The sequence below is a fragment of the Scardinius erythrophthalmus genome (genome assembly GCF_964197995.2).
Source record: "Scardinius erythrophthalmus genome assembly, chromosome: 25".
Lineage (NCBI taxonomy): Eukaryota > Metazoa > Chordata > Actinopteri > Cypriniformes > Leuciscidae > Scardinius > Scardinius erythrophthalmus.
In genome coordinates, this window is record NC_138245.1 from 8,851,788 (window position 1) to 9,140,145 (window position 288,358).

The 288,358-nt window shown below is 39.2% G+C and overlaps 2 protein-coding genes and 2 long non-coding RNA genes across 13 annotated transcripts; 2 read left to right on the forward strand and 2 right to left on the reverse strand.

Moving 5' to 3' along the window:
- Window positions 1-7,110: 7,110 nt before the first annotated feature.
- Window positions 7,111-143,785, forward strand: adgrl2a (adhesion G protein-coupled receptor L2a). Of its 9 annotated transcripts, none has more exons than XM_081358490.1 (24): window positions 7,111-7,547; window positions 57,350-57,534; window positions 85,222-85,435; window positions 94,535-94,644; window positions 100,695-101,495; window positions 109,242-109,535; window positions 110,006-110,109; window positions 110,623-110,808; window positions 112,562-112,600; window positions 114,258-114,441; window positions 115,409-115,531; window positions 116,099-116,304; window positions 117,034-117,207; window positions 118,216-118,425; window positions 119,829-120,049; window positions 121,770-121,836; window positions 128,814-128,905; window positions 133,525-133,693; window positions 133,808-133,936; window positions 134,977-135,073; window positions 137,383-137,511; window positions 137,934-137,951; window positions 139,960-139,998; window positions 141,582-141,720. In XM_081358490.1, the coding sequence occupies exons 2-23, from the start codon at window positions 57,426-57,428 to the stop codon at window positions 139,995-139,997; spliced, it is 3,714 nt and encodes a 1,237-aa protein (XP_081214616.1). In that variant the 5' UTR covers window positions 7,111-7,547; window positions 57,350-57,425; the 3' UTR covers window position 139,998; window positions 141,582-141,720. The 9 variants fall into 9 exon arrangements, with proteins under 9 accessions (XP_081214616.1, XP_081214618.1, XP_081214617.1 ...); XM_081358492.1 differs by having other exon boundaries at window positions 139,963-139,998; XM_081358491.1 differs by having other exon boundaries at window positions 139,960-140,012; window positions 141,582-141,692.
- Window positions 15,830-28,910, forward strand: LOC308686116 (uncharacterized protein). Of its 2 annotated transcripts, none has more exons than XM_081358498.1 (18): window positions 15,830-20,522; window positions 20,882-20,999; window positions 21,271-21,363; window positions 21,495-21,705; window positions 22,040-22,209; window positions 22,305-22,403; window positions 22,773-23,005; window positions 23,093-23,271; window positions 23,359-23,452; window positions 23,598-23,942; window positions 24,156-24,273; window positions 24,349-24,440; window positions 24,543-24,660; window positions 24,938-25,054; window positions 25,666-25,857; window positions 26,083-26,235; window positions 26,910-27,112; window positions 27,261-28,910. In XM_081358498.1, exons 1-17 carry the CDS (start codon window positions 20,421-20,423, stop codon window positions 27,110-27,112), a joined length of 2,637 nt encoding a protein of 878 aa, XP_081214624.1. In that variant the 5' UTR covers window positions 15,830-20,420; the 3' UTR covers window positions 27,261-28,910. The 2 variants fall into 2 exon arrangements, with proteins under 2 accessions (XP_081214624.1, XP_081214625.1); XM_081358499.1 differs by having other exon boundaries at window positions 26,916-27,112.
- Window positions 33,437-37,833, reverse strand: LOC308686199. Its single transcript, XR_014029533.1, has 3 exons — window positions 37,745-37,833; window positions 36,822-36,866; window positions 33,437-34,936 (listed from the first exon to the last, which is right to left on the reverse strand). It is a non-coding gene; the product is annotated as an uncharacterized lncRNA (long non-coding RNA).
- On the reverse strand, window positions 61,740-63,732 carry LOC308685266. The gene is made up of 3 exons (XR_014029442.1): window positions 63,649-63,732; window positions 63,296-63,461; window positions 61,740-61,870 (listed from the first exon to the last, which is right to left on the reverse strand). It is a non-coding gene; the product is annotated as an uncharacterized lncRNA (long non-coding RNA).
- Window positions 143,786-288,358: the final 144,573 nt, after the last annotated feature.

Here is a 288,358-nt window from a genome sequence, read left to right on the forward strand (position 1 = left end):
ATACTCCCCATTATTTCTCTTACCAATATGTCAGAAACACACTTTCTGCATTTCAGTCTAGAGAAACTTGCTTAAAATCTTATAACATACCACCTCTGCTAATAATTTCTGGCCCAAAAATATGTATCAAATTGTTCAAATCATAGGCTTTATACTGTATTTATGTGTGTGTGTGTGTGTGTGTGTGTGTGTGTGTGTGTGTGTGTGTGTGTGTGTGTGTGTGTGTGTGTGTGTGTGTGTGTGCGTGTGCGTGTGTGTGTGTGTGTGTGTGTGTGCGCGTGTGTGTGTGTGTGTGTGTGTGTGTGCTTGTGTTTATGTAACAACTCCTTTAATACCAGTTTAAAATACTTTACATCACTTATATGGTTAATAATTTGATCACAAAAGCACAACAAAACATCCCAGACAGCAACATAATGTCGGCCCAGATCCGGCCCACATCTGGTACACTTGGATTCCACACGGCCCAGAACACGGCCCAGACTATTTTGCTGTCTGGGATGATCTAACTATTTTTTATATTTTTTGTTATAATAATAATAATAAAAAATGAATAATATAATAGTATTTTTTTAATTACAGTGAAAATTAATGAAGAACTCACTATTAGTATATAGCCTATTACTATATTAACAAAGAGACTACAATATACAAACTATATAAATTAACTATAAACTAATAGTTTGCAAATGATTTGTAAGCACCTTATACTTACATATATATCATACTTACTTTATAACTATACTTACAAAGTATATATTACAGTATACTGATTAGAAAGAATTTCCAAAAAATATAAAAGGGCTACATTTTTGACAATGTTGTTTGTAGTTTACTATCATGAAAAGTTAAAACGTTGTTACGGTTATCATTAAGTGAATCATCAAAGTAACTAGTATTCTCCGCACACACGGAACATTCATTTAAAGAAGGTGATTCACTCCTGCATTCAAATGTACTGTAGCTGTCAATTGAAAAATTTAGCAGTGTGTACGTGACCACAGAGACAAGGGGGGTGAGCTCTTTTGACTTGGACCAGGAAGCAACCACCCAGAAAACCCCAGCAACAGCATAGCAAAATTCTAAAACCATTCAGAATACCTTAGCAACTGCATAACAATGCCCCGTCAGCCATTCACTACTCCCATGGCTGTGAGTTTTGTGCATTTTTTTTCTTTCAGGACCCTCTCCACCCCACCCCAAAACTTGTGCTATCTTTTTTTCGAGCCATAAAATTAAGGTATAAAATGAGAAATTTCTCACTGTGAGATTTTTTTTTTTTAAATTGCTAAATTCTGATTGGTGCTCTTTCTCTTTGCATAATGCATTGTGATTGGTGGTTCTTTTTAATCCAACCTTTAGACTGAGAAGGTCTATCATTGAGCTGCCTGCCTTTCTTTTTATCCATCTATATCGCATATTTTTATCAATCTATCTCCATTTTCCCTTTTATTTATATTTAAAGTTACAACTTTTCTTTTGCTGACTTGCAAGTACTGCTGTGTCCTTCAGAAAATAAAAAACCTAAAAGTATTGAAACCTCTAAATGAATCAATATTTTGCTAGCAAAAAATCGCAGAAACACAAATAAAGCAACTGAGACTTGATTTAAAGCAGAGAGGACTTACCTGAACCCAACTAACCAAATAAGTTAACCAAATAATAAGTTAACCAAATCCAGACTGGATAAAATATGAACCATGAGTTTTGAAAATTCACATTTGTTTTGTCCCTTGACTCCAAAGCATTTGCAAATAAAGAGACCAATCAGTAGCCCATCTGATATTTGAGCCAAATACATTTTGAATGCAATAAATAAATAAATAAATAATATTTAGTCAATTAAATAAATAATAATAATAATAATAATAATAATACAGTATATCCAAATTGTGATTTTGAAATTGTGACCCTCATGTTGCTCCAAACTCAGCCAAAAATACAAGTTTAACCCGTTAATGTTAAAAACGTGTACCACCAGACTAGCCCATCTTACAGTTAAAATGTATTTTATTTTGCATTGAAGTTTACATCTCTTTTTGTCTTCTTCAGAGCTGCCACTGGTGTTTATGTCAATGACTGAAGAAATATCGTGCCAAATGAGTTGTCCGTTGATCTTAGACACAGTGTTTAGTTTTCTCTTCCTTTCTTCCTAACACATATTAAAGAAGATTTCACCTAAAGATATGTGACGGAACTGAAAAAAAAAAAAAAAAACAGTTCATATACAATAAAAAGAGCTTCCAGAAATTACGGGACACAACACTGAATTGCCATTTAGTCCAATTTAAATGAAGTTCATTAGGTGATGTAAATAGGAAATGAAATTTTCATCCAACCCTGTTTTACTGTGCCACAAGCCTCATGAGGTTGCATAGTTGTTATGGAGTTAAGCTGAGTTTAAACATTCATTTCCACCAATTTATGCATAACTGAGCACTCAATGAATACATTTAGGACAATACTGTTTTATGGAAATAAGCTGTATGCATTCAAAAAGTTTTATAATTATCATCTTTTATGTGAGAGTTCTCTTTAAATGAATATAATTAATAAGAGTACACAGCTGGACTGAGGATTGCGCATTTACAATTATGTATGACTGTGAGAGATATTTCATCTTCTCTCAATTAAATATTCAGGCAATTATTTCAGAAGATTATTGACCTCAGAGGGGACCTGTAGTGACACATTGGTTTTGAACGTCTACCTTTCTCTTACTGTACTTATGTTAATTAAAACTAGAGAAACTTCCCAGCAGCATCTTTGCATGTCCAAACACATGTGGCAGATAAATTATTCTCTTTTTGTGTGCATAAGTTTGAGGTATTTTCCTAGTTAAATTGTGAAGTTTGCACTCTTTTTTTTTCCCCGTTGGTGTAAAACAAAAACTGGTGGAGGTCCGCTAATGGTCAGTCATTCATTTTCTATACCTCTAAAATTGTAAATATTAAACAATGACTGCTCATGTATTAGTTTATGTATTCAGCCATTTACCTAGAATGGCAATACATATTAAATTAAGGAATTAATTCAATTTAAATGGATACATTTAATGACCTTCAGTTCATTGTGAATGAAATGCATACAATAATCTAACAACAGCAAAACTCAAAACAAAAGCAAATAACTAAAATTATTTCTATTATTATTAAATTAAGCCCGTTTACGGTTTTTGGTTCTGCAATATTCTGGACTTTATTCATTTTAAAGATGATATCTGGATTGTATAAACATCAGATAATTGTTCAGTTTGGATAAGACATTGAGTCACCCCAAGCTTCCTAATGGGTAAGGGACAACGTTATTGCAGAATGTGTTTTTTGGCCTCTTGTGTAAATAGTATGAATTGGAGTCTTGCAGGTCATCGCACGGCAGTTGTATATGCTAATGCCTGGGCTATATTAATCTTAACTGGCGGACCTCAGAGAAGGGCTGAGCTGTCGGCTAGAGCTGTGTCTGCTTTTACGCCACATCTGTTTCCACTTGGCTGTGGACATCTTTGCATCGAGCCTCCAAGTTCAGACGTAACAGTGACTTTAAATTACAGTGACCTTAATAACAGTTGCTAAACCATTCAGCACTGGTTAGATTTGTTTCACAGATATTTGTTTTAGCAGATATCGTGTTGCGGAGCGAGAGAGAGAGAGAGAGAGAGAGAGAGAGAGAGAGAGAGAGAGAGAGAGAGAGAGAGAGAGAGAGAGAGAGAGAGAGAGAGAGAGAGAGAGAGAGAGAGAGAGAGAGAGAGAAAGAAAGAGTTTGAGAGAGAATGCAAAATTGCGGCGTAATACAGTGACATACACATAGAAACTGTTGAAGGCTGTGTTAGTGTTAAATGTGGGAGAGTGGCATTTGTTTGTATAAGCCATTAGCTTTACAGGTCAGTTATTTGACATTTGTGTAATCCAGAAACCTATGTGGTCATGAAGAAAGTAGAATGTGAACTTCCTCTGAGGCTTGGGACTGTTCCTCCCCGTTCTCTCCTGAGTAAATAGTGAAATTTGGAGTGGCGAGGAGACATTTGAGGAGGGGTGGTTTTACTTGATAGCATTTTGAATTTATTTAAAATAGTTTTGGGTGTTTATTACAACTTTTTCATTTTGTTTCTGTCAAAAACAGTTGGTTTTGTGGTCTGGATGAATTTGACTTGATTTTAAAACGCGGAAAAAAAATATTACATAACTCAGGGGAGTCGGAATTTAAGTACCAACTTTGTCTAAGATGTTCTCCTAAAATTCCTTGGGAGAAAAGGAAACAGAGGATGGCATTTGAAGAATTTAATGAGAAATGTTTGAGCTTATTTTGAATATTTTGAGCTTATATCTCTTGACTTTGGTATTTTGGCAAACCTAGACATAGACTGAGACATTTTTGTGATTTTCGTGTCCAAAGCAATTGTTCATAGATTTATACATTTTGATCTTAAATTGCATGCCTGCCAACCTTTCAAAAAATCAGAACGGTCCAAAACAACATCTAATTGTAGTTATAAACATTTCAAAGTGTTTATGCATCTCTCTCTCTCTCTCTCTCTCTCTCTCTCTCTCTCTCTCTCTCTCTCTCTCTCTCTCTCTCTCTCTCTCTCTCTCTCTCTCTCTCTCTCTCTCTCTCTCTCTCACACACACACACACACAGATGCTTTTTCATGTTTTATGCACTGTAAAAAATTTGTAACACTGCCCAATCAAAAATTTCAATTGACCGATAACATCTAAATTTTTCAATTGGCCCAAGTGAAATTCTGTAAATTCTAAAATTAAATGTACAGATTTTCACTTGGGCCAATTGAAAAATTTAGATGTTATCGGTCAATTGAAATTTTTGATTGGGGAGTGTTACAAATTTTTTACAGTGTGGGGACTTTCCATAATTTATCTACCCTACCCCTACAGATCACAGAAAACTTCTGCATTTTTACATAAAAAAGCAGTCTGTATGATTTATAATATGTTTTTTCATGGGGACCAAAAAAAGTCACAACAAGTACAAGGATTTCAGATATTGCCATCTTTGTGGGGCATACCTGAACAACACACACACACACACACACACACACACACACACACACACACACACACACACACACACACACACACACACACACACACACACACACACACACACACACACATTCTCTCTGTAGGCTATCAGGATAATACATAAATGACCAAGTTTAACAGAAAGTGATCTGGACATGTGTGAAGTCAGGACGGTTGCTTTCTGCTGGTATTGTGAATGTCAAATGAGGCACAACACATTTACTAACATACACATTTACGTTCGCAACCCTCATGTTCACTGCAATAAAATCAGTTTGATGATGAAAAATCTGTTTCCATACAAAATGTAGAAACCACAGATTATAAAAACATAGAAATGAGAACACAAGCACACACACACAGCCCAATGTAAATAAAACATTACAAACAGAAGACTGGGAGGGTTGCTGCTTGATATTTCAGAGGAATTTTTGGGGGGGAGTGGGGGGTTGGTCTGATGTGACATAGCAAAGACAGCTAAGCAGAGGAAAGCCGAACATTTTCTGATAATCATGATTAGAAGAGTGTTACACAGCTAATACCTGCACTAATCCTTATTTAAGCTACAATCTGCTGTGCCACATAACATAAAGAGCAACTAAAATGAATAGAATTCCTTCCTGAAATGATCAACCAGTGTTATTTTCATTAAGTCAATCCGGTTACAATACACCATAGTTCAGCTGAATTTGTATTCATGTAAAACTGACAAATATCTGTCACAGGTTCTCCGCTGCACATATTCACTTGACAAGGTTTGTTTCTTTAAAATCCACATGTGCAAAATTAAACATGACATTTTATGTTGCTTTCTAGGATGATGATGATTATTATTATTATTATTATTATTAGCATTATCTCTTCTCTTATGAATGCTTTTAAGATTCAATTGCATTTCGTACAGATTTAGATTGTAACTTGCATTTTATTTCCCTTGTTTGGAAAGACTATTGATACTAAAAAAGTTTATTTTCTTTAGTTTAATATTTTGTTCTGAAGTACTGAAGAAATAAATGGCATAATAACAAAAGCATTTCATGAGCTTTTTTTGAGAAGACAACCCTAGCATATTTAAATAGATAAAATCAGTGGTGTGTAACAGAACTGATGTGTTTTTATGTGTGTATGTGAGAGAGTGTGTAGTTGTGTAAATGTGATTTTGCTAAACGCCATCGCCTTCCTTTGACTGCAAGAATGCAACACACATGTGGTTTTACTTCAGCAAAACTAATGCATAAACATCAGAAAAAATATCAGAATGACCTTTACTACATCTGTTTTCTCTTTTGTCCCTCAAAATGGATATATTACTATGTAAAGTTATGCATATGGAAATATAAGTGTGCACTCTTACACTAAGCTTCACCTGCTGTATGAGTGAAACAGAGAAATGCGCCCTCAGAGTTGCTGTATTTGACTAAAATATTGCTCTAAAGCTTTATTAAAGCCAGGTGTAAGGGGGGATGTGATCCAGTTGCATGCTTCCTTCCATGGCCTTTTCAACTCATTCTTTAACAGTTCTAGGATGTGCATTGCATTTAAGGGTCACTGACTGTGAGGATGGTCAACAAATGAAATAATGGTAAGCGCGTTGGTGAAAATGGCATGTATGTATGCCCCTTTGTTCTGTGGATTACTGCTCCAGTTGGAGCATGGCTACAGTCACTTTCTGATTGAGGCCAAGTTGAGGGAAAAAAGACGAAAATCTGCACTTTTTCTTTTTGATGCAAGCTAGAATTACAGTGAGAAAACACGTACAGTCATTGGCTGAACAGGCCAGCCTGCCCACAGCATGAGAGGAATCTTTCTCTATGAGGGGCACGTAGAGCAAATCCAATGGATAATGGCCAAAAAGTTGTATATACAAAACAAATAATCTGCTTTGCATTCCTCCTCAGCTCTGCGTAATCGTCTTCCACAACAGCCTTTGCTTGAGTTGTACTCACGGTAATATGCTTATGCGATCATTTTCTCGCCGACTCCGTATCCGTGTGATCCAGGAATCCAGTTCCAGGTTTTAAGTTCTGCCTCTCTCTCTCTCTCATCTCGACTCAGCTCGCACAGAGAGAAATCCCTCAGCCGCGGGCCGCTCTCTCTCCGGCTGGAACGGGACTCAACAAACCCGAAGAAGACGCTCTAAGGACTGAAATAAATAAAGAGGACTGCTTTTGTTTGTTTATTTTTCTTGCGTTCTTTTTTTGCTTTTTTTTTTTAATTAGTTGCCTTGCGAACAGGTCCGCGTCCTCTCTGTCCCTCTCCTCCAGCAGGACAGACGCACGGACTCTCTCCGCACTCGCATCTCTTCATCCCGGCACGGCGGAGCGCAGGACTGAGCGCGGGTCTGCGGGAATGTGAGCGCTCACACTGAGAGAAAGGCTCGGATGAGCGGAGCATGTGTGCGTTGTGCGCTGAGACGCGCTGCTCCTATTCTAAGATCTGCTTGTAATTGCCTCAACTGATTCATTAACTTTCCGTCTTATTTTCTTCAACTCCGTTCACTCTCAAAAGGTAAGAACCTTTTTGTTAATGATCATAATGCGCGTATAAACCCTGTTGCTCTAGTGGATGATTGTCAAGTTTGGGTTGGTTACTCAAACTTTCTGTGCAAAAATATATTAGCGAGGAATTAATTATCTGGGTCATGCATGTTGCATGTTGGTTAGGCTATATCAAAGTGAGTATTTTAAATATATAGACCTATTAAATTTTATAAAAAAAATAATAATAATAATAATAATGAATGAGAAAAAAAAAATGAAAGCATTGAGTTCCAGTCAGATGACTCGAAAAGAACAAAACTACTCTGTTAAGAGTAATTAAAATGATGGAAAGGGGGACCATGGCTAATTGAGAAATGGTTAATCAAAACACAACCAGATGTGGATTGATTTGGTCGGCTGCCATTTCTCTCTTTGTCTTATTTCTTTCTTTCTCTCACTCTCTCTTTGAATGGAAACTATTAGTGTGGGAATGGGGGGGGGGATCTAAGGGTCTGCAAATAAATCCCATAGAGATATTTCATTCCATTGGAAATTCTTTAAAGGTGTCGGTGAAGTCTGCACACTTTAATTTATTGTCATTGCCTTTTGCTTCCTACAACAAGCGTGTGGTGACCTACATCAACTGTTGAACTCACTAAAGCTTGACTTGGGTTGTTAAATTGAGGTCTTGTGTCTATAATTAAAAGCAATTTCAGGCTCTTTTTGCTGGTTTTTAACTCCTCAGGATGATTAATGTGAAAAGAATGGTTCAGAGTGCACCGACAGCAGTGATAGAGTGCTAACTAGGGGACTGTAAGAACCCAGTGCAGTTTAAATCGTCTGAACCTGCTTTCTCTAAATGTAACATCGGACACTTGTGAGCAGCCGCTGTTAAATTAGATCCTTTAACCCCACATTCATAATTAATCCGCACCCGGGCCCCTGGTGCCAACAGTGAGATGAGCAGAATCCGGTCGGTGGCACTTCTTTGCCCAAACACACTCTGAACTGCTCTGAAACGAACATCTTGCCGGGACACAGAGAAACTGGCAAACTTTGCATTAGTATGCATGTTACTTTGTAATTACATAAGTAATACTATTGTAATTAATGTATTATAATTATTTATGGTGCTGATAATTACACATTATTATTGTCATTATTGTAGCAATTAAATGTAATAGCATATAATATATGTAGCTGGACACTGCAATTTGAAATGTTACCAAAACACTGGGCAAATCACAATTGTTTTCGGGTAAACATTGCTGTAGTGTGTAAGACCCAGTAATACGAGTCAATGCATGAGCGCGGTGTTGTTTGAATTGCGGTGCATGACGTGAGAGACACTAAAAACTGAAGTGCGAAACATATCGAGTCACCTGAATGAAAATCTCGCCTGCTTCAGATGGGTCTAGACCTACAGATGCTGTTTATGTAGATGGAAGCTGCATTTTAAAATTGAGTTTATGATTCAGGCCAATCTAATATTTTTCTTAATGGCATGTTTCCATTGTTACGTTCATAACATTGAAAAATAACTTGTAGTGAACTAGAAAAAAAGTACTAGTCTTATATTTGATCTCATAAAGCTACAAATACCCTGTTTTAAATACCCAATATAAGTCCTCCGAATTAGAACTTTAGATGAGGATGTGGAGTTTTACCATATGGCATGTGGTTTTTGGTCTGGATTCTTGCATGTCACCATTTGTGCTTTAAATAGACATTCTCTGACCAAAAAATGTTTTGAATTTGTACAAGTGTGAATGGACTCTGTTTGAAGCCGCCCCATTAGCATTTCAAAGTGGCCTGAGCTCTATTTGAGCCCTGTGCTCTATTAGCTTCAGCACAGGCCCGGAGAACAGGAGGGGTGAGAGGGGACCAGGGCTTGTAGTTCATTTCTCCTCGTCTTTGTGTTTGTGTGTGAAAACACTATCCCATCCTTTTCATTTCAAAGGAATATTTTCCTTGGCTCTGTTTCTTTTTGGCCCCCTTCCTGCATCAGAGAAATGAAAACAGCCAAACATGAGCAGGATTATGAGATCCACCAGAGAACTTGCTTAGGTATTTTCACTCAAAGCGGAAAAGTAGTGTTTTTCTATACATTTCCAGTAATGCAGAGATGAATGAATTTTATAACACCTACACAGAAATTCTTCTCACAATTGTGCAGATTTATTTTTTTGAGAGTTAAATCTCACATAAAGCCCGGCAGATGTCTGATTATTCACGATTCACCTCGTCTTCATAGTGCTGACATTGTATCCTAAATATAATGTGGATTTTTTTTTTTTTTTTTTTACGTCAGCTTTGAAAGTTTGTGTATCCGTATATCAATCTGTTTTAAAAAATAATTTTGTTAGCGAGATTGTATTATAGGTTTACTTTGGGAGTTCTTTGTCTTTGACCTCCATATTAATTTGCTTATATATCTCTTCTGTTCTCATTGAATAATATTCAGATTTTTTTTTTTTTTATTATTATTATTCATTTATTTTTGGCGATCTGGAAATATGATTTGTGGCCCAGTGTGCTCATTTCAATGTTATGTTCAACGCCATATGGTTAATATCAGACACATGTGGAGAGCATTTGAATGGTTAAATGTATAAAATATGAGCATTATTGTCACATTTTGTAAAAAAAAAAGTGTTTTTATATCACAGTTGAGCCTTAATGAACTTAATGAAATTGTTCAAAATGTGGAATAAGTTTTATTAGAGCTTTAGTACATGGTATTGTGTGCGTGTATGTGTGTGTTTGTTTGTGTGTGTGTGTGTGTGTGTGTTTGTGTGTGTGTTTTGCACAACAGTGTAATTCCACTGACAGCCATTGTTCTCCGAACATCAGAGCGTTTGCACAGCCGAATCAAATAATCGGACTCACTGAACAACAGATATGCCATGCAGCTTGTAGACTTGAACTATGCTTTCCGAATAGTGTTTAGAGAATTTAATGGCAATAAAATAAAAAATAAAAATAATGTGCTTGAGGAATTTGAGGGGAAAAAACAAGTGGACCACTAGACATGCCATTTGCTCCGTAGGGCATGTTGTTACTTTAGAGACACCGTGATACAGGCCATATACGCCGTGGTTACCAAGCGCATAAAACCGAAAACACATTCAGTGCAAGATTATCAAATCAGATGATTTCTTTCCCTGTTTTTTGATTCAGTTGTGTGTTTACAGAGCACCCTGCTGTGCCGATAAACGCTCGCCAATTTGCGGGGAATAAACAGCCCTGTTACACTTGGAGTTTTATGTAAAGTGCTCAACTGCCTTTGGTGGGTCAAATACCTGCATTTTACGGTGGTTTTTATTTTACGATCAGTAATCAGTGGAAGGCAGGGCGCCTTCTCTGCCATTTTGTCAAAGCGTTTGTTTCTGCTTGCGAAAGGTTTTGTGTGACAGTGGGACGGCAGACTTCATACACAGGCTGCCATTTTAATCAGCTGCAGACTGTGGGCAGCACACAGCACTCTGAACACACCCAGACTCCAGTGTGTTCACTCATGCAATCAGTTTCATTCATTTCAAAATATCTGTACATGTAATATAAATCATTTCTAAACACAAACAATTGTTGATTAAAAAAGTAATTTAGGGGAAAAAAGTCATAATAATAATATTTCAACATAGTATCACTTTTAGTAACAATTCTCCACTGTAAAATAATAACAACAAATAAAGTGGTGCCGGAGTGATAAGTTCAATCACTTTTTACATCCAATCACTTACTAAAACTAAATTAACTCTGGCATGTTTATTTTTATTTAAATGTAAATGAAGTCCACAGCATGGTTCGTGTTATTTCGTTTTCAAATTCAGAACTACACATATTTAGTTTGGTGTACACACAGGAGGCATGACTTATCTATTGCAGAATTGGTATTTAGGAAAAAAAATGAAAAGAAAAATTCAATTTCTAATCAGAGAGGAGAAGGTAGGAACCCAGATACAGGGTAAACAGTATCTGTGAGCAGAGAGAGAGAGGGGGGGGGGGGGGGGGGGGTTGGGGGGTATTAGACGTCTGGTGGTAGAGAGAAGGGTTGTGTCTCGGATGGCTTACACTTGAAAGGGCCATTTTTAAGCAGACACACCTGTTATTTCAGAACGCCGAGTTTAAGCTGCAGGGTAATTCTCCTTTTGTTCGTTATCTACGACAAAAAAATCTCCAAATTTCAAAGATTATAAAAATGCACACTATCAGAAGTTTCATGCTGGGTTTTTTTTTTCATTTATTTATAATTTATTTGCTAATTATTATATATTAATATCTACTACATAATAGTAATCTTTACAGTTTACTATTAACCTTACTTGTTTTACTTTCAATTGTCCATTAAAGGTATCAAAAATGTCAATGGACATTTGGGAATTACATATGAATCTAATATTTCAGTTTCTTCGGTTAAGAGTCGGAACATTTCACTGATGGTGTAAATTCTTATCAGAAAATACTGAAATATAATAATGGTTAAGACATTTCCTGCGGATTCCACTAATCCTCAAATAACTAATCTAATCTGGGGTCAACAGTGAGTTGTTTCTTAAAAACATTCCGGGGTCAGAGGTCAGACTTATCTTGTGTGGTTCACCGGGGCAGATGTAGCCAATCATGAGGGTGTTCCTGGATCTCTTGACCTCCTGATATAGATAATTTTGCTTTAAATTATCTTTCCACATGTTAAAAAACTGCACCAGGTGCTGATTCAGCTGAACAATGGAGCACATGTATCAGAATGAAAGTGTGTGACATGAAAATTCGGATTGTTAAGGTGAAGTATATTGAAAAGGTCTGAAATTAAAATATTGGACTTAAAAAAAAATGTTTTTTAACTGTCCAGACAAAAAAAAAAACACAAAAAAACAGTGGTCTGTAATTATGCGACGACAGCGCCGTGATGTTTTAGACAATAGGGACGACGGGATTTCTGCTTGGGTTGAGTTGCTGGCCACCACTGACTGATCTTTGGCATTTATTTATTTTTTCCTCCAGTGTTGTACTGATTAAGCTCAGGAATTCAAAAAGGATACTGTTCCTAGATCAGCACTTTGGGGTCATTCCAAATAGAGCAAGCTAGAGAACTCTTCATTACGACTAAATCAATGTTGTTGCTACCATGCATTAATCTAAATTCAGATATAGAGATTAGCAGTTTATTAAGGTGTGAAACCTTCGTGCAAGCCAGAGGTGTACACTGATTGGATAATTAGTCTGCGAGTGACACCTGACATCTCCGCCTCCATTGATTTTCCAAAAGAGGCCATTGGCCACATTGCGTAAGATGACACATAATGAGTGGAGAATTTAATTCAGACCAACAGCCAGGTTGCAGAGCTAAGTTAATTACATTATGGTAGCAGTCATTACTCTTTACTCTAGTGCTGATGTGCCCAATACAAACAGCCTTCAGTGTCTTTCGCTCTGACACACTCACCTGGCCGCTCGGGCTCAAATGTAACTTGTCAGCGACATTGTGTTTTGTGTGCTTATTTAACGCAATGCATCAGCCATGCTAGGCTGAGGAATGACAGCTGCAATATTTACTACTCGAACAAACTGGATTCATGTATATAAATCCTTTTTTTGTTTTATTTTTTGTATTTTTTACCATGACTGACATATTAATACAATACAAATCATCTGCTGAATGGTATCAGTGATTGTCATCCAACTAGATATGTAAGTTGATCTGAAACCTCTTCAATATAATATAAAATCTGAACCAAATAATTTTCTAACACACATTAGAGATTTTATTGTGAATGTTTTATCAGTTCATATTAAAAAAAAAAAAAGAAAAGAAAAAAAGGTTGTCATCTTCTTTCGAATTTAATGACTTCAGAATCTCTGGGGGGTCCTTTAAAAGTCTTACATTTAGTTTTATGAAATTTAAGGTAATAAAAAGTCTTCACAAGGCTACGATTTAATGAAATAAATGAGTGCTGCACATTCAGAGTCAGAATGCGGTGCTGTTGCACATTCTACAGGCGCTTTCAGAGCAGTGAACACTGCACACGTCAAGCGATTGCTCATGTAGATGGTAAATAGATGAGCGTGTATCTGATCTCCCTCAGTTTTTTGAATGACCAGCTTGACGTAGTAATGCATAAACATTTCAAAGTAAGAGTTCTGGGGTATTTTTGACTTATTTATAATGAAAGTCCCACATTATGCATCAAACATTTTTATTTATTTTTTTTCTGGTTAATATTGGTATTTTAGTGACACAATCAATGATGTATTTGTAATTTGATTCAACTAAACTTTGTCTGTGCCGCTCAATCACAGGATTGATTGTATATATATATATATATATATATATATATATATATATATATATATATATATATATATATATATATATATATATATATATATATATATATATATATATATATATATATTCAAATGTATTGATATATTAATGCATAAACCAACTTATATAGAAGTATAGAAACCTTGTATAGAAGGTTTATAATTATAGAAGTATAGAAGCTAATTTAATCAAGTTTAATTAAGTAAACCATTATGAGATACGTGATTTATTTTGAGATTGTATCGGTTTGTTTGGTATGGACATACATAATATTTTTTTTTTGTGCTGGTCTTAAAAAAGGTATTAAAAAAACATATTTGTTTCTAAAAAAAAAAAAAACATGCAGATATACCCTCGACTTGTTTCACCTCGAAAATGACTTTTGTTTTTGGCTGATGTTACCGAGGCTGCATCCAAATAGCTATTAACCATATGTTTCAGTAATGCTCTTGGTAATCTATAGCCCTTCAAAAATGTTGCCAATAGTTAACAAATTAGTTGAATGTGATCAATATTAATGTAATCAATGTTTAAGGCAGTAATAGCAAGTAATGATAAGTTTGGAAAGTGAATACTGGGATGCATTAAAATGCTATCAAGGGTGAATTTGACCTTCAGCCCTCATGTCCCAGTCAAAAAAATAAAATAAAAAAAAGCCTCTTATTTGAGACTTGATATTTGAGTTTGGATCCGTTGCAAACTCGCATTCAGGTCTGGCACCATTCTGATGTGGAACGCTCACTGTAATGCTCCAATGAAATCTCACTGGATTAAATCAAGTCCCATCCCCCATTGAAATAAAAACAAAGAACGACAGACTAATACATTATCTTTGAAGAAAGAACCCAATTACACTGCAAACAGATTAGAAAAAAAAATAAAAAATTGAAATCATGTTGAAATTTGGTCTTGTTTGAATTGTAATGTCTTCTCTAACATATCGTGTTTTTATCCCGAGAGACAGGAGTACAGAAGACAGGAAATGATGCGTAAAGAGAGATAGAGTGTGATCGCGTCTTCCACAATGAGCGGCAGTGCTCATTGTGTCTTGAGCACGTGTTCCACCGGCAGGCCGTGGCTTGGACTGTAAAGCGCAGGATTAAGCAGCGGACAATATAAGCTGAGTTCCTTTATTGTCAGGCTGACTATAATGACCACAATGCATTTCCAATGTGAACTCCTTAAGGAGGGGACACAGGTTACAGGCGTAGCATAAAATGACGAGACAAGACTGAGCTGATGTGTAGTAAAAATATATAAACATGGACTTTTAAGAAAATCATACATTTTTACACACCTTATATAACACTACAGATCAAATACGTGTATAAAATCTCAGCAGTTGCTGCCCATCAATGACATTTCAATTATTTAAGTATTTTAGCCACATGGCAGTTTTGATATCTTTGGTTTGTCACACCTGCTGAAATGTCTCTGAATGCCACAAAACTGCGAAGTGTCAAACACTTCCTAATGGCATTTGCATAACTCACACATGCCTGGTGTGAATTTCGCCCCAGTTAACACACAAACAGTGGTGGGACGGCTTGTCACGCGGCACACACAAGAGAGTTATAGGACATAATCATAGATATCTAGTAGATATCTAACTGAATATCTGTAAAGAAATGATTCCACTGAGGAGATTTAGTTTGGCATATACTGCGTTTTAAAACACTGAAAACATCAAACGGGAAACTGTTGAGCAGTCTTTAAAAAATAATGGCAGCATTAAAAATAACATTGTGTATATTCTACAATGTGGGAAAAATATAGATAGATAGCACATACAAATTCTATATATATATATATATATATATATATATATATATATATATATATATACACAGGATAGTAGTATATAGTATATAGATATATATATTGGACAATGTGAGAACACACACACACACACACACACACACACACACACACACGCGCACACACACGTCTGGTTCGCTGTCTTTGTGGGGACTCTCCATAGATGTAATGTTTTTTATACTGTACAAGCTGTATATTCTGTCCCCTTACACTAACCCTAACCATCACACAACATTTTCTACATTTTACATAAAAAAAAAAAAAAAAAAAACTCAATCTGTATGATTTATAAGCTTGTTTCCTCATGGGGACCTCAGTTTAGACACACACACACACACACACACACACACACACACACACACACACACACACATTGGTGCACCTATCATGTACATTTCATAGACGTAATGGTTTTTATACTGTACAAACTGTATATTCTATCCCCTAACCCTATCCGTACCCCTAAACCTACTCATAAAAAAAAAAGTTCTGCTTTTTTACATTTTTAATAAAACATTGTTTAGTATGTTTTTTTAAGCCATTTTAATTACGAGGACTCAGGAAATTTCCTCATGAACCACATTTATATTGTAATAACAGTGTAATACCCATGTCATTAAACAAATGTATGTCCTCATAAATCATATAAACAAGCACACACACTTTTTTTTAATGAAAACATTCTATTTTATTCTAAAAAATGTAAATGTTAAATTCAAAAGTTACATAATGCTGACAAACAGAACAAAATAAAATCATTGCATTTATAATTAATAGGCATATTTCTAACCGTCATTATCTCCCGTGATGGACAGCGCTGCTTTCTCTTCATACTCTGCGAGTGGATTGCTACGAGCCCACGGCCCAACCGGCCCCCGTCACCGCCACGGCTCCAGTGGCCTCTTTTGTTGTTTTCTGATAAGATCTACTCAGTGTTTGCTTCACCAACCTCCAGTGGTGTGTCTGGTTACTTCACTGCAATTAAGAGAAAGGAAAACATGCCCAACCAAAGCGTAGAAACATCTTCTGTGCGCGCGTGTGTGCGTGGGCTTTCATTCACAGAGTTTAATGTGATTCATAGATTATGTCACAGAATACATAAGGATGGAAGATGCCTTTTGTGGTGCAGTTGTATCTCCTATTGGACTTTCTGTCCGGCGCATGCAGCGAATCGCAAGCCCCATCAAAGCAATTACCTTTGCTAAAGCCATATTAGTCTTATAATTGGATAATCTTGTATTGCTTTGGCTTAATTCATTCTGTTGCACCAAATGGTTTCCTGTCCTCAATAACATTTTAGACTCTCATGTTCTTAGAGAGAAACTCTCTAGCTTTCCCTTCATCTCATGTTGGAGGCTATTTTATTTTTTTTTCTTCCCTGAAAGCACAACAGAAAAATGAAATACCAGAGAATGCGAATAAACACACTAGAATCAGAGACAGTGACTGTGCAATATACAAACTAATGACTATGCAACCCAGTCTCACGGCAGTTCGTGACATAGTCACGAAATTTAATCTATTGATTCGTGTTCGTGGACACGATTTTCCCTATTTTTTCGTGTCACTCAGCACGACTTTCAATCTAATGTATTTCAATGGGACGTATTTTTCGTGCCTGCACCACGTTTTTCTTTCGAGAGCACAGTATTGTTTTTTCTCAATTGTAATTCATTTTGCTAACTTTAAGAGCTACATTACTCAATATTTAATCAAGAGATTTTAATCGTCGTTTTTATTGCTTTATATTCGGTTGGCTACTCAACATTAATCTATTTATTCGTGTCCAAGGGCACAAATATCCTTCTTTTTTTCGTGTCACCCAGCACGACATTCAATGTATTTCAATGGGACGTATTTTTCGTGCTTGCACGTCTTTCTTTCGGGAACACACAATTGTTTTTTCTCAAATGTTGGGCTATTCCTTTTGCAAACTTAAAGGGCTACATTACTCAACATTTAATCAGGAGATTTTAATCCTCGTTGTATTGTATTCGGTAGGCTACTCAACACGAATTTATTCGTGTCCATAGGCACGAATTTCCTTCCTTTTTTCGTGTCACTCAGCACGACTTTCAATCTAATGTATTTCAATTGGACGTATTTTTCGTGCTTGCACCACGTTTTTCTTTCGAGAGCACAGTATTGTTTTTTCTCAATTGTTATTATTTTGCAGACTTTAAGGGCTACATTACACAACATTTAATCAGGTGGTTTTAATCATCTCTGTATTGTATTCGGTAGGTTACTCAAAAACAAATTGATTCGTGTCTATGGGCACGAATTTCCTTCTTTTTTTCGTGTCACTCAGCACGACTTTCAATCTAATGTATTTCAATGGGGCGTATGCACCACGTCTTTCTTTCGAGAGCACACTATTGTTTTTTTCTCAAATGTTTGGCTATTCCTTTTGCAAACTTTAAGGGCTACATTACTCAACATTTAATCAGGAGATTTTAATCCTCGTTGTATTGTATTCGGTACGCTACTCAGCACAAATTGATTCGTGTCCATAGGCACGAATTTCCTTCCTTTTTTCGTGTCACTCAGCACGACTTTCAATCTAATGTATTTCAATGGGACATATTTTTCGTGCTTGCACCACGTTTTTCTTTCGAGAGCACAGTAGGCTATAGTTTTTTCTCAATTGTTATTAATTTTGCAGACTTTAAGGGCTACATTACACAACATTTAATCAGGTGATTTTAATTCTCGTTTTTATTACTTTATATTCGGTATAGGCTACTCAACATGAATCTATTGATTCGTGTCCCTAGGCACGAATTTCCTTCTTTTTTTCGTGTCACTCAGCACGACTTTCAATCTAATGTATTTCAAAGGGACGTATTTTTCGTGCCTGCACCACGTCTTTCTTTGCAACATGGTCTCACCCCTATTCGTCACATAGGCTCAGCATAGGCTATGCCGTTTGGTCATTTCCCCCTCACGTCCAAAGCCGACGTTGAGGGTACCCCCTATTCGTCACTTGACAACGGAGAGGGTCGTCCGATAGATTTGAGTGCAAATCACTCATCTTTGAATTTTGAACTTTTATTATTTTCCTAAACCTAACTCTTTTTCCTCTCTTTTTATATAATTTTGGGCTACATTAAAATTACATAATTACAAGACGGTATATTTTCTATTTGCTTAAAACATTCCTTCATTTAGGTGGGATATTTTATAATTTTCGATCACATATTGTGGTAATTTCCCCCTCACGTCCATAAGCCGACGTTGAGGGTAGCTAGCTGAAACCCTTTTCTAAATCGGTAATATCACGATTTTTCCTCTTTTTTATATTATTGTGGACTACATTAAAACGACATAATTGCAGGACTGCATATTTGCTGTAGGCTTAAAACATGCCTTAATTTATTGTGGGATATTTTATAATTGTCGATGTTATTTCAAATTGCAATGGCTTATAGTGAGCCTACTTTTCTTTTTTTTCTGCGCCCCAAAAAAGAAAAAAGAAAAAAAGAATAGCCTACTTTTATAGAACTTTCATCTCAATACTGTTTATGCAGTTGTAATAAATTAATTATATAGCCTACTGCAGAAATGTTTATATTACTTTATATGGACATATCCTTTCGCAAAGAGATGGATGTATTCTGGGAAGTGATATGTGTTTAAATGTAATGGCTACATACTCGTTTTTCCTTCACTTGGACATTTATGCTGACCCCTTTAAAATTGAGCACGGATATAAAATATTAAGACTGTACTTTTAATTATGATTGATATTTTGGCGCAATTTTGTGCAACACGTCACTGTGTGCGACCATCGCAGAAACCATTGCCCAGCGCGATTCCACCACGGTAAGTCGCTTACAACAGTCTAATAAGCAAGATGAATTCATAAGCATTATTTACACGTCCAAAATGAAGAAAATTACGAGTTAAAAAAAAAAAAACATGTTCTAAGCCTAGATATATAGCTGTAGATGTATATATACAAAATAAAATTATGAGTAACGTTAGCCTATTTCCACATAAAAAAAACATGTTGTGATATATATATCATGTCCACATGATGTAGTCCACATATATTTTGGACGTGTAACTGCTTATTGAGAATTTATTGGGGGAATAGTAATTGGGGACATTTAGATGATGTGATTTTCTCTCGATCATCGTGGTTCACACTCAACGTCACTGTAATGTGTTAGTAATAACAATATTATCACTTGGTCTAACGTTATACTGCACATAACGCTGCCTTTATGGCGAACCCCAGGCACATGTTACGCGCCTTTAAAAAAAAATGTTAACTTACGCGACTTTTAACAGTAGCACAGGAAATAGAAACAACGTGAATCTGTATTTATTTATCCTAAGCATTTACAAGAAAATGGGAATCACTCACTATTAGGGTACACTTTTTAAATCTTATATCAACAACACTACATAATTAACATTTTCTGTTGTTCTCCATGCAGATCCTGTCAAACATATCACCTGTCGAACCTATCCGAACCTGATTTTCAAAACCCAAAGGCACTTTTAAGAGCCAACCTCTATCTCTTCATTATTTTCTATATCTTACATCCTCTCTTTCATCCTCAATCTTTATCTATCTCACAGTCTTTATCTATTGCTCTTTCTTTCCTCCCTGTCTGTCTTTGTCTAGCACTACTTGTCTGTCTTACCCATCTTTGTCAGTCTGTCTGTTTGTATCTGACTGTCTGTCTGTCTGTATCTGACTGTCTGTCTGTATCTGACTGTCTGTCTGTATCTGACTGCATTGCAATGGCCACCAAGCATAAACTTGATTCAAAGGATCCCCACTACCAAGAGGGGAGACGCATGGCTCTGGAGCTGAAACATGAACACATTCTAGCTGAAGCCAAGGTTAGAGTTTTTGTACACCTCAATCATTTTATAAAAACAAACATAAATTAAAGTAAAACGTGATGAGGAATATGTAAGAATGATGAGTGCAGAAGATTTTATACAGGTATATTGCATGATGCATCCTGCCATGTTCTGTGACGTGTTAATAAGGGAATATAATAATAATAATAGTAGTATATGCAGTTCCATCCCTCTGAGTTACAGAGACTTGGAGAATCTATTCCAAGGCTCATTTAAGCTGTTCAACACCTTACTAACACACTATGTTGTGTTTTCCTTTCACAAGTTACCTGCCTTTTGGTTACCGTACTTTTATCAACATCAGTCTTACAAGAAATATTCACTCCAATACACAGAGAGCAGCTGATGAGAGGAAACGTGTACGAGACCCTCCACACACCTCTAAAAGGGACTCTGTAGGACGTGGTAAGCCGAGGGGGAGGCGAGGAGGGCGACGCCATGCCTCCGCTACAGGTTATATCTGAATTATTTGACATTTGTAGGAGGAATTTACAATGATAATGTTGGACCAACTCAAATTAGAACACTGTAATTGTTTATTGAGAGTTTAAGATATTCAAATAACTAAAAAAACATTAGTGACACTATTGTAGAAGACACTACCAAGTACTTAACAAAAATATGTCTGATTTCATAAATTGTTTAGTATATAGTTTGAAAAGAAGAACAAGAATAGAGTGTGATAGCCTAACTTGTTCTTATTCTTCTATGTGCTGTTTTACAGCCACATACCCCACGGTTGAGGGCTCCCTGTCATCCAGTGTGGAGGTTCCACTTACTGCAATCTCAACAAAACTAAATCCTCAAGGGGAATTTGGTAATTCACAGTGATTAATTTAAGCTTGCACAGTATAAAAAAAGTGTTCATTCTAATACTGATCAGTTGACTTTTAATTGTTCCTTATCTAAATTATCCCTTACCGCTTTATTTTTGGATTTTCTTTACAGAAAAAAATATGGAGAGGCTCTCTGATATTTTGGCGTCATGTCCTTCTGCTGCTCAGCCTCAAAGTAGCTCTGCATCATCATGGTCTTTTCGGCAGCAGAAAGCCTCTGAGCGCTGGAAAGAAGCAAGACCATACCACCTAAAATGCCTTATTTCAATAGAGGCTGTTGGTCATCCCCTGTGTTGCCTTTGCAACGAGCCTGCTGTTATTAGGTTGGTTTTCATTAATATCAAACTTCAATTACCCAGGGTAGGTTTGCAGAGTGCCCTGCTTTATAGGCTAAGATGCATGTCTTTTGGGATGGGAGAAGACTTAGATACCCAGATGAAAAACACATTAATGAGAAAAGTACATCTAGGACCTTCTTGCTGTGAGGTGACAGTGCTAAACACTGAGGCACTACGCAATCCTATACAATAAAATCAAACCTAGTAAAAGGTAAATAGCTTAAATAGAGTGTACAGTACTTTATATGAGTTATTCATATAACATATAATAATGTATTATATTATAATATTAATTTTATATATATAATTTTCTCCTTAGGTGCAGGGAGTGTCTTCCTGAGGAGTGGTTCTGTGGGGACTGTGATGTATTGCATCACAAAAAACATCCACTCCACAACAGGGAATGCATGATTCGTGGTTTTTTTGAAGCCATTCCTCCGACCACATGCATCATTAAAGGGGAGGATGGATATTGCACCCATGAGCAAGGTACGTTCTCACGAAAGCTTTAATTTTGCTGTTCAATGTGTGTCTGCAGACAGTTACAGATAATCTAAATTATTGGTTTTCCTTCTTTTTGCCAGCTTGCATTTTGCCAACTGTGAAGGTGCCAGACTGCTCCTGTGGAGGCACAAACTTCACTGTGTTACCAGGCAAACCAGTGATTTTAATTACCATCAATGGTAAAAAAAATAAAATAAATATATATATATATATATATTGTAGATGTGATGTTTTTCACACTATTGTGCTGTGGCATTGTGCTTACAATTGCAGAAGTGACAGAAATATGGAATAGCACATGGTAATGTTATTAACTGAAACAAAGACAGATGGTTTTTTTTTTTTTTTTGTCCTAGCATCTTTCCAGCATGATGTCCAATCAACACAGCAGTGTGGAATTTAGTGAATTTGAAAATATAAATGTGGGATTATAGGAACTTGCGCAATGTCTCTTAACCATTCACAATGTGCATAATGAACTAAGTGTTGTAAAATTAAGTATGTGGTAAATGTGTATTATATTTTTAATTATTTTTTTTTGTTCCAAGGGCGTTTTGACTTGCATCAGCCATTGTATGAATGTCAAACATGCCAGCAGCAGTGGACCCCTGACTTTAAAGACCTCCTAAGAAGTGGATATTGGCCAGCCTCCGTCACCAATTCCACACTTTATACACTGGACCTCTTGAGCTCCTTTCAGGAACTCAAGATCATCTCTCCGGGATTCTCCAGACAAGCCTTCGCAAAGCTGCTGGAACATCGCACTAAGTGTGGAGGAAGAGTAAGTGTAAATGTTATTACCATTTTATAAAAAAAATTCCATAAGCAGACAATATCAAAATACTATTTCATTCTATATATTTTCCAGTCTGGATCTATCAACGGCGATGCACTGCAGCGTAGCTTCTTAGAGCTTTCGTATGCATCATTTGAGGAAGACCAGCTCTGCTGTAGTGCTCCTTTCACCTGCCCAGCCTGCACACCAGAAATGTTGGCTGTTTCAGCAGATGGAAACAGAAAGCTATATCGCTTTCGCCGAAACGGAAGGTGATCTTTCTTCCAGTCTTTTTATTGATTTATTTTCTTACTTCATATATTTCATGAATGGATTTTCTATTTTTCTTTCTTCCTCAGCTCTGATGATCCTGGCTTTTTTGAGGGGCTCTTTGTGGCTGAAGACAGCGCGGTGTCTAGATTTGTCGACACCATACAGAAAGCAGTGAAAAATGCAAGTTGACAAAATAGTTGTTACAATAATAAACGTAACCCCCACTTCAATTACTCCTGCATATCAATTACAAAATCAAAATGCCATATATTGAATGACACCATTGCTTTTATTTGATTTGTCGTGTTTGTTTTGTGTTTCATAGACACAGGGAAGAGGCACATGTGGGGACTCCCAGTGGACAGCAGCGAGGGAAACTTCAAGGAGGGCTTCAAAATTGGATGAAGAGGGGATGGAGGTTGCTGTGTGTCGCCATGGGTTCCTTTTGAAAGCCCTTAATATGTACAGGGGGGAGATATTTGCCTACCCTCTGTACCTTCAGAAGGAGCTCATGCCAGCCAAGGCACAATTCTTCGCAATGGACGTGGCATGCAAATACTGGCCATACCTGGAGAAAGTTGCTAGTGTCCTTCCTGCTCTTCAGGAACTGACCACTATGAAACCCTTTCTCAGTGTAATGCATGCTCGAGCCCATGCTACTAAGTGTGAGGTGTGTATAATATTTTGGCATCTTATGTACATTTGTAATATTTACAAGCACATTAATAATATTAAATATAAGTTAAGCTACACTATGTTATCTTGTGTTTTTGCATAACCATTTCTTGCATGGAATGTAATGCCCTTTGATGCAAATTGTGGTTTGTGATATTGGGCTATATAAATAAAATTAAATTGAATTTCTTCCACCCTTTACTAACAGATTAATTGGAGTGGCAGGAACCAGGAAGGAGCAGGGACTACCGCTGGTGAGGAGGTGGAGCAAGTGAACAGCTACCTCTCACGTTGTGCCCTGACGACCAAATATATGTCCAAAGCAGGTGACCGGAGTTTGCAATATTCTTGTAAAAAATTTTTAGATTGATCATCATAACCTCATTATTTGCTTTCAACAGCACGGGTGGACATGCTTACGTTGCATGCAATGGGGTGGAACGAGAAAAAAAATATCTCTTTACATCAGGCACTTTCCACAAGATATGTGAAGGTAAGTCTCATATTAATTGTTTTGTGTGTCCTTTTGTTGTGTTTACTTGGCCTGTTGTTAATCAAGTTTTAATCCTTATTATTGTATAACACTGTTCATCAGACTTGTCAGAGACTCCATGATGAGACTGCAAGGCTAGCTGACCTAAAAACAGAGCTAGATTGCACAGATGAAGTGGTGTCACAGTGGCTATCTGATGTAAAGGAATGGGCAGCTGGTGGTAAGCATGACCAGATAAAAGAAACAACAAACATCCCTTTCTACAATCTAAATTTTATGTTTGATATTAAAGAGCAGCAAAAAATAGTAGGTTGATCATCATCTAATGTGATGCCACATTTATGATGTCAGGTTTATTAGTATATTCCAGTTTCCTGCAGGAAGTGCACATACAAAGTTTAAATAAGTTTGATTAAAAGGTTTTACATGAAATTCAAGCAGAGAAACGGTTCTGTGTTGTTTTAACAGTGAATTTGCTTTCGTTATATCTTCTACAGAGACACCTGATACATCTCGTGCCAGTCAAGGCACCACACACAGAGGACTTCAGCAGTCAATTGAGGGGCTCTACCTTAGTGTGAGGCACCGGAAGCGAACCCTCTACCGTCAGAATGGTATAACTATATAATATAATATAATAGGTTGATAAGTTCAGGCTACTGTATGCATCCTACTCCACCAACATGGAATTAGCAAATAAGTGTAGTAGCACAGTTCAGCTCAATCGTTGAATTCTGTTCTTTAAATGACCAGTCTGTAGGATTTAGTGGTAGGAATTAGTGGCATCTATCAGTGAGGTTTGACGATGCAACCAGCTTCCCTCACCTCTATCTTTCCAAGCTACGGTAGCCGACGAGAAAATGTGAGAGGTACTATCTAGTGTTTGTTTGTCCGTTGTGGGCTACTGTAGGAACATGGAGGTGCAACATAGAGGCCTCCGTGGAAGGGGAACGTATTTAGATAAAAAACTGCCAATTCTAAATTAATTAATGCACAATTATTATTTTCAGGCAATCATGAAAATCATGCAAATAGATTCCCCCCTAAATGTTACACCTTGGACAATTTGTTTCCCATGTCAGTCTACATTATAATTTTCACATACTGTATTTCATTATGTTTTCAATAACTGCAGCTTTGCTTTTCAATTTTTTGGTGCTATAATTTTTTTATTGTTGAAGAGTTCTGTCAAAAACCTCTGCCTCTGTACTTCATGTCTTTCTAGACAGCAGCAAGTTTCGCCATCGCCTTCGAAGGAAGCTGGCAGAAGACAAAAAACTCCTTCTTCAGGAGATACAGAAATACAATGATCTTGTACTAGAATCGGCAACAAACATTGACGTAGCTGTGGTGGAGCATTCCCTAACTGGAGAGAGTACTGTGTCTCAAATATGGCCGTGGGAGGTTCATGGCAGTGGTATGTCTGTTTTTAGATGCTTCACAGGAATTTATTTACAGTTCTGCTTTATAGAGTATACTGAACTAAGGCATGCATGTTACATATTGAGTGTTGTAATATTAATTTAGTTTAATGGTGTATTTTCAGTTTTCTTATGTATCGATTTGATTAAAAAAAAGTCAATGTTTGCAGTGATTATGCAAGATTGTCTCATGGATACATGTAACTGTTATTGATTCTTAGCAAATATTTCGATCAAGAAACGAGTGCACGACCAAGTGATGTTAACAAGGCGACTGCATGAGGAAACAAGCGTTTTGGTGTTGGAGATGGCACAACACTGCACGTGGTTGCAGAGCCTGGCAATGGTTCTCAAGAACAAGTTGGCTGAGGAGGGTAAGTTTAATTAAAACCCTGTCCATCTAATGTGTTTAAAAAAAACATACAAAAAAACACATCAGTCACAGAACTTGGATGGAGTAGAACGGTTATGGCTCTCTTTGCCGTGGTCCTTTGGGATATACATAAAATGGGGATTACAATTGTTACTGTAGCTATGGTAACAAGTCAGTAAGGTTGTAAAGATTGATGCTTGAAAGATGTGCAGATATGTTGTATTATGGCTGTTACTTGAAAGCGTAAATGAACAAAAGAATTTTGACCATTGTAATTTGTGTCCTGATATGTTACATGGGGTTAGCATAACATCAAGATTAATCTTATTATTATTTCCTCCAGTCAACATAGAAAACCTTGATGGTCAGGAACTAACACAATGTGTTACTTCAGCATAACTGTAGTGAAGAAGAAAACTGTTAACTTAAAACAGCTATCAGACATGGGCACAAAACGCTTATATGCTGCTTTGGGCCTCCCTCCATAAAGTCATCTCAGTGAGCCGTCATGTTGCCTCAAGTCGTTTTATACAGAAGCTAGCCTGGTCCCATGTCAGCGATACACATAAAAATGGCAACCATCCTGCTATGTAGATTTTAATAGGTTAGTTCTTTGGCCTTATTGAATAATCTTAACATAGTTTGTCTTTAATGTAATCTCTTTTGTATTTTGAGACGTAGACAAGGGAAATGAGGGACTTTGCTGTCTCTTAAGAAGAAGACTGTCAGAGGTGTCAGAAAGGTTCCAAGTGGTCCTCCAACAGTATAAGACTGCCTTAGGTCCTGAGGCCTCTGTCCTTCTACATGTTGAAGAGGAAGATCAAAGTGGCCTCAGTAGTCCAGACACCAGTGAGGATGAAGAGGAAAACACAATTTAGGTCATTTATTTATTTATTAATATGTATGTTTGTTAGTTTTTGGAATAACCCCCTAATACTGTTATTCTTAGTAATTTATTTGTGTATTTTATTTATGCTAAAACAGCTGAAATTCAGCCTCTTATTATTGTTTTCTGTATTTCCCCAGATGGAAGCTGAACGAAGGACTGTGTTGAAGGAAATGGACTTGCCCTATATCTGTGTATTATTAGTATGCTGATTTACCTCATCAAAATCTGTGTGCATTATATCTTGTTGAAAATTCAAACTGTAGGTGCGTCCCAATTCGCATACTATCCATCCTAAATAGCATTCGAAAATAGAATTAGTACGTCCCAAATCGTTGAAATGAGTGTTCCAAATATACCCGGATGGTCTACTATTTCCGGTCAGAATCCGAAGTGCAGATCGATGCACACTATAACGGCTAATATTGCCCACAACCCATCGCGCGTTGGACGAGGATTCGGTTAGAACTACAAACACGAGTGAAAAGTGTTAAAAAACTACAGACATGGAGGACGCGTGAATCCAGCGGTTATGTAGAGAGGTTTAGATAAAGGGGTTAGAGTGATTAATTATCAGTATCTAACCTGACGAAAATGTATTTATTAAGTGTTGTCTACATTATATTGCATCTGCAGATGCATTGTGGACTTTTGTAAAGATACGTTTTAGCCATTAACTTTTACATCATTATATTCAAATTGCAAACACATGAGGAGAGTCTCCGCATGAAAGACCCACGACTGGCAGATCAACGTGCAACTACATTTCTCTCCGAAACGGTAGAAAATAAAATTAGATTGAATGGAGAATTTTAACAAGATGATTGACAGGGCAGTTAACGGTGACATGATGCACGCGACAGATCTGTCCATTAAGATGACAAAGTAGTATGTCCCAAAGCTAGTATGTCCTAAATTTAGTAAGCACATTGCACAGTTCAATGAAGATGCACAAACCTACCAGTATAGGTGCACCAATCTTAGCCAAAAATGTCAACTTAGCATGTATGATATTACCAGATGTAATTACTGGGCTCACATGATATTTGGGTAGTGTATTCATACTCTTTTAAGAGAGACTCCCCTTGATTGTGGTGACCCTGTGACCTTTCCTTTTGCACCAACATCAGGCCAAACTTTTGACTTGCATACAACAAATGTTATGAACCAATTTTTGTATTTTGCTGAGCAATGAATCATGTCATTTTTGTTGACCTCATGACATTCCCTGTAGCACAACCATTAGACCAGAATGTAAAATTTGACATTGTATTTGATATTGTCTAATTGTGCAGATTGCCATGAAATCTTGTAAGCACATGATGACTTTGGTGACCTCATGACCATTCCTTTATCATCACATTTAGGCCATGATGTAAAAACTCATTCTTGATTACTTGCATTTCTCCACATTTACTTATTCTGCGGTGCAGCAGCAGTGTCTGTGTCTGTCTATGTCATTTTTTTTTTTCAGAGGCTGCCTATGGATCGCTATTTGATTGAGTGTATTATACTGTAGGATATAACTGTTGTGTAATTTTATATTACTGCACAGATGCATTATAGTATGTAACAGAAAAATACACTGTTTTTTTGTTATGATTATTCTTTATTGTATATTATTACAGATGACTTGATTCTCTTTTCTGCTGGAGCTTTTCAAGTGAACTTAACCTCACAGTCCAGTGTTTTTTAAATACAGCCTTATGGCTTGTTTGACAAATATGCATTTGGTGTATTTTCAGTAGTATTGTTGTAAAAGACAAGAAATAAAGTATTTCCAAAGATGAGCATTTTATGTTTTTTTCTTTTTCATCCATTATTATTGAAAAATAAGATTTTATATTTTTATGGTTGATAAAAGTCAATAGCTGGAGAAAAAAAACATCACGTATTTATATGTGGAATTTTTTTTAATTTAACATCACACTGCATTATTAATTCATTACTTTAATGCATGTCTTTTTACTTATTTTCAAACCAACCTGGCTTGTAATTAAACAAGATCGATCTAGTATAATAAGTAATGTGTATCTAAGGTGTGTTAAGGCATGTTACAGTTTTACTCGATTGCTGAAACACTAACCCTAACCCTAAAATTTCAAAACCATAACACCATTCATCAAAAAGCACACCCTTTTCCCCAAACTATAAACACTATTCCCCAGTTTTGACACATGAGTAAGATTTCTTGAACTTTCACTGCAAAACTTTACACACATATCCCTTCATTTATCATTGCCGTACACAATGTTGTAATTTAGAAAGCACTAGCATTCAGCACAGCTTCAGCTCAATTAGCACACAATCACCCAGGAGGAAACACAAAGAGTCAAAACTGGTCACACAGCAATCGAGAACCTTCAATATATCGATGAAAGGGATAAGATGAGAGGGGGAGGAGAAGGGGGAGGGCAAAAAGACAAGCAGTCTCAGATGAGATTTGTGCCTTTTTAGTTGACCATGTTCTTGTCCATGGTAGGCTATGACTAAGGAGGCTGGGCGACGAGTACAGCCAAACTTGAGAGTCACTTCACCGTCGCTTCCATTACAGTTTTTCTCAATTGTTTACACACAAATACTGGTACTTGAGACACAATGAGCACAACATGTAACGCATTCACGAACCCCCTGAACCAATTCTGCGAAACTACAAGGACAATTCCTGCTTTACACTCAAATTGCAGTTCTAAAACCATTTTCAAAACACTACACACAATTCTCTGCTTATGGCACAATTTTCATGCAGAAAATCTCTTGTTTTCACAAGGAACACACTGCCATTCAAATATGCACACTGACTCTTCATATGGGCAAACACCCGTCACACAGTTTTACAATTAACAATCAGAGCTTTAGCATAAAAGAGCAACAGGTCAGCTCTTCAATGGGGCAATGGATGCCAACATTTTTTACTGTAAATGTACACAGGCAATTCTTCTGTTGTTTTGTATGTAGACAACTCTATGTACAACTTTTTAATTGGTTGGGATGTACACTGTGTACATTGTTTTTGTGGGAACAATAAAATGTATTTGTTACCGTGTATTTGTGTGTTCTGAGTATAAAAACAATATTCTCAGATATTTTACAACATTTATGTATGTACTGTCTGTAGTAAGTGTAACACTGAACAAGAAAATACCTAAGTCATTATGATGGATGGAGAAGAAGTGTTTTCCATTCATCATAGTGTTTTACACTGAACACATCAGTGTTCAACTGGTTCTTATAAATGTCTATTCATATGATGGTTTGTGTGTGTCATTTGAAAACAAAATACCATTTTGAGAAGAAATAACATTGTTTTGAATGTAAAGTTTCATTTTGCAGGAGAATTGAGGGGTTTTGCCCATTGTGTGTGTGTTTTTTGATTTGTGTGTAGAGTTCTGAGAATATGAGGCATGCTTTCAGAAAATGTGTGTAAACAATCAAGAAAAACTGTATCAGAAACTTCAGGGAGGAAAAAAGGTACAGTAGGGGTCAGACTGCTCTCTACTGTAACTTTTGAGTGCTGTACTCTGTGCTGTGACTACACATACTGTACATGTATGGTGGCTGTTGCACTATACTACTTTAATGAAAAGAAATGCATCAAATTGCCTCACATACAGATATATGCTTCCATTTTATAAAAAGGATGCATTATCAGTGCTTCTAATTTTGTAGGACACGATGGATTGGAAGAAGTCTGCCTGCACATTTCATTTCATGCGTCCCAGGGGATTTTACCCCCAATGACTGGTTAGGACCAAAGATGGGATGCTGGAGCAGAATCATCTTTATTGGTGTTATTTGGTGTATTGTTTTGTATTAAGGAATGAAAAAAAAAAAATTTTGTTGTGTTTGAATTTTTGAATTTTTGAATTTTTGTTGTGTTCATCATGTGAAAACGTTTTTGAAGGAGAGAACCACAACCAACATCGCTTGCGTATTACCGCATTAGTTTTTGTAGTATTGGTTTGCATGTAGCCTATCTCACCAGTGTGTATTGTAGAGTGTGTTTGTTTTTGAGATTCTACATGGCTCCTAAAAAAACTACAGTTTGTGTATATAGTGATAGTAATGATCAAAATAAAAAAAAATCGCTAGGATCTCAGGTCATTAAGTATATTTAACTGATATTGTAGTTGTAGGACAACCATCAGGGCCATCTCCAATGTACGCTATTTATAAACTACAATTCCCACAAGAGACGCGCCATAGAACTTCTTACAAAGTGTACAAATCAGCCACCATACTTGTAGTTCTTCTGGTTTCCCGACCAGGGTTATAAAAATGTGTCTTTACTATTATATATATCAAGAAACATACATTATACAGCCAAAACATACATTATGCTGCATTTAGATGATCAGGGTGAAACAAAATCGCCAGGATTTAACATCTGTGGTTTTAGCTGGTATAGGCTGTAGCCTACAGTAGAAATGAATTCGAGTTTGTCGGCGGGAGTTTAGTCCTTCAAAGAGCGACCTTTAATTTTTTATTATTATTATTTAATTATGGCCTCCACGTGTTTGTTTTGCCCCCTGCCCTGATGAATGTAATAAACTGCTGTGTATAAATATGTCAGCATTAGGAGACAAAATGTGCGATATACTGTCCAGATCAAGACCTTCACAATAAATCAATATTTGTCTTTTAACTAGTGACAAAAACTGTTCTATTCTAGAAGCTAAAATCATGGTGATCCATGTATCTTTATAATTAAATCAGTGTGTGTGTGTGTGTGTGTGTGTGAGAGAGAGAGAGAGAGAGAGAGAGAGAGAGAGAGAGAGAGAGAGAGAGAGAGAGAGAGAGAGAGATCACGTGTGTGAGAGAGATCAAAGTGTGACAGATGGAACTGGTACTTCAGCCAACAAGCGGCTCCGCACAGTTCTATGCTTTATCTTTTGAAATATATAAAACCATTTATTTTATTTGGATTAAATATGCATGTTTTTTTCATCAGATTTACCAATTGTTATCATTTGTTTGTGCTGGTCAATTATGAACAATAGATAAAACTGAACTGCAAGCAAAAACTTGGGGCCGAGGGGTCACTGTTTCAAATATTTGAGGGGCTCCTCCCCAAACAAATGTAACCTCACTCCAATTTTTTTATAAAACTTGAAGGCCCTGATTAAATTATATATAGGCTACATTTTCATTTAAAAAGAATCCACTTGTAAAGTTAAACAAATTCCACATATAAATATACTCAATGAAGGTTGTTTCTTTTGTCTCAACCACATCATCATATTGTTTTGAATTTGATGTATGGAAAAGTAAAAACAAAAATTATCATCTTTTGCAAGTGTTATCATAGTGTATTTGTGGTCTTTCACAAAAATATAAGTGAAAATACACCAAATGCTTATGTATTGCTTTATTACTCACAAGAGGCTTAAAGGGTGATCAAACAAATTTATTGACAAGGTGCATGACAAGTAGAAACTATATAGTCTTTGGCAATTGGAACACATCGAAACATCGTTCTTTTAAAGGTGTACTGTAGAGAAATGCATGATATGAAGAGGGATATCCCCTACATGGAGCCGACACTGGTGGTGGTGAAGGGGTGAGTAGCAATGCTGAGATCTGGATGAATGTGGAGCTCTTCTCCTGATGAGCACAGCGGAGGGACCTATGACACGATTGGCTCAAGAGGGTTGAGAAGAAAATACATTTGGTTTAAGACGTAAAACGCCCAGTCAGCTGATGAGTTTGGAGTAGAAGAGAGTGAGAGAGAATGTAAAAGATATAAAGTAATGAGTGAGTATAAAGAAGGTCAGTCTTATTTGTTGAACTTCATATTTAAGCTTCATGTCAAACAAGCCATAAGGCTGTATTTCTTAACAGTGCACAGTGAGGTTAAGTGAACTTTGAAAAGCACAGACAACAGAACATGAAATCAAGTTACGCGTCAACTGTAATAAAATAAAAGTGCAATGTATAATCATGAAATATGAAAACATGCTTTTGAATAACATCTGAAGAAGAAAATTCAGTTGGATTAAGTACATTTCTAGTACAGCCCTCTCGAGATTAAACTCCAGGTCACATTCTTGGAGATTTTCACCTTTTCATTACTACAGAAAGATGAGATACGACTTCAAATGCAAAACAGAAACAATTGAATAAATACGCTGAAACCAAAATGGAGTTCAAAACATACATTTTATTTATTTTCATTATTTCGGAGAGAATCCTTTGGCTGCCAGGACTGGGCCCACTGCTCACCACTAAAAACAGAAGGGAATTTTTAGGGAATAACAGTTTAATTTTCCATCTATGAAGGACCACCACCTTCATGCATGCATTAATGGTGGTGGTCCTTCATAGATGGAAAATGAAACTGTTATAGTTCTGTAATGATGTGTGCTTTACACTTGTTATAATGCTTGTTTAATCTGAAACAGAACGGATTAATAGAAAAAGTATTGTAGCCAACCCCCCTATCTCTAATTCATAAAGCAGAAGAACAGAGAAATACTTACCATACTGGACAGGGCTCCCAGTCAACCAACATTTCTGCTTTGCCCTATCAAGAAAAATAAATAAATAATTCCATTCTTAGCATAAGGCTATTATGTCTGGTTATAGGCACTGAGTTTCATTGATACAATGGGTCATTATTTTCAGTAGACACTCCTTTCTAAACTGTAATTCAAAAAAGACCAAACACATAAAAAGCATCTACCTAACAATTATGGTATGTATACTGTAATATGTATTTGCCAACTCACAAGGAAGTTTCTAAATCCTATATTGCACTCTGCATACTGCCTACACTCTGCAGTTCCTTTATGACTGTCTAACCTTTCTCACTCTTTCTCTTACTACACTCCTGATGGGGAAAGCCTCTAGGCGAGTGTGGTAGGAGCAATCTGTGAACAAAAACACGTTTCAAATACTTATTAGTTAGTTTAGGAACAAAATAAACACAACTATGAAGACTTACAACTATGAATCACTTTGTGATTTTCTAGGCTGATATGGCTAGGAACTATACTCTCATTCCTGCGTAATAATCAAGAAACTTTGCTGCCGTACCATGAGTCCAGCAGACGTAATGATATGACGCAGCGCCTGAAAATAGTCCCCAGCTCGGTAGACTAGGGTCGACCATTTTCAGGCGCTGCTACATATTACTGTATTTTGACTGTACAACTATGGGGGAGTTGTAAAATGAGCCTATTTCCAAAAAAAGTGGAGTATCCCTTTAAGTAGGGAGCAGACTTGCAAGGATGACAACAAGTGATGTTTATCACTAATCAAAACATGTACCATGGAACCAAATCACTAATTTCCAATGTGGTATGCTTGCTTGAATAACCATACTACTGCTAAGCCACAGCTCACAACTGAGAATACTCCACTGCTGCTGCTTCTACTACTACAATGCATTTTGGTCAAATTAGACTAATTAAGCCTGTTGGATTTTATAGGTTGTCAATTGTACTAATCTCACTATTACTATTATGTACTACTATTATTATTATTATTATTATTATTACTATTCTATATCTATTATGAATAATCATGGTTATGTGTGCTACGCTGGACTAGCTGGACTGGTCAAGACATTTACATATTGTTGCCCTGTTGCGGGTCGCTAAGTCGCTTTGGATAAAAGCTTTTGCTAAATGATTAAATAAATAAATAAAATTTTGACTAATTGTCTGTTTTAAGTAGTTAAAAAAAAGCAATGGAACTATAGCAAATAAACCGGGGTAAAAGTTGCAATGTATAGCAAAGTATCAATCATTGCATTTACATGCAATGCACTTACTCTTTTGTGACCTTTTCCTTTCCGGCATATGCCTTGGTCCCCCTGTGAGAAAAAACAAAAAACAAAAAAACACATTTACATTAATTAGACAAAATGCACTTTGTAATGTCTTTTCAACATAAATATGTGTCCCTGACTCCCTGGTGTGTCTAGAGAGTAGAGACCCCTGAAATATGGAAAAAGACCATCCTCTATTTCAGTTAATGTGTCTGCAAACACGCTGTTTATATTTGGCTCCACATTTTACATGACATGCAGGCTGAGGCTCATTAGAATAGTAATCATAGTAGGCTTATAGAATACTCCATCTAAAACGACTCGTTTCAGACAGGGTCTGCATAAAGGACCAGTTCAAGATAAATAAGGATTTTTTTTTAAGGATAATGCAAAGCTACTCTAGTGGACTATCAGAACAAAAATATAGAACTGGAAATTAGCATAATAGGTCCCCTTTAAATTCTATTTGCGTAATTCATTTATTTACTTAAAGGGTTAGTTCACCCAAATATGAAAATTCTGTCAGTAATTACTCACCCTCATGTTGTTCTTCCAACCCCGTAAGACCTTCGTTCATCTTCGGATCACAAATTAAGATATTTTTGATTAAATCTGAGAGCTGGATCACATTTCCATAGGCTACTAAGGGATTGAAACTTGCTGGCCCAGAAAATGTATTAAAGAGATTGTTAATATAGTCCAAGTGACTCCAGTTGCTCAATCTTAAAGGAGTCATAACCTGTAATTTTCACTTTTCCACGAGAATCAATGTATGTTATGATTGCCTAACGATTATACACTGGCCGGGAAGCCGATATTTAAAAGTGAAGCGTTTGTTTACCCCAGGATTCATCAACCAGCAAGCGTGCACGCGCACTCAAATACGAGATTTTAATTTCAGCCCCGACTTGACGTCATGACGGGGCAGGATATACCATATATGGACACCGCAGACCTATGCCGCGGGAAGCCTGCCCTGCCCCTTACCCCCTCATATTCAATTCAGTCGCGAAAGATGCAGAAACGTAGTGCACACGTGAGTTGCTCTGTTGTTGACTGCCAGAATCAACATGTAAATGTGTTTTCTCTACCAAGAACGGACCTAGCTATCAGGGACCAGTGGATTAAATTCATTTTTAATGACGCGGTTCCTACAACCCTTCCCACTGGCTTAACGTTTGGTGTCTGTGCTAACTAAACATTTTACGCCGGAATCCTTCACAAATTTGGGGCAATATCAGGCGAAGTTGGCATCGAAGCTCGGGAAAAAGGGGCCATTTTCAACAATCAGAGACTTGCCTGCAATTGAAACGGTAAAGGCCCGTTCACACCAAGCACGATAACTATAAAGATAACGATAAAGATAACTATATATGTGTCCACACCAGCGACCGATAACGGACTTTTTATTCTAAGCACGCGCGCGCCCGGATGATCCAGATCCATTTTAAATGCGCGAGACCTTTAAATTAGAATGGATTCTGATTGGCTGTCAGTGTTTTATCGTTCGACAGCTGGAAAAAAATCGTTCTGAAAGTGATCCCTATGATATCGTTCCTCATATCTTTATCGTTATAGTTGTGGTGTGAACTCTGTTATTCTTTAATATGGAGAACGATTTTTAGAATTATATCTTTATCGTTATCTTTATAGTTATCATCCTTGGTGTGAACGGGCCTTAAGACTGTGTTTTTATTGCTCTACTGTGTGTAACAAACAGCAGCTAACTGCTAATGTGGCTATTGTATGCTAGCGGGAGTATTAGCTTCGAGGTAAACATGAATGTTGGAACAACATGAGGGAGAGTAATTACTGACAGAATTTTCATTTTTGGGTGAACTAACCCTTTAAGAGAATCTGCTTGACTAATGAGCTATGGTAACAGTTATCAGAACCACCAATAATTACCCAACAAACATTATTTACATACCTGACTTTTTCTTTTTGCGACTTGCAACTGTGCCCCTGGCTGACCCTGTGAAGACAGCAATGGGTTTGGAGAAAGAAAATTACTCATATACCAAATAAATCTTTAACTTATTATTTAAAATACTGAAAGACCACAACGTCGCACAAGTGTGGCAGTACATGTATTAATAGGTGTAAAGTACATGTAGTCTTATTGCGATTGAATTAAGGTTGCTCCATTTACTCCACGTGTTTCACTTTCTCGCTTATGTCCATCCTGTTTGTGATAATCCTAATTTGTTTCAACAAGAGCTGATCCTTCGCTGACTTGATCAAGGAACGCAAGGGGTGGGAAAATGGTGGTGTGGTTGTGAGCATGAAATGTGCTCATCAAATTTCATAGCAATCTGATAAATTGAGATATGTTGCCTTCAAGTTTAGTGTGCATGGGACACTGACATTCCCAATTATTTTGAATATTCAAATTATCCTAATATCTTTAATCTTTAATTTTGGCCAAGTAATTTCAGCATTCGATTAGTAGCATTTTTTTTTACTTTTAGATTTATAATAGACTCACAAAATTCCTTCCAAAAGCCCTAGTACAGAATCGGATAGACCATCTAATTATGTAATATCAGATCAACTTTTCTAGCAGATTATCCATGGAAAATGAGAACCTTGTGAGTTTTAATTTATCAACCAGCAAAAAAGTTATAGCATGGTGTGTTTGAGTTCATTTCCCCTACTTGACATCATGCATCCTGCATTGTGACTATTTCACATGCACACATTGCAATGTCGATGCTGAAAAGAGCCCTAACCTGCATCAAGCTCTATGGGGGAAATAAACTGGAAGTCAAGTAAATTCAAGGTAACCCATTGGTCAAACACTTTAGGCCTTTACAAATATAAACTGTAACTCTTTAAATTTGTTCTAATTACCTTGCCCCTCCATTGGGCTCGTCTGCTCCACCTGCCCCTCCACAGGGCTCGTCTGCTCCACCTGCCCCTCCACAGGGCTCGTCTGCTCCACGGGGCTCGCCTGCTCCACCTGCCCCTCCACAGGGCTCGTCTGCTCCACCTGCCCCTCCACAGGGCTCGTCTGCTCCACCTGCCCCTCCACGGGGCTCGTCTGCTCCACCTGCCCCTCCACGGGGCTCGCCTGCTCCACCTGCCCCTCCACGGGGCTCGCCTGCTCCACCTGCCCCTCCACGGGGCTCGCCTGCTCCACCTGCCCCTCCACGGGGCTCGCCTGCTCCACCTGCCCCTCCACGGGGCTCGCCTGCTCCACCTGCCCCTCCACGGGGCTCGCCTGCTCCACCTGCCCCTCCACGGGGCTCGCCTGCTCCACCTGCCCCTCCACGGGGCTCGCCTGATCCACCTGCCCCTCCACGGGGCTCGCCTGCTCACCTTCTTCCGGTTGCTTGTTCTCCAATGGGTCACAGGGTGTGAGATGCAGCGTAATCAGCTGATCATCATTGCCACTGGAATCCTGGGTCCAACCTGTGCAAGTTAAACAAGTGTTGTGTTTTGCTTATTTAAAACATAGAGGTTAACCATAAGCTTGATCTGTACCTGTTTTAAGTTTTAATCTGTTTGAATCATATAGGCCTAGTCCAAATTTTGCCCAACCAGATTTGAAGGCACTTTTGATTGCAGGAGAACTATTGAGTGTCAACTGGATGTATTAGATATCTGCAATATATTTGATTGATTTCCAATGACTATAACCAATACAATATATCTTTAAGTCGGGAAAATAAAACCCAAACTGCTCATAATATCTATTCAAAAAATGACAAGTATAATGTTTGTTTACAGTCTGGGTTATGCCTCAAAGTTAGTAGCAGTGTAAGTTTTTGGTGTATCCAGCCAACATTTGATTGTTTTCTTTTTCTTTGTGTTATTTCTGGTAATGCTCTACATTTTAGCGCCGTCCTTGATATTGTTTTATTGAATATATATATATATATATATATATATATATATATATATATATATATATATATATATATATATATATATATATATATATATATATATATATATATATATATATATATATATATATATATATTATCATTTAATTCATTGACCCAGTAACCAAAACGTGTCTTTGCGAATTTCATGTGTTCAATTAGTATGTCCAGATTTTTGTGATTTACAAAAAATTAAGCTCAATGTTAAATCTCCTTTAAGATAATAAAATCTTTTGCGCTCTCAACACAAATTGTGAACTGTGACTTTAAGATACAGTGCATGCATCTCACCTTCACAAAGGTATTCATAAAATGAACCTATCTTCTGAAGGTAGTCCTGGGCATAGGCGGAGAGGGTGCAGCGAGGGGTTAATATTTCACACTTCATTTCTTTTTTTTTGTTCTCCTTTCCAAGAAGCAGAACTGGCTTGTATCCAATGGCATGGAGTTTCTCAAGCTGCAATGACAACATTGTGTATTTTTGCTGTTTAATGAAATAGAAAAACAACATAAAAAATAACTAGGAATATTAATTATTAAGAAAATATAACATTATTAATGACAGCATCCAGGTTACTGCCATTCAGGATTTTTAACCTAATAGTGAGTTTTGCTTTTGTAAAACCAAGTATGTGCAAACAGGAAGGCTCATACAGTAGAAGCAAAAAAAACAAATATATATAGAAAATAAGGTTAAAATATAACTTTTTGTAATATTAGGAGCTTGGGTTTTGCACCTACGTTGATAAGATTATGTAGCCATTGTGCAACTGGACAATGACAATCTAAAGATTTATTTTAAAAAGGCAGAACCTTAGTGATAACATGACCAAATGGGTGAATGCTGCACATATTTACAGTTGACACGTGCACATTGTTGTTTTGAGTAGTACAGTATGAATGCAGTTCATTTGTTATTTCTCATCCACTCGATAAGAAAGTTTGATTATTATATTGCAATTCTGTCACAATACATGCCTGTATTTGTTATGAACTCAAGAATTCCTGAGTATCAATTATATTTGCTGTGTGTTCAAATTTTGCTCTGGTAGATCATTAAGGTCTGTGATGTGTTATGGTGAAGATGTGTTTACTTTAGGGTATTAGCCTACCACTAAAATAAAAACTAAAAATCACAATTACATCTACCTTCAAATTTGATAGTTAAATTGTACTTTTAAATTAGTTCTGATGACACAGGGAGGACAAAGTATCATTAGAAAAAAATAATTTAACTTTATCTATATTGGCAAAAAATACTGTCTTTCTGACCTTGCGCTGGCATGCTCACTTAATAACAAATGGTACCACTGAATGTACTTCCTAGATGATCTGGAAAGTTTAATGTCATGTATGAAATTGTACGTACCAGGATATTGGCTTCATCCTTGATGGATGCAATGTTGTGGTTTTTCTTACGACCAACCACCCATTCATCTCGCTTCTCATCAAACCTCTGAAGCTTCTTCTTGAGGCGCTGCTTCTGAGGTTGCTCCTTTTTACAGTGTGAACAGACCTTTTGTGCACAAAATAAAATGCCCTGACAAAAAGGGCAGTTCTTTTTTGTAGACCCCCCCGGCATTATAACAGTCAGATACAGACAGACAGACAGACAGACAAAGATGGATAAGAGACAAGTAGACAAAGACAGACAGAGAGAAAAGAACGAGCAATAGATAAAGACTGTGAGATAGATGGAGAGAGAAATATAGATATTGAGAACAGAGAGAATGTGAGATATAGAAAATAAAGAAGAGATTGAGGTTGGCTCTTAAAAGTGCCTTTGGGTTTTGAAATCAGGTGTGGCTATAGGTTCGGACAGGTGATGTGTTTGACAGGATCTGCATGGAGAACAACAGAAAATGTTGATTATGTAGTGTTTATGTACCCTATTAATGACCCTAATAGTGAGTGATTCCCATTTTCTTATAAATACTTAAAATAAATAAATACAGATTCACGTTGCTCCTATTTCCTGTGCGCGTAATTTTTTTTTAAAGGCGCGCGCGCGTAACATGTGCCTGGGGTTCGACATCCCAGATTAAAAGGCAGCGTTATGTGCAGTATAAGTTTAGACCAAGTGATAATATTGTTATTACTGACACATTACAGTGACACTGTGGGTGAACCACGATGATCGAGAGAAAATTACATATTTTAGATAACTAACGTTAGAGTTAGCATGTTGAAGTTGGCTATCCATTTAGCAAGCCTAATTTCACAGGATTTTTTTCTGATAATGAGCAAACCTTGGACGGGCTTTAATTCGTTGCCCTAACGTGTAAATCATGTGAATCTAATATGGCAAATGCATCAATTATTTATAGCAAAACGTGATCGTTACGTACGAATGAGCCTAGCAACTTACCTGGAAAGTGGTTTGAGCGCAATGAGAAATCACTGAAGAAATCACCCAATTACAGGGCGGGCTGGCTCCGTCTCCATAGCAACGGAAGCTGATGATCATGGGTAATACTGGAAACAAATAAAACTGATGGCCATAACACATAGTATTGTTGAATTATCAAGCACACTTTCGCGTGTGTGTTGAAAAAAGATGAGGATATCATTAAAAGAGAATCGGTGGCGGGTCCTCAGTTTTATCTGTCGTCATCACCATAGTAACGGTCGATAAGGCTCGTGGGAAATGTAGTTACTGTTAGATTTGACACGCCAAACCGATGGAAAACCGGTATTTTTCAGCAAAGAAACAGGAATATTTAGAAGCAATAGCCGTAACTCAACTTTGCACTCGCATTCAGGAATAATATACATATTTTTTTAATGTAAGGAAGCACTGACGATGGTTTACAATGTTGAGTAGCCTACCGATTATAATTTAAAAAGCAATAAAACAAGGATTAAAATCTCCTGATTAAATGATGGGCAAAGTAGCCCCTAAAGTTTTCTAAATGAATCACAAAAAAAAATAAAAATAACAATACTGTGTTTCGAAAGAAAAACGTGGTGCAGGCACGAAAAAGACGTCCCATTGAAATACATTAGATTGAAAGTCGTGCTGAGTGACACGAAAAAAGGAAGGAAATTCGTGCCCATGGACACGAATCAATTTGTGTTGAGTAGCCTATACCGAATATAAAGTAATAAAAACGAGGATTGAAATCACCTGATTAAATGTTGAGTAATGTAGCCCTTAAAGTCTGCAAAATTAATAACAATTGAGAAAAAACAATAGCCTACCGTGCTCTCGAAAAAAAACGTGGTGCAGGCACGAAAAATACGTCCCATTGAAATACATTAGATTGAAAGTCGTGCTGAGTGACACGAAAAAAAGAAGGAAATTCGTGCCTATGAACACGAATCAATAGATTCATGTTGAGTAGCCTATACCGAATATAAAGCAATAAAAACGAGGATTAAAATCACCTGATTAAATGTTGTGTAATGTAGCCCTTAAAGTCTGCAAAATTAATAACAATTGAGAAAAAACAATACGGTGCTCTCGAAAAAAAAACGTGGTGCAGGCACGAAAAATACGTCCCATTGAAATACATTGGATTGAAAGTCGTGCTGAATGACACGAAAAAAAGAAGAAAATTTGAGCCCATGGACACTAATAAATAGATTCATGTTGAGTAGCCTATACCGAATATAAAGCAATAAAAACAAGGATTAAAATCTCCTGATTAAATGTTGTGTAATGTAGCCCTTAAAGTTGGCAAAATGAATACCAATTGAGAAAAAACAACTCTCGAAAGAAAAACGTGGTGCAAGCACGAAAAATACGCCCCATTGAAATACATTAGATTGAAAGTCGTGCTGAGTGACACGAAAAAAATGAAATTCGTGCCTTTGGACACGAATAAATTCGTGTTGAGTAGCCTACCGAATAGGCTACAATACAACGAGGATTAAAATCTCCTGATTAAATGTTGAGCAATGTAGCCCTTAAATTTTGCAAAAGGAATAGCCAAACATTTGAGAAAAAAAATAGTGTGTTCTCGAAAGAAAGACGTGCAAGCACGAAAAATACGTCCCATTGAAATACATTGAATGTCGTGCTGAGTGACACGAAAAAAATAAGGATATTTGTGCCCTTGGACACGAATAAATAGATTAATGTTGAGTAGCCTACCGAATATAAAGCAATAAAAACGAGGATTAAAATCTATTGATTAAATATTGAGTAATGTAGCTCTTAAAGTTTGCAAAATGAATAACAATTGAGAAAAAAAACAATACTGTGCTCTCGAAAGAAAAACGTGGTGCAGGCACGAAAAATACGTCCCATTGAAATACATTAGATTGAAAGTCGTGCTGAGTGACACGAAAAAATGGGGAAAATCGTGTCCACGAACACGAATCAATAGATTAAATTTCGTGACTATGTCACGAACTGCCGTGAGACTGGGTTGGACTATGACTCTTTTCCAAAACCTACTGCCCTGCCTTGCTATCTACTGCCTACATAGGCAGCTGTCTTCTTAGGCAGCATCCTAACAGAATGGAACCTCATAAGACCATTTTGGAATGCTCTACACAGGCAGCAGTTCTGTGTTTTTTTCAAAGAGCTCACAACAAAGCATTCCTATGATGCCTACGTAGACAGCTCACTAGGTTTCGGAACACATCTTATTCATTATTAGATAAGCACAAAAGTTTGAGGTCAGCAATGTTAATACTTTTATTCAGCAAGGACGCATTAAATGGATCAAAAGTGACAGAAAATACATTTATGATGTTATAAACCGATTTATATTTCATTTAATGATGTCTTTTGAATGTTCTATTCATCAAACAACCCTGAAAAAATGTATTATGCTTTCTACAAACTGTTTTCAACATTGATTATAACAAGAAATGTTTCTTGAACATTAAATCAGCCCATTAGAATGATGTGGCACTGAAGACTGGAGTAATGATTGCTGCAAACTCAAACTTAAATTTTAAATTGTGTTCTTATTTTACAATATTACTGTTTTTACGTTATTTTTGATCAAATAAATGCAGCCTTGTTGAGCATAAAAGACATCTTTCAAAAACATAACAAAAACCTCTCAGACACCAAACTTTCTAATTGTATATAAGTATAACATAGCAAATATTGAAGTGAATTGAAAAATATAGCAATAAATGTTGTTTGAGAATATAGGGAGTTGAACAGTTTTTTTTTATTAATAAATTAATATTTTTATATAAGTATAAAATAGCATATATTTAAATGTATTGACAAATATTACAATATATGTTGTTTGAGAGTATAGGGAGTTAAACATTTTTTTTAATTAATAAATGATGTTTTTGTTTTTGTATATAAGTATAAAATAAAATATATTTAAGTGTATTAAAAAAAATATTATAATATATGTTGTTTGAGAGTATGGGAGTTAAACATGATTTTTTTAATTAATAAATTATATAATTTGCAGCTAATTGTAGTAGTCTCATAGATAATAACTTGAAAATAAATATTTACTATGAAGAAAATGAAGTTTTTTTTTTTTTCTCTCTCTCTATTAACATCAGTTGTCATCTTTCACTGAAGGGCTATAGCAAAGATATATGCACTATACGCTAGATGGGTGCAAAGACACGGAGCAACACTAAGTCTGCGTGAATGATGGATAAATAATTTAATGGCGTCATTTGCATACTGTATGTTCAGCTCTTATTAAAATCTAAACATACGGCTTTGATCAGAGGGAAGCGCTACTTGTTATTTTTGACCTCTTTGTGAAGCAACCTTCCTGAATTGATCCCTGCTTTCATACAGTTGCGCTGTCACCCCCAAGTGTGCTCATGATATCCTCCTCTGGACTCAGATTGTGGAAAATTACACTGAATGGCAGAGACCTCCACAACATACCAGAGCTGAAAGAACATGAATAAAGAGGCTAGAGAGATAAAACAACAGATAGAGAGAGGCAGAAAAGGAATTTTCTGTATCTGCAGCCCTTCCGCGGGTGGCAGAAGACAGCTGAAATGCTGGTAATCTATTTATATCAGGAAGATTCCTCAGGACACTAAAGGCTTTGATTTCTGGACAGGTTCGCAGTCCATTGTAGGGAGGTTGTTTCCCTGGACGCAGGTCACTTATATGACATGTCTCCCAAAAGAAAAGCATTCTGGCTCCACAAAAGCCATTTGAGAATTGCATGAAATGCTGCAGGAAAAGTTAGATGACATGAAACCCATCAATGTCACATCCTAGCGCCAGTATGCTATCGAATGCTTTTCCGATGCACCCCGGCTAATTTCTGAGGAATATCATTGTTCAGACTGCATCATTGTCCAAAAAATGAAGTGTAACTGTGAGGGAACTTTATAATCAAAACATTATTTGACTGAAATGAGCTTAGAAGCAGCCCTGTATTCCTGCTGGTGTTGAATGTCCAACATTATGTATTGTCAGATGTTTATGCACTCTATTTAAGAAATAAAAATCCCTTTGAAATACATGAGATAGATAACAGCATCCATGTGACAGTGAATTTGTCACAGTTGAATTGTAAATAAACAAAATGAGGATGAGAAACCATTTCACAACAGTTTCGAAACCTTTGCCGAAAACATTTCACAACTGGTATAAAATTCAAGCTTCAGGCCCTCCAGCAAACTGCTGTTCCCAATCCCATCATGCATTTATTACACTATAAACAGGAAGAAAATTGCAAGGAAACATGGTGTCATATTATTTCACACATTCTCTGCATGACTGTTGCCATCACAGCATTACGCGTGGGCTTGAAGGACTGACGGAGCACAAGACGACGATGATACCGTTCATTCAGGCTAATATAGCATACAAACTCTTCAGTCACTCCAAGCTGTGTCTGTTTGACTGTGTTTATGTGTCGATTTAACCTGTGTGAAAACAGAACCACCATATCTGGTGGTTACATTCTCTGATCTGCTAACTAGCTTCTAAATAAAGCCAGTTTTGCTACCGATAACAAACAGCCCTAAAGCCACTTCACAAGCCTGCAAGAATAGCTATTACCAAGTGTCTGGGTTCCAAAATAAGATATTTCAGCAACAAAACTTTGGGAAAGTACAGAACAGACAATGAAATGGGATTTCTAAACCACTGACATGGACAATAAAGAAGATGTATTGATTTAGTAACAGTAGGAACTAGGTGCTAATCTGTGAAATATTCTAAATTCACCATAATTATTGTTTTTATTATTATTATTTAGATGTGTAATAATAATTACTATAAGTATTTATTATTAATCAGTGCTGTCAAATCGTATATTATATAAATGTCTCTGTGTGTATACATATATATATATATATATATATATATATATATATATATATATATATATATATATATATATACACACACAAAATTTTATCGTGAGTGGTTGCGCGCAATTGATTTTAGCTACATTTAAACAAATGCATTAAGTTGAACTTAATCAATTTTAGTTCAACTTTATGCATTTGTTTAAATGTAGCTAAAATCAATTGTGTGCAACCACTTACGATAAAAAAAGATTAAATTCAACGAATCAGTTTTTTTGTGTGTCTATATGAAATGTGTGTAAATATATATAAATATATATATATAAATTTATAAATAAATATATATATATAGAATATATATTTTCATAACCATTAAAATGCTAAAATGAATGTGAGGGTTGTCATGATTTAATTATTACTAGTATTATTTTTGGAATAATATAATGTACAAGTGATGTATTTCATTGTCCTAAGTATGTGTTTACAGTTGCCAAACTACATAACAAAATTCTCAACTATCAGTTTTATAATCCATTAATAACTGTAAAACTTGTCATGTAAATTGGCCTTTTCGATGTTTCGACTGAAATATCTAGAAATGACGATTAGCCCTTCAACTTCCTGTAAAAGTTTAGAAAGTGTAGGGGGTCAAATGAGTTCAGTCTCAATCTAGTGTAGGGACATCTGCGTCTCAGTTCCTCTGCTCACAGTGTTAGTTAACACATGTAAATGAGGCTAACGATCCAGACACAATCTCTCATGGCTTTCTTCTTCTGAGCCTCAAGCCTAACAGCTCAGAATGAGATATCACCACAGAATCACCACACAAATAAACCAGAGCCATGTAAGAGACTGAGTTCGAGGCTCCTTCCGTCCACACAATTTCTCCCATTCACTAGATTTAAAGGTCCCCTATTATGCCAAGATGTAAAATAAGTCTCTGATGACCCCAGAGTGTGTATGTGAAGTTTTAGCTCAAAATACCCAACAGATCATTTTTTACAGCATGTTTAAATTGTCATTTTTTGGGGCTCAGAAAAACGCGCTGTTTTAGTGTGTGCCCTTTAAATGCAAATAAGCTGGTGCAGCACGGCACAGGGGGCGGAGCTTCATGAGCTCGCGCTCAGTCTCTCAGGACAATTTCATCTCACGGAATGATGATAATAATATCAGAAACTCTCAGTAACGGCGTTCATTTCGACCCGGTGTCGGACAATAATGCCTACAGAGTCAGAGTGCTGTATAGAGATGGAACAGGTATAGATTAGTAGTTTAATTAAGGTTATAACATATTTGTCATCTGCTTGTATGTATCCACTATTAATAGCCTACAAGTCTGCTGTTTCGGACCAGGTCCGAATGATGATCAAACATATACTGATGAGTTTAATAAAGTTTATTGTACATAACACAAAAGATGAGAAAATCACCGTAAGAGCTGAGTACACACAGTAAGTTATAAGAAGTGCGCAAGTAGGCCTACATAAACGAATTTCTGTAGAGATGAAGGAGCATTTTCTTTAAAAACAAAATAATTCCACCTCGTCTTCAGCGGCTGCCTCAGATTTCGGGGAGTAAATAGAGAGAGAGCTATGTGGATTAATACATCCAGCCACACAACACTTACAACGCTTTGGAGACATTCTCGTCAGTGCAGCAGCTGTGAACTCGATCAGGACGGGTCTATGTTGAAACGGCAGTGTCTGTCAACACTCGTGGGCGGGGCCTGTGCTTAGTGACATCACTAAAACAGCATTCTGAAAACAGGTCGTTGGGATACACTGCTGATGATTTATGGGGATTAATACAAAAGGAGTGAGTGGATTTTTATCACTATTGGGTGGTTGTGTACACACACTGCCAACACACATTTATGTCCAAACAGCATGCAAAAGTGAATTTTGCATAATGTGGGACCTTTAAAATGACATCATTTTACTTTCATAATCATCAAGCAGTTACAGAAATTTTGAAACCATAAAGCTGTGCATATGACACTTGAAAGTGTCTCATTTTTAACATATGGGCCAGGCAATTATATTTGCAAGTCCAATATCTTCATCCTTCCAATAGAAAAAAAATATATATTATTAGAGGTCTGAGAGGAAGATTGAAGTAATATAGAGTTCATTATGATCAAAACTGTGATAAAAATGAGATACCAGGGAGAGCATCTTAATAAGATGGTGATTTTGAAAGCAAAACCTGCAGGACCACAAGTTTGTCCTGTTTAACCACAGAAATGGCAGAGAGTCGACTCTCTGTGACTCTTTGCCAAGCATCCGACTGTTCCACTGAGCTTGTGGGAGGTGGGGACGTAAAATAAAAGTCACTTCTTTCCTAAACTGTTTTGCTTTCTCACTCTTCAACCAAATACACACAGCAACTCGACACAAAAGACGCACAAATCGGCCGGCGGAAGGCTCTGCAACAGTAAAAATTAGCATTTGTTTTTTCACAAGCAAAAACAGCGTTAATAACATACATTTTTCACGTGCAAAAACAGGTGCAAATTTGAAATCAAAAGTGAATGGCCTTGGCGTTTTCATGACGCCTTTGAAAAAGGTCAACATCGTAGCATCAGGTTTAGCATGAGGCTTTAACTGGTGGTTGCGTTGTCAGGAGAGATTTAGACCTGACACTTGATTTCTCTCCGGGAACAAACTCCGCCCTCCTTATCTGTCTGCCGATTTTATAACGATTTACTGTCGAGCTTGTTCTCACCCTCACACCAGTATGCTTGCTTTTATCTGGAAAAGTCACACACACACACAAAAAAGTGTTTTTGAAGATTTAAGTGAGGCTTTTGCTAAGAATGTATATGTCCAAGAAAACCCATCTCCAGTTTTAGCTTGTTAACTTTAATCAAAGTAAGTGGTCATTAATTTAATGAGTTTGTGGTTTGTGGAGGAATCCTGAATCATCTCTGTTAGCGTGTGAACCACCAGAGCTCGAATCATCTCCAAATAATTTCCTCTCATAAGAAATCAATCAATCAACCTGCCCAAATCAATCATCGGTAGATTTCTGCACCACCCCACTTTTAATGTCACCCATTCAAGACGTTCTTTTAATGCCCCTCACTTTATGTTTTGTGTTCACTTCTGCCATCTTAAAAATTAATCATCCTGTTGAATAATGGCTCACGATGGAGCTGAATAATTGATGATCTAGTGCTTAATAGAGGGACAGAGGAGGCGTTACGCTCACACAACTGCTGTTGTCTGGGAGAGACAGGCAAGTTGGATTGTGTGTGTGTATGTGTGTCTGTATATGTGCATTAAATAATCAATAATCAAATGGCAATGAAGGAAAAACATAAAAAAACACATATGAGTGAGTATATTTATCAAAGCTGACATGAAATCAAATTTAATTCACTTTTTTAATACATGTTCCTTATTTTATTGTGCACCCCATCGGTACACATTATCCTTAAAAAAATCAAAATAATCTTTGTCTTTGTAATTTTATTTTCAAAATGTAAATGTCACTCGTTTTGGCTCCGCCTCGCAAAAAAAAAAAAAAAAAAGCGCTCTTAGATGAGGTCAGTATGAATGTATCTGAACAGATCATGCTGGATGACAGAACATGTTTGTGACTGTCCCTCTGTACACACACACACACAAAGAGAGAGAGAGAGAGAGAGAGAGAGAGAGAGAGAGAGAGAGAGAGAGAGAGAGAGAGAGAGAGAGAGAGAGAGAGAGAGAGAGAGAGAGAGAGAGAGAGAGAGAGAGAGAGAGAGAGAGAGAGAGAGAGAGAGAGAGAGAGAGAGAGAGAGAGAGAGAGAGAGAGAGAGAGAGATGCACGCATTTCCACCTGTGCATTTGCACCCTTTTGACAGCAGCAGTGCTTTCATTGCTTTTGCAGGGATTAACAATTGATGCATTTTGTTGAAACTGAGATGATGAGCCTTTGAGAATAGCAGAAACCTTCTTTTTTTTCTTCTCTAGTCTCTCCTGATGTTTTATGACCTCTTACATTGGGTGGCTCTCTTTTTGTGACATGAAGACATAAGTTGTTTCCCTGTTTGCTCTTCTTGCTGTTGCAAAAACACAGTGCTGTCACTTTCCATTAAAAATGTACAGAATAAGGCCTTAAAAATTAAGTTTATTTTTCACTTTTTTTCTTCCTTTTAAACAAATAGTCAGTAAAAAGAGTACTACATATTTAACTAAATTAAATATTAAAAATGCTTTTTGCCATTTTTGCGGTCCTGTTACTAAAATATGTGTTTAAATACAGCCAAAACAGGGTTGACATTTAGCCTAAATTAGTAGGGGCTAACTAATCATGACCGAATTTTGATTTGTAGTTACTGATCTATTTATATGTATATTGAATAAAAATAAATCCTCGTTTTCACAATTTAAAACAACGTATTTAACATGGTTGAATGGTGTAGCTCAACAAATTGTGTACATTGTAATGCATTCGATTATTTACATGTTTAGAAATGACCTAATATGTGTTCATTTCAGATGTCACAATAGATTGTCTAATATATCTAATATTTCTAATAAATAAATACATAAACAAACATTTGTGCCGATAATGCTTTTAAAAAGGCATGGAACTCCAAAGCGTGCCGTTTTCGTGTGAAGTGCTCTCTGCATTTTGCTGCCAAAGAAAGTCTGTTTCCCTCCCGTATCCCCGTAGCTGAAGGGGAAACATGGAGTGTCAAGGACTTCTTTCTTCTGATTGGCAGGTGCAATCCGTGTAAGATACCTGTATAATGGTGGTCCTCAGAATTTTTTTTGACCTTCTTATACGTCTCCCCATATTAATGTCACTCTATTACCGTTAAAACGGAGGCTTCTCAGGAAAACACGACGGGACTGAATCCTCCTTATCGTCGGCAACCTGAAAGGAGGAAATTGGCGCTATCAGTTAATGGAAATGACATTTTTAAATTTCATTTTCAGATAATCCACTCCTTGTCCACTAAAACATCAAAATTACTGTTAACAATATATGAAGGCCATATTAAAACTTCCTTACTCATAGCAGTCGAGTCCCATTCTAATCGTCTTAGAGAGACACCGTGCCATTTTAATAGGATTTCGGATGCGTTCTGCACGTTATTACGCCGGTGTTCATGTCATTTACTGTTGGAATTAGAATGGTGTGTATCAGAATAATGAATAGATGAGTTAACTACCCCCTTCCTGCAGAGTATGAATGTGGTGTTCGGTATTCTCTAGTAAAAAGGGGCTGTTCAATCTATTTCCAGAAACTTCTCCAGAAGCTCCAGCTTGTACTGAGGAATTTGGTTCTTCTCTGGTTCTGAGTCGAGTTCTCGTCTCTTGCTTGTGTGGCGGCTTGATAGAGGCCTTGATTGCTCTGATTAATGGATCACAAACATCTTCTTTCAGAGAAGGATGAAAAGAAGTTAAAAAGAGTGAGATTTCATTCACGGAGAGTGATTACCGTATTTTACCACCACTCAAAGCGTTATATACGCCTTTTTACCATGTCTGCATGCTTTCATTAAAGTAGTTATTCAGATTTGACATGGTCATGAGGCAGTTTTGTCACACAGGGTTTCATGTATCTTTTCCAGGTCTTAAACAGAGCTAAATGGCTAGTTAAGATGATACATTTGCATTCCTGGTGTAGAAGCCAGCTGCGATTGTAAGGAATCAACGCAGGAATAAGAACCACAAGAAAATGAACGATTTTGTTTTCTTTTATGATTCAATTCTGATCCAATTCCGGACCATAAATGATTTCATGAACAAGTCCTTTAGTCATTTTAATGGAGCTGGTTCATGGTCCGTGAGTTGTTTTTTTGTTTGGTTTTTGACTGTTTTACTGTTGCTCACGATTCAACGATCAAACACAGCCCTGTCTTTAAAGTTTATATTTCACATGTCAAACTATCCATAACACTCCGTGTTGGTTGTTGTGCACAATCAGCGCAAAACACAACAGAAAGCTATATTGTCTATTGATTGTCTTTGTAATATTTCACATTGCCCAGGCTTTCTCTCTGATTACGTTTAATTTAGGAAGCAAACTAACAAAAAGATAAAACATAATTTCTTTTGCTGTATCAATGCAGATTCAATAGCGACAAAGAGTTGAAAAGCGCTGCAGGATACACTGTATTTTAGTACAGTGTTCCATTTGTATGAGGTAAAGAGGTTTAAGAGCTATTAACGGATTCGTTTACCTAAAACTGAAAAATCTCTCATTTTTAATCACCCTTATGTTACAAACTAGCCTATGTTTTTCTTTCTTCTGTGTTGCAAAAACAGAGAAATTAAGAAATTGCACTGGTCAGTCTTTTCCATCTAATTGCAGTGAACGAAGACTGAAACTTTCAAAATCCCCTGTTTCTGTCCCACAAATGTATTTGATTTGCTTTTCCTGTCCTCTACGTTTAGTTCATAATGACATATGTTTCTTCATTCATTGCTTGCTCAATAGCATTTTGAGTTTTTTGTCATTTGCTCATTTAGTGTTTGACATTGTCGTCCATCTGACCTTAATACATCCGTCACCCCTGATATTATGATGTTTGTCCTCTGGTTTTAAGATGTACACAAGCGGCAGCGTCCAGATGGCAAAGGTGAATGTGTGACAGTAGAGTCAAATGGGATGTGTTCAGAATGACTCATGTGTTGCTGTGCATTAACTGGCCCACCCCTGGACCGCTGATTGATTTCCTCTAGTGTTTCTGGCTCAATGGGACACTGTCATCACTGACCTGATATTCTAGCAAAAATATGCAAACATCGAAAACAAACTCTTCACTGGCAAATGTTCATGAAAGGGTATGTGTTGCTATTATGGGCCATTCTGTAAAACTGGTGACATTTGTATCCATCATAAAAAAAATAATGAACAGTAATTTACTTGCAATACCAATATATGGTTACACTGCAGTGGAATTATATATTTGAGTACAGAGTAATATTAATTAGGATTAGGTTTTGGTTTATGTTTAGTTGCATATAATTTACTGTTATTACTATGGTATGTACATGTAACATCTGTAACAAGGACACAAGGTAAAATTAAGTGTTACCTAATATGCTAATACCCTTTCCTAGAAATTTTTGTAAATGCTGGGTAATTGTTTTATATATATTTTTTTTCCACCCATGTTTCTCCAAATATATTCTAAATGTTCCAGATATTAAAATTTTCAGTAATATTTAAATTAAAGCTTATGTTTTGTCTGTATTCGGTCGCTCGAATTTGGTCTGTATTCGTTCAATTGTTTTCTATATTTATTATTAGAAAAATAAGTAGTGTCTCCAGGTTATGTGTCAACTCTGTTACTTTACTATTGTTCTATTTTATACAAATAATAATAAAGAAGTGAATGCTTTAAGGATGTAGAGGCTCTTCTTTTATCACTTTATCTTATTTTACATGGGGACTGCCCTGTTACAATGCATTTTTATTATAAACAACTGATAACTGTACAAATATTTGTAGAAATATGACTTTACATTTTAGACAACACATTTTCATGGCCTTGGAATGTCACTGTCAAATTGAACTGTAAAACTGGCAACCTTGTTACTCTGTTACGTTTCTGAAGACATAATCTATGCCAATATAACAATTTAGCAATATCATGAAATGGAAGATTGCAATTTGTTAACACTTAAATATTATCGGTCTGATGGAATGTAAAAAACAAAAACAAAAAAACTAAACTACTACAAAATCACCTTATCTAACTGGAAAAGATATGTTTCACGAATTCCCCTTTATGAATATTTAGCTTGTCAGCTTGTGTGCTTTGTCCCAACATTGGTGTGTTTGAGTTCTATTGTGCGAATGCGTGTCCCTGTTTATGGGCCCATTTTTTATACACTTGTCATATTCTTTGACCATCAATCTCATGGCTCTTTTTGTAGTTCATTGAAAGCTCGGGGGTTAATTCAGAGGTCAAGCGAGACTTGCAAGCTGTCAATCTCGCATTGTAAAATTTGTAAACCCCCCTCCGCCCCCCTTCGGCCTTGCCTCTTGTGCATTATTCCTGCACCCACCCCTCTGAAAGGATGGCTCCTCCTCTATTCTCCGGTGGGTCTCACTCCCGCTTGGGAGAAAGACGGCCGCATAATTACACATCTGCCCTTTGTTTCTCTGTTTTGGCATTAACATCTCAAACTGGCCTTTCAGCTCTGATTTTAACGGCTCTCTTCGCACCCGGAGAAGTGGAATGTTCTTTCAAAGTTCTTCTTTTTATTTCATGCAACTGTCTCGTTGAGGAACCCTAAGTGTTGCAGATCTGTTGAAGCAGATGTACACAGCTGTGAAAAAGCCTTCTGGGTCTAGACCTCTCCATCGATCACAGCCCTTGTATTTGCTAGTTTCTACGTAAGCAACACGATTCAGTGAAGCTTTCGGCATAAAACAGCAGCCCGGTTTGCTCCATAATCAAAGGAAGTGCTGGTATCAAACATCACGGCCCGGATCCTTTGAAAATGGATGGTTGCTGTCTTAATTTGTCATGATTAGAGTTTTTAATTTGATTTGCGAATACAAAACACACATAATGGCGACAACAGGCTTTCCCGCTGTGCCGCGTCAGCGATGGAACGGCAGTATTTGTTTGAAGCACTTAACAGGTGTTGATCGGCGGTCTTTGCTGCAGCTTAGGGAGATAAGGCCTCCCGTGGAGGGGAGAGACCTCAACACGTTTAATGAGGAGCGCGGGAGTCAGGCGGGCCGCCTTCGTCCATGGCTCAGCTTCTGGAGACTGATCAGCATGTTAACCGCTCACAGCGTGAGACGAAGATATGAAAGTACGGAGCTGTTGTCGTTGATTTAGTCGAACACCCTTTGACTATGTAGGGATCAACCCTCATCCTTTATGCATTTATTTTTCTCACTGCTAACTGCTGTGAGCCGCCACCACGGCTTCGCTAGTTTTTTTTTTTTACCTCTGAAAATCTCAGCACAGATGATTTTAGGGAGAAAATATACTCTCTTTCAGAACCTACTGGGGCTCCACAGTACCACACTGTTATTTTGCTAATGCTAATGCTAATGTTAATGCTGCTACGCCCACCATTTGAGTCTTTCCATGAAAGGTGTATTGTTGGTGTCCACAATATTTGATGCGAACCAAACACAAACATCATCTATTAAGTGTTTTGCCAGCTTAAATATATTAATTATCAAAATTAATTAAACTTTCTATTAAAAATATTATTTAATTTGATGATGGTATATATCTTATAGGGAGTTTAACATGTGCATTTTACAATTCTGTATAACCATATAATTAGTATAGTTATATATAATATATAATTATATATATAATTATATATATATGTGTGTGTGTGTGTATATATATATATATATATATATATATATATATATATATACTGGCTTTTAAAGTCCCCGTGAACCCGAAGTTGCAAACGACTTTTCTCCAGTGTTGTGACGTATTTCCAGTGTTGTGACATATTTCCAAGTGAAACGGAATATTGAACAGAGGGCAGGGTTTTACTTTAGCGCTCCTCCTCTCCATCTCTGCTCATAGCAGACTAACGGTTTGAGGGGAGTGGTTAAGCGTTTTCAACCCAAGCCGTCAAACTGACGTCATCAGAAATGCAACGCCATTCCAGACCGGAAGTAACTTTTCAGATTTTGATTAACCCTGGCAAACATTTTTTTTTTTGTGTATTAACTTGCACAGATTAATTGTTTACCACAAGACTAGTAATATGCGCTAACAAAGTAAATAGGGTCAATTTTGATTTCATGACGACTTTAAAGGGAATGGGAGATGAGCCTCTGATTGGTTTATTGCACGTTATGCCCAAAACACACCCATTACTCATTAAGAGAATAGGGACAACACTTTTAGACCATGTGTCGACCATTTTTCCCATCGATAAACTAGCAAAAGTGGATTCGGACATGCCCTATAAGTGCACTTGCACTGTAAGCTTTCGACCATGTGCTTAGAACGTTAAAATAGTTCCCTATATAACACCATATATAAATATATATACATTGCATATAAGTGCACTTTTGCTAGTTTAACGATGGGAAAAATGGTCAGCCCGTTGTCCCTATTTTCTTAATGAGTAATGGGTGTGTTTGAGTGTAACATGAAATAAACCAATCAGAGTCTAATCTCCCATTCCCTTTAAAAGCCAGTTGCGCTCGCGCCATGGCGGATTTGCTATTTACATGGCGGCAAACTGAACGCTTCTCTAGCGACAAAACAGATCTGCTCTTGCGCAAGCAGACCATTTACTGGACAAAGTTTACGTGCGTTGTGGACCCGCCTATAGGCGCATATTACTAACGCGCTCTTTAAATAACAAAAAAATATTGCGCCATTGACTTTAGACCAGGTTTCAGTTGGTCAATGGCACAGTCTATTTCAATAGCAACAGTGCACCTGAACACACCTCGTTTTCAGACCAGACCATGGGCGCACAAATGGGTGCAGATGCATTTGCTATTTAAACAACGTGACGCAGGATGTGAAAATGATAACTGCGTCAGGCTGAAACTAGCAAAACACACTTGCGTCGATATATATAACAATATATACACGTGTGTGTGTGTGTGTGTGTGTGTGTGTGTGTGTGTGTGTGCGTGCTATTTATGCTATTTATTACACACTATACTATTTATAATCACATTGTTGACTTTTGAATACTAATGATAGGAAGCCAAAACCTTGATATGTTTAATTCAATGCTTTAGCATTTAGACATTCTTTGTCTGATCATACCGAAATGTACAGTACTTTTTTTTTATTTGACTAGACATGAGGAAATGCTCTGTAATGCAATAATGTATTAAAGGGTGCTGAGATATATTTAGTGTATCTTCAAGAAACCTAGGGGGGTGCACACACTGTTTTTAATGGGCTCCTAAGTGGCTCGTTACTGGAGTGACGATGTTTCCCATGAGGCTGTGAGTGTGTTTTATGGGAGGCCGGTGGAGGGTGTAAACATGCAGAGAAGGAAAACATTCAAAATATGAGATACTGTATATGACAGAGTTCTCTTTAGCTGGAGAATATGCGCTGGGGGCTTTAGTGGATGAGAAACCTGCTTCCTCTCCAAAAAGGATGGTAGCGGAACAGGTTTGGGAGAAGAGAGTCAGATAAACGGTAACGACAGGCTTTGAGGTAAATGGCTTGTTTGTAATGTGGGAGGTGCTTTTTCAGGTCTCAGTCACCTTCCAATAGATGGTTTCTACACATGGGAGGAAATCTGTGTGAATTTGCTACTGGAAAAAAACAAAAATCAGTGGAGGAACTGAGGCGAACGAGACTGGAGCAGTTTAAAGGAAGACGTTTTAATGCTGGAGGAGCTCTTCATCGACAGCCAAACACTGACAGTCCACTGTGGTTTTCTTGCAGGCTTGGAGGTCAATGATGGTTATCTCTCAGAGTGACTTTCCTGGATCGTTGTGACTACAGTGATTTCGACCCAGACATGTGGAAAGCGGCAAGTCCAGTCAGAGCCAGCATGGGATGTTCAGAATGGAAGTCTTTGGTCCTCTGTGGCCTGGTGTTCGTCTTGACGGTTGTACAGAGTTCTGACGGTAAGACATTTTTTTCACAAATCTTTCGTAAAAGCAACATTTTCTTGTTATCATCTGAATTAGTCATTGGTTTAATGCTGTTCTTGTGTTTATGGTGCTTTTTTTTTTGTTCTTTTATGAGGTGGATGTTTGACAGACACTATTTCTGATAGCTCAGATAAATAATGACTGTATCCTTCCAGACAGATAGCCTGAGGTTCTTGGGAAGCTGTGTGCATTAACACAGAGCTTGCCTTCGTTTTCTTTTTGGTTAAATTAAAAGAAAGACCATACAGTGTTTCCGAGTTTTCCCTCATCTCATCTCCGTCTGTTTACTCTCATGTCCTGTTCTAACTATAGGCCTAAACCCTACAACTGCTCATTATAAACAATATCCTCAAGTAAACACGCCTCATTACACTCTGTCCCTGCCGTAATATCTTTTTAATGCATTTTTATAATTGAATTAAATGGGTTACTGCCATAGCCATGGCTGGAAGTTTCTGCTTGTGCAGAAACTTTGAAAGATTGATTGCTTGAGGGTTTGCTCCCTGTTTCTCTCGAGTATATCCTAGAAACTTCAGATCTCATCTTTCTGATTTCATTTCGTGGGCCGAACGTCGTCTATAAGTTCGGATGTAACTCATTTGTATTCCGTGCATCTTCTCAAACTACATTTTCTGGTATTTTATGAAGCTGAAACACAAAGCAGTGATGAAGTATTGTGGAGCCGTTTTATTGATAGTATGTCTGCCATTGAATGCCATAAAATGTGGCATTGTGCTCTTATAGAAATGAATCAGAGTTGTATATGCTGAATGCTATATTAGTCTGAGCTCCTAATGCTTATTTGATAATCGTAGCGATATTACTGCTTTACAAGAGTGAGTCATTTTATGATAAACCTTAAAACTGAAGGAAATGTCATAATAGGGATGGATTTTAAAGGCCTGAAAACACATTGAAACTACATGTTATATAATATGCATAATGATACTTTAATAACACTGAGAATGACCAACTATCTTGCATTATTAATAATGTAAACAAAATCTATGTCGTTGTCTTTCCTTAGCTGATAGATCTTTATGTTTCATTCACATATGTGAATGCAGACGCTTTTACACAATCTCAATTTCAGTGTCAGAACATGATTAATAAGTATTATTGCATTCTCACTGCCATAGTTTTGTAAAAATGAAAGTGAAATTTTGGCCAAGCATTTGTGTCTGCATTTTCGGGGTAAAGGCTTTGTTTTTAGTACTTACTATAAAATACAACAGGACTCATATTGGCTCATTCATGTACAATAATGTGGTGCAGGTTTATTGTCTGATAAATTAGCATCATTATTTACCAGCAATTACAGTTTTCTTTGAACACACTGTCACTGGCTTATTTCACAATGGGGCTAAGTAGTTCTGAAAGAAAGCTTTGCTTCATATGTCTGGACAATTTGCCGGTAAGGATTGTGAGTAATATGAGACGTTCTTTTTTTTTTTTTAATTATGGAAAGGACTGAATAATATCCGTCCGTGTCGTGCTGCCTTGGGCTCATTCAGAAGGAATAGCAGGGAACCATGGCCTCGACCGGTGGCCACCCGCCTGTATTCATAAAAACACTTAATTTCCATCTTAATTCATATCAGAACAGCTTCAGTGTGACTTCCAGACAGGCAAATCACATATTTAAGAATTAACAGCATTCTTGGCGGCTGTAGCCTTTTGACAAAATAGAATTAAAGATTGAACTTTTGATTTTTCGAAGAGCTAACTTTCACCTACCTCTATTAGGCAAATGTATAACCCAGTTTTTCTTCGAGTGAATAGTTTCCTTTCATGATGTTCTTTTTTTCATGGAAGCCAATTGGAATCTTGACCTATGATGCCTCCATTTCAACTGCAATTTTTAACTCAGAATTGGAGATTTGGTCAATCTTTTTAGATATGTAAAGGTCTTCCCTATTGATTTTTTTTTTCCTGGATTCGTAACACGATATGCATAAATACAGGGCTGTAGGTCATTTGCATTTCTCCAAAGCATTTGAAACTGTTTGGGATGAAAACTCTCACCATTGGCAAGAGCTGAACGATATACACCCCATAATGTTCGAAATATGCCAACACTCTATATCTGCACAACTGTCTATCTGCATGCTTTACTGAATAATTTTACAAAACCATCATTTTATTTTTGTTATTATTATTACTACTACTACTGCTACTATTATTTTAAGGTTTTAGTTTTGTTATGTAATGTGAAACTATTTTTTTAAATAATTTGTTGATTTCCGTTCTAAGTTCTAAAAAAGAACATTATCAGATAATCTCATCTTTAAAATATTCCCAATATATTCAAATTTTTTCCAAAATAACAAAAACAAAACCATAGGTAAAAAAAATAAATAAATAAATAAATAAATTTATTTATAAAATAAATAAAATATATATATATATGCACAGTAACCATGTTATGAAATTACTTATACCGTGAATTTTGGTAATATCACCCACCACAAGTCTACAAATCCTTTTTACATTTGAATCATCTCCCAAAGGTTAACACTCTTCCCTATTTACTGTAAGTGTAACCTAAAAATCACATTTTCCACCTCAAATGGGCCCCTTATTTGGACAGCTGCTGTCCCTCTTGCCTTCAAACTCTGACTGAAATGAGCTGTCTGTCTCTCTGTCTGAAACGAGCCGTCTGTCTTTCTGGCAGAAATGAGCCATCTGTCTCTCTGACTGAAATGAGCTGCCTATCTCGACTCTTTAAACACCTCAGTTGAATGTCTGCTGATTAACAGTAAAAATATGTCACAGGGACGTCTAGAATGGCAGTTATATACATATATATATATATATATGTGTGTGTGTGTATGTATGTGTGAGTCCACAAATATAAGTTTTGTGTTGCATCATGAGAAATGAAGGCTGGTTGTTCTAGTTTTTGTTGTTGTTGTTGTTGTTTTGTGGAAATGCTCATATCAAGGTTTGTTGAGTTGTTTCTGTTGCTGTCTAGCTGTCTCACTCTCTCTGTCTTTCCCCCAACCACGTGTCTCTCTCTCTCATCTTCTGTCCTTTTCTCCATGTCTATGGGCTATTGGTCTCTCTGAACTCACACACAGACAGAATTAGAGCTGATCTTTCCAGGTTCTTTGATTGAGGGGGTTGTGCATTTGTCTCCTCATGTGTCAAGCAAGTATTTTACAGAAAAATGTGTTTTGTATTGTGATTTTATGTCTATTCTGGGGAATGTAAGTGAAACAAAAATAATAGAACTAGCTATTTTCTAATAGTTTTTTCTTGATCCGGGATCTAGATCCATTTTGGTAATGTTAACCCTGCTCAAAAAAAAAAAAAAAAAAAAAAAAAAAAAAAAACTGCCTAAGGGATTTTGCTGGTCTTTGCTGGTCCCCAAGCATGGCCAGTTGAGAAGTGCCAAAACCCCTTCATGAATCATCAAAATAGACTACACTGCAAAATTTTTCGTTGTGAATTTACAATAAATAATTGGATAAATTTTGCATGACTTTCACAGTAAGGATTACAGCAATATACTGTGAAATATACTCACAGCAATTTACTGTAATTTTATATCTGTGATATTACAATGCATTGTTGTAAAAGCACAACTGTATACTGTAACTTCACAGCTTCAATGACAAAGCAATTACTGTGATATTACAGTACATTACTGGGGAATTACAATCTTTTGCTGTACATTGTTACAAGGCCCTGTACTTTTACAGTGTGTACTTTGAAAGTAATGTACAAGTTGACAATAATATACTGTGAATTTACAATCATTGTACAATTAACCCCCTCCCCCCAACAAACAACTCTGAGGTAAAGTCAATGTTAGCCCAATGGCATATTTATTAACAAATACATATTTTTCAATGTACAGCAGATGCCAAGAACTTCAAGAGTTCAAGAAATTCAACTTTCTAGTCATAAAAGTCAGAAAATGCAGAGAAATTGTGCAAACTTGCAACTCAACTAGCTGTGTCACAATAACAGTAATGGACAGGATGGGAATGAGGCCTTCATGGCAAGATAAGAGAGCGATGAAGGAATGTCGTAAAGGGGTCAGGTGCTCCTCTCAGTCTCAAACATTATAATGAGTCCACACGCAACAGCATTGTGTAAAAATCTTGTAGTGCAAAGTTGTCTTGAAAAATTACAAAAAGAACAAGGCTACTCAAAACTGAGCCTGACAACTACCGCTGCAAAAAAAAACTATGATGCCCACTCAAAGTCAATAAGTTTCCTCAAAAGGGTGCTCACATGAGGGTTCATTGTTGTCCGCTTCTTGGTCTTTGAGCCTCTTTCAGGATTGATGCCCAGGAAGCACCTGTTAATAAGCAAAGATAGTTTCAGTTTTAAATAGACTTACAGTATGTATTGCAGACAGCATTTATCAAGGTGTGCTTTTTGCTGTGCTTTTCCCCCACATCAAACCCTAATAGATTTATAATCCAAACTTGTTAGATCTTACTCTCACCATAATTTTTTTTTAGCCATTTTTAGCCAAGGTGCCTCAGGTTAGGTTTGCCTGAGGCAAATAGGGTTGATTTTCTACTATGAGAGGCCATATCAACGTGTGCCGCCACTGAAATGCATCTTCACACAATTGGCCAGTTGGTAAATTAAAACCAAACCCTGTTGAAAGTATGACAAACATATCCTTTTCAATAAAGGGCCTGAGAGCATTTTGTTCTGCTTTGAAAGAAAATTTCATCTACTTCATTCAATACATTCGCATTTCGCAATAGACGTTTCAAAATCATCATCACATAGCCTGCCCCAAAACAAAATAAATAGCTGTGATTGGACCAGCAGGTATTTGTCAGCATAACATGTGTAGAAACCCAGACTGATCTGCAGAGCGAAATTGAATGAGTTCGCGAGATCAGGGTGGTCTCACCAGGCTAGCCTCAGGCCCCGTCCACACTACTGCGTTTTAGTTTAGAAACGGAGAATTAAAACGAATACGATTTCCGTCCACACCAGCGTTTTAGCTGCATATTAGAATTGATCTCCGTCCACATTAAAACGACTGAAAACGCGTATCACGTGACCATTCACCAACACTGGGCATGCGCGTGCCGGTGTAAACCTAGAGACTTTCAAACATAGACTGTAAAAAAATGCTTTCAAACATCAAAATATCATTTATTAATATGTATTTGTGTCAAAATGACATATAAACATGTTTTCCTATTCTATTTTTCTTGGAAACGCTTCCAACACGCTTGCATGTCGCATGAAAAATAGGCGTCGGTTCTATATAGCATGTAGTGCTATGCGTTTACTGCGCGAGCCGCACCTGAGACGCTTCCAAGAGGCAGTTTCTTCTTCTTCTTACTGTAAGAAACTGTTCCAGCGGGTGGAGTTTACTGGTACTGAATATTACCTGTGTATACTCCATGACTGATGACACCCAATCATAGAGCCGAGCGCGAGCCTCTGCGTCATCGTTTCTAAAGTCCTCTGTTTTGACCTGTCCACCCTAAAACGCCCTCCGGAGATTCAAAACGAAAAACGGGTCGGCAGCGTTTCTAAAATTCTCCGTTTTGGGTCTCCGTTTTTGCCGTTTTAGTGTAGACGGGAGGTGCAAACGTAGCAAAAGGTCTCCGTTTTTAAACAAAAACACGGTAGTGTGGACGGGGCCTCAGGTACCTCGTTTGTCAGCATTTTAGACCTCAAGACAATCATTGAGTTGGAAGCCTGTACTATAATGTGAATTACAAGATTAAATGTGATCTTTATAAAATACCTTTGAATGAACTCCAGCGTTGACGATCCAGCGGCAGGATACTCAAGGTTGAAGACGTAATAGCTGCTGAAGAAAGCAGCTACTCCGTGTAAAAAGAAAGGGTGTGGGCCCATCACGACATGTCCCTCGATGGATATAAGCCATCCAGAGGGCTTCATCATGTCACCTGAAATGAACAGATACAGCATTATGTGTTATGAGCACTTTGCGATCTGCTTAAGATACAAATGGCTATACAAATGTAATTATTATTATAATTATAATTATTATTACTTATTGTGGTCTTGTAGATTTCTAGAATGAAAACAAAATAATGAGTTAGAAATGTCGATACTAGATCAAAGTAACATTACCTTGAATGATCAAGCAGGGGCTGCTGGGGAGTTCTGCAGTATTGACCAGTGGCACATGGCTGTAACATAGTTAACACACAATAGCATGGATTTAGGATAAAGGATAAATATTGTTCATTGGTCAGAGGTAGTAAATCATGCAAGGTAAATGTTGATAATGTAATCACTCATTTTGCATTTTAAATATTTGAATAAAAAATCTTACATCAACTTCAAGCATCAAACTCTCTCTGATGACCTGGAAAGAAAAGAAAAAGGAGAAATTACACAAATGCAAACAAAAATAAGAATTTCAGTTTGAATGCAGATTATGATCATTGATCATTGTAATTTAATTTTAGCCGTATGTCAAAAATGATAGTGGTATATATATAGTGTTTTTTTTTCTGTAGCACTTTGAGATTGCTCACTCAATGTAACGTGCATTTACAACTTTTACAATTATTATTCATTCATATCAGGACAAGTGGGAAACCCTAATGTTAAAACCCTCCCGTTGTCGAACACGACATGAGACTAAAGGGGGTCACACACCGGATGCGCAGCTCGGCGCCGCGCCGCGCCACGTCTTTTAAATTCGAACACATTATTCTCTATGAGAGTACACACCGGCGGCGCCTTTCGGCGTCTGTCCGCGACGCCCAGCAACGGCTCAGGACCGTGTTCAAAATCCTGCCGCGCCACAGAGCGCCATTTACATGGTTTTATATTAAATTTACATTTATAGAGATGTAGCCTATATCTTCCTCTTACATTCTCATAGAGAATAATGTGTTCGAATTTAAAAGACGTGGCGCTGCGCATCCGGTGTGCGACCCACTTAACAGTTAGCTCAATAATGTTGTAACTAGGATATCCGCTGAAAAAATATTTTTTCATGGACCGTTTGAATCACTAAGTTATTAAAGTTAAACAGCTAACGGTTAGCCCTGCTAATCTATGATAACCTTGACTAATTACAGAAATGTGCACACATAAATAGTAATGTTTGTCCCATCATTGGTTTTTATAAACTTTACAAACACCAGATTTGTCTAAACGGTGATAGTGACATGAAAAATTATAGCGAAACTCTCTTCATTAGCTACTAACATTACTACTATTAGCAAATGCTGTGAGAGAACTTTCAACAATTCCGGGCACCTGCTAACAAAATGTGAACTGTGTCATGCGATAAACGTTTATTTGAAAGTAAATATTATCATCATATTAAAATAACATGGGTGTAAGTGCTGCAAACATGTATGCTACTCACCTTCTCCATTCAGCCCGGAAATTCAGAAGAGGGACACGACCGCGCCTTTTCAGTTCAAATTCAAAACAGTTCGGTTATGTCATGTGACTTCCCAGGGCATAATTTCAATACAATATTTCACTGTAATAATACTGTTTAATGCTGTGAAATCCTTTTTTTTTTTTCACTGTGTTGCTGTGATATTACAGACCTTGTTGTGATATAACAGCAGGTTTTAGATTGCAATATTTTACTGTAAAATAAGAGTTAAATGCTGTAAAATCCAAGGATACTGTAGTTTTTACAGGTATTCATTGGGATATTACAGGGAAACTTAATTACAACAAGTTACTGTAAAATAATACTGTTAATTATTGTGAATTGCTGGTAATTTTTAACAGTGTAGCCTAACCAGCTCGGCCAGTCTTGTAGACCAGTTTAGGCTGGTATAAATACAGTGCTGGGTTGCAACTGATTACATGTATACTGAATCAGTTTCCAAAAATTAAGTACTTGTAATTTGATTATATTACATGTTAAAATACTTGCAATCAGACTTACGTTTTTATTGATTACAAGATTACATGTTAGTCTCATAATAGGGATTCCCAATATATATATATATATATATATATATATATATCTATATATATATATATATATACTGTATATATATATATCTATATATATATATATATATATATATATATTTTTTTTTTTTTTTTTTTTTTTGTCAGCTGAACCTCTTTGACCTAATACTTACTTGAACTACCCCCTGAGATTTAAGTCAATAAGATAGGTCAATAATACAACTAAGCCAATAATAATAATTAAATTAAGTTCACTGTAATCTGATGTACTGTATAATGGTCACTTGACATGCAGGTGAACATATATTTTTAATCTTTTGTAAGTATTTATTTTATATTTTAGTTTAGTTTTTAGTAGTTTTTTTTATTTTTTATTTTTTTTATTTTTTAGATTTACTTTTGGTGATTTTTGCCTTTATTGTGAAAGGATAGGATAGAGTGGACAGGAAGCGAGATCAGGAAAGGTCCACGAGCTGGAATTCGAACTCGGGTCGCCCGAAGTACAACAGCTCTATATGTCAGTGCGCTGCCCATGAGGCTATTGGTGCCGACAACGTAATGTAATATTTAATGCACTTCATGTTGTTGATAAAGAATAAAATATATTTTCTTTTTCTTTGAATGTTATATCAATATGGTACAAGACTATCCTATTCAAATCATTGTGATAATTGAGTTAGGTCAAAAGTAATCTAAAAGTAATCTAAAAGTAGTCAAATTACATTACTTTAAATGTGTAATATAATGGATTACAATACTAACTAAAATTGTTGTCATGTATTTTGGAATCAGCAACCAACTCATTCTACCCAGTGCAAGATTCGTCACAGATTTGTTTCTTTCTGAAGGGTCTGATTAAATTATGTGGATCCTGCTGTGAAAAAGCGCCATTCTCTTTAGAGACGGACAAGTGTGGACAAGCCTTTCACATGCCTCAAAATCCCATCTGTGCAGTTACACTTTGCAAGGAAACATTTAAACTAGCGAAACTGATTATCTTTGAGCGGCTAAAGCCAATTCCCCTCAGCCTCAGCCCTGTGGCTTTTTGTGCATATCGACGTTCCGTCAATATCAATATATCTGAATGCGCCCGTATTAAGCTTCTTTATTAAGATCTTGGATCCAGATCTCGGATTCCTTTGTTTTCGTTTTTATACCTCAGACTACACAGCTCTCTTTGTGTCTTTCTTCTTCTTGTCTCCTGCTTTTTGTTTTTCCTCTTACCCAGGGGTTTTCTATCAGACTGAGGGATCAGACTTCCCATAATGCCAAGCGGCCGGGGGGTCAATATGCCCGCATTCGTCTTCACCGTCTTTCATCAGCCCTCCTCCTGATCTGTATGATAAGAAAGGAGAATAGTGGGTCGGGGGCAGACTGCTCAGCAAGGTGTGTCTGTTGTCCGACGGCCCCCTGCAGCCGAGCTCTTTAAATCCTCATTAGGATTTAACCGGGAGGAGACGCTGGTTTTAATGGATTAAGCCTCATCACAGCTGCCTCCTGATTGGTGTTTGTCATGCAAAAATCAAACAGGGCCAGTCACATGTTACTTTGTTTCCTGTTCTTCCCGCAAGGTCTGGATGATACAAAACATTGTGTTACTGGTCTCTGTTAGTGTTAGTGAGCTTGCAGCATGGTTTTGGGATAGTAGACTTGTGGGTGTGGGTGATGAATCTGCTGAGAAAGTGACTGAAACTCCTTCATGTTGTCAATTCATTTGCATTGTTTTGCATTTAGCCCTAATCAGCTGCATAAAGCAGATTAACATAAGGAAGGCCATTTTTAAACAGACTGAAATTATTCGTGTGGCATTCAGTTGGGGAACACCTAACTAAAATAGGCAGCAGTACAAACTTGTACAAACAAAGTCATGTGATAGTGATAGCTGTTTTCCTATATTAGTTCAGGCCTTTTTTATTAAAGCTGTTAAAACACTGTGGTAATGTTTCCTATCCTACGTCATTTTAAGCCTAGACTAAAACGTTCCACAAATGTTGCAGTTTGGTCTGCTTTTGTTTTTGTGGTAAAAATACTACACATGCCAGAAAAACGACAAGGTAGTTTTGACAGTTTCCTTTGGAAGCTTGTTTTAGCCACAGAATAAAAAAATAATAAAGGTAATTGCAACTTTTTATCTCACAATTCTGACTTTTTTTTCTCACAATTACGAGTTCACATCTGGCAATTCAGACTCTTTTTTTTTTCAGAATTGCGATATAAAGTGATATAAAGTCGCAGTTGTGAGTTATAAAGTCAGAATTGTGAGATATAAACTCGCAATAGCGAGAAAAAAAAAGTCTCACAATTCTGACTTTATAACTCACAACTGCAACTTTATATCTCGCAATTCTGACTTTATAACTTGTAATTGTAAGTTTATATGCATGAGATGTAAACTGAGATAAAAAGTCACAATTATCTTTTAAAATGTTTTATTCTGTGGCGGAAACAAGCTTCCATAGTTAACAGAAGGTCTTACTGAAGTATAAGTTTCGCAAAGTTGCAGTTTGGTACTGATCATTTTAGTAGTCCAAACATATCATCCTAATTGGTTTGTGCAAGATACACTTGCATAAATAAAAATTGTCAACACATGTCATTTCATTTATGCAGAAGACCTTACATTTTTAGACAACCGAAACTGCAGTATTTTTTTTTTTTCTCAGATAAATTAAAATTGTTCTTCATGTAACATTTAATTTATCCAGTTTTATTCAAGTCAAAATTGTTTGATAACAATTTATCAGCAAATCAACAACAATTGCTGGTTTTTAAGTGAATATATATTCCGTCAATATATGCTGGTAGATAATAAGCAGGTTCAGTGTAGTGAGTTACCTTTTGTTATTTGTGACTAACTACTTATTTAGGAGAAGCTTGACTGTAAATTGAAGTACTTCAAATTATTTGCAGCTTGGCAAGCTGCAGTTTCAAAAGTTGCTTCCTCAACACTGATGGCATTAGAGGGAAATGCCTGCTCTTTCATGGACAGTTTCAGCTGAGAAGACAGCTATGCATTGCTTAAATTGACAGTGATGAAGACCATCTCTTATTACACGTTCCTGAGTGTTTGCAGGTTTTCAGTGGATGTAGCCCACATGAGTCTCTGTGTGTTGTGTCTCTGGCTCTGGCTCTCTCTTATCTTGTTTGGTGTCAAGCTGGTTGGTGAAATGATGGGTACAGCAGCAGGAGGTCACAGCAGACCCACTGAAATCAGACCTTACACCTTATCTTCTTGTTAAAGCGCATATCAAATCTAAACAGAATTGTGCTGTGAAATATATTTACGATTCGGCTCTCTGGCGCTCCTAGGACTGTTTCTCTGTAATGTGGTTGTTTAGGAGATCTTGAGGGGGTGATATCGTGACGAGATGCAGGCCCCTATTATAACCATCTTTGTTTCACTTCTCTTGCTTTTGTTTCGAGTCTGAAAGATTCGATCAGACTGATGGATGAAGGAGAGAGATGGGGTTATGGATTCGCCTCTGAGAAGTTCTAGTCTCGGATCTTTGAAAACAAAGATGAAAAGATGCATCACTGTTACTCATCTCCTTTCTTCTGTTTTACTCCTGAATCTCTGATCATCATCGCTGATCTAAATTCAAGATGGCGGTAGAGTGGTGACGCTGTTCACACAGACTATGTCTCTCCCACGTTGACTTTAGATAACAGGTTTCTCTTTCACTTACTGGAACTGAAGTCGTTTTAACAATGACATGGATAATTCACCCCAAAAAGAAAATTCTGTTGCTATTAACCCACCTTCATGTTATTCAAAACTTATATGACAAAGAGTGCAACAGTGCCTGGCTCCTTTCGGGATTATTTTTTCCATACATAAAAAAAAAAAAAAAAAACTGGTTACACTTTATTTTAAGTTATCAGTATTACAGTGTAATTATACATTTAAGGGTAACACTTTATTTTGATAGTCCACTTTAGACATTCTACTAACTATAAGTAACTTTGCAACTACACGTCAACTAACTGTCATTAGAGTATTAGTAGACTGTATGCTTAATATCTGCTAAGACTTTATTTTGATGGTCCCCCAACTGACATTCTACTGACTATAAGTAACTTGGCAACTACAAGTCAACTTATTCTACTAACACGAACCCTAACACCTAACCATAACCTAACAGTCTACTACAGTCTACTAATACTCTAATGAGAGTTAGTTGACATGTAGTTGCAAAGTTACTTATAGTTTGTAGAATGTCTAAAGTGGACTATCCAAATAAAGTGGAACCCATTTAAGTACTGAGTAATAATAATTAACTACATGTACTTACTATAGGGTTAGGATTAGGATGAGGGTTTGGTTTAGGGTTAATTACATGTAATTATGCATAATTTATAGTTATCACTACAGTAATTACATGTAACATATGTAACAATGACACTGTAAAATAAAGTGTTACCAAAAATTCTTCATTAAAGAGTTATAACCCATGCACCAAGCCAATCAACTACAAGGTGAACACTACAAACTTTGATTTGAAGCAGAAATGCTTTTGGTACAAGACTGTGTTGGCTGCTTAATGGCTTTAGTGAGGGAAATAACTACAATCCCTTGAAGCATTGTGAACATCATTTTAATTGAATTAAAAATAATGGGGAAATAAAAGTATTATTATTAGGCCAATATATTATGTAGACACAAACATTTATGTTAGATGCGATTAATTGCGATTAATCGTTTTGACAGCACTAATTGATACTTTGCAGTCACGTGATATCTGGCGGGCAACAAACGCGGTTAGTGCACCCAATCGCACAACAACTATCTGGCATGTCGTGTACACCTCAAAACACCAACTTTTGTATATTAAAACTGGCAACGTCCTGGCAAGATCCTTGATTAGTTTACTGGTTTTCGTTGCTAGAGAATGACGTTCTTGCCCGCCAGCCAGTACAACTGACGTCACGTGCAAAGTATCAATATACAGTATATATACATACAAATAATATATTTTATTAATGATGTGACTGTGAGTAAAAGAAAAAAAAAGGTGAACTATTAATATAACAAAAAATATAGCATGAAAGTTGGCTTTTGAATAGCTTCATTCTCAAAGTGAGTATTAAAAGACTAGCTAAGCAATCCTCAGTTTCTTGCCATATAAATTAGGACAGTTCCCATTTGTGTGGCCGTCACAGCAGATGTTGCAGTCGTTCTTCAGCAGAGAGTGTATCAGTGATGTCATCTCAAAGATCGATGGCTGAAAATGTGCAGCAGATTCTGTTACTCACAGGGAGGTTTGTTCTTGCTAGTCCTACTAAATGAACTGTATCCTGTTGTAGTTTAAAAAATGCTTTGAGGTAGACACCCAGACAAAGAAACATTCCCAAGAACAAGATTAATCTAAAGGTCGGAAAGCTGGTGTTGTTAAGTTTTACTTTGTGTCTTGGAATTGAGCCTTTTACAAAAGGTTGATGCTGAGACATTCTGTAAAATGAGTACCTTTTGTGTTTCTCATTAACATATGTGTAAATAATACAATAATAATACATTTAAAAATAAATGGCAGACTAACCATTTAGGTTTTAAGCAAGGTTATTTTATATAGAATTTCATACACAATGGTAATTCACTTTACATAAATGTGTCGTGCACATATTATCAACCCTGTTACCATCATAACTGTTAAATTAAACAAATAAAAAATAGGCATAATCATTATAAAAATCATTTAAAAAAAAATCGACAAGAATAAATACATTTATCCCCTTTTCACTTTATCATATATTTTGACATTTTGATATTTAAACCTAACATGTCAACCCTATTGAATAGTATTGGTATGGTTCTCTGTGTTAAAACATATATTGAAGGAAGTGAAATGACCTTAAACGCAGACTAGTAAATTAACTGTAAAACTGTCAACCCTTACTTTTTAATGTAGATTATTACCCATCTTAATATTAATTAATTGAGATTGTTTATTAACACAAACACATTTCTTAAAGGAATTTTTAAAATGAGGTTTCAAAATGGAAAAGGAACGTCCTTTTTATTATCTTTGTGCAATAATATGCATTTTTGGTTTTATGCATTGATGAGAATGTAATGTATTTTTTCCCAAGCACTTGAATGACTGAGCAAAATGTTTATCTTTCAGATGAAAAAATAAATAAAATAAAGCTCAAAATTGCTGCTTAAATCCCATTGCAGTATTTGAAACAATGTTTTAAAAGAAACACCTTGAATCTGGTTTTTGTCTGCGTGATTTATATAATCTTTCCTAAAATAATAATTATTGAATATGACATTTTAATGTGGAAAAACTCCCAAGTTTACACAGCATTCCATGCTAGTGTATATATATATATACTGGGTATATATATATATATATATATATATATATATATATATATATATATATATATATATATATATATATATATATATATATATATATATATAAAATACGTTGGAAATAGCTCATGTTCAGTCTTTTGTTCAGTCAGTTTTCCTTTTGCTGTAGCATCTCAAGCATTCCGGGCCATCTGCGCCTCGTCTCTGCAGTCTGCAGAGTGACTGACTACATTCTGATATTTTTCAGACAGCGTCAGACACATTTTCAAACACACTCATCCTTTCAGCTGGACTACAGCGGGGGCTGTTATGTGCTGAAGAGTCTGGGTGCATGTGATTTTACTGAAAAGTGGTCCAAAAGTTAAGAACCTCACATTCATACATTTAAAGTAATGTTGACCAAAGCCAATTCCCTTGAACTTTGTAAAACAGAGGCTCAAGTGCTTTCTTGTACCATTCAGACTGCAAACATGAGGTCTTGAGTGTGACGGAGAGACTATTTATCAACCCAGAGGATTTTTTTTTTTTTTTTTAATTTTATAGCTCAGTTGAGTTCTTATGTTTTATTAAAGCATTAACTTTGTCTCCAATGTCAGTGAATTCCCATGACTTTTCTAGTTGTCTTTAATAGTAATAATGGTAACACTTTAGTTTAGGGTCCAATTCTCACTATTAACCATTTGCTTATTAGCATGCATATTACTAGGATATTGGTTATTTATTAGTACTTATAGAGCACATATTAATGCCTTATTCTGGATGACCTTATTCCACATCCCTTAATCCCAATACCTAAACTTAAAATTAGAATTAATAGTTAGTTAACTACGTTAGGCTACTAACTATTCATAAGCAGTAATTAGGAATTTGAGGCAAAAGTTGTAGTTAATAGAAAGTTAATAGTGAGAATTCTACCCTGATATAAATTGTTATAATAATAATAATAATAATAATAATAATAATATATATTTTAAATCCCCCTGTAGTCAATAATTATATCCCTTAATACTCACCTTTGTTCACCAAAATTACATATTTAAACTTTTTTTTTTTTTTTTTTTTTGCCTTTACAAAAATAATTCATGCCTCAAAATAGCTTGAATGTAACTCTCCACCCTTGCCTCATTTAGTATATGCGGTTCTATGAATATGCAAATTAGCCACGCCTCCGCTCACTCACACCAGCTCAGAGATCAGCTCGTTGACGATCACACGTTGACGTGATTGGTTACAAGGTAGTTTGTGACGTCAGAAACACCAGGGGATTTCAAACCGTGTTTTTGAGACAATAGAGAAAATACTCACCAATGGTGTTGACTTATGAATTTGCACATGGTTTGTCTTAAAGCATATTAAAAACACCACATAGACATATAAAAAAACATTTAAAACTTGACAAAACTTTAGTAATTTTTACATTTTCTTATAAAATGTATAAAGCACGGAAAATAATCCTCTCTGAAGTGACAGCAACTTGATGGGTTTCCTGCAGTAATAAGTAATGGTATCAGGAGAGATGAACAAATATTATATATCATAAGCCATGAACACAGATTGTGACAAACACACAGTGGGCCAAATAACCTGGCTGCATGTTGAATGTAGCATTTAAGGTCAGAAATCCATACAGCAATACATTATATAGGTCAGAACAGCAATCCAGCACATATTTTGTCTATTTCTTCTCGCATTCATTTATTAGCATATTTTAGCCTTGAAAGTCTTTTGGAGGCATTTTATTTTGTACCGGAGGTGGTGTCGTCTGTTTCTAAAACACATTATGTGAACCTCAAGGTCAAGAGTATTAAAACTACATGCAAAGAGCTTCAAGCCTTAACTGGAGTTTACTTTTTTATTTACTAAGAATTGACATTTCTGAGAGAAAGAGGCTTTACATAATAAAACACATCACTTAAAATAAAACACATTTTATTGAAGAATAATATACACTGCAAAAGCCTCTATTGTTTTTAGGGTGTTGTGGGTTGATGCCAGGGAGTCACAATGTGGTTGCTAAAGTCTTCGGGGTGTTTTTTTTACACGTCTTTGCCGTTCCCAGCGTGTTCTGGGTGGTTGAAAATGTGGTTGAAAAAGAGCCTAACCCGACTCTTTATTTTGGACCCTTCTTTTATGTTAGCCTATTGGATATTCCATGCAAAGATTCGTTCTAATCCCCCGTCCCCCAACCCACCCCACCCCACGTGTATGGGTTTCCAAACTTTACTACATTCTATTTCATAAGCCATCTGTAAGCCACCATGGATGTGGTAACTCAGTTTTCCATTTGATTTTCAGTTTTACTAGGCAGGGTGAAGACTTAGTCTAGTCTTTAATACAGTATAGTGTGAATTGCAATCGTGTTTGATTGGATGGAAAAGGTTTATTAGGATATGAGATTGTCATGGACCATTAACTGAGTGTTACCCAAAAATAGAATATTCCAACATGTCTCTGTAAATGTCAGCAAACTCTTTGCCCTGAGTCTTTCTCTTCTGGTGTAGTTAAATGAGAATTCGAACAAGGCATATAAGCACTAATTTCTGTCAGTATGAGCAATTTAAGAGAAGCAGATAGATTCAAGGGTGGAATTATCTCACCGTATATCTTGCTAATGAATACCCATAGCTTGTGAACTTAAAACCATACAGCACAAGTGTCATATAGGCCTTTTTATTCTAGGTTGTCCTTGCATTTTTAGTGTCCCCTCGAGGGTTTTAAGATATGAAGCAGGGTGTGGAAGCCAGACGCTGGCGGTGCAGTTGATGCTTCGTCAATAGACGACTATAAAGGAAGAATTCATGACCTTGATATGGCCCATTGTGCTTAATTAAGTGTAAAGGTTGATTTACATGTGTGAGTCAGTGTGGAGGTTGTTGGTCTCGCTTGTGCCACTTAACAGCACCAAAAAACAAGCAGAAATATGGATGGCTTCTTATCTAATAGCTGGACTTAGTCATTAAAATGTGATAATAACTATCTTTTTTATTTATTTTTTATTGTAAAACCACTTAGTTTCAAGCATATTTGATGCCTGTTTTAAGATATGTATATTATTTATATTGCAAAGGTCTTTGGAATAAGTAAAAACATGCAAAAGCAAATGTGTTCAGTTACTATAAAAAATAAATAAATAAAAAAGAACGATTATCCTCAGTCATCCAGTGAAAGTGACAGAGAGAAAGTGTATAGTTATTGACTGGCCATGTGATCTGAACATATTGGTCTCCATTAGGTGACCCACTCCATATAAAATAAAATGGCTACTAATATGAATCTCATGTAAGCACTATTCTTTTCTTTATATATAAAATTTCTTTATAGTTAAAATTTACTAAGTGCACTTAACTAATTTGCTTGGAAAATGTTTACATCTCCTAGAAATGTAGACCTGTTTGATTCATGTTGCTTTCATATGGTTTTCGGGGGAAAACACACACCATTTGTAAACAGTTTAAAATCAACTGACTAGTAATGTGAGTGGGATTATTTTTTTTTGTCATAAAAAACAAACAAAAAAAACATGCTCATTTAAATTAAATAAATAATAATTAATTAATATATAGGCCAAAAAATAGTGCCACACCATGCAATAATCTGTAAACCTGATTTAAAAAATGGTCTCGGCAGAGTTACGTAAAAAAAAGGGGGACGGGCTGGACCTCATGCAAATCATAACAAGCTTGAAGCCAGTTTTACAACGATGTCTCTTAACAATGCGAGAACCAGCAGGACGTGTTTTATACCCCAAACTAAATGACATAGTGTTTTTTTTTTTTTTTTTTACCAGCATGTACCTATATCAAAGAACCTCCTGATAGCCTGCCTGCTGTTGCCATGGAAGAGAAGGATGCAGATGAATTGGGGCAAATAGTGGTGTTGAATACCAATGAGCCTACGAGCTGGTAGCTCACAATCATGTTTAACGTTTTTTTGCTAAACTACTGACACTGCGTTTTTTTTTTTTTGTTGATGGACCCAATAAAGGGTCAGGACAGTGCTGTACGCAATCTCAATATCTGGATTAATACCAGGCTTCAGTTTCCACTGTAGGCATTTGCCTAGTTAATAAAGTAATAATGCTACGATTTGGCCGCAGAATACCGAAGATGTTTGCTCGGACCCACGCTGAGGGTTGAATCCTTATCGTAGCTTACCGAGCTTCAATAAAAACATTTTTTTTTGTTCCCCACACAAATCTCATTCAGCCTGAGAGCGTCTCCCCTGTTGAGGATATTTGCATTGCCCTGTTGTTCTCCCTCTGGTGAGACCTGACTTCTAAAGACAACATGCCCTTATAAAGGATATTGCGGGATTATGGAAACCGCTCTGTGGGAGGAAGAGTCGTCTCCTCATTGGCGTCTTTGCCTTCCATAGATTTCTCTAGTATTTGGCTAGCAGGGAGCAAGAAAGCAACAAAAAATTGCAGGTATCAAGCTGCGTCTCCAGTGGCTGCAAGCTGATTCGGGGTATAATGGGTCCCTTTCCTCCTTTAAAACTCCCCCAGTAAGCAACGTCGTCAACCGCAAGTGTGTAATAATAGTGGCCAGCTTTGAATCTGCGAGCTCATTTACAAACAGCTGTAGCCATTGACAGGACAAAGCACAGTTCAAACTACATTAACAGGGCTTGGCAAGCATGATGAGGTCCGGAATCTTTTCGGTTCTCGGTGGGACAGCATGCTGTGTCAAGCTTGAATAACCATATTAAAACTCTTTGCTGTCGGCCCCAGTGGCTGTTCCCGGAAGACTACGAAAGCAGTTTAGATCACACCTCAACCTTATTGCAAATACCAAAACCGCTGCATTCTATTATCATACACGAAAATCGCAGAGCATAAGGGACTCTTCCGTGGGCTGTTTTCTTGAGTCTGGTAATATTTCTTTATTAGGTGACATGGTGACATGACTCATCTGTTTGTCATCTGGCTCCTCTGCGGTCGGTACGATGGAGCTTACAGCAGACCGATGATGGTGATCTTTATCACTCGCGCTCTGTTCATTACCCCTTTGCTGTGACACTCATATCCTGGCAGATGGTCACTTTCCGATTGATTTGCCACGTTGGGGAGATTAAAATATTATGGCTCCGAAGAGACCGTCCGCTGTCCTCGTCAAATTAGCATTTTTGCCTGTGTGTTGCTCACAGAATGGGTCAATGTCACCCCAAAGGTGATGACGGAATTAGAGTAGGATCATGGGAATTGGGCAGCAGAGATGCAGGAACTCCTGATTTACTGTCACAGCGACGAAAGCTGATCCGGGTGTTTCCAGTAAGAACGCCTAGATAAAACTACTAGCTGTGCTTACGGTGGGTGTAGCTAGCATTTAAACACGTTCATACTTTTATAGATTTCTAAGTACTAAGTACCCACCATTTTTTTGTATAAAAAAAATAAAATAAAAATAAACAATCATTATATTTTAAACAGGTTTATTTTACTTGGAATAGAGAAACTTAAGACCAAGCCAAAGCCTCTGTAACCTGGTTGCATCGGTAGTGAACTGAACAAACAAACCATGGCCCGGTTTCCCAAAGCGTTCTTATCTCTAAGTAGTTCTTAACCTATTCCTTAACCTCTCTCTTAACCTTATGGCACGATTCCCGAAACGTTCGTTCGATAAGTATATCTTCTGTAAGTCGCACTTTCGTAAGGTTGGTCTGGACCACTCTTAGCTTTACCTTATCACTGTTGCAGGTCTATATGAATATAATTCTGAAGTTTTAATACACCCAGACAGTATTAAATTAGGCTAATTCAAGTGTTTTCATGCAAAGAATAAAATTGTCATTACACTGATTGTTGTTAGATTTTTAATTATATTATTATACAATATTATTCATTTAATTAAAACGCTCTTTTAAAGGCCAGTGAAAGCATAGGCTACTGTCAGTTAAGTCCTATCCGGGCGGTAATATTGTTTCTCATGGGCTCGTCCGGTATTTTAAACCTTTACAGGGGTAAGTCGGTGATTTTAGTGCCGTCCGAATCCATAATATCAGTGTTTTTCTCACCCAACCCGCGTAAAAATCCCTGGCCAAATTAGTACCTTCTGTTTTTTGACAAACAGGTCGTGTGGTAATTTAATTGCCGTCTGAATCCACATCTCTGAGTTTACAAGAGATTCAAAATTCACGGTTTAAATCCTTTTTGATCACTGCCGAGCACCGTACGCAAGATGTAAACTTTTATTACTGAAATGCTGGAAAGTATTTACAAGAACAATATTTCATAAAAGGTTATTGTGGCAGCAATATATGTTACAATTTTAAAATATGTAGGCTAGGCTATTATAGGCTATTATAGTTTGGATTATTTTTTATAATACCCAATAATCATAATAAATTGCAATTTCAACTATTTCTGAAGTGCTTCATTTATAAAGATCACCGCTTTCTCACATAAACAGCCCCTGCACGAGAGAATAATTGATTCTCGAGCCATCGATATCAAACAATTCAGCACCATCGCCACGGACAGCGCCGGGTAACGTCGCACGTAAGAAGGTATATCTTAAGCAGCTTCCTAAGGTATGGTTCGGGGAACACACTTAGGAACATAAACAACTTTGGTAAGATATATCTTTCGAGCTTTCTTAGTGCGCTAAGAGTGAGCGTTATCGGGAAACCGGGCCCATGTCATTTAAGCAGTACTAAAACTAGCATCTGTTTACCCGTGTTCACCTTTCGTCAAATCATTTAGCACTATCAGGTATACGTCATGTGTAAATAAATATTCATGAGCAAAGCTGGCAAGTTTTATATTGTGTCAGCCTCATTTTTCTGATCATCCCTGTACTTCCAGTGCGCAAACACTTTACTTAAAGCCTTTATGTATAATGCATTATAAACATTTTCATAATGTATGTTATATAATGCAATAAATCTTTTCATAAATAATTGTAACCAAATTTAAAATGTATTATACTATTTAGAGATTCCTGGTTACATCTGCAGTACAATTTGTTGTTTGTCATGTATTTTAATGCATACTACTTTTATAAAGGTTAATGTATTTTAACTGTGGTTACAGTTATTCATCATACAATGCATTATAAGTTACATTACAAAGCATAATTAATGTATTAAAAATACTTAAAAAAGGCTTCAAGTAAAGTGTTGCCACCAATGCTATAGCAGTGTTTCTATACTGGTTTTACCTCAGGATTCAGATTTCATATACATATACAGGATTCGACTCAATACACTACCAGCAATTTTGTACAAAACAACACAGAAATGTCCTCCATTTCGAAAGTTAATAAACCTTTTTATTTTGCTATCCTAACTGAGCACAATTATACGGTTAGTGATTTTATTATTTTTATTTTACTATTGCAGATTAACTGCAAATTACTAGTTGAGCAGCACTGGATATAGGAATTAAACTACTAACGGCATGTTTTTAATGCAGTGTAATAAGATGCATTATCGAAACCTCTTTGCCCCGACATTGTACGGAATTGTGTGTAATTAAAAACACATGTATCGGTTTTCCGCAACGAACCTCGATGGTACAAAGGCACCTTGTATGTATAAAAACATTTACACGGTAACAGAGCACGACAAGGTTAAATGGGAGGTGTATTTGAGCCCTGATTAAAAGGCTCTCCCACCAGTTGCACCAAGCAGATCTGTGGAGTCGTGTACAGCAGTGCAACTGATAAGGTAGGGCTCTGAAAGTACTCCATTGTGTGTCGACGTGGGGCCTGTTCGCTGGAGTTCAGAGTTGGCTACCTATCTACCTGAAAGGAATTGAAAAGCGACCCTTGTGGTGACTGACCAGAATGACTGATAAGCCTCAGGGGAAGATTATAGCGATTATGGCACTGCTGGAGAGGTTGCCATGGCGATGAAATCGAGCATTCTCTTTAATATATTATTTACTGCCTCCGTTCCTGACCCACGTCATTTAATCAGGAGAGCAGGAGACCCATTCACTTTTAAAAGCACCGGTTCATGCACAGGAAGTTCACGCACCTATGCCTGGGTTTCGCACAGCATAATAAAGGCGCTAAAAAAAAGGACCAGGCTGATCATAAACTATACATGAAAACCATCCCAACAGCCAATTTACGCATCGCCGCAGGAAAGGCACAAGAGGCAGTCCACAGGCTGTTTCTTTAAAGCCAAAACAAACAATACAAAACACTGGATGACTCAGAATTAGTCCATAAAGTCTATGCATACGAAAAAGCAAAAATGTTTTGACATGTCCAGACTTTTATTAGACAAGTCAAATACATGTTATGGCAGTTTTTAGGTGAAGCGCAAATGACAAATGAGGGTCAAATGACAAATGAGTTGATTGAAGTTTGAAGACATTTGAATATTACGTTTGAATGAGCAAACTCATAACATTGGGAGTAGAATGGCTGACCCATCCCTCAGTGGGCTTTGGTCATGTTACACAGGACTGAACATGTCAAATTCAAGTAGTTAGTGGACATCTCTAAAGCTTCTATAGAGGAAACGTTGGCTCCATGTCATTGAGGTGCAAATGTCTTTCAAATGGACTTTGTCCTTCCTGCTGTCTGACCACGAATGCTCATTGACCCTGACCGGCTAAAACCAGAGCGGAAATTATATAAACGTTCAACTTTGAGACAAAGGAGACAGTGGGTCCTTGGCTTTATTGAGATAATAAAGGAAATTAAGCAAGAAACGAGGATCTGACTCCCAAATCTCTCTATGCAGCATAATACGTAAAAACCATTTTTTTCTTGAAAGAATTATAATCCGTTTACAAACGCTATTGGGTGCTCTAATCTAAATTACTTTTCTTTCTCTTGAGCAAAATGCCAAATGTGGTTTCTTTAATGTTGTCACTATGTTTTTCACTTAATACAACGTCTCTATATTTTCTAAGATTAAAAACAGAGGATTGTTTTCAGTCATGAGCCTTAATATAATATTATCTTTAATAAAACTGGATTTTGGGATTTTCTGAAGAAAACGTGAAAGGTGCTTGTCCGTCCAAAAGCCATCGCTACAATTCTAGGATGTTTTGGGTGGTTGTCAAGGTGTTCAAATTGCGACAGAGGTGGTGTTCTTGTCGGTTGCTGGGGTGTTATAGGCAAATATCAAAGTATAATAACTTAGAAAAGTATAAAGAAGCCAGATTAAATATGTATGTATATATCTGTAGATTCACGGGGCTTAGATTACAGAATTCAGTTTCTTTGTCATTGTGTAATTTCTTCACCCTTTGAACAATTTTATATGAAAACAAAGGTTAATGTTTTCTGTAATATAATCATAATTTATCTTAAGTCATGGCTATATCAACCCTGAGTGTTCCTCTTAAGGCACCCACACACTACAAGATAATCGGGTACATTTTGGGACCAATTCTTCCCTCCCGATAATCCTAGGTAAAGTCCCGATTATCTTGATGATTCTACGGATCATCTTATATTATTTGTCTGTGGTGTGAGGTGTGTTAAGAGTGATTGAATCTGCTTGGAAGAATGTTGGGGCTGCACCAAATCAAACCAACATGCTGAATATTTCGATCAGAAATCCAGTTGTGTGAGGGGAACCCCGAGGGCAAACGTGCATGGACTCTGTAGATTGTCACATGGAACGAAACAATCCCCAATCAGAAAGCGAGCTGACGGAAGATGGATGCATAACACAAACTAATCCATACCTTTTTCCCCCTTAAAATGTACTGTAAAAAGCAGTCCAAACATTATTATTGCATTATTCTGGCCCGTCGTCCGCCATGTTTGTTTATTCTAAAGTCATATTTGACTACAAGAGATTTTGCTAGATTTCCCGCATTTACTGTCGGGAATCTGGCTGTTTGTGAATGGAATCTGTTAGTGTGTGTTGCGCTGTCTTGGTCACATCCTGGCACTTTAACTATTGGAAAATATCCACTATTGGAATAAATCTGTTAAATCTATGATTTATTTTTATTGTAATGTTTGTTGTTTGTGGTCTCTGACATTTTGAAGATTTGAAAAATATTTTAGCGTGGACCAGCCTTTAAGCAGATCACGAAGGACACATTTATCTACTAGAATTGAATAATCATTGACCTTTAGACTTTATCTGATGGTTTAATAGACTGGTTGTTGGGGGCGTTTGTCTTACACGTCAGGAGTAATATGTCCTATATTTGCCCCACACAAAAATCATTAACACTGTTCATTAGTTAATCAACTGCTTAAAATCTGCAGTAAGAAACTCCTTTACTGTCAGAAAATGTTTGTCAGACTGCAGCAGTGAGAGATGTACGAAACGCTTTTAAAGGCGTTCGGTGTTTGAATGTTAAAAATTATTTAAAATTTAAAATCTGTGGCTGCAAGGAATTTGCTATAATATATATTTCATTAACTTATATAATGTTAATGTTCCAGCCTGCTTGAACTACTTTAATCTGCTTTGTAACATTTTTACAGTATAAAATCCCTCTTCACAGAATGAAGTCTTTTCCCCTTAATTAGATTTGAAAGTCTGTCCCATTTTTACTTCCCTCTCTCTCTCTCTCTCTCTCTCTACTGTATAGATTTGACCGTGTCCTGAAATATCCGTCCATAACAGCGTGAGTCAGCAGTGACTCCAGGCCTAATCAATTGTCCTGCTTTTGGAAAGTTGTTTATGAAGCAGGCTCCAGCAGACTACATGATGCATGAACTGCGCTGGTGGGCGTTTCGGGGCTCTGGCAATGGGAATGCGTTTAATGTAATTCCCAGACACTCGAGAAGTACCGCGTGTTGTAAACTTGACATGCCAGGCCGCAGAAACACGTCGAAGTTTCTCATTATCGTCCCTTCCACGCCCTCAACATACTCTGGTTTTCCTGGCGTTCTGGTGAAATGGTGAATGGAGTGTGGTTGAGAGGATCAAATCTGCTGCATGTGGCAGAACCGCAGCTCAGGAAAACGGAGAGTTTTAGCAGAGCCGATCGGATGAGGTGAAAAGGGGGCGGGTTTGGCTGTGCTATTCCTGTGTAGTTGGAGTCAGAAGGGAAAAGGGCCGAGTGAGAAAATGCAGACCGGTCTGATGGACACCGCCGCAGCCCCATTGATCCGCTCAAACACCATTGTGACCTCGCAATCGAGTTGCATTAGAGTACGGTGGAATGTAGGCCAGGGGAAAGGGGCCATGACTTTAAATGTTAAAGCAAAAAGACCTGAGCAAATAAATCATGATCAAATTTAATCACATTATCTATATCAATTTACCTGAATGCTTCATGAGCTCTGCTCGCTTAAAATAAGCCAGCTCAGCAACCCACGACAGGTCCATTTTAAAAATATGCACACAATAAAAAATGTTGAATGTTTTAAAATTAGTCTCTTACAGTCTCTTATGATCACAAAAGCTGCAAATATTTGATCAAAAATACAGTAAAACAGTAATGTTGTGATTGTGATAAATATGATTACAATTTAAAAGAACTGTTTTCTATTTGAATATATTTGTAATTTGTTCCTGTGATGAATTTTCAGCATCTTTACTCCAGTCTTCAGTGTCACATGATCCTTCAAAAATAATTTGTATATGCTGATTTGGTGCTCAAGACACATTTCTTATTATTATCAATTTTAAAAACAGATTCCTAATATTGTTAAACACATTTTTTTTTTTTCAGGATTTGTTGATTACATTTTTTTGCAGTATGGTGTTCAAAAGAACAGCATTTATTTTAAATAGATATTTTTTTTGTGACAATTGTACAGTCTTTACTGTCACTTCTAAACTGATCTAAATTGATCAATTAAATGCATTATTGTAGACTAAAAAAAACTTATTGATCAAAAACTTTTGAAAAGTAGTGTCATTTTTAGAGAGAAAAAAAACTTTTTTTTTTTTAAATAAAATGTTGGCAAAAGATAAACAATACCAATATCTAAATAATAATAATGATATATGAATAAACAATACTTCACCCAAGTAATGCAGTTTTGTAATTGCATAGCAACTATTTTATTGCCATTTTACAATGGTTTTGAATGCTGTTCATCCAATCATAGTGCAGATTCAAAACTATCAGTTAGCATTTTATTAAGCTTTACCTCTCACTGGTGGTTTTACAGAGTCACAAAGTGAATTGCATGTTGTTGAGCAGCACACACTATAAAATGACATATGTGAGGCGGTAACACCTGTCATCAGTCAAAACTTGCTGCTGTGTTTCGTTTCCAATGGTCACAAGAAATGACTAAAGATCTGAAAAAACCCCAGCGATAAATCTTGGTTCAACAGCCCTAGATTTGATTTCCACTGAATGGACTTTTTAAAGTCATTTGAATCCATTTTGCTGTCAGTGTCTTTGAGAACATCTCAGCATGTCAAACTCAGGGGGAAATGCTGTGGATAAAACGCGCAGTGACTGTGTTCTGACTGAATAATTACAGGAGAAGCTTCTCAGCAGACAGATTATTTTCCTCTTCATTTAAAAAAATCAGAGTCATGTTGGCTTTATAATTTCACTTACATGAATAAATCAATCGTACAGACTGATTTTAGATGGATTTTTACTTAATGTGGCCTCGTTTATACACATTGCTGGAGGAAATATAGATTAAACAGCAGTCTTTCTCTCAGGTTATGAATCTTTCTAATAAATTATGTAATTTTTAACAAGACACATTTTAACACCATTTACAGTATGATGCAGCAGGCAAATAAAAAATGATGCACCTAAGAAATAAACCTCTACTGATATTTTTTTTTTATTATGATAGTTTGTTTGGTTTGCTTTTTAAATACACCTTCTAGACAGATGGATATGTGTAATTCTCAGTCATAGCACATAATTGGTTCTTTGTATACGTATTTTCTGGTGCATCCACACTCTGTTTTGCATGTGAGATTAATTTCTAAAAATAGAGCTATATTTAAGGTCAGGGCCTGTGATTGGCTGAATGTATATTATTTTTGTGTTTGCTGCTCTGAACTCAGTACCAGATTTCACTCTCAACACAGACATTTGATGCTCTTCACATTAGCAGAACATTTCTTTTCTTTTCTTTTTTTTTTCACTGACTGTATCTCTCTTGTTGTGTGGCATTTCTCACCCTTCCATAAAATGGAGAGAAATACTTTTGTCAGTACTTAATTGTAACATGGATTGTCAGCATTGTTGCATCTGTCATTCATTTAAATTAATAATAAAAAAAAAACATCTTTGGATTTCACTGATGTATTTTTGTTTTATTTTGGTAAACTATTTATATAATTATTATAAATATAGTTATAATATAGTTTTTAGCATTGTGGTATTATTTTCCTCCAAATGATCAATTATCTTACTCCTACTGTGATGTATAAAGATTTTACAATTTCAATAATATGATTTAATCACATTTTTTTCACATTGCAGTTATGAGAATGTTATGTTTAAGCAAATTCACTTTTTTCAGTGAAAAAAAAAAAAGTATCCCCCCCCCCCCCTAAAGTTTCTCTCTATCTTTCAGGGTTTAGCCGGGCAACTATGCCGTTTGGTCTGGTGAGGCGGGAGCTGTCTTGCGAGGGTTATCCCATTGACCTACGCTGTCCAGGAAGTGATGTCATCATGATTGAGACTGCCAATTATGGCCGGACAGACGACAAGATCTGCGATGCTGACCCCTTTCAAATGGAGAACATCAACTGTTATCTGCCCGATGCATTCAAAATCATGTCTCAAAGGCAAGTTCTTTCATGCAAACGCATTTCCATGCTAAGATCTGTCACGTTTCACCCTCCTTTCCCAAAACTCTCTCTTCAAAACGTGTCTTCTCTCTCATTTGGCCATCTTTGATTACACAGTGCATGAATACGAGCATCTTCAGTGGCGTGCATGAAGAACATTTCTCTCCACAATCTCCACAACCAAACCAAACAGATCTCAATGCACTCATATCCGATTTTCTTTTGAGCTTAGACAGTGTCGTACATCTGGAGGCTTGTGCTAAAAAACAGGAAGTGATGTGTGAGCCTGGCTTTGATACGTAGTATTGCTGCGGGAGTGGCATACAGTTCCGCTCGGCTTATTATAAGGATGTCGTGATTCGTGGGGAAAAAGGTTTGAAAATGTGGCGTCTCAATTAGTCCTTTCAGCTGCAGGCAATTAGGCGTCTCAAGTGGGTGTTAATCTACACAGGAACTCTAGGCAGGGATTTGCCTCCGCAGGTCTGCAGAAGTCCAGATGTGAAATTGCATTGTTGTGCACTTTTCATCTTGATAGTTTTCTGGTCAATAATGAATCACCAATAACTTCACAATCTGTCATTGCTACAGTTACATTAATAATAGATTACTACTTAATAATGGAAGCTTTCACTCAGTGCTACTTCATTTCTTTGTAAAAGAAAACTGTCTCTTTTTTTTTTTTTTTTTACTGTTGATTTATATAGGCTTATATCAAATTAATTGATATAAACACCTCATGCTATGTCCCGTGGGTTTGTGTCGCCTATTAACTTGTTTAATAATGTGGAATTATATAAGGATTCGAGCAACTAGAAGCACTTTCTACATTATTTTGTAATACACTTTTCTTGGTCTTTTTGTGTTTTGTTTTGAACATTAGACAATTGAGATATTGTTGAGAGCAGGGTCCACAATAAATATCTGGACAACATCAGAGAACCAGTAAAATGTATGTAGATTTGTATCCTATATATATATATATATATATATATATATATATATATATATATATATATATATATATATATATATATATATATATATATATATATATATATATATATATATATATATTTTTTTTTATGACTTAAAGGGACACTTCACCGCCGGCAAAATGGGTTTTCAGTAAAATTAGCCTGGTTATACAGTAGAAAGGCAAAATAATAATAATAATAATAATAATAATAATAATCTGTGCTACCTGACTTGAGAGAACAGAGAATAAAATGTCTATTTGGGCCTTTTACCAAATTGGTAGGAAAACTTCAACACCCATAATGCACTGGGCATGTTGTCATCTAAGGCCATTCCCACCAGTCTGCTATGGATATGCTTAACTAAATACCGCCTTTGGTAGGAAACACGTCTTAGCAAACATTTAGACATAATGGTGTCAACTTGTATTGTTCCCAGGTGAAATAATTCAAAGTGTAAACAATTAGTTTAGTTTTATTTTATTAAATACGAACGCCTGGAAAATCTGAGAGAACATTTCAAACTGTATGACCACAAACACAGTGTTTTAAGCCAAACGAAGGGGTAAACTGAAATAAACCGCTGTTTTGTCAGTTCTGCCCAGTGCCCAAAACAAAACCCTGTCGCATACAGGTAAGAAAGCTGCTCCATATTACCACAAAGTATAATCTATAGTTTTCACCAAATCCCTGGAGCCGACAAATTTTGTATTTTTTAACAAATAATAATTTCTCGGTCCAGGTAACATACAGTAGAGAATGAGTAAACATTGTTAAAGGAGAACTCCGGTCAATTTTAACATTGAGCTCATTTTTTTGTACATTTGGAGTGCTGTCAATACAGAGAACAACGACAAAAAACGGTGTTGCCTACACCGAGTTATTCTATTTTTAAAATTTGCACCCTGTTGACTTCAATGGGGCAAGTACTAAACCTGCTTTTAGGCTCTTAACATCCTTGATGTGTCATTACAAGTGCACAGAAAATGTGAGTGATTCCTTCTGAGTGAACACGAGTGAATCTGACTGCAGTAGATGTGAAAGATATGGATAAAAATGATGTTATTTAAGCCAGCGCAAATACCTGTGTTTACATCCTGTTTTCGGTTGAAGTCCAAAGTAGTCGATTGCCGAGTTCACGCGCATAGGTTTAGTTACCTATGATCACGCACGTGAACTCGGCAATCGATTACTGGGCCGATAGCTGGGCCGGCCCTACCGTAACGCGTCAGGGAGGATGGATGGGACTGGGAGGAAGAGGCCAGGAGGTATGGAAGCTTGTTTCCGCCACAGAATAAAACATTTTAAAAGATAATTGTGACTTTTTTCTCACAATTGCGAGTTTACATCTTGCGATTCTGACTTTATTTCTCAGAATTGCGTGATATAAAGTCAGAATTGCGTGTTATAAAGTCAAAATTGCGTGTTATAAAGACAAAATTGCGAGATGTAAAGTCAGAATTGCGTGTTATAAAGTCAGAATTGCAAGATATAGAGTCAGAATTGCGTGTTATAAAGTCAGAATTGCAAGATATAGAGTCAGAATTGCAAGATATAAAGTCAGAATTGTGTGAAATAAAGTCACAATTGCTTCTTATAAAGTCTAAGTGAATTATTATTTAACCTTTACATTATTTGTTGAACCATGGTATTAATACAAACTACACAATAGTAAGAGCTGAACTGTTGCTTCATTTATCCAATTTGGAAAAAGTGCTAATTTGGAATTCCTCCATGGAAAAAGTGGGCCTGAAACTCCCGGGCTGAAAAGTGGCCCCACTCTGGCCCTGGACATGGGGGAATGGAATTTAAAAATGTTGCAGACTGGATCACTCGCATTAGAGCTCAACAAGTTAGAAATATGTGTGCTGCGCTTTTTTTTTTTTTTTTTTTTTTAATTAACGTGGCTAATATACGTATTATTTAACTTATAAGCACAGCTGTGCTCAAATTACTATTTAAGTTTTTGCATTAGTCCTTTAGCAACACATCTGAAACAAAACTTTTGTTGAAGAAATTCTCTTGTTCCTGTCGTCCTTGCTCTGCTAAGTACCCTGCTTTGGGGAACATGAGGGAACGGCTGCAGTGCTGTACGGGGGAAATTTGTTCTGTATTCACACCATTAATATCCGTGACAGAGGCGTCCGCATGGCTCTCAGAAGACCAGCGTTAGCGCACAGCCGTGTACGGCTCTCCCTCTGTACATATGGTATTAGTGAATACTTCCAGCATTGCAGATTAAGCTTTCATAAGTCACCGTAAATACAGGCTTCTAGAAACAACAGCTACACCTGTTTAAGAATTCAGAGCATTGGGAGTTTATTGGCCTGGTAATAAAGCCTTAAATAAAGCCCATGATTCCTGATTGAATTAGATATGTGAGGTTCGGGCTGCTTTAATGCTATGAATAGAGGAAGTGAGTTTTAGTTCAGAACAGACAATAGAAATCGTGTTTTGCTTTTTAATATCAAAGTACTGCATTTATACTGCCATAATTTTGTTTACATTTGATTTCATTCTAGGATTTGATTTGTTTTACTTTGTATTGGATGCATGATGATCTATTCTTCGGTTGATCTCTGTCCTTTTCAGTTTGACTGTTTTCCCAGATTAATGTGTAATTATTACAAACAAATCTGGTTCTTCCTAAACTAAAGATTCAAACAACAAGTGGTTATGTTTTTTGTGACATGAGTTACTTACTAGCTTAACTGTCATAACACTGCATATATTCAGAGAATAAATATAATAATATATAGATATAATGATAATATAGATCAATTTGTTTCATATTCAGATATGAAATTTTGAATATTGAGCAGTTATGTTCTTCCAGGCATTTTTTTATTACTTTATGTCATGTTACTGTGACAAATACAGAATGTTCTCTGCATCATCTTAGAAGTGCTTCATCATATATTGTTTTGATGTTTTTATAGATCATTCAAGAATTGTATCACTGTATCACTCAGATCACCAATCAAAGCAGCCTCCTGTCAACAATATTCTAGTAATATAATGAATTTGATTGATAAAATGTGTCTGTGTGTGTGTGTGGTTCAGGTATGGGGACATCCCACAAAGATTTTTAAGAACCGCTATAAAGCCAAAAACAATCTTACCTTAAATTATACGTTTATCTCTGTAAAGCTGCTTTGAAACAATCTAAATTGTTAAAAGCGCTATATAAAATGAAGATGGCAATATACAACATCCTTGTCCTTGTGGGGACATATTTTGGTCATCATGATACTAAGTGATGTTTTTGAATGTAAAAATGCAGAAAGTTTTCAGTAATGGTATGTTTAGGGCTATTAGTGTAGGGGGATAACATATGCAGTTTGTACAGTATAAATCAAACCCAGTAAGTCTATGTAAAGTCCCCGTAAAACATGAAAAAAACATTTTCTGGGCTCCTTATAACTAAAACTTTCTAGATTTTTTTATATCTAGTTCCAACAATTGTTTATATACACATCAGTTAATTTGCTTGAAACATCTGATATATCAAAGAATCTCATTTGTAATATATATTTTTTTTCTTTTGTGTGGCCATTTTATATTACATTGGCGAAGTCCATATTTCCTGACTGAAACATTTCCTCCAACTTACCACACAAATTGTTTTGCTTTAATGATTGAAATTTCTTCTGTAAATGTTGTGATATCTTGAAAGCATTGCTTCTGTGAGTTTTCAGAGTTTAGGAGGGAGAGATCTGTCTAATGAGGGGCGTCCTGTGAAACCGCTTAATGTGTGACTGTGGTGTGAAGAGCAAACACCAACTGTCGGCTAACAGGAACATTATGAGAAAGGGAATTTAGCATACAGTAGCCCCAGTATTTGAACAGTTAGTCCACATATTAAAATGTATAAATGTCATTATATTAGATAAAAAATATCGAATCAAGTGGAGTTTATTTAAGGCTGTTTTCAGACCTGTAGGTCGTTTGATTTGTTGCAATGTTGTATTTTCTTCTTGGTTTGATTTGCTTTCGCAAGGCAACACATGTACCACAATGTGTTTATGCATGTCACATGTGAGTAAAGAGTTTCCTCTGTGTCACGTGCAAACACAAAATTAATGTAGCCGTCATTCCCACTGATTATATATTATATATATTTAATTATATTTAAAATTATAAATTCAACTTATGACGAGAGCACAGGTGCAGAAAGGGTGATTTGATTTGATTTGTTTTTAATCAAACATTAAAAAAACATGCAGATTAAGAAAGCTATTCAGCAGCATATATTGATTAATCCATATATAATAATATAATAATATATATATAAGTTGAGTCGAATTGCTTTTTTTTTTCTCAACCAGCCTACCCATAATTTGTTTTAATGTATTTTATCTTTTTTCATATATTCCTAAATAAACTGAACTAATGGAGAAAATGCACCAGGTTCCAAAACAAAAGTGCCAAATGAGCCAGGTGTGAAAACGCCATTGATGAAAGATAGCACACACACACACACACACACACACACACACACACACACACACACACACACACACACACACACACACACACACACACACACACACACACACACACACACACACACACACACACACACACACTTTTCAGTCACAAGTTTAGCTTTAATTAGTGAAATAATAAGTATTTGGACACTTTGTGGTTGTCAAATGTTGGGATGAATGTGATGAGTTACGCTTGTGTGGCCTGGATGGGATGTAACTTCATATAGCCAATAAACTGGTATTGAAAGCTTTAAAGTAATTGCAGGAATGACATTAAGAATGACATTTTAACACTACAAGAAATATAGTACAAAAAACAAAAACATTAAAATACAAAAAAAAATCCATCTATGTTGTATCAAGGCAAGTTTTCTAAAATAATAAAACGTTGTTAGGCTTGTTATGCCATTATTTTGACTCCATAAGTTATTATTAATCTTTTTCCTCTTTTAAGATAATTTGTGATCATAATTTATTCACATGGCACATTATGCAAATGAACAACACTGTGTGACTGAATGAAATATGAATGGGAACAGTCTCCCTATAATACAACTACAAATAACCAAACACCCAATCGCCACATTATGGCACCAGCTTTGGCCGTGTGTTATAATTTTAGATCTATAATTCATTTATATGGGTAAACATGCTGATATTCTCATCTGTTACCACATATGAGTGCTCGTTAATAAAGAAACTCCCATATGAGGGACGTGTTTTTTCAGCAAAGCTCGTGTCTATGTATAAATTTTCATCTTCAAACATTACCCGTGGGAATTCACAGCTGTGGACGGAGCAGCACTCAGTTCCACGTGCTTCGCTGCTTTTAAGAGAGAAAAAAAAAAGAGTCTCCATTTGTTTATTAGCAAATAGAACATAAGACAAATGAATTGTCAGGGTCGCGTGCTGAGGTAAAGAGAAATTACTGCAGGAAGAGATGCTGCCCCAAGGCCAGGTCAGAAAAACGTGCTGCGCTTACAGGAAAACATGCTCTCTATTCCCAAACCAAAAACCTTTGTTAGGACAATCATTATCATTATTCTCAGAAATTGTGAGACACAACATACATTTTTCATGTTAAAATCTACAATAATATTTTGGTCTGTGGATCCGGCCCAGCAAACATCACTAAAAATATGTATTAGTGGTTTTGTTGCACCAATTCAGCATTTTGCAATGATTTCTCAAGGTTCACGTGACACTGAAAACTGAAGTGATACCAACTGAAAATTCAGCTTTGATCACAGAAATGAATTACAACATAACAACAAAATTTAAATTGCAATATTTCACAGTTTGAAATACTTTTACAAATTTGACCAAATAAATGCCTCCTTGGTTGAACATAAAAGACTTTCAGAAATTTTACAAATCTTCAAGATTTCAAACTTTTTGTAAATGTAACCTCAAAAAGTTTTTTTTTTTAATCTCCAAAAGAACTATAGCAACTCAAAAACAATGAATTATTGGTCTTCAAGATCTTCAAGATTTCAAACTTTTTGTAAATGCATTTTTTTATCTCCAAAAGAACTATATAGCAACTCAAAAACAATGAATTATTGGTCCTTTAGAAGAGAAGCTGTTTTTAACAATGGAATTAATAGAAGAAATTCTCAAGCACCAAATCAACATATTAGAATGATTTTATTTTAGTTCCGCAACTAACTTAGTTGCTAACAAACAAAAAAGTTTGTGTATATATATTATAATATATAATAACTTTTTTTTTTTTTTAGCAACTAAGTTAGTTGTGGAACTAAAAGAAAACAGCATTTAAGGTTTTTTTCATTATTTTGTATTGGATTCTGGGTTTTTTGAAACAAGTATATTGATGGTTAATAAAGAACTAGAGTTATTTGTGGAAACTGAGGAGAAAAACAAACAGACACATTTAAGGCTTTAAAACCTTTTTGGCTCTAAATTGAACCATTATTTTTCAGGGAAATATGTAGTTGCTTAGAAGATTTAGCCAGGGGACAGCATAGATGCAGACCTCAGGAACAACGTGACACAGATTGATGGACTACACTGCCGCTACTTTTTCAGCATTTTGCTGTACACTGTATCTCTAAGCCATGAGATCATTTCTGCACTTTATCTTTTATTGATGTGCTTAATTTTAGTTCCTAGAACCCACATAAACCACCTTCTGCATGACTTCCTGTTAAACAGGCAGTGGAGGGATGGTTAGTTCATTCTGAGTGAAATGGCATATAGGGAAAATGAATCCATCATAGGTACAATCAGCCTGGCCCCAGGGGGGATTCATACAGATGTATAACTCATGTGCTGGCAGGTATGAACACTCATAGATGAGGCTGTTTATCTTTGTCGTTGGGCTGAAAAGGTCCACTTTGGCATCTATCCGCTCCGCTAATTCCCGCCGTCTTTTATCTGGTTCCTGCTCTGGGCCACCATCCCTCCGTCCATCAGCTCTGTCTGCAGAGTTGCTCAAGGATTGATGCGAGCCACAAGAGCAGCTATTGTATTCACAGCTGATTGATACAGGAATGTTCAGGGTTCAATACAAGTTAAGCTTAACACAAAAATAATTTAGGGTACGTTTTCACCACCACTCTTTTGCGCTTTTTGTGTACAGACAATAATATTGTCAAAACGATCCTCGTTCACATGAATCCGCGAAAACAACTAAAAAGGCTGAATTATGCATGCCAGGCTAGTAGTTTTTTTTTTGTTTGTTTTTGTTTTTTTTTATTGGAATATGCAAGATGTACATAAATTGGGATCACAAACAGGGAAAACAAATAAACAAACAAACAAACAAGCAAAACAAAGCCAATACAGTCAGGAACTGACAGGTGCGTGCGTTTGTGTGTGTGCGTGCGTGCATGTGTGCATGTAAAGGTAACTGGGTGGACGTGTCACAGTACATACTACAGGCTAGTAGTTTGTGATGTCACTTTGTAAACTGTAAAAAATGATCGTGATTTTAACGGTAAAAGACTGTAAAAATGCTATGGTGAAAAACTGTTAATTGGTTAACAGTCACTTATGTACATTCGGGTGTTACCATGATGGTGTTTAGTGTTTGTATGAAGGACTCTTTCTCAGCTTGTGGAAAAGCTGCTTGTGATGAGCTTTGATTCATCAAATGACTCTAATCACCACTGTGATTGGTGGCTGTCAGTGTATTACAATGGTACAAAACAAATATTAGTACTTCAATATGTTGGTAATTTACCATTATATCAGATAAATTATTGTAAATTTAAGTTAAGTCTGTAAAACCTAAAATGTTGCTACCCTATTTTTTTACGGTAAAGAACTGGCAACCACAGCTGCCGTTATTTTACCGTAAATTTAACAGATTTTTTTTTTTTAATTACAGTGTGCGCCTATAGACTGAATGCAAGTGGCGCAACGGTTTTCACAAATTCAAGTTTTTGTAGTTTACAGAACAGTATCGTTTTCAAAAAATGTTCTTGTGTAAATGAATGGCCAAAATGCATACGTTTTTAGTTTTAGTTTAATTTTCCATTTTAATCAACATTACTCCACAAATTCTGTTGTCATTCCTTTAAACTCTGGGGCATTTTTGTGTGTGTTTGTGTTGTGTGTATGCGTTTCACTCATCTGATTTCCTTTTATATTTCTCTTGCTCCGTTCAGGTGTAACAACAGAACGCAGTGCATCGTCATCACTGGACCAGATGTTTTTCCTGACCCCTGCCCAGGAACGTATAAGTACCTTGAAGTCCAGTATGAATGTGTTCCCTACAGTAAGTATAAGCCATTTTTGTTTTTTAAATCTATATATATTTATGTTTAAGACTAAAAGCATTTTTTTTTTTGGTTGTGCCTTCAAATATATTTCTCCAGGATACAGTTTTTGTCCTTGATAATACAGTGTTTATGAAACATGTACAGTAGGCATTTTTAAAGGTTTTGTCATTGTACAGCATTTGCCACTGATCAATCAAAAAGAGACTTTTTCATGTCAAAAGTAAAATAGTTTAAAAATACACACACACACAAAATCACACTCTTTAAAATGACACACATGGATAATCATTGGCATAGCTAATATGTTTTCTGAAGTCAGTGTTAAATATATCGCTTGTGAGAAGTTAAGTAGATTAATTTGATTGTAGTATAAATACAGCTCTATCTAGAAGGCCCAACTTCTGGGCATTCATTATTGCAGAAGTTTCAGACTCCAAACAGTGAAAGTGAAATGTAATTGAAAAGCACAGGGCAGGGGGTGGATTCAAGGGAATGTCCAAGTCATTGAATATCCCTTGGGGTACAGTTAAATCAACAATTAAGAAATGGAAAACGTATGGCATAGCTGTAAATCTACCTAGACCGTCCTCAATAACTGAGTGACCGTGTAAGGCTGGTGAGAGAGACCACCAAGAGACCAATGATTTACAAGCTTCAGTTGCTGAGATTGGAGACTGTGCATACAACAACTGTTGCCTGGGTGCTTCTCCAGTCAGGGCTTTATGAGAAAGTGCCAAAGATAAAGCTACTGTTGTTAAAAATAAGTCATATGACATCTTGGCTACAATTTGCAAGGCATGAGGTCTCAAAACAGGTGGAAGAAGGTTGTGTGGTCTCAGTTTTTGAATTAGTGAATATTCGTTAAAATAGCTGAAATACATTTTTACACATTTTTAGAAATTTAATTGCAGTTCAACATGGACGTAATAATAATAATATATGTAAGAATATGCATACTGCTATTTATATTTATGCATTTAGCATATATAAATATATATACTGTATATAAAACTTTTTATAGGCACTGTATTAAGATAATATCCCTAATATCAGTGTTTGCAAGACTGTATACGTATCTGTAGTGATTTTATGACAGTGATGGCATATTTGCACAGTGTATTCTCATTAGTCTTCTTGCATTTATTTACTGTACACATCCATCCTGATTGATCTTTTTGTTTTTTTTGCTATTTAACCATATATAGCTGCTTTTGTCTTTGGAAAATAAAACGATCACACAGTGTCATGAAAACACCAAAGTGTCTTTGATGCAGCGTTTCATTTGCACCAAAATCGAAGATTAAAATGTAAAACACTATTCGTTTGCTGCCTTGCAAACACTGCTATTTCCTTCAGGACCGAAATAGTTATTCATGATTTCTTGTGTTTTTACTGTTTGATTTGTATCCTAAAACATTGTAGAGTGGATTAGGCGCGATTGTAGCGCACAGAGCTTGGTACAAAATGCTTTTTGCTGCCTTGTTTAAATTTGACAAAAACTAAAATGTAAGCTGTTACATGTAAACCATTTCAATGTGCTTTTCTCCCTTTGAAAAGTTTCTTTTTAGCCGTCTGTAAACTATCAGGATCATCACAGCAATACATGAAAGCAAAGCAACATTCTCTGTTGTCCAGTAATATAATCGCTCAGAGACAGACCAGCATGATTTCTTTGGCCTTAAAACAGTTATTTGGCTAAGCACAGTTATGCCGGTTTTATGCCAACTAATAAACAGACCTAAGATATTTTACGTTAGCGCTTGATTATTGTGTTTGCTTGTAAGAAACTACAACTATACGACTGTCAGAAAAGACAAATGACTGCACATGGATCTAACATGAGCAAACTCCAAACAAACGCCTCACTTCTATTCTCAGATTTCCCATTACATTAAGAGTATGGATTGTTTTGCTCCATTAAACAATTAGATAGTAATATTATTCTCTGATTGAATTGTCTCGTCTTCTCAGAGAATGTTTCCAGAGACTTCAGATGCCAGACGGGGTCCTCTGCCGCACATTTCCCACCAAGATAACAAAGGCCCACTGGATTTTAGTGCTTAATATTAGTTTAGTCTACATCCGTATCTATGGGTTATTGAAGTCACAATTCCACAGAAAATTTTGAAAGCTGTTGTTCCATAAAGTTTCATGTTTTTCAGCTTTTCTCCTGGGATATCTGTGATTGTTCACCTTTTCTATGCTGATATGCAAGAACCTTCACAAAATAGGTTTTTTTTTTTTTTTTTTTTTTGTCTTAATGTTTTTGCATTACCTCCTCTAGGCATTTCCTGGCGGTCCGGAACAGTTTTATTTACTAATCACAGTTTGACTCCATAGGAGCCCTCATGTCACCCTCAGGCTGCTGAATGCTGTGTTTGACTTTATTATTTTCTTGTCTTGTTTGGTTGCAACAGTGGAATGTTCATGGTTCTTTGGCTGATGGTATCCCAGAGAACAGGATTTGTCCCAGTAGTGGACTGCATACTTTGTGATCAAGCCAAAGATATTGGCTGACTAAACTATAAATGATTTGCCTCATAGATGGATGTTGCCATGCTTTTCTTTTTTTTCCCATTAGTTGTAACCTACCTCATTAGTAACCCGGAACTATAAGGGTTACTAACTTATTTTATTTTTCAATGGGTAAAGGCTAAAAAAATGTTATTTGTTTATTTGTATATTTATTTATCATTCATTAATTTATTCATTCATTCATTCAAGCCTTTTTTTTTTTTCTGTAATATTAAGAAACTGAAACCAATTTTATGGACCTTTTTTTGTTTTTTGTTTTTGCATTAATATTATTTTCAGGACAATTAAGCAAATTTTCAAACCGAAAATATTATAGGCTACTATAATGCATCCAGATGGGAGTTTTTTTTTTTTTTTTTTTGTCTTTGCAATTTTTATTATTCTTAATTGTGATTCACATTATACATCAGTACTACAATAATAATAATAATAATAATAATAATAGTAATAATAAATATATATATATATATATTACAGTATTTATTTGTTAAATCAGCATAAATTAAAGGCAGCAAAACAACAAATACTATCAAAGCTATGTGACTAACTTGACACATTGCAAAAAAGTTAAATATACATTATTATTAATGGTCCTACTAACAAATATAATTTATTTTCTGCAAAATGTATTTTGTTACATATTCTTTGTATTTGTTCTGTGTTCTGGAAAGGTTTATGAGATTCATTTAAATGCTTACAGTAATAGAGCTCCTGTACAAAATGGTGACTTGCTCAGTCTCATTGCCCAGGGAATGGACACCCTTAGTAGATCGATCATAATAATACAAGAAGGAAATCTGAGAAATGTACCTTTATATTGTTGGAAATGTTCACGTTTTGGATTATGTAACATACTGCTGCTGAGGATGGCCTTCATGAGATAAAACTCCTGAAGACTGTCAAGATTCTATTTGTATGTCTGTCTGCATTCCGTCTTTCTGTCTGTCTATATGTGTCTCTTTATTTGGTGCTGTGGGAAAATTTGGAAGGACAGTGTATTGGCCCGTACAAAACAATGACGATACGAATTGAACTTATATTGAATTGATTTTACTAGCATTATATCCTTCTTGGCTAGTAAATTAGTTATTTTAAAAAAATTATATGCACACAAAAAAAGCTATTTTAAACAAGCATTACCGTTCCAGCAAAAAGATCTGAAAATCTAAATAAGCTGTGTAAGCTATTGTTTTTTTTTGTTTTGTTTTTTGTTTTATGTTTAGAAATATATGTTTAATAAAATTATTATCCATGGAAAAAGCTGTCAGTAACATTTGGAACTGGCACTGCACTGTTATTCAGTGAAACAGGCAAAAAAATAAATAAAAATCAATCATTTCAATTTTATAATTACAAATTTAATGTAAAAATTACATGTAAATTACAGATGAAACATTCATTATTTACTCACCCTCGTGATGTTCCAAACCAATATTAATTTATATTATATTTATATTAACCCATATAAAAAGTTCCCTTTTAAAGAAAATTCTGGTCACATATTTCAATATTGCGAAAGTGAAAATGCTGTTAAACTCTGATATGACAAAGAACTACCATAAAAAGTAACGAAAGTGATAGTTCATGTGACTTGTGTGCTTTATTCAAAGTCATTTGATAGATTTGTAAAGTAAACTCTGTAAACATTATCATTTTTACTCAAAGCTGATGCACAGCTGTATTGTAATTGCATGGATAATAATGATATTGTTCAAAATATTATTATTATTTTGTATTATTTTTTTTAGGGTGAGAAAATGGTTTGCATTTGGCTCCATAGTCTTTCATTAGGAAAAGTAACCCTACAAAATGACAGAAATATGATTTCCAAAGTAAGAAGCACCAGCCCACCAATCACCCGCTGCAACCCTAATCTGGTAGAAAGAAAAATGAAAATATGGCTTTTTAAAAAGTATGACTATATTTGACAAACTTTATGTGCATGTTGGAAATCCAAAAAGTTAGTGTTCCAATAAAGCCTAGAAGGGCTGACAAAAACTCTGTGGTTGGAGAGGATCTGTAGAGATGAGGAACAGCTTTATTTTTCTGGTTTTGAGTTTCCCTCCAGCACAACTTACCATCTGTCCACCTGGAATTCAGATTTCCCTGGTCGATGTCCCTGAGTTCTTATGAAAATCTATACGCCACTATCTAGAATTCAGCCCGTGTATTTCCCCGCAGCTTTCCCTCGACAAAAGCAGATTGATTTGTCTTCAATGCCACATACGCTGTCCTTTTGTACTGTGACAGAACAGCCTTTAACCTGCCTCTCTTTCATGTTTAAGGTGTCTACCTGCGTTCTCTTCCTCCTCTGACAGCTGTAGCTCTGTGCATTATGCCCGTAACCTCATGACATGTTAACTGCATGTGATCGTGGACATGATGGTTAATTCATTTTAATCTCTTTTTCCCCTTGCACTCCTTTCATTCTCTCTTCCAACGCTTAAAATAGAAGTGGAGCAAAAAGGTAAATCACTGACACAATCAGCTCCTTGTTTTTCTTTCTTTAATATATATATATATATATATATTTATATACATTTTTTTTTTGTGGTTGTAAAACCTTCCTGTGCCCACTCTTGCTGTTCTGATAGCAGGCAGTAGCAGAAAGGGTCTTATATTGTAGTAAAGGTCAGTGCACGAGCTGCAATCGGAGGGAAGCTTTAAAAGAAAATGATAAAGCACAAGTTAAATGTTAGCGGTAATGCCGAGGGTACAAATGCCCCATTTCCCCCTCCTCTTCCTTTCCTCCACACTCTTTTATTGCCTGTTCAAACCCCAGTCCCACTCCAGACTCCCAGCATGCTCTGGTAACAGATTTACTCTAGACTTTACACTGCCTCTACTTTTTCTCGCTTTCCCTTCCTCTAATTGTATGTCTTTCTATCTCTCTCTCCCTCTCCCTCTCTCTATCTCTATCTCTATCTCTATCTCTCTCTTGCTTCCTCACTTTACCCTTTCTTCATGTTTGATTATTATGGCTTTGTTAAGAAGAAAGGAAATGCTTTATGCTGTAAAATCATTGCAACATTAGGCCCGTAGGAAAGATGTAAAAGCTGTGGAAAAACTTGTCTCAGGACACAGACTGCCTGTATGCTGCTCTTCTCTGCGTCTTTCTCAAGCCTTATTTAGTCGTCTGCTTTTATTTGCAGGGCAGATTTGTCGTATTCCTTCCTTTTTTCCTTTGTGTTTGGTTGTGGTTTGATTTTTCCATCACTCCCCTTCAGTATGTCCAAGCAGCAGTGAGCCGAAACTGTTTGCTTACGGACACATAAAAACTGTTGTTGCTTCCGTTTAAGCTTCAATAACCTTCAGATGCAGATTCTTCGCACCTTTTACTGCTTGTGAATGTGGGTAGTTGTTAGACCTCTTAGTGTGTTTCTGTTTTCACCGACTACCCAGTTATCAGAGTGATGTAGAGTCAGACGGCACTTTGCCCTCTGCTTTCAACTAGTGTGTTCTGTGTAAGCTTACGTTTGACTGTTTTCTGCTCTGTTCTTCCCATCACTAGTTTTTGTTTGTCCCGGAACTCTGAAAGCGGTTGGAGATCCGTCATTTCTGTACGAGGCGGAGCAACAAGCAGGGTCGTGGTGCAAAGACCCCCTCCAAGCAGGAGACAAGGTTTATTTCATGCCCTGGACCCCTTATAGAACAGATACTCTTATTGAGTACAACTCGCTCGACGACTTTCAAAACTCTCGACAGACTACGACATATAAACTCCCCCATCGGGTCGACGGCACAGGATTTGTTGTATACGATGGCGCAGTGTTTTTTAACAAGGAAAGGACTCGTAACATTGTCAAATTTGACCTTCGGACCAGAATTAAAAGCGGGGAGGCTATTATAAATAACGCAAATTATCATGACACCTCACCTTATAAGTGGGGTGGGAAAACAGACATCGACTTGGCGGTAGATGAAAATGGTCTTTGGGTGATCTATGCCACTGAGCAGAACAATGGTATGATGGTGATCAGTCAGCTCAACCCCTACACCCTTCGCTTTGAGGCGACCTGGGAGACCACCTACGACAAGCGGTCGGCCTCCAATGCTTTCATGATCTGCGGGGTTCTGTATGTTGTCCGATCCACATATGAAGACAACGAGAGCGAGGTTAGTAAGAGCCTGATCGACTACATGTACAACACCAAACTGAACCGAGGCGAATACGTCGACATCCACTTCCCCAACCAGTACCAGTACATCGCCGCTGTGGAATACAACCCCCGAGACAACCAGCTGTATGTGTGGAATAACTTCTACATCCTGCGGTACAATCTGGTGTTTGGACCACCTGATCCAGCTCACGGTAAGCCCTGTCTCGAATCCGTCTAGCCACTCACACACACACACACACACAGTCCCTCTGGATATCTGTTTAAGTGGTCGTGAGATTTCAGCCACTGAGTTGGTATTCCTTTGGCACCCGAGTCTGTGTGTCAAATGTCACGGATGACTGATTTTTAATTTCAGATTTAATATGTGCTTGATGTATTCCGGAAACCTTTCTCAGTGCAAGCAACATCTCAGAGTGAAGTGGTGGGTCTCAGCAGTAAACAACATCATAGGCGTTGTTAGCATATAATAAGAGACGCATCCCTTGGGGTTTCAGAAGACAGAGCCATCCCTCCCCGATGTTTAGACACTTGGGGCTAAACTCCCTCTCACTGTCTCACTGAGAAGGATACCGCTTCCCTCATTGGTAAAGGGTTACCTGTCTGGACAGGTAGGTCGGCAGCCTTGCGGCAACAGTGGCTCTCCCCCAACAGAGTGGATCTCATTCCCTAACCACCTCAAAACAAACAACTTACACTTTTGCTTGCAGGCCTCTCAATGTGTCTGAGCTGAGAGATGGCTCTCCATTGAGACCGGATCAGTCCCGAAGGTCACGTCACCATAGCCTGTTTTTAATTTAGCTGTCAAGAGCTGCGAGAAGATGGTCATACTATGTGTCAGATCATCTTTACATTGAAGAAATAATAACTGTAATTACCATAATCCCAGCTCAGTCTAGAGGCCGAGATTCTTGCATTACTCCAGAAAGACTTGGCTAAGCATAGAGGTCAAACAACTTTACGCAGATTACTAGGGCTTAAGAATTTAAAATATGAGTGTCTATCTTCAGCTGAGACGCAGCGGTGTCTACCTTACTGATGAATCTGCTTGTGCAGACGCTGAACGCAGTAACTGTACCCAGAGCCATCGTAAAACTGGACTCGTAACGAGTGTACTTTGAATAAAGTATTTTGGATAAAAGCATCGTTGACTGCTTATAGCATCCAAAAGAACTTAAAAGGTGCATTAATAACCAGCCATCATAGGTGTGCTTCTGGTATGAAGGCTGCAGCTTTTTTAACTGACAAAAATTTCAAGGCAGCATCAAAGCTCTATGAAAAAAATTCAATGAAAAAAAGATAATGTATGAATTGACAGAAATGTTTTATTATGTAAATACACACAGTTTTAGTTTAGTTTTATTGATTTATATAGCACATTTAATAACAGCAGAGTCGACTAAAGCGCTGCACAAAAGTAAAATAGAAACATAAAACAAATAACAGAATAAAATGAAACACAAATTTACCCAACAATAAAATAGTAAAAAGTAAAGTATTATACAGCAGATTACTCCAGCCCATAGGCAGTTTTAAAAAGATACGTCTTAAGCGATGATTTAAAAACCTGAAGTGATGAAGCAGATTGGATATACAATTATTCCACATTCTGGGTGCTACCACAGAAAATGCACGATTGCCCTTGAGTTTCAAGCGCGTCATTGGTACCGACAACAGCAAAGTATTTGATGACCTCAAAGGCCTATTGGTCTGATGGTAGGACAGAAGATCAGACAGGTATAGTAGGATGGTGCCAAGGTAACCAGTGACATGTACACAAACAATAATTTAAACTTCAAACTATAAAATAACCTTAAACTGAATTCTAAATCAAATTCTAAACTAATGCAAACTAATCAAAACAGGAGTAATACTTTCCCTCTTTCTAGTCCCTGTAAAGAGTCTGGCCGCCACATTTTGGACCAGCTGAAGGCGAGAAAAAGTATAGTTTTCAATGGCTAAAGAAAAAAACATCTCCCCTTAAGGTAGGATGAGAACCAAATTAAGGCTGTTCCCTTACATACAGTAAGAAAAGTCCATAACGAAATAGTGTTTACCCATATTAAATTATGTATTGTATTGTGCAGTGTTTTGTTTTAGGGTTCAAGAAAATGTCCATAAACTTAACGGATAATGACCGTACATTGTATATTTAATTAATTATTGAGGAAAAAGTTATATAAAAAGTTATATCAACACTAATTTATTCAATATTTGTAAGTGATGTGCATTTTTATGAAATATCACATTAGATTAAGAACATGCTAACTACAAACCATATAGAAATCAATTGTAAATTGAGTCTATTTTTTTTTCCTCGCAAATCATTCACTTTAATTTCAGCTTTAATTTCAGTTAAGACACTGCTTTAAAATGTGTCTATGTAAACCGTATACAGAAAAGCTTTGGAACAGAGCCAAAACACCTCTCGGAAGGCTGTGTATGACATTCATAATCATATTACTATCTGCACTACTTATTACATCAGACTTATTTTTGAGATCAGTATAGAGTCATTTCTAGCATGTGCTAGCAGCTTTGCTTTAGCCTGAAGCAATTGCTAACACTGAATTAAAACCATCGAACAAATTCATCCCTGCACAAGCAAGCAATTAAGTAAGAAATATCAACTCAATATCACTTCAGGTTCAAAGTATTAGGGGCTTCAATATAAAATTCATTGAACATTTCTCTAGGGTGTTACCTCGGAGGGTTCAAATCTTTCATTAAGGAAATGTTATCACATTGTTACCACAATGTATCCACTTGTGGTTCACACTTATGCGATGTGGCTGATTGAATATGCCCGTGTATGTTCTGCCTCTCTTTTAGCCGCCTGTAAAGGAAGTAATTAGCTCTACAATCAGTGCTGATGAAGGACAAAAACATGCTAATTTTACTAGCATTAGCTCCTGTGCAGTGCGCGGGTTGAATGATACCCCACCCCCCCATTCCCACTTGAATCTAATCTGCCATAATTTGTATACTGATGTGTTTTCTCTATTTTAGATGTGGTTATTATCTCATCATCTCAATAATCAGCTCACTCACACAGCCGTCAGAGTTGTGCTCTGTAGAGTTGATGTTTGCTCCACTTTACTTTGATAGCTGTGAAATTACCTTGATTTTGACTCACTGGTACAACGAACCACTAGATTATGTTAGACATGATAAGGCCTCTCATTTAAGTTAGAGGGCAAGATAAGCTCCTCCTTTTCAGGGATGGAGCGATTCTGAGATTAATTGTCAGGCTATTAAGTAAATCACATTCCTGGCCTATACAGTCTTGCATAGCCAGACTTTTGACATTTGGAATAATCTGGTCCACTTTTGTTTTGTTTTTATGTGCTGTTTAGGGACAGGTTAATTTGAAACAATTATTACCACTATAATAGATTAAAGGGTTAGTTCACCCAAAAATTAAAATTCTGTCAGTAATTACTCACCCTCATGTTGTTCCAACCGCGTAAGACCTTCGTTCATCTTCGGAACACAAATTAAGATATTTTTGATGAAATCTGAGCCATGTTTCACTCCTCCATAGGCTTCTATGTGACCGAAACTTGCTGGCCCAGAAAAGTTATTAAAGAGATCGTTAATATAGTCCAAGTGACTCCAGTGGCTCAATCTTAAGTATATCAAGCGACGAGAATACTTTCTGTGCGCAAAAACAAATAAAAATAACGACTTTATTCCACTTTTCATTTCCTTCTCTCTGGGCCTCTAGTTGGTTCGCGTAGTCTTTTTGCGCACAATGCGTAGCGCGTCTGTGTTACACGTCACCACGTAGGCTCACTATTGGCCGACGCCGGTCATGTGTGTGTTGCGTGATGACGTGCAACACAGACGCACAGCGCAAAAACACTACGAGGCCCGGAGAGAAGGAAATGAAAAGTGGAATAAAGTCGTTATTTTTGTTTGTTTTTGCGCACAAAAAGTATTCTCGTCGCATGATAAACTTAATGTAGTGCCACTGTAGTTACTTGGACTATTTTAACGATGTTTTAATAACTATTCTGGGCCGGTGAGTTTCGGTCACACTGGAAGCCTATGGAGGAGTCAAAATTCTGTCAGATTTCATCAAAAATATCTTAATTTGTGTTCCGGAGATGAACGAAAGACTTACATGGTTGGAACAACATGAGGGTGAGTAATTACTGACAGAATTTTCATTTTTGGGTGAACTAACCCTTTAAGTTACACATAATAATAATAATAATAATAATAATAACTAGAAAAAAAAATCAAACCTCTACAGACTGTGCTGAAAATTATATCAGCTTTATAACAGATCAGATTATACTATCGTATTTATTTGATTCAGAAAACAATAATTACAGTTCTGCTTGTGTACAGTATATCTAGTTTACTTGACGCAACTAGCAGAAATACTCCAATAACTACATCAATTACTGCAGAAGGTCAGTATTAAGTGTGGCTTATTTGTTTGCCACTGATACTATTTGGCTTAATTAGAGTTATTCATTTAGAAATTAAACTCTTACATTTTGTCTGACTGTAATGATCACAATATTCTGGCTGTAAATACAGACCGTTTTTTTATTTTTTATTTAAGCTCTCCGCTGAAAGGAGACCTATTCTTCTCTGGTCCTTTGAATTCTGACTCACTTCGTTTGACACAGAACAACAGATCATACCCAGCCACAGACACAAATAGGCCTGATACTGTTTTGACTTTTCTAGCAAATATAACATTTTGTTGAATGACCAGTGAAAGAAGACGTTTAACATTCTGAAAATGATGGTTGGCAATCTCAGGAGATCAAACACAATATTATGAGTGCTGTTTAATTTTCTGTTAATTTTCTATGAAATTTGCTATTTAATTTTATTGTTGTTGTGTATTTTACTTTCTGGTAATACATATTAAATATAATTTTAAATGTATAAAATATTATGTATTTTGTTGAATGCATACCACACACCTGCCAGAATCCTTGATTGGTTGCTTGTTTGCTGGCTTGATATATTGTTCCTTCATGTTGAATGCAGGCATAACATATTAGTGTGATATCTCATAAAAAATCTAAATGGCATCATAGATGCCGTTTGTTGAAAGAGAAAATGATTAAAACTAGCAGCATATTCATACTGGGATCATAATGGGGAATCATCTTGATGTGAAAGAGACAGACAGCATTTATATTTGCCATCTGAATCGGGGTGGAAAACGCACATTACGCTGCTTGCCACTTAATCTAATGTTTGCTCGTCATTAATGGAATTAGTTTGACACTGATTGTGATAATTGCCATGTGATATTACACTGCTGATGGTCTGCAAAATTTATGCAGAGCCTGCTCTTCTCCTGCCTGCAAAAATACTGTTTTGGGTTCAGAAGACCACTAATGGATTTGGCTTTATTTTAGTCTCACTTCTACTCCCAATTGGAGAGATTGTTCTGTGGCCTCTATTTTTGTTAAAGACCTTCCTTCGATTAAAAATGATTGCTTTTGATACAGCTACAATATCTATTAGATGCCATTTTTCACCTTGTGAGCTTCACCTCTTTTTGCCCACACCTCTCAATCTGTCTCTAGGTGCTATTTTAAACCCCTCCTCCAGCCCAACCATTTACTCTTGTCACCAGCCCTCCCACATTTAGCTCCTCCCCAGATAACAAAATTCCCCCCCCCCAGTTAATTCTCATTTAGCCTCTCCCACGTGCCCAGTATAACTTCATTTAGACAATTTCCCCTCCCTCTCTGTTTTTTTTTTATTTATTTTTTTATATATTTTTTTGTAGTTCTCACAATGAAAATTTAGTAATTTAGTCAGATAAGTGGATGTTTTCTGAATTTGACTAAATTTTCAGGACCGGGCAAACATTTTAATAAACATAGAAATGTCTATTTTTTTTTTTTTATGTTTGGGTTAGGGTAAGGTTGAAAAAAAAAGTATAATTAGCTCCTTGTAAAAACAAAATAAGTTACTGGAAATTCCCCACCATACTAGAGCTAGTACGTGGGGGCTTATTAGCACAACTTAATTTGAATATTTGGGTTGAAATTGTTCTGTTGCGAAGATAATATTTCTTCTTTTTTGACATTGAACTGAAGATTCCTTTGAGCTTAATGGGAGTCAGACACATTTTCATTACAGCACTGCAGATGTACTTGTCTTAAGAAAAATTGCCTTTGTTACAACAAAGAGAAAATTAATACTTCTACCCATAAATCAGATTTCAAAGGTGTTCTGTTAAATAATAACATACGTCTAGGTGCTAAGAAAGCTGACTAAGTATTCATTTACTGCCTGCATGTTCAGTGTTCAGCACAATCCACACTGCAATTAAACCTAAAGCACAAAGGACAATAGTGTCACACATCTTTCACAAAAAGTGCCATTGTACTAGGATGCTTCTTTTGGAATTGACACTGGTCATTATTTTAGTCTGATCAGTAGGGAAATTCTCTTTCTTAAAGGGATAGTTCACCCGAAAATGAAAATTCTGTCATCATTTACTCTCCCTCAAGTTGTTCCAAACCTGTATCACTTTCTTTCTTCTGCTGAACACAAAAGAAGATATTCTGAAGAAAGTCGGTAACCAAACGACTGATGGACCCCATTGACTTCCATAGTAGGAAAAAAAAAATACTATGGATGTCAATGGGGACCAGCAACTGTTTAATTACCAACCTTCTTTAAAATATCTTCTTTTGTGTTTAGCAGAAGAAAGGAAATCATACAGGTTTGGAACAACTCGAGGGAGAGTAAATTATGACAGAATTTTCATTTTTGGGTGAACTATCCCTTCACAATTCATCAGTACACATTATTCTGCCTGAACGACTTTTTTGGATCATGTAACCTGAGCATGGATAATGTTGCCTAATAGACAAATAGTTATGGCTACAGAATATTTAGTAAAATGGGTTGCGCTTCTCTCATCTGTGGTTTAATTCTGGAACATTGAGCTTAAGCTTGTTTTACAGCCATCATGACAAACAGCCAGAATCTGGAGTGAAAACCCAATAATAGCACACCAGTCATGCCAACCGTGTCAAAACTCACACATGGATGAAAACTGTAAAGATGGGGGTCTACAGGTCTACATTGCAACTGTTTTTGCTCAGTTTTTATCTGAACCAGAGCTCTGGCTGGCCAGTTGACACTAATTCACAGTAGGTCACATCTAACCTCAAAAAGAAAGCCTTTTCTTTCACTTGATCAGCCTTTTTCCTCTCACAAACATAGATGGAGATTCTCTCAAACCAATACTGTGCTAAAATCTCTCACACTTCTATAAGCCACTTTATCACTGGGTTTGTTGGCTGTGCACTGTCATTCAAAGCATCTGGTTAGAAAGCAGCGGGTGAGGTTCAGAGGGATTTTTGGGTTCATGTAAAGGAAGAACCAATGCAAACTGCAAAGAATATTGAATTATCTGGGACCCAAACCCTTTAGTTCATGTATGAATGTATTTCTGGTTATCATTATGTAACTTTCTAGGTAGGAAAAACGTAATAACATTTTTTAAGTGTGGCCTGCAAACTTTGCTCAGTTTTCGCTGATATGTGTACCATGTTTTTCTTGCCTGTGGCAATACATTAGTTATACAGTATATTATGATTATGAAATAAAGAGACAGGAACAAAGAAAGAGAGGGTGAGAGAAAATATACTGTATGTTCAAACAACTAAGCGATTCAGCTCTTAAATAAGTTCTTGAGATATAACAGAGCCTGAAGGTCTTGTAGGCAAGAATATTTTATTTCATAATTATTATTTTTTTATTAAGCATTATACAGTGAGAATTATATCTCAGGATAAAAAAAAATAATAAAAAAAATCTGTATTTTTCTCCAGATAAGACAAGGTATTTCAGATGACAAGATGATATTTCAAGCAATAACAAAAACAACCAAACCATGTCATAATTTGCGTCTAATTACTAACTTTACCCATTATTCTTTTTAGCACCACCTATCCCAGAGGCATCCACAACACCAAAGTTACTAAAACCAACAACCACTACAACAACCACTACTCAGCCGAGAGGTCAAGTGACTACTGTTACCACTACAGGGACCAGAGCTGTTAATAAGACACCCAAATCACCAGCTGTACTTCCCCAAACCACCACACCACCCTCACTGGAGTCTTTCCCTCCACCTGAGCGCTTCTGTGAGAGCGTAGAGCTTAGGGAGATACTGTGGCCGCAGACACAGAGGGGCATGCTGGTGGAACGACCCTGTCCCAAAGGAACTCGAGGTGGGTGCATGTACCTGTTGGAGTGTAACACACTGCAGTTTCTCCGCTCAGGGCTCTTTGAATTGCTATCAGTCACACACAAGTTATTTTGATATGCATTTTTGCCGATAGGCACAGAGAAATGTGTCTATTCTCTTAGGATCGACTTCATCAACATTTGAATAAAGCAACAAAGCCATGAGAGGCCAAGTGTTACTGTGATTTTACCACAGCTTGTTAACAAAGGTGTTTACTACAATTATTTGTTGATAATAATTAACAATAGTTAATGTCCATCTATTTATTGGTAAGTAGCCACGTAATAATCAAAATGATGTACAGTCAATTGGTCCTTATTGGTAGCTTCAAATCGTAAAGATCAAACAATATTATTTTAGAGCTTAAACAAACTATATTGTTCTTGCATACAAAGGACTATTAGTACAAATGCAGCTAATAATAATGATAATGATGATGTCCTTTTTAAACAGGTACTGCCTCCTACCTATGTGTTCTCTCCACTGGGACCTGGAACCCAAAAGGCCCAGATCTGAGCAACTGTACTTCCCACTGGGTGAATCAAGTCGCTCAAAAGGTTTGTAGTTCCAGAACATTTCTGTTCTCGCAGAATGAGGAGCAAAAAAATGTGGCAATTTTTAGAGCATAACATCATAAAAATAAAATACTCTCCAGTGCCATATTTTGGAGCTCATTCTTTCTGTCATCCCTTGTTAAGACGTAGACTCACAGCCTTCAAACATCCAACAGGGATCCTACAGATTGATCTGGTGCACGTTCCAGTGTGTTCTTTTGTGTTAATGTACGATGCTTCCTGTAAATAGAATGAATGTGCACAATGGGACATCAAACTTCCTACAGTACAGCCACAAAAAACTAAAGTTGCAGAAATGCCTTAGCCATTGAAACACAGGAAGTGTTTCCAAATGCTCTTCCAAAGTGTTACCAGTTTCTAATGATAGCTGTATTTGCTCACGGGGGCTGTTGCTGAATCAGCATGGTGATGTCATAATGGGAGTCAAGAGCCTCGTAGATACAAAATGATATTTTTCAGAGCCATGCTGTGAGGTTAATTTGTGTAATCTCTCAGATCCGGAGTGGGGAAAATGCAGCCAACCTGGCGAACGAGCTGGCCAAACATACCAAAGGAGCCATTTTTGCCGGTGACATTAGCTCTACCATGAGGCTCATGGAGCAGCTGGTGGATATTCTAGACGCTCAGTTACAGGAACTGCGACCCAGCGAGAAAGACTCCACCGGCCGCAGCTTCAATAAGGTATTAACAAGATTTCATTTTCAACATGATTATTTTAATAGGCAGCAGCATGCATTGGTCTCTTTCAGAGGCACTTTGCTTAAAGGACACTTGACTGTTAAACAGCATCAAACTCATTTTGTTACACCCCATTGTGCTTTTAGAGAATCAAAAATAGAATAAATGCACTGACCGAAGCGAATCCCTCAGTGCAATTTGCGTACTAGCCATCCTAAATATGTCTAATTAGAATTAGTGTGCCTCCGTATGATGACATGTGTGCATCCGTACATACATTTTGAACTAATATAACTTGTTGAGCAACAGGAGATGATTTTTTCAGTTGTAAAAATGGTGAGGTGTGTTTGAAGCTGCTGCAGCAGTTTTTAAATGCACAAATGAAAATGAATGACAAGGTTGAAATGAGAGAAGGATAAAAAGATTAAGAAATAATGAATATTTAGGCAATATATTTAGATGCAAACACAAAAGGTACATGACATTGGGTGGCTATGGTTTCACGGCACAATTATATAATATGGCAATATGTCCCAATATTAGCGCACTGTCTTACTGCACACTTTCATTTTCACTTCACCAGAATAGTACATATTTTAGTGCATTTTACAAGTATGCTAATTAGAATGCAGCCTCAGTAACTTTCTGAAAGTAGGTCACAAGGAAATGAATGAAGCCAGTTATCAGTTTACGGAAAATATTAGCTGGATCTATATAAAACCTTTGCATTGCATTTAAAATTCATATGTAAGACCACTTTATGTTCTTAACTGCATACCAACCCTTCTGGTTACTGGCCGATATGTAACATTTACTTCAATCATAAGTGATCATCTTTGGCGGCCTACATTCATCAAACATGAGTTGTAAAGATGTATGGCTCTATTAAGTAATGCTTCTGAGCATATATTTAATAGAAATCACTTGGTGGGGTTGGACACTAGTTGTTAAAGGAATCATTTATTCATGAACCCATTCCAAATCCATATGACTTTTGTTTTGTCCTTCCATTGAACTAAACTTTAATGAATATATATATGTCATTTTTCCTGACTGTAAACTCTGTTATCTAACCTGGATCTCAACCTTTGGCTCTAACAAAGCACCAACTTTTCTAGCCTAACCACTATTTCTAACCCTCAGCTTTACTCCTAACCTCCAACCCTATCCAATCCCAACCCCTTCTCTTAGCTAAGCTTATCTTAGCTATCCCCAACCCTGATCTCGATCTTATAGAGTTGAACCACACCTTGATATAGACAATATGCGTGTGCATATTGTTTAGCATATGTTTTGCATAGGACTCACAATTTAAAAACCTACCTTTTAATTCCTATTACTAACCATCACCTTTACTCGCAACCTTAACCTCTTCTCTTAATTCAGCTTTCACATTAATTCCCCAACCCTGATCTCAATCCACACTGTGTGTAAACCACACATTGATTTAGGCAATCTGTGTCTGCATATTGTTTTGCATATGTTTCATTTGCATATTTCAGATAGTTATATTTTACTTTGCAAGAGCACCTTTTGGTTTTGAAATCACCAGACTAAATTGTTGTTCTCAAAGCAAGGCAACTCTGTACACCCTTACATTCATTCGTTACATGATTTCATCATAGCAGATCCAACTGCTATACTGTTTCTGAAGTGCTTGTGGATTGGAGAACCCATTAGTATACCATCAACCTTTCTAACTGTGTTTCTTTGGTCTGTTTTTGTTCTTGTGTGTGTCCTCTCTCAAATGAAAAAGCTTCAAAAGCGAGAAAGGACGTGCAGGGCGTATATGAAGGTATATCTGTGCTACGCTACTATGGTTTTCACTTGTTTCTGTACTCTCTCCTCTTCTTTTTCTGCTATTGTTTCTCAGCATGGTCCTGTGTCCCTTCATTCTCACTGTTGCCACAGCATTTCACTCCGCCAGTGTCTGTCTTCATTCCTGGGGGTTGAATATTTCACTGGATTGGAAATTATGCGGCTGCAATTTTTATGCCCAGTTCATGACTTTTTATGTGTTTGTTGGTGGTCTGTTTATTTATTTTTCATTTTTTTTTATTGTTAAAGTCAAGTGTTAATATTTGTTGACGTGTGCTTGATTTGCAGGTTGGTGGTGCATGTGTTGTTGATGCGCTCAACTTGTTCTTATTTGTTGTAAAGGGTAGATGTCAATTTGTGATGCTTGAAATCTATTGATTGCTACATTGTTTTTTCCACACCATCCTGAGCTGCTAAAGATTTTAGACCTACCAAAAAAAAAAAAAAAAAAAAAGTATGACAGAAAAGATTATGTAGAGATCAGATGAAATGCATGATTCTGTTTTGGAAAGGCACATCTGTGTAAACTAATTAAGCAACTGTGAAACCCTGGACCGTGACGATGCATATATCATCTTTTAATTTTATTGGTGTGCAGGAGCAAAAAACGATTTAGCATTAAGAGTAGTTCAAAATGACCATACAAATGTGGTAAATTAAAGCTGTAAATGCAGTTTATTATCATATGAGTCAGAGCTGCAAAACCAATCGGATGAACAATAATTATCAAAGAGGCGACAAGTATGAATCGATATTTTAGTCTGGTGGTGCATGTGTGCACTAGCTCTGATTGATCAGTATGAGAATGTAAGTCTGTGAGGTGTAAGTTGTTTTTTTTTGTTTTGTTTTTTTGTGTGTGTGTGTGTGTGTGTGTGTGTTTTTTTGCTTGTTTTTTGTATAATTGAACCAAACATTTGGGGAAGCTGTTTTATTGATATCATATGTTATTATTGAAAATATTATTAGAATATCCAGCATAAAACCATTATCTTGAAGTGAATTTTTTTGAAGTGAAATATGTAATTTCTCTGTCATTAGTAGAACCAAACTGAATTGCCTAATGAAGGGCCTCATTGTATCAAACAGATTGTGATTCAGCTTTCTGTCGCTAATGGTGCAAAAAAAGTCACCTCACTGTTAAAGCAAAAATGAATGGAAGAAAGAAATTCTCTGTCAGTGTTAACAAGTGGCTATTTTCTTCATTTTAGATTTGTGCATCATAAAGACCTAGAGACATTACTGTGTTTTCATATTGAAAGCAGGATCAAATGGATGATATTTTAAAATAGTGGTCTTTGCCTTCAGTTCTGATGACACAGAACAATGGTATCTTTATCTTAAAGGACACATTTATAAGGTGTCGTGACTGGCTGTCTTTCTTTACCGCATATGTGTCCGTTTATGTGCTTGAAGAGCCTTTGACATTCAATACTGCACTTCTGAGACAGACAGAGCATGTCGGGCACATTTCTGCAGTCTGTTTTTATGTGTGTCACCTGATAACGACCTAAAACAAAGTGTGCATGTTTGCTTTCATTTGGGCACGGGCAGACAGCTGCTGATAAAGTCAAGGCTTTGACATTTGACCTTATTACAGTGGTTAGTGCTGACACAAGCGTCTCATTGGGCTGCAGGCTATCGTGGATACAGTCGACAACCTCCTCAGACCGGAGGCTCTGAAATCGTGGCGAGATATGAATACCACGGAGCAGACGCACGCCGCAACTATGTTACTGGACACCCTGGAGGAAGGAGCTTTTGTCCTTGCTGACAATTTAATGGAACCGGCCATCGTGAAAGTACCAGCCAATAATATAAGTGAGTATGAGAGATGTGCAAATCTAAGAGAACTGACAACATAAAAGGCTTATTTTGCTGCTGATCAGTTTGAGTTTTCAAATATGATTCAGCCGTGAAATTTTAATAACAGCATCCACTAACACACGGGTAGTTGACACAAAATACTTTTGGGAAGTTGACGTGTCCTGCAGTGTGGCATGCTAAACTCCATCTCGTACTATTTTAAACAGCATTTTCCTAATTCCTTTATTACTGTTATGCATGCAGCTTTTACGACCTCATATTAATTGAGACTCTACATGGAATATTTCTACTTCATTCATTTGCCACGCCGCAGGACCTTTTAAAAATGAAGTGAAGGCAAAAATGTGATTAAAAATGGTGTGTAAAGAATTTTTGACCAGTTACTGGACCTTTACACTTTCCCTTATAAACTTTTATTTCTTATATACCGTTGGGAATAATAAAGACCAAGGACCTACCAATCAACACTTGAATTTAGGCTTAAATGAAAATAGGTTATGGGGTGAATTCACTTTTTTTTCATTGGTATACGCTGCACCATATTTCAAAGTCATTATATTCAGCACAAACATCCCTCCCTCCTATGTAAATGAGGCGCATTACATATTGTGCCTTATTTACAGACGATAATAGGGAATTTTTGTTGATCATGAGATCACCTAGTCATCAGGTGATGGAGAAGATATGGAGTAGACAAGCACACTAAAAAAAAAAAAAAAAGGAAAAAAAAAATGCTAGTAAAGTAAGCCATATTGCGATAGTCTGCACTTCAAATTCAGAATAACGTTATGCAAATTGCGCTCAGCACAGATTTTGTGGGTGCGTTTTCATTGCTAACTAATTTGCATAATTCCTTTAGTGATTCGAACAACTCAGATAGTGCATGCAAATAAACCACCCCCCTTATTTTTTCTCTGTTTCCGCTTGGTGAACTAACATTTTGAAACATTTGTCTCTGCAGTTCTGGATGTTTACGTGCTGAGCACAGATGGGCAGGTTCAAGATTTCAGGTTTCCCCAGAGCGGCAGGGGTGGTATTTCTATCCAATTGTCTTCCAATACTGTGAAACTCAACAGTCGTAATGGTATGTTCCAGCCTACGCACACATATACGGTCATTGAACTGCATTAGTCCAGTGAGAATAAGAACATATAAGATCCAACTTCTCCTGTAACTATGGAGATAGAAATGCTCTCATGGTCAGAGAAAGATCTGAACATTGATGTGAACATACTGCTCAACATATGTTGTTTTCGACAAACATAACTGCGTCTGCTGTTGGGTCACTTTGAAAAAAAAAAAATGACTGAGGTTAGAAACTTTTGTGGGGTATATACATTTATGGGACTATTATGTTTTCTGGTATACTTGGGTGACTGCAAAATTCACTAATGAATTTGAAATTTACAAATATACTTGAATGATAAATGATTATTTATTTTTGGATTTACAGTAGGCTACTGAGAACTGGTATTTTAAATGTCATAAGAATAATCTCACATTGCAAAATCCTATTCCTAATAAGCTTAATTATTCAAAACATTAATTTAGGGCTGAAGGAAAACCCAGATTTCTTCTTGACAGTTTTTGTGAGGCTCACTGACATAATAGACTGTAATGAGAAGTAAGGTGTGCCATTATCTCTTTGCAGGTGTTGCCAAGTTGGTTTTTGCCCTTTATAAGAACCTCGGGCAGTTTCTTAGCACGGAGAATGCAACAATGAAGCTCGGCCACGAGGCTAACGGACGCAACCTCTCCGTGGCTGTGAATTCCGACGTCATTGCCGCCTCCATAAACAAAGAATCCAGTCGTGTATTTATATCGGAGCCTGTGATTTTCACCCTGGAGCACATCGATGTGAGTGCAAGCAATAAACAAACAAAGGGGTCGTAAAAGCAGCAGGATAGCAAAGCAAGACAGCGAAGAAAATAAAATAAAAGCAGTCTCAATTCAAACACCCTACAAGGTCACAGAGGGGTTTATTTAAGCCATCGAACATGAAATTAACAAAGTCTGAACCAATGATTATTACCAGCCTAGACCAAATTCTTAATGAAAACTAATTCGTTTGTCGACATTAGGATGTAAATGATGCAATTTCCTTTTTTTGGAGTGGAAAATTAACTCCCAGATTAGCTATACAATGCAGGATGAAATTACCAGAGGACCAATTATCATCTCGCTCTCTTTTAAAGTGTCAGGAACACTCCCAGAGGAGACCCGGCTTGATTTTTGCTCTCTATCAAAGTAATTGTGTGATTTCCACAGACATGCCTTCAAACCATTCTGCCCCCTGTTAGCACCTCATATAATCAATGGTCCCATGCTAGATTTCGCAGTCATTTAACCTTATTAGATTCTTTAGTCGTTTATGTGAGAACACACACTGCGCATTCAAAAGAGTGTTTGATATGGCCAGCGTATCATTTGCGAAAGAATGAACGGCAACACTCAGAGTGAATTACAATGCCGTTTCTCATATGTTTATGTGCGGGTGCCATTATCAGAGGGACAGCTACTAAATACCAATTTATTATCATATGCTAACTCATGAGGAATATTTCTGTCTCCTCCTGTCGATTACAGATGCAGCATTACTATAACTCAAACTGCTCTTTCTGGAACTACTCTGAGAGAACCATGATGGGATACTGGTCCACTCAGGGCTGCAAACTCATCCACGCCAATAAAAGTCACACCACCTGCTCCTGTAGTCATCTCACCAACTTTGCGGTGCTCATGGCTCATCGAGAGCTGCTGGTAAGATGTGATCTTCATAAATATTTAAGCTTTTGTCCGTGTGTTACTGTGAAACCCAGCTGTTATAATAGACACCGCCAACACTCATCTGCTTCTCTAAGCCAAACACTATACCAACGGATAACTCGCTGGGTTGCAGACAGCTGAAAACCACCCTATTTAAAAGTTTTTAGATCACTTTTAGTATTAGTAAATGTTCATTCAAACAAAAACAGTTAGAATTAGTTTTAAACTGTTATGGTTTAAAACTGACATTTTTGTTCCACTAGTGTTACCAAATGGAATCGTAAAATCAAAACCATATAAAGTTGTCTAATCATGAAAATCGAAAATCGATGTATTATCTGTTTTAAATATATATTTTTGTTTTGTTTACTTGTTTATTTTTTGATTGTTACGTACACGTACATTATTTGTTGGATGTTATATTTTGTATATCTTCTAGACATCAAGCTCTTTATTTCAAAAGAGAAAGGAAAATTCTGTAACACTTTATGGTAACACTTTATTTTACAGTGTTATTGTTACATATGTTACATGTAGTTACTATAGTAATAACTATAAATTATGCATAATAACATGCAACTAACCCTGAACCAAACCCTAATCCTACCCCAACCCTATATTAAGTGCATGTAGTTAATTAATATTACTCAGTACTTAAATGTCTAATTACACTGTAATAATGACACCTTAAATTAAAGTGTAACCCACTTTATTTTAAGGTGGCGGTTACACGTTACTACATGTACTTACTATAGTAATAACAGTATATTATGCATAATTACAAGTAACTAACCCCAAACCAAACCTTAACCGTAACTCTCTAGTAAGTATATGTAGTTAATTAATAGTACTTATTTGAGTTAGTACAATGTAACTACGTCACCTAAAAATAAAGTATAACTGAAAAAAAAATTCATTAGATGCCCTCTATAATTTACTCAGTTGGTGAATGTGATCTGCATCAAAATTTTCTCACTCTATCTCTGTTTGTGTGTTTCTCAGGGTGCAGATGCAGTCCAGGAGCTGCTGTTGAGCGTCATCAGTCGTGTGGGTATCGTGGTGTCCCTCATCTGTCTGGCTATGAGCATCTTCACTTTCTGTTTCTTCCGTGGGCTGCAGAGTGACAGGAACACAATCCACAAGAACCTATGCATCAACCTGTTCATTGCTGAGCTCATCTTCCTCATCGGAATCGACATGACGGAGCCCAGGGTAATGTTACCTTGAATGGATGTGATGTTTTCAGCTAGTCTCATGGAAATGTCTTGAGATGTGTCCACAACATCCAAAACAAATTTTTTGAAGGGGGTTCCAGAGAATTCTAGCTGCATTTTGACACATGATTATAGTTTTTCAGGCTTACTGGATGCTTGTGAGTCAGTAACTTGTCACTTTTTGTCCAGAATTTTTCTTTTCTTTTATGATGCTTAAAAAATAAAAACATAGTTTCATTAATATTTTTGAATACTCCTAATATATATAGAGATACAGAATATGATAATAGGTAGTTGGTCCTCCCTTTTCATTTGGGAAGGCTTTACACATTTGTTTGAAATGGGGTGGGGGTGGGGGGGTGGGGGGTTCTCCTATTTAAACATAAGAGCTATACTATTACTATACATTGGCCTGGTTTCACACACAGGGCTTAGAATAAACCAGGATTAGAATACATACGAGCGAGTCGCTCTAATGGCGGAAGCCATGTTGCGCCTCCATCTTGAAAATACATTAGCCAAAGAGGGACATACCTGGAAATTCTCATGACTGCCGGCAGATTTGTGCATCTTGAGACAAAACAATGGCACTGACATATTTTTAGATATGCCAGTGCAAGTTGCGTTCAGTTAAAACAGCTCAAACATGCATTGTAGTCTAGGACTATAGGCTTAAGCCTTGTCTGTGAAACCGGGTGATAATGTGTTCAGTGGGGTTCAGGTCTGGGCTTTGTGTAGGACAGTCAAGTTCTTTCACACCAGTAAACCATTTCTCGCCAATTTATTTGCAAGGAGCATTATCATCCTGGAACAGAAAAGACCCCAAACTGTTGCCAAAAAGTTGGAAGCACACAATTCTCTAGACTGTCGTTTTATGCCATAGATTTAAATTTGTCTTCACTGGTATTAAAGGGCTCAGCCACAGCCATTCATTAAAAGGAGATCCACATACTTTTGGCTGTGTACTTGCTGGTTACATTATGTGAAATTTTTAGAGCCATTAAATCAAAACTGACGTTGAAAGTGTTATAAAAGTATGAAACCAACATAAATATATATATATATTGACAGCTTTTGTCTGGAATTTAGTAAAAGAAAAAAATGCATTTCACATATACACTGATTATGTTTTAAATGTGTGAATTTGAATCATTTTTATAAACCCTTTGTGGGGCTTAAACTTTAAAATGTAAATGTCAAAATGTAATTTAACTGCCCTTGGTTAGTAATAAAGAAATACATGTCATTACATTACATAAAAACAGAGCCATTGCATCAAAACAATAAAAAAAAAATAAAAAAAACATGAATACATTTTTTTTTTTTTTTTTTACTTGGTATGTGCAATTGAAACTAGATTTTCTAGTTTATTTGTCTTTGACCCTTGCATTTGTCCCACAGATGGCCTGCTCCATAATTGCAGGAATACTGCATTACTTCTTTCTGGCGTCTTTCGCCTGGATGTGTTTGGAGGGGGTTCAGCTCTATCTGATGCTGGTGGAGGTCTTTGAGAGCGAATATTCACGCAGGAAGTATTTCTACATGGCGGGATACCTCCTCCCCGCTGTGGTTGTGGGCGTGTCCGCTGCTGTAGACTATAGGAGCTACGGGACCAAGAAAGTGTAAGTGAACATTTTCTTTGATTTTTTCTTTAAATGAAATGCTGTCTGCGGGAGTGTACCACTTTAACGGTTCCATAGGTACCACACACACACACACACACACACACACACAAAAAGTCTTCAGAGGATGCCTTACAGTACAAAATGCGGTTTCCAGGCAAGGCTGCATGCGTTAGTGTCTTTTGTTCAAAGAGTCTCTGGTGACCTGTTGTTTGTAAATGCTCTCTAACGCAGACGAGGGCCGCATGAGAAAGAGGCTTTTACGCAGATTAATGGCAGTGCTTCAGCCCTGCATGGGCTCTTGGGTTGCTCCTTATAACACATAAACAGGTGGATGTGTGCCGGCCCTGCATGCCACGTCATTTTCTTTTAATACTGAGCACTGTGGTTTGCTTTAGATTAGTTTATATTGGTATGAAAGTGATGCTTGTAGCATTGCATTTGTCTCAGATGTTTCTTTGGTTTCTTAGAGCGCTGTAACATCGACAGTTTATATGATCAGTGTTTCCTGCTGGAAGTCGCACTCTGGAGAAACTGGATCCGTTACAGGAAATTACAGGTCTTTGAGCAAAGTTAAATAAACTAATGCGGAATCAACCCATATAAAACACTGTAACGTAACCCACACAAGCCTGTCTCAGTAACAGATATCATCCTCAGTGTGTATGTTTATTCCCACTGTTTTCAAAGGCAAGCATCTCTAATATGATAATTAAGGTGCAGGTTTTGAATCCTAACCCTAATACCCGAAGCATTCTCTATGCAAGAACATGAATGCAAAAACTGCTCGATTTCATGCGTTAATACATTCCAAGATATGTCAGAATGCATTTCACACTATGATGCAAGTGTCTGCTTGTTAAGTTAGATGTCATGTGTCACAGATTCCAGGTCCCCAATGCTCTATCAGATGCCAAAAGCAAACAACAAACAGTGCTAATATACAGTCACAGTATGACTATATATATATACATGATTTAAAAACAAATTATTTTTCCCATAGTGTGCATTGTTATTGTTCCCTTTTTTACCCTCTGTTTGAAACTGTTTTATTTCTCTTTAAAACCCACCTTTTTAGCCCAGTCTAATCTAATTGGTCAGTTGGCCCAGTCAACCACTTACAGTGTGTCCGATATGTAACATATGTAACCATAAACTATCATATCTATGGTATCTATGGCGTTGGTATTGAAAGTCCACCCATGTAAGTGTGTTTCGCTAGATATAGCGAAATCACTTACCCAACTGATCTCTGGGGGCGGGCCAAATCAGCCAGTAGGCAGGCATTATAATAGGTTAAACTGTCTTCTTCTATAGTCATTTTTCTCCATAGTCAGTTCTTTCAAAAGATAGTTTTATCAGCTTTCCATTTTTCACCTGGTGAATGATAAGACAGCTGGAAAAAAATTGTAAAAAATCAAATAAAACAATAATACATTTACGTTATGCAAAACGATGAGTTGTATCTAGAAAGGATGGTCTCTTTTGACCTGGCCCAATAAGCAATCACCAAGAACACCCTAGCAACCGCATGGCAACATCCTGGGTTTGACCCACAACACTCTACTGACTATGAGTTTTGCTTAGGCAAGCTTCTTTTGTTAAAAAACATGTTGAAAATCTAGCTTTTGTCTTAAATAACAGGATTACTTGGACATGTTTTCTGTAAACTGCTTGCTTTTGTTGCATTCCTTTTACTGTGAACATGTCTTCTTTGCAGATGCTGGCTCAGGATGGACAATCACTTTATCTGGAGTTTCATTGGACCCGTCACCTTCATTATTATGGTGTGTTCAGTATCTACTGACCTTTTCATGGCATAAGATTGAATATGGCATATACATGTGTGTGTGTGTGTGTGTGTGTGTGTGTGTGATAGACTGCTGAATGCATGCGCCAGGTGAAAGAAAAAGAAAGAGAATATTTCTGTACAGTGCAAGACTGTGTCTCCCAGTTTAAAGAGTAGTTGACAGAATCTTCCAATGCATAAAAAAAAACCTTGAGCTGCCTTTGTTTCTTCAGTCTTATTCAACATATTGCAGGCCATTGATTTCTGCTTAGATCAGTTCAGTCTCGGCAGACCCAGTCAATGCGGTCTGCAGAGAGGTTCGGAAATGCTGCTCTTCTAAGGAATCGTTTTGATACGATGCAGCTTTTTCAACGTGGCATTAAAGCACAACATTATCCTCAAATGACACTCAGCGGTGTGCTTTCGAGCTACAGGGTCGAGACAGCCCCCCCGGGATGCGTATAAAAAAAACGGCAATGTCAAATAGTACAAATATAAAAAATATATCGTTTTTTCCTGACTCAACCTTTTAAAGAGTAGCTGATGACCCTCACTGACACTACAAAATTGACACATCTGCAGTTTAAATGGGCTGTTATTTCCGAACTAAGAGATTAGAGCCTCAGACTAGATTGGGGAGGAAGTAGGCCTGAGAGAGACAAAGATAGAGAGAGTCTGCATGATGGGAAGACTAGCAGGTGGCATTCACATCTGTCTGGCTGTTTGTTTGCCCTCTAATCTCTGGATGAAAAAAATCATCTTCCTGAAAATGGAAGGACAAGTAGAGATGTTTGTGGAGGGTTGAGTTTATTATATCCTTTATGGTTACATAAACAGACCTGGTGATACCTTCCTGCCGGGGTGAACAGTGATGGAAGCTCTGTTTATTGGAAAGCCTTTAGGTTTTAGTTGAAAACAGATTTAAAGACACACAGACGGTTTCGAACACAGGTTCATGCCGCAATCAAATTTAAAAGGCAATTAGCGAAGTGGCCTGATACAATTGTAGAGGAAACACATCTGCTTTTAATAATCAAACTCTCTAAAATAATCTAGCAGTAATGTGAATTTTACAAACAATGATTTTTCTCTCTCCATGGGGTTTAAATGGGGTTTGTTTAATGGCATCCTAACCATAGAGTAAATTTAAAAGCAGACCAGGAAAAGAAAAAAAGAAAATTTGAAAAAGAACGACTTTTTTAAATCAGTTTATTCATGTGATCAGTGCAATTTAGTCCAAGGCCGATATAATGTATGTCACATTTATCTCCAAATTTACTGACAAAAATAATCCGGCAAAACGAAATGTGATTTGCCACTTGAATTTACACAAATTGGACTAAGAGCATTTCTCAACATTTTTGTTTACCATTTTACCTCGACTAGTTAATTAAAAATAATTCTCTGGAGTGACAAATGTAAGTGCAAAGATTTAATATATTCTCTCAATTAATATGAGTTCACAAAAGTTTAATATTTATAAAGCATGCATAATATTTAAAAAAAGAATTATCAATTGGCTGTTAAATAGTTTTAAATGGAATTTAAGGCGAGACACTACAGGTGAATAGGGTAAAAAATTTTAACTAGCAGAACCATTAAACTTTCCCAGTTGATTACCTACATTAAGGTGAGGGGGGAACAAATGTATTACAAGTTTTCTGTAATTTAATGTTTAAATATGCAAATTAGGCATTATCTAATAATATATGGACTAATTTGCATATATTTAAAATAACGAAATCTGAGTATTGGATAAAGCCAGGTTCAAAATAATTTTTTCATTGTGTTCACATATTAGATGGGAAACAAATTACAGAGGGATTTATGGATATCTACTTTTGCTATCATGTAAATCAGAATATACTGTTAATAGCCTTACATTTTTTATTTTCGCCATGTTTTTTGCAATAAAATGTTATATAAATCAGGCTAGGAATAATATATTTACAAATCCCTCTGTAAATGTCTTCATAATATAACTAAGTACAAGACTGTGGAAAGTTTGGTGTATATAGGTGCTACTGAAGTGGAGATTTCGGACTTGGAGTATGAGAGAAAAGTCATTTTGAGAAAACGGGCTTTAAAGATTTATATCAGCCAATGAGATTGTGCATTTGGAGTTAAATCCCCCCTTTTACTTTCATGATTGGTTGCTGATAAAAAGGAAATGACCATATTTGGAGAGATAACTTTCTAACGATGTATGTGATGACAGGGTGCAGGCAGCGATCATGGAGCAGCATGTTGATTTAGAACGCCAACTTTTGTTGAATTTAGGATAAATCTACAGACACAAATAGACAAAGTCTAGTAAAATAAAGACATGAATGTGTATTTCGGACTTTTTTTTAACCACAAGTCTGAAAGAAGACATGTTATTGAAGACAAATATCCCAAAATCTCAAAACTGACCAGTGAAAAACAAAACTATGTTTTTGCCTGCCGTGTCTTGCCTTAACATGTCTGGACATGTTAATCTGACTTTAAAGATACTGACAGACTGTAGAATACTACAAACAATGCATGTTTGCATGTTGCAGCCACTCTTAGAGGAAGTCCTACAAACCCTAAGATCTGCTTAGTTAGTTGCTACAGCGCTGGATGAAGCGTGATGTATGTGTTTGCGGTGTTGCTGATAATCAGAATATGTGTTCCAGCCATCAGCGGCAGGACGCTTGTGACCCTTTATGAAGCTGATTTATTGTTGCATGCTCTGCTCGGACAGCAAGCAGGACTCGTAGTCCTCAGGCTGCTTGACAATGCTAGATAAAGCACAAAGACCAGAGCCTCTCAGGGGAACGCAGGACCAAGGTTTCCCCTGACCTCCGACCCCTGATTCTCAGCAGATTGGCTTTGTCCTTGTCAATGAGAGAGCCAGAGCGAGTCTCATTATTCAGAGTTTCACCCATTTTCGCTGTGCAGAGGGATAGAATGGTGTGATCCTGTTCAATTAGTTGAAGCCCATTGTGGTTCTCATTATACTACATCTATTTTCAGCGTCCTCGTGCCCGATCCTGCAGCGATGTAGAGCTCCATGAATTTCACAGCTAATCTAGTTCCTTTTTCCACCAATAGGGCTCATGAGCTGGTGTCTAATATGGGAGCGTTGCACAATTTTCCACCACAGAAAAGGCGATTCTAAGCCAGAAATGTTGGCTTTTCATTTGCTTTTAAAACCTCCTGGTCTCAAACGACATGTGTGTGGTTGTATATCTTAACCAGCAAGACTATCTTCAACCCAGGTGCATTAGAAATGCGTGCTTGTGACGTCATTTCAAAATACTGATATTATATTTCCTCTTATGTTCGTGACACTTTCATTGTGAGTGAATTGTCCAATGAATAAATGGTGCCAAAATCGTGTTTTATCCAAAACAGATGAATGTGAATCTAGCAAAGATTTATCACGTTAATTGTTGAACATTTCACAGCTGTTCAGAAATGAAATGTCCAGTGAGTGATGTGAAAAATTGCACTTAAGAATAATGTACATCATACCACATCCTATACCTAAGCTGATTGTGCTAACAAAAGAAAACGTGAGATACAAACACATTTGTTGAAGCAACCATGCCATTTTAGCTAATTCCTTTGTCTTTGAGCTTTTTTATCCTGACTCGTATTGCACACGACTTGTGTGCCTCCCATCTCTAGGTTAGTTGTATACTAGGTGAGCTTCTCAGCAAGTTTACTACGCTAGAAAAATACATACATTCTGAGCTGGTTGTGTGATGGAAACATCAAAATGTATTAGTTTACAAATCATATGCTATTGTAAAAGCGTTTTGAGGACGTAACGTAGTATTGTGCAAGGAACAGCACAAAAAAATAACTCTTTATTAATGAATAATATGCCCCATGATCATCATTTGTGTGAAAAGGAGTAAAAGTTCTTGGCATTGTCCTGCCGCCTCTAGTGGTCATTTAAGCTGGAAACTGCTGTGAACTGTATAGGTACTTTTTGGAGTTTTGCAGAAATGTAGGTAGATGATGCACATATTTCCAATGAGTCTAAGATAAATATCTTAGTCAAATAGATTCACTTGAAAGACCATGCTGGCAGCTAGACCAGCACTGATCTGTAAATTCGATTCAGCAAAGTTGTTAATTCTAATTTATTTAATTGATTCTCTTTGATTAATTTATTTTAATTAAAGGACATACATGTCTTTATACTTTTTTTATGTCTGACTAAAATGATTGAATTTTCAAATATAGTTTGTATCAATACATTTTAACACTTTTTTTTTTTTTTGGTCGTTCTATCAAAAGCAGTTTATGATGGAATAAAAACTCAGAGTAAGATTAACATAACATTTGGAAACAAAGACCTTTTGTTTGTAGACACGTTAGATATTAACAAAGTTTGTCACATCATCATATGAGTTTGTGAAAACCTGGTGGAAAATGTGGGCAGTTGTACTGAGAAAAGTTTGCATATCTACCAGTCGAGCACTGGCTGAGGCAGGAGAGCCACCACCATTTTGGTAGAAAAGTGGTTTCTCGGCTCTGGGGCACCAGGCATATGAGATCCATGAAAACCAGGACATTGAGCTAATGAGTGGTCGGGAACCATTAGTGCGTGTGAGTGACGTTAAAACACGCTTGGACTGTGACACGTTTGCATCATGCAGACAGTTCCATCTGCACCTTAAATATTTAATCTGGTTCAATCAGAGTTCAAGACGCACACACACACGTACAAACACACACATGCATCTATCTCCAGCGTCCCAGAGTGGAGTTGAGGGTCTTCTGCTTGGCTAGCAGTGATGATTCAGGAATGGGGGGGGGTTGTTCAGGAAAAGCTCTTTCCGAAATGGAGGAAGCCCATGGGACGGGCAGGAACAAGGAGCTTTAGGAGTGTAGTGGTTGCCTTGCTAGGTTACCTCTCCCTCTGCTGAGCGTCCTTACTTCCTCTCGTCTCATCAGATCACTGTCAGCGCTCTGGCGGCGTGAGAGGCCTTTTATAGCTCTGTGCTCATAAATTCAGGCGCAGGGGCCACAAAAACCAGGTATAATCCCACCCCCCTTCCTCTCTCTCTCTCTCTCGCCACGCTGTCTCTGAGAAGCCGCGGTGCTTGATTGCACGAGCAGCGCGTTATTGATCGCCATCGCTGTTTTGATGGCAGAATGATGAGCTTGTGCACCCGAACAAGGAGCCGAACTGAAGAGCTTGTTTGAGCTGGTGACACCGCCACTTATGAGAGCAGCCACAAATGATAGACTGCTACGTCCTCGTCTGTCTATGCTCCAGAAAATGGATTATACCAGAAAATGTTCCGTCACCACATAGTTGTCCCACATAGTTGTAGCTATTGGGAAGTCATTTTACACAGTACGTGATAAAGTATGACCAATGTATTACTTTAGGTTGTTACAAAGCCCCTCTCACAGTGTGTGTGTGTGTGTGTGTGTGTGTGTGTGTGTGTGTGTGTGAGTGTCCCTGAATGTTTTAACATTCACAAATGAGGCAGATATACAGGAGATTTTTGTTTATTTAACTAAACGATTGGACAGAATTTAAAGTCAGAAATTTAACATTTTGTAGATCTATAGCTAAACACCCTGGGTACTAATTTCTCCTAAACCTGTCTTTTTTCTTCGCTGAGCAAAAATCAAACTATTTTAAGTAATAATCTTAGTTATTTATAGTGCAAGAAGGCAATTGTTAATAAAAATGTATGCAACTATCCAAAAAAAAAAAAAAAAAAAAACTTAATTAAATAAAGTTACTTTATTTGTGTAATTAAATGGAAAATGCATAGCTTTCATAAGTGTAATGTTTATCTTTTGACATGAAACAGATGTATGGAAGATTATTTACTCATCTAAAAATCTGAGCATTTTACATTTTATAACATTCTGAACACTTTTTTTTGGCTTATTTAAACATTATTCAAGTAATAACTCATTTAAGACTGAATAAGACTGTGTTTACAGCAAGTACACTTACAGTGCAAGTCTAGCAGACAATTGCCAATAAACATTTATACAACTATCATATTTAGCAGATAAAATCATTTCAGTTTGTTACTTTATGTGTGCATGCAAAATGCATAGCTTTAAAAAGTGATTTGTTTTAACTGTTTGAATCTGAAATCATTTTACATTGTATATCTAACATCCTGAACACTTTGGACATTTCTAATCATTTATCTTAAGTTGTCTTTTTTTGTACACGGAGCAAAGATTAAACTTATTTGCTCTAGGTTATTTACTATTTAAATATAATATATTTACTAAATAATATATTTAATTTAATCGCCTAATATATATGGACAATATATGCGGAATGCATGTGGTGAAAACTACAGAAAATAAATTAGACTCTAAATAAAAAAATGTAAACCAAATGTCCAGAACAGAAATATAATCAGTACACAATGCAACCAGTCAAACTAAAAAACCCGCAAGTCCCAAGATGCTGCGTGCAAAGTAACAGTTATATTCTTGCAGCAGTGATAGTTGTGTATTTTACATTTATTTGCAGTGCTGAATGATTCCCTACTAAGCTTCCACTGTGAGTGTAACACTGTAAATACTGTATGCATTTTCACATACTGAGGGATGTTTTCCCTCTGATGTTTTGCCACAAATGCGGTCCGTAGATGTTTGTATTCGAAATATTCCTTCAAGTTATTTATTTGTTTTTTTTCCTGAGGAAATATCAAATATCCGTTTCTCCATGTGTGGTCTCTGAGGTTCTCTGAACTGTTTGTGTTTTCATTCTGCAGTTAAACAGTTTTATTGCTTTTTTGTATTCTTGTATTGATATATAGTGACACTGTATTTGGCGCCAGTCATCTTGGCTTTGTCTCTCAATATGCCAGATGGTTATTGTATTAGGCACTGGCTGAAGGGATGCTTAGATGGCTGTTTTCAATTAATGTTCCCAATAAAACTACACTTATCTAATCCTTTATGTTTCATTTTTTGTTTATTAACAAATGTCTTTTTGCTTTTGCACAGCTCAATCTCATCTTCCTGCTCATCACGATGTACAAAATGATGAAACACTCTACATCGCTGAAACCTGATTCCAGCCGGCTGGAGAACATCAAGTAAGTCACATTGTTTTCCCCACTATGTTTCAGCTCATGTGGAGTCAAAGTGTGCCGCCACACACTAAGAAGTTGCACCACTGCTAATCTAAAATTCAGAATGGGAACAGACATTGTTCCTTGCTCACATTGAATGTAGCGTCTACAACACTGTTTGCTTGGATGAATTTAAGTGCATCGACTAAAGGGATTCAGATGGACTCTAGACAGATGTTATTCTCTTCAGGTGCACAGCGTCTATTAATGTGAGCGATGGCCAGAGAGGCACGTAATGATTGAGACAGGCTCAGTGCTGTTCCTCCTTTACAGTGACCACAAAACTCTTTTTGGAACAACTCCCTGTATTCAGAGTCTGCTTGCGGAGTGAATTCAGATGTGTGTGTGAGTGTGTGTGTGTGTGTGTGTGTGTGTGTGTGTGTGTGTGTGTGTGTGTGTGTGTGTGTGTGTGTGTGTGTGTGTGTGTGTGTGTGTGTGTGTGTGTGTGTGTGTGTAAAGACAGTGAAAGCACTTCCATGTGTTTCCTGTTGCTAAGAGGGAGATCTCTTTCTGTAGCGGAAAAGAACAGAAAAAGTGTGTTGGTTGACCACACAAGTCTTTTGGTTCTTTTTGCTGGCATGGCAATGCATGTCTTACTGGTTCTATTTGATAATGTATGACATATTTTTATTGTTTTAAAATTGTGATTTTTTTAAAGACGTTTTTAGTCTTTTCCCAATGTGTTTCCAATTATTATGGCACATTCCATGAATAAGCTTGTAAAACAATTAGATGTTGAAAATGTTAAATGTCTGTATCCCCTTTTATGGTTAAACATTTGTTGTTGTTGTTGTTTTTCAATAAGTAATATTTAGCTTTACTAATATAAGTAATATTTACCACACGATGTCCCTTAAATTACAAAAATGTAACATTCTTTAATGTCAGGCAAGAAGTAACATAATCTGAGCCATTTTTACTGCATGGAGGGAATACCAATTTTTTAACTATTCCAACTATTCAATCGTGTTGTTAAAAGATAAAACATAATTGGTATTTGGTAACACTTTACAATAAGGTCTCATTTGATAACATTATAAATGCATTAACTAACAAATTAACAAAGAATAATATATTGTAAAGCCATTTATTAATTAGTGTTAATGTTATAGCAAAAATATAATTGTTCATTGTTTCTAATTGTACGAAATACAACTTTTAAACATGTATTAATGAATGTTGAAATTAACATCTAAGAATAACAACTGATGTAGAAGTAGTGTTCATTGTTAGTTAATGTTAAATAATATAGTTAAACAATGTTAAGAAATGTAACCTTATTGTAAAGTGTTTTAAGTGTTTAAACTTTAGCCATGTCCCAGATTTTGGTAACACATTTTTTACAACCCTTGGACCCTGTTCATGGAAAGAGCCTGTATATGTTTTGGGTTTGATATATGGCACTGATTGCATTTAATGTGATCTTTCAAACTTAACACACAGCCATTGGGGAAATATGCATGTTTTATTAGATTTAACAATGATATAAACATGACTAACACGTTGGAGAAACAGATTGCTCACGGGCATTGTGTCGGCCGTATGCTGTCTAAATTTCTCTCCACCCATCACCACAGGGCGACATGAAACGACCCGCTAAACTCTGGGCTCATTGCAGCATGTTGCATGTTCAGCAAGCTAATCTGCAGCATTTCGTTTCATTTCTCTGTTTCCCATTTCCCCTTGTTTTTCTCTGTCCTTTTTTCTCTTTCTCTGTTCTCTATCTGTTCTCTTACCCTAACCAGTAATTATCGCGTCTGTGATGGCTATTATAATTCTGATTTGCCTGGGTAAGATTCACAGCACACCGTAACTTATGTCGCTCATAAAACATTACTGCCATATTAAATAGTGCAAAAGGCAAAGTACTGGCACATTTGCCCTGAGAGAACCATCTTTAGTCCCTTTACAATCCGGGATAGGGCAATGCAGCATGGGTAAATTAAATAAACTTGGCAGTCTGTGTGGAAAAAAAAAAGAAATAACGTTTACAGTGGCGGTAAAGTTTTATGAAAAGTCTTGTCATGTAATCATCAAGTGTGTTAAAGACAACATGAAATCAAAAACTGATACATATTATAATGGAAGTTAAAAACATTGTGATGTAGTTTCATGTTGTCTTTAAGAATTTATAACCTGGGCAGGTACATTTATTCAGATAATTTTGTTTTGTACACAGCTGAGGGCATAATCTAACACTTTTTTTTGTTTGGTTGTTTGTCCAGCCTCATTTGCATTTTAACTTCAGAATTCTTACATTTGGACTTTTATGATAATCCAACTGATTTGCCTGATCTAATGTTGTCTCTCTCCTCTGCTGGCCATGCTCTCTAGCTATGAAGATAATAAACCATTTATCAAGTAAGAGCGTTAGCTAGACATCTATGCCACAGCTTCATGGTTGCTCCCCTTGTCATTTTATTGTCTGTTTGCTGGGCTCTTCCAGAAGCGCCGTCTCTCTCTGTGCTTCTCATGCGCGCTTATCTGTTTGTCTGTCTTTCTGTGGCTTAACTTTCTTAATTTGAATTCCGCCTGGACCGTCTTAAATTGCTGTATATCTTAACCTGATACCCTCATATCCTCAAAAATATTCATTCCCATAACACTTTTGACCCTTCTATTACTCACCCTTCATATTGCCAACCTGATATATTCCTATTCTTATAACCCTCATATGCCAAACCAGTCATACCACTCATTATGACTATTATCCATCCGTCCATCCGTCCATCCATCCATCCATCCATCCATCCATCCATCCATACATCCATCCATCCATCCATCCATCCATCCATCCATCCATCCATCCATCTTCCAAATTGTATTTAATGACCAGTATTGCATATTTAACTGCTGATTTTCACATAAGATTTTACAGTTAGAGAACTTTACTGTCATCTAGCACTCACTTAAAGTTTATCTTTAATAACACTTATTATTTAATAACAATGTTAAATTAAATATTTAGTTTATGGCAAAATGTATGCATCATTTTTATTTCTACTAATGCATTATAATATTGTTACGTCAAAATTTGCTTTTGCATTTAAAACTTTGGTCCCATTTTATATTAAGTGGCATTAAGTACCATGTACTTACATCAAAAAATAAGTACAATGTACTTATTGTGTTCATGTTGTATTGTAAAAAACTTTTGCTGCTATTGAGGTGTGATACGGGTAAGGTTAAGGACAGGTGTGGTGGATTGGGTAGGTTTAAGGTGTAAGGGAAGGGTCAACTGTGTAATTACAAATTTAATTACATAAATTAATTACAGCTGTAATTACATGCAGGAATTTTTAAAATGTAAGTACAATGTAAAAACATGTAGTTACACAATAAGTACATTGTATCAAATTATTAATTTCAATGTAAGTACATGTAAGTACATAGTACTTAAAGCCACTATAAAGCCACTACAATATAAAGTGGGACCAAAACTTTCAAATAATAGCTTCTATTGAATAGTATTATTTTATAAATTATTTTTAGTGTGTTCTTTCTTTCTTTCTTTCTTTCTTTCTTTCTTTCTTTCTTTCTTTCTTTCTTTCTTTCTTTCTTTCTTTCTTTCTTTCTTTCTTTCTTTCTTTCTTTCTTTCTTTCTTTATTTCTTTCTTTCTTTCTTTCTTTCTTTCTTTCTTTCTTTCTTCATTTTTAGACAATAGTATTTTAGGTTACACTTTATTTTAAGGTGTCATTGTTACAGTGTAATTATATATTTAAGTAATGATTGATATTAATTAACTACAGTACATGTACTTACTATAGGGTTAGGATAGGATTAGGATTTGGTTGAGGGTTAGTTGCATGTAATTGTGCATACTTTACTGTTATTGTTGTAAGTACATGTAACATATGTAACAAGGACACTGTAAAATAAAGTGTTATCGTATTCTATTATTTTATTACATCAGTTGTCGTCCATACCATGAGAATAACCAATGGCTTATCCGTATTGGACACAATTTTATAATCAAAGCATCTCTAGCTCTATCTATTTCGCTTCTCATTTATAGATCTCAATGCGCTTATACCGACGTACCCTCAAAAAAATCATTATACCCCAAAGCCCTCCTATTCATCATCCCTTCAAATCTTCATATGTTGGTTTCTCGTTTCATCTGTCATTTCTCTTCTGATGAAAGCGAGCTCTATCTCTTTGGTTCCTTAGCCAGCCGAGACCTGTTGTCAGCGCCTCCTCCACTAAAATGGACCAATCAGAGATGATTACTGCTCTTTCTCTTTCCCCTCCGTCTGAATGCAGCCCAGTATCATGCGTCTTTACCCAGTAGTGTGGCATGCAAAAAATATCTCCACACTCCACTGCCTCAATACTGATTAAACCTTCTTTATGATAATCCCCTTTTCATATGGGATTGATTAACCTCTCAGTAATATGTTCCACTGCATTTCCCATCTACTTGTGCCCAAGATGTCAGTACAAATGATTTCCAGGACCCGTGTTTGATTAGTATTTTTTTTACTAATATTGTAGATGCAATGCTGTAATGATTTTTGTTCTCTGCTGGATGAAACTGACCCTCTCTCACGCCTCATTCTTTCTCTTTCATTTGCTCTCTAAGGTCGTGGGTCATGGGCGGCTTTGCTCTGCTGTGTCTCTTGGGCCTGACCTGGTCATTTGGTTTGTTCTTCGTCAGCGAGTCGTCCGTTGTGTTAGCGTACCTTTTCACCATCTTCAACACTTTCCAGGGCATGTTTATCTTTACCTTCCACTGCCTGCTTCAGAAGAAAGTAAGTGCTCCCTGATACATGTTGTTCTACCAGAGCCGTGGCAGCAGTTGGATTTAACGAGAAGTGCATGTTGAAAGTTCACTTGAAAAAAAGAAACGTTCTTTTAAACTGCAGGTTCGGAGAGAGTACAGCAAATGCCTCCGACACACGTACTGCTGTAGCGGGATCACGACAGAGAGCTCGCACAGCTCCACAAAGACCTCAACAACGCGGACAAGCGCTCGCTATTCCTCTGGTACTCAGGTACAAACACTACTGACCCAATTTCCATTGTTTTCAACCGCTTTAATGTGACGCTCAGTTATGAGACAAATTTTCCATTGGAATGAAATGAAACACTCTGAGTGCTTGCATCTACTTCAGTACTGCAGCACAGATCTTTTATGTATTATTATTTTTTTTTCTTGTTTTGCAGACACATTTTAGAGATTTTATATCAAAGTCTTTATGATGGATTGTATCATATAGTGAATCATACCGATAGTTGTTCTGATAGGGTTCTGGTATACAATAATATTTACTTGCTAAGCTGTTTTATGATATGCCAGCATCTTATGTAACATTTATGTTTAAAATCTCCCCTTTTTAGTGGGATGAAAAAAAAATATATATATTTTTCATATATACTTTTTTGGAAATATATGCTGGTCTACATTTTTAAATAATATAAAATCTTTAACTTTTCACATTATTACAAAATACTGTGTCCATAAAGTCCCCATCAACAAAAAAACAAACAAAACAAACAAACATTTAATATCAAATATAAAATAAATTACTATTCAATGAAAATATAGATAGATAGATAGATAGATAGATAGATAGATAGATAGATAGATAGATAGATAGATAGATAGATAGATAGATAGATAGATAGATAGATAGATAGATAGATAGATAGATAGATAGATAGATAGATAGATAGATAGAATTCCATTAAATGTTGATTTAGTGGCAAAAATGACATTGGCACAAGTTGTTTGAAAGTCATTGAAATTGCTCAGAAAAGTCACGTTAGTTCTGAGAAAAGCTATCATTTGTTTGAAGATGCCACTTACCTTGATATTTTGTTATACTGTAAATGCATGAATAGCATAGGAACAGATAAGTACAAGTGAAGTGTCCAAAAGTATTCAAATACTTTTTGGGGCCACTACATATCAGAAAAAAAAAAGATTTTTTTTTTTTTTTTTTTTTTTGAAGAAAAAATAAGATGTAACATGCAATTTTTTCCCTCCCAAAGATAGTGATCAGTGTTTCATGGCTGTTTGTTCGTCCAACAGAGTCGAATCAGAAGAATGTGGAATGACACAGTAAGAAAACAGTCTGAATCCTCTTTCATCTCAGGAGACATCAACAGCACATCAACCCTCAACCAAGGTCAGTCATCCAAACTCATTTCATCTCTGTTTCATGGAAACTTAACTAATAGACTGAGACTAAATGAATCAGTCATCCATGTTTAATTACATTTCTTTGACCATATTTAATAATATTCTAGTATTTAATTTTACATCCAATTTAATCAAATTTCTTAACATCCAATAATTTTGGAAGCTCTGCACTATTGAACTCACCATTTTCAATTTGAATAAAATATCAAATGGTTTTAGTGAATTTATATTTTATATATTTTATCTCTTTACAATTTTAACATGTTATTTTAAATATGATTGATATTTATGTAAAATAAGATGTTAGTTTATTTGATAAGCTTGAGAATGTTAATAGAACACATGCTCGAGTATCTATTTTAAACCACTCATATTTGATTTTAGTTAAAGTCAACATGAAACAGCGTTCGCAACCCTTTTACTAATGTGATGTGACATATTTGTCCGATAGCGAATTAATTAGATGGTGAAAAGTGGTCTCTGTATGACAGGTGGTGGGAAGGGAGGGAGTAAAAAATAAGAGGGATTGGTGTCATCAGCTAAAAAGGAAAGTTGTTTCAGAGGAGAAGCAAGTTATTACATTTTGATGAAAGCTTATGATGCCAAACATGTTTTTTTCTTTTTTTTTTTTCCTTTTTTTTACATGGACCAATTGAATCATTTATAAAAACATCAGGGACTGATGTACCGTATTGAGAGTGTAAATAGGGTCAACTTTGATTTCATGTTGACTTTAATAGAAAATGAAACGACTAATGTTCATTTAAAGACAGATAAAGTCCTTTTTGGGCCTGTTTTACACAACTACAGAAGTGAGTCAGTAGACAATGTGCCCTCGGTCAGCTATTTCAAGGATTTAGAAAAAAAAAAACAAAAAAAAACTGTCATTTATTATTTAGCCAGGGCTGAAATGCATGTGATGAGAAGATGATGTTCAACTCTTGCTGACCTGCGGTAAGGTTGTATTATTCAGAGCCGTTTGCTTTGGCTTGCTCTAAAACACTCAGCATGCTTTTAATGCACGCGTTCAAGCACAAAACACAAAGGTGAAAAAAAAAAAAAAATGCTATTTGTCTTTCTGTGCTTCAGTGTCTCTCTTCAGAAACAAACACAACAATGACAGTTTTCATTTGCAATATTCATATCGCAAAAAAAAAAAAAAAAATGAATATGGACAAAAAATAATAATTTTGATGCAAGATATAATAGTAATTATGTTTAGCATAGAATATTTTAGCTGAGATCTTGAATTAGTAAGAAGTTCCGCCCAGTATAGTAGTTATATTTCGAATACAATTTTTAAATTAAAATTTGCCATTGACAAATATTCATCCATCCATTTTCACAACTGCTTGATCTACTGTATGTTGGACGATGAAGCCTAACATTGACAAATGTTGTTAACATTTACAATTGGTGATGTGCATTTCTTGACATTAATTTGATTGGCAACACTTTATAATAGCGTTTATTAGTTCACATTAGTTAACTACCTTAACATGAACTAAGAATGAACAATACTTCTACAGCATTTATTAATCTTAGTTAATATTCATTTCAGCATTTACTAATACATTATTACTTTTTTTTTTACATTAGTTAATGTACTGTAAACTAATATGAACAAATAATGAACAGCTATATTTTTATTAACTAACATTAACAAAGATTAACTAATATAGTAACAAATATATTGATCATTGTTATTACATGTTAATTAATACATTAACTAATGTTAACTAATGAACCTTATTACAAAAGGTTACCATTTGATTTTATATTACACTGTAAAAAATTTGTAACAAAAATTTCAATTGACCGATAACATCTAGATTTTTCAATTGGTAAATTCTAAAATTAAATGTACAGATTTTCACTTGAGCCAATTGAAATATTTAGATGTTATCGGTCAATTGAAATTTTTGATTTGGGAGTGTTACAAACTTTTTACAGTGTAGTAATTAGTTACAATGAAATTACATAAATAAGCAGCTATGTGCAAACTAAACTAAACTAAACTAAACTAAACTAAAATAATAAACTAAACTAAACTAAACTAAACTAAAATAAAATAAACTAAAATAAAATAAAATAAAATAAAATAAAATAAAATAAAATAAAATAAAATAAAATAAAATAAAATAAAATAAAATAAAATAAAATAAAATAAAATAAACATGCTTCCAGATAAAACACATCCATTTATTTCATCAATACCTTTATCTTTAGGACAAATTAAATAGACGTCTTAGAGGTCATAATCTTATTTGTCCTCTTCTGTTTTTGTCGCTTTAGGAATGACGGGCAATTATCTTCTTACTAACCCTCTTCTGAGACCACAAGGCACTAATAACCCCTACAACACCTTACTGGCTGAAACTATCGTATGTAACACACCAACGGTGCCAGTCTTTCACTCTCCAGGTGTGACTACTAATACACTGCTCTCTTTTTTTCCTTTTTTTTTTGTGGTACTATGTAGCACTATGAGTATTATCAGAGTGCTAGGTAGCATCAGTCCCTCTGTGATGAGAAATCATTCCAATATATCAGATCGTTTAACCTTTACAAATAAAAACAGAAAATGTACCTTGCAGAGAGTTCCTCTTCTCCAGGAATTGATCCATTGCTCACAGATTAAAACTGTAGTTCTCAGTTTGTGTTTTTACCCTCACCAAGAGGCAATTGTGATGCACACAAGATTATTTAATTTGATTTATTTAATATTTATATTTAAGCAAGCAAATGTACAGCAATTCAACTTTTTACAAATTTTTAAAAGTTGTTTAAGACACTGTTAACTGTTTGTGTCTTGTTTTCTCTTTCCCTTTCCTGCACACACTCAGTGACCTACAGAGAGACAAGTATGCAATCAGTTTTAAATTTGCCCATCAAATGTAATTGTTTTACCATAATTTTATCAGCACAACTCTTGCACACTCAGTGGCCATTAACAGATCATCCGCATTTTGTCAGCACATGGTTTAGAAATCATTAAAATGAGGAAATGTTGCTCTCAATGAAACAATACTTTCATCACCTCTGCATTTACAACTTTGGGATGCTGGCACGATGCATGTACCTGTACATTGCACACACAATTAATATTTTTCAAAGCCTAAATGTACACACGTCATTCTGAATGGAGATTTTACTGAAAGCAGTCGCCTTCTCTCTTTGTTAAAGACGGTCTCGTTGGACATTAGGTTTGATTTATTCAAATACTTTCTTTTGAGTTTGGCTACAGATGTCGAGGCCAGGCTGTATAATGTGCAGTTACAGTTGTGCCTTTATCTGCATGTTACAACAGCTTCTATTGCAGCTTATTTAGTCAGAATTTCAGATTCAGATGTTATATGAAAAAAAAAATCATTTAGGCTACAAAAAGGATTTGATTGATTGACACTTTAGCCATATAACTTCACTTTTCTGTTGTCTTACTTTTAAGAAAGACAGAACCAGAAAGTGTCCAAATACGTTTGTCTTATTTTTTGTCTTTTAATCTATAGTTTTATTATTTTACACATTTTTTTTTTTTATGTTTTGTTTTTTAAATACAAATTCTATTTGGTTCGATGTTGTGTTTCATAATGCAAATTAGAGCTGCATGATTCAGGATAAATTGAGAATCACGATTCTAAACAACTAAAATAGCAAGTAATTTACTAGAGGTTCTGACAAAATGTTAATGGCTGCAGTTTATTTAAAAATGTTGAACTAATTTGAATGTATTCTTAAAAAAAAAAAAAAAAAAAAAAAAATCTGTTTAATAAATACTTTACCTGTTATATTACAGGATGAATCAGCGTTTTTTGAACGCATCGCTTGAATGAATGATTCAATGACATACATTTTTAACAGTCACTTGTCGCCGCCTACTGGTGTAATGATGTAATGATACAATTGTTATTTGAAGTGCCTTCAAAGTTACTTTCCAAAGGTGATTTTCTATTTTAATCGCTACCGTAGACATCAGTGTTTATATCAAAACTATAAACTTTTATCCCAGTACTTCTGTGATAAATTGACTATTTGAAACAGAAATAGCCATACTGTGTTGTTGAAAAGACTGTTTGTAAAGCTGTTTCATACATGATAACGATTTTCTCTGGGTCAGCGGCAGCGCGAACACAGATTTGAATATTCTGGTGTGATTTTGTCAAAGGTTTAATAGACACAGGAGACTGGCTGTCATTTGGGAATAAGATCGCATGGATTTTTGATCATTTAACAATGAATCGTGCAGCTCTAATGCAAATTATTTTATTTTATTTACATTATTTTTTAGCTAAAGTGTCCAAATAGTGTCTTTTTTGGGGGCACTGTATATTCTCTGTTACCCTCCACATCTCTCTGTCTGTTTACGAGTTTGGTGAAGAATTCTGTCAGAGAAAAACCCTCATGTTTCTTTAGCCCTTCTGTCTCAATATCCAGCAGAAATCTCTTTTAAACTCCCTTTCCTCAAATTACTGTCCCTCTTCTGTTCCCATCTGCCATCTCCTTCCTTTGTCTTGTCATTTCTGTGGAGAGGTTCTGAGAATGGCTGTGTCCAAACCGCCCACCGGTGCGCTCTCATAAGATGCAGTTAAAGATTATCGTAGCTCATGCAGACGGCCACCCATTTACCAGCGGGCAAATGAGCTCAAATTACCACATAAACTCCAGTCCAGCAAACAAACCCAACTGTGACATTTAACAGAGGGAAAAGGCCTTAATTGTGATGTTAATTTAATTTGCTAAATCCTTCGCTTGCACTAACGTTGTAATTATTATTATTATTTTTTTTTTTTTTACTTTTTCTGTTAGTGATAACTCATCATGTTTTACAATAAATCATTTTCCTTTTTGTTTTGTGTTCTTTTTGTTCATCAGCAGCGCTCAGGTCTGCTGGCCTGAACAGACAGACTTGATGTGAGTTGTTCAGAGTGAGTTTTCTCTCTCCTGTCTGTTGGATGCTTTCGCTTTCATTCACTCTCTGTAGTGTGAAAAATGGCTGTTTGTGTTTTTTTTTTTGCTTTTTTTTTTCGTTACTTTCAAACCCTTCACCCCACCGCCTTAACCGATCCAATACAAGCTGATGTTGATGAATTATTTGACTGTCATCGCTCTTTCATCTGTGAATACACATCTGTGCCGCACTCTCATTCATTTCTGTGATGTTTGAAGCCTACCAACTGATTTTAATGTTGTTTAGGATGTAGTTAAAAACAATGTTTTGAAATTGGACATTGTCAATTTTTTTTAAATTGTTTGATTGAGGAAAAATTCAGAACCTCAAATTGGGAGGAATTCACAAAGAATGAAGTTGTGCCTGTGCCTGTGCCTGCTAATTCAGTACAGAAATGATGCAAATCAGGTTTATTCAAGTCAGGCAAACCTAAATGAAGTGGATCCGGCATACTTTGCTGGGGCTTTAGAACTGCGCTCCACAACTTTTATCCTAGCACTTAAAAATCCAGAACTAAACACATTTAGCAGCTAGTTAAACTGGATTCCGAGTCATTCGCATATGATCACACTAAAAGAAGTGCAACACTTATTCTGTATTTTTGTCTTGTTTTCCAGTACAAATATGTAAACATTCTCAAATCAAGATACATTTACTTAAGAAGCAAAATTACATGCTATATATGTTTTCTGAAAATGTATCAAAATTAAGTGAGTTTATGCTTAAAACAAGAAAAAAATGATACTTACATGGTTGGAAAAATAAACTTAATTCAAAGGGAACTGTTTTTTTAAAAGCAACAACTCATCATGGCCATGAATTAAGAATTTGTTCCCACAAATTAAGAATTTGTTCTCTCATTTTAGTAAATCGTGGCCACAAATTTGAATTCATTTATTCCCTCATTTTGATTGAACTAAAACTAGGGAACAAATTATGTAGCCACGATTGAATAAATTGAGGAAACAAATTATTATATTGTGCGCACAATTTAATTAAAACGGGGGAAGGAATAAGTAAAACGTGCTGATGTATTTGCAAGTCATGGGAACGAATTGTTCAATCGTGGCCATATATATATATATATATAGTTGTTGTTGTTTTTTATATATATATATATATATATATTTTTTTTTTTTTGCATGTTAGATGGGCTCCGTAATTTTTTATTATTATTATTATTTTATTTTTTTTGAAAACAAGAATATCTTAAGTTATTTTGTTTCTTGCGTAAATGAATCTTGATTTAGAAATGTTTAGATATTTGTACTGGAAAACAAGACAATAATACTGAACAAGAAAATCACTTTCTGCAGGGAACTATTTAGTGAGTTTGCCCCTTACAGTTCTAAAGGCTTCCAATCTTTACATTTTCCCAGATTTTTAGCATTTCTGCATTTGACTCAAATGCAGGTCCTAAACAGCTTTAAACATTTAGATTTTTTTTTTTTTTTTTTTTTTTTATATTATCTTGATGATTTTTTTTATTATATTGATGATTATTTCTGGTTATTAAAATGTTTTTCTTCCTCTTGTGTTGCTGCAGGACACTCGGTGACCAGCGGCAGAGATACGAACACGTTCGGTACTCTACCACTCAACGGCAACTTTAATAACAGCTACTCTCTTCATAACTACAGCGACGGCGTGCAGGTGGTGGATTGCGGGCTCAGTCTCAATGACACGGCCTTCGAGAAGATGATCATCTCAGAGCTTGTTCACAACAACCTCAGGGCTGCCGAGTCCCATATCAGCACCAAAAAGGGGGAGGGGGTCATCAGAGAACCTGTGTTTGCCGAGACATCGTCCCTGGTGCAGGTGGGTGGGGACAGCGAGATGGACGGTCTGGGACTGCACCACACGCATCCCCGCACGCTCGGTGCCCCTCTTATCCCCCAGCGAACTCACTCGCTCCTGTACCACACGCAGGAGAGAGCGAGGGTCGACATGGAAGCTTCTCAACCCCACAGCTACATCGACCAGCTCCCTCCTCCGGCCGAAACCGCCTTGCCCTCCCCCAACAGAGACTCGGTGTACACCAGCATGCCAAACCTTAGAGACTCGCCGTTCTCGGAGAGCAGCCTAGACATTGGCCAGGACCTCTCGCCATCCAAACACAGTCCGAACGAAGACGTTTACTATAAAAGCATGCCCAACCTGGGGTCAGGCCAACAGCTGCACGCGTATTATCAGATGAGCAGAGACAGTAGCGAGGGCCTCATCATCCCCGTCTCTAAAGACGCTTGTGTCCCCGAGGGGGACGTACGAGAGGGACAAATGCAGCTGGTCACAAGCCTTTAAAACAAACTGTAAGCACCGCCCACCATGTACACAGCCCCGCCCATCCACCGATGACAGAGTGGTCTTCCTTTTTTTAGCCTACCACATGACTGCACACATAATGGAGAAGTACCGCTGCTGTCCAACGAGTTACAGGCCGGCCCAGACGGAATCTGCAGACGGCTTATTGCATGTTCTGTGCTGATTTGTGGCAGAAATTTGCAGCGAGATACACACAAAGCTTATGCCTTGTTTTCAGTAAAAATATCGAAATATCTTTAAAACAAGATCAATTTACTTGAGTAGCAAACATTTGTAATTGGGATTCATTGAGAGTTTTGTTTTGAAATAATATTTATTGAATATTTTTTTTCAATAATTAAGTAGGTTAGAGCTTAAAAGAAGAAAGACAAATCTTAATTTAAGACATTCTCTCAAAGATGTTTTTACTGAAAACAAGACAAAAAACATTAATGGGGAAAATCATTTTTGCAATTATTAATTGTTACCCTATTATTGGTAGCTGAATGTAATCAGATTAGCCACAATTATTTAATAAACAAACATACAAGGGTCACGTGATGTGTACAGTAGAACTTTGTGAATGAGGGTTTAATGCGGAAATCTGCAGTGTTCTTGGGTTGCAGATTCCATGTGGGCCTGGTGATAAGAATACAGTTTCACATAAAAAAATAAAATTAAGCCAAAAAAAAAAAAAAAAAAAGTCTTTCTCGTTCCAGTGCATACGTTTCTCAAAGGATGTACATATATGTTCACATATTTCTCTTTCGAATGCAGTTTTGATTTTTCTTTATTATTATATACAAAAATGGAATTTCCAGGACATTATGACATGCAGAGATTGTCCTGACTGAACTAAAGGAGTTCTGTTCGCCCTTTACAATCATAAACAAAATCCCATATGACCACTAGCAAACAAACCCTAGGCCTTATATTTTATCAATCATGTACGGAACTGTCAAGGGTAATGCTATAACATAGAACAATATATTTTGTTGTATTGATTGTGTAAAATAAATTGCTATAAAATAAATAATAACAACCCTAAATATAAAGCAAATGAAGAGATTTTGAAAATGAGATGACTATGTAAAAATTTCAGAAGGCTGTTTATGATGATGCAATTGGTGGATGACCTCATGTATGCTGCAAAAGACTTTGAGATCTCTCTGTCCTGTTCATGAAAATGGGTTTGCCACTTTAGATCAATTAGATTCTAATGTTCTCGTGCCTTGCACAAATTAATTTTGTCCAAATCTGTGCAAAGCATGAAAAATGTAGTGACTAAAGGTCGCAGCTGAGCTTGGAGTAGAACCTTCTTCTTTAAGGACTATTACTGCAGCTGGGGTTGGATATTTATTTATTAAATTATTCTTTAAAAATGGTACTTTTGTGAATATTTTAAAGCACTGGTCGGCATAGTTCATCTTCATAAGCATAATTAAGAAACCCATCTCTGATAAACATGTTAAAGAGCCCATCTCTACAAAGGATGTAAAGTTCTACACTTGTTTAACAATAAATAAATGTGAATTTTTGTCTAACTGAATGTTTATTGCCTTTTTTTTATTTACACACCAGTGATTAAAAATATGAGTGTGTATTTACTTGTTTGTGTAAATATACAGAAACAGAAATACTTTCACTCCATTTTAAAACTGAGACAGTATTTCATTGCTCTTTTATCTCAATGGTGTGGCATGTTTATGCTATATAAGCTGGTGATGAACATTGTGAAAAGCACTGTAAGCTGATACATACAGTGCTATGCATAAGTTTAGACACCCATGTTAAAGTTGACTAAAAAGAGGAATAAAACACCATCTTTTGGAAATTGAACTTAATGACTTAATTAAAATACCTAAAACACCATACCTAGAGCACTTTCCATAAGATCATCTCTCAATGCAAATCAAGCCAGCTATTAGGCTAACTGAAATAAAACCATGCCAAACTCTAGGTATGGTTAAGGCTATGTGGTGATGTGGGGCTATTTTAATTCCAAAGGCCAAGGGAACTTTATCAGGATGCATAGTATCCTGGATCCATGAAGTAACTGGCCTTTAAAAATAAAAATCTGCCTGCCTCTATGGGAATTTAACATAGGGGTGTCCAGACTTATGCACCCTGTATTTTAAGGAAGAACATTTATTTATTTATTTACGATGCATTATTCATTCACAAAGAAAATTAATGTCCTTAAAGGTTGGATTTTTCCTATTTATTTTTTTTAATTAAGGCATTAAGTTCAATTTCCAATAGATTATTTTTTATTCCTCTTTTTAGTCAACTTTAGCATGGTTGTCTAAACTTATGCACAGCACTGTAAACTGCAATATGAGCCCTCATAAACAGCCTGAGAACAGTTTGCTGTATTATAGCTAGAGGGTAGTGCACAGGGGAACGAAAGGTTCATTTACTGGAGAAAACTAGTTTAAAAACTTTTGAACCTGTCCCTCTGAAGTCCTGTTTCAAACTCTTACTCTTCAGAAAGATTCTTTCAAACAGCTCCTTGTTCTGCACCTGCTGACGTAACCTCTAAATGTTCCGTGTGTGTCTTTGAAACTATCTGAAATCCTCACAGCTTATGTCAGGAGACGTAAGAGTCAATGATGTGACAATGGTTATGTTCAGATTGAAATACTAGCTTACTGCTGTATAATAATATACTGTTATATACTATATAATATAGTATTTTTATATTTTTATATTTTCATATACTGAAAACACATATTTATTGTTTAAAAGTTTGCAAAGCAAAATAACAGTTTAAACAGTAGCCTACAGTTGAAAAACGGGGGACATCTCAGGTTACTGTAATCATGGAAACGCTTTGGGTGAGCCAGTGTCTTAGGGGCCGTTTACACGACACTATTTTTAACTAAAAACAGAAGTCTTTTTATGTGTTTTGGCCATTCATTTACACGACAACGGCGTTTTGGTGGCCAGAAATCGCATACTTTTGAAAACGTGTTTCAAAGTGCACGTTTTTTTTAAAACGACACCCTTATCATCTCCGTGTAAACTATAAAAACACGAATCTGTGAAAACGGTAACGTCATGCACATGCGTATGCTACATGTTTAGTCTATTATTATTATTATTATTATTATTTGCAAATGAAAGGATACAGATATCAACAGTAAGAAATGGGGTTATAAGAATTACACAAATCAACACAATATAACATTTTGTTATCATGAAAAAGTAAAGGTTCCTTACAAGAGACTCAAGGATGATATATGTTTTTGAAGTCAAGTCAAGTCAAGTCATCTTCATTTATATAGCGCTTTTAACAATGTAGATTGTTTCAAAGCAGCTTTACAGAGATAAACGAATAATTTAAGGTAACAGAGATTGTTTTGGCTTTATAGCGGTTCTTTAATATAGTTATTTTCCAGCTAAAGTTAGTTTTGATTGATTCGCTTCCGTCGCAACGATCATTTGTTATTAAATTAGGGGCCGCTAAGACGACACCATTCTCTCTACATAGACTTTAAACGCGAACCTGTGAGAAACGCAGATGGCGGTCACATGCGCATTAAGAATTGGTTCTATAGTTATGTGCGTTTGAATATATGTGCGAAGGTTTGGAATTCCCTACAAACCAAGCCTAAAAGTACTGGCGTTTCCTTATAATTTTTGATACAGAATTTTATTTTATTTTATCAATTCAGGGTAGGTACGCGAATTGAGTTTCCCGACAACGCTTTATCTGTAGAGTGGTAAAGGGATCCTCCATAGGGAGAGACTAGTTGGCACTTCAGCACTGCGTTGGATCGGGTCCAGGCGAAGGTCCTTCATCAGATCTGGATACAGCCTGGATCCGGCAGGCTGCGGGAAAACCTCGGGATAAACAAATACACTAAAATTAGCGTAGATGCCATTCTTCTTATGATGTAACGAGTACATCAGGATTTATGGGAAGTGTTCCCGGTTCCAGCTGACCTAATCTATGCAGCCTAACATTGAATTATAGAAGTCTATAATGTATTATGTGAATGCTAGGTCAAAGAGATGTGTCTTTAGTCTAGCTTTGAACTGACAGAGTGTGTCTGCTTCCCGGACAATGGTAGGAAGACTGTTTCCAAAGTTTTGGTACTAAATAGGAGAAGGATCTACCGCCAGCAGTCGATTTTGATATTCTAGGTATTATTAACTGGCCGGAATTTTGAGATCGCAATAGACGTGATGGACTATAATCCGTTAAGCGCTCGCTCAAGTACTGCGGAGCTAAACCATTTAGTGCTTTGTAAGTGATCAGCAATATTGTAATATTGATGCGATGTTTGATAGGCAGCCAGGGCAGTTTTGACAGAACCGGGCTAATATGGTCATACTTCCTGGTTCTGGTAAGAACTCGAGCTGCTGCGTTTTGAACTAGCTGTAGTTTGTTTATTAAGCGTGCAGGGCAACCACCCAGTAGAGCATTACAATAATCTAGCCTTGAGGTCATGAACGCATGAACTAATTGTTTCCGCATTTGTCAATGAGAGCATATGGCGTAATTTAGATATATTTTTAAGATGGAAAAATGCAGTTTTACAGATACTAGACACGTGACTTTCAAATGAAAGATTGGTTTCAAAGAGCACACCCAGGTTCCTAACCGACGACGAAGACTCGACAGAGCAGCAAATGTTAAACAGTATTCTAGGTTATTACGTGAGGAAGTTTTTTGTCCAATAATTAGAATCTCTGTTTTTTCAGAATTAAGTAGTAGGAAATTACGAGTCATCTAATTTTTTATATCAGCTATGCATTCCGTTAATTTTGTGAATTAGTAAGTTTCGTTAAGTTTTGAAGAAATATACAGCTGAGTATCGTCGGCATAACAGTGAAAGCTAATGCCATGTTTCCTAATGATATCTCCTAATGGTAGCATGTACAGTACAGAGTGAACAGCAACGAGTGAAGCCTTTGTGTTCAAAGTTTTTGACATTTTCTTAAAGGGAGTAAAAAGGGATTTTTTTATCAGATTGTCAGTGAATGATTCTGGCTTGAAGATGATTAGAATGAAAATAGGACAAAAAAAATAATACCGCCATAAGGTGATGTCACAAGGTCTGCAGGGAGGATATAAAAGGGCGCCTAAAGAGAAGGACATCAACTTTGTATTGTCTAAAGGAAGACGTACAGGCATGCCAGAAGTATGGCAACACGACACAGTGTCTCGTTCCCCTTTTCAGGGAAACATGGCTAAAGTTGTTACCTGAGATGTTCCCTTTAAAAGTGGAACTCAACAGTGCTTAATGGGATTTAACAAAATACCCACTAGACCATACTGACAAATACCTGCTCACTATGCTGTGAAACACCAGCAAGCTAAGCTGTAGCCCAAGGTTGCCATACTGTGCATCTAGTGACCAGAAACATCCTGTGGCAACGAGGCAGCTCAATACGCCCCTATTATTCACTATATCATCGGGGATAGAACTGTTAAATAGATCGCAGACTCACTGCACCCATCACCAATAAGGAGGGGCAGGCTCGAGCACTGCCAACCAGACACTCAGCTATAGTTCCAAGTGCACAACCTACTTCCGGGGAGCAAGTGATTTTAGAATCCCATCCTAAAGACCAGGAGAGGCCTCAGGAGGACCACATCCTGCTTGCTCTACCAAGGAAACACAGCAATATTCTTGATCAACAATAAAGATGGGCAGCCTCAAACACTGCCAACCGGACCCTCAGCTATAGGTCCAAGTGCACAACCTACTCCCGGGGAGCAAGTGATTTTAGCATCCCATCCTAAAGGCCGAGAGAGGCCTCAGGAGGACCCCATCCTGCTTGCTCTACCTAGGAAACAGCAATATGCTTCTGGTAGACCTTTCGAGAGAGCATCAGATTGGAATAGCAGATTGTGCAATAGCAATCCCTTGCTCTCCAATGCCGATACCAAGAATCTTCGCCGCCAAACACTTTAGGAATGTCCTGAAGAAATAGTCGACATACAGTCATCTGACTATTAACTCCAGCATGAAATTGAGTGGCCACTGAGAGAACAGAGCGCTTTAAAGCTCTCATACTATTCTCTACCAAGTAGCTCTTATCGGCTAGTGGTTGCCCATTCTTATATTTGCAGCTAATGACAGAGAGTGGGTCGCTAGCTGTGACAGAGTCCACTTTTAAACTCTGTCCCATACCCCCAAGAACCATTAAAGGGATAGTTCTGCCAAAAAATGATATTAAACCCATGATTTACTCACCCTCAAGCCGTTCGAGATGCATATGTCAGTCATTTTTCAGACAAACACATTTTCAGTTATTTTAGAAAATGTCTTAGATCTTTCAGTGGTTATAATGTCAAGTTATGGGGTCCACTCCTTCAAGTCCCAAAAATGTGCATGCATCCTTCACAAAAGTAATCCATCCGGCTCCAGGGGGATAAACGAAGGCCTTCTGAGGGTAATCTGTGCGGTTTTGTCGTAAAAATATACATATTTAAAACTTTATTAATGAAAATAACTGGCTTCTGGCAACGGTCGACGCGCGTTCACGGGAGATGGATGCTGACGTATGACGTACCAGAAATATACAACTGTAGGGGCTGCACGGTGGCTCAGTGGGTAGCACTGTTGCCTCACAGCAATGAGGTCTCAAGTTTGAGTCCCGACTGAGCAAGGATTTGCATATACAGAAGTCTGCCTGCATATTCAGGAGTCTCCCACAATAAAAAAAACAAAAAACAAAAAAACATTTAGTATAGGTGAATTGGAGATGCTAAATTGTGAGTGTGGGTGTGCATGTGTGTGAATCCCAAACCATGAAATGGCTGGTGGAAAGCCCTGGTGAGCAAAAGATACTGATGGTTGGTTAATGAATAAATGTAACGTGTAAGTTGTACAGTGAGGAAAACGACTGAAATGGTTAATGAATTAATGTAACGTGTAAGTTGTACAGTGAGGAAAACGTGTCTCAAATGCATTGAACAATATAAGCCTCTGACATTATGGCAAACTATTACGCTTAAAATAGAACACATTTCATATTTAAGAGAACTTAGATTGTGCACCGGAAGCAACTCACTCCTTTGTTATTTTATTTTTTTTTTTTTTTTTTGCAACATCAAAGTACACCAAATAAACTAATTATCTTATCCTGGGGCGGGGAAGCCGAATTTGAAAATACGTTCCCAATCTGCAGCGGTTAAAATAACACTGTATTCGTTTGCTACAGGTACAGGGGAAAAAAAGAATGACAGGAACAAAAGGAATTTGACACAATCTTATAATTTCTTAAACAATCAGTAAAACCCAAAGTAAAGTAAAATGTCTTTTGTAACTTGTTGTCTGTTGTAACTGTCTGTGTGAGCATGGAACAAACTGGAAAAAAAAAGTTTGGTAACACTTTAAAATACGGATCCTTAGTTAATGAATAACTACACAGGAACAAATGAGTAACACAATGTTAACAATCTAGTTACTACAGTTAACTAACAAGTTACTCTGATTAACGAATTAGTAAGTAATAGCACACAGATTTAAGTGGTAGTTCACTATTAACTAATCAATAACTACTATTTTTTTAATACTTCCCAGAGAACTACTGAATTTTTTACAGATTTAAGTGGCAGTTCACTAATAACTAATCAATAACTACAATTTTTTAATACTTCCCAGAGAAATAATGAAAAAAATTCACAATTCATGCAAAACTTAATAACTAATGCAGGAAAAATTACTAGCACTAGATTAACATTACTGCTAGATACTGTACACTAATTATCAATATGTAGTAGCGTAGCAGACTTATGATTTGGGAAAGCTGTCAATAATTAGCCTATGCACTGCTGTCTTTTAGAGAACTATTCATTAACTAAATAATTTTTAAGAATTGTTTTTATAAATGCACTTGTCTGGAACACTTACCCTGTGGCCGATTTTCCGGCATTCCTCTGGACTGGCTTTGAATAACTAGACTCATCATGGTGAGTACTGGAACATACTGAGTCATCAGCCATCCAAATACCAGTTATTTTATTATTTAACCTACCTCTCAGGTTAAATGTATGTCTCTTTGTTCATATGTATATATATATATATATAAATATGTGTGTGTATATATATCCTGTGAATGATTAGATGATTCTACCCTTTCGGGTTGGCTCTTCATTAGTAACTACAGCATGGAATCATGATAACTAGTAATGACTCAAGTGTTAATGCATACTTTTATAGGACTTACACATTATTTGGATCCGTATTCTAAAGTGAAGATCATGTTAACTAACTAGTAATGACTCAAGTGTTACTACATAACTCTATAGGAACTACTAATTTGTAATGCCTAGCCAGCAGAGGGAGCCATCACCCGAGTACTGACTGAGCGCTCCCTCTGCTGCTTCTACATTCACTTCCTGTTTGGGACTACTTAAGCTGGGACCATGTGCTTTCTCATCGCGAAGTATTGCCAGTTTACCCTGCCTTACCAAGCGTTTTTCCTGATATTCTGATTGTCTGCATGTGTATGATTCTGCCTCGTTCTCTGACCATTGATTCTACGGATTTCCCTTTCTGGATTGTTTGCTTGTGTGGACTGATCTCAAGGTTTGACTTCTCTGCCTGGTTTCTCACTAACGTCTCTTGGATTATCCTTTGGATTGTCGAAAGATCGGACTGCTTTACTGTTATCGACCCTCTGCCTGTTTCCACATGTTTGTTGTTTGGTATTTGCAATAAACTTCTGCATATGGATTCTAAGGCTGCATCAGCGTCCTCATTACAGAATACTTCGCCTACCGTGAATCCAGCGGAGGTTTCCAACTTACAAGCCGCATTCGCTTACCAAAGTGAGGTTCTGAAGAATTATCAGGAACAACTTGCAAAGCTACAATCAGTCAACGAACACCTGACGCACTATGTACGATCTCTTCCTCCTCCCACGCCTTCAACGGTAAGCTTTGCTCTTCCTAATAAGTTTGATGGCTCTGCTGAACAATGCAAGGGATTCATTCGACAAGTAAAGCTATATTTTGAGTTCCAACAAGATCGATTTGAATCTGAGAAGAAGAGATGTGCATTTCTCATGACTTTGCTCACGGGAAAAGCCCTCGATTGGGCTTCAGCGGTGTGGGATAGCGATACACAACTCAGGAGATCCACTGAGTATTTCTTACTTCAACTTCAAGAAGTTTTTGAATATCCCGCAGGGGGCAGGGATATTTCAACACAACTTATTAATGCAAAACAAGGTAACCGCACCGCAGCTGATTATGCTATTGAGTTTCGCACACTGGCAGCTCAGAGTGGATGGAATGATGTCTCTCTTAAAGCTACCTTTTTCAACAGCCTCAATGTTGATCTGCAAACTGAACTCGCCTGTCGTAGAGAGGATTTATCATTTTCAGAATTTGTTAATCTCACCATCAAGATCGATAATCTCATGAGACAGACTCCCAAGCAACGTACTAACAGAACAGTTTATAATCATTCCCCTATCAGCCATCTCACAGTTGAAAAATCATCTGTTGAACCCATGCAACTTAACGTTTCTCGATTGACGGAAGAGGAACGAACAAGACGTCGACAAAATCATCTTTGCTTCTACTGCGGAGAACCAGGCCATCGCAGTATCGGTTGCCCACTCAAGGCCAAGTCTTCAACAGGGGTAAATATTCACAATTTCTCTGTCCTTAAAAATAAGTCGCTTACACTACCCGTCACCATAAGAACTGATACTCTGTCTCTTGATCTCACAGCGCTGATTGACTCTGGAGCAGCTCTGAATATCATCAACAAGGACATAATTCAGAAGTTTAATATTCCTACCCAACCACGCATTCCACCCATTCAGATCAAAGCTATCGACGACACTCTCATCAATCAAGGTATCCAATGTCAAACAAAAACCTTGAAACTTCAAACCGGTTTGTTCCATCAAGAAAACATCACCTTGTATGTCGTTGACTCACCCAAATACGAAGTCATCTTAGGATTTCCTTGGCTCACCATCCACGATCCTTCCATTTCCTGGTTCCAAAGGGAATTAACTCACTGGTCTCCATTCTGTTTGATGAACTGCCTTTCAATTCAGCCACAACCATGTCTCACCACAAGCATTGAGAGTCCCGAAACCCAGGTAAAAGTATCCATCCCCAGTCAATATCAAGATTTGTCTGAAGTTTTCAGCAAGACTAAGGCCACACAACTTCCTCCACATCGTCCATGGGATTGCGCCATTGATTTGCTTCCCAATGCCATGCCTCCCAAAAGCAGAGTTTACCCATTGTCCAGGATTGAGGATCAAGCTATGGAGGAATACATTGAGGAGGCTTTAGACTCAGGGTTCATTCGTCCATCCACATCTCCTGCAGCCGCCGGGTTCTTCTTCGTGAGTAAAAAGGATGGTGGTTTAAGACCCTGCATAGATTACCGTGGACTGAACAATGTCACAGTAAAATTCCGCTATCCCTTGCCTTTGGTACCTCCGGCTCTGGAACAACTACGAGAGGCCACCATTTACACCAAACTAGACCTACGAAGCGCATACAATCTCATCAGGATCAAAGAAGGTGATGAATGGAAGACTGCATTTCTCACCACTAGGGGGCACTTCGAGTACCAGGTAATGCCCTATGGGTTAGCCAACTCTCCAGCTGTCTTTCAATCCTTTATAAATGAAATTTTCAAGGACTTCATGAACAAATTTGTTATTGCCTACATCGACGACATTTTGATTTATTCCAAGACAGAGACTGAACATGTTACTCATGTGCGTGCAGTATTATCCCGTCTACTGGAGAACCAACTCTATGTCAAAACTGAGAAATGTGAGTTCCATGTCCATCAGACATCTTTTCTTGGCTATCAAGTCAGTCACCAGGGAGTGAGGATGGACTCAATCAAAGTTCAAGCAGTCACGGATTGGCCTCAACCTACTACCATTAAGGATCTTCAGAGATTTCTAGGCTTTGCCAACTTCTACCGCCGTTTCATCAGAGATTACAGCACTATCGCCTCTCCTCTCACCTCACTCTTGAAAGACAAACCCAAGAAACTCGGTTGGAATGAAGAAGCAAGCCATGCTTTTGCCACCCTCAAGTCAAGTTTCACCTCAGCTCCCATCCTGAAACATCCTGATCCTGATCTACCGTTTGTCTTGGAGGTGGATGCATCAGACTGCGGAATAGGAGCTGTTCTCTCCCAACGTCATGGACAACCAGGCAAGCTTCATCCATGTGCATTTTACTCCAGAAAACTCACGAGTGCAGAAAAGAACTACGATGTTGGTAATAAGGAATTATTATCCATGAAAGCAGCCATTGAGGAGTGGAGACATTGGCTAGAGGGCGCTCGCTACCCATTCCAAGTCATCACCGACCACAAGAACCTTGAGTATATAAAGGGAGCAAAAAGACTTAATCCTCGCCAAGCTCGATGGGCCCTCTTCTTCACTCGTTTTGATTTCACCGTTACTTATCGACCAGGCAGCAAGAACAGTAAGGCAGACGCACTCTCCCGTAAGCATGACCCTCCTATAGAGGATTTCAAACCCGAAACCATTCTACCACCCACTGTCATTCTGGCTCCAGTCTCATGGGACATCATGGAGGAGATTCAACGCAGACAAGAACAAGATCCGCCACCACCACAATGCCCACCAAACAAACAATACGTACCCCAAGACATGCGTCACCAAGTACTCCAATGGGTTCATACATCCATCAGCTCAGGACATCCAGGTATATCACGCACCCTCCATCTGGTAAAGAACTCATTTTGGTGGCCTTCAATGACCAAAGACACAACCATCTTCATCAAATCCTGTCAGATCTGTGCTCAATCCAAGACCCCCAAGGAATTACCCTCAGGCCTACTTCAACCATTACCCATCCCACAACGACCATGGTCTCATCTCTCTATTGACTTCATCACTGACCTGCCACCATCTGACGGATTCACAACCATTCTAGTCATCATCGACAGATTCTCAAAGTCATGCCGGTTAATTCCATTAAAGGGATTACCTACAGCCATGGAAACAGCTTTAACTCTCTTCAACCATGTATTCCGCATCTATGGCTTACCTGAGGACATTGTCAGCGACAGAGGAACACAATTCACCTCCCAAGTCTGGAAAACGTTCTGCAAACAATTGGATATTAACGTTAGCCTCACGTCTGGATACCATCCTCAGAGCAACGGCCAGGTGGAGAGACTCAACCAGGAGATTGGCCGTTATCTACGAACCTATTGTAGTAGGGAACAACATAGGTGGTCAGAGTTTCTTCCCTGGGCCGAATATGCCCAGAATTCACTCACTCATGCATCTACAGGCCTCACCCCCTTCCAGTGTGTCCTGGGGTATCAGCCCCCTATGTTCCCGTGGTCGGGTGAACCTTCCTCGGTTCCGGCAGTTGACGACTGGATTAAACGTAGTGAGAGGGTGTGGGACAGTGCTCATGTGCGTCTTCAACGGGCTGTAAGGAATCAGGAGATCCAGGCCAACAGACGCCGACGTCCACACCCTCCCTACGAACCTGGACAGCGGGTCTGGCTCTCTACGAGGGACATCAAGCTGCGTCTGCCCAGCAGGAAGCTCAGCCCTAGGTACGTAGGCCCTTTTAAGATTCTCAGACGTATTAATGAGGTAACGTACCAGCTGGAGCTTCCTGCTAACTACCGTATCTCTCCCTCTTTCCATGTGTCCCTTCTCAAACCGGTCCACCCGGAGGCTGACCCCGGCCAGATGACCCCAGAACCACCGCCACCCCTGGATGTAGGTGGTATGCCCGCCTACCAGGTAAAAGAGTTACTGGACTCTCGCCGTAGAGGGGGTCAGCTCCAATATCTGGTGGACTGGGAAGGCTATGGACCTGAGGAGAGGTCATGGGTGGCCGCCAACGACATTCTGGATCCATCGCTCACGGAGGAATTCCATCGAGCCAGACCTGACCGTCCAGCACCCCGACCGCGGGGACGTCCTCGCCGAGCTCCAGGAGTCGCTCCTAGAGGGAGGGGTTCTGTAATGCCAAGCCAGCAGAGGGAGCCATCACCCGAGTACTGACTGAGCGCTCCCTCTGCTGCTTCTACATTCACTTCCTGTTTGGGACTACTTAAGCTGGGACCATGTGCTTTCTCATCGCGAAGTATTGCCAGTTTACCCTGCCTTACCAAGCGTTTTTCCTGATATTCTGATTGTCTGCATGTGTATGATTCTGCCTCGTTCTCTGACCATTGATTCTACGGATTTCCCTTTCTGGATTGTTTGCTTGTGTGGACTGATCTCAAGGTTTGACTTCTCTGCCTGGTTTCTCACTAACGTCTCTTGGATTATCCTTTGGATTGTCGAAAGATCGGACTGCTTTACTGTTATCGACCCTCTGCCTGTTTCCACGTGTTTGTTGTTTGGTATTTGCAATAAACTTCTGCATATGGATTCTAAGGCTGCATCAGCGTCCTCATTACATAATTATTTGGATCCGTATTCTAAAGTGAAGATCATGTTAACTAACTAGTAATGACTCAAGTGTCTCAAATGACTCAAGCTATAATAAAATAACTGGTATTTGGATGGCTGATGACTCAGTATGTTCCAGTACTCACCATGATGAGTCCAGTTATTCAAAGCCAGTCCAGAGGAATGCCGGAAAATCGGCCACAGGGTAAGTGTTCCAGACAAGTGCATTTATAAAAACAATTCTTAAAAATTATTTAGTTTATGAATAGTTCTCTAAAAGACAGCAGTGCATAGGCTAATTATTGACAGCTTTCCCAAATCATAAGTCTGCTACTCTACTACATATTGATAATTAGTGTACAGTATCTAGCAGTAATGTTAATCTAGTGCTAGTAATTTGTCCTGCATTAGTTATTAATTAGTTTTGCATGAATTGTGAATTTTTTTCATTATTTCTCTGGGAAGTATTGAAAAATAGTAGTTATTGATTAGTTATTAGTGAACTACCACTTAAATCTGTAAAAAAATTCAGTAGTTCTCTGTGAAGTATTAAAAAATAGTAGTTATTGATTAGTTAATAGTGAACTACCACTTAAATCTGTAAAAAAATTCAGTAGTTCTCTGTGAAGTATTAAAAAATAGTAGTTATTGATTAGTTAATAGTGAACTACCACTTAAATCTGTGTGCTATTACTTACTAATTCGTTAATCAGAGTTACTTGTTAGTTAATTGTAGTTACTAGATTGTTAATATTGTGTTACTCATTTGTTCCTGTGTAGTTATTCATTAACGAAGGCTCCATATTTTAAAGTGTTACCAAAAGTTTAAATGTTTTAGAGGAAGAAAAAAAGATTACTTAACCTACTTAATCAGTAACTATCAGTAAATCACTTTTGTTGTAAAATGTAAATATTTTTATTTTTTAAATGTCTCCCCTAATCATTTTTGTTGTCATGTGGCAAGAAAACAGTCAGAAACTTTTTACACTTGATGTCACAGCTTCATTCTTTAAGAACATGATAACGATCTTTCTTTCAATTTTTTGTCATTCTGGTTGTGAAAGATTATCATGAAATCAACAGGGACACAACAAAGCATCATTAATTAATCAGGTTTGCTGCACAACCTTGGATGCAGGTGTGCTTTCTGGGTGAATATTGATTATGAATTGCCTTGCTGATGGCAAGAGAGTGCCAGGTGACTAAATGAACAGGTGATCAGGGCAAATCATTTCTCTGTGGTTTATTTGGCCTTATTGAGATTCAGGGCAAGTGTTACATGTGGGGTTATAACAGGGCATCAGGGATTGCTCAATTCATGTGACTGGAGTTATGAATAACGTGCATTTGAATAATATTTTTTTTTTTTTTTTTTCACAATTATAGGAAGAAATTCAAAGACTGGAAAGTACTCAAGGGGGAATTGGACATTCACAGGGGTAGCAAAGCTCAGATTTTTTTTTTTTCCTTTCAAATATGTACTCAGCAAATAAATTATTTTTTAGTCTGCACATTGATCGCAGTGTAGAGATAAAAGACAACTCTAAATTAGAACATCATCAAAGCAAAATATTCACGCTATCTGGGTAGAACAAGTCACCTTGTGTTTTCTTTCCCTTGAATATCATCATCCTTTACCTGCCAAGAAAAGCAATTTAGCTATGATGCTTATAGAAAATAAAATCACAAATCACCACGTGGCTACACGGACGCGATACATAATTCAGTATTATAAATTTTTAAGGCCAGACAATTCGTTTGTTGAGGGTTGATTTGTAAAGAAGGACTACACGCCTGCGCACATATATATTCAAATGTGCATACCTATGGACTGAACATGTGATGCGCATGTGTCTGTGTTTGCGCAGAGATTGCGTAGGTTTGCGCAGAGATAACTGATAATCATTTGCGGCTTGGAACCGATTTCCGGGAGTGCGTTCTCGGGCCACCAGGCACTGTTTTGTGCGGATGGGCGGGCCGGAGCGCGTTGAGGGTTTTCTGTTAGAACGGTGATGTGTTAGCGCCCCCTAAATCAATAACTAATGATCTTTGCAACGGAAGTGAATCAATAAAAACTAACTTTTTGTTAGTTAGGACAATAACTTTATCCTAGAGCTGCTGGAAAGCCAAAACAATCTCTGTTACTGTAATTTCCTATTATCACTGTAAAGCTGTTTTGAAACAATTCATATTGTTAAAAGCGCTATATAAATGAAGGTGACTTGACTTGACAAATGAGATTTTCCCCCCAATTGTCTCTCATATAGCACTGAGATTAAATGGACAACAAATAGATTTTGAAAATTTTCACCTTCCTCATTCTCACTTTTTTTTTTTTTTTACTTGTCTCACGTCCCATTTTTGAAATCATTAATGTAGAATTGCGAAGGGCAAAATGTTCTGTGAATAATGATTTCAGTTTCATTTATGAAGTTGTTTCTTTTTGGCAAACCTTTTTTAATACTCTTGAGAAACAAACCATATAGTAATTTTACCTCTTGAATTTCAGAACCATGTCTCACTGTGTAATATCCCGCCAAAATATTATCCCCCCTAGCATTGTAGGTTTAGGATTAGTTGTGGGGGAGGGGTTAGGATTAGGGGTGGGGTTAGGATTAAGAAATCAGGTGCTGACTTCAACGAGGGAGGTAATAATTTGGCAGGGGGTCGAAATTCAGCACAACACCGGCATTGCGATGTTCATCATGTATTTTTTAATTTGAGGTGAGTAGATTAACATGCATAATGTATGCCTATCTGACTGTGGTATAATCACATCAGCGAATAATCAGAAACTGGAGTGAAGAGTTCTGCTCGTGTCATGTAAACATCTTACTGTGATTAAGACCTTAGGTTGCCAACCGTTCCGTATAATACGGAATCGTCCCGTATTTGACACATAAAAGTCTTGTTCCGTATTGAAGTGATACGGAACGCACTTTGTTGTTCCGTATTTTTGAGAATCAATTCAGTGCAAATCCATGACAGACACATCAGACTATGAACGAAGACAATTAGGCTATGATAAGAAAAAAAAGAAAAAAACCCGGCGGTGCGTTAGATATTAATTTGTCCCCCTGTTTGTCTATGATCAGCGTAGCGTTTTTAACATCTTGGAACGTCATCAGAGAATGCCCTTTAATTGGTCGTTTCAGTCATTGTGAGTCACGTATCGTAGCAACGATGACGACAAGTGACAACAGCAGGAAATGTAAAAATGACTACCTCCGAGCAGCCGGCGAAAAAGAAAAGAGCACAAAAATATACATACAGGTGTGTTGTGTTGCTTGAATGCAGTATTTGAGTGCAATATTTTATATTTTCTTTATTATCTTTTTTTTTTTAATTTTTTTTTTTTTATGTATTATTGTTTTGCACTGGAAATAAAGTTAACTATAATAGAAGTATAATTATATAGGTAAAGATATTTGCACTTACACTTCCTTCAAATGTTGTCTAATTAAATTAAAAATATAATTTTTTGCACTGGAAAGAACATTCTAGAAGTCTAATCTATTGCGTAAGTTCACACAAGGCTACAGAAAACTGTTGTGTTTATTTTTCTTCAAATGCAGTCTTATGATGAGTTTTGAATGATATATTTTGTATTTGTTTAAGTAAAAAATAAAACATTATAAACTAAACAAATCCATGGTTCATTGTTGGCAAAATGACCATGATAGCCTTTATATTTCACATCTATGTGGTTCAGTCTTGTATTGATTAGGCCTACTTTGCTACTATATAAATATATAGGCCTAATAAGTTGTAGGCCTATTATAATATGCTTTAATGTATGAAATATATTTATCTAAATATCAATTAGTTTCCACAATATTCACCAGAAGTCATCATTTCAGGGGTTATTTTTCAAAACTTCCATGGGGGCATGTCATCCTCAACACTCCAACCACTGAAAGTGAAATACCTGGTATTGATTGGATTTTTTTTTTTTTTTTTACCTTCTCTATCCCCTCAGACTTGCCAAGTTTTCCTAACGATTGTACTTGCATCTCCAGATTTGCCACAGTCGGGGAGAGCAGCGGGGGTTCCGACTTCAGTAAAATTTGATGGTGTTATAGTAGTGAAATTACAAACAAGAAATACACATTCTGAGACATGAAATGAAATGAATAACTAGGAATTGCATTAACATTAAATCCTCCTCCCATTTTTACCTCAAATTGTAGATAGGCTGTGTCTCCCTTGCCTCCCCTGACGAGCCGCCACTGATAGTTTTATGTATTACACAAGATTGTAATATGTGCACTCCAGTGTAGTTCTGAACTCTATGGGGTCTTGATGACTGCAGTCTAATCCTGAAGAGTCTGAAATTAGCCTCTCAATAAATGTCGCGTTCAGTGCTTCAGTCATGTCTAGATCTCACTATGATGTCACAACACAGCTGTAAATGATCATCTAAAATTGACTGGACTCATTTGCTGAGATTTGTTCATGATTTTGATGTCATGGCTGCCCTTTAGGTGATGCTTTAAAAGAGTTACTGCTTATTAATGTAACTAATGACATTCTGAGCTCCCAAAAATAGTATCTTACACATTGTTCCATCTTTTATACAATTAAATCATATATGGGCTAGAACAGGTTTTATAATTCCAGTAATGCCATCATCTAATGGAATTTGGGGAATGATTTGACATACATAAAGACAGACAGGGAAAGTTACTTTTAAAGGGTTAGTTCACCCAAAAATGAAAATTCTGTCAGTAATTACTTACCCTCATGTTGTTCCAACCCCGTAAGACCTTCGTTCATCTTCGGAACACAAATTAAGATATTTTTGATGAAATCTGAGAACTGGATCACTCCTCCTGCAGGCTTATGGACACTATAACTTGCTGGCCCAGAAAATGTATTAAAGACATTGTTAATATAAGTGACTCCAATAAAGTGACTTGGAATAAAGTCGTTATTTTTGTTTGTTTTTGCGCACAAAAAGTATTCTCGTCGCTTTATAAACTTAAGATTGAGCCACTGGAGTCACTTGGACTATATTAACAATGTCTTTAATACATTTTCTGGGCCAGGAAGTTAAAGTGTCCATAAGCCTGTGGAGGAGTGATCCAGCTCTCAGATTTAATCAAAAATATCTTAATTTGTGTTCCGAAGATGAACGAAGGTCTTACGGGGTTGGAACAACATGAGGGTGAGTAATTACTGACAGAATTTTCATTTTTGGGTGAACTAACCCTTTAAAAGTAATGCATTACAACATTGCCTTATTCCCTAAAAAGTAACTTATTGTGTTACTTTTATGGAAAGTAATGTGTTACTTTACTTTTGCATTAGTTTTTTTTCTGGGCTGGGCTGGGCTGCATTTCATTTACACTTCATTACATATTTTTTTGGGCAAATGTAAAGGCCTTTCACACTAAAAGTGATATGAATAAGTCTCAGGCTAAAGGAAATGCAAACTCAAGCCTGTACAGTTGTGGACACATCTTAAAAAAACCTTTCAACTGTGAGGCTCTAGATTGCAGAATAATAGGAGAAAGTTCAACACTCTTACTTCAGCAATAAAAACAAAAGATTAAACACAAATGTGATGTTTATGTAAAGTCATTTTTGTTTATTATGGTTGAGTTGCATCATCAAAGGTCAGCAGAAAAGACATTGGTTAAAAAAGTGAGATTAAATACATAATCCCCCAGTTTCTTAAGCCAAGTCCCAGACTAAAATACAAGTTTGAGCTGTTTTACCTGATAGAAGCTTGAAACTAGGCCAAAGTATATGTATGTAATTTAACATAGAATATTACGCAATATTGCAATAATTAAGTGAGTTTGCATTTCACTATTTTTATTTATTTTGAGAAATACTGAATCTTTTTTTGCAAGTGAAATGAGTAAATGCATGCTCACATTTAGTCTAGAACTACAATACTCATCATGCTTATACAGTCCACAGCCACACAAAACCTCTGGACCTTACTGCCGGTGTCAGTCAATAAATGGGAAAACAAAGTTACTTGCACTACTTAATTGAAAAAATAACTCAGATATTTTGTTTTGTTGTAAATGTAAAAGTAATGCATTACTTTACTATAGTTACTTGGAAAAAGTAATCAGATTACCTTACGTTACTTGTACTGCATTACACCCAACACTATACATATATACATAGAAAATGCTGCTGGGAAGTGTGACAGAGATCATTTTCAAGCTGTAGTAAGCAATACGAGCCATATCAATAACTTCTGCCAGACTTAGGCAATGAATTATACAGTCTTCTCTCTTCAGAACCCAGCCCTCCAAAGACATGTCAGTCAACCCGATGTCAGCAAACCCAAACGCTCAAAACAATTCACAGGTTGAGAGGAGCCTCCAAGTTTTCTGATCGGCTGACACTCTAGGGTCACGGTCATATTTTTTGTGCTGTTTACAGAACCCGGGGCTGTCACAGAGACAGTGTGATTTCTCAGGACACCTATTTCAGTGATGTCTGTCGAGTAGTGGCACATTTTGTCTGTGGTATTACAAAAAAAAAGAGGCATAAAAAGCTTGAAAGTCAACATGAAATTGCGTTCACAACCCATTGATAGTGTGTGAAATACGAAGAATATAATAGTTTCATAAAAAAAAAAAAAATACAAAGATTACGAAGACACTTCTTTTTTCTTTGGAATAACGTGCACTAAAGAACCATGCGGGGTTGGTTTTCTGTCTCACTCTCTCCTGGAGCCAGCATTCTTTATAATTTTTTTAGATTTCTTTTGTAGGCATAGTCAAAGTTTTAGGAATTTTTTAACCATATTTTCTTTCAACTTCCATGTTCTCAGCTATTTCAAATATAGAGAGTCCTCTTATTTGAGGTTGTGGATGAATGTCCAGACATAACTCCACACAAAGATAACAATAAATATAAATTTAAAGAAATTAACATTTATTTTATTTAGTTTTTTCATTTAACATTTAGTATCGTTGTTTTAATTAGAAGATATTTAAATAAATAATGTAATTATAATAAATAAGTAAAAATACTATTTTATGAGTTATACAAGGGATACTTTTGAAATGAAAACTATGACAGGAACAGAATCACATAACAAGCTTCTTGTGTAATTTCACACACTTTCGTTAAAGCCCCACCCACCCACTTCCGGAGTTATCCGAATGCAGTACGGATACAAATAATTTTGAGATTGTTGTACAGATACAGGCTTTGCTGCACACCCCTACTCTCCAGAACCATTTACTAGCATTCACAGTATGTGTTAACTCTAAGATATGATGCATCAGACAAAAAAAGAAAGAAAAAAAAAGAAAAAAAAAAAGAAAAGAAAAATGTACTCACCACCAGCACCAATGTTTAACATTAAATCCATGAGCTCACATAAAGAATAAAAAAGTTCCATTGTATGATGACCACCCACTGTTGTCCTATTCCCCATACCCCTGAGCTGCCATCTATACCCTATTCACAGCTGGAGACGCGTGAGCTGAAAAATAAAATACAGCAAGATGTGGAAAGGCAAAAGGTAATAATTGACATTTTATTTTGTTATATTTAAAGCATGAGATTGACAGAAAAGTCTCTCTTTTACATGCATTTTATTGGCTTTATCAATGTGACTGGCTTTCATTTTATGAGACAGATGTGTCTTGACTCTTAACATGAGTAATGTGGTCTGTGCAAGCAATTAATTGACATTCATTAACATTTGAAAGCATGCAAACTATTTTACAGTATTTGAAGAGCGAAAGGGCTTGCCAGCTAACTGTAAAGCCAGAGTGACACATTTTCCTTCAAAACAGTATGTATCCCAGGATTTAATGGAACTTCTTAAAATTCCATAAAGCACAAGACTCTAATCAAGCTTTAAATAATATCTCGAAAAACAGCCATTGAAGTGGCGCTAAAATATATTGAAAATGAATCAATTGAAAATTAAAGGTTGAAAAAAAAAAGGCAAGGCTAATATGCTCTAATGGAAGCCATTACCCTACCGAATGTGTGTCTCCATGTTTAATGGTTTCATTTTCATTCAGGGAATGTTTCATTGTGTTTTGCAGAGAGCAAAAGCATATTTTAACCTGTTACACACCATTTCACTCCATTTAAGATTGTTGTCTGTAATTTCTGATTTATTCGGAAATAAAACAAGTGTGAAAAAAGGTCACTGACTGCCTTTATACAGTACAAAATGAAAGAAAATGGAATTATGAACAAGCTTCAATAACTAATATGAAGAATTTTACATGGGCAAAAATTAACCCCCATATTGACATTGGAAATGGCAAATTAAGTAAGACATTTAAATCAACAAATAAATAACTAAGCAGTTGTCACTTTCTAATATATCTGCACATCAGCATTTCACGACTGAATTATTTTTAATTCTGTCCCTTCTCTTTTATTTTATTATTTTATTTTTAAATATAGTTATTAGTCAGGTAGATAAGTGCATCTGCCATGCATGTTTTTTTTTTTTTATATATATATATATATATGACAAAATGTTTTCTTGTTTTGCTCTTTGGAGGGTAAAAATGGCTCAATGCAATTTGAAGACACATTGAAACTGTTTAATTAAAGCTCTTTGATGATCAAGGAATTGGTAGGAACATAGAAAAAAAAAAATCTAAAATGAAACAAACATTTGACAGAGAGACATTTATCCAGATTCATGAATTAAATATGTACTCTCACATAACAGTTCCGTGACGCAGCAGTTCATGATATATTATAACTGAAGTACAGTAACCAGTAAACCCTTTGAATGTAAAAGTAAACCCAAATTGAATGACAGGTATTAAAAATAATAGGCAGTTTCCACAATAGGGCTTAGCAAATTGAAGTCCGTTTTGTGTTATTTTCAATGAATGGTCAGTGAAAAAAATTGTTTAACAATTAGAAAATATTTGTTCGTCCAGATCAGGTGGTCAATATTTATTTTATATACCATTGTAACCAAAAATATGGGAGATGATGATTAAAGAAAGCTATGTAAATGATTCTAATAAAGGGTTGCATATTTATCTTAAATTAAGCTGTTATTCTAGGTTAGCTATAGTTTGGGACCAAATGTTGATTTGTATTTATTGTTATTATGTGAACTTGTGGTTAACAGATACTTTTTATGCAATGTGATATAAATGTTATATGATAAAAGTTTTCACATTTTTAACATATATACCTGTAATTTTTCAAACATTACATTTCTGCTTTTATTGGCTGTAAAACAATTGTGTTGTGTGTGATCCATTCATAGACAATGACGATGCAAATATGTTAAAAACAAGTGTGTTTGGTGCCAAAAGTGTGTTGTATAAAAAAGTAATAAGGTGAAAAGACCTCAGTAAGGTAAAAAGTGTTGCTATGAACTGAACAGAAGTGCATAAAAACATTTTTTTTTTTTTTATCCAATTTATTTCATAATGATTTTTGAATACACAAGCTCTTATTGAGACATTGCTAGACATTATTGTGGATTTCTCAATGACAGTAAAACATAAGACTTCCACTGTTTTGTTTGTTTGTCAGTCATTTGAATACATGATTAATTTTCACGATTCAGTGTAATATTTCATGCAAGTGTAGAGTTAACACTTTAGTTTTGCTTGTGATTTTTTTTTTCTGTATGATGTTGTGTAAAAGCAAGTCTGTTTCTTAATCATGTTAAGTTGAAGTTTACATATTTTGTCTTGTGCAAGAGTTGAAATGTTAATCAGTTGGTGATAAGTGCTAAGAAGCGATACGGGCGTGTGGCAGCTGTCACTGTCTGAGGAGGTGGAGCTAAGCCTCCTTTACTTTAGATTCATGGGCAGCAATGGAGGCAGCGAATTCACTGAACCATGACAGCAAAGAGGGTGGGAACAAGAATTTGTGAGAAAGGAATGATGGGACTGGAGAAACTCATCTCTCTTCGGGAGATTATGTTCAAGAACTACCAACAAGAAGTTCAGAAGTTCCTAGATATGCTCTGACATGCAGGTCTATGTGTATGCGTGTGTGGTTACTTCGCTAGAATAGGTAACTGAATTTGCAAAAACTTTACTTTTAGTTTGTGGGATAGGGTAGTATATTCTGTGCAGTATAATTAGCTGTAGGGGTAATTTCTATTGTTAAATTCATTTGCATTCCTGTCATACTGGATGAAATATTATTGGTAATTTCACTGCAATAAATGATTTTCTTACTCATATATTCAGTACAAATCAGTACAAATATCTAAACATCCTTAAATCGAGATACATTTACTCAGAAAGCAAAATAAGAATCAACATTAAGTGTGTTTATGCTTAAAACAAGAAACATATGTAACACTTTCTTTTTACAGTATCTTTGTTACAGATGTTACATATAGAAATGACTATAAATTGTGCTTAATTACATGCAGCTAACCTGAACCACACCCTAATTCTAACTGTAAAGTATTTATTTAATTATCATTACTCTGTACTTAAATGTATTATTACACTATTATGCGAACACCTTAAAGTACAACGGGAAAATATAAAGACAACTTATTTAAAAGGGAAAACAAGATAATGTTTCTTACCCACTTATTTATTTATTTTTTTTACATTTTTTAAATAATTTGATTAATTATGTATAATGTGTCGTATAGTTAGCTTTCTTGCTTTAAAACATTCCTGAATGTTTAAAAAAAATTACAGAAACTGCTCTTTAAATATCCAAATTTCAAAAGACAAACTGACACCTTTATGTAAGCTACCCTTCAACCACCTGTCATTTGGAGACCACTTTTCACCATCTAATAAATTCCCAATGGATTACATTAAATCCCTTCCATTCTTCCCCTTGTTGAATGTACTATTTCACTCAGAGAAAAAGAAAAAGTCACATTACAGAAGTCAAATTGGTTCTGAATGCCATTTCATGTTGACAGATAAACAAAACAAAAAAAGTAGGGGATATGTGAAATAATGAACATAAAATCTCTTCAAGCACTTGGATGACATTAAAGCTCAGCTTTTAACCTTGTGTCTGGTACATTATGGAGGTCATGAAATATATGAAATGGATATCACTCCCTCCAGCACACTTTAGCATGTTACCGTCACTACCAGGAAGATCTAACAATACTGACGCTGAGACTTCCTGCACTTCAGCATGTTCACTGTGTGCCACAAAACCACGGCAAACTAATTTGAGGATGTAAGCAAAAATATGCCTTCTAAACAGATTCCTGTAATAATAATAATAATAATAATAATAGGTCACACTTTGTTTGGTAACACTTTATTTTACAATGTCCTTGATACATATGTTACATGTATTTACCATAGTAATAAAAGAAAATTATGCATAATTACATGCAACTAACCCTCAACCAATATTACTCAGTACTTAAATGTATAATTACACTGTAACAATGACACCTTTGTAACAGTGTAACCCTTTATTTTAAGGTGACGTATTTACATTGTATTTACTCAACTATATACTGAGTACATGTATACTACATGTGTAGAGTTACGGTTAGGGTTAGGGTTTGGTTTAGGGTTAGTTACTTGTAATTATGCACAATTTACTGTTATTACTATAGTAAGTACATGTAGTAACGTGTAACTATTAGGGCTGTCAATCGATTAAAAATTTTATTCGATTAATCGCATGATTGTCATGAGTTAACTCGTGATTAATCGCACATTTTTTTTATTTGTTCTAAATGTACCTTAAATTAATACTTTTCAAGTTTGTAATACTCTAATCAACGTGGGCATGGATAAATATGGATGCTTTATGCAAATGTATGTTTATTATTGAAACCATAGTCAACATAGAGCATGAAGACGAGACATGTTTCAAAGGTCATAGATGTTTTTCAAAGAACTTGTTCATGTCTATTAGACACATGTAGAAAGAACAAAGAAATGGTAAATGGTAAAATGGGAACCAGGTTCCCATTACTTCTCTTTCTTTGCACTGAGCAATTAACACAAACATGTTTAGATTTTTGCATGACAGGGCAGCTCTTCTGAAAATGCTAAATGTACATTTATTATTTATTATTAGGCTACATTATAGTTTGTCTCTCTGTGCCCATTTTGATGAAGCTAAATTCTCAATAAAACTGTTTTCATTGGTATATGTTACTGTTTCTGTTGTCAAACAACGGAATGAATATGAAATGGTGACTGAAACGCGACCCATTAAGACATAACCAGCTCTCCCTTCCAAGATGTTAATCTGCACAAAAATCCTGATAATCGAGCCGTCGTCTGATGAAATCAAATACACATAAGATAAACACAATATCTGTTTTGCGATTTCGGCTATACTTGCATGTAAAATTAGAGAAGCAACATCATATCTGTGTTTAACTGAATCAAAGCGCTGCTCTTCTCTCCAGCGCGAGACGCAGAGAGAGAGCGAGAGAGAGAGGCGCGCGCGCGTGCTGGGAGAGCACCGGCGGTACCGGTAGATTCTCAGAAACTAAATAAGGTTTGGGCACTTTGTTGAAGGGAAAAAATCGCTAAATGGGTCTGCAATGTCGCTAAGTTGGCAACACTGTGTATCTCCATTTCTCCAACTAGGTTTTGGGCCACGGGTCAAACAGAAAATACGCGCTGCGTTAATCGAGCGTTAAAAAAAATAGTGTCGTTAATATGATTTTGCGTTAACGCGTTATTAACGCGCTAACTTTGACAGCCCTAGTAACTATGTAACATTAAAACAAAGTATTACAGTTACAATAATAATAATAATAATAATAATAAGAAGAAGAAGAAGAAGAAGAGATAAGAAATTGCAGACAATTAATCTAAATAGTCTAAAATGTATGTGTGCGCTTTACACACAATACCTATTAATTCGAATGAGATAAACCTCTATCTTCACACAACAATCAGCCTAAAAGACAAAAATGATAATGAATAATTTAAAACAACAATGCCATTTTTGTGCTAAAATATGGCATCAATATTCAACAGAAGCTGAATAAACAACAGTTGTAGTCGTTATGCATGCATCTGGATACTTTAGCATCAGAACAACCCACTACAACAGATACAGATGCTCTGACATGAAAAAATGTAAGTGCTAAACTAACAGCAGTTATTCAGCGGTCTGTATGCATTGTACGAAAGTGTGTTCTTTCCACACTGGAGAGGGTTACAGGGATAGAACAGATTCTCAGAAGTACTGAAAAAAAAAAATCACCTGTGAGCTTCCATTAGACAAAGACCGTTCGCTCTTCCTAAACATGATATAGGTGGCAGGCATAGCCTGAAGGCATGTGGTTTTAATATTTAATATTTAATTTAATATCATGGGTCGTGCTTGGGCGCGTGTGTCCTTGAATGCAGTGAAGGACACAAGCTCTTAGCTTGTTCTCATGATGAGCCTGTCATATTTATGTTGACTCTCTGTATCTTCACATTTGAACTATTAATGAGAGGACACGTGCAACATTTGCTCACCCTCACATAGTTCCAGCCCCACATGACTAAAGACATCAAGAAAGCATATATGACTCACGCAGTTAAGTTCAAGTTCTCTTACGAGAGTCCTCTCGTACTGCGTTTTATCAAAACGCTACGGGAAAAGTCTCTTTTCACGAAACACTGAAGCAAAAATTATCCTTTAATTTTCATATATGTAAAACGCGTTGCGGCAGCAGCAGACAGCTATGGCGAGACGGCTTGCTCGCTCATTGGCTGCTCTGCGGCAACTGCTTAAGCCTATCGAGCGAGGCCTGAGATGACATCAGGCCAATGAGGGCGCTTCGCGCCCTCCTCGCCACTTCCCGCCGAAACGGGCGTGGCTTACCTCTATAAAAGGAGCTCGAGAAGGCTGACTCACTTGATTTTAATCTCTTCAGCGAAGCGCACGCATCGCTGGATCACGGAAGCAGCGTCGTTGAAGCAAGCACATCAGCGGGACGAGCCCTCGAAGCTGCTGGCCAACGCCGCCTTCTACAGCCGTACCTGCTGCGCTTTCCGGCGCCTATATCCTTTTCATTGCCTTTCTGTGTGTGTGTGTGTGTGTTTTCTGCAACACTCACCCCTAAAAGAGCTGCGTCTTTTTTAAGATGCCTTCTTGCGGCTCGTGCCGAGCCCCACTCACCGAGGGAGACAAGCACGTCATCTGTGTTTCCTGCCTGGGTGAGGACCATGCAGCGCTCGCGCTCGCTGACGGCGGATGCCCTCACTGCGAGCTTTTGCCGATGGTGACTCTGAGGACTCGCCTGGCATCCTTTTCCAAGCCTGCATTCACCGCCGCGATGCCGCGCCGTAAAAAGCGCCGCTCGCAGCGGGTCCCGGAACCCGCTCCAGCCCGACCAAGCTCGCCGGTTCGCCCGCCAGCTTCACCGGCCTCTCTCGAATCACTTCCTGATGCTCAGCGCCCGCAGTCTGCCGCCGCTTCATCAGAGGAAGTCGGTTCAGAGGCTGCGTCGGGGGAGAAGGATTCCTGCTCTCTGATAGCTTCAGGCAGCGAGGATTGGGCGAGCTTTGAGGACCTCGCGCCTCCTGCCCGCAAGCCCTCAACGAGAGCCAACATTGAGAAGGAGCTCATGCGAGTACTCGCGCTGGCCGCGGCGAGCCTGGGCCTCGAGTGGTCTGCACCGGAGCCCCCCTCTCGAACCCGGCTGGATGGTAGCTTCCTCCCTGGTGAGCGCACTTCTCCGGAATCTAAGCCCGCTCCTTTTCTTCCTGAGTTACATGAAGAAGTTGCGAAGGCCTGGAACGCGCCCTTCTCTGCGCGGACGCGCTCATCTGTGTCACCCGCATTTTCCTCTCTGGATAATGCCGGAGACCGAGGCTACCTCTCTCTTCCGCCGGTGGAACAGGCGATAGCGACCCACCTTTGCCCGCCCTCTGCTGGACGGCGGGCTAAACCGGTGTTGCCTTCTAAAGCCTGCCGCATGACGTCGACGCTGCTCGCGCGAATCTTCTCCGCCGCTGGGCAGGCCGCGTCATCGCTACACACCATGGCTACGCTGCAGATCTACCAGGGTGATCTCCTCCGTAAACTGGACGAGATGGGACCTGACGCTATCTGCATCGCGGATTTAAGGAGCGCTTCAGATCTCACGCTCCGAGCTACTAAAGCCGCCGCACAAGCCATGGGACGCTGTATGGCTTCCGCCACTGTCGCTGAGAGACACTTATGGCTGACGCTCACGGAGATGGCCGATTCCGAGCGCACTGCGTTTCTCGATGCCCCGCTGTCTTCCACCGGCCTTTTTGGTTCTTCTCTCTCCGAGTTCGTGGAGAGATTTACCGAGGCCCAAAAAGCGTCTCAAGCCTTCAAGCACTTCCTGCCGAAGCGCTCCGGTTCTGCAGCGGGTCGTGGCAAACGGACCCCGCGGAGCTCTCAGCCTCAGCCCCCGCCTTCGGCCGCCTCATCGCAGCAGCCACAGCAGCGCAGCTCGAGGCCCCGCTCTCGGTCCAGCGCCCGGCGCCCCTCCTCGCGCGGGCCGCGATCGAAGATCGTGGTAAAGCCTGAAGTGCCGAAGAAGTCCTAGCAAGCCTAGGAAAGCGCAGGTGTGTGAGTCCCGTTGCGGCCGGCCTCTCACCCAAGCGCCCCACTGTTTCAGTCCCAAGATTTGCGACTGTTCCAGTGTTTTCTGCAGAGAGCAAGCCCGCACTGCTGCCCGCTTGCCTGCACACAAAAGCCGTTTTCACGGCTACCCAGATAAATCTCAGAAAGAGTGTATTTTCTGGTGTCCCGGCCACGGCCGATGGTGCTATAAATGTAGTCTCGATGCCCACTCCTCAGTGCCCATCACTGCACGTAAGCACAGCCCTACACTTAGGGCCCGCGCACATAAAATCGACTCAGGTCGATTGCGCTTCCAGCATAGTGAGAGTGCCCACTTCCCAGTGCCCACGAACACTATGTCTAACACATCACAGGCTCTCTGTAAAAACGAGAACTGTGAGCGCGCGCTCTGCTCAGGCAGACGCCGCGCCCAAAGCAGTAAATGTGCCCGCTCCCAGCCCACATCTACTCGCTCACATGGGTCCTATGAGACTTTCTCAGTCCTCCCTCACTCAGCTAAGCACTGTAGCGAGGTCGAGGATGAGCGTCTCGCCCGCTGTATTAAGCGCGCGCCCCGCCTCAAATGCCACAGGCATAACGCCTATGTTTGTATCCCCCGAAGCGCCTCTGTCGCACGGCGATCAGAGCGCGCTCCGTATCCAGCCCCTAGCCAGCCATGCAGATGCATGGGCAGCGCTCCCAGGGGTTTCGGACTGGGTGCTAGGCATTATAAAGAGAGGCTTCTCGCTACAGTTTTGCCGACGCCCTCCCCGCTTCACAGCGCGCGTCGAAACTACGTTTTCGTTGGAAGTAGCTCACCTACTTCGAGCCGAAATATCAAAACTGATAAGCAAAGGGGCGATAGAGCGCGTTTCCCCAGCTCTAAGCGAAGGGGGACTATACAGCAGATACTTTCTAGTCCCCAAAAAGGACGGCGGTATCAGACCCATACTGGATCTAAGACGGCTGAACAGAGTATTAGTGAAACGCAGTTTCAAAATGCTCACAACCAGCAAAATTCTCGCGCACGTTCGCCGAGAAGACTGGTTCATGTCGATAGATCTGAAGGACGCGTATTTTCAAATACAGATAGCGTCACACCACAGGCGATACTTGAGATTCGCCTTCGAGGGTCAGACATACCAGTATACAGTCCTGCCATTCGGCTTGTCCCTAGCACCTCGTACATTTACGAAATGCATGGACGCAGCGCTCGCTCCTCTCAGACTCAGAGGCATGCGAGTGCTGAACTATTTGGACGACTGGCTGATCCTAGCTCAATCACGATCACAGCTCGTGGAGCACAGAACCATTTTACTCGATCACCTCGAGAATCTTGGTATCACAGTCAACTGGACGAAGAGTTCATTGAACCCCAGTCAAACGATTTCGTTTCTGGGTGTCGTTCTGGACTCACAGTCTATGACAGCGCGGCTGTCACCACAGCGCGCGCTGGCCATTCAGCGCGCGGCGAGGTCTTTTCGCCGCGGCGCTGTCACCCCGCTCAGGAAGTTTCAAAAGATGCTGGGTCTCATGGCCTCAGCATCGTCAGTTCTCCGGCTGGGCCTGCTCCGCATGCGCCCGCTGCAGTTCTGGTTGAAAGCGCGGGTACCGCGCAGAGCGTGGGCGACCGGTCGATTACGCCTCAAGGTCGATCACAGCTGTGTTTCAGCCCTGACGCCTTGGACGGCGGACGACTGGTACCAATCAGGTGTAAGCCTGGGGACTTCCTCGAGAGTGAGGATGGTGTCTACAGACGCATCCACCTCGGGATGGGGAGCTCTGCTCGAGGGCAGACCGTTCTTCGGCCTGTGGTCGGAACGAGAAAAGCTCCAACACATAAACTGCCTAGAAATGCTGGCAGTGCACAACGCGATGACGCGTTTTTGTCCCCGCATCAAGGACGAACACGTCATAGTCCGCTCGGACAACATGGCTGTGGTGTCCTACATAAATCGCCAGGGCGGTCTGAAATCCATATCCCTGTACAGGCTGGCGAAACGCCTCCTATTATGGGCTCAGCACAACTTACGCTCGCTGAGAGCAGTGCATGTACCTGGGCTTCAGAATGTGGGCCCAGACAGACTGTCCAGGAACAATGTTCCCCCGGGCGAATGGTCTCTACACCCACAAACAGTCCGGCTGTTGTGGGAGAGATTCGGCAGAGCGGAGGTGGACCTTTTCGCATCCCGCGAAAACGCGCACTGCCCCGCATTCTTTTCAAAAACCGACAGCGCGCTGTCCCGAAGGTGGCCGCGCTGCCCGTTATACGCTTTTCCCCCCGTCTCCCTCCTGCCACAGGTGCTGGAACGGGTCAGGGAAACGAAATGCCCAGTCCTGCTTGTAGCTCCGTTCTGGGAGAACCAGATATGGTTCCCAGTTCTTATGCAGTTGACAGATATCGATCCATGGCCACTGCCGTTGAGGAGAGATCTCCTCTCGCAGGCCGGGGGCTCGATTTGGCACCCACACCCGGAACTGTGGTCCCTTCATGTGTGGGTGCTCAACGGATACCCGTTGGTCTCACAGAGGGAGTCGTGAATACCATCACTCAGGCTAGAGCGCCGTCGACACGGCGGCTTTATGCTTCGAAGTGGTCGGTTTTCTCCGGCTGGTGTACAGCTCGGAGCATTTCACCCCTCGAGTGTGAGGTAACGGAGGTTCTCTCCTTCCTACAAGAGCTGTTGGATAAGGGCAGATCCCCTTCCACGCTCAAAGTGTATGTGGCGGCTATTTCAGCGTTCTTTGGTTCAACGCTGGGTCAGTCGCTGGGAAGGAATGATTTAGTCATCCGCTTCCTCAGGGGAGCTAGGAGACTGAATCCGCCTAGACCTCCTTCAGTTCCTTTGTGGGACCTTTCTACGGTCCTAGCGGCCATGAAAGATGCCCCTTTCGAGCCTATCCAGTCTATTAGCCTCAAACATTTGTCTTTCAAAACAGTGTTTTTGATGGCTCTCGCTTCAGTGAAGCGCATAGGCGACCTGCACGCGCTCTCTGTGAGCCCGGCGTGCTTGGAGTTTGGTCCTAATGACTCTAAAGTCATACTCAAACCTAAGCACGGCTATGTGCCGAAATCCCTCAACACGCCTTTTCGGGCTCAGGTCATTTCCCTGGCTGCCCTGCCGGCATCAAGTGAGGAAGGGGACTCGAGTTTTCTTTGCCCTGTTAGGGCTTTAAGAGCTTATATGTCCCGCTCTGCTGTCTTCAGACAGACAGAGCAGCTCTTTGTCTCGTTCAGTGGACGTTCCAAAGGAATGGCTGTTTCGAAACAAAGTCTATCCAGATGGATAGTTGACGCCATAGCGCTGGCTTATACTGCCAAGGGCATTCCATGCCCGTTGGGAGTCAGAGCGCACTCCACGAGAAGCGTGGCTTCTTCGTGGGCTTGGTCCAGCGGGATTTCCCTACAGGATATATGTACGGCGGCAGGCTGGGCCTCGCCGTCTACATTTATCAGGTTTTATAACCTAGAGGTTCCCGCCTTGCAGGCTAAGCTTTTGTCGGTGTAATCCGTTCAGCCGTCTAGTCAGACCGCTGAAACTCACGCGCTATGCGCTACCGACTATCTTGGGCAGAACTGTGTAAGACCCACATTTCCACATTAGTTCAGGCTCCCTACCCTGTCTATGTGATGTTATACTTGCGTCTGTGGACATGTCTATTCTACGACGCTACAATTTAGGGAATCAAGGCTCCCGCCCTTATTCCCTGACTCTGTGTGAGTCAATCTGGTGATTATGCACTGTATGCCTGAAATAGCTTCCGGTGATCAGTGTTTTTATCCCAGCACGCACGGCGTTTTGCAAGGGGTTCCCGTAGCGTTTTGATAAAACGCAGTACGAGAGGACTCTCGTAAGAGAACGTACTCGGTTACTAACGTAACCTCGGTTCTCTCTAGAAGAGGGAACGAGTACTGCGTTCTCTGCCGTGCGTACGGTTCACTCTGGTTCGCTTCGGCGATCAAAATCAAGTGAGTCAGCCTTCTCGAGCTCCTTTTATAGAGGTAAGCCACGCCCGTTTCGGCGGGAAGTGGCGAGGAGGGCGCGAAGCGCCCTCATTGGCCTGATGTCATCTCAGGCCTTGCTCGATAGGCTTAAGCAGTTGCCGCAGAGCAGCCAATGAGCGAGCAAGCCGTCTCGCCATAGCTGTCTGCTGCTGCCGCAACGCGTTTTACATATATGAAAATTAAAGGATAATTTTTGCTTCAGTGTTTCGTGAAAAGAGACTTTTCCCGTAGCGTTTTGATAAAACGCAGTACTCGTTCCCTCTTCTAGAGAGAACCGAGGTTACGTTAGTAACCGAGTACGTTTTCTGAAGTCATTATATGGACTTTTTTTTGTTTTAAAGAAAATATTGATTCATATGTATCACAAACTCATTTGAGATGTATGGAAATGAGAAGTTAAGATATTCTGCTAGAAATAACTCCCTTGGTGTTCCATGAATAAAGTCATGTTTAAAAAAACAAAACAAAAAAAAAAAACAGGAGGGTGTGTATGTCACGGTGACACAACCATCTATCAGCCCATCGTCACCAGATCAGCACGCTCCGCCCACTCGTTCACTCTCCCCGGACTACTGATTCTACGCACCTGCACCTCCTCATCAACCTGCACTATATATACCACACACAACCTGCTCACCATTGTCTGGTCTCATCTAACCACGTACAGACTCATCTCTTGCAGCAACTCCCGTTAGCAGCCTGAGACTTCCCGTCTTCGGATGCCCGTCTTCTGTCTTCAGTCTTCTGTCGTCTGATCCCAAGCCATTGTGTGTGTACAGCCTGTACCATCCTTCAACCATGATGTGATCTTATTCCACCCAGCTGAGTCACAGTGCAACTGCTTGAACTTCACATTCACCCTTCCATCAACTAGTGTTTGTTCCCTTTATCCTATTAATACACTTTGTTTATACAATAACTTGTCTGTTCTCTTCCGTTGTGTAACAGTGTAAGTGATGATACCATTTGTCAGTTTCGATCTCACTGGCATTAAGGCTTTTTTGTTTAATGTTCTGTATAGTATACTGTCTAAAAATATTAATAATGTCCACAAATGATACATTTTTAAAGGTGTAAGGGTCTGCAGTGTCTGTTTTATGATATATGCAACAGTTGTCATTTGTGTTGGGAGTACAAATAAAAACATGCAAAATTAAAACAGTACTTCATACATCGGTTATGAAATAACGACCATGGGATTAATCCAATCCATGCGCGTAATTTGCACGGGGGTTACGGGGGTTATGACCCCCCCAAAAATCTGATCCAGCTAATATAACCCCCCCCCCCCCCATATTAAAATAAATATGAAATATTCCGAATGAATACTTTTGTTCGTTTTCTTTATTTCATTTGCCAGCAAGAAAGATAGTATCATATTTTAAATAATCTGTAATGTACTTCCCGCCCACCGCACCGCCGACTACTTGGTATTACCCAACCCGCTTTCTCTACCAAGTTTGTTCACTATATTGCGCAGTCGCTGGGATGAATGGTTGGAGAAAGCTGACGGTGCATGCTAACGGATGGAAAGATGAAAAAGGACACTGAAAGGCAGCCAGACAACGATTTTTCATTGTTGGTCGACACCATTTTTTACAGTCTATGGTCGACACCAGCCAAAAAGAGGAAAAATCCTGACCAAACGGAGGTGCGTTTCTCAAAGTGTGAGGCGCGGGCGCGTGCGCGGCCCACTGCTGGGGGGGAATAGAGACATGACAAATGGGGCGCGACAAACAGGTTTTGTGCCCATCTTTTTAATTCCTTTATTTATTGACCATACACTCAAAACAAAACAAAGACACATTTAAATGTAAGCCTTGCTGAACCTTTTTACACGTAAGTTTAAAAGTAGTAGCTAGGCTATCACTTTATGGTTCCCATGGAGACGCGTCATTCATTGCTTGTCCACACCGCAGCCACAATAGCGCTGAATGAATGACTGATGATCTGCTTTTATTTCTTTTTATTCAAAATTTCACAAATTTGTTAGCTATAGCAGGATATATCTGATATTCCGATTGTCAAATATGTGCAAGTGGATGTGTTTTGTTGTTTAAACACCTTTATAACGATCGCGTTAGTTGTATGCGCAACGTATTTTAGGTAAGTTATCTTAAAATACCTAAAAACAAAAATACGTAAATTATTAGGAATTTACCACCTCCGGCTCAATTTGAGATTATTATCATTATTTTTATTTTTTTATAATTTTTTTGTTCTTTTTGCAGTTTGCAAAGTGACAAAATGAATCAAAGCACAACTAGTCCACACTTTCCCAGTTTCTGAATTTGATGTTATCAGAGGCTAAATGCAAACACAATTTTTTTTTATCTACTTTTGAGTCTTATTTCATGCAAAGTGATAATATAATTGCACTTTCATTTTCTCTCTTTGAAAGTTTTTAATGCTGTTATTTGATGTTAAGTTTTTAAAATGTGATGTTAATAAAATACATTTTAACAGATAAACTTAAAGATTTTGTTAGTGGATGGTGAGTTTTGGTGATGCCCACCAATATGTGAAATCTGTTCAGAATAAAGGTGCAAGCTGCACTCCAGTGTGCCACCCTATATTGTAATATTGAGAGTTGAATTGTGCATAATACATTTGCTGCATGTAGGTGCCAATACAGTGATGCAATTGATTAATCTTTAAGTTTTTTTTTTTTTTTAGTTTTTTTTTTATAAGATATTGAACACACAAAAAATCAATTAATTGGAAGCTGCCACTGCTGGCTAGTGCTTAAACACTGTGTCATTATGGCATAAATAGTCAAGTGAACAACTGCATTTACGTTAAGTAGCCTAAATCAGTAAAAGTATCACAATGTATTTCTAAAACAGGAACGGCAAATTACCTTTTACACAAGAAAATTATTCAATAAATAAATTAATAAATATGCAGCGAGTTTAACCCCCCCCAATGGTAGACCCAAAGTTACGCCCTTGATCCAATCTGTTACACTTGGGTAAAATGTCCATATTTTTAATGTTACTTTTGAAATACATTTCATAGTAACAATCATGTCATGCATCCAGAAGAGATATTTAGCGGTTTTGCACGTTTAAAAGGTTTGTCTTCACCCCCTCAGAGGGAGCAGTCTCTGACAGTGACTAGTGTTTGCTTTCAGCTCAGTAGTGATGTGAGAAATCGATGGTTGTGCTGATCACTTCACCTTCACTAGAGCAGGCTGTTCAATCGATGCATTTTGATGTCAGGACTGGGATGAACTGAGTCAAGTGGAGAGTGGAGTTGATCTTATTTCTGTCTCTATTGGGTTACAGGGAGATGCAGGGAGCCGGAGGAAGACAAAGGGAGGTCACCGGCTCAGCTGACTGTGATTAATTACAAGACCAACACTTCTGGATTTGTGGAGAGTGAACTTGAATTGTTTGGTCACTAGCTGTAAATGTTTTGAAATCATAGCTCTTGCTTTGGAAAGTGCTGAGAAAATTTAAGGTTTAACTTTAAGGTTTATTACTGTAGGGATATGCAAAACAGCTACTTGACACAACTAGTTGTTAGGTTGTCTGAATGAACTGTTTTCTTACACCCCAAGTGTAATGTTTTGTTAGTTAGCATGACCCTGTTAATTCCCGTTGATATATATTGTAACAACACCTGCTGCTTCAAGCTGGCTGCACGTTTCTTCATTCTTATTTGCAAGTTATTTTAAGAGAGCCGATTAAATAGTCTGAAAGTGATTTTAGATAGTTCTCTATAAATAGTAAATTTAAAATAAAGAATACATTTCATATATTGTCTCATTACTGAACTAGAATAGTGTACTAGCTACTTAGTAAACTGTTAGCAAGCGCATTTTATTACACATATTAGCATTCTAAATTTGAAGTATTGTGTGCTTCTTAAGAGAAGCAACATTAAAGGGGTCATATAATGGTACATGCACTTTTACAAGTTGATTGTACTGAAATGTGTGTTGGCAGTGCCTGCACACAACCATCATAAAATGATAAAAATCCATCCAGTGTTTTTTTTTTTAAATCTTCTTTTATGTTTCCTCCCATCTCAAATCAAGCTGTTCGATTTTGTGACGTCACAAAATCGACGCCCCACCCACGATTCTTGATTGACAGTAGCGTTTCAACACAGCCCCGCCCTCGCTCGTGAGCGAGCTGTCAATCATAGCCCGCGCGGACCGGCGCGTCATTGTTGATAGCTGGAGGAGCACTGAGCAGAATGACTTCTAATCGTCAGCGATTGTGGTGTTCTGTTCTTGGGTGTTATAAGGAACACAGCATCATTTTGATGTTCCTAAATCCGAACCGCTGAAGACGCAGTGGCTGAGTTTGTTTTCGAAGGGAATATTCCCCACGATCAACGTCAATGCTTTCATGTTTGCACGAATCATTTCACACCAGACTGCTTTACAAACGAGGGTCAGTATAAAGCTGGTTTTGCTAAAAGCTCCTCCTGAAAAAAGGATCGGTACCAACTTCGTGTTCCTGCTGAACCTCCAGAAGAACTGAAGTGAGTGTAACGTTTTATTACTTAAGCTTTATATTAATCTTTATATTAATCTTTGCAAATCGCTTGCACGCTTCACGATGAATGCGGCTAAGGTTTACACTCAGGGTACATTACGGCATGTTTTCTATGTATGATGTATAATTCATAATCCTACGTTTATAATTCCAACATATCCCAGTTAAATCCCAATCAAAGCATGCTGGGAACTACTGTTTTAGTAATGTCAACAGCAAAACATATTTCTGAGTACTCGATTGGTTCACATTTGACACAATTTAATTTAGTAGGCTACTTTTAGATAATTATATTAATTGAAAGCAAAGAAATCAAGTTTAGTGTTGGTGGTCATTCAGAAGTGTTCATATATTTTGTCACAATACTTTTTTCAAGCAAGATGTAGCTCATATTTCATTATAGTATGTTTTGCCTCCGTTTTTATGGTGCAATCAACATATCCTGGCAGCTCCAGATGGAATTTACAGCAGATGATTTGCTCTATGCAATTCCCAATGCATCTGGATACATGCCTGGTTATAACGCTCTTTCCAGACATGATCATAAATGTACACAATAATATATATATATTTTTTGAATGAAATTACCTTTATTTAATTACCTTGCTCATCTTAGGCAGTAAAAGTGCAAAGTTAATTGCACCAGGCAAATACTGCTGAGTTTTGTGAATGACGCATAATCTATAATGAGCCTAATTTCCATAGAAAGGAGTTGTGTTTGCGAAGAGTAACAATACCTGCTGTGAATTTAGACCCCAGTTAAATTGGATTGTGAGTGGTTAGTAAATAAGATGCAGATTTTTGAAATCCTGAAAAACTATACACAAAAAATGTATAACTATTTAGTTAATTTGTTTGGATCCGCCAACTTTAATGCCTTTGGAGACATCTGATTCTCTCTGCTATACGAAGAATAATCCATCTTCTAAATAAAAGACTGTTTCATCAGTTCCTCACAAAATGGGCCGACCTCATTAACCTCTCATAATTAGGAATTGCTGACACCATTTACTCATGAGTATGAATAGAACGGATCTTTATTAAGTGTCATAAACTGTGAAATGCTGCAGCATTAACCTTTTGAGTACAGCGTTCTAAAGGTATAGCTAAGCAAACCAACAAAGACACCATGAATGCTGATTACTGCTTGGATAAGCAAAGTAAACACAATAGCCTCAACCTGTTTACCAGATGTCCCTTGGGGTCCAGGGAAATATCTGTATTAAATGGAATGGGATTAGTTAAACCTTCATCAGAAGCTTATTACAAAGGTCTTATGGGTATAAACCTACATAAGAAGACTGTTTCACAAGGTATTTAGACCTCATCATTGCCGTCAGCTTTAAATCTGCTTACGGGGCTGGGGAATGAACCCTAGACAGAAAGCTTAACTCTCAGACTGAGTTCAGATTTAATATATCATGCAAACAGTCACTCAATACACAGTCTTCAATAATATTAGGCTAGACTGCTCAGCTAAAACAAGACACACAACAACAGAGACCAGAAAACTCATGCTGTACACACTCTCGCAGTTTCCAGTTGAAGAGGAAAGAGTAAAGCCCTACTTTTTTTATTTATTTTTTTATTAAGGACATAACCAACATAAATATTTATGGACACATCTCCCCTAATAATTATTCATATCTATCACTATCTTGCTATGACTTATTGTTTAACTTTTCTAAATATGGTTCCCCTAATCTTGAATATGTGGTTACATTCTTGACAGTGGAAATGGATTTAGGTATGGATGGCAGGGACATGTTTCAACCACAATTAAGAGACTAAATAATCCATACCAATATTTCTTGAAACCATGCAAATTATCCATAGTAGCTTCTGGGTTAGTATGGTTTTCACAGTTTTGATTCAATAATTAATTTTAAAATGTATCATTTATTTATTTTTAAATAAAATTAAAATACATTTGTTTGAGTACAAATTGTGGATAAACACTTCAAACAACAAATTAGAATGACATTGTTTTCTTAAAATTTCAACAAAAATCTGATGTAGTCCCATTCAGCTTCTCAACTAATTATTATTATGATAATAATAATAATAATTATAATAATAATTATAATAATAATAATAATAATGTATATTTGCCAATCTGCATCTTCTAATTATAATGATTATGGCCTTATGATTTTATAAACACAATATACAGTTCCACCTCAAAATTTAATTTGATTGCCTCATTTTCTCTGTTTGTACTACTTACTGTATTTCTGAAATTAGATAATACATTTTATTAATCAAAGGATTGATAATGGAGATAATTAGATTCACATCACTTAGGGGTTATGATGGAGCAATTCAACAGAAATTAACAGGTTTCATTATAATACATTTATATTAATATTAATTATATAAATGATTTATTCACATGCATTAATGAATTGTTGTTTATGTAAATATAATTTTAAAATATTTGTTTTTAAATAATATTAATTTCTAAAAAAAATAAAAATAATAATAATTCAAAATGTACAATATTTTATTTATTCAATAATTTCTTCATTATCACACTATTAAGCATTTAAATGGCCAAAACATTTAATAAGTCAATAAATTATTCATAATTGAACCAACTACCAATTTAAAGGTAGTATGTTACCATGTTACAGTATATATGTTTCAAAATCTGCAGCACTGACGAACCATTTATAACTTTCCTATCATATTATCCTGCTGACTCAGGGTGGGAGACACCCCCATATCTTCCATCTCTCTTATTGACACCAGCAGGGACTAATGGCTCTACGCTGAGGGCCGCGTGGCCCAGCGTCCATCAGGAGGTGTACTAACATCCATAAATGGCTTTCAGAATTACTCCAAACTTGGATGAGTGATGTTTAGATAATAGACCGAGATGGATTAGCATGCAGATAAATATTTCAACACTTTGGCTTTGTTTATTGATTGAGTCAGTAATTTCCACTTCAGCTCAAATGAAGGCGGTTCCAGACTGTCGAGACCGATGTCTTCCTCATGTCTCTCAGCCTGTAAACTCTAGGCTAAAAAATTAACAACTTCTCAATGGAGTTTTCTGCAAAAGCAGCAGTAATGTACCTGGTCTGACCGGTTCCCAGTGGCCCTCTGGAACTCTGAGGATTGCATAATGCAGTTAAAACAATATAACAATGTCAGTTTGTAAGTTTATTAATCATGCCTTGGGCCTCTGCTTTATGCCATTTTACAAATCTTTTTAAAGCAATGTTTACATTGTTGGATCTTGAAGCCTGACTGAACCAACTGAACCTTTCTGCCCGGCAGTTATGAGGCTAAATGTTCATAACTAAATGCAATCAGACTTTTTCTATTGAGAAAACTACTAATGGTCAGCATGTTTATTTGAGGCCACATCCCACACACATCTCACTAAAAGAACTGAGACAGTCAAAAAGGAAAAAGCAATCCGCAGACGTGCTAATTAATGCTGAAAGACTTTCCTCTGGCCTGGCGCCTCTCATGCCGTCCATGATGAGACCATCACGTTTATTTCTGAATACCTTAATATCTCCTTAAGTGATCAATAATGTGCATCATCATAAATCACGCCATGGCTGCAAAGCTGTTATTCCAAAAGTCAATACCAAACTTGGGAGCAACTAATGGCAGGATTTGGTCTGGTTCCCTGTGGGAAAGGCAACAGACGAAGAAAAAAAAAAAAAAAAAAAAAAGATTCATGCATACAGTATGGCAAGAGTTTACAAGTCTCAGCAAAGGTAGTCAACGAGCCTATGCAGCCACTCTGATAGAGTCTCATCTTTCAGACAGCGTGGCGACTGAATGAATCTTTAAGATAAGTGTGCTATTGAAGCGCTCACTTTGAATTATGGACTGGCATGTGAGAACAAATTAACAGGTTTGCAGCTAGCTCAACTGTGATTTTAAAAGTCTAAGTTTGTAATAACATTGTAATAACACCCCAAGTTCAGCCTCAAAAGAAATGTGGGATTCAGTTTATTTTAAGGTCACTTTGTTACAATGTAATTATACATTTAAGTGCTATGTAATATTTATTTATTAACATTGTACTTTATATAATGTTAGGGTTACACTCAAAAAAATTATCTGTTGAACGAACTTAATTAAATTAAGGAAAGGTTTTCCACGAAATTGAATTACATTTTTCCAACAAAATCGAATTAGTTTTTTGGAACTGTTTGGACTGTTTTCACAAACCTATTTTTTATACAACTAAAATAAAAATGTAGAGAGCAATCACATATATTTGCAATTGCAAGTAAAATAAAATGCAAATTTTAGATTACATTTTTGGGTAGTATTTTAAAATAAATAAATGTCTGTGTGTGTGTGTGAAGAGGAATAGCTTATAGACTAAGATAGTCTGTTTTTTTTTTTTTTTTTTTTTTTTTTTTGATGCAATGAAATTACAATTCATGGAAAAGGTCATCTCTTATTATTTTTATTTTTATGAGCCCAAGTTTTCTTAGTTGTAGTTTTATGTCAGATGATCCTGTTGAATTAATGTTGGATCCATGCCCTTTGTTCAACACATGCTCAGATAGACTTTAGCGTTCCTGAACACCTGTTCTCAGATCACACTGTGAAATCATACTTCACAGTGGCTGACAAGCGTGGCATACTCGGAAACAATGCTACAATGTAAGTAATGACTTTTACATTTCTGCCAGTCCATCAGATTAGACACAAAAAGCTCTGATGTCAAAAGCAAACCAGCACTGAAATGGCAAAAGCATCTTAAATTAATATCCATGTATTTAGTCTCATTACACAACACCAAATGTATTGTCAGTCATTTTGAGCACTTTTGACAACATCTGAAAAACAATATAAAATAGAGTGAAGACTTGAAGGATGAGTGTGTGCGTGTGTGTGTTTCAAGAGGAGGGTGCTAAATAACAGGCTCAGTTTGACAGTCAGAGATGCTCAAGGTTGACAGGCATCTCACTCCTGGCCAGTGCTGCATGTGGAGGTAAGTGTGTTAGTGCATGTGTGTGTGTGTGTGTGTGTGTGTGTGTGTGTGTGTGTGTGTGTGTGTGTGTGTGTGTGTGTGTGTGTGTGTGTGTGTGTGTGTGTGTGTGTGTGTGTGTGTGTGTGTGTGTGTGTGTGTGTGTGTGCACGTGTGTGTAGGTTTATGTATGTGTTTGAAGAGGACAGGCTCGGGGTCTTTTGACTAATAGGAATCCGGGGCACAGCGATTCCGGCATCCAGAGCAGACAGTTGAAATCTCTGGGCAGTTAGTCTGTGAAGCCTCTCAAAGATTTTCCTGTCAGATTAGCTCTATAAAAGCTGAAAGGTTTTCAATAGTACACAAGCTTCCTTCATGGGATTTTAAAAAATTGTGTCCTGATGGGGCAACTTGTGTATCACCAATAAATGAATAAATACATTAATTAATAAATGTATAAATATCTCTACAAATCTAAAGTGTAAGGAGCTACACTGTACTATGACATTGGCAGATAAAGACTCTAAATATTAAACATTTACTATACTTTATAAATATTATATATTAAAGTAATACATTAATAATAATACAAATATTTCTCATTAATGCAAATTATTACGGCTGAGTTTTTATTTCCTTGATAAAAGAAAAAAAAATATTTAGACAATGTAAAATATATATATATATATATATATATATATATATATATATATATATATATATATATAGCCTATAATAGCCTCATATATATACATATATATATATATATATATATATATATATATATATATATATATATATGTATATATATATATATATATATATATATGTATATATATATATATATATATGTATATATATATATATATATATGCAATTATGTTATAAATTACACAATACAATTAGATTATGCTAATTTTATCATATAGTATATAGCCTAGTTTTTTGTATATTTTTTAGTATTTTAATACTAATCCTGTCACCATTATGTTCAGGTTTAGTTCAGTTCATTAAATCTTGCTTGTTTACATTTATCACGTGTCTCTTTGTCTTTGTGTTCCTCTGATCCCTTCGCTCCACCTCGGCCCGTCGGCTTCGCCTTGGCTCCTCCCACCCTCAACTTCACCAGGGACCCTCAACCTTGCGGCTTGACTGGGTTCCCTCGTCCCACCGCCTCCCTCTTGATCAGTTGTCACCCTACTTCCGCCACGGACTTACAACCTACCGCTGCTCTCAGTCTCTCCACTGAGCTGGTAGTTGCTCCTGGTGGTTGCTCCTTCCCTCCTGCTCCACCTCTGTTCTCCATCAGCTCCGCCTCATTCCTCGGACACTCTGGCTCTGCCTCAGACACTTGTTGCGGCGGCTATGCCTAGGTCACCAGGGCCAGCGTTGTCGCTCAGTACCATCAGCCATCGGTCTGTGCCCTGAGATCGATCGCTCCATTGATCATCACCAGGATGTCGGCAGTCACAGCAACATCTTGGCTCCTCCCTCCGTTGACTCTGCCGTGGGCTGTCGTCATTGCTGGGTTCTGGATCGGCTTAATTAGGAAATTACCATCATCGCCACCGGGGTTTCGTCGTCCTCCAATCACCAACCCTTCGCCGCCTCCTCGTCCACTTTCTAAGCCTCCTATCTGGCCCTATTTTAACAATCTCAAATGCAAGTATCAAACGCAAAACACGAGTAACTTTGTGGGCGGATCTCGGGCGCTGTTGCTATCATACCGGTGGGATAAATGACTCTTGCACCCGAGGCAAATCTAAAATGGGTTGGTCTGAAGTAGCTACATTACTTATAGGAGTGGTTTGGGCATAACGTGCAATAAATCAATCAGAGCGTCATCTCACATTCCCTTTAAAAGCAGGGGCGCTTGCTCCATGGCGGATTGCTATTATAATAGTGAATTTGCCAGGCGCACACCAGGAGCGGTTCACTGCAGAGGAGACCGACGTTCTCGTCAGGGCCGTAAAAGACACTTTGTCAGGTGTCCTTATATACCCATGTGTCTTGCCACTATTGCTGAAACAGGTTTGATCCGTCATTACAACAATTAGCCTAAATAATTTGGGTAAATGTGTAAGCTAGATTTATGCCTATTTTTTCACATCTTCATGGACACCACAATGATTTCCCTCGTGTGGTAATATTTTTCCTTGTAATTATGTATGGTTTGCAAAAATGGGAACGGCTGCGTCTGTGTAGATGAGAGAAGCAAAGAGTATGTGCGTTGTGACACGCTAAATTATGGCCAAGCATGCGCCCATAAAATAGCATCTGAATAACACGCCACTGACTTTAGACTAGGTTTTTCCTCATCTGTGGCGGAATTGTTTTCTGAAACTGCAAAATAGCACCAGGGAACGTTTGCGCCGGAACACGCCTACTCTTTTCGCTGAACCGCTCCCGGAAGCACAAGTTCATTCCCTAATTTACCGACGTGCGTCTGTGGAGGGAAAGGTACGTTGTGCGTCGGGTGCAAAATAGAAATGATACATGCGTCAGTGTACAAAGTCAATTGTGCTGGGTGCAAGATAATGCCCATCGTATTAACATTACCTTTGTAGGCCTCTCTGTTGCAGCAGAAACTGTTTCATCAGCCCCACACTCTAAAAAATCCTGGGTTGGACAACCCAACTATTGGGTAAAATATTGTAATTATTTTTTTTAACCCAACGGTTGGGTTTTTACATATTTTACCCAAATTTGGGGTGAAACAACACAACTTTTTTTTTTAGAGTTCATCCTACTGTGAAGATGAGCATTTGGTTTAGTACACCTTATAATACTACTTATCATAATTTCTGGTGTATTGAGTAGGTTCTACTGCGGGAAAGTATGCAGACCTCTTTGTTTTGGGGTGCTGTTGCCATGGTGATTTGAAATATCTGAGCTCCATTGATCATGGCTTTTTATAGCTGTGGCACACACGCTTAACTCAGAGTGAGACTACTCAGAGTTAATTGAACTAACTTAAATTGGCTGTTCTTAAACCAAAAACGTTTCCCATCGTAAGGTATATCAACACAGAGTTCACGTTTGAACTCAGAGTTGGTTGAACCTCCTTATTGAAACGGGCCACAGGTAAAGCTTTATGAAAGTGTTGTTTTGCTTCTTTGGGATGGCACCACAAGGCGCCATTCACATGCCAAACGCAAGCTGAAGCAATCTGAAGTAGTGAGTTTAGGTATGGGGGTGCAGAGCAAGTGGTCTTTCTGTAGGCTAACTTCAGTGCCTTGAATTTGATGCGAGCGACTATTGGCAACCAGTGCAAATTGATGAAGAGAGGCAGGGGCGGATCTAGAAAATAATTTAGAGGCAAGGGGGAGGCATGAGGACTGTGAGGGGTGGCAACATATGCAAACAAGCTTTCAATCATCTATACCTAATCTAAACTATATCATCTATAATACATGCTTGACGGACTTGTTTGGCTGTTGAACCGGCATTCTAATGTGCCCTCAAGTTAAAAGTAGTTCAACTTGCGTCTCATAACCTTGTGTTATTTTCCATTCCACTGCCACAAACACATTCTTTGTGAACAGCAGCTTAGAACTTGCGATGTGTTCTACTTTACAGTCCTTCATTATGCGCCTCAGCTAACTTCACGTGCATGAAGCACCATATACGCACTTTCGACTTTACAACTTTGCAGAACATTTACATTCACAAACAGCTATATTACACGCTGCATGAAAGGGAATATTCGAGAAAAAAACAAAAAAAAAACATAATAGGGGCACATTAAGACTTCAGGTGGGAATATCTATGTGGTCATTAAGGTTGGTCACCCAGAACACTCTAGCAACCACCAAGCAAAACTTGAGCAGCAACCCAGAACTATCTGTTTCTGTATCTATCGAGACCTTCAAACTATTTAAAGACCTTGTCAAGCCAAAGTTAAAGATTCGATTCTTACCTTACTTTGCCATCAGTTTCCATTAAATGTTCTTTATGTGTTTCATTTTATTTTGTAGGATGTAAAATATATCCAAGTTGAAAATGAAGGCTATACTGGGCTATACTGGTTGTGCTGTGTGGTTTTGACTCACCAAAAAGAATCGGTTCATAGGAGTCATATCTTTTAATGAAGACCACACAGTGTAAGCAGTCATGTAGCAGACATGTTTTCTTGTTATTTTTTGTGGTATGTCTTATTTATGTCATCACAATAAAGCACAGCTGCTAAAATGCGATACAGAAAAAACTTTTTACATTTATATTTTATACTGGGATAAATCTGGAGTGGCAATGCTTTTTCTCTGGGTGGGGTAGATGAGAGAGGTGTTACGTGTGCTCTCTTCGGCTCATTAAAAACCACTCTTGCTGCTGCAATCTAGATCAGTTGCAGAGGTTTGACAGTACATGCTGGAAGGCCTGCCAAGAGAGCATTATAATAGTCCAGTCTGGATAAAATAAGAGCTTGGACAAGGAGTTGTGTGGCATGCTCCGATAGGAAGGGCCAGATCTTTCTAATGTTGTATAAGGCAAATCTGCAGGACTGGGCCATTCTAGCAATGTGGTCTATGAAGTTTAACTGATCATCAATCACAACTCAGAGGTTCCTGGCTATCCTAGCTGAATGGAGAAGTTGTGATGAAGTGGTGGGTTAGCCGAAATCCCAAGCAGTTCTTTGCAAGGTTGAGTTGAAGGTGGTGGTTCTTCATCCAGTCCGAAATGTCTGTCAGGCAGGCTGAGATGTGAGCAGCGACTGTCGGATCACCTGACTGGAATGCGAAGTAGAGTTGTGTGTCATCAGAATATCAGTAATAGGAAAATGTATGTTTCTGAATGACAGATCCTAGTGATGTCATGTAGTTGGAGAAGAGAAATGGTCCAAGCACTGAGCCCTGAGGCACCCCAGTTGCTAGATCTCGCGACTTAGACATCTCACCTCTCCAAGACACCCTGCAGGACCTACCTGAGAGGTAAGACTTGAAACACTGGAGTGAGGTTCCTGAGATTCCCAATGTCATGAGGGTTGACAGTGTACACTGTAAAGCAACATTTCACACTGTAAAGCAACCATGTATACTGTTTTGTCAAGTTACGTTAATGAAAATAAGTCAGATCAGGTAGAAATTTCTGTTTGATAACAACTACTTATTTTACTGTTTTACTGAGTGTGTAGCCACAATGAACACATCATCTAGCTATCATATCCAACCTGTACAGTCCAGTGCCAACACTACTTCCACAGACCACAATTAAACACCCAAACAAGTACATGAATAAAACCTTGCAAATCACTGTAGACTGCATATCAGCAGTCATATCCTACAGTCACACCTTTAACAGAGTGCTGCAGGTCTGCCTGGTGTACGGTTCCTCTAAGGGGAACCCAAATCCCTCAATAGGGATCTATTAGACAGGCCAGCACTCACGCCACTGTTCTCAATTGTCATAGAGGCCTTTGCCGAAGGGAAAATAGAACCATTTACCCAGGATAGCCTGCAGACATTTTCTTCTTCTTCTTTTTTCTTTCACTGTTTCTCTATTTCTCTGCCTCAATACTCCCTGGGGAGTGAAATGAAGGTTTTCTTGGCATGTGAAAGCTTATCCTGTGGTGTCCGGCATAAGTTTGAGGTACTGCAGGATTTCTGAGGGGAACTACACAGAATTTAAACTCACCATGAATAAATTCCAGCAGTCATTCATTTATAAAATTGCCTTTACTCAAACTATATTGTGGTCATATATTTTAATGTTAACACTTTACAATAAGGTATCATTTGTTAACATTATTTAATGCATTAAATGACATTAAATAACAACAAGCAATATCTATTACAGCATTTATTACATTTGTTTGTTAATAAAAATGTTCATGTTCATGTTTGTTCACAGTGCATTAAAGGAGAACTCCGGTCAATTTTAACATTGAGCTCATTTTTTTGTAAATTTGGAGTGCTGTCAATACAGTGAACAACGACAAAAATCGGTGTTGCCTACACCATGTTATCCTCTTTTTAAAATTTGCACCCTGTTGACTTCAATGGGGCCAGTTTTAAACCTGCTTTTAGCCTCTTAACATCCTTGATGTGTCATTACAAGGTCACAGCTAATGTGAGTGATTCCTTCAGAGTGATCACGGGTGAATCTGACTGCAGTAGATGTGAAAGATATGTATAAAAATTATGTTATTTCAGCCAGCGCTCATACCTGTATTTACATCCTGTTTTCGGTCGAAGTCCATAGTAATCGATTGTCAAGTTCACACGCGTGATCATAGGTAACTAAACCTATGCGTGTGAACTCGACAATCGATTACTACGGACTTCGACCGAAAACAGGATGTAAATACAGGTTTTTGTCGTTGTTCTCTGTATTGACAGCACTCCAAATTTACAAAAAAATGAGCTCAATGTTAAAATTGACCGGAGTTCTCATTTAAGTAATGTTAACAGATAGAACTTTTGATCTTAAAAATGTGTTAGTAAATGTTGAGATTAACATTAGCAAAGATTAATAAATGCTGTATAAGTATTGTTCATTCTTAGATCATGTTAACTAGTGTAGTTAACAAATGTTAACAAATGAAACCTTATTGTAAAGTGTTACCATTTTAATGATCATTTCAGGAGTGGAAACCAACAATAAAATATTCTTCAACTGTCCTTATAGGAAATGTCTTAGCCTGTATATGCACAGTAAAAAAAAAAAAAAAAAAAATCATAATTTTACAGAAAATATTTGGGATTTTTGACAATAATTTTCTTTCATTTTAAATTGTACTCAAAACTCTGTAAAATTACAAATAATATATGTAAATTAAAAATTCAACTGTTATTTTAGGTATTGTGACATTAATGACAAATTCCAGTAATTCACATATTTTCTACTGAAAATTTACTGTATTTTTCATACAGTATTTTTTCTGTTTTCTTAAATTACACAAATGTATGTAAAATTACAAATATAATCTGTAATTTAACAGTAACAAAACAGTTAAATGATAAAACGGTCAAATGACTGGCAGCCCCCCAAAAAACCATGTAACATTAAAATAAAACATCCTAAATTAAATAAACTGAAAAAAACACTGTTATTTTAGAGGTATTTCCTGAATTATCCTGATCACATACCTTCATTGTAAATAAAAAAATAAATAAAAATAAAAATAAAAATTAATAAAAAAAAGCCCAAATGACTGGCAGCTATAGCTGCCAAACAAAAACCTTAAAATTAAAGTAAAATATTCTAATTTAAATAAACCGCAAAAAAGCACTGTTATTTCACAGGTATTTCCTGAATTAGTATGATCAAATACCTTCTTTGTAAAAAAATAAATAAATAAAATCTTTAAAAAAAAATGGTCAAATGACTGGAAAACAAAAACCATAAAATAAAAGTAAAATATGCTAATTTAAATAAAGTGCAAAAAAACTTTAACAGAAATGTGATGCCACCATGATTGAGATCAGTAATTGCTTTAGTTGGGCTCTTGGCCCTTGAGTTTTTAACATTAGTTTTTCTCTGGCTGCTTTAACTGTGTTTTTGATACACATTTGTTATGGCAATAAATATAGGAGATAATCTCATCAGATGATGTTGGTCACTTATTGGTGATGTTATAGTCATCATATGGTGGCCCGATTCACTGATATGACCTTGAGTCAAATCTCTGAATATATGTGAAATAACTGTGTTTCTGTTAAAAAGTTTGATGAAGATTTCTGTAAAAGTATTTTTACGTTTTTTTGTATGGCATTTGACTGTTTTTTTTATGTTTTGCTTTTGTTTTTTGTTTGTTTTTTTACAGTGAAGGTGTTTGATCGTAATAATTCAGGAAATAGCTGTAAAATAACAATGTTTTTCTGTAAAACATTTAAGGACAGTTTCTGTAAAAGTTTTTTGCACTTTATTTAAATTAGGATATTTTACTGTATTTTCACATTTTTTGTTTGGCAGCCGTAGCCTAGCTGACCGTCATTGACCGTTTTTTTAAGATTTCATTTTTTACAGTGTGCATAAATAAAATCTCAAATTAACTCAAATAAAATGTACTTCACAGATGCTTTTATCTAAAGTGACTTACAAATGAAGAAAGATGTAAGTAAATCATCACAGTGAATCAGCAACATGAGTCCCGCTAAGTTCCAGAATGGTTGGTACTTCAACAGTGATGAAGGTTAGAAATTCCATAAACATTTTTTTTTTTTTTTTTTTTTATCAATAAAATAATCAGTCAAAAAAAATTATATTCAGGCATTTCTATAGAGAGAAAAAAAAAGTGTCCAGCAAGCAGACTTAAAAGAAGATCCATTTACTTGAGAAACAAATTCTTATTTGATAACTGTATGAGACTCAATTATATTTTTTCAATTATAATTTTGTATGTAATTTTATTTAGCAATTTTTTTTTATGCACAGTAAATGCATGTAAAAACCTTTTACGCTGTAAAGGGAGACATTGTAAAAAAATATCAGTTTAAATTATTACACTGTATAAGAAGTAACCACTTTTTTTCTAACATATTTTGTGTTTTTTAGGTCTAACAAAACTTTGGATTAGTAATTGAATTAGACAGTTGTGTTTAGCTTGAATCCTTCTCTGGCTGATTTTGTGGCAGCTCCGTAATCTGTAGAATTAGGAGGGTTTTAGACTTAATTTGTGTGGTAAAATCACTGCTGCCACCCCTGGTCCTAGAGACCACAGGCCTGTCTCAAGTATAATCTAAACTGTAAGCGCTGTTTCCTCTGCTTCTTATGAGGAGAAGGGCATAATTCAAAATGTCACATGTGTTCACGGGCCACTTCAATGGATTTATCACAAATGGTTTCTGAATTCCTCTAATATCAGCACCCTAATCTCTAGTACTTTAAAATGAACTGCACCAACAGTGCCCTTCCTCTGAAATCTTCTTACTCTTCGCTGAGTGTCTGTCAGAGGGGTTGCAGAGAAAGCTGGTGGAAGCAGATTATCACTGTACACACACACAAAATTAAGTGCTCAGATGCAAGTTATATAAGATGACATTCAGTGCAAATAAAGACTGCAATGAACATAGCTTTTATGCCATTAGTTGAACTCAGACTTAATAATCCAAACGCATCTTGTCTTGCTATCAAGAATCTACCAAGAATTTACGGCAAAACAACTTTTTGTGACTTTAATATTCCATGCAGGTTAAGTGAGTTTCAGATCTGAAAATAAACAAAGGTATAGGTAGTACTCAGATTTTAACATTAAAGTTGAAGAGCTTTTAAATTCACAGCATTTCAAAGTTCCTGTAATTCTGGTATCCCAACCTATCCCAAAGCAATCAGTCATCAGTCAGAAAACATGCAAGCATCAATGATTTTTGAAATCTTTGATGGCGTGTTGACATGCCATATTGGAATGTATGCAAATGCTTTGATAGCTATTCCAGAAAATAAAACTCATCCTTATCTAATCAGGTAAAAGTTGTACTTTGCTGTATTACATGTAATACTAGCAGTATTACATTGTTTCTTTTAGCACAAGCAAAACACATGCTTAACATACAGTAGGCCTATTCATTTTAAAGGCTCCAAAAACTCCTGTGTAATGAGCTCTAATAAACCGATCTTCACTAATTACAGCAGTAATGAGATGGTAATTTCATCTCTGATATGGCATGCATGAATAAGCAAACGGGAAACACTGGCACACTGGGCAGTGATATAGAGCTGCGTTCTACAAGCTGGACGGTGCCATATGGAAAAGCCTGTTTGCTTTTGTTATTTATAGACTCCTGTCCAAAATGATGGATAAATGAACACAAAAGCTACAGCCATTAACATGATTACTTGTATTCAGCCATAATTACTTTTACAACATTGTTTTCTTTCTTTATTATCATTGCTATAGAATTATCATTTGTATTACTGTACCAGAACAACCTACATTACTGATTATTAAGGTTATTAATATAATTAATATCACTGTTAAAAATTATTTTTCGATTCTGAATAAAATTGTCATTAAATTGTTATTAAGACATACATGATAGATTCTTAAATTGTTGGACATGCTAATCAGGTATATAAACAGTTTTAAGGTATTTAGAGATCAACATAAGACATCAGTCAAATACTTCTATTTTCATATACTGTATCATGGTGTGGTAAAGTAAAACATGTCAGCTGTATTGGGAACAGTACACTGTGACATTCAGATGCTGAACTTCACATATGTGGGTTATAGGAAAAGCATGTCGAACCGAAGGTCATTATTTTGCTGAAATTTCAGCAGCTGTTTTCCTTATTTTGTTCCACTCAAAAAAAGAGAAGTAATTTATGTACTAATCTTTCTACAGTTAAATTATTTATTACAATTACAAGAAAATACAAAAATACAGTCTCAGTGCTTTGATATTTAAAACTGATTTGTGCTCAAGCAAAAAGGTACAAGATGCTTTTTAGTTTTGAGAATATAGTCATGGTTTAAGGGTTTTGTTAGGCACAACAAATAGTGTCGCAAGTGTCTTATCATCATAAAACTTTGTTAAGTGCCATTTTTGCTAGGCGTGTTTTGCAGCATAACTGGAATGCTGTGTTGATCAATCAGCGTCAAGGAACATAATCTGCGTTACAATTAAAATCTGTGAATGGATTTTCTGCCTTTTGCTAAAAAAGCAATTGATGTTACATTATTTTGAAGTGAATAAAATACATTTATATAGCGCTTTTAACAATGTAGATTGTTTCAAAGCAGCTTTACAGAGATAAACGTATAATTTAAGGTAACAGAAATTGTTTGGGCTTTATAGCGGTTCTTTAATATAGTCATTTTCCAGCTAAAGTTAGTTTTGATTGATACGCTTCTGTCGAAATGATAATTTGTTATTAAATTTGGGGCCGCTAAGACGACACCATTCTCTCTACACAGACTTTAAGCGCGAACCTGTGAGAAACGCTGATGGCGTTCACATGCGCATTAAGAATTGGTTCTATAGTTACGTGCGTATGCATATATGTGCGCAGGTTTGGAAATCCCTACAAGCCAAGCCTAAACAAAGTACTTGTCTTTCCTTATAAATTTTGATAAAGAATTTTATTTTATTTTGTCACTTCGGGGTAGGAACGCGAAACGAATTTTCCCGACAACGCCTTATCTGTAAAGTAGTAAAGGGTGTGTGTTCTGCGGTGAGAATATATAATACAGTTTGTTGTTTTATTTTTGTCTGATAGAAAACGTAAAAGCACCACCAGATTTTCGACAGATTCCCAACAGTGTCATTTGGTGAATTTAAATCAGCAAAGGTTCTTTGCCTCTCAGGATATCAGAATCCAGCAGCCCTTGATCTCGACTGTGGCAGCAGCGTGTGGATTGATGTGGGTAATGTAGTCAAGGCCAGCTGTTAGCATGAGGAGAATCACTCGTGTCAAACACACTGACCCCCATTTCCAGCCTAATAATGCAGATCCATCTAGTTTCAGCCCGGCCCTGTTCTTGCATATGGAAAAGGTGTCAAACGCTCAGCAGAAAGCCAGTCTGTCCCCCTGGGCTCTGTCGCATGAACTGTGTGTCACCTACATGTCTACCCCTCAAGTGTGATACCAGATCTGTGTATGATCTCGGAATACTGCCGACTCTTTAGCCCTGTAATGATGGCTGTATGACATTTGCTCCTTGCAGAATATATTGGAATTCATTTTTGGTGAAGAAGCCTTAATGTTTCCTGACATTCGCTGGGATTTTTATGAGCTGCGTTTGAGGATTAATTGAGATTTTCTGCTGAGCTGAAAATCCTTATCATGAGCTAAAGAACAGTTTACATTCATATGGCATGGGACTGGTGATGTGCACCCTTAAACTCACACTGATTTTCTAGTGCTCGCCACAGTCGTATTTCTATTGTTTTAAAATGAACTACGACGGCAGAAAAAAAAGTCTCAAGGCTTTTCTTTGAGATGGAGGGAAAAAAAACAGTGATAATATTCTTGTCTGGCTCAGAGGAGATACAGCGGGCGTCTGCGATCCGTCAATGTCAGCCCGAAGACAGAGGAAATGGGCGACGGAAGCGGACGGATTGGCTGAAGTGTGTGATTAAGAGTAATGACTAAAACATTGAGGGAAAAACTCATTCTAAATCACTCATAAAGTGAGGTGCAATCGCTGCCGTCCCCCAGAACTCCATCAGCAGCCAAACGCCTCTGGATTTACCGCCTTGCTTCTCTCAGAAAGGGTGGTCCTGTGGATGATGGAGGGAACGTTTTCCACAAACTGTTACCTACAAATAAAAAAAGTGACACGTGCATTAGAACACATTTTCCGCATTTCTTTGGAGTCCCACAATGGCACACTTTGCATCTTAAAACACCCAAGTAAACCCTGGAGGAGCGCTGGACGCATTCGGCTGTCAGAGTTTTATTAATAGAAGTTTTATTTATGGCGATGTCACCTCCATGTCAGAATAAATTCACAGGAAAAGATGTCTTAAATTCCCCACGTGGCAACGGGGTGACATTGATATCTCTAACCCAACAGTTACGATTATGACACACACAAATGTTTTAATCGATTCTCTTGCACTTCACACGTTCTTTCAGGTCAGTCTAACTCGAGGGATGTCTCGCGAGTGTCAGACTTGAGACTCAGTATGGATTTTATCCTGTAATGGAAATGCTTTTTTGAGGGGAGATAAATTTATATTGAATGTATCTATCCCAATGCTGAATAAAGCCGAGGAGATTTCCACTCACTTGTAAAGACCTCTGACTCTATACGGCAGTTCAGCCGTGAGATAACACCTATTTAAATGACAAAAGCACAATGGATTGTGTAATTACATATTTGTCAGCTAAGATTCACTCTTCCTGCATAATATAATAAGATTTGTTTAGCTAAGGCTGCACCTTAATGTAAATGGTGATGGTGCTGTAAATGTACTGGAATAAAATGGAACAATAGGGAACAAGATATCCATCAAACCAAAAACACAAAGAGGAACAGCGAATGAAGTCAAAAGAGGTGTTGTATCGCGGGAGGGTTGCCCCCCTCAAGTATATTTGTCTTGGGAAAGCGATCTTTGAGTCATCAAAATTCACTGAAATTCCACTTCTGAGCACCATTGCAGCTCTTCTGCCAAACCTGTCAACAGTGGGATGTCAGACAGCTTTTACACAGCGTGTACGGGGCACAGCGTTTGTCAAACAGATCTCTCTCTCCACTTACAGTGGTCATGGAGTCCAGCACCTTGCCTGTCTCATGCCTCCAATCTCTCTCAGCGCCATCCATCACTTCTCCACTCTAAATGGAGGGAACAAAACTTGCTGAAATATTTCAGAGAGGACAAAGGGACGGTTTCTGCATCTCAAAGACTCCTTGTAGCAGAAGATGTGGGCCATGGCTTTTCGATCTTTATTTCTGGGATATTTGTCAACACATACATTTTAAAGTTGATTTTGTTGGTTACAAATGCAAAGACTTCTTGTGTTTGGGTGTACTGTCATTTCATTTTCAATAATTTTCCTTTATTTAATTTAGCAGATGCAGAACTCAAATGTTGGATAGCATGGTCTAGTGTGATCCTACTAGTACATGCCATAACTACACCATTCTGTGGAAGTATCATCTTTCTTTATATACAAAATTTGCAATGTAGTCTAACAAAAAATGTTTTGCATCAACAAATAAATCATAAATATTTTATCATATTAGATGTAATTCTTTTTTGGAGGGCTCATATTTTTTATTTTATTTATTTTTTTATGTCACGGGTGAGGTTAGTCGGTGCCATCAGCCAATCTGCGTTTTCACTAAGGGTAAGTTTACATGACAACGATATGCTTAAAACTGAGAAGTTTTTCCTTTGAGTTTTCCGCGTACAGACGAAACCATTGTCAAAACGATCCCCATTCACACAGATCCGTGAAAACGACTAAAAACGCTGTATTCTGCTGCCAGGTCATTAGATGGCAATGAAACACTATAGACTGAACACGTAATACGCATGTGCATGTGCATGACGTCATCGTTTTAAGAGGTTTTTAATGTTTACACAACTGTTTTCAAAAACTTGCACTTTGAAACCCGTTTTCAAAAGTTTGCGTTTTCATACACACAAAATGCTGTTGTCGTGTAAACAAACGGCCAAAATGCATAAAAAATATCAAATTTCTAGTTGAAAATGGTGTCATGTAAACAGCCCCTAACTCACGTCGAAGCTAAAAAACTAAAACGACATTGATATTTATGGGAAGACTAACGGATAGCTCTTTTCAGGTATTTTACAGCTTTTTGTGAACAATAAAAACAAAGCAGATGAGATGCGGGACATGTTTTGACAGTCTCGGCAGCCCCTGTTTTGGGAACATCATGTAATGGTCAAATAAAAAGCGACTTTGAAATAGTCATGGTATTTTGGAAAGGTCTTCATTCAAAAGTAGAAAGTCACCTTCTACTTTTGAGTCAGTTTTACTTCCATGCTGGAAAAAACAGCCACTACATGGAGACAGGTTCAAGATAGTCAGTGGTTCGAATGTACTTTCAGCCAATCGTCTTGGTTTATGCTTAAACTGAAATGTTCAAAGACTTAAACCAAAAGATCTTCTTCAATTCATGCTGATTGATCAAAGAAAGTTGCATCACCTTATTGATACCAAGAAATACAAGTGAAGTAGCAGATTAGCCCACATGCCATGTTTTAGTGCCAGAGACCCACCAGTACTAGCTTGTTACTATTCAATGCTTTCAGCCTGTGAGCTCACTGTGTTATTGCTGAGCTAAGAGGGGAAGTGCTCGTGTCCAAATATCTGTAGAGACAGAGGAAGTCAGACTGCTGGATGGGCAGAGATTGCAAGTCCTCAAGTGAGGATTAGAGTGATTGCAGTATGAGCTGGATTTTGAAAATGCCACAAGGTTTTTTTTTTTTTTTTTTGTAAATGAAAAGCATAGACAGAAAAAAACACTGACAACATTTTCCCAAGATATGCTAGAGAAATGTCAACATGAGCAACCGTTCCATCACCCCAACTCCCTTACTAGTATTTATAAAAACAAACAAAGAAAAAAAAATCTACCAGACTCTATATTTTGGAAAATGGTGTGAAAACAACAGATTAAAATGTTCATGTTTAATGCTAATCAAATAAAGGTTAAATAAATAGTTTACATAAAACTAAAAATTCTGTAATTGGGTACTCATCCCGATGTCTTTCCCGCCCATCCATCCATCCATCCATCCATCCATCCATCCATCCATCCATCCATCCATCTATCTATCTATCTATCTATCTATCTATCTATCTATCTATCTATCTATCTATCTATCTATCTATCTATCTATCTATCTATCTATCTATCTATCTATCTATCTATCTATCTATCTATCTATCTATCTATCTATCTATCTATCTATCTGTATGTCTATCTGTCTGTCTTTCTGTCTGTCTGTCTGTCTGTCTGTCTGTCTGTCTGTCTGTCTATCAGTATAACACTCACTTTCATTGCTAATAAAGGAAAAAGCAACTATATACTCTAAAACATTCTGTCTAACATCTTGTGTTTTGTGCAAAATAAAACAATAATGAGTAAATAACAAAAGTTCCATTTTTGATGGGTTATTCCTTTAATACATATTTACAATTTAATTAGTGTTATAAAGTGGAAAAGTAGACAATCATTTATCAATGTTGTTTTATCACAATGTTGATAAAAAAATAATATATATATATATATATATATATATATATATATATATATATATATATATATATATATATATATATATATATATATATATTCTGATCACAAGTTAAGCAATATAAAGCTCAATATAATTTCACTTTTCTTATAATCATAATCTTATGAGAAAAAAGTAATGAAACCACTGCTCTGGTCTTTCTTAACATTTTTAGTAAAAATATTTTGTTTAAATATATGGTGACACTTTACAATATGATTACATTTGTTATCATTAGTTGGATTAGGTATTGCATTGGATATTAGGTATTAGCTTTGGCATTTATTAGAAACATTATTAATTTAAAAATTTTAAATTTAACATTTAATTAATGTTTATTCATAATGTAATACAATTAGGCAAAAATTAGAAACTAAAGGCAAAATCATTGATTTTTGTTTGTTTGATTTTGGTCAGTTTTGACATTTGGACTATTTGGCGTTTTTTTTTTTTTTTTTTTTTTTTTTTGAGTAGTGCAAAGAAAACAACACAATACACAAATGTTTATTCTATTCAAATTTAGGTATTTTCGACTGTATGTCATTTTACAATACATGGTTTTAGTCTGTTTTCTCAACATCAGTTTTTCCTCATGAACTGAGCCAGAAATCCCCACTTCTGTAGCAGTTAATGTATACACTAAATGTTCCTTTTTTTCCTATCTATAATCTGATTTTGTTTCTAATACTTTTTTTTTTTTCAAAGGGTTGGTTTGTAAGGGGTATAGGCTTGGTTAATAGATCATTTATCTGAATTAAATAACATTTTGTTCCTAAAAACATGGAGGATTTTCCCCCTCTGGCTGTTGACAGTATTTTCTGATTTATGGAGTGGTAAGTAAAGGATATACCCTCTGTAAAAACTATTAACTCTAATAGATCAGCATATAAAATTTTGAACATGGCTTTATCCAATATTCAGATTTCTGTTCTTGAAGTGTATGCAAATCGTCTCGGTTACGGATGTAACCCTCGTTCCCTGAGTAGGGAACGGAGACGTTACGTCGGATGACGACGATTGGGGTTTCGCTCAGAAAGCCTCTCACCTTCAAGTATATAAAACGAGCCAATGGCAATGAAATGCCATGGGTCTGCGGAATTTGCATAGCGTATCTCCGCCCACCGCAGGGGGTATATAAGGAAGTACGCTGCAATATGCAGATATGTCTTCGCTGAGGAGCCGAGACTGAACTTAGGCGTTTTTCAGCGATACAGCGGAAGTGGCAGGAAGACGTAACGTCTCCGTTCCCTACTCAGGGAACGAGGGTTACATCCGTAACCGAGACGTTCCCTTTCGTGGTCACTCCGAGTTACGTCGGATGACGACGATTGGGGTTCCAGTCTAATCACGCCACCTCGGCTGTCATCCAGTGCCCTGCGTAAGTCTGAGCTCCCTGTTGTGAGAATAGCACGAACGAAGGAGTCCTACTTAACACAGGAATACCAAGGTACACTGGGAAGCATATCTCTGGAGAAATATGCAATTATGCCCAACCATTAAGGGGGGGGACTTGAGAGACACATATGACCCAGAGGGATGCATATGGGGTATCACTGAGGTGTCCAGCCGCAGGTGGAATATTTCAACCCCAGGGGTGGCAAGGTGGCTTGCCAAGGGAAAGACACACGCTCAAAAGAGACTTACAGTGGAATACACATGTGGGGGTCGCCCAAAGGGGGGACCATGCACATGGAGGCACCTAGTCAAGCGCAAGAGCTGTGTTATGGCAGATTGGCATAACTCAGGCGTTGACGTAACCAGTGCTGGAGGAACTCAGAGCTTATCAGACTCACCTGAGAAGATGATCGCACGTATCCCGTCCGTGGAGAGGAATGGCGAGCAAGCGAAGACACCTGAGCAGAATCTAGTACCGGCTGGTTGAAGCGAGTACATGAGAAGAAACTGGCTCTACTCGGAGATTATAGAATCTCGCGAATGTGTTGGGTGTCGCCCAGCCTGCAGCTCTACAAATGTCTGTTAGCGAGGTGCCATGCGCTAGAGCCCAAGAAGAAGCCACACTACGAGTGGAGTGGGCTTTCACACCAAGGGGGCATTGACGACCTTGCTGCTGGTATGCCAAAGCAATGGTATCCACTATCCAGTGAGATAACCTTTGCTTTGAGAGAGCCTTTCCCTTCAGCTTCCCACCATAACAGACAAGAGCTGGTCTGAGGTCCTGAAACACCGCGTTCTGTCTACGTAAGCACGAAGGGCGCGTACTGGACAGAGCAGTGCCAAGGCTGGGTCTGCCTCCTCCAAGGGCAGCGCTTGCAGGTTCACTACCTATTCTTGAAAGGGTGTGGTAGGAACCTTGGGCACGTATCCAAGCCGGGGTCTCAGGATCACGTGAGAGTTAACCGGCCCGAATTCCAGGCACGCTTCGTCAACCGAAAATGCCTGCAGGTCCCCTACCCTCTTGATGGAGGCCAATGCAACCAGGAGCGCTGTCTTCATTGACAGGAACTTAAGCTCCACTGATTGCAAAGGCTCAAATGGAGCACTCTGCAGGGCAGTTAGAACCACTGAGAGGTCCCAAGAGGGTACGAGGGGAGGACGAGGAGGATTTAGTCTCCTCGCTCCCCTCAGGAACCTGACGATCAGATCGTGCTTCCCCAAAGACTTACCATCGACTGCTTCGTGATGTGCGGCAATGGCGGCAACATACACTTTCAGGGTGGAGGGAGACAGCCTTCGCTCCAACCCTTCTTGCAGGAAGGAAAGCACGACACTGATCGGGCATTTCGTGGGTTCTTGATGTTTAGAAGAACACCAGTTGACGAAGAGGTTCCACTTCAACGCATAGGCATGTCTCGTGGACGAAGCTCTAGCGGAAGTGATGGTAGCCACCACCGCAGGTGGTAGGGTACTCAAACCTGCCTCGTCCCGTCCAGGAGCCACACGTGGAGGTTCCAAAGATCGGGACGAGGGTGCCATAAGGTGCCCCGTCCCTGAGAAAGGAGGTCCTTCCTCAGAGGAATTGGCCAGGGAGGTGCTGTCGCGAGGAGTACTAGTTCGGAGAACCAGGTCCGGTTGTGCCAATACGGGGCAACCAAAATGACCTTCTCCTCGTCCTCCCTGATCTTGAGACAGCTCGTCGGCCGCCTGGTTCAGGTGTCCCGGGATATAAATGGCTCGAAGCGACCTCAGATGCTTCTGACTCCATATGAGGAGGTGGCGAGCGAGTTGCGACATACGGCGGGAGCGTAGACCACCTTGATGGTTGATGTACGCTACTGTTGCGGTATTGTCTGATCAGACTAGTACGTGCTGACCCCTGAGCAGCGCATGGAAGCGGTGCAGGGCGAGACGTACAGCCAGCAACTCGAGGCAATTGACATGCCAAAGGCGCTGGGGTCCTGTCCAGGAGCCCGCGGCAGCATGACCATTGCACATGGCGCCCCAGCCCGTGGTGGAGGCATCTGTTGATACAACAACATGCCGGGAAACTCGTTCTAAGGGCACTCCGGCCCGTAGAAAATTGAGGTTCGTCCACGGGGTGAAGGTCTGACGGCAGGCTGGAGTCACTGGGACTTGGAGCGTGCCGTGTTGCCATGCCCACCTCGGGACTCGATCGCGAAGCCAAAGCTGAAGCGGTCTCATATGAAGCAATCCCAGCGGCGTTACTGCGGCTGTGGATGCCATATGCCCCAGGAGCCTCTGAAATAGTTTCAGTGGAACCGCACTCTTGCCCTCGAATTGGCGAAGACAAGTCAGCAGTGACTGCGTGCGCTCGCTCGTAAGCTGCGCGCACATGGCGACCGAGTCGATCTCCATACCGAGAAAAGAGATCCTCTGCACGGGGCAGAGTTTGCTCTTCTCCCAGTTGACCCAAAGGCCCAGACGAGCTAAGTGCCGGAGCACTAGGTCCCTGTGTTCGCAAACCTGGCCTCGAGAGTGAGCTAGGATTAGCCAGTCGTCGAGATAGTTCAGGATGCGAACCCCGTGTTCCCGGAGGGGAACAAGGGCTGCCTCGACGACCTTCGTAAAGACGCGAGGAGACAGGGCTAGCCCGAAAGGGAGAACCGCGTACTGGTATGCCTGCCCCTCGAAAGCAAACCGTAGAACCGGTCTGTGTCGAGGTAAAATGGAGACATGGAAGTAGGCGTCCTTCAGGTCGATCGCTGCAAACCAATCCTGCGGCCGTACACACTGGAGGATGTGTTTGGCCGTTAGCATCTTGAACGGCAGCCTGTGAAGGGAGCGGTTCAAGACGCGCAGGTCGAGGATTGGCTGTAACCCACCGGACTTCTTGGGTACAATGAAGTAAGGGCTGTAGAAACCGGACTTCATCTCGGCTGGAGGGACAATCTCGATCGCACCCTTCGCCAGTAGGGTGGCGACCTCCGCTCTCATGACAGGGGCATTGCCCCCGACCATAGTGAAGCGGACTCCCCTGAAGCGGGGAGGAGATATCGCGAACTGAATCGCGTAGCCGAATCTAATGGTTCTCCCGACCCAGCGGGACAGTCTGGGAAGCTCTAGCCAGGCCTCCAGAAAGTGCACCAGCGGGGTCATACGAACCACAGACGTACCGTCGGTGGGGCAGCGAGGCGGAATGACCGGCACCGGCGAGGGTGGCATAGCGGCCCTGTGCGGGGGCACGGTCATAAACCGCATCCTGCCAGAGGAGGCCAGGGCAGGGCGCGCGTCCCACAGGGGCGTGCTCTGGCAGGGGTCTGGCGACAGAGGGGGGATGAGAGGAGCGTGGCCCGTGGGCGGCGCGTGCTGTCATCCCCTGCCTCTTAAAGCTCAGAGAAAGAGCATCAGTTCTTTTAGAACAAGATTCTCCCCCAGCCCTCCACTGGGGGAAGGAGTGGTCCTGCTCCCAACTCCCCGAAGAACTGAGCCCTAACTCCAAGCTGCCCATCTCAGGAGTGCTGCTTAGCCAGGTGTTAGCCGGCTAAGGGGCAGAGACAGGCGGTGCCAGCCTCCAGCGATCTCCTCGTGCTCGAACCGGTGAAGGCTCGAGGGAAGGAGCCGCATGGAGGTGGCGTCGGCGGGAAGCGGACTAAGCAGACCACACCAACGGATGACCGTCAGTGCATAGCCTCAGTCCGCTTCTGGAGTGATCGAAGACTGTTGGGCGCAGTCCTCAACCACACCGCCGACCAGGCTGCCCGCCTCAAGGGTGCTGCTTAGGCTGACGTGGCAGTCTAAGGGGCGGAGACGGGCAGCGCCACCCTCCTGCGACTTCCTCCTACTCAGAGCTGGTGAAGGCCCGAGGGGAGCAGCCGCATGGAGGGGGCCTTGGCGGGAAGAAGACTAAGGAGACCGCACGGATGGATGACCATCGGTACAGAACCTGAGTCTGCTTCAGGTGGCCGAAGCCACACCGCCAAAGAGCTCAGCCTGGGACATGGGGGAGCTGAGAAAATTAATTCTCAGACCCTACCACATCAACCTGGCTAAGCCCATGTCTGGACCACATAGTGGACATCACCTGACCCAGGATCACGCAGGTACCGATGTCGCCCGAGAGCGAGGTCAGTAGTGTGCGCGGCGGAACAACCAGGCCGGGCATGGGAGGCATAGCGTCCCAGCATAGGGGCGTGGTTAAAATTTTCCGCGTTCTGCCAGGGTTGGCCAGGGAAGGACTAGCGTTCCACTGTGGCCGGTTCGACAGAACTCCCGGGACAGCACTGCATCGAAGGCGCAGGCGACACACAGTACTGCATGACCGTGCCACGATAGTGACAGGGAACATACAGACCATGATCACCGTGCGATCGAAAGCAGCGAAGGCGGAGGACACCCGCGAGCCGCGAAAGTCACGTGGAGTCTCGCGCAGCGCAGGCGTCCTGATGCACGTCCGGGAGAAGCTTACAGCGCTCGGGGGGAGGGCGGGGCCACTCCAGCCGATGCTTTCAGCTGCCCGGGAAAGCATGGCTGACAGCTCTGGATCGGTCCCGGCAACGATGGCACTCCCGTGGGAGGCAACGCAGTCAAAACTTCATTTCCAGAGGAATCAAGCCCGCCTTGTGATGCTGTGAGTGCATGGTCTGCGATGTGGAGGGTGGTGTGGCCCGAGGAATTGACTCGTCGGTTGTTGTGCCACACCAAACCCTCAGATCACCCTGGCCACCAGCCAAAGTATCCCCTCTCGAGGAAGAGATAAATTGGGGTGTGGCAGAGGGGACTCTACTCACATGGAGATCATTGAGTCTTGATCTATAAACATCGCGATGGTCATGTTCCCTTCTTTTTTTTTTTCTTTTTTTGCAATGAAAACATGACTCATCAACGAGCGCTGCCAAGCGTGATTAAGCCCAACACGCAAAACAGCGCTCGCGACCGTTAGGCAGATGACCGCACAGTGCGCACACACATCCAGAAAATACACGGGCGAACCGTCTTGAAAAAGACGTGCCGCGTGCAGCTCTTTTAGAGAGTGGAAAAGCTCAGCAGAGTGCTGAAGCGCCCAGGGAGAAACACACTCACTGTCGGCAGATTACTGCTCAAATCAGCAGCAGGAAATGCGATCTCGCTGGAAAGCGCCGTCACACAAACACACTGAAGAGCCGCTCGTCTCGAAGAGATTTGAGATGACACTCAAAAGGCTTGTGGAGTGAAGTACTGAACTTGGCTCCGAAGCGAAAACATATCTGCATATTGCAGCGTACTTCCTTATATACCCCCTGCGGTGGGCGGAGATACGCTATGCAAATTCCGCAGACCCATGGCATTTCATTGCCATTGGCTCGTTTTATATACTTGAAGGTGAGAGGCTTTCTAAGCGAAACCCCAATCGTCGTCATCCGACGTAACTCGGAGTGACCACGAAAGGGAACAGTGCATATTAGTTAATTAACTAATGCATCATTTGCATGTTTAAACATAACATTTGAAAAATCTTGTAATAAAAAAAAAAAAAATGGTGTTAAGGTACTGTGATTAATCAACTGGGCAAAGTATGGTTACATCTATTAGTTTTTTTTTTTCAGTAGTGTCTTGCCTTAACAAATGTTAATTTATACAACTTAAAATGTAATAACAATTACAATGCAATAAAAAAAAGATTAATACATGCTTACAAATTCTGGCTAACATTAACAGATAGCATTAACTAGCATCTAAAAGTAAATTTTCAAGTGCTCCAAATATGTGATATTTAAAATGACAGATATTATTGTGAAGAACAATTAAAGGAGATTTTAAATCCATTTAACAAAATCTTTTTGAGAATGTTCTCCTTTCTGCCGATAAATTCCAGCCAGACAATAAAACCCATTTCAAACCTAACAGACAAGAATCCAGGTGTCAGAGAGGACGATTTCATGGTCAGACCGTCGGAAAATGTTTCTTTGTTGCAACATCATCTACATAAAGATGCTGATGGTCTAGTGAAAGTAAAAAAAAAAAAAAAAAAACACAGTCGTCAGCAGAGCACAATTACACATCTCAGATCGTCACAGGCCGCACAAACACACACGCTTTAGATGGGAAGGTAAAATGCTCAATTAAGCATGCTATGGTAATGGCTGCTCTTCCAGCCTGTCAGGATCCTGGAGGTGTACATGTTTTCTCTGCAGACAGCTTGATGCGCGAGCATGTGTTATTCTGCTGAGACTGGATTCTGTCATCTCACAAATGTGATGTCCAACTATGCGTACTTGAGAGGAAATATGCAATGCTGTGTTTTTAAGGGAAAGCTGTCATAAAAGTAACTTAAATACAAGCTGTTTTTAATAAGCTGGTAAGAATTTGTCTTATTATCAAATTTTCTGACAATTAAAATAATTTGTATTTAATTTAGGAAGTAATGTTGTAACTAAATAACAGTATTTCCCAAATAGTCTGCAGAAAATCACATTTTAATCAATATTTTGTTTTAGTTTTCTGGGAAAAAATTCTAAACATCCTTAAAAAGAGAAGATGGCTTTTATTATTACAGTAATGATAACGACGATGATGATGATGATGGTGATGAAGATGGTGTTGATTATGATCATGATTATTATTATTATTATTATTATTATTATTACTATTATTAATTATTATTATTATCACTACTTTAGTTAAATTTAGTGAGGGGTAAAAGTTTGCTTATCAGGTAAATTGTTTCAAGGATAATTAAATATTGTTAGAAAAGGAATATATATATATATATATATATATATATATATATATATATATATATATATATATATATATATATATATATATATATATATATATAGTACCAGTCAAAAGTTTGGAAACATTACTATTTTTAATGTTTTTGAAAGAAGTCTCTTATGCTCATCAAGCCTGCAGTAAAAAAAAAAAAAAAAAAAAAAAGACTGACACTGACATTTTTTCCCTACTCATCTTTTCGGACTGTTTTTCACCAGTTTTGCATTTGGCTAGGGTCAATATCACTACTGGTAGCATGAGGCGATACCTGGACCCTACAGAGGTTGCGCAGGCAGTCCAGCTCCTTCAGGATGGCTCATCACCAAAGACACCAAAGACTGGAGTACTTGCTGATGAAAATTCAGCTTTGCATCACAAAAATAAATTACATTTTAAAATATATTAAAAAAGAGAACCATTATTTTAAATTGTAATAATATTTCATAATATTACTGTTTTTTTTTTTTTCTTGATGAGCATAAGAGACTTCTTTCAAAAACATTAAAAATAGTAATGTTTCCAAACTTTTGACTGGTACTGTATATATATATACACTGCTCAAAAAAATAAAGGGAACACTTGTTAATCAGAGAATAGCATCAAGTCAGTTAAACTCCTGGGATATTGATCTGGTCAGTTAAGTAACAGAGGGGGTTGGTAATCAGTTTCAGCTGCTTTAGTGTTAATGAAATTAACAGCAGGTGCACTAGATGGGCAACAGTAAGACAACCCCCAAAACAGGAATGGTTTTACAGGTGGAGGCCACTGACATTTTTTCCCTACTCATCTTTTCGGACTGTTTTTCACCAGTTTTGCATTTGGCTAGGGTCAATGTCACTACTGGTAGCATGAGGCGATACCTGGACCCTACAGAGGTTGCGCAGGCAGTCCAGCTCCTTCAGGATGGCTCATCAATACGTGCCATTGCCAGAAGGTTTGCTGTGTCTCCCAGCACAGTCTCAAGAGCATGGAGGAGATTCCAGGAAGACAAACAGCTACTCTAGGAGAGCTGGAAAGGGCCGAAAAAGGTCCTTAACCCATCAGCAGGACTGGTATCTGCTCTTTTGTGCGAGGAGGAACATGATGAGCACTGCCAGAGCCCTACAAAATGACCTCCAGCAGGCCGCTGGTGTGAATGTCTCTGACCAAACAATCAGAAACAGACTTCATGAGGGTGGCCTGAGGGCCCGACGTCCTCTAGTGGGCCCTGTGCTCACTGCCCAGTACCAGGGAGCTCGATTGGCATTTCCCATTGAACACCAGAATTGGCAGGTCCGCCACTGGTGCCCTGTGGTTTTCACAAATGAGAGCAGGTTCACCCTGAGCACGTGACAGACAGGAAAGGGTCTGGAGAAGCCGTGGAGAATGTTATGCTGCCTGTAACATCGTTCAGCATGACCGGTTTGGTGGTGGGTCAGTGATGGTCTGGGGAGGCATATCCATGGAGGGACGCACAGACCTCTGCAGGCTAGACAATGGCACCCTGACTGCCATTAGGTATCGGGATGAAATCCTTGGATCCATTGTCAGACCCTATGCTGGTGCAGTGGGTCCTGGGTTCCTCCTGGTGCACAACAATGCCCGGCCTCATGTGGCGAGAGCATGCAGGCAGTTCCTGGAGGATGAAGGAATGATACCATTGAAGGGCCACCACGCTCACCTGACCTACATCCAATAGAACACCTCTGGGACATTGTGTTTCGGTCCATCTGACATGACCTGGTTGCACCTCAGACTGTCCAGGAGCTCAGTGATGCGCTGGTCCAGATCTGGGAGGAAATACCCCAGGACACCATCCATCGCCTCATTAGGAGCATGCCCCAACGTTGTCAGGCATGCATACAAGCACGTGGGGGCCATACAAACTACTGAGTACCATTTTGAGTTGCTGCAATGAAATTTCAGTAAAATTGACAAGCCTGCTGCATCATTTTTTCACTTAGATTTCCGGGGTGTTTTTCAATTCAGTCCTCTGTAGGTTGATCATTTTCATTTCCATCAAACAATGTGGCATCCTTTCGTTCATAACACATTACCCAGTCCATATAAGTATAGATATCCAGCATGATATTTTTCCCCATTGAGATCTGATGTGTTTTCAAAGTGTTCCTTTAATTTTTTTGAGCAGTGTATATATATATATATATATATATATATAAAGATCCAGGCTGTAAACATGTTTTTTTTCTGCTGTAAAGTTGGTAATTTTAACATGGGGGAGATACAGATTTGACTCACTTCTGCAGCCAGCCCAAGCGGCCAGTCAATGAATTGCAGTTTAACTCACTTCCGTGTTGGTTTCAAGAGAGAGACAGGGAGGTTGCCGCTTGGTCTGGACTCGATCCGTTGAGGAGCTATTATGCCCGAACAAAAATTGTTCGGACCAATCAAATTGTCAGGGCGGGCTTTATATGATGATGATGGACAGATGAGCAACGGTAACGTAATCATCCACGTCATCAACGAGCGCTTGGGTTGAATTCAAATGACTGCCGCTGGAGAATTGAGAGTTCACGAGTTCACGCTTACAAATAAGTCAGATAGAATAAATGCTTATTTGGCATGCTGTCTGAGGAGAGGGCTCGGGCTCGGTTTTTGGCCCGAACCCAAAGTACTCCCCCCGTATTCCTGGCTGTGAAAGAACAAGCCGAGAGTGAGAGGAGGGATGCTGAAAACTGTCAAGGAATGTTAGGTGAGTTTACTGAGTGAATAATATGCTTCCTCTCATGCTGATAGTGTAGAGCGTAGACGGTTGATTGGATTGATTATTTGAACGTGCTCCTCCTGAACTTTGTTTATAAAACATCATGTGTAGATTCCGCCATCGCGTCTGTTATAGAAGATATCGACAGCGCATTAATTTTAAAAGAGGAACAGAGAACCACGATCAAGGCATTTGTCGATCAGAAACATGAATGAAAAACATACGTCACTTACTCCGTTGCTCTGATTGGTTGTAGGTCTATCCAATTGAGTGCAGAGGCATTTTCTTTCCTGGTTCGGTTGAAACACGCCCCATAATCAAAGCTCAATGGACCAGTATCAGACTCACATTCTGACTAGAATCTGAGTATGACGACATCAGGCTACTTCTAAGATGTTTAACGTATAAGAAAACATTGCAAATAAAATGCCTTGTATGCTTTCTATTTTTAGGGTGAAATCCTCTGAAAGTATATACATTTTGTGGTAACACTTTATTCCACTGTGTCATTTTTACATTTGTTACATGTAGTTACTATATTAATAACTATAAATTATGCATGATTACATGGAACTAACCCTAAACCAAACCCTAATCCTAACCCTATAGTCACTATAGTTTTAGCATGTAGTTTATGTACTTAATATTACTTAAATTTTGAATTACAATGTAACAAAGACACTTTAAAATAAAGTGTAAACCATTGTGTTTATCATATTTAGAAAATTTCAGTTGTTCTGTTTATTAACACATTATTTAACAGTGTCCTTGTTAGATGTTACATGTACTAACTACACTAATAAAAGAAATTGTGCATGCAACTAACCCAAACCAAATCTAATCCTGACCCTAACCCTATAATAAGTACATACAGTTAATTTAAGGTTGTATCTGTGATTTCAGGCCCAAAAATAAATTATCATATTCATCTAAACTTTCCTAACGATCCGCTAGCTGCCCGCCCCATAAGCATGCCGTCAAAAAAACGCGTCTCTCTAGGCAGCCTAGGCTCCGAGATCTGCACACAAAAACAATCTGGTTTTGAGTGGTTCACTCAAAACCAGATTGATCAAAACCAAAATAAATAGTGTTCCAACCAATCACCGACAGGGGTGGGTGTTGTGAGGTTTTGCGCTCGTGCACGGCTGCCTATGACAGCTGCACGCGAAAACCTCACAACACCCACCCCTGTCTGTGATTGGTTGGAGCACTATTTATTTTGGTTTTGAGTGGTAGTGAAAGCAACTGTTTTTGTGAGCAGATCTCAGAGCCTAGGCTGCCTAGAGAGATGCGTTTTTTTGATGGCCTGCTTATGGGGCGGGCAGCTAGCGGATCGTTAGGAAAGATTAGATGAATGTGATAATTTATTTTTGGGCCTGAAATCACTGATACAACCTTTAATATGAGTGAGTTTGGTTACACTTTATTTTAAGGTGTCCCTGTTACAGTGTAATTATACATTTAAGTATTGAGTAATATTAAGTAACTACATGCACTGACTATAGGGTTAGGGTTTGGTTTGATTTAGGGTTAGTTGCATGTAATTATGCATATTTTATAGTTATTACTATAGTAATTACATGTAACATATGTAACAATGATACTGTAAAATAAAGTGTTACCGTGAGTTCTTAAATGTATAATTACACTGTAACATGGACACCTTAAAATAAAGAGTAACCTATCTCTTCATTGTTATTTTTGCTTTGTTTTTAGATTTCACATTAATGGGACAGTAGTATTAACACAGAGAGCATTGTTACTAAAACATTTTTTTTAAACCTATAGTTATACTGTAACTGCAAGAGAAGGATTGAAGATTACATAGTTTGTCCCAACTTTCTGAATTTTCCTTTCCCAGTTCTTAAACGAGAGTATCACTTCTGTCCTTTAAAACCATTTCGATGGAATGGTGAGGTTTGAGAAGTCTAATATTTCTCAATGCTCTTCAGAATAGATTAATCATGGTGTCTGTAGATTATTCTCTCAAACTAATCACTGGCTTCACTGCCAGATGTAACTGAAATCAGCTCAGAACATATTACAGCCACGCCTGACAGCCTCTCTCACACAACTCATTACAATCCATTCATTCTGTCTGGTATTGAATGTGTTTAAAACAAGAGAGAGGCTTATTTTAATTCAGAATGATACCGTTCCATATAGCCTGAGATGAAAGAGGGTGTTTCTGCCCACTAGCGCTCTGGCTGTCGCCCACAGTAACATGTTGTGCTTGTTTGGTGTTCATGGCTGCATGCCTGTCAGTGCACGCCCAGTGACATCCTACTGTTCTGAGCACTTGACTGACAGCTCAGGCAGCCAGCACAAGCAGGAAATCAATAAAGCTGGACCCTCTAGACCCTGCTGCTGGACACTCTGCCAATCACCAGACAGACAATATGGGACTATAGCCAGTTATGAACAAAGAGAAATCTAAAGAGCAGGTCAGCCTTAAAATGGATATTTGCTCTATTTCTCATCTATATTTCTTATTATAGTATTGTTTAATTCTTTTTAAATGTGTTTTTACAAAAAAAAAAAAAATAATAATAATAATATATTTATTTGTAATCAGTTTTGGGGAAAGTTACTTTTAAAAGTAATGCATTACAATTGCATTACTCCTTAAAAAAGTAACTAATTGCATTACTTTATAACGTAATGCCATTCATCAAACAAACCTTTCAGCTGTGCTGCCAGTCTGGGTTGCAGAAAATTAGGACACAGTCAAGTCACCTTCATTTATATAGCGCTTTTAACAATATGGATTGTTTCAAAGCAGCTTTACAGAGATAATAGGAAATTACCGTAACAGATTGTTTAGGCTTTACAACAGCTCTATGATAAAGTTATTGTCCAGCTAAAGTTAGTTTTAATTGATTGATTCACTTCCGTTGCGAAGATCATTAGTTATTAAAGCGTAACTCTTGCCAAAATGTAGAACCTAGGGTCTTTTTGTTAATCTACCCGAGGCAAACTTTCTTAAAAGCATAATTAGAGTGGAAACGCCACTTTTAAATTTGACCGTATTTTCGTTTTCGGTCAAATTGCCTTTTGAATGGGAGTGCTAGTGGCACGACTATGATAGCATCAAAATCACTACTTTTAAAACACTAAGAAGGCTCGACACAACATGAAACTTTGCTCGAAGTGTCACCAGGGGCTCTACACATGAACTCGAGCTTTGACAACATTGTTTGTGTACACAGAGTTTACTAAAAAGAAAGATTTTGAACAAGTCACTGTAGCTGTTGTTGTTTCCGTCCGCTGGCATTTTGTCAGTCAAAAATAGTTGATCTCTGAATGCAACGTAACAGGGAGGAGAGTAAAGATGGAAAGCTCAGTTCCATATAAATTCACAGATAATTTGTTGTTTTGTCATTAGTAAAAATCAATATTGACCTTGTATTTGAAAAAATATCCTCATATAAGAAATAATACTAAAATTCAGAGTCAGTTCATTCGCATTCGGAGATCGACTATTTTTGACTGACAAAATGCCGGCGGACGGAAACAGCAACCGCTATAGTGAGTTGTTCCCAAGATACGTTGCCCCTTTGGAAGTATAATTATATAATAAATAAATATATATATATATATATATATATATATATATATATATATATATATATATATATATATATATATATATATAATGCTTGTTTGGCAGTGTTTTACAACATTTTAGCCACATTTTTTAAACTCTCATAACTTAAACTAAACATTTTTTGTAAAATTCTGTTGAACAATGAGTATAATGCCTATAATGCTTACTGTATCAGATTGAATGCACATTTTTCTAGGGCCTATAAATTATCATTATGACCAACACTTTTCTGAAAAACCCAATCTACTTCATACATTCTTGTCCTCTGATTGAAAGTTCATACTTTTTTATCAATTAAAAGTCTTGCTCTGAAATTTTTAATGATTTTATATAGTAAATGTAAAACATTTACTGGACTGAAGCAACTTTGGTTTAATTGATTATTCGGTAACACTTTAGAATACGGTTCCTTCATTAATGAATATTTACACAGGAACAAACGAGTAACGAATTATTAACATTCTAGTAACTACTATTAACTAACAAGGAACTCTGATTAACAAATTAGTAAGTAATAGCGCTCAGATGAATGTAGTAGTTCATTATTAGCTAATCAATAACTACTATTTTTTTCATACCTCCCAGAGCACTACTATCTACAGGTTCATAATTAACATGAATAATGCATAATTTATAATAAAAGGTAATGGTAACCCACTAGTAATGACTCAAGTATTACTACATCATTCTAAAGGAACTACTAATTATTTGGATCAGTATTCTAAAGTGAAAAACATGATAACTACCTAATATTGACTGAAGTCATTGTAAGCTTTTGAGATTTTTGTAAGATTTTGAATAGCAATTCCTTCCAATGGATTTGGTAACACTTTAGTCATTACTAGTGTGTTCACTAGATCCCATGATCTTCACTTTAGAATACTGATCCAAATGATGAGTAGTTCCTTTAGAAAGATGTAGTAACACTTGATTCATTACTATCCAAAACCTTACAAAAGCCTTAAAAGCTTACAATGACTTCAGTCAATATTAGGTTGTTATCATGTTTTTCACTTTAGAATACTGATCCAAATTATTAGTAGTTCCTTTAGAAGGATGTAGTAACACTTGATTCATTACTAATGGGCTACTATTACTTTATATTAAACATTGTGCATTATAAATATTTATTAACCTGTATATAGTAGTTCTTATAGTCTTCAGTGAGGTATGAAAAATAGTAGTTATTGATTAGCTAATAGTGAACTACCACATCCGACTGAGCGCTATTACTTACTAATTCGTTAATCAGAGTTTATTGTTAGTTAATAGTAGTTACTAGAGTGTTACTAATGCATTACTCATTTGTTCCTGTGTAGTTATTCATTAATGAAGGAACAGTATTCTAAAGTGTTACCGATTATTCATATATCTGTCAGGAGATACACACTGGACAGGAAGTACCTGAATCCAGAATACAACTTTATTGGAGACACACAGCAAGGACAGAGATAGCAGGTGAGTGACACAAAGTAGATAAGTGCAGAAGGAGAAATGGTAACTAAATTGTCCTTTTATCTTACAGATAAACCAGGCAAAGATGGCAGAGCTGGCTGACATTGCACACACCTCAATAGACAGGCATCAGAACGGGTAAGTATTGCAAGTGGATATTCACGGAGCAGACTTGGAAACACGAGGAGAAAACATGCGGATACACTTAGAATTGTCGTTGGAGAACTGGAATAGTGCGAAGATTGCTGGGTGAGTTTGTTTCCTAATTTAAGGCCAGATGCTGATTGAATTGGGGTGTGTGCTTATCAAATGTTTCTTTGATATTGGTGGGGACATCCCCGGATGCTGAAGATTTAGTTAATGAATAGGATAATGTATTAAGGTTTTAGGTCTATATTGACCTTAAAAATATGTTGTTGAATTCTGTAGTGTTACAAGTAACTAATTTAACTGTTATGATGCATTAATTCAGGATGTACTGGCGCTTGTTGTATATGTGTATGCAATGCATATTCCCGTCAGGGCTTGGTGTAGATAGGCAAGGGTCATGCGCACTTTTGTACTGGAGTGTCGCAGGCTTTTGGGTTTCCTCACACGTGTGTGGCGCTGAAAGCCGAGAAGAGTTCAGAAGGCTCACGTTCATTGTTTTCTTATTCATAAGTGTTTTGTGCAGATAAATGCATATCTGCCAATGCAGCAGCTTGTTTTCTCACTCAACACCACATGCATATTACTTGTATTGTCTATTTCTCCCATTACCCTGTGCAACTGTGTAGGGTGAAAAGTATCAATAGTCTTTTCAGCTGTGCACAACAGCCTTATTTTCATTGGCCATACAACTATAAATGATTGGTTTAGATGTTTGTGTCGGAGAGGGCTCTGCCCTTTTCCCTTGTCTCCTGCTTTGTTGGGGGGTTAAATCATGTAGTGTATGTTACATGTGCAGCAGTAGCAGCAGCATGTTTTATATGCTCACAGCAATGTCTGTGAATGTATTGGCACTAGCAAGTCTCTGTACTTGCTTTGCAGTATCTTAGCAGATCTATTCTGCCTAGACCAAATACATTAACATTGCCATATCCATCACCATGCCAATCTCTATTACCATACCACTCTCCCGAGAGTTGTCCTGACAGAACTACTGTATATAATAGTTATTGACATGAGCATGTTTAAACCATAGGTTTTAAACTAAAGGGTTAATACTTTCATTAATTTGATATGCTACTCCACAAAGGAAGAACAGACATGCTGAACTGATACAGACACATAGCAGAAGTGGACTGATAGCGTCTTGTTCTGAAGTGAGGTTTGCGTGAGGTGACGTGAAAATAAACGGCACAGTCAGAAATCTGCCCCAATGGCACTCTATGAGAGCATGCTGCAGTTCCATTTTTCACCACAGATTTACATTGAAAACTTTACACAGAGTGTAAAGTCTATAGACTACAGAGTCTATTTTTAAGTCATGTTTGCTTTTATTCGTATGGTTGAATTGGATCATTGAAGGTCAGCAGCAAAGACATTGCTTAATAAAGTAAGATAAAATACAAGAATATTTGTATTATTTGTTATATTTAATTATTGCATTGGTTTGCATAAAATGTTGAGTTTGCATTTAACTGTTTCTATTTATTTTGAGGAATACTGAAAATACTGCAAGTGAGATGATTAAACGCATGCTCACACTGAGGCGACAATACGGAATCCCGTTTCAAAGAAACATTCTGATCTACAACAAAATACATCAAGCTTTGGTGATAACTAAACAAATATTTATTTTCTGCAGTGGTAATTTATTGCAAGAAATAACATCAAACTTAGAAAAAGTTGGTCAAAAACATAGGCTTATAACAAGTCAATACAGAAACAATAGGAACAGAAAACACTTCAACTTAAAAGTCACAAGATAGGAATCATGTCAAGTTATCTGAAAATAAATTATTCTGATTACGTACCTTGCATTACTTGCAATGTGCTACCCCCCACACTGTTTGTAATTAATATAACATCTGAATATACACAATAATATTCCATTTTCCATCAGATTCCATTTATTAACAGTAGTTAACTACATTAGCTCACACGAACTAGCAATGAAAAATAATTGTAAAGCATTTATTAATCCTAGTAATGTTCATTTTTTAAATAAATAATATATTCTAAAAATAAATGTTTTAATGGACCTGAGCTGACATGAGCCAAACATGAAGAGTTGTATTTTTATTAATTGACGTTACCAATAAATGTTGGTGTAATATTTTTCCCTTGTTTCTGTGTGTGAGAAGGAAGGAGACCGGGGTCGGCTGGCTGATGCTCGTGGGTAATTTATTAAATAAACTCAGATCACAATTGCGCCACATGCGCATCAAACACAAATCTCATTCCACAGTTCAAAATACTCGACAGCATTCGTCTTTCTCGTTCAGAGTCCTCTGTTAGCGGTCCCACGAGTCCTCAGCCCTCTCTCCTCGATCGCTGGTTCCAGTCTATGGAGCTAGAAGAGTCTCAATAAAGATAAATGCACAAACTGCATTCACATATGCACACACAGGATACACAAATGCACACACATGATTCATAAATACACACACAGGATACACAAATGCGCACAAAATTCACAAATGCACACACAGAATTTAAAAAGCACAGAAGATTCACAAATGCATACAAAATTCAGAAATGCACACAAAATTCATAAATACACACACAATTCAGAAATGAAAACAAAATTTACAAATGCACACAAGATTCACAAATGCTCAGGACAAGATTCAGAAATGTATTTCTGATGCACACACAAACATATCTTGATTTACAAACTGCTTGCGGTCTGTGAACTTCACTGCATTTGTGTGTGAATTTTGAGACTCCCCTGACTTGACACACAAATGCCTTTTTTTAAACAGGGAATGACCTGTGACCAATCAGATACGTCCCTTGTTTTAGCCAATCACAAGAACGCACCCCACGTGGGAGATTGTTTACTTGTAAGCCAATCACATGAAGTGTGGGCGCGAGCGCTAGAGCGAGGTGGGTGGAGTTCTGCCAGTTGGTTTAGACCGGCTTCTTAGGTGGTGGGCCAAGTCCGTCTATCTCGTTTAGTTTTTGATTTGACAGTTACTCAGCAGCTGTGTGGCTCATTTTTGTCTGTATGAATAATTCACAAAAAGATTAATGATTGTTTCCAACGCCAATTGTTGCACATTAAAGTATAAAAATAGATTTCATTTCGCTAGCTGATCACAAACGTTGGCCGGAGTGAGATCCAATCAACACTTGTGTTGTTACCTTGTTGAATAGATTTGGCCAATCACGTTATTCGTTGAACCGACGTCGCGTCAGTTTTGAAACAGTCTACAACCCAACGTGAAGAGACCGGTGTGTCTCGGCAAGACAACGTCAAGGTAAGATTTGTTTTACAATGATTATACACCCCTATATCTTAATGCTTTTCATATAAGTTGTATTTAAGACTGCAAGCTATAGTTCGCCGTGAATATATGCGTTGTCGTCAGTGATGCGCGGGTCAATGTATAAACAAACCGCACCCGACCGACGTTTTCAACTAACGTTAACCCGCCCGCAACTCGGACCGCAAAAAACGAAAAAGAAAATATTATACCCGACCCGCTTCCTGACCCGCATTTTTTTTAGAGTAGCTATAATGCTCATCGTAGCTATTAATATAACTTAATATTCTAATTTTGTCAAGAATTATAAAAAATCGTCAATATAAGCTCATAATTTGAACTAAAATAGTCTAAATGTTTAGTTTTAAAAACAATTTTAAAAAGCTGGCTATGTCTATTTTGATGTTTCTGCGCAAGTTCAGCAGACAGTGAGGTTCGGGTTTGTTCCGATCAGAGCTCGTGAGTAGAGAACGCATTTCTGAATATTCCGCTCCGCTCATGGTCGCTCGCCCAACCCAGATGGCCTGCTGTTTCGAAAATATGTGGAATAAGGGCTGCCTCCGACTATTTTTTTTTCTTGTCGACTAGTTGTTCATTTAAGCCATTCGTGGACAAATCGCCCCTTTATATTAAATTAATTACTTAAAGGCTAGCCTACAGGAATAAGCGTAATGACCGCACGCTTATAGCTTGCCACAAAGAACCGGTTGAAGTAATGATTATGAATGTGTCTAAATTAGCAAGGAGACATTTAATTGTTTAGTAATAAACTGGTGTTTTCTGTGTCGCTGCAAAGATGAAGTTGACAATGCGGAGATTGCGGACTCGCCATGAACGCCAGAGAGAAATGCACATTTCATATGGATTAGCCTAATCAGAGAGTATAGCCTATTTATTTTGATTTGAATATTTTCGTTTAAAAGTAGACATTTCAAGCTTTCTGTAATATATAGCCTATATTTATCAAATCTGTGAGGCACAAGTTGAGTTTCGGCGCCCTCCAGTTCACATGCAGTGATCGCGTACCAGCGCCTTATTTTGTCTGCTATATATTTGCTTCTTATTTAATAAATACGGGCAATTGATTGATAAAACATTGATCAAAATTAAGATACAATTTATACAAAACGAAAATCTTTTAAAAAGAGTTTTCTATAAAACAAAACTTAATGAAGTCGTCAAAATCATGTTTTACCAAAAACAGCGCCGTTGCTAGGAGGGCGCCAGCGCCTCTGCCTCTCAGCGCCTCTGCCTCACGAGTGGATGATAGCCCTGAAGACGCCTAGCAATGATATACCTTTAGTGGTAGTATACCTTTAGTCAAGTTATCGCAGCGCGCTAAGAGACAATCTTATCGGAAAATGCAGCCCAGGTATATTCATAATGGAGATTCCAAAGCTCTCTTCTTTGGTCAGAACCATGGAGAGCGATCGCGGATTTACTTTTACAATGCAACACAATATTTAAAGAGCATCAAGCTATTACAATCTATATTATGTATACGCACAGATAATATAACAGTAGGCTACTATATTAGTAAATATTTTTTTATTAGGTTAAGCAGTGATTGGATAACGTTTTTTTATTTATTTAATTTTTTTTATTTAACGTTTTTAATTTAAGGCCCACCCACAATTGGTCTGGCTTATCCAAAACTGGAATCCTGGCGCCGTGCCTGGTTGGTCGTGCCAGTTTTGTGGTTATCAAATGTGTAAATAGCATCGCAAGAAGTAGCCTACACATGACAAAGCCAGCACTTTGGTCATCATCTTTCATTATTTCGGCAAATGTCTCCCACACTTTGCTCTTTCTATTTGTGTATTTGCGGAGCTTCCACTCCCCAGTCTTCACCTTTTCTCTTGCCGCCTCCATCTCTACCTGCAGACTGAGCTCGTGCGTCATCTTCGCGCCAGTTAAGTGTAAATTAAATTTAAAACGTATTCATAGAAAATTGTGTCTAGAACTATATCAATTACAAAGGTTTAATTGGCATCTTTATTTCAAACGATCTGAACGACCGCGACCCGAATATCATTAAAAAATATTTTTGGATGACTCGTAACCGCAGGCACCCACTCATTTCGGATCAACCCGCGCATCACTGGTTGTTGTTGATGAGAACAGTAACGTTAGCCACGAAAGAATGTTGGTAAGTGGAGCAGTAAAGCTAGGTCTAACGGTATGCTGCTTAGGCTAATCCAAAATAATCATTCGGTACATACACAATAAACTAAGCAAAGAGTATTCAAATACGGGATTATTACGGGAAAAATTTTAAACGGGAAGACAGCAGGAAATAAGTCTGACTAAGGGAGAATCACGGGGTAAACGGGAGGGTATGTCGAGGTTGGTTACAGCAAGCTACCTAGGCTACAAGTAAGCTAGACTAATTATCAGCTAAAAAGAGTGCTAACCAAAATAAAGAATGATTTCAAATCAACTTTATAGTGGTAGTCATGGAGTTATTTAAGCCAATTATGGTTGATTGTCACAGTTTATACAATGACATAATTCTGTGCATGGTACATCTGTCAGTGGTTGGGCTTCACCTACACAACAGAACAGGTATAAGATGGAATATGGTGGAAAAATATTTTAGTTAAAGATGGCTGTTTTTGATCTATTTAACAAAATTATTTGTGGTCAGAACTGCAGTAGTCTTAATACAAATGTCAAGATGAAAAATGTGATTGAATATTATCTAGTAATGTGCGCTTTCTGTGTTTATTTATCTGAATATAATTCAGTTGTTTATCTAACACGGACAGGACAACATCATATCTCTCCACACCCAAATGACTACAGAGGTGATCGTTGACAATCATCACATCAACAGCACCATGATGGAGCAGGTCAAGATCACAGAGTTGCTTAGTATCCACATCACAGATGACCCATCTCGATCTATCGACACCACCAACAGAACCTGGCCAAGAAAGTCCAAAAACCTCTGCACTTCCTCCCACAGTTGAGGAAGGCTCATCTCCCAAAAATCCATCCTCTTAACTTTCTATAGGGGAATCATAGAGAGCCTCTTCCTTCCAACCCCACCCTCCAGTAACCTAAGGGCAGCTGATTGACTCTTGCACAAATACACTGGTAGTTTACACTATGATGCTGCTACATTGTTTTATTTTTAAATTTGCTATGAACATTTGACCCCACTTACACTGCCTTTGCTACTTGTCATGTCATCCACTTACACAATAATACTATATTAATTAGGGATAAGGCACGATTTTCAAATATTCGATTAGCTGATTTTATTATAGAATAGGATGTGCGGGATGATTGTCTTTAAAAAATCCCCATGTTTTAGTTGTGGTTATAAGTTGCAATCCTAAATTCACATAAAATTTTTATACATTTAATAAATATATTCTTAATATTTGTTGTTTTTGTTTGTGTTTAAGCGTATATATATCAATATTAATTTTGAGACTTGAAATGTAAACTCTCAAGGGTTGGATTTCTAAATATATGTTGGTTATGTGTCTATTCAGAATGACTTCTGAGCAACAACCTTTTTTTTTTTTGGGGGGTATGTCATATGCATCCTTTGCATATCATTATTCATTCACGTGAAAACATGTTTAACAGTACCAGACATTAGGAAAATATGACATACGGATGTGCCGTTACAGTCAAGTCAAGTTTATTAATATAGCGCTTTTCACAATAGAGATTGTATCAAAGCAGCTTCACAGTATTAAATTAAAATAATACATCAATGTTTGTTTCTAGTGGAAAACGTCCACGTTTGGTAATGCTGATCAATAGTATTGTTGATTGATTAATTAAATTAAATATCCCCAACTGAGCAAGCCATAGGCAACAGTCCATTGCATTAATAAAAATAATTTGTGTGTAGGCTACATTGAACAGACTTTGCCCAACTTGTCTGGGAAAGGAGTTACAGGGCTTTTTACATTTGAGGCTAAACGGATAAAACACCTAATTTTTACCTCAGTATTACTGAACTACATTACTAAAATTACATTTTTTAAGATTAAAGCAAAATTAAAATTTCAAGAACGCAGCTTCCTGGTCACTGACAAAGATTACTTTGCCTCCGCCGTACAATCTGTGTTCATTATTTATTGGTTGTCAAGGAAACGGGAGGTTTTCTAACGTTATGATTAGTACTGCTTACTTGCCGGTTTAAAAAAGTAAGAGTTTGTAAGGACATTTTGCGTCAAATGTGCAAACAACAAAGTTGGAAACAATGTCTGCAGTACTTATACGATTTTATTACATGGCCTCAGCAAAAAAAAAAAAAAAAAAAAAAAACGTACACAGCTGAGAGGTAAGTATTAAATTCGTAATTTCGAGGTCCGGCCCACCGCCTCAACCATAGACTGTAAAAAATGGTCTCAACCAACTGGCAGAACTCCACCCACCTCGCTCTAGCGCTGCGCCCACACTTAATGTGATTGGCTTACAAGTAAACAATCCCCCACGTGGGGTGCGTTCTTGTGATTGGCTAAAACAAGGGAGGTATCTGATTGGTCACAGGTCATTCCCTGTTTAAAAAAAGGCATTTGTGTGTCGAGCCAAGTCAGGGGAGTCTCAAAATTCACACACAAATGCAGTGAAGTTCACAGACCGCAAGCAGTTTGTAAATCAAGATATATTTGTGTGTGCATCAGAAATACATTTCTGAATCTTGTCCTGAGCATTTGTGAATCTTGTGTGCATTTGTAAATTTTGTTTTCATTTCTGATTGTGTGTGTATTTATGAATTTTGTGTGCATTTCTGAAATTTGTATGCATTTGTGAATCTTCTGTGCTTTTTAAATTCTGTGTGTGCATTTGTGAATTTTGTGCGCATTTGTGTATCCTGTGTGTGTATTTATGAATCATGTGTGTGCATTTGTGTATCCTGTGTGTGCATATGTGAATGCAGTTTGTGCATTTATCTTTATTGAGACTCTTCTAGCTCCATACCAGTCTGGCTTTATACGGTCTCCCCACGCCAATTACTGCAACAAGACTCAGGTGTAAGTCATTTTGCACTTGACCTACTTACCGCCGCTCGTCTCTCCACTCTCTCTCTCGTCGCAGACCTCGCTGAACCACGACTCCCCCGCCACATACCCCCACCGCCCGACTCAGACCGGGGAGCCATCAGCCACAGCCATCTGCGCCCCCGGCCTGTGGATCACCTTGCACTTAAAAGGCTGTAAAGCTAGATACCAACGGGTGATCCACTGCAGGGGCGCGTGGTCCGAACAGAGGGTGAACTCCCGCCCCAGGAGGTAATCGCGAATGGTGAGAACCGTCCATCTGATAGCCAAACACTCCTTCTCTATGGTGCTGTACTTAGTCTTTCTCTTTGAGAGCTTACGACTAATGTACAGCACCGGGCGGTCCTCCCCCTCCACCTCCTGGGACAGGACAGCGCCCAGCCCCCTGTCTGACGCATCAGTCTGCAACAAAAAAGGGAGAGAGAAATTAGGAGAGTGCAGGAGCGGTCCGCAACACAGAGCAGCCTTAACCTGGGTAAAAGCCTGTTGGCAGTGCTCCGTCCACTGGACCGTATCTCGTACCTCCTTTTTAGTGAGGTTAGTCAGCAGGCTGGTGGGGTTCGAATATCCAGGAATAAACCTTCTGTAATATCCCGCCAGCCCCAGGAACTGCCTTACCTCCTTTTTGGTCTTAGGTCTGGGACAGGTTGCAAATGCCGCTGTCTTGTCAATTTGGGGCCCAGATACCTTACCTCCACCCACCCAACTGCACACTTCTTCTGGTTGGCCGTTAGCCCTGCCTGTCTCAGCGCCCCAAGGACGGCCCTCAAATGCTCCATATGCCGCTGCCAGTCATTACTGTAGATGATGATATCATCCAAGTAAGCAGCGGCATATGCAGCATGGGGCCGCAGAACTCTGTCCATGAGACGCTGAAACGTGTCCCGGACCCCGAACAACCCGAAAGGAAGTGTCACCAATTGGTGTAATCCAAACGGCGTGGTGAAGGCTGTTTTTTATTTGGACATGGGAGATAAGGGGATCTGCCAATATCCTTTTGTTAAGACCAGTGTCGACTAAAAACGATCCGTACCTAACCGATCAAGCATCTCATCAATCCGCGGCATTGGATATGCGTCGAATTTCGACACTGCATTCACCCTGCGATAGTCCACACAAAACCGCACCGAGCCGTCCATTCTAGGAACTAAAACTATCGGGCTCGCCCAGTCACTGTGGGACTCCTCAATTACTCCCATCTCCAGCATTGCCTCTAATTCTGTCTGAACCACTTTTTTTTTGTGTTCAGGCAACCTGTACGGCCGGCTGCGAACCACCACGCCCGGCTCTGTCTCAATATGGTGCTGAATCAGATTAGTATGACCAGGCAGGGGCGAAAACACATCTGCAAACACTATTTGTAATCTTGTGATGTCAGTGAGCTGCGAGGGTGAGAGGTGATCCCCCCCCCCCCCCCCGGGGCCAGGGCGAGAGATTTCTCTTTGATGATCGCTTCTGGCCCGAGATCCTCCTCTCCGCTCACTGCCGTCGCAAGCAACACTGACTCCTCCTCACTCCATTTTTTTAGGAGGTTGAGGTGGTAGATTTGCCGTGAATCGCCTCTGTCTGTTCGTATTACCTCATAATTGAGATCTCCTATTCGCTGTGTGACCTCAAAGGGTCCTTGCCACTTCCCTGTTATACAGTTGCCCTGTTATACAACTGGCTTTGTCTGTCCTGAGCCTGAAGCAAATTCTCCATAGAGAGCCGCCCCAGTGTATGGAGTTTTGCTCTCAGGTCCATGACATACTGAATTTCATTTTTGCTATCTGAGCGTCCGTCCTCCCAACTTTCTTTTAGGACGTCTAAAACCCCACGGGGCTGACGTTCATAAAGAAACTCGAAGGGGGAAAACCCCGTGGAGGCTTGCGGGACCTCGCATACGGCGAATAAAAGGGGTTCTAGCCATCTGTCCCAATTTTTCGCGTCTTCTTGTACGAATTTACGAATCATTGTCTTCAATGTCGGATTAAATCATTCGACCAGCCCGTCCGTTTGTGGGTGATAGACGCTGGTGCGCACCGATTTAATGCCCAATAATCCGTACAATTGGCTTAACGTGCGTGACATAAACGCGGTGCCCTGATCCGTGAGAATCTCTGATGAGGGCCTGATGAGGTCCATACCAATTCGTTCGAAGGGGACCTGCACAAGAGGTAGAGGGCGCAATGGCGCTTTTGGGGCGGCCGGTGGGTTCACCAACTGACATTGCCGACACGACACGCACCATCTGCACGTGTTCTCGTGAATGCCAGGCCAAAAAAAACGGGTCTTTGGACGATTTAACGTAGCTGTCATCCCTAGATGCCCCGCCATCGGATTACAATGTGCCGTCTGGAAAAGCATTTCCCGACGGCTCCGTGGTACTAACAATTGAGTTGTATCTTCCTTTGTCTGAGTGTCTTGGTTCACTCGATACAACCTGTCTTTAATAATGGCAAAATAAGTATAGGAGAGCGCGCGGTCAGGTTGGAGGATCTGCCCATCGATGGAACGGACCTGTTCAAATGCATGTTTGAGCGTCTCGTCTTGGGACTGTTCCAGGGGAAAGTCATCGCGACTGGAGAGGTTTAGCCTCGCCAAGCCGCTCGTTTCCTCTGAAACAGTCCCGCTGGGTCCAGGAACAGCCTCTCCGACCTGAGTGCTCACCCCCCTTCCCCGCCTTCTCTTTTTCCCAGAGGCATCCGCTGTTAAACATCCCAATAATTGTTCAAAAGCTGGCCAATTCGTTCCCAAAATTAATGGATGCCGGAGGCGCGGGCTAACTACCACCTCCACACAATGGTTTTGTCCCCTAAATTTAATATTGATGGCTTTTAAGGGGTATTCCACTATATCCCCGTGCACACACCTCACCTTAACCATGCGGCCCGTATCCAATCCCCCGGATTGTATCAGGCTTTGATGGTTGGAGGTCTGGTTACAACCTGAATTCACCAAGGCCTGATAGGTACCCCCCTTAATACTCACAGGTATCTGGTATAACCCGGCTTGATCGGGGGTGGCCTGCGGGACGTACGGGATCCGGACCAACGTCCCAACCTCCATGACCGGACACCGGTCCACGAAATGACCCAGATCCCCGCAACGCCAACAGGCCGGCCCAGGCTTCCCCGCCACCCTAGTGGCAGGAAGTGGGTCAAGGAATTGGCGTGGGGAGAGCGCAGGAACCACGTCGAGCCCTTCGGTATGCACCGGCTCCGCTCCCCTGACGGAGCCTCGCGACCCGGCTGGAACCTCGGCTCCAGCCTTCCAGCGAGGAGGTGCCCTCGGTGGTCCATTAAAACGGGTCCTAGGAAACGGTACGGGTTTAGGGGAAGGGGAAGAGAGAGAGACAGGTCCAGGAAGGCCTCGGGATCGTCAGAGACACCCATCTTAGTAAGAGACATGTGAGCGGCTGGGATGGAGCTGGGGGAAGTCGACTCCGTCCGAATCTCACGGTCCAGCAAGCTCCGGAACAGCTCGCGGTCCTCCTGCTGGGCTTGCATCATGGCTTGAAACCAATGTTCCTGATCCGCCCGCAAGTCCAGCAGGGCTTTATGGTTCTCCTGATGTAGACCCGCGAGCGATGTGATGATGTCCGCAAATGGCGTTCCCGATGTTCCTGACGGAGTTTGCATCTTGGCGGTGGCGTTCTCCTTCCTTCCCGGGTTTCAGCACCAGTGTAATATTTTCCCTTGTTTCTGTGTGTGAGAAGGAAGGTGTCGGGGTCGGCTGGCTGAGGCTCGTGGGTAATTTCTTAAATAAACTCAGATCACAAACGCACCACATGCGCGTCAAACACAAATCTCATTCCACAGTTCAAAAACTTGACAGCATTCGTCTTTCTCGTTCAGAGTCCTCTGTTCGTGGTCCCACGAGTCCTCAGCCCTCTCTCCTCGATCGCTGGTTCCAGTCTGGCTTTATACGGTCTCCCCACGGCAATTACTGCAACGAGACACAGGTGTAAGTCATTTTGCACTTGACCTACTTACCGCCGCTCGTCTCTCCATTCTCTCTCTCATTGCAGACCTTGCTGAACCACGACTCCCCCGCCACAGTTGGTTAATAAAATAATAAATATAACTGTTAATACTGTATATGTTAATAAATAACAAATCTGTTGCTCATTGTATTCCAGCTCTAACTGGACACCTGTTGGCAGTTTATGGGGTGGAGTAAAAGCTAGTAAATTATTTTATTTCATTTCTTGACTTAAAAGGATAGTTCACCGCAAAGTGAAAAATCTGTAATCAGTTATTCTTTATGTGTATTTCTTTATTTTGTGAAACAAAAAAAGAAGATATTTTAAGAAATGAGATATGACTATAAGATAATTTTTTTTTTTTTTTTTGGCAATACAATGAAAGTCAATTAAGTGGGGCAGCTAAGCGCAGATTTTCATCAGAATCGATCACTTTGCGATAAAAGCATGAAATTTGGTATGAAGGCTCACAAAGGGGGTCTGATCAGATTTAGGACCGTAGGCACTCAAAATTTGGCCCCTGGGGGCCATGTCGGACATTTTTTATGTCAAATATGGATTTCGTAATGGGAAAATGAATTAAAAGCTGCCAAAAACATAAAATGCAATAACACATTTCACCATAAATACATGTTAATATGAGCACACTTTCACATAGAAGGTCTTTAAACTTTAAAATATAAGATATGTTTTAAAAAAAAATTAAAATGGCCACCAAATATGGATTTCATAATGTCATAATGGATAGACGACAGAAATTAACAATTAAAAAAGTTGCACATTTGATCATTAATCAATCTAGTTCATTTTTAAACAAAAAGGAAAAGAGATTATGATATCTATCAGAAATTATGTCCTTTATAAATGTATATTTAAATATTTAGTATTAAATTGTGTGCATATACTAATACGCATCATTTTTACTTGGTAGTTTGTCAGTGACTCCTCCTTATTCAGTCAGTAGGTTTCATCTTGTGGTGGCCACAGTTGAATATTATTCTCTTTAAAATCTAGGGAACTGAATGTTTTACTCTTGACTACAAGTGAGATAAAGGCAAAGTCAGTTGAATGTGTTTCTCACTGTTACTCAGTAAAAATAGTGTTGGCTAATACTGCAAGTAAGCAAACATAACTCAGACAGGCAAATATAACATAAAATAGATTTTAGTCTGCATGAATTTAGAGTTAGGATTCTGTGAAATAAAGTAGGTGTACATTTCCACAGAATTTCATTTAGGCTGGTTATCTAAACTAGCTGCAATTCATCCTATTTATTTCATTGTAACTCTGTGCTCTCGTACGGCTAGTTTATACCACCCAAAGCTAATCTCAGTCAATTATTTGCTCTCCAAATGCTCTCACCTTGACTAGAAATATTAATTGTAAGAACTGTTGAGTCCTGCTGGATTATTTGCAAGTGGTTTAGTAGGTAGGCCTACACATCACATTGTAGACCGAGTTTTCCTCACAAGAAAAATGTAAATTAGCACAATTAGCATGATTACCACAATTAGTCAATCGATTTAATCTTTTTTTTTTGTGCCAGTTAAGTGAAATAGAGTAGCCAATATTTTTTTTAAGGTATTAGCATACATCTTTTAAGTTAGTAGTAGACCTCAAATACAGTTCCACGTCTTAAGAAAAACTAAAACTACAAGACCACTACACAAGAACTACTGTGATTAAATTAGCACGATTAGCATGATTTTATTTATTTATTTATTATTACAGGGACAGTGCATATTAATAAACATTTCTGCCAATATGCCAGAGTTAGCCAGAAGGCTATTTTTCATCTGCAGTCCCCGGACAGATGTTAAAAGTCACCCTAAAAGAGAGTAAAATTACATATAAAAAAAATAAATAAAATTAAAAAATATAGTCGGAATACAGCAAACCAACAATCAAACAAACATCTGACAAAAACATGACATATACACACACACAAGGCAAGAAACCAGCAGTGGATAGAGCAGGTCGCGAAATGTGTTAATGTTGACAGATCTGAAATTCAAGAAGCCATTTCTTTAAATGGTTCTTAAATGTACAATATGTGTTTAGATTTCTGATAGTTAAAGGAATACAGTTCCATTCAGTAGCAGCTCGAACAGAAAAAGAAGTATGACCAAATACACTTTTTCTAAAGGGAATGATACAATCTCCCCTCGCTGCACCTCTGGTTCTGCTATGCTCAGCTGTACGGATGTTAACAAACTGGTGGAGTGGAGGAGATGATAAACCATGAATAATTTTGTATAGAAGACATAGGTTTGAGTATTTGACCATGTTTTCCCAGCTGAGTAATCTATGTTTTTGTAATATTGGACAATGATGAGGAATAATTGGTTTCTTATCCAGAATTTTAACAGATCGTTTGTAAAGTGACTGCAGAGGTTTCAGAGATGTAACACCAGCATGTGACCAGATGGGTAGACAGTAAGTGATATGTGATAAGATCATAGAGTGCATGTACATTTTTGCTGCCTGTGTGGACATTTGATGGCGAATGTGTCTAAAATTCATGAGGTTAAATTTGATGCGATTACAGACCCTTTTTACATGCGAAGTAAATGACAATTTTGAATCAATCAAAACCCCCAGATATTTGTACTCTGACACGATCTGCAGCCTTTCCCCAGAAACGAAAATATCTGGCTCAACACTAAAGTTTTTATGGGACTTTGTGAAAAACATTGCTACTGTTTTTGATGTATTCAGCTGCAGGCAGGATTGTTTCAACCAAGCTGTAATGTTATCCATGGATTTAGTGAGCTTCTCAGCCACCTGAGAGATATTTTTACCATGAACATAGACTACAGTGTCATCAGCATACATCTGCATAGAGACATCAGGACAGACGGATGGGAGGTCATTTATATAAAGTGAGAACAATAGAGGTGCCTATTACCATGATTACCACAATTACAAGCGATTTAATCTTTTTTTGTGCCAGTTAAGTGAAATAGAGTAGCCAATAGTTTTTAAAGTTATTAGCACACATCTTTTAATTTAGTAGTAGGCTAGACCTCAAATACAGTTCCACTTCATAAGAAAAACTAAAAACTACAAGACCACTACACAAGAACTACTGTGATCCAATGCAATGGCTAAAACCTTCAAATTAAAGTGTGCTCATATTTACATGTATTTATGGTGAAATATGTTATTGCATTTTATGTTTCTGGCAGCTTTAAATCCATTTTCCCATTACAAAATCCATATTTGGCGATGACCCCCAGGGGTCAAATTTCAAGTGCCTACGGTCCTAAATCTGATCAGACCCCCTTTGTGAGCCCTCCTACCAAATTTGATGCTTTTATTGCAAAGTGATCGATTTTTGCGCTTAACCGCCCTACTAATTAGACAAAAAAAAGAAGAAGAAAAAAAAAAACCTTTGACTTACATTGTATAGAAATGAAAGTTATACATGCTTGAAATAACACGAGGACATGATTTTTGTTTAAAGTACTCCCGGTTAGTTTATAGATTCAAGGTTACACTGGGATTTCTTTTCTTGAATAAGGCTAAAACAGAAAGTTTTAAGTAGCTTGACATTCAGTTATCAGACACAATCGACAGCCTATTCTGTTAATACACACACTTGCTTCTACCAAACATGTTCCTCACGTCAATCCTGCAAAAAAAAAAAAAAAAAAAAAAAACATTTTCACAGCGTTTCAGGGTGAATTATGGATTTTGAGAAGGTGGAAGAAATGAGAGGAAATGACGGTGTGAGTTTTAAAAAGCAGGTGCCAACAGATGAGAGGAAATCAGCATCAGTCACTGCAGATACAAAAATGCGCAATACTCCTGCATCAATTTACAGCCAGCAACAGGCATCTCTCTCCTCTTGCTCTTTTACCCCCAATCCCCCCGCTCTAGCTCTTCCATCTATAGATGAATATGTTATTCTACCCTTTTGCTGCCAATTTATTTCACAGGGTGTATCTTTGCGAAATGCAATGGAAAAATGTTTTATAGTCTTGTTTCCCTTCCTGTGCATCCCCCCTGCAGATTAGGACAGCCCAAACAGGATATGAAATGCTGCTGGAGTCTTCAGCCAGAGGTCATTCCCTTGTGTGTTATAATATCTTCTGTCTGTGGGCCAATCACCTGGGTCTTAGGTGAGGAGTGCACATCAAGTAAAGGTGGAACATGGCAAGGGCAGCGAACAGAGATCAGAAGGTGCTGATCCGCAATTTTCACAGCGCTGAACAGCGGGCCGCCCTCATTGTGTTTCAATCAAAGGTGATACGGCAAGGCTTTTTCCTTCTCTATAAAGCCATCTGTCAGAGATGTGGCTACTGTATGGCTATTTTCGGTTCCTCGGGTGTGCTATAAACCTGTTTATAACATCATCAAAGAGACACTTCAAGTCTAGGTGTCCATCAAACTAATCTGAAATCAGTTATGGCCTCTGCTCTTTTCTGTTTGCTTTCTTTTCAGCATCTGGGCTTGTTTCTTCACTTTTATGTTCTTCAAATTCAGCTCGGTTTTTGTTTCATTCTGAAGAAGTGATGATTATGGCAGGCACTTGTGATCAGTGTTGGTGATAAACAGGGCAGCTACAAGTAATTATAATTATCATAATCATGTTCATGACATAATTGGGTTTTTCTTCAACTACGAGCTCTTCTGGACCTGTGGATAAAAAAATAAAAAAAACTTCACACTCTCAAATAGTTCTCTTACGAGAGTCCTCTCGTACTGCGTTTTATCAAAACGCTACGGGAAAAGTCTCTTTTCACGAAACACTGAAGCAAAAATTATCCTTTAATTTTCATATATGTAAAACGCGTTGCGGCAGCAGCAGACAGCTATGGCGAGACGGCTTGCTCGCTCATTGGCTGCTCTGCGGCAACTGCTTAAGCCTATCGAGCGAGGCCTGAGATGACATCAGGCCAATGAGGGCGCTTCGCGCCCTCCTCGCCACTTCCCGCCGAAACGGGCGTGGCTTACCTCTATAAAAGGAGCTCGAGAAGGCTGACTCACTTGATTTTAATCTCTTCAGCGAAGCGCACGCATCGCTGGATCACGGAAGCAGCGTCGTTGAAGCAAGCACATCAGCGGGACGAGCCCTCGAAGCTGCTGGCCAACGCCGCCTTCTACAGCCGTACCTGCTGCGCTTTCCGGCGCCTATATCCTTTTCATTGCCTTTCTGTGTGTGTGTGTGTGTGTTTTCTGCAACACTCACCCCTAAAAGAGCTGCGTCTTTTTTAAGATGCCTTCTTGCGGCTCGTGCCGAGCCCCACTCACCGAGGGAGACAAGCACGTCATCTGTGTTTCCTGCCTGGGTGAGGACCATGCAGCGCTCGCGCTCGCTGACGGCGGATGCCCTCACTGCGAGCTTTTGCCGATGGTGACTCTGAGGACTCGCCTGGCATCCTTTTCCAAGCCTGCATTCACCGCCGCGATGCCGCGCCGTAAAAAGCGCCGCTCGCAGCGGGTCCCGGAACCCGCTCCAGCCCGACCAAGCTCGCCGGTTCGCCCGCCAGCTTCACCGGCCTCTCTCGAATCACTTCCTGATGCTCAGCGCCCGCAGTCTGCCGCCGCTTCATCAGAGGAAGTCGGTTCAGAGGCTGCGTCGGGGGAGAAGGATTCCTGCTCTCTGATAGCTTCAGGCAGCGAGGATTGGGCGAGCTTTGAGGACCTCGCGCCTCCTGCCCGCAAGCCCTCAACGAGAGCCAACATTGAGAAGGAGCTCATGCGAGTACTCGCGCTGGCCGCGGCGAGCCTCGGCCTCGAGTGGTCTGCACCGGAGCCCCCCTCTCGAACCCGGCTGGATGGTAGCTTCCTCCCTGGTGAGCGCACTTCTCCGGAATCTAAGCCCGCTCCTTTTCTTCCTGAGTTACATGAAGAAGTTGCGAAGGCCTGGAACGCGCCCTTCTCTGCGCGGACGCGCTCATCTGTGTCACCCGCATTTTCCTCTCTGGATAATGCCGGAGACCGAGGCTACCTCTCTCTTCCGCCGGTGGAACAGGCGATAGCGACCCACCTTTGCCCGCCCTCTGCTGGACGGCGGGCTAAACCGGTGTTGCCTTCTAAAGCCTGCCGCATGACGTCGACGCTGCTCGCGCGAATCTTCTCCGCCGCTGGGCAGGCCGCGTCATCGCTACACACCATGGCTACGCTGCAGATCTACCAGGGTGATCTCCTCCGTAAACTGGACGAGATGGGACCTGACGCTATCTGCATCGCGGATTTAAGGAGCGCTTCAGATCTCACGCTCCGAGCTACTAAAGCCGCCGCACAAGCCATGGGACGCTGTATGGCTTCCGCCACTGTCGCTGAGAGACACTTATGGCTGACGCTCACGGAGATGGCCGATTCCGAGCGCACTGCGTTTCTCGATGCCCCGCTGTCTTCCACCGGCCTTTTTGGTTCTTCTCTCTCCGAGTTCGTGGAGAGATTTACCGAGGCCCAAAAAGCGTCTCAAGCCTTCAAGCACTTCCTGCCGAAGCGCTCCGGTTCTGCAGCGGGTCGTGACAAACGGACCCCGCGGAGCTCTCAGCCTCAGCCCCCGCCTTCGGCCGCCTCATCGCAGCAGCCACAGCAGCACAGCTCGAGGCCCCGCTCTCGGTCCAGCGCCCGGCGCCCCTCCTCGCGCGGGCCGCGATCGAAGATCGTGGTAAAGCCTGAAGTGCCGAAGAAGTCCTAGCAAGCCTAGGAAAGCGCAGGTGTGTGAGTCCCGTTGCGGCCGGCCTCTCACCCAAGCGCCCCACTGTTTCAGTCCCAAGATTTGCGACTGTTCCAGTGTTTTCTGCAGAGAGCAAGCCCGCACTGCTGCCCGCTTGCCTGCACACAAAAGCCGTTTTCACGGCTACCCAGATAAATCTCAGAAAGAGTGTATTTTCTGGTGTCCCGGCCACGGCCGATGGTGCTATAAATGTAGTCTCGATGCCCACTCCTCAGTGCCCATCACTGCACGTAAGCACAGCCCTACACTTAGGGCCCGCGCACATAAAATCGACTCAGGTCGATTGCGCTTCCAGCATAGTGAGAGTGCCCACTTCCCAGTGCCCACGAACACTATGTCTAACACATCACAGGCTCTCTGTAAAAACGAGAACTGTGAGCGCGCGCTCTGCTCAGGCAGACGCCGCGCCCAAAGCAGTAAATGTGCCCGCTCCCAGCCCACATCTACTCGCTCACATGGGTCCTATGAGACTTTCTCAGTCCTCCCTCACTCAGCTAAGCACTGTAGCGAGGTCGAGGATGAGCGTCTCGCCCGCTGTATTAAGCGCGCGCCCCGCCTCAAATGCCACAGGCATAACGCCTATGTTTGTATCCCCCGAAGCGCCTCTGTCGCACGGCGATCAGAGCGCGCTCCGTATCCAGCCCCTAGCCAGCCATGCAGATGCATGGGCAGCGCTCCCAGGGGTTTCGGACTGGGTGCTAGGCATTATAAAGAGAGGCTTCTCGCTACAGTTTTGCCGACGCCCTCCCCGCTTCACAGCGCGCGTCGAAACTACGTTTTCGTTGGAAGTAGCTCACCTACTTCGAGCCGAAATATCAAAACTGATAAGCAAAGGGGTGATAGAGCGCGTTTCCCCAGTTCTAAGCGAAGGGGGACTATACAACAGATACTTTCTAGTCCCCAAAAAGGACGGCGGTATCAGACCCATACTGGATCTAAGACGGCTGAACAGAGTATTAGTGAAACGCAGTTTCAAAATGCTCACAACCAGCAAAATTCTCGCGCACGTTCGCCGAGAAGACTGGTTCATGTCGGTAGATCTGAAGGACGCGTATTTTCAAATACAGATAGCGTCACACCACAGGCGATACTTGAGATTCGCCTTCGAGGGTCAGACATACCAGTATACAGTCCTGCCATTCGGCTTGTCCCTAGCACCTCGTACATTTACGAAATGCATGGACGCAGCGCTCGCTCCTCTCAGACTCAGAGGCATGCGAGTGCTGAACTATTTGGACGACTGGCTGATCCTAGCTCAATCACGATCACAGCTCGTGGAGCACAGAACCATTTTACTCGATCACCTCGAGAATCTTGGTATCACAGTCAACTGGACGAAGAGTTCATTGAACCCCAGTCAAACGATTTCGTTTCTGGGTGTCGTTCTGGACTCACAGTCTATGACAGCGCGGCTGTCACCACAGCGCGCGCTGGCCATTCAGCGCGCGGCGAGGTCTTTTCGCCGCGGCGCTGTCACCCCGCTCAGGAAGTTTCAAAAGATGCTGGGTCTCATGGCCTCAGCATCGTCAGTTCTCCGGCTGGGCCTGCTCCGCATGCGCCCGCTGCAGTTCTGGTTGAAAGCGCGGGTACCGCGCAGAGCGTGGGCGACCGGTCGATTACGCCTCAAGGTCGATCACAGCTGTGTTTCAGCCCTGACGCCTTGGACGGCGGACGACTGGTACCAATCAGGTGTAAGCCTGGGGACTTCCTCGAGAGTGAGGATGGTGTCTACAGACGCATCCACCTCGGGATGGGGAGCTCTGCTCGAGGGCAGACCGTTCTTCGGCCTGTGGTCGGAACGAGAAAAGCTCCAACACATAAACTGCCTAGAAATGCTGGCAGTGCACAACGCGATGACGCGTTTTTGTCCCCGCATCAAGGACGAACACGTCATAGTCCGCTCGGACAACATGGCTGTGGTGTCCTACATAAATCGCCAGGGCGGTCTGAAATCCATATCCCTGTACAGGCTGGCGAAACGCCTCCTATTATGGGCTCAGCACAACTTACGCTCGCTGAGAGCAGTGCATGTACCTGGGCTTCAGAATGTGGGCCCAGACAGACTGTCCAGGAACAATGTTCCCCCGGGCGAATGGTCTCTACACCCACAAACAGTCCGGCTGTTGTGGGAGAGATTCGGCAGAGCGGAGGTGGACCTTTTCGCGTCCCGCGAAAACGCGCACTGCCCCGCATTCTTTTCAAAAACCGACAGCGCGCTGTCCCGAAGGTGGCCGCGCTGCCCGTTATACGCTTTTCCCCCCGTCTCCCTCCTGCCACAGGTGCTGGAACGGGTCAGGGAAACGAAATGCCCAGTCCTGCTTGTAGCTCCGTTCTGGGAGAACCAGATATGGTTCCCAGTTCTTATGCAGTTGACAGATATCGATCCATGGCCACTGCCGTTGAGGAGAGATCTCCTCTCGCAGGCCGGGGGCTCGATTTGGCACCCACACCCGGAACTGTGGTCCCTTCATGTGTGGGTGCTCAACGGATACCCGTTGGTCTCACAGAGGGAGTCGTGAATACCATCACTCAGGCTAGAGCGCCGTCGACACGGCGGCTTTATGCTTCGAAGTGGTCGGTTTTCTCCGGCTGGTGTACAGCTCGGAGCATTTCACCCCTCGAGTGTGAGGTAACGGAGGTTCTCTCCTTCCTACAAGAGCTGTTGGATAAGGGCAGATCCCCTTCCACGCTCAAAGTGTATGTGGCGGCTATTTCAGCGTTCTTTGGTTCAACGCTGGGTCAGTCGCTGGGAAGGAATGATTTAGTCATCCGCTTCCTCAGGGGAGCTAGGAGACTGAATCCGCCTAGACCTCCTTCAGTTCCTTTGTGGGACCTTTCTACGGTCCTAGCGGCCATGAAAGATGCCCCTTTCGAGCCTATCCAGTCTATTAGCCTCAAACATTTGTCTTTCAAAACAGTGTTTTTGATGGCTCTCGCTTCAGTGAAGCGCATAGGCGACCTGCACGCGCTCTCTGTGAGCCCGGCGTGCTTGGAGTTTGGTCCTAATGACTCTAAAGTCATACTCAAACCTAAGCACGGCTATGTGCCGAAATCCCTCAACACGCCTTTTCGGGCTCAGGTCATTTCCCTGGCTGCCCTGCCGGCATCAAGTGAGGAAGGGGACTCGAGTTTTCTTTGCCCTGTTAGGGCTTTAAGAGCTTATATGTCCCGCTCTGCTGTCTTCAGACAGACAGAGCAGCTCTTTGTCTCGTTCAGTGGACGTTCCAACGGAATGGCTGTTTCGAAACAAAGTCTATCCAGATGGATAGTTGACGCCATAGCGCTGGCTTATACTGCCAAGGGCATTCCATGCCCGTTGGGAGTCAGAGCGCACTCCACGAGAAGCGTGGCTTCTTCGTGGGCTTGGTCCAGCGGGATTTCCCTACAGGATATATGTACGGCGGCAGGCTGGGCCTCGCCGTCTACATTTATCAGGTTTTATAACCTAGAGGTTCCCGCCTTGCAGGCTAAGCTTTTGTCGGTGTAATCCGTTCAGCCGTCTAGTCAGACCGCTGAAACTCACGCGCTATGCGCTACCGACTATCTTGGGCAGAACTGTGTAAGACCCACATTTCCACATTAGTTCAGGCTCCCTACCCTGTCTATGTGATGTTATACTTGCGTCTGTGGACATGTCTATTCTACGACGCTACAATTTAGGGAATCAAGGCTCCCGCCCTTATTCCCTGACTCTGTGTGAGTCAATCTGGTGATTATGCACTGTATGCCTGAAATAGCTTCCGGTGATCAGTGTTTTTATCCCAGTACGCACGGCGTTTTGCAAGGGGTTCCCGTAGCGTTTTGATAAAACGCAGTACGAGAGGACTCTCGTAAGAGAACGTACTCGGTTACTAACGTAACCTCGGTTCTCTCTAGAAGAGGGAACGAGTACTGCGTTCTCTGCCGTGCGTACGGTTCACTCTGGTTCGCTTCGGCGATCAAAATCAAGTGAGTCAGCCTTCTCGAGCTCCTTTTATAGAGGTAAGCCACGCCCGTTTCGGCGGGAAGTGGCGAGGAGGGCGCGAAGCGCCCTCATTGGCCTGATGTCATCTCAGGCCTCGCTCGATAGGCTTAAGCAGTTGCCGCAGAGCAGCCAATGAGCGAGCAAGCCGTCTCGCCATAGCTGTCTGCTGCTGCCGCAACGCGTTTTACATATATGAAAATTAAAGGATAATTTTTGCTTCAGTGTTTCGTGAAAAGAGACTTTTCCCGTAGCGTTTTGATAAAACGCAGTACTCGTTCCCTCTTCTAGAGAGAACCGAGGTTACGTTAGTAACCGAGTACGTTAACTTCTTTCCCACTGAACCACCATTTTTACACCCACATCACAAATAATGTATTTTTGTGTTCCCTATCTTTCAGTCACTTCAGTGTGGTGCCTGTCAATTGCCACCTGTCAATACCTGTAATTTGATGCCTCAAAACTTTTCTCACTGTGAGTACATGACCATGGTGGCGTCACGGTTTCGACTCTCCTTTCTGTTTAGAAAGGCAGTCACCTCAGCCGCTCCCTGCGCTGATCCTTCTGGAATCCACAAGGCCGAGACGGCTGGCACTGAGGGCAATATGAGGGCAACAACGGGAGTGTTTTTGCCTTGTCCTCGATCCTCGGCATGCACTTTGCACCCGGTACTTCCAGCACTTTGTGCACTTTGCGCCTTACAGATTAGTTTGATGTTGCGTCACAAGATGCACCTGATTTCTCATTCTGGCACCTGATGAGGATGAATTAACAATGGTAGAATTGTGGGTGGGCCAGTGCCCTCTGACGGGCAAGACTTGACTCAGATCTGACCCTCGGGTGCGGTGGCCCAGTCCGAGTATAATGCCTTTGCCAGCCATGCATGCCCGGTCGCATACCTCAGTGCCCTTCTCTATTGCCTTGGCATACCAGGCACAGGGAAACGTGACCTGCCCTTTCAGAGTCCGAGCACACTCCACAAGGAGTGTTGCATCTTCCTGGGTGCCAGCCAACATCACATCTCTAACAGACATCTGGAGAGTGGTGAGCAGGGCGACACCTAATATCTTTGGGAGGTTTTACAATCTCCGGGTTGAGCCAGATTCATCATGTGTGTTGTCAGGTACGAGTAGGTACACTGCAGGCAACTGGCTGGGTGCTCTGCTTGCACACAGCGCCTTTCGTCTCCCCTGAGGTGATAACGTGTGCTTTTTGTCCATGCAAGTTCTCGAGTCTGGCGAATCCTGGATGTATCTTACTTTTCAGTACCATGCAGCAGTTGAGTTTGGCAGAGGAATTCAACGTCAGACGCCGTACTCGTGATGCATGCCCCTCTGTCAGCCTGTATACTGGAACTAGGTGCCCATATATAGTAATTCCCTGTTGGTAATCCCATATGATGTATTGTCCACGATACGGTTTCCCTTATTGTCTTGGTCTAGACAGAGCCCCATCTCTACCGCCAGTCCCTGCATTTGTAGAAGTTCCACCAATTCAGGTTCGATCTATCACAGGGACTTTTTTCCCATGTGTGGTACTTCCCAGATGTACGTCTATGTTATATATTCTCCACAAACCAACCTCCACTTTGGGTAGGATATGGTCTCCATAGTAAAAAAAAAAAAAGAACGGAAAATGTCAAGGAAGTGCGGCTGAAGCGACCTATTCTCATTGTAAGTACTGTCCTTTAGTCCCCGAGCGGTACAAACACTTCTCGGGGTTAAAGCAGCATGGCAGACAGAGAGAATCTTAGTTTCTGTTGCTTTGTCTTGCCCGTGCTCTCATCCACCACATTTTTTTCTAATCTTTGACCTGGCAGCTCTCTCAGTTAGCTTGGTGTTATATATTAACACAGGTATATATTACTCACACTATTTCTGTAAGTTATATAAGTATATAAGTCGATTATTCAATTTAGAGAGTCCCCTCGGTGTCGCACATAGATTGCACTTGACCATTATGTACTTGTCCTTTTCTCTGACAAACTTAAAATAATGGGAGTAAAAAATCGCAAAAAAGTGCCTGTGTGTTTGGCCTGCCATTTGTTGCTCTCTTGTTTGTTTATATGAATGTTTTCTTGGATTTCAAACTGTTGTGCACTCCTGGTTTACAACTGACAACCACTGCTGGATATCAGCACCTCATTTATGGATGTCTATAAGTTGGATGTAGAGCACGTTTTTAATAATGCGCACGGTAGTTTCATTACTGACATGTGTTGAGTATACAGGCCACCAGGGCACCATACAGACTTTATCAAAGAATTTGCGGACTTTCTATCAGAATTAATATTGACTGCAGATAAAGTACTAATTGTTGGTGATTTTAATATACACATCGATAATGAAAAAGATGCATTGGGATTGGCATTTAAAGACATTGTAAATTCAATTGGAGTTAGACAACACGTGTCAGGACCTACTCATCGTCGTAATCATACTCTAGATCTAATATTATCACACGGAATAGATGTGGATGCCGTTGAAATTCTGCAGCAGAGCGATGACATCTCAGATCATTATCTAGTCTCGTGTAATTTGCATTTAGCCAAGGCTGCGAAGCCGACTCCGTGTTTCAAATATGTGAGACCTATCACTTCTGCTACTAAAGATTGCTTTATTAATAATCTTCCTAATCAGTTTCATCATCTCAGCATCTCAGATAGCTTAGAAGAACTAGATATTACAACAGAAATGTTTAACTCTCTCTTTTCCAGCACTTTAGACACAGTTGCTCCGTTGCGCTTAAAGAAGATTAAAGAAAACAGTCCAACGCCGTGGTACAACGAGCACACTCGGGCCCTTAAGAGAGCAGCCAGAAAAATGGAGCGCAACTGGAAGAAAACAAAACTAGAGGTATTTCGCATTTCATGGAAAGAGAGCTCAATTACTTACAGAGAGGCTTTAAAAGCTGCTAGATCTGCTTATTTTTCAACCCTATTAGAAGAAAATAAACATAATCCTAGGTATTTATTTGAAACGGTGGCTAAACTAACGAAAAATAAAGCTTCAAGCACCGAAGTTTCCAAGCAACACAGCAGTAATGACTTTATGAACTTCTTCACTTATAAGATTGATAATATCAGGGACAAAATTATAACTATGCAACCGTCTACTACAGTATCGCATCAGGCAGTGCATTGTAGTCTCCCTGAGGAAAAAATTGATTCATTCGTTGCTATAAGAGAGGAAGAATTTACTAAACTCATTAAATCATCTAAATCTACAACATGTATGTTAGACCCTATACCGACTAAGCTACTGAAAGAAATACTTCCAGAGGTCATAGATCCTCTTCTTAATATCATTAATTCGTCTTTGTCTCTAGGATACGTACCAAAAAACTTTAAGCTGGCTTTGATTAAACCGCTTGTTAAAAAAACGCAACTTGATCCTTCAGAATTAGTCAATTACAGGCCGATCTCGAATCTACCTTTTCTGTCAAAGATATTAGAAAAGGCAGTATCCTCACAACTGTGTTCCTTTCTTGAAAGAAATGATATCTGCGAGGATTTCCAGTCCGGATTTAGACCGTACCATATTACCGAAACAGCTCTCGTTAGAGTCACAAATGATTTGCTCTTATCATCCGATCATGGTTGTATCTCTCTATTAGTGTTACTCGATCTTAGTGCTGCATTTGACACCATCGACCACAACGTTCTTTTAAATAGATTAGAACATTATGTTGGCATTACGGGAAATGCACTAGCATGGTTTAAATCATACTTATCTGACCGTTATCAGTTTGTAGCAGTAAATGATGAGATGTCTCATCGATCACAAGTTCAGTATGGCGTACCACAAGGCTCAGTACTAGGACCGCTGCTGTTCACTCTGTACATGCTACCCTTAGGAGATATCATTAGGAAACATGGCATTAGCTTTCACTGTTATGCCGATGATACTCAGCTCTATATTTCTTCAAAACCTAAAGAAACTTATCAATTCACAAAATTAACGGAATGCATAGCGGATATAAAAAATTGGATGACTTGTAATTTCCTACTTCTAAATTCTGAAAAAACAGAGTTTCTAATTATTGGACAAAAAACTTCCTCACGTAATAACCTAGAATACTGTCTAACACTTGATGGCTGCTCTGTTAAGTCTTCGTCGTCGGTTAGGAACCTGGGTGTGCTCTTTGATACCAATCTTTCATTTGAAAGTCACGTGTCTAGTATCTGTAAAACTGCATTTTTCCATCTTAAAAATATATCTAAATTACGTCATATGCTCTCATTGACAAATGCGGAACAATTAGTTCATGCGTTCATGACCTCAAGGCTAGATTATTGTAATGCTCTACTAGGTGGTTGCCCTGCACGCTTAATAAACAAACTACAGCTGGTTCAAAACGCAGCAGCTCGAGTTCTTACCAGAACCAGGAAGTATGACCATATTAGCCCAGTTCTGTCAAAACTGCATTGGCTCCCTATTAAACATCGCATAAATTTTAAAATATTGCTGATTACTTACAAAGCACTGAATGGTTTAGCTCCGCAGTACTTGAGCGAGCTCTTAACGCATTATAGTCCGTCACGTCTATTACGATCTCAAAATTCCGGCCAGTTGATTATACCTAGAATATCAAAATCCACTGCTGGCGGTAGATCCTTTTCCTATTTAGCACCAAAACTCTGGAACAGTCTTCCTACCATTGTCCGGGAAGCAGACACACTCTGTCAGTTCAAAGCCAGATTAAAGACACATCTCTTTGACCTAGCTTTCACATAATACATTATAGACTTCTATAATTTAATGTTATGCTGCATAGATTAGGTCAGCCGGAACCGGGAACACTTCCCAAAAATCCTGATGTACTCGTTACATCATGAGAAGAATGGCATCTACGCTAATTTTAGTGTCTGTGTTTATCCCAAGGTTTTTCCTGCAGCCTGCCGGATCCAGGCCGTATCCAGATCTGACGAAGGACCTTCACCTGGACCGATGACAACGCAGTGCTGAAGTGCCAACTAGTCTCTCCCTATGGAGGATCCCACTACCACTCTACAGATAAGGCGTTGTCGGGAAAATTTGTCTCGCGGTCCTACCCCAAAGCAACAAATAAAATAAAATTCCTTATCAAAATTTATAAGGAAAGACAAGTATTTTGTTTAGGCTTGGCTTGTAGGGAATTCCAAATCTGCGTATATTCTAACGCACATAACTATAGAACCCATTCTAAATGCGCATGTGACCGCCATCAGCGTTTCTCACAGGGTCGCGTTTAAAGTCTGTGTAGAGAGAATGGTGTCGTCTTAGCGGCCCCTAATTTAATAACAAATGATCATTGCGACGGAACCAAATCAATTAAAACTAACTTTAGATGGAAATAACTTAACTCTGCTGTAAAGCCGAAACAATCTCTGTTACCTTAAATTATACGCTTATCTCTGTAAAGCTGCTTTGAGACAATCTACATTGTTAAAAGCGCTATATAAATGAAGATGACTTGACTTGACTTGACTTGAGTGTTTACGCCGGACATATCATCTTAATATATCACGGAGAAAGCGCATGAGGAAACGCTGGAATCGGGGAGGTTTTACTGTCAAACTGAATAAGCTCATCTGCAAGCCGGTTTCTTACACGGCTGTTCTCTCGGGTCGATCCATGGCGTCCGCTAGATTTGGCTTGCCGGTGGCTTCGACCTGTCATTCCCCTGTCCCCGTCCCCTGTCTACCTGGATGGCTTCCCACGAATCGGCCTCTGTCGCCGGCGCAGGGGTATGACTCCTGGTAACCTGCGCCCGCTGAGCATCGTTCGATCCTGGTGTTTTTCCTTCACTGAAAATGGCTTTAATCAACGTTCGAGATCTGGTGAATAAGACCTTGCTGCTAAATTATTTCTTCTCCTCACACAGTCTGGATTTTATGTTTATCACTGAATCCTGGACAAAGGTTGGTGATTTAACACCTTTCTCTGACCTGGTTCCTAATAACTGTAAATTTTTCATCTCTCCCCGCCCAAACAGACATGGGGGTGGATTAGTGACAATTTAAAAAATTCCTATACACCTTCCAGAAGCTTAAGATCAAGTGACAAAAACCTCTTTCTAGTCCAACACTCACGACTCGAGCGTTTTCTGTGGTTGAGCCACGGTTATGGAACAGCCGGCCCTTAGAGATTAGAGTGGCATCTTCCCTGACAATTTTTAAGTCTCTTTTCAAAACATATTTCTTTTCTCAGGCTTATTTTTTTTTATTATTTTTTTTTACACAAATTTTTCTTACATGTGTATATTATATTATATTTGTGTGTATTAAAGTGTGTATATTTAGGATCTGTATTTAGTTGTGTTGTACAGCACTTTGGTCAGTATTGTGGCTGTTTTATATGTGCTCTATAAATTAATTAAACTTAAAGGGCACCTATTATGACTCATTTCACAAGATGTAAAATAAGTCTCTGATGTCCCTAGAGTGTGTATGTGAAGTTTTAGCTCAAAATACCCAACAGATAATTTTTTACAGCATGTTTAAATTATAATTTTTTGGGGCTCAGAAAAACGTGCTGTTTTAGTGTGTGCCCTTTAAATGCAAATAAGCTGCTGCTGCACGGCACAGGGGGCGGAGCATCACGAGCTCCCGCTCAGAGCCAGGACAATCTCATCTGATAATATCAGAACAGAAACTCTCAGTTGCGGTGTTCATTTTGACTTGGAGTCGGACAATAATGACTACAGAGCCAGAGAATATATGCTGTATGGAGATAGAACAGGTATAGTTTAGTTTAATTATGGTTATAACTTATTTGCCATCTGCTTTTATCCACTATTAAAAAAAAATTAAAAAACTTCCGGGAACTTCCGGGTCACTGCTCGTGCGGTTGACCGGTCGGTGCAGAAAGTAGCTTTTGAATGTTTGTCTCTTCGTAACGTGAGTTTGTGAGTGGTTTGTTTCGGGTATCGATCGACTGTCAACTACTACCGTATAGTTCTAGCTCAGCACTTTTGTGGTGTGTTTGTGAGGGTGCTGCCACCTCCTCACATACTGGGATCAATAAGCCGACGTTAATTAAACCAGCTAGCTTTTGCGTTCACTGCTCCAAAGTATGGACTTTACATGGACACTATGGACTTTTATGCTCTTACTTTTCGTCTTGGATTATCTGCCTACTGCATCATATGGATATACTCTTCCGGATACCCGACGGATTACTTATTCCAGGGATTTTTTTATTGCAGTTGCAATTTCACTTCCATCAAGGCACTGACAAGTTGCCAGAGGAGCTACAACGTAAACTCCCAACCGACAGGACAGACACTCTGCACAACAATAGCAAGAAGGTAACGAGATGGGGGAGGAAGAAGAAGGGTGGAATTAAAGCAAAACTTAGGCGAGGAGGAAATAAGCACCGTGCGCTCCCCTCAGTGATTCTTGCTAATGTGCGCTCACTGCATAACAAGACTGATGAATTGCAAGCTAACGTTTATCACATGTATGAATACCGGACTGCTTCCATTCTTGCTTTCACTGAAACGTGGCTAACTGGAAGTGACAACAGTGACAGTATGTACATAGATGGCTTCGGGTCCCCTGTAAGGTTAGACCGTGATACTGAATTGACTGGCAAGCACCATGGTGGTGGTGTCTGTCTCTACATCAATCCACGTTGGTGCAAAACAGTTGTTGTCAGAGAAGAACTGTGCAATCCTGACATCGAACTCTTGGCTGTCTCCCTGTGTCCCTTCTACCTTCCCAGGGAATTTCCACAACTGTTTTTTATTCTGGTTTACATCCACCCCAGGGCAAATGCATCCACTGCTACAGATTATATAAGAAATACGCTCGACAGACTCGAGCTGATATCTCCGGATGCCCCCAAATTCATCATGGGCGATTTTAATAACTGTTTTTTAGACAAATCAATTAAAGGATTTTATCAGTATGTCAACTGCACCACCCGTTTAGGGACAACACTGGACAAATGCTATGGGTCAGTTCCAGACGCCTACAGAGCCGTCCCCCTCCCCCCTTTAGGCTCTGCTGACCACAGCAGCATATTGCTTGCTCCCGCCTATACACCTGTGGTTAAGAGAATAGAGAAAGTCATCAAGGACATCAAACAGTGGACACCGGACAGTATTGACAGGCTTCAAGGGTGCTTTGAAACCACGGACTGGAATACCTTCACATCCTGCTCCACCAACATCAGTGAGCAAGTGGATACAGTCTCAGCATACATCACTTTCTGTGTGGATAGTATTATCCCCTCCAAGAAGGTTACAATTTTCAATAAACAATAAACCCTGGGTGACTAAAGATCTAAAAAACATATTGAATAAGAAAAAGAGATTATTTTTTACCAGTTCTGAAGCTGAGAAGAAGGAGGTAAATAGAGAGGTCAAGCAAGCCATAAAAACTGCCAAGCTGAAATTCAAGAACCCGATTACAGGGTCGGAGCAGACCTTTGAAAAAGGGAACCTCCGTGCGGCTTGGCAGGGCATCAAGAACATGGCAGCAGTGAACTCTGTCTCTTCCAGCCGCAAACCCATCCAGGTAGCAGGAAGCAGCTCCACTTCACTCCCGAATGACCTCAACTCCTTCTATACTAGATTTGAAAAACAGAGGGTGTTGGTGAACCACACCTTATCCGACAACCTCTTCACCTCCACGGGCTCTCCACAAGGCTGTGTCCTCTCTCCACTTCTCTTCATCCTCTACACTGATGACTGTAGATCCACCCAGCCAAATTGCCATTGTGTGAAATTTGCTGATGACACAGTCCTCCTGTCTCTGCTTTCCAGTAATACACAACATCACAGCCCAGCCCTGCAGGACTTTTTAGTTTGGTGCGAAAAGTCTTGTCTCGAGCTGAACATAGATAAAACTAAGGACATGATTGTAACCTTCTCACCCAAACAGAGACAATTAGCTGAGGCTGTCACCACTATCATCCAGCAGGAGCCAGTGGAGATAGTGGAGACATATAAATACCTGGGATCAACTTTTGACAACCTGCTAAGGTTTTCCACTAACACAGAGGAGATCCTTAAAAAGTGTCTTCAGAGACAATATTTACTTAGGAAGCTTAAGTCATTTGGGGTTAACAAAGTCATACTTAACACATTCTACTATGCTTTTATTGAAAATGTAATAACATTCTCATTCATTAGCTGGTTCCACTCCATCACCCTGCAAAACAGAAACCGCCTGTTGAGTGTGGTTAAGGTCTGTTCAAAAATCATTGACCAGCCCGTCCGAACTCTCACTGCCTTATGTGACCAACAGACTGTAAAGGTGGCACGCAGGATTATTAATGACCCCTCTCACATTCTGTTGTCGGAGTTTGAGTGGCTACCCTCGGGATGTAGACTCCGTTGTCCGCTTTGTCGGACACAGAGGAGGAAAGCAACCTTCATCCCGAGGGCTGTCCAGCTTATGAACGTTAACAGGAACAAATTATTTGTATCTGCTTTTTTCACATTCTGATTTTATGTGTGATGATATGTGGTATGTAGTGTGTGGTTGTGCAGTGTGCTTGTGTAAGCTACTGTAATGTGCCCTTTTAAATTTCCCCTTGGGGACAAATAAAGTGCTTTGAATTGAATACAAGCCTGCTGTAGCAGACCCTGTCCGAATGATGACCAAAACATACTGATGAGTTCAATGAAGTTTATTGTACATCACACAAAAGATGAAGCATTAGTTTTACTCCAGAGAATCACAGTAAGAGCTGAATAAACACAGTATAAGAAGTGAGCATTAAAGTCTTATCCATAAACTCTCTCTCTCACCCTTTCATTATCATCAACATACACAGCGAAGTACCCAAAACACTCATTACAACTAACAGTAAACAAATATTTACACACCTTTTCAGTGGGTGCTTAATAAACTGGTAAACCTTATATCCGTAAAACAACTCCATGAGCTGTCATAAAGTGCGCACTCTCACTTTCGTTTCTGCCGTGGTCAGTAACGTTAGTCCTGTCGCTCTGAAGACTGAAAGATGGATCACAAACAGTACAGATCCATCCTCGAGTAACAACGAGAGTAAATGAAGACTGCTATGTTCATTCTTACATCCAACAACAAAACACCTCATTCGCTTAGGAGACATTCTTGTCTACAGCTGCTCAAGTGTCGAAACAATGGCGGACTCTGTGTCCAGCTCACTCAGGGTGGGTCTATGCTTAAACTGTAGTGTCAGTCAGCAGTCGTGGGAGGGGCCTGTGCAAAGTGATGTCACATTGCCCCGAATCTGAGAACAGCTTGTTCTGAGACAGTGCTTATGATTTATGGGGATTATTAAAAAAAGCACAGGGTGGATTTTTATCATTATAGGGTGGTTGTGTACACACACTGCCACCCAGCCAGCAATGACATGTGGGGCCCAGATGAGGGCTTCATGGGCCGCAAATGTGGGCCCCATTATGGGCTTGCACCCGGGATCCACATTGGGGCCAGCCGTGGAAGCCCAGACGTACTAAAAGTGGGACCTGTAAGGGTACTGCATGGGTCTTAATTGGGCAATTCATGTCAGACCCATTTGGGCCCCACCTGCCCAATGGGGTCCAAAGTGGGCTTTGCAACATGGCTACACAGATGGGTTTTAAGTGGGATCTGTAAGGGTCTTATGTGGGTCTTAACTGGGCAATTCATGTCAGACCCATTTGGGGCCCACCTGCTTAAAGGGGTTTAAAATGGGCTTGCACCCGGGATCCACATGGGGGCCAGCCATGGATGCCCAGATGGGTTTTAACTGGGATCTGTAAGGGTCTTATGTGGGTCTTAACTGGGCAATTCATGACAGACCCATTTGGGGCCCACCAGTCTGAAGGGGTTTAAAGTGGGTTTGCACCCGGGATCCACATGGGGGCCAGCCGTGGATGCCCAGATGGGTTTTAAGTAGGATCTGTAAGGGTCTTATGTGGGTCTTAACTGGGCAATTCATGACAGACCCATTTGGGGCCCACCAGTCTGAAGGGGTTTAAAGTGGGTTTGCACCCGGGATCCACATGGGGGCCAGCCGTGGATGCCCAGGTGGGTTTTAAGTGGGATCTATAAGGGTCTTATGTGGGTCTTAACTGGGCAATTCATGACAGACCCATTTGGGGCCCACCAGTCTGAAGGGGTTTAAAGTGGGTTTGCACCCGGGATCCACATGGGGGCCAGCCGTGGATGCCCAGATGGATTTTAAGTGGGATCTGTAAGGGTCTTATGTGGGTCTTAACTGGGTAATTCATGTCAGACCCATTTGGGCCTCACCTGCCTAAAGGGGTTTAAAGTGGGCTTGCACCAGGATTCAACCGTGAATGCCCCTATGGGCTTAAAGTGGGCTCTGTAAGGATCTTATGTGGGTCCTAACTGGGCAATTCATGCAAGGCCTATCTAAGCCCAACCATGCCAAATGGTTTAAAGGAGAACTCCGGTCAATTTTAACATTGACATTTAAAAAAAAAAAATGTACATTAGGAGTGCTGTCAGTACAGAGAACAACGACAAAAATCGGTGTTGCCTACACCGAGTTATCCTCTTTTTAAAATTTGCACCCTGTTGACTTCAATGGGGCAAGTTTTAAACCTGCTTTTTGCCTCTTAACATCCTTGATGTGTCATTACAAGTGCACAGGTAATGTGAGTGATTCCTTCAGAGTGAACACGGGTGAATCTGACTGCAGTAGATGTGAAGGATATGAATAAAAGTGATGTTATTTCAGCAAGCGCACATACCTGTATTTACATCCTGTTTTCGGTCAAAGTCCATAGTAATCGACTGTCGAGTACACGCGCATTGGTTTAGTACCTATGATCATGTGCGTGAACTCGACAATTGATTACTATGGACTTTGACCGAAAACAGGATGTAAATACAGGTATGAGCGCTGGCTAAATAAATATCATTTTTATCCATATCTTTCACATCTACTGCAGTCAGATTGACCCGCGTTCACTCCGAAGGAATCACTCACATTGGCTGTGCACTTGTAATGACACATCAAGGATGTTAAGAGGCTAAAAGCAGGTTTAAAACTTGCCCCATTGAAGTCAACAGGGTGCAAATTTTAAAAAGAGGATAACACGGTGTAGGCAACACCAATGTTGTTGTTCTCTGTATTGACAGCACTCCAAATGTACAAAAAAATGAGCTCAATGTTAAAATTGACCGGAGTTCTCCTTTAAGGAAACAATCTAAGAAAACGCTTTGAACTGCAAGAAATATATTGTTAAATTGAACAACAAAAATGATCTTTAAAAAACAATTTAAATGTCACAATGTAACGGGTACCGTAGCAACGGCACCGTGGATAACAGATTAATTCCTGTAAAACAGGAGAGAAACGAGGAGACAGTATTATCAGTTTCGAGCTCTCTGCAGTAATTTATTTTCTGAATTTTCCTCAGCAATCACATCTCTATTGTTAAGTATCATTGTATGTTTCACATATTACATGTTCAGTGTCTTTTTAACATTACAATTAATTTTCAGTGTCCATGTCAATGCAAAATCCATATTAAAATAAACCTCTTTCCACCAAATGCATGTTCACTTACTCTTCATGCTTGTATTTTATACTATTTATCAAAATGAAATGTAAAGACAATGGTAATATTCACCAGCTTTTTTTTTAGATACTTAGAATCTTCCATTCACAGTATTTTATCAGTATCATGTTAATACAGTACTGCAAAATCATGTTCAGAACTCATAAAGTGCTTAAAGTGTAACTTTTAACATTTTAAACTGTAAACATTTTTGTATAAACTCATTGAGCAAAAAAAACATTTCCAACAGATGGTGGGAAACTGACATACAGTGAGCTAAACATATCTGTTAACATTACAAGCTCAAAAAAATATCATATACAAGGGGAAAGTGTGTGTTGAGCTGACTTGCTCTCAATAATGTCTCTCGACCGTTACTCTGTAGGACTTTGCCCTCTCGTTTCAACTCATTTCAAACTAAATCAAAAACAGACCCTAACGAAACTCATTTCACTAAAAACAGTTCACTCATATCTCACATACATTCCAGCATAGATAAATGCTACTTCTGGGGTGTTTTTATATATTTACCCACCTGTAAAACAGGAGAGAAACGAGGAGACAGTGCTATCAGTTTCGAGCTCTCTGCAGTAATGAGAAACCCGCAACTCACGCAGCTACAGTAACTCGTCACTCTACACTGCCCCTACTGGCCTGGAGCAAACACTACACAATTCACTTTAAGTCACGAAAATTCACATTAAAAATAAAACAATTGGGATACTTGTTTTTTTTTTTTTTAAATACAATCACTTGTTTCAAATAAAAGACAATAATTGTGAATATTCTTAAAACACAAATACAACACTTTTGTGGTCGTCACAACAATATACCGGTAAACAAATCAAAAATATATTTAAATTAAAAAAAAATCTCTGAAAAAAAAACAGCTCTCCAAAAAATACATTAATACAAAATTGTTACATTGAACAACAAACATAATCTTTAAAAAACAATTCAAATGTCACAACATACCGGTAAATAAATCAAAAATATATTTTTATATATATTATCCCAGTTCAAACCCATGCCCACTTTGCCCATAAATGTACCATGCAGGACCCATATATGTGTTCCCAGTTCAAACCCATGGCCACTTGGCCCATAAAAATTCTATGCAGGACCCATATATGTGTTCCCAGATCAAACCCATGCCCACTCGGCCCATAAATATGTCATGCAAGACCCATATATGCGTTCCCAGATCAAACACATGCCCACTTGGCCCATAAATAAACCATGCAGGACCCATATATGTGTTCCCAGTTCAAACCCATGGCCACTTGGCCCATAAATAAACCATGCAGGACCCATATATGTGTTCCCAGTTCAAACCCATGCCCACTTGGCCCATAAAAATTCTATGCAGGACCCATATATGTGTTCCCAGATCAAACCCATGCCCACTCGGCCCATATATAAACCATGCAGGACCCATATATGTGTTCTCAGTTCAGACCCATGCCCACTTGGCCCATAAATATGACATGCAAGACCCATATATGTGTTCCCAGATCAAACCCATGCCCACTCGGCCCATAAATATGTCATGCAAGACCCATATATGTGTTCCCAGATCAAACACATGCCCACTTTGCCCATAAATAAACCATGCAGGACCCATATATGTGTTCCCAGTTCAAACCCATGGCCACTTGGCCCATACAAATTCTATGCAGGACCCATATATGTGTTCCCAGATCAAACCCATGCCCACTCGGCCCATAAATAAACCATGCAGGACCCATATATGTGTTCTCAGTTCAAACACATGCCCACTTGGCCCATAAATATGACATGCAAGACCCATATATGTGTTCCCAGATCAAACCCATGCCCACTCGGCCCATAAATATGTCATGCAAGAACCATATATGTGTTCACAGATCAAACCCATGCCCACTCGGCCCATACATAAACCATGCAGGACCCATATATGTGTTCTCAGTTCAGACCCATGCCCACTTGGCCCATAAATATGACATGCAAGACCCATATATGTGTTCCCAGATCAAACCCATGCCCACTTGGCTCATAAAAATTCTATGCAGGACCCATATATGCATTTCCAGTTCAAACCCATGCCCACTTGGACCATAAATATGCCATTCAAGACCCATATATGTGTTCCCAGTTCAAACCCATGCACACTTGGACCATAAATATGCCATTCAAGACCCATATATGTGTTCCCAGATCAAACCCATGCCCACTTGGCCCATAAATATGCTATGCAGGACCCATATATGTGTTCCCAGTTCAAACCCATGGACACTTGGCCCATAAAAATTCTATGCAGGACCCATATATGTGTTCCCAGATCAAGCCCATGCCCACTCGGCCCATAAATATGTCATGCAAGACCCATATATGTGTTCCCAGATCAAACAAATGCCCCCTTGGCCCATAAATAAACCATGCAGGACCCATATATGTGTTCCCAGTTCAAACCCATGCCCACTCGGCCCATAAATATGTCATGCAAGACCCATATATGTGTTCCCAGATCAAACACATGCCCCCTTGGCCCATAAATAAACCATGCAGGACCCATATATGTGTTCCCAGTTCAAACCCATGCCCACTCGGCCCATAAATATGTCATGCAGGACCCATATATGTGTTCTCAGTTCACACACATGCCCACTTGGCCCATAAATATGACATGCAAGACCCATATATGTGTTCCCAGATCAAACCCATGCCCACTCGGCCCATAAATATGTCATGCAAGACCCATATATGTGTTCACAGATCAAACCCATGCCCACTCGGCCCATATATAAACCATGCAGGACCCATATATGTGTTCTCAGTTCAGACCCATGCCCACTTGGCCCATAAAAATTCTATGCAGGACCCATATATGTGTTCCCAGATCAAACACATGCCCACTCGGCCCATAAATAAACCATGCAGGACCCATATATGCGTTCTCAGTTCAGACCCATGCCCACTTGGCCCATAAAAATTCTATGCAGGACCCATATGTGCATTCCCAGATCAAACCCATTCCCACTTGGCCCATAAATATGTCATGCAAGACCCATATATGTGTTCACAGATCAAACCCATGCCCACTTGGCCCATAAATATGTTATGCAAGACCCATATATGTGTTCCCAGATCAAACCCATGCCCACTTGGCCCATGCCTGTCCCTTATGGGGCCCATGTAATCAGCTCATATGGGCTTCCTATGTGGGACTCGTACTACAAAACCTACATGGGACCTGCTGATTTCACCCAGGCAAAGCCCATGCCCACACAGTACCCATGGAACCCGTAGTTAACCCATCTGGGCCCCACGTGTCATTGCTGGCTGGGCAACACACATTTATGTTCAAACATCATGTAAAAGTGAATTTTGCATAATAGGTGCCCTTTAAAACTTGAGTATGTCCATTTCACAAATGCTAAATCCATCTCTGCAGTCATAGTATTTTACCAGCGTTTTTTTTTTTTTTTTTTTTTTTTCTGGTGCTGGAATGTCTCGGTAAATAAAAATAAAAAAACACTTAATTTCTAGTTAAAATGCGTTGCGTTGCCTTTACCCCAATGGTTGTAGCTCTTTCTTGCTGGGATCGGAAGCCTGCTCTGTGTCTTCTTCTGCCGGGGGAGAGAGCCCGGTGCTTCAGCTGTCTAGCTCTGAGGAGGTGGATGTGCTGTGCATTGAAGCAGAAGATTTTGAAAACTCACTACTTCTATCCCCTGCATATGAGCAGCTATTGGAGGTAATAACTATTGCTGTGTCTAAATTAAACATCAAGTGGTCGGGCAAGAAGCAGGGCACTCATCCTAGAAGCAAACTGGATGCGAGTTTCTTGTTGCCAAAATCATTACCTCTACCTCAGGGCCTACAATAAAGACATTTCGAGGTCATGGAACAAACCATACTCATCCCGGCTCTTCCGCCCTCAAGTCCACATTAACTCAGATAATAGGGGGTTGAAAGAGTATGGGTATGTGGTGATGCCCAAGGTGCAACAGACGCTTGCAAGCTATCTGTCCCCTAGCAAGGCATCGTCCCTGAAGGCCTTGAAGCATATACAGCATAGGTCAGGTCGGTGCATGTCTGCATACGATGTCCATCTTGCAGGCATACCAGGCAGACCTGCTAAGAGACCTCGACAAAGGTGAGAGGCGTAGCAACAATGCCCCCCCCCCCCCCAGTACTAACGAAATAACTGGTCAATGCTAGCTTTGTTGCCAAATACTGATTGGTTAAGAGAATGACCGAGACCAAGGTCCCATGAGAAATTGAACAAAGCAGCTTTCAGCAGGAACTATCCATGACCTCAGATTGGAATGTCTTTACTGTCACAAACTTTACACACCAAGAGACTTTACATACATAAAACTCATCCCAGAACAATTCTTGACTGACCTATAATCAACTACATATTTCTTTGATGTCTACAACCTATGTGTCTATACTTTTAATACTTCATGTATATGTGTGTTTAGATCCCATACAAGTCAGGAAAATTGTTAGATGTTAGATGTGTGAATGAAAGTGTGTACTGTTTCGTATCAATGCTATCTTACGAACACAACTAGCAAGATGGCTGGAATTAAATCTGTGTAAAATGTTTTGTATTCTGATAATTAGAAATCATGCCTAAACTGCTGCATCTGGTCTCTAATTAAAGCTAGAGAACCGACACCCCCAGGGAAGACATGATTTATGACTTTGAAAACAAAGCAGCAGTCAGAACTGCAGAAACCCTTTAAAAACCCAGCTTATAAGGTGAGCACAAGTTGAGCAGAACGGGGGCAGAACAAAGACGGAGACGGCAGACGATGAAGATCTGAACCAGACCAGTAACCATGTAGACCGCAGAGACAAAGAACCCAAATTAAGATCAGAAGAACGGGTTCAACAGCTTTATTCAAGCCATCTTACTACTTTCGTCTCAATTTTCTTTCTTTTCTGAGTTTTCCTTTCTTTTCCGTTGTGACGCTCGGTTTTAAGTTAAGTTTTACTGCAAAGTTTCGGTCCACGATTCACGGCTGCAATGCACGCTTTCAACTTCAAAGACGCTTCAACAATCCGCCATCCACACCATGTGAGTGGCCGCCACAGACTAGCCAAGCACGAGGAGACCAGCAAACAAACGAACTCGGGGAAACCCCTTTGACGCTGACCAAAGGAATTACCAAAAGGAACGCAAACGAGCAAGTAACCTCCAGACTTTTAAGCTGAACTGGTGTATTGATATGAATTGAATAACCTGTCTAAGAAACGATAAAAGGGTTAATTAATGATTGATGGTTCGTTCCAGGTTATGTCTTATAAGTGCATATAGAATCTTGAGATTTCATCATCTCACTCATCATCTCACTCTTTCCTCACTCTCTTCCTTTCTGCAACTCGTATGAATGTGTGTGTGCGTGTGTTTGTGTTAGATATTAGTTTTATGTGTTAGTATATAATCAATAAAGTATTGTTTGTATTTGAAAAGATAAGTATTACTTGTGTTTTGTGCTTACAAATTTATTGTCTTGAACTTCGATCTAAGTTACCTATGCTTTTACCCTTGATTATTTCTTAATTTATTGTTAGCTGGGGATTATTCTTTCTTGGCCAGAAAGATATTATATTTCCTAAAGTTAATAATTGTTTATGCTTTCTGTTCATTGGATGAACTGATAAAATGATCATACTATTGATTCTGCTACAGTAAATTATGAAAATAATTAAAATGTTAATTATTGATCATAATCCGTTATGAATAATAATTAATTATATTTATATGGGCGTATAAACGCTACAGAGGGTAGGGCCCAACACAGTTAAAGTGTTGATTCGGGACATGGATTTGTCTCTCCAGGCCACCAAGGAGACGGCCAGAGCCATTGGTCACAGAGAGGCAGCTCTTGCTAAATCTCTCTGACATCAAAGAAAAAGACAAAGCTTATCTTTTGGGCGCTTCACTCTCTCCTCCTGGCCTCTTCAGCAACACTGTGACTATGGTCCCTCCCTTGCACTCAGGTCTTCAGCAGTCCCAGCTCCTCATACAGGGCACAACAAAAGGAGAGTGTTGCTTCTCATGCCCCCTGGGTATGGTGTGGGACTCAGAGACAATGCGGGCACATCTATCGCCTGCTTGCGTTGCTGCTATCCTCACAGCTGTGAACGGGATAAAGCTAGGCCAGTCACTTACTGTCAAATAGTTTCGGAGACTGTTGAGTCTGATACAGTAGCAGCTGCATCCAACGTGATACCTTTTGACCTGCTGTAAAGAGACCCCTGCAGTGCTCATTTCAAGTGGTTTTCTGCAAGGGGCAGCCCACTACAGATGATCAAGATTACGTATATACAGTTGCCTTTGTTCCTTGGTGATGTGGAAGAAACATTGGTTCCCTTTCGAGGGAACCCACGCTGTGTTAAAGACGGCACTTTGGGGAACGCCCTCAGCGTGATAATACGTATGGAACTATTCCAATCTCGATTTGTGATGAGTCATGACATCACATATGACGGCGTAGCGGAAGCTATAAAGGGGCGCCGGCACATAACAGTGTTAGCTTCTGCTCTTCAGCAAGCGTTCTGTGTTGCCTTGTGTGTCTTATTTGGTGTTGTCTGTCACAAGCTTGATGCTTGTTGAGATGGAAATGGCGAGTCAAAAGAAAGTTTACAGGCAATGACATTTTGCCTTGGAGGCCTATGTAGTCAAATAACTGCCTTCACCTCTCCTGATAAGAGCCCAGTCGACCAGAGGAGTGGCATCCTCTATAGCAGTGGTTTTCAAACTTTTTCAAGACCTTTTTTTATTTTTTATTGACTCAACCCATATAGGCCTACATCCATTTACATGCAATCAAGTTAAGCCAAGCATAATAATACTTATATACAATGGGGCTAAAGGCACATTTTACTTTATTCTCATTTAAAACACTGTTGTGCACAGATGACACATAAATTCAGCTCACCACTTTCCTTAATAGCCGATTTTGATGATGCACGTGCACTGGCTGATCCTTGATGTGATCGCAATGCAAAGTTGATTCTGCACTAATTTAATCTAAAAATAACCATTAACCGATCGTAAGAATTCTAACCAATTAATAGGCTACTATCATTTGCTGCATGCTTAAAAATACACAAAAAATATTCCACAACAAATCCTTTAAATTTAATGATATTCAGAACAGAACAAGAATAAAAAAATAACTAAAACAAGACAAAACGAACCGGCGTTGGGCTCACGTAACTCTCTCATTCGAATCAAAATGTTTCCAAATTTGCAATGTATTTGGATGCTAAACTATTATTTTTATAGGCTTTGTACTTCACTCACATTCCAATATCGACGGAAAAAAATAATCCTCTTCACATGGGCAAAAATGTGCTTGGAAACATCACAGTGGAGCGGTGCTTACACTGAATGGTACGGACTGTACTACTGACTATTTAAACGGAGAAGTGTAATTTTTTATATGTTAGCTTGACTATTTTATTTTGATATTGAACAGGCTGCGATGTCAAGATTGCAATGCTGGAATATGTTGTGTGCGTGTGAGGCGCCGACCCAATCGGACAGTGGAAACATAAAAACATGCACCGCCATTTTGTTCGTACAGGACATCACTCGAAACTGCAAAGTGTTTACTTTTATTGAAAAGAAGGTTCTCTGCGCTTCTGTAATCCACAAACAATCCGGTGCAACCAGGGCAGGACAAAACAAATCAGACAAAAGGAATCGCCGGTGCAGCACAGATGTCTACTGATTAAAATATTTATTTAAGGTGCATAACAATAAATGACTAACGTTTCGATGTGGTTACATCTTCATCAGAGTCCTTGAGAGTCCTTTGAGAGTACTTTTATGTTTGTACACTCGCAATAAAATACAACATTGCGCTTTAATAAAATAAAGAAAACAAACAAATGTTCTTGATTTTGTTAGGTGATGTCGTGATTGGTTAAATGACGCTTGTGCCGCTGTAAAACATGCTCCCAAGAGAAAATTAAGCGGCAACATGATAAGTGCGCAATTGAGCGGAATTTTATGCTGGGGGAAAAGGTTCTGGTACTGCTGCCCTTGCCAGGTGCTGCTCTTGCTGCACGTTTTTCGGGGCCCTATGTCGTTACGAGAAAAGTGAGCGAGACTGATTATGTACTTCATTCTCCAGATCGACATAGGAAAACACGTTTATGTCATGTGAACATGTTGAAAGCATATTAGGAATCAAATGAGACTGCCACGACAGCTAATATCTCTGACTTAACCACAGGGAATGAAAAAGTGGACCCTGTATTGTCCGTGTTTAATGCACAGTCTAGTGAGGGTGAATTGGAAGTGCACAGTGAGATGCTGACTGTAGGGCTTTTAAATAACTTTATCATTTATCCTATAACTTTATTTATAACAAAAATTATCCTGTTCTGTTTAATGATGTTCCTTCCTGTCCGGCATGATATCAATGTGGGCTCTGCTCTACCAATCAAACAACACGCGTATCGATGTTCTGTGGACAAAAGACGGGTAATGAAAACAGAAGTAGAGTATTTGTTGCAGAATAATTTTGCAAAGCTGAGTAAAAGCCTGTGGAGTTCTCTGTGTGTCATGGTTCCAAAACAAGATGGATCGGTCAGATTTTGTACCGACTTTCGAAAGGTGAATGCGGTGATGGTGCCAGATTAATTTCCATTGCCGCGAGTCGAAGATTGTATCGACAATATTGGAACTGCACAGTAACATCACAAAGTTAGATCTTTTCAAAGGATACTGGTAAGTCCTGTTGACTCTGCGTCTGATTTTGCTGCATTTGTCAAGCCAGATCGCTTTTGCTCAGTATACGATAATAGCTTTCGGCCTGCGAAACGCACCCACGACTTTTCAGCGTTTAATGGAGTTGGTTTTAAGAGATGTTGATAAGTGTAATGTATACTTGGACGATGTGGTGATTTATTCTGCCACTTGGACTGAGCATATGACAACGCTACAGATCGTTTTTAGTCATCACTGAAAAAAATTAGATTTGATTGATTCCGCCGTTTACTCGTTCTTGTTTATGTCACGAAATCTCTCTTCTCTTTGATCTAATATTTTTATGAGAGGTCATAACAAAGTTTTCTTAACAATCGCTTTTGAACCTCCGTCTCGGTTTCCTTTCCATCAACTTGTTTGTGGAGCGCCACACCTCACAGAAATGAACCAAACTCAGCAGCATACTGTTGCACAGTTTTTATTTCGCTTTATTAATCTGTTAATTATTACATTACATTACATTACATACCTATATTTAGTGTGTTTCTTTTATATAGGCCTATAACTAGACTGATTTTATGAAAACATTTTATTTTTATGTAGGCCTAAGTCCATTTTCCTTAAATCATCCTGGCTACCCATTTATTCTCATGACCCACCCGAGATACCACCATACTTCATCCAGAGCTCCCTGCACGAGAAAACTGTACGCATTGAAGAGGAGGGTATTTACTTCATGGTGCGGAATTTGACAGTGCTAAAGTCCCTGCAGGATTGTTTTTCTGCAGGGTTATATCCCCTACCACACTGAGGGTGTACGTGGCGGCCATAGCTGCCAACCATGTCCCTTTGGGTGGTGTATCCCTGTTGAGAAACACGTTGGTGACATGTTTCTTCCTTGGTTCCTTAAGGCTGAGGTCTGCAAGCTGCTCTAGAGTACCGCCCTGGGACCTGGCTATTGTGCAAGAAGATCTGTCTACAGGTCCCTTCGAGCCTATTGAGACTGTTCCAGAAAAGTTTCTGACCATGAAAACAGTGTTACTTCTAGCCATCACGTCTCTATAGAGATTGGGAGACCTCCAGGTCCTGTTGGTGTCCCCTATGTGCCTTGAGTTTGCACCAGGAATGGTCAAGGCATTATTGTACCCTAGACCAGGCTAGATACCTAAGGTGCCTGCCAATGTCGTGGCCTATAATCTTGCAGGCCTTTTGCTTCCTCCTTTCAGAGATCAAGACAAGAAGAAGCTGAACTTTGTGTGTCCAGTGAATGCACTGGATGCTTTTGTCAGAGCAGCCCTGTGGCAGAAAACTGATCAGCTGTTTGTTTGCTTTGGATAACCTAAGAAAGGACTTTCAGCATCCAAGCAGACATTAAGCAAGTGGATAGTTGAGGCTATCTCTCTTGCCTATGAGGTCTCTAGTCAGCCCTCACCTTTTTATGGCCAGCAGCCACTGGTTAGTACCTGGACAAAAAAAATGTTTTGTATGTGAATGCTATTTTACATTAATATTATGACACGAGTGAAGCACAAAGCTTTGTTTACAAAATAAATAATAGGTTAGCAATTAAATGTTACATCGCAGCCATGGAAAAGTTTGAATTCATGACGAATGAGAGAGTTGTGTGTGAGCCCATAAATTTTAACTTTGTCGGCTTTGAATTCTGGTTTGCAATCTGGTCACCCGATTAAACGAATATTCAATTCGTTATTCCATATAGAAAGCTTGAATTGTCTACTTTTAAACAAAACAATTCAAATCGAAAATAAACCGACTAGCATATTATGTATTCCGTATGAAGTGTGCATAGGCGTGATCACTGCAAAGATGACGAGTCAGCTTCATCTTTGCAGCCCGACACTGACACAGAAAACACTTTATTAATAAACAGTTCAAATGTCTCCTTGCTATATTTGACACATTCATAATCATTACTTTTGCTGGTTCTTTGTGACAGCTGTTATGTGCGTTACTGGCAGCGTCACCCTCTGGTTACATGAACACGTCACCACCTGTCACGATCTGCTCCGAGACACAAAGGTTTCCTCTATTGTCATCCCTAAAGTCTGTGTGTAAGTTCAGCACCTAGGACAGCCCACTGAAATGCCTATAAAGAAACCATTTAAAGTTACGTTAGTTAGACTTTGGTGACTGCAGCTACCGACAGCTCATGTTCTCAATAAAGAATTCTGCTGAAGAAACAACCAAGTCTCCTGGTCTTCGATTCTGAGTTTCCAACAATTTGGTGCCGTGACCAGGATGGAGAACCTGAAACTCAACAAAGAATGAACTTTCCAGACGGAACCTTGAAACTTCAAGAAACAAAGAACGAACTTTTCCAGATCTGAAGATTGAGAACTTCAAGCTCAAAGATCTGAATCTTGAAACTTCAAGCTCAACAAACGATCTGACAAAGATTGCCAGACTGAATCTTTCCAGCTTCCTCCAGATTGAAAACGTCTCGGGTTACTGGATGTAACCCTGGTTCCCCGAGAGAGGGGAACGAGACGCTGCGTCTAATATAAACGCTACGGGGAATGCCTTCGACATGCGTTATCTGAAGTCACTATACAACTATTCCAATCTGGATTGGTGTGCGTCATCGTGCGTCATGACGTTGCATGTGACGGTGACCCGGACGCTATATAAGGGTCACAGGAACAAGGAAATGACAGCTTCGAAAAAGGTTCAAAGCAGCTGTTCTCAGGGCGCCCCGAAGGTGGGGAGAGGGGACGCAGCGTCTCGTTCCCCTCTCTCGGGGAACCAGGGTTACATCCAGTAACCCGAGACGTTCCCCTTCGTTACGGGGAACTCCCGCTGCGTCTAATATAAACGCTACGGGGAACGAGTACCAGCTAGCCCCCACCGAGAACAGGCGCCCCTGGTGTGAAACATCTGGCACACTCAAGAGCACTAAAGCAAGGGAGAGTGAAAGATCCAACTGTTCTAAGAATTTTATTCTTTCTTGTTTGGTGTACAAAGGGAAGGTTGCATCAACAACCTCGATATTAAGGTCCAAGTATATAGGCCTGATTAATGACAGGCAGAACACTTAACTCCTAACACCTTTTTAGTGGATCATCTCTGGAAGCCTAAGAGGCTCTCTTGCTTACACCGCACATGCAACGAAGGATGAAGAGCCTGAGGAATTTTTAGAATAGCCTCCGGTACCTTGGTTACCGGGGAGAAATATCTCAAAGAAAGCTAACAAACTCCCATTTAATACCCTATATAGATATACTCTGCGGAGCCGAATAAAGGCTCTAAGCAATTTAATATGATAGCCTGCAGAGACAGGGTTCATCCAGATTTTGACGCAGCATACAGAGGCAGAAAGCACTCTGAAGGTGAGGATCATTGCTAAGGACAGGGGAGAATTTATAGAACCCACTATACTAAGAATTTTATTCTTGTCTTTTTTGGTGTAAGAAAAAGGCTGAGTTAACAGCCTCAGAAGTGAGGTCCAATATATACATATGCCTAAAAAGGCAGGACACTGACTCCAAGGCACCATTAGTGGATAACCCTAAAAGCCTAGAAGGCTCTCCTGTCACACTTATAGCAACGAAGGATGAAGAGCCAGAGGAAATCATAAGATAGCCTCCGGTACCCTTATTGGTGACCGGGGAAATTTCATACTAGAAAGCTAACAGATTTCCAAAATATGTAGATTTTCTTTTAATCTAACATATATACACGTATCCCGCAGAACCGACAGGGGCTTTTCTTTCCACAGACCTGTCAGCCTGCAAGGATAACAGGATTCATCCTAGAAGGCTACAGGGAAATATGGAGGTCATGGGACGACCCGGGTGGACCACCCTGAGAGCATACGGAGGCCGTAGGCGCCATAGCGGCTCTGAGCGTGGACGAGAGGTCCCGATTAGAGTATAGAAGAATCCCAGTACTGAAGCCATAGGGCAGTAAAAGGCTGGGTCCAGCTAACTCAATTAAAACTTCCTGAGCCGGGGAGTTCTGGAGGTAGCTGATCTGATGACCTCGGCCACCAGATCACCCTATTCGAGAAGGCCAGTGTGGTTTTTCGAGAATAAGATCTACTCAAAAATCCTCTGACCCTCTCCAGTACTCCAGGGAGTAGAGCGACCGGGGGTAAAGGCGTACAGACGTTGCCTCGGCCACGTCTGTACCATGGCCTCCAGACCCAACGGGGCTGGATGCGAGAGAGAGAACCAGAGCGGGCAATGAGAATTCTCATGAGAAGCGAATAAATCTACCTCCGCCTGGCCGAACTTCTCCCATATAAGCTCCACCACCTCGGGGTGGAGCCTCCATTCCCCTGGCCTGGGCCCCTGCCTCGACAGGGTGTCTGCTCCCACATCATCAACCACAGGTATATACATAGCCCTCACAGAGAGAAAATTGTCCTTAGACAAAAATAGAATATGATGGGCCAATTTGCACAGAGGACGAGACCTCAAGCCCCCCTGATGGTTGATATAGAAAACCACCGATATATTATCAGACCTAATAAGGACCTGATGGCCTCTGAGGTCTGGAGGGAAATGCCTGAGGGCAAAGAATACTGCCAGCATCTCCAGGCAACTGATGTGCCATGAGAGGTGATGGTCCTTCCAGACCCCGCGGGTGTACCGGCCCTCCATGACCGCACCCCAGCCCCTGCGGGAAGCATCCGTGGTCAGAATTTTTCTGGGACACGAAGCTCCAAGCACCTGGCCTTGGGACAGGAACCGTATGTCTTTCCATATGACTAGAGAACGAAGGTACCTGGACGTAACTCTAATCATACGGAAGGGGTTGCCCCTTGGGGAAAACCCCCTGGTCCCGAGCCACCACTGTAGGGCCCCATAAGGCCCAAAATTCCTTGAAAATGTTTGACAGTGATGGCCTGGCCTAACCTGATAGCTCTAACTGCAGCCACGATACTTTAAATACGTGGCTGGGTCAAGTGAACTTGCATAGATTGCGAGTCCCACTCAGCTCCAAGAAATTGTATTCTTTGAAGAGGAGACAGAGAACTTTTCTTGACATTGAGCCTTAGCCCCAAGCACTGAAGATGACGCAAAACAACATCTCGATGTTGGATTGCTAGCGTCTCTGGTTCTGCCAGAATAAGCCAGTCATCTAATATTTTAGGACGCGGTTCCCCTGAAGTCTCAGTGGAGCAAGGGCAGCATCCATACAGAAAGTGCAAGGGGATAGAGTTAGGCCGAAAGGAAGAACCCTATATTGGTAAGCTTTTCCCCCCAAAAGCGAACCTAAGGAACTTCCTATGATAATGGATGATGAAGTTATGAAAATAAGCATCCATGAGATCTATTGTCACAAACCAGTCTTCAGATCTGATTTGCTGAATGATACTGGGTATAGTGAGCATATTGAAACTAAATCTCCTCAAAGATTTATTCAATACTCTAAGATCTACAATAGGATGAAGTCCACCATCCTTTTTCGGAAAAATGAAGTAACGGCTGTAAAAACCTGAATCCCTCTCCTGATTAGGGGCAATTTCTATTGCTTTTGCTAAAAGAGATTCAACTTCATTTTCCATCAACTAGCAGTGATGTGAGAAAACCAGTGTGTGAAATACCCCGTTAAAATCGGGTGGTCTTACTTTAAACTGGATTCTATATCCTTTAACTATACCCAGGGTCCATTTAGATATATTCGGAAGGCCTGACCAGGCGTCTAAACAATCTACAAGAGGAATCAATTTCTCTGGGTTAGTCTCAGGTGATATAATGTGCTTATCGGTGGTCTGAAGCAGTTTACTGGCAGGACGTAACCGATGAATAATCTAATAAGGAGATCAGTCCCTCGAGACTGACCTCAGGTTTTGAGATTCGGTGACCTGAAGCGATAGACCGGCAGGAACTAACCGAAAATAATATGAAGTGCCCATAAGGGTCCGCGTTTTTACGCCAGGACCTCATAGTTTATTTATTTATTTTTCTTAGCCCGAAAGGCAGTCCTCAGACCTGACTTCGGGGCTTTTTTTTTTTTTTTTTATGAGTACGTCTCCTCTGACCCCGAGCCCGGTACAGGGGGAAGGGGAGGGGAAGAGGTGACTTCCCAGAATATGAGGAGCTGGTGACTGTCCCCGGGGGACCTGGACTACCATATGTAGGTATGCATTTTTTTTTTTTTTTGACATGCCGCCATATAAGCCTTCCCTACCAAATTCGAGATAATATTTATATTAGCTCCACTTTAATTTTGGAGGGACGTGTCTGAGTCATCAGAGGTAATACGATATCTGGGAGAAATATTCTTCTACCCCCTGCATCATTAAATTCCCCTTTAATTTTCTTCTTCAATTATTCCACAATCTCAGTACCTCAGTATGGAGATCGTTTGAAAAAGGAAGACTCTGACACAAGGATTTTGATTGGGTTTGCAGGAAGCACTCTTTTTAGACGCTTCGTTCTTATTAAATTACCAAACATTTAATTTCATTACAGCCCCAGTCTTTCTCCAGCAACTCCTCATAATGTGGTGAATATTCGTGGTTCAGTGTTGATAGTATCTGACTCCTCAGAATCAGATAAATCAAACACCGGGTCTTTAACACGGTCGGAAGAAGCCGCAGTGACGCGGGCTTCCGAACCGTGCGCGAGACCTGTAAACACTACTCCACGTGCGAACCCAATGCAAACAGACAACGCGCTGCCTCGACAGACGCGAGCTGATGCACTAGGAACGCAAGCCTATTTTATTCTTTTTAAACAGGCTCAGGCGGGAGCAGAAGAGTAAACTCAGAGTCTACACCCTGCAGACCTGTAATCTACGCGCTGCCTCGGCAAACGCGAGATCCGAGCCACTATAGATTCTGTATTGCAATGCAGACATTAATCTACGCGCTGCCTCGTCAAACGCGAGATTAGTCACAGAATCTTTATTGCAGAGTAGCCGTAATCTACGTGCTGCCTCGGCAAACGCGAGATCCGAGCCACTATAGATTCTGTATTGCAATGCAGACATAAACCTACGCGCTGCCTCGGCAAACGCGAGATCCCAGTCACAGAATCCTTTCAGTTTGCACAAAATAGACAGTGCCCTCAAGAACTGTCCGTGCAAGCTCCGCTCACAACCCAACACCACAAAGCAAGTGTGCGCCATCCTTGCTTCTTTAATTTTTCTTAAATCAAGGAGACGCACACTGCCTTTGCCATAGTAGATTTGACAGACAACACCAAATAAGACGTACCGTTTGACATAGAACGCTGCTGAAGAACAGAAACTGTCATTTCCTTGTTCCTGTGACCCTTATATAGCGTCCGGGTCACTGTCACATGCAACGTCATGACGCACGATGACGCACACCAATCCAGATTGGAATAGTTGTATAGTGACTTCAGATAACGCATGCCGAAGGCATTCCCCGTAGCGTTTATATTAGACGCAGCGGGAGTTCCCCGTAACGAATGGGAACTTCAAGCTCCAAAAAGATCTCAAAGCCTGACTGAGTTCCAGACTGAATTTTGAAACTTCAAGCTCAAAGATCTCAACAAAGCTGACTGAGTTCCAGACTGAATCTTCCTTTACAACCAAGGGCTGGTGAGTTTTCACTCCATTCAAAGAACCGTTGCAAACCAGTACAAATTTGTTTATCCTCTGCACCGTCAGAGAAGAGTTAACAGACAGCTGCAGGGTTTGGTTAACTAAGTTTATCCTCTAAAAAAGTTTTTTAGAGATGAAATTTCATTATCCTCTACATTGCTAGAGAAGGTTTATCCTCTGTAAAGTCAGTGAAGATTTATCCTCTGCTTTATCAGGGACGGTTAGCATAAGGTGCTAATATTTTGGTTTATCCTCTGTTTCAGGCAGGGAAGATTTTAGCGTAAATTGCAAATATTTTGTTTATCCTCTGTTCTTGTAGGCAGGGAAGTTAAGTGTGAAGTGTTGGTCATTTGGAGAGTTAACAATAGCTGATGTGTTAACAAGTGTACCCTCTGTGTAGACACTAGAGAGAAGTTTTAGTGTTTTTGATTGTGTGGGAACAAAGAAAACTCACAGAAATATTTAGGAAAAATGCTAGACTGATCCCCACAACTGAAAAAGGTGGACTTGCAACTCCTTTGTGGTTAGAAAGTGAATTCAAAAAAATGTTAAGAGAACAAATGGACCTAATAGTCACTGAAAAGGTTAGACAGGAACTAACTCAGAAATATGAAATTTCACCCAGACAAAACTTGGTCAGTAGATGAGTGTAAAAAGGTGCTTGGAGCAAGCATCCGCAAAAACAATGGGAAGGGCATTATCTGCTGCCACAGAGAATTTGTTTTAGCAATAGCTACAGAACAGTCTAAACCCAACTCAGAAATAGAGAACAGAACAATGAGCTCCATGCTAGAATATCTTCTTTGACTAAGAAATTACACCGCAACAAAGATTCAGAAAAAAAATGATGAGGGAGAAGTTAGTCAGCCTGATAACATTTATCCTGACTTAAAAGCTTTCTTTGAAACAGAGGTAGCCATCCCATTAGCAACTGAGAAGCCTGTAGATTCAGTGAAGGTGTATGGGGCAAGGAGAAGATCTCAGGGAATTGAGGGAACTGAAAATGTTCCTCCCAACTCTTCTGTTGCTCTAGGGCCGAAAGATATAGAGAGACTCTCCCAGAGTTTACCCTCAGCACACACACATTTTTCTGAATTTAGAAGAGCATTGATCAGTAAAATGCCGTTGGCAGAAGTTACACAGCTGATGTCACAAATTCTAACTGAATCTGAATTCAACAGTTTTGAGTCTGCTGTTACTTCTGAAGTACAACATGCCAGTAGAAGCGATATGAGAGAAGGTGTTTTGAAGATCCTAAAGAATATCTTAGGACCCAAAATAGATTGGTCAAAAAAAAAAAGAAACTGTTAGTGAATATACTGAGAGGTTCTGTCAGGTAGCTGTAACGTACAGTGGAATCGTCGATGACCCTGAAAGTGTGCGAGATGATAAGGGACCCTTAGTCCGCATCTGGGCAGATGGCCTTGTAGCCGAATACAGAAGAGCTTTGCCATTTCTAGATCTAACTTGGTGTACCAGAACTCTGAGAAGTAACTTAGACAGATTGGCCACATGGGAAAGAGATGCTGATGTTATAGCCAAAGTAAGAGTAGCAGCAGCAGCTACATTTAGCACAGCAAAACAAGAAAACCGGTGGTCTAAAAAAGAAGACAAATGCCACTACTGTGGAAAATTAGGACAATGGGAGAAACAGTGTATGAAGAAGTTGCAAGATACAAAAAGAAATGCTTTGCATAATTCTGCTCCTTCTCAGCCTGCTTACAACCCTGATGTAGTTCCGCAAGTGTCCACTGAAACTTTAGGACAGCTCGTTCAGGCTCTTCTAAGAGCATAACAAGACCAGCAAAAAAACGAATTGTTGGGGCTGTGAGTAGCTACCTTTCCCCTGTAATCCATCACAATGACAAAATAATTTTTGTGAAAGGTAGCATACAAGAGAGAGAGATTGATTTTTTTGCTTGATACAGGTGCAGAAATTACAATAATTCCTACAAAACTGGCTAAAGGTTTAGACATCCCGTACAAGAAAACCAAGCTTTCTTTAACTGGCGTAATAGGTGAAGATTCTGTTTTGTATGAAACCCCACCCATAGAAGTACAATTAGGCCCGAAAACTCTGACTACAAAATTGCTATGTGCTCCATTAAATACAGGTGCAATTTTAGGCATGGATCTTCTGAGACAAATACATCTAACTTTAGACATGTCCTCAGAATCTACTAGCATAAAAATTTCCTCAGCACAGTTTTCTACCAATAATGCAACCCCTCCAGAGTATGCTTTCTTACAGAATCATCCAATTTGGGCTAAAGACAAGGATGATTGTGGTTTATTGACAGGGGTAGAACCAGTCAACTTACGTCATCATGACATCTGCACATGTAAATTAGCCTGCGGCTAACTCTGGTACAATGCATCAAATGGCAACATTTATGTTAGAAACTGTACATGGTCCTTAATAAAAAAAAAAAAAAAAATCAGAGCAAGGTGACAACAGACACATTTCTAAAAGGCATGCGTCTTGCGGTGATCACCGGTGATCGGTTCTGCGCAGATTTTGCTGATCTCAAACGAGCCTTGTGTGTCTGCATCAGGTCAGTAACTAGTTTGGCATGTCTGTTTTTTCCTATATGGAGAAGCGTATCAAATTAATAAAAGTATAAACCCTTTAGTTTAAACATGCTCATGTGAATAGCCTTTATATACAGTACTTATGTTGTGTTTGTTTTATGTTTGTTCTGAGAATAGACATAACTTTTTCCTACATAACTTGCAACATTCTAAAACAACATTCGGACACATTACATTAAGGCAGTGCTAAGATGGCATTTTATGCATTTGTCGAGTGTACTAAAGTTTCATCATTAGTGAATCATCATTAGAGCGGCACCCTTTAGGCTGAATAATGCAAGGACGTTAGAATTCTGTCAAAAGTGTGTCTGATATGTTCAGCGATCAGAATAAAGCTTACAAAATGTTTATTATAAACTGGTGCTAAGACCCAGAATCTGCCCTACCTAAATTTACGGGCAGGAGCTGCTACTGGATTAGACTAATGTCAGATGAATAGTTTATATTGTAAATTAACTTAAATTGCATATTGTGTTTTCCATGGAAGATATTTCAGAATGATATAAAGTTAAGTAAATTATATAGTTTTAATGTTGGGGGGAACTATTACTTAAATTGTCATGCTTTTTTTAGTATAGTTTCTTGTTGTTTAACTAATAATGGTAACGTTGAAAAGGTTACCACTTTGTCTACACAATATGAATGTAAAAAATATTATTTCTATACTATCTTTGCCTTGACACTTTTTAAAAGTAAATATATCATCTGCAAAGGTTTAAGCACTTTTCCAGGTCATCCTCTAGTGGAATTGTACGTCAGTGATGACAATTCCAGAACCTAATAAACTTTCAGACTCTTTGAACCTCATGGGAGTTGTACTTCAACTCAACAACCATGGGCTCCACTGAGCAACTGACTGAGGATTACAATCTCAAGATAACTCACAAAGCAGAGGAAATAATACAGACACATCTAAATGTTTCCTGTTTGCAATTTTCCCAGTTCAAAATGTCTAGACATTAAAAATAAACTGTTGAAGTCAAGACAAGATCTAGAAGGCCAAGATAAATCTCTAGAACAGTTTGAGGATTATTTTGAACAGAAGAGAATGTCCAGGAAGTTTTAACTGGTGTCCTCTCATCCACTCATGCTCAAATCTGAATGACAGAGACATCAGATCATTTCCTGCTATCGCAATTGCAAAATGCAATGTCCAAAGTGTACTTCACCATACTTGGATAAGCCAGAAGTATATTAAAAACATGTGCCTGAGTTAAAAACAGAAATCTTTGTCTATAAACATCCTATCATATAAAGGATTTGGAGGTATTGATACATGTTAACATGTTAAGCACGTGGTGTGCTACATTAGCCTTTGGGTTTGTGTTCCAGTATGTGGTTTTGTTCTGCATGTTTCCGTGGACAAAGGGAAGAACAGATTGTACTTGTACATGACCAGATTTTTGCATACAATACAATGATTTAATTATTCTCTAGTATTTACTTATTAATAAAGGAAGGAATTCTGCAATAAAGCAACAAAATGAAGAGTGAAAAATGCACATTATAGCAGGTATGCAATTGATAATTTATCTTTGTATTTTATTCTTCTTGAGATTAGAGAATGATGGGAAATGTTTTGCCACACGAGCCTGTTACTTCATAAACCAGCTTAATGAATAGTATTTTCTTGCAAGCGTCATTGCAATTTTTCATTAAAGGGTTAGTTTACCCAAAAAATGAAAATTCTTTCAATAATCACTCACCCTTTATGTCGTTTTTCGTTCATCTTTGGAACACAAACAAATATATTTTTAATGAAATCTTTCTGTCCTCCATTGACAGCTTACACAACTACTATTTGCAAGCACAGAAAGGTAGTAAAGTCATCATTAAAGTAATCCATGTGACTCCAGTCGTTTAACATCAATTTTATGAAGTGGCGTGAGTGCTTTGTTTGTATAAAAAAAAATAAAAAAATTGACCACTTTAATTACAAAATATTAATCTTCAATGCATTCACGGGAGCACCACGATGCATGTGTGTTGTGTTGACGCAAGAGCAGAATTTGTGTTGACGCGTGTTGGAGATTAAATTATTGACTGCAGCAAGATCTTTTTAATGACTTGCCATTCTGTGGTGGAAAGCATAACTAATGTTCCCTTTCGTAGTCACTCCGAGTTACGTCGGATGACGACGAATGGGGTTTCGCTTAGAAAGCCTGTCATCTTCGAGTATATAAAACGAGCCAATGGCAATGAAATGTCATGGGTCTGCGGAATTTGCATAGCGTAAGTCCGCCCCACGTCGTGGGTATATAAGGAAGTACGCTGGCAACATGCAGATATGTTTTCGCTTCGGAGCCAAGAGTTTTCTTCACTCCTACAAGCCATTATGTATCATCTTCACTCTACGAGACGAGCGGCTCTTCAGTGTGTTGGTGTGAGGGCGTGTTCCAGCGAGATCGCATTGCCTGCTGCTGATCTGTGCAGTGATCTGCCGACAGTGTGTGTGTTTCTCCCTGGGCACTTCAGCACTCTGCTGAGCTTTTCCTCTCTCTAAAAGAGCTGCACGCGGCACGTCTTTTTCAAGACGGCATTGTATTTACTGGATGTGGGCGCGTGATTCATCTGCCTAACGGTCACGAGCGCTGTTTCGCGTGTTGGGCTTATTCACGCTCGGCAGCACTCGTGGATGAGTCATGTTTTCTTTGCGGGAATGTGACCATCGCGATGTTTATAGATCGAGACTCAATGATCTCCGTGTGGGTAGAGTCCCCTCTGCCACACCCCAATCTATCTCTTCCTCGAGAGGGGATACTTTGGCTGGTGGCCAGGGTGATCTGAGGGTTACAGTGTGGCATAATATCGACGAGCATTCCTCGGGCCACGCCCCTCTCCACATCGCAAACCGCGGGGCTTCCGTGTGTGCCTGGTTCCTCTCGGGGACCCAGTGTTTTCATTAGGGGCTCCAGCAGGTGGTGTCATGTCACTCACAGCATCACAAGGCGGGCTGGATTCCTCTGGAAATGAGGATTCGACTGCGTTGCCTCCCTCTGGAGTGTCAGCGTTAGTCGGGTCAGATCCAGAGCTGATGGCCATGCTTTCCCGGGCAGCTGAAAGCATCGGTTGGAGTGGCGTCGTCCTCCCCCCGAGCGCTGTAGGCTTACGATTGGTTCCTGGGCACGTGTTGCTCTCAGCACTCGCTCCCAGTGCCTTTCTCCCAGACGTGCATCAGGACACCTCCGGCTCGCGTGAGTCCCCGTGACTTATCGCGCCCCGCAGGTGTCCTCCGCCTTCGCTGCACTCGATCGTGTGGCGATCATGGGCTGTATGTTCTCTGTCACTATCGTGGCACAGGCATGCAGTGCTGTGTGTCGCCTTCGCCTTCGAGGCAGTGCTGACTCGGGAGTTCTGTCAGACCAGGCCGCCGTGGAACGCTGGTCCTTCCCTGGCCAACACTGACAGAACGCGGAAACTCGACCACGCCCCCACGCAGGGACGCTATGCCTCCCATGTCTGGGCTGGTCGATCTGCCACGCACACTACTGACCTCGCTCTACGGGCCACATCGGTACCTGCGTGATCCCGGGGCCAGGTGATGTCCACAGCTGTGGTCCAGGAATGGGCTCAGCCAGGTTGATGTGAGGGGGTCTGAGAATTCATTTTCTCAGCTCCCCCATGTCCCAGGCTGGGCTCCTCGGCGGTGTGGTTGAGGACTGTACCCTACAGTCTTTGATCCCTCCAGAAGCGGACTGAGGCCTTCTGCACCGACGATCATCCGTACGTGCGGTCTCCTTAGTCTGCTTCCCGCCGAGGCCGCCTCCCTGCGGCCCCTCCCCTCGAGCCTTCACTGGCCCCGAGCAGGAGAGGGTTGCAGGAGGGCGGCACCGCCCGTCTCCGCCCCTTAGCCGGCCAAACGGCAGGCTAAGCAGCATTCTCGAGACGGGTGGCTTGCTCGGCGGAGTGGTTGAGGACTGCGCCCAACAGTCTTCGACCCTCCCCTGAAGTGGACTGAGGCCTTCGGCACCAATGGTCATCCTTCCGTGCGGTCTCCTTAGTCTGCTTCCCGCCGAGGCCGCCTCCCTGCGGCTCCTCCCCTCGAGCCTTCACCGGCCCCGGGCTGGAGGGGGATGCAGGAGGATGGCACTGCCCGTCTCCGCCCCTTACCTGGCCAAACACCAGGCTAAGCAGCACTTTCGAGACGGGCAGCTTGGAGTTAGGGCAGGAGTTGGTAGCAGGGCCACTCCATCACCCGGTGGAGGGCCGGGGGAGAATCTCTTGTTTCAAGAACTGATGCCCCTTCCTCCGAGCCCCAAGAGGCTGTGGATGACAGTGCGCGCCGCTCACGAGCCTCGCCACTCTCGTCCCCCTCTGTCGCCAGACCCCTGCCAGAGCACGCCCCCGTGGGACGCTGGTCCTCCCACGTCTGGGTCGGTCATTCCGCTTCGCTGCACCATCAGTGTACGTCTGGTTCGCTTGACCCCACTGGTACAGCTTTTGGGAGCTTTCCCAGACTGTCCCGTTGGGTCGCGAGAACCATCAGGCTCGGCTACGCGATTCAGTTCGTGCGGTCTCCTCCCCGCTTCAGGGGAGTCCACTTCACTATGGTTGGTGGCAATGCCCCTGTCATGGGAGCGGAGGTCGCCACCCTACTGGCGAAGGGTGCGATCGAGATTGTCCCTCCAGCCGAAATGAAGTCCGGCTTCTACAGCCCCTACTTCATTGTACCAAAGGCAGCAATCGACCTGAAGGACGCCTACTTCCATGTCACCATTCTTCCTCGACACAGACCGTTCCTATGGTTTGCTTTCGAGGGGCAGGCATACCAGTACGCGGTTCTCCCTTTCGGGCTAGCCCTGTCTCCTCGCGTCTTCACGAAGGTCGTCGAGGCAGCCCTTGTTCCTCTACGGGAACACGGGTTTCGCATCCTGAACTATCTCGACGACTGGCTGATCCTAGCTCACTCTCGAGACCAGGTTTGCGAACATAGGGACCTTGTGCTCCGGCACCTAGCTCGTCTGGGCCTTCGGGTCAACTGGGAGAAGAGCAAACTCTGCCCCGCAGAGGATCTCTTTTCTCGGTATGGAGATTGACTCGGTCGCCATGTGCGCGCAGCTTACGAGCGAGCGTGCGCAGTCACTGCTGACTTGCCTTCGTCAGTTCAAGGGCAGGAGTGCGGTTCCACTGAAACTTTTTCAGAGGCTCCTGGGGCATATGGCATCCGCAGCCGCAGTAACGCCGCTCGGATTGCTTCATATGAGACCGCTTCAGCTTTGGCTTCACGATCGAGTCCCGAGGTGGGCATGGCAACACGGCACGCTCCGAGTCCCAGTGACTCCGACCTGCCGTCAGACCTTCTCCTCGTGGTCGAACCTCAATTTTCTACGGGCCGGAGTACCCTTAGAACGAGCTTCCAGGCATGTTGTTGTATCAACAGATGCCTCCGCCACGGGTTGGGGTGCCATGTGCAATGGACATGCTGCCGCGGGCTCCTGGACAGGACCCCAGCGCCTTTGGCATGTCAATTGCCTCGAGTTGCTGGCTGTACGCCTTGCCCTGCACCGCTTCCGTGCGTTGCTCAGGGGTCAACACGTACTAGTCCGATCAGACAATACCACCACAGTAGCGTACATCAACCGTCAAGGTGGTCTACGCTCCCGCCGTATGTCACAACTCGCCCGCCACCTCCTCATATGGAGTCAGAAGCATCTGAGGTCGCTTCGAGCCATTTATATCCCGGGAGGCCTGAACCAGTTGGTCGACGAGCTGTCTCGGTTTCAGCCTCTCGCTGGAGAATGGAGACTCAATACCAAGTCGGTTCAGCTGATTTGGGATCAGTTCGGGGACGCACAGGTAGATCTGTTTGCCTCCCACGACTCGTCCCATTGCGACCTGTTTTATTCCCTGACCGAGGGCACGCTCGGCACGGATGCACTGGCGCTCAGCTGGCCGCGGGGCTTCCACAAGTATGCGTTTCCCCCAGTGAGCCTTCTTGCGCAGACTTTGCGCAAGATCAGGGAGGACGAGGAGCAGGTAATTTTGGTTGCCCCGTATTGGCACAACCGCACCTGGTTCCCAGAACTAGTACTCCTCGCGACAGCACCTCCATGGCCAATTCCTCTGAGGAAGGACCTGCTTTCTCAGGGACAGGGCACCTTATGGCACCCTCACCAGCGGTGGTGGCTACCATCACTTCCGCTAGAGCATCGTCCACGAGACATGCCTATGCGTTGAAGTGGAACCTCTTCGTCAACTGGTGTTCTTCTAAAAATCTAGAACCCACGAAATGCCCCATCAGTGTCGTGCTTTCCTTCCTGCAAGAAGGGTTGGAGCGAAGGCTGTCTCCCTCCACCCTGAAAGTGTATGTTGCCGCTATTGCCGCACATCACGACGCAGTCGAAGGTAAGTCCGTTGGAAAGCACGACCTGGTCATCAGGTTCCTGAGAGGAGCGAGGAGACTGAATCCTCCTCGACCTCCTCTCGTTCCCTCTTGGGACCTCTCAGTGGTTTTAACTGCCCTGCAGAGTGCTCCCTTTGAGCCTCTGCAATCAGTGGAGCTTAAGTTCCTGTCTATGAAGACAGCGCTCCTGGTTGCATTGGCCTCCATCAAGAGGGTAGGGGATCTGCAGGCATTCTCGGTTGACGAAGCGTGCCTGGAATTCGGACCGGCTAACTCTCACGTGGTCCTGAGACCCCGGCCTGGATATGTGCCCAAGGTTCCCACCACACCCTTTTGAGATCAGGTGGTGAACCTGCAAGCGCTGCCTTTGGAGGAGGCAGACCCAGCCTTGGCACTGCTCTGTCCAGTACGCGCACTCTGTGCTTACGTAGACAGAACGCAGTGTTTCAGGACCTCAGACCAGCTCTTTGTCTGTCATTGTGGGAAGCTGAAGGGAAAGGCTCTCTTCAAGCAAAGGTTGTCTCACTGGATAGTGGACGCCATTGCTTTGGCTTACCAGCAGCAAGGTCGACCATGCCCCCTTGGTGTGACGGCCCACTCCACCCGGAGTGTGGCATCCTCTTGGGCTCTAGCGCATGGCGCCTCGCTAACAGACATCTGCAGAGCTGCAGGCTGGGCGACACCTAACACATTCGCGAGATTCTACAATCTCCGAGTAGAGCCAGTTTCTTCTCATGTACTCGCCTCAACTAGCCGGTACTAGATTCTGCTCAGGTGTCTTCGCTTGCTCGCCATTCCTCTCCACGGATGGGATACGTGCGATATTTTCCTCAGGTGAGCCTAATAAGCCCTGAGTCTCCTCCAGCACTGACGACGTCAACGCCAGAGTTATGCCACCGGCAGCTTTCGCGCTTGGCTAGGTGCCTCCATGTGCATGGTTCCCCCTCTGGGTGACCCCCACATGTGGATTTCCACTGTGAGCCTCTCTGAGCATGTGTCTTTCCCTTGGCAAGCCACTTTGCCACCCCTGGGGTTGAAATATTCCACCTGCGGCTGGATACCCCAGTGATACTCCATATGCAGCCCCCCGGGGTCATATGTGTATTCCAAGTCCCCCCCTTCGGGCTGGGCATAATTGCATATTTCCACTGAGATATGCTTCCCAGTGTACCTTGGTATTCCTGTGTTAAGTAGGACTCCTCCGTCCGTGCTAGTCTCACGACAGGGAGCTCAGACTTACGCAGGGCACGGGAAGACAGTCGAGAGGTGGCGTGATTACACTGGGAACCCCATTCGTCGTCATCCGACGTAACTCGGAGTGACTACGAAAGGGAACGTCTCGATTACGTATGTAACCCTCGTTCCCTGAGTAGGGAACGGAGACGTTACGTCTCCCTGCCACTTCCGCTGTTCCGCTGGAACGCCGGAGTTCAGTCTCGGCTCCTCAGCGAAGACATATCTGTATGTTGCCAGCGTACTTCCTTATATACTATCTAGGTGGACTTACGCTATGCAAATTCCGCAGACCCATGGCATTTCATTGCCATTGGCTCGTTTTATATACTCGAAGATGACAGGCTTTCTAAGCGAAACCCCATTCGTCGTCATCCGACGTAACGTCTCCGTTCCCTACTCAGGGAACGAGGGTTACATACGTAACCGAGACGTTTCATTTGCTTGACCAAGACCAAGTGATATACAGACGCATTCCTGACATACAGAGACTCCCATAAGTAGTTTATTTATAACAAACAGAATTCAAATTGCATCATGTTACATCATTAAGCACTAATGTTCAAACTGATTCAAGTTCAGAAAAATGTTTTAACCATATAAAGTATCATAACATATTTTAACTCGCATTTCAGCTGGTAACAAACAATAATTATACAGTTGTGGTCAGAATTAGTGGCACCCCTGGTAAAAAATGATAAAAAAAAATGTCTGAAAAAATAAATCTGCATTGTTTATCCTTTTGATCTTTCATTCAAAACCTTTGCAAAAATCTAACCTTTCATTGAAGTAAAATCATTTAAAATAATTATACATTTATAAATAAATGTGTTTTTTTTTCTCCAAAACACATTGGCCACAATTATTGGCACCCCAAGAATTGTTTATGAGTAAAATATCTCTGAAGTATATTCCCATTAATATTTACCTTTTTTAGCAACAAGAAGTCATAGCTAGACAATTTCATGTTCCTAGTCACCCTAGGAACATGAAATTGTCTAGCTATGACTTCTTGTTTCAAAGGAGTTTAAATATGAGGAAACACAAAGGGCAAATTCCCTTTATCATCCATCACAATGAGTAAAACCAAAGAATATAGTTCTGATGTGCATCAAAAGATTTTTGAGCATCACAAAATAGAAAGTGGCTGTAAGAAAATAGCTAAAGAATTGAAAATCCCCATTTTGACCATCAGGGCAATAATTAAGAAATTCCAATCAACTAAAGATGTTACGAATCTGCCAGGAAGAGGATGTGTCAAACAACCCCTACATCACCACAAAAATAAACTCCATATTCAATTGTCTACATATTCAATTGTCAGACATGACTGGCACTTCAAGAGGGACCGGATTCTATGGTCAGATGAAACAAAAAAAGGGCTTTTTGGCAGCAAACCCACCAGATGTATTTGGTGCAAACAGGGATAAAAACTAACCCCTTGCCTTTTGTTAAATATACTGCTGGATCTTATACAGTATGTTGTGGGCCTATTTTATTTTATTTTTTGCTGGAGGTCCTGGGCATCTTTTTCAGATACGTGGTATTATGGATTCTAGCAAATACCAACAGATAAAAAATCAAAACCTGACTGCCTCTGCCAGAAATCTTATAATGGGCTGTGGTTGAATCTTCCATCAGGACAACGGTCCAAAACAAACATCAAAATCAACACAAAAATGTGTTGTTGAGCACAAAATTAAGCTTCTGCCATGACCGTCCCAGTCCCCTAAACTGAACCCTATAGAAAATGAGTGAACTGAAGATAAGAAGCACCAACATGAACTTGTGAATCTGAAGGATCTGGAGGAAAAGTCTCTGATCTCTTGTCAGTTGTTCTCCAAACTCATCAGGCATTATAGAAGAAAACTCAGAGCTGTTATCTTGGCAAAAGGAGGTTGCAAAAACAATTTAATAATAGTGAACCAATAATTATGGTTGTTTTGGAGAAAAGCATTTATTTCATAATGTGATTTATCCCCCACTTTCAATTATTTAACTTCAATGAAAGGTTAGATTTTTTTTCTCTCTTTTTTTTTTTCTTGGATTTTTTAAATATATTTTTAATGAGAAAACGCATATATCAACAGACATATATCAGTGTTTTTCCCCCATTGTCGATACAATGGAAGTCAATGGGGCTCCACTGTTGTTTGGTATAATGCAGAAGAAAGAAGTGCATACAGGTTTGGAATGACATGTGGCACAGAATGTTCTCTTTAACTGCTATTAGACAAAAAATTAACTGCTACTAAAAAAAATCCACATCACACATACATTGGGTATAAACTTGCATTCATAACTGCACTTAGGCATCTGCGCTAGTGTTTTGAGATGGATAGATGGATGGTTTTCTGAGTCAACAAAGTTGTGAAAAATTTCACTGTTCATTGGTGCACTCCTTAGCCATCTGTTCCTTTGTGTTAAAGCACATAGCATCAAAGAACAGCTAACAAGAACACAGCTATTAACTTTGGTGTCAACAATCTTGTTAATTTAATCATGTTTTACCATAGTAAATCCCATGATGTTTAACACTTCACAAGCAACTATGTAATAAACGTCACTTTTAAGCTGCCCACACCATCGTTAGCTGTTTACTGTCGTGATCAATGAGCTTTCCTCCGATTTCTCTCAATTTCTTAATAAATTTATGGCTCACTATGATGTGTGCTGCAATAACATCTCAAATGTTCTGTGTAGATGGCTGTTGTCAATTGTATTAAGATAACATGCATATTTTAGTTTTGTTACTTTAGTTGTGTAGCATTGGAATCAAAAATATTGTAGCTACAGTATATTAGAAGTTTATAGAGGTATTAGAAGTATACACTAAAGGCCATTTAAAGTCGGCATGAAAAAGAAGCTGTGATAGTCTTTTCTTTCCTATTCTTCCCTAATCCCTATTGACAAGTAACACAAAAAATAAGGGAACCACATCCAAGTATATTTGAGCCCACCACCAGATCAAAACAAACATATACCAAGAAAAGGTTGAAATACAAAATACAGCACCTCAATGTAATAATACCCCACACAATCACCAGAACCAGGTCCAAGGGGTCCTTCAATATCAACTAAAATGTAAAAATGTAAACACAGAATGATACCATGAATCAGGTATATAAGGAAGCGTGCATGCATTTGCACTTCAAGTTTTGCGATGAGGAGCCGAAATGATGTGTCCCGCAAGTACAGCAAATGCGGCGAAGGGACATAACGTCTCAGTTCCCTCCTTCAGGGAACGGGGGTTACATTAGTAACCTAGACGTTCCCTATCAGTCAGTTACATTCTACTATATGTCAGAAATTAACTGACGAACTGGGATCCCTATCAAAACCCCACAGTTGCTACAGCACCAGCACCAAGCCGCCTAATCACCCCACACCTGCTGGGTTGTAGAAAGGACAGGGCTTACCACAGAGAGAGTATCGATTTTTTGTATACATTTGTTTTGGTATATATTTGAGTCCATACCATGGAAGAATACAAATGTGGGATCACCCGTAGGGGAATCACAACACATGGGCACTTAACCTGTTAAGCTGCAACCCCACTTTTGAAAAATCCCAAGAAATGACATACCCAAACTGAAACAGATACAGTTCATGAACCCTTTGTACTAAAAGCACAAGTATGATCTCATTTGAAAGCTGACACCTGGCAGTTTATTGTAATGTAGAATTAATTATTGTCATAATGACAAAAATTGTTATAAATAGCTTCAAAGTTTTGTAAAGTTATTAGAAATTATTTTTTATGAAACATCCTCATGAAAATAAAATTGAAGTTGGCCCTGGAGCAGTCTAGAAATGCACTACAGCTAATGCCACATGTCTAAACATTTTATGTTTAAAATCTTAAGATAATAAGTCCAAAACTCTGTATTTAGTGAAATGTTTTTCAAGACCATGTCATGTGACTTTATTTTGATTTGATGCTAAAATGCTACTGATATTTAGTGTCATCTTCTTACCATCTATGCAGTATATTGTCTTTATTGTTTTGTGGTGCAAACGAGCCCCATTCAGTCTCAGTCTCCCCCTGCACACATTCACACCTCTCCAGCCAGGTTATGGCTCTAAATATGCATTTCTTTTGTCTGCATTAGTTACTAACGACTGGCTATTCACATGCTATTCATATGGTTTCAGTCACTAATTTATTTTCTCAAAGTTCACCCTTACATTCTAAACTGTTTTAAATGCATTTCTTGAATAAAGAAACATTTCAGTAAGCGTTCAAAAATAATAAAAATATAACTTCTAGGTGGCAGGTGCACCTAGGGCTAGCTAGCATGTTAGCTTAGCACACCATCAATACACGACAATTTATGAGATTAAAACCATGTTTGTGCTTATAAACTTACTTTATAAAGCAAATCGAGTATTTTAAATAATTTTCTGTGATCTAATTTGGCTTCAGATAAAAAAATCAGACAGAAAATATACTATTGTATACTGTTCTGCACAATGATAGTCTATATAGATTAGCATTACATTATAAATATAATCTATTATTATGGAAATACCTGGCATGGATTGAAAAACACAGGTAACTCAAATATCATAGCAAACATGTTTATTGTCTTCAAAACGACTGTTTCTCCATGTTACAGCGCGATCTGTTGTTAGCTGTGTGTGTGTTCGAGGCTTCCTGGATTGTCACATGATTATGGCACTTCTTCATGTTCTAATACTGTGCACAGGGCGGCGAGGGCGCCCTCATGCTATTGGTATGAATTGAAAACGCATTAACAGAGTATACAAACGCTCATAATGATTACATCGACGCATTTGGGTATAAATTCAATAAATATTATTCCTGTCTATAGAAATCTGATGTAAACCTATGAGAATATATCAATATTTCTCCAAATCTGCACATTTTTTAGCTAAAAGCCCGGAAGGACGTTGTTTTGTGTATCGCTGTCATGACGACAGCACAGAGTTTTTTTATGAATGAAAGCGGCTGACGCGCATAATTCATATCAAAGGTATCGACTCATTTTTTCATTTCATAACTCCTGACACAAATTAAGAAATAACTGTCGCTATAAGTTTCTCAGAATACAATAGTGGTCAAATTCTGAAACTTGAGTCTTATATCTTTGTAATGATGTATAGTTTGTCAAGGTATAACATTAAATCTGATAGTAACTTTGAACTATTTATAAAAAAAACCGCTTCAGTGCGCCCGCGCTCTGGCAACGGTTAACAGGTTAATCTAGCACAGGGGCTGAACTTCTGTGCATACACACAAATCCTAGGCCTAGCGTCGGACACCACCACTGCATCTGACTGCCGATGTTGCTGGAAAAACTCCATGCAAGGTTTGCCAGGTGGGGAACTCACCTGCGGAGCAGATAAGTGCACATATCTGGTCCTAGGAGAGGAATGGTGCTGCAAGCAAGACACTGAGTGGATCCCCAGTGTTACTGGGACAAGCGGTCAATAGGTGGAGACGGCAAGAGTGCGCTAGTAGTTTCTTCTGAAATACCCCGTTCTCCCGTTATTCAGTGTTCTATTTGACTCGAGGTAAGCCTATCTTCGATTCTCTGCTTACTTTTAATTTTTTACCTTTTTAATTTAATTTTATTTAGACACGTTTCGACTTTAACAGCAGAGTGTGAAAATTATTACAGTTTTATTGCACTTAAGTATTGCCTCCTAGCAGCTAGATTCGATTTGGCCCATTTTCGCTTTATTTGCTTAATTGCTGGGCCGAGACAGCTGTCCTCACTCAAGCGGTGAAAGCACTATATCTATGTAGTTTGCGCGCTGACGCTTCCATTCAGCTCCTCTGTTCAGCCTCCTCCTGAAGATTCGACACTACCTGCGCGACTCCACCGAGCAAGAACACCAGAAAGGCACTTAAGTATCTCCTTCTCCCTTTCCTTTCCCACTTTAATCTTATTTTCACATTACTCAACATGTGCTTTCAATACATTCCTGTTATCTCTCGGCAACGCCCTTTCATCATGCGCAAAAGGCAGCGCAATACTGCTAATCTGCATCCCATTCTCTCATCCTCACACACACCTCTCTCTCTTTCCATAGGTCTTTAGAATTGTCAGTCAGCAGTCAATAAAGCTGACTTTATTCCAGCCTTAGCTTCTCATTCTGCTCTTAGTATCTTGGGCTTGACTGAGACCTGGATTCGCCCAGAAGACTCAGTAACCCCCGCTGCTCTCTCTAGCAATTTCTCTTTCTCTCACTCCCCTCACCATTCTGGGAGGGGTGGGGGTACAGGGCTTCTCATTTCTAACAATTGGAAATACTCAGCACTCTCTTATCTATGCAACAACAACTCATTTGAATATCATGCTATTACACTTACAAATCCCAATAATATCCATATTGTAGTCATTTATCGCCCCCTAGGTCAGCTGGGAAACTTTGTAGACGAGCTGGATGTGCTGCTGTCCTCCTTCCCTGAGGACGGCACCCCGCTTGTAGTCTTTGGTGACTTCAACATTCATCTCGAAAAGCTGTATGCAACAGACTTCATCTCTCTCCTATAGCCTCTTTCGATCTCAAACGACTCATCACTACAGGTACTCACAAATCGGGCAACCAACTGGACCTGGTCTACACATGCAACTGCATCACAGACAACATTCTGGTGAGACCTCTCCATGTTTCAGATCATTTCCTCATTACTTTCAGTCTACAACTTCCTACCCGTGCACCACCAACCACCCCACCAGTCATTTTCAGATGAAACCTGCACTCACTTTCTCCCGCCCATCTTTCCTCTGCCGTGTCATCTTCTCTTCCCTCACCCTCACAATTCTCATCTCTGGATGTGAATGCCGCAACGGATACCTTATGCTCCACTCTAACTTCTTCTCTAGACAATATCTGCCCTCTCTCATCCAGGCCTGCACGCGCTACTTCCTCTAACCCCTGGTTAACTGAGGTTCTTTGTGAACATCGGTCCGAACTCAGGGCAGGGAGAGGAAATGGCGCAAATCAAAAGACACATCTGACCTGAGTATGTATAAATCTCTCCTCTCTTCCTTTTCTGTTGATGTTCATGCTGCAAAATCTTCCTACTTCCACAACAAGATCAACAGCTCCTCCAACACACGATCACTCTTCAAGACATTCAGCTCTCTCCTCTGTCCACCTCCACCTCCACCCGCCTCCTCTTTAACTGCTGACGATTTTGCTAACTTCTTCACCAACAAAACAACATCTATCAGCAGTCAGTTCTCAGCTCCACACACACAGGAACCCAGAACGACCCCTTACATAGCCAATAACCCTCTCTCCTCCTTCTCTCCGCTAACCGAGGAAGAAGTATCTAAACTTCTCCTCTCCAGTCATCCTACCACCTGCCCTCTAGACCCCATCCCCTCACACCTTCTACAAGCCATCTCTCCCACACTTCTACCAGCACTCACACACATCATCAACTCATCCCTCCATACTGGCACTTTCCCTACTGCATTCAAGCAGGCTCGGGTAACTCCACTGCTTAAAAAACCAACACTAAACACATCATTTGTAGAGAATTACAGACCTATCTCTCTCCTACCATTCATTGCGAAAACACTTGAAAGAGATGTTTTCAACCAAGTAGCATCCTTCTTGTCTCTGAACAACCAGCTGGATGTCAACCAATCTGGCTTCAAGAAAGGGCATTCAACTGAGACTGCATTACTGTTGGTCACAGAAGCCCTACGGATCGCAAAAGTAAGTAAGTAAAAGTTATTTGTATAGCACCTTTCACAGATAAAAATCACAAAGTGCTTCACAACAACAAGGAGGAATACACAACATTTATAAATACATTACAATACATAATCAAACATGAATAACAAAAGCAAAAAATAAAACAGAATTAAATAGAAATACACATAAGACCGGCCTAACCACCCTACAGTCTAGCCAAAAGCCTCTTTAAATAGAAGAGTTTTTAACTGTGTTTTAAAATTTTCCACTGAGTCCAAGCCGCGTATGGAAGGAGGCAATTTGTTCCACAGCCTAGGTGCCACAGCTTGAAACGAACGGTCCCCTCTAGTTTTAAAATGTGTGTGGGGGGCAACTAAAAATATCTGACCTGTTGATCTCAGACTACGTGTGGACATACGCAGCTGTATCAGGTCAGAGATGTAAGGGGGCGCCTGTCCTTGTAGGGCTCTAAAAGAACTAAGATTTTAAAGTGCATTCTAAATTGCACTGGTAACCAATGAAGTGGAGCTAAGACAGGTGTGATGTGTGCCCTTTTGCTGGTGTGGGTTAAAAGCCTCCCAGCAGAATTCTGGATAGTCTGGAGGCGACAAAAATCTTTCTTATTAAGACAAATAAAAAGACTGTTACAGTAGTCTAAGCAAGATGAAATAAAGGCATGAATGATCATCTCCAATTCGGCCTTTGACACCAATGCTCTTATTTTAGAAATGTTCCTTAATTGAAAGAAACAGTTTTTAATAAGTTGATTCGAGTGTTTCTCCAAGGACATGGCAGAGTCAAAAACAACACCTAAGCTCCTGAGACTTGGCTGGACAGACGAGCCTAAGGCACCGATATGTTGTTTTATCTGAGGGATGCTTTGCTCAGGGGCAATGATTAGTGTTTCAGTCTTAGCTAAGTTCAGAAGTAAAAAGTTATCATTTAGCCACTGCTTAATACTACTCAGACAATTGATTAACTCAGTACGCTTTAAAGAGCAGTACAACTGAATATCGTCTGCATACAAATGATAAGAAACATCAGTAAACTGGCCGATTATCTGTCCTAGAGGCAGTATGTACAGAAGAAAAAGAATCGGTCCCAGGACAGAACTCTGAGGTACACCACTCGACAAACCTGCAGTATCTGACATGATCTGATTAATAAAAACACTAAAACTTCTAGCGGAAAGGTAAGAGGAAAACCATTTTAAAGCTGATCCAGATATCCCTACTAGATCCTGAAGTCTATTAATCAAAATATTGTGATCAGTAGTGTCAAAGGCAGAAGTAAGGTCCAATAAAACTAAAACTGTATGCTTCCCAGAATCAGCTGACATCAAAATATCACTCGAAACTTTAATTAGAGCAGTTTCCGTAGAATGTTTTTTACGGAAACCTGACTGATATTTGTCAAAAGGGAGTTTGCCTATAATTCATGGGTTGCGATGGGTCTAAACTGGGCTTTTTAAGAACAGGTTCAACAATAGCATGTTTAAAAAAGTTGGGAACCACACCAGTTAAAAGAGAAGTATTGATCATTTCTACAACACAGGGGCCAATACTATCAAAAACATACTTAAACAGCATAGTCGGGAGAACATCACTGTGACAAGTAGAAGGTTTCAACTTATCTAGCAGAGTGGTGACCTCACGCAATGTCATTAGTTTAAAAGAGAAACACGGATGGGAAAGAGTCAAAGTACATGCCTTAATACAAGCAGGTGGAGGTAAGATACTAACTCTGATACTCTGATCCCTAATCTTCTCAACAAAGAAGTTAAGGAATAGATTACTGTCTGATAGAGAGAGCACTGCAATTTGAGGAACAGATGGCAAAACAATAGAATTAATGGTGTCAAACCCAGCCAACATGTATATGTGGGCCCCACATGGTTTATGCGTGGGCTACGTGGGTACCAAGTGGGTATGGTTCCAAAATGGGCATCTTATCTGGGGCCCACTTGGGACAGCTAAGTAGGTCCCACATGGGCAAAAACAGGTGGGCTCCCCATGTGGGTCCTAGTTGGATCACTAATGGGAAATGAGTGCATGGGTTCAAAATGGGCAACACAAATGGGGCCCATTTGGGTTTATCAAATGGGTTAGACATGGGCAAACACAATAAATCCCATATAGGCTGCCTACATGGGCCCAAGGTAGTACCCACATAGATAATCTTTATATGGGTTATGAATGGGGTAAACATATGGGACCCACTTTGATAAACCATATGGGTCAGACATGGGCAAACACAATCAGTCCTATATAGGCTGCCTACATGGGCCCATGGTGGTACCCACATAGGTAATCTCTATATGGGTTATGAATGGGGAAAATATATGGGGCCCACTTTGATAAACCATATGCGTCAGACATGGGCAAACACAATCAGTCCTATATAGGCTGCCTACATGGGCCCAATGTGGTACCCACATAGGTAATATCTATATGGGTTATGAATGGGGAAATACATATGGGGCCCACTTTGATAAACCATA

Bases quoted from the DNA above. Each gene is read 5' to 3' on its own strand.
- LOC308686116 (XM_081358498.1), top strand. From the start codon at position 20,421: ATGGCCACCAAGCATAAACTTGATTCAAAGGATCCCCACTACCAAGAG. The intron at 22,404-22,772 runs GTAAAAAAAATA...TTTTGTTCCAAG, and splicing joins GATTTTAATTACCATCAATG to GGCGTTTTGACTTGCATCAG. The intron at 25,858-26,082 runs GTATGTCTGTTT...ATTGATTCTTAG, and splicing joins GTGGGAGGTTCATGGCAGTG to CAAATATTTCGATCAAGAAA.
- adgrl2a (XM_081358488.1), top strand. From the start codon at position 57,426: ATGTGGAAAGCGGCAAGTCCAGTCAGAGCCAGCATGGGATGTTCAGAA. The intron at 118,426-119,828 runs GTAATGTTACCT...TTTGTCCCACAG, and splicing joins TCGACATGACGGAGCCCAGG to ATGGCCTGCTCCATAATTGC. The intron at 133,937-134,976 runs GTACAAACACTA...TTCGTCCAACAG, and splicing joins GCTATTCCTCTGGTACTCAG to AGTCGAATCAGAAGAATGTG.